At 36.9% G+C, this 288,358-nt stretch overlaps 4 protein-coding genes across 15 annotated transcripts in view; 1 reads left to right on the top strand and 3 right to left on the bottom strand.

Annotated features, from left to right (window-relative positions):
- Nucleotides 1-52,126: 52,126 nt before the first annotated feature.
- Nucleotides 52,127-234,314, top strand: tjp1b (tight junction protein 1b). Of its 12 annotated transcripts, none has more exons than XM_056451640.1 (30): nucleotides 52,127-52,619; nucleotides 73,061-73,102; nucleotides 73,198-73,357; nucleotides 176,968-177,024; nucleotides 178,657-178,781; nucleotides 181,205-181,307; nucleotides 182,765-183,119; nucleotides 186,298-186,401; nucleotides 186,515-186,683; nucleotides 189,879-190,023; nucleotides 198,744-198,874; nucleotides 199,115-199,220; nucleotides 200,306-200,456; nucleotides 206,199-206,307; nucleotides 207,611-207,830; nucleotides 207,915-208,099; nucleotides 210,114-210,209; nucleotides 210,475-210,557; nucleotides 210,669-210,879; nucleotides 212,020-212,120; nucleotides 214,101-214,454; nucleotides 215,950-216,168; nucleotides 220,889-221,824; nucleotides 224,393-224,484; nucleotides 224,925-225,146; nucleotides 225,233-225,372; nucleotides 226,640-227,063; nucleotides 229,564-229,781; nucleotides 232,094-232,237; nucleotides 233,983-234,314. In XM_056451640.1, the coding sequence occupies exons 1-30, from the start codon at nucleotides 52,522-52,524 to the stop codon at nucleotides 234,075-234,077; spliced, it is 5,595 nt and encodes a 1,864-aa protein (XP_056307615.1). In that variant the 5' UTR covers nucleotides 52,127-52,521; the 3' UTR covers nucleotides 234,078-234,314. The 12 variants fall into 12 exon arrangements, with proteins under 12 accessions (XP_056307615.1, XP_056307616.1, XP_056307618.1 ...); XM_056451641.1 differs by having other exon boundaries at nucleotides 186,295-186,401; nucleotides 189,888-190,023; XM_056451643.1 differs by having other exon boundaries at nucleotides 186,295-186,401; nucleotides 232,094-232,177.
- A 6,330-nt stretch (nucleotides 234,315-240,644) lies between these two features.
- zgc:101540 (hsFATP2a_ACSVL_like domain-containing protein) lies at nucleotides 240,645-260,362 on the bottom strand. Its single transcript, XM_056451828.1, has 10 exons — nucleotides 259,743-260,362; nucleotides 256,195-256,404; nucleotides 255,112-255,270; nucleotides 254,535-254,659; nucleotides 249,024-249,218; nucleotides 248,858-248,948; nucleotides 246,871-247,069; nucleotides 245,202-245,299; nucleotides 243,682-243,812; nucleotides 240,645-241,061 (listed from the first exon to the last, which is right to left on the bottom strand). Exons 1-10 carry the CDS (start codon nucleotides 260,218-260,220, stop codon nucleotides 240,885-240,887), a joined length of 1,863 nt encoding a protein of 620 aa, XP_056307803.1. The 5' UTR covers nucleotides 260,221-260,362; the 3' UTR covers nucleotides 240,645-240,884.
- A 789-nt stretch (nucleotides 260,363-261,151) lies between these two features.
- On the bottom strand, nucleotides 261,152-276,656 carry slc27a2b (solute carrier family 27 member 2b). The gene is made up of 10 exons (XM_056451985.1): nucleotides 276,116-276,656; nucleotides 275,187-275,396; nucleotides 271,565-271,723; nucleotides 270,792-270,916; nucleotides 268,989-269,183; nucleotides 268,809-268,899; nucleotides 266,485-266,683; nucleotides 263,698-263,795; nucleotides 263,461-263,591; nucleotides 261,152-261,845 (listed from the first exon to the last, which is right to left on the bottom strand). Exons 1-10 carry the CDS (start codon nucleotides 276,579-276,581, stop codon nucleotides 261,669-261,671), a joined length of 1,851 nt encoding a protein of 616 aa, XP_056307960.1. The 5' UTR covers nucleotides 276,582-276,656; the 3' UTR covers nucleotides 261,152-261,668.
- A 3,077-nt stretch (nucleotides 276,657-279,733) lies between these two features.
- The window catches only part of cep152 (centrosomal protein 152), a 26,574-nt gene continuing 17,949 nt past the window's right edge, over nucleotides 279,734-288,358 (bottom strand). Inside the window, exons 13-19 of the mRNA XM_056451262.1 lie at nucleotides 288,048-288,111; nucleotides 287,814-287,975; nucleotides 285,897-285,990; nucleotides 285,706-285,788; nucleotides 283,936-284,092; nucleotides 283,750-283,856; nucleotides 279,734-280,615 (exon numbers count right to left, since the gene is read on the bottom strand). Of these exons, the coding sequence (XP_056307237.1) occupies nucleotides 279,852-280,615; nucleotides 283,750-283,856; nucleotides 283,936-284,092; nucleotides 285,706-285,788; nucleotides 285,897-285,990; nucleotides 287,814-287,975; nucleotides 288,048-288,111 (1,431 nt within the window). The 3' untranslated portion in view covers nucleotides 279,734-279,851. The remainder of the gene's footprint in view (nucleotides 280,616-283,749; nucleotides 283,857-283,935; nucleotides 284,093-285,705; nucleotides 285,789-285,896; nucleotides 285,991-287,813; nucleotides 287,976-288,047; nucleotides 288,112-288,358) is intronic.

Below are 288,358 nucleotides of genomic sequence, written 5' to 3'. Positions count from 1 at the left end.
CAGGGCTCACCACAGCGGAATGAACCGCCAACTCATCCAGCATACGTTTTACACAGCGGATGCCCTACCAGCTGCAACCCAGTACTGGGAAACACCCATACACACTCATTCTCTCACACACACTATGGCCAATTTAGTTTTTTCAACTCACCTACTGTATGGCGCATGTGTTTGGACTGTGGGGGAAACCGGAGCCCCTGGAGGATGTCAACTGGGCCAGCAGGTTCTCAAACCAGTGACCTTCTTGCTGTGAGGCGACAGTGCGAACCACTGAGTCACTGTGTCACCCCGTGGATTCACATGCTTTGAATTGAGTTTCTGAGTGGCCTGTCGGCAAATATTTGTTCTTGTTTTAATCATAAACTCGCTTCATTTTCATCCATCGCAGAACACAAGATGCCTTTGGCAAATGCACCATTTTATAGGAATCATTAGTCCTTTTTAAAGGGGAAAGAAGCTGGTAAATGACGATAACGTGAGAATGAATAACTTTATGTATACCCATAACTATTTATAAGATTCAAGACAGATTAAAACTTTCTACATTTTACTTTGGAGGAAAATGTTGTTGTTAACTAAACCAATAAAATAAACATTAAATGAACAGACTTGGGAGTAACATGGTGGCTCAGTGGTTAGCACTGTCGCCTCACAGCAAGAAGGTCACTGGTTCGATCCCCAGCTGGACCAGCTGGCAATTCTGTGTGGAGTTTGCATGCTCTCCCCGTGTTGGCGTGGGTTTCCTCTGCATGTTCCGGTTTCCCCCACAGTCCAAAGACATGCACCATTAGTGAATTGAATAAACTAAACTGGCCATAGTGTATGAGTGTGAATGTGATAGTGTATGGGTGTTTCCTAATACTGGGTTGCAGCTCGAAGGGCATTCGCTGTGTGAAACATATGCTGAAATAGTTGACAGTTCATTCCGCTGTGGGGACCCTTGACGAATACAACCCTCTCTACTCTCCAAGATCTGTACTTATCCAGAGCGAGTGTCACACCCTCGGCTCGTTCCCGCAGTCCCAATCACCTCACCCAATCTCCAGTCACCACAAACGTGAACCGTCACCTGAATACTAACAGCGCCCACCTGCACCCCCAATCACCGGCACACCATTAAGTCTCACCTCATCCAGTCACTCACCGGCTGGAATCAACGTCAGATGGTCTTCCTCAACGGCTCTCCTGATTTCTCCTGTGCTCTTCCATGGATGTTCCCGTTCTCCTGTGGATGCAAATCAACCTGCTCAAGGGAAGTGTCTATAAGTGTGTGTTAGTGTTAACGAAGAACTAAACTTACCGTTTTGAACTGTGTGTGAGATCACTCTCTGCTTCACCACTCACCAGCTTCATTTGTTGTTGCTCCGCTTGAATAAATACTTTAAAGATTTAACCTCCTTTTTCTTCCTTGTGTGGCGGTGACCGCGAGCAGAAGGGCTGCCAAAATCACTCTGGACCCCTCACACCCAGCACACTGCCTCTTTGAACTGTTACCTTCTGGTCGACACTACAGAGCACTATGCACTAGAACAGCCTGACACAGAAACAGTTTCTTCCCTCAGGCAATCCATCTCATGAACACTTAGTAATAGTAATTGTGGAACCAACATCACTACTTGCCATACACTTTTATACACATAATTAACAACATACTTTACATGCCAATTTGCACTTAACATCTGCATATATAACGTTGTATATAGTAATATACTTATTTTAAAAACTAGATATTTAATATCTGTTTTTTTTCCTGTCTCTGTCATTCTGTTGCACTGTAGTAGCTCTGTCACCAAAACTAGTTCCTCGTACATGTGAACATCCCTGGCAATAAAGCTCTTTCTGATTCTGATAAAGGGACAAAGCTGAAGGAAAATGAATGAATGAATGAATGAATGAATGAAAAGGCTTAAAACTAAATAAATTAAAATTATATATTAAAAAATAAATGATCACATATTTAAAAAAAATAATCATATATATGTGTTTGTGTGATAATATATTTACTCAAACATGATTTTTTAAATGAGCTACAGCTCAAATAAAACGGTATATAAAAATGTAAAAGAGACAACAACAGATATTTGACTAAATTTAACATTAAAACAGACAATATAGTAAATGTTATTTAAAAACTACTTCAAAATATGAATAAAAGCCATCGGTGTGTACTGAGACAAATGAACAGCAGGACTAACAGTGAATGCTGTAACCGCAGCGCCCTCTACTGGCACAGTCTCACACTGCAAACATTATATTTACTGTCTGGAAGTCATATTGACATTCACATTAGACATATTTGATGTCAGTATCATTTCATAGTTTTGTTTTTTTGTCAGTGCATATATGTTCATGCCTATTATAATTAACACTTTAACAGGCATCATAACCACCAGGTGGATTTTTTTATCCATAGGTTATCATTATTATTTTAATTTCTTATTACTATTTATTAGAGTTGTGTTAGTATATTATTTAATCCAAGATGTGGGCCAAAAGATTTACTTTCAAGGAGTGCACCTTAAAGAGTTAAATTCATATTTGAAATTAAAGCAATTCAACAAAATTTATGAAACAATTTGTGTAGCTTGAATAATATTTATGTAATGCGATATTGTTTTGTTTAATGATTTGCAGCAGTGAGAGTAAGTTTAAATGCAACAAAACAAAATGATAAATAAAAAATATAATTTAAAAAAATCGATTCAATTTCCTCTTTATTTTGAATTATTGATTTTTACTCATTGATATAAAGGGAGTTAGATTGTTTGCATGATATTAATCACAGTACTAATAATGTGATAATCCATATATTAATACAATTTAATAATGGGCTGTGATAATTATAAAAAAAATTGGGCAAATACAAATACTCCCAAACACAGAATTGATTTTGGGAAATAATTAAATTCTCAGAACAATAGGAAAATTATATATTAAAATTCAATAAATAAATACATTTTCCAGTGATGGGTTGTGGCTGGAAGGGCATCCACTGTGTAAAACATATGCTGGATAAGTTGGCAGTTTATTCCACTGTGGTGACCCCAGATTAATAAAGGGACTAAGCCGAAAAGAAAATGAAAGAAAGAATGAATAAATAAATTCTTAATCCATATTCTAGTTTTTTTTTTTTTTCACATTAAAATAATGAGTGACCACAGACACATTCTGTAGCTCTGCCACCCTCTACTGGTGGAGTCTGAAACTGCAGTCCGGATATCTAATAGATATCTAATAGGATATCTAACACCCACTAGCCACTTATTAAGTACACCTATCCAACTTCTCATTAATGCAAATTTCTAATCAGTCAATCACATGGCAGCAACTCAATTCATTCAGGCATGTAGACATGGTCAAGACGATCTGCTGCAGCTCAAACCGAGCATCAGAATGGGGAAGAAATGTAATTTAAGTGACTTTGAACGAGGCATGGTTGTTGGTGCCAGACGGGCTAGTTTGAGTATTTCAGAAACTGCTGATGTACTGGGATTTTCACGCAAAACCGTCTCTAGGATTTACAGAGAATGATCCGATAAAGTGAAAATATCCAGTGAGCGGCAGTTCTGTGATCGCTAATGCCTTGTTGAAGCCAGAGGTCAGAGGAGAATGGCCAGACTGGTTCTAGCTGATGGAAAGGGAACAGTAACTCAAATAACCACTCATTACAAACGAGGTCTGCAGAAAAGCATCTCTGAACATACAACATGTCCAACCTTGAGGCAGATGGGCTACAACAGCAGAAGAGACCACACCGGGTGCCACTCCTGTCAGCTAAGAACAGGAAACTGAGGCTACAATTCACACAGGCTCACCAAAACTGGACAATAGAAGATTGGGAAAACGTTGCCTAGTCTGATGAGTCTCGATTTCTGCTGCGACATTCGGATGGTAAGGTCAGAATTTGGCGTCAACAACATGAAAGCATGGATCCATCCTGCCTTGTATCAATTGTTCAGGCTGGTGGTGGTGTAATGGTGTGGGGGATGTTTTCTTGGCACACTTTGGGCCCATTAGTACCAATTAAGCATCGTGTCAATGCCACAGACCTACCCGAGTATTGTTGCTGACCATGTCCATCCCTTTATGACCACAGTGTACCCATCTTCTGATGACTATTTCAGCAGGATAACGTGCATGTCATAAAGCGAGAATCCTCTCAGACTGGTGTCTTGAACATGACAATGAGTTCACAGTACTCAAATGGCCTCCACAGCCACCAGAACTCAATCCAATAGAGCACCTTTGGGATGTGGTGGAACAGGAGATTCGCATCATGGATGTGCAGCCGACAAATCTGCAGCAACTATGTGATGCTGTCATGTCAATATAGAGCAAAGTTTCTGAGGAATATTTCCAGTACCTTGTTGAATATATGCCACAATGGATTAAGGCAGTTTTAATGGCAAAAGGGGGTCCAACCCGGTACTAGTAAGGTGTAAAAAGTGTATGTCAAATATTTATATGGTAAATATATTTTAATTACAGACAAATACTGCAGAAACACGCAGGCTGATGCTAAAATAAAATTCAGACTTTTTCCATTTAGCAGTTTTTAATCAATATATTACTTATCAATAAAAGTGTTTATTTATTTATATCTATCCAAGATGGATTCATATTTTCATAAACGTCTCTGTTTTCCCAAACCACCATCAGACAGAGAAACCCAGCCGTCTGCTTAACACAAAGCTAATCCTATTACTGTCTGTAAGTACCAAGCACCTATTTTGTCTCTGTCCAGATTTATCCTGCTGTCCCAAACACTCAGGCTGTCACAACAAACACTGCATTTACAAGAGCAAAAACACAAAAATGACCACAAGTCTCTACTAAAACATGCTCTTGTCTTTCTTCGACGGACCTGTTGAAGAAGTGTTGGTGGGACTCCTCGAGCTGAAGATGTTCGGAAGCGGCTCTAAAAAGTGGTTCATCAAGAAGAATAAACGGCAGAGGACTAAAGTGCAGAGAAAACCCGCGAGCGGGAGGAGGAATAAACGGGTGTCCAGAGTCCTGAAGAGGCACAGGGAGATGATTGTGAAGCAGCTGGATGTCAGTAAGGTGTTGCCGGCTCTGGTGTATGAGCGGGTGTTTACTCTGGGGGAATATAAGGAAATTTTGGGACAGGACTCGAGCGGGAAACGGGCCGAGCTCTTCCTGGACCTGCTGTCGCAGAAGGAGCCAGCGGCCTTCAGCGCTTTCTGCAGGGTGCTGGAGGAGGTGTTTCCGCACCTGCTCACCTGCTTCCTGTTGGACGGCACAGGTAAAAAAAAAAACACACTCTAAAACTAGCTCATACACGAATGGAGCGGTACGCTTCGTTACAGTAACGATTAGTTACAGTAAACTATTATAACAGTAAACAGAAACGGTATTACTCAAGTTACCAACATAGAGTCAGCGATGCACATAGATCTAATTCATTTTCTAAAGTAGTAGTTGCTTTTTCCATTTTCAGAATAAATAATGAATCATCATAATCATCATCAAACTACAGATTCAAAGTTAAGAAACCACAGAAATGCGTAAACAAAAAAATAACATCCTGTAGGCCTAAAGCATTAGATGTCGCCTATGCTACTGGAAGGAATGCGTCAATAGAGCCGCCATTTTAGTACAGGGTAGCGCTTCTTTGAAATGTGGGACCAAGGTGCAGTGGAGGACTGGCCATCCAGAGCCAGAGATATATACACATATATCTATGATCTGGAGTGTTCCCGGTGGTCAGTATGCAAATATTTTTTTTTAAATTACAAAAATTATAATTTTACATCACTTTTCTATATTGATGGATCAGTGATAGCAAGGGCATTAACAACAAAGAGTGTGTGTTTGTGTGCATGGAAATGTATTATCCTCCCTCCCTGTGAAATTTGGTCTAATCCATGTCTTGAAACACACCCCCTCTCCTGCTTTTGCTTCTCATTCTAACGGAGGGAGTGATTCGTTTGTGAACGAATCCTCGTTATGAACGACTTGTTCACTTAGCCGACAATAATACACGTTTCTGGCACCGCAGCGTCGTCTTGTCATATTTCATTAACATTGTTTGCCTATTTTATTCAACAAAACTAGCATAAGCCTAGTGTTAAGTGCAAGTTGGTGCTACTTTGCCTTATGGTCAGTGCAGTAAGTGACTGTATTATCATCAATACTTGTTGAGCATAAAAGTTCGTAACACACAAAAACCTAAAAAACGAAATCTTACCATGAAATGTTCTGCATTCATGCTGTGTTTTCTTTGTTTGCTCGTTACTACACCTGTACACAGCATAAAAGTCCAGCATCTTCAGATTGGCTTTAGTCCTGATCGGTGCGGTTGAATGACTGTCCTGGAAGCACTGTACAAATGTGGCGGCGCTATTGACGCATGCTCAGAGTTCGTATGCGATATCTTGTGTATATATCTATGGGCCTAAAGCCTACAAAACAACAAAACAAACCTGTGATAACATCTAGTCTTTTAAGTTATATATTTTTTTAATAACCTGCAGGGGACTTCAAGGTTCTGTCATGTAGAAATAAATAAACTCCAACTGCAGGGAATGTTCTCGGAAAGTTCTCTTCAGATTCTTAAAATAAGACTTTTATTTCAGTATGTTGATGCGCTTCCAACTAAAACAGTAGGCTATCCGCTTGTTAAGTCATGACGTATGAAATACTGTTTCTGGCTCCAAGCTGCTACTCATTTAAATTGAGAAAATATTCGTTTATGACCACTTTTTAGTCAAATCACACATTTTATATAAATGAATTGAATTTTATATAAACTCAAGGTGTACACACATATATATATATACACACACACACAGTTGAGGTCAGAATTATTAGGCCCCCTGTTTATTTTTTTCCCCAATTTCTATTTAACAGAGAGAAGATTAATTTTCAACAGATGTCTAAACATAATAGTTTTAATAACTCATTTCTAATAACTGATTTATTTTATCTTTGCCATGATGACAGTAAATAATATTTGACTAGATATTTTTCAAAACACTTCTATACAGCTTAAAGTGACATTTAAACGCTTGACTAGGTTAATTAGGTTAACTAGGCAGGCTAGGGTAATTAGGCAAATCATTGTATAACGATGGTTTGTTCTGTAGACTATCAGAAAAAATGCTTTAAGGGGCTAATAATTTTAACCTTAAAATTGTTTTTAAAAAATTCAAATCTGCTTTTATTCTAGCCAAAATAAAACAAATAAGACTTTCTCCAGAAGAAAAAATATTATCAGACATACTGTGAAAATTTCCTTTCTCTGTTAAACATCATTTGGGAAACATTTTAAAAGAAAAAAAAATCTAAGGGGGCTAATAATGTTGACCTCAACTGTACATACCATTCATTTACATGGAGAATGATTCATTGACCTGTACTGCATCCAAGCACCAGGGGGCGATCAAAGAAACCTTCACTTTTCAGGATTGCAATTTTTTTTTAAATGTCTAAAAATAAGCACTTGTAAAATACTTCATAAAATACACTACTGTTGTCTGTGAAAGGGTAATAATCATATTAAGCATATCAGACAACATACATATACACATTGTGTGCTTAATTAGGCATTTTGTGCTGTCCGTAATTGTACTTTTGCGCATGCGGGTCAGTTCAGGACCATGATCTGTTCACACTGCAAATCTAATATTGGCCACATTTATAACAGCAGTGTAAACAGCCATGCAAAAAAAAAAAAATCAGATCTGAGAAAAAATCTGATTTGAGCCCTAAGCTTCGCAGTGTGAACGTATAGAGGGGTTGAGCTCAAGCACATTAAATGAGAAGGATCTTGAAAGGGGTATGTCCGATAGTAGAGAGCATTTGATTGGTCAAGATTTGATGAGAAACTGAAGTATGAGGTGATGTGAAAAAAATCACGAATGTCACAATCTGCTAGCTTTGAATGTGTATATCAGGTTTATATCTTCTAAACACAAATTTGCTTACTGTTTTGGAGCATGCTGGATTATACCTTTAAACTAACAATACTCTTACTAACATCTAAAAAAAATTCTTTTTAATTTCACAAGACTTTTAAATGTTAAAATGGCTTGCCATACACAACCGTCTTTGTAAATCGCTGAGGCGTGTTATCTTAATCTAATCTTAAACTGTAGTTAAAGCCGCATGGAAGCAGATACCAACCGGACCCATGTGGCACAGAAAGTCCCTTTAAAGCAGCGTGTCTCATAGGAGCTGGTAGAAAATAGGCCGCTTTAAATCCGCTCCTCTGAGGAGATTAGCGGCTAGCTTTGGCCACAAACCCAGCATATGGCCTCAAACTTAACTGTCTAGGTTAAACCCGTCAGCTAATTTAGCTGAATCTTGGAGTTTGATGGAGACAGATTAATATGAGGATGATAAACAGGTTGAATTATCAGGACAGCGCAGCTATTACTCAAAGCTAGCAGTCTTATGATTTATTCATGCAATTAATTTACATTTATTTTACCCTTATAGAAGACCTTGGTAAAACAATCTTGGTAAATTAACTTTTAATCTTGTTTTAAAGGCACTTTGTGGTTACATATCGACGGTAGAAGTTTGGTTTAGCGCCTAAAGATGGCGCTCTTTGTTTACTATAAACACCTAAACACTAGCATTCTGTTTTGAAAAGACAAAGAGATTAATAAATAATTAGTAATATAAACCTAATTTTTAATCTATAAAATTACCTTGTTTAGTTTTATTACTGGTAAACATTTGACTTCAAAGAAACAGACATTTTTGCTCAGTTGTGGGCTTGGTGGAGGACATGGACACTACTATAATATATTTTTTTAAGATATTAAATCAGAATCACTACTGAAGATAATGTGAGGTATAAAAGTTACATTTACACAGCAAAAATGGTCTTAAACATTTTCTCTATTCATCCTTTTAATCATTTGTTTATAATCTCAAACAGCCTTTGCATTTGCTTTAATTATAATTATATGACATTAATTTCAGCATTTTTTGGTAGGGGAGACCTAATTTTAAAATATAATGTTTTTAGCAGAAATATATTTTTGCTGTGGTTACTTACTCACAACAGTGGTCTATCAAAATCAGGTGCTATTTGTATCAGTGTAGAACAACTCCATCATAACTTCACTGTGAACAAAAGTTTCACATTGTTACTCTTGACCTCATAGTCAGGGATGAAAGACGGGTGGATCAAAAGTAACACAATAATATAGCTAGATTTATTGGCTTGATTTTTTTTTATATATATATCTGACTATGACTTTGTTAATGTTCACTGCAAACATATTTTGTCTTTTATTTTTGCAAAAAAAAAAAATAAATAAACAATTAAACAGCATTTTCATTGTAAATTTCACTTTCGTTAAATGTTTCAAAAGCAGACCAACAAAAAACCAGCAAAATGTTAACATTTTCTATAATTTTTGAAAATTTTTACTCTTATTGGAAATATGCATTAATCATAAAACATATGAGTCAAAACACTGAAAACTAATGTGGAAGTGAAAAATAAGGTATGTCTATTAGCAGTGGGACATAAATAATAGGGTTACTTTCCACTAACTGGACCTAAACCTGATTTACACTGTAAAAAAATTTACCTTAAATTCACAGTAAATTACTACATTACTTACACAGTAAAATACTGTATGTATATTCACAACAAATTACTGTGAGGTAGTTCATAGTAATTTAGTGTGATTTTGTTAAATTAAATTACTGTGAAGTTACAGCCATATAGTGTAACTTCACAGTAGATATTAAAGTCCATTACTGCAATTTCACAGTATTATCTTGTAGAATTAACTATTTTACTGTGAAGCAGGCTTTCCTCGGCTAGTCATTCTGACATTTACCCTGACTCATTTTGTGTGTTAAACAGGGTTTGGTTTAAAGAATCAATAACTTGTGTTGTAGTTTATTAGGTTTTTGGCTAAGCACTAAGTTATGTTCGTTAAATATTATTTCATATTTCCTTGTTAAGCTTACAAAATTAAATAAAGGTGCAGTGCACCCAGAAATGAAAATTTACTAACGTTCATGTCATTTTAAAACAGGATGTTTTTCTTTCAAGATATTTTTGAATATATAAACAAATTGTTTTTGGTGCTGCAATAACATTCTGTTATTTATAAATATCAAAAAAGTGCCAATACTAGCATAAAAGTTCATTTGTATTATAATGTCTATGTTGAATGAAATAAAAAAGTTGAATTTCTATAATTAATATACAAAACATATAGCCCCATTTACAGTAATTTGCTGTAATCATGTTAATTTGATTCATTTCACAAATAAAGTTCTGAATACAACACATTACTGTAAATTTGTACAGTTAAATCCTGTAAAGTGATACTAATATAGATTACTGTGAAAAATTACAGTAGCATTGTTTTGAAAATCTGGAATTTTTTACAGTGCACTTTTAAACTGAAAAACTCAGACATTGTAAGCTTAAGGATGTGTTATTACACTAAATAACCTGTAGACCAGAGGTCTCAAACTGCCGGCCCACGGGCCATTTTTTCAAAAATTAAACCTATATTTTGGATTTTATGACATAATTTTAACCGCTATTGAAAACACATTTTCCTCAAAACTGTAATTACCACAATGCAATTTCAATATTTAATATATAAAACTCACTCTGATAGTATTTGATTATTTTAAGAATAATAAGAGAATCACACATTACACTGATAAAAATCATTATTTAGTGAAATAAATACTAAAGTAATTTCTAAATTAAAGAAATCAATTAAAACTGGAATTTACATGGGGGCACAGTGGCTGAGTGGTTAGCACTGTCGCCTCACAGCAAGAAGGTCTCTGTTTTGAGTCCCGGCTGGGTTAGTTGGCATTTCTGTGTTGAGTTAGCATTTTCTCCCCATGTTGGCGTGAGTTTCCTCCGGGTGCTCCGGTTCCCCCACGGTCCAAAGACATGTGCTATAGGTGAATTGAATAAGCTAAATTGGCCATAGTGTTTGTGTGTGTATGAGTGTGAATGGATGTTTCCATGTACTGGGTTGCAGCTGGAAGGGCATCCACTTTGTAAAAAATATGCTAGATAAGTTGGTGGTTTACTCCGTTGTGGTGACCCCAGATTAATAAAGGGACTAAGCTGAAGAAAAATGAATGAATGAATGTTATTTACATTTAAAATTGTGAATTTTAGTTCAATTCCATACAATAAATTAATGTAGCTACTTCTTTAAATGACAGGATTATCAGATAATTAGCCAAGCAAGCATTTTGTAATAATCTAAAAAACATTATTTTCAGTGAGAGATATTTTTAAGTGCATTTTATGTTATATTGAACAATCTGATTATTTCATTTCAGTATTTCATGAGCAATAAATAACATTGTTAAGAAATATTTAGGTAACACTTTATTTTGATGGTCCATTTGAGTATTAGTAGACTGTCTGCTTAATATCTGCTGATACTGCTCCTTCAACAGACTTTTAACTGACTATAAGAAATTTTGCAAGTACATGTGAACTTACACTAACCCTAAACCCAACCATCTACTTATAATCTAATTAGAATTAGTTGGCATGTAGATGCAATGCAATGTATTTCAACAAACAGACCATCAAAATGAAGTGTGACCAATATTTCCCTTTTAGATGGCTGAATAAATTCAACACACTTAAAATTATGGAGTACAGCATTACTATTCAGACAGTGAAGTCGAGGTGAACTTCTCAAAGGTGTCTGAAAGAGTTTGGTCTCCTAAAAGTTACAGATTTTTTTGTGTCGTTCCTCACAGATGGCTCAGCTGGAGAAAACAAGAAGCAAGGACAAACTAAACCAGCGCAGAGCCAGCAGAACGCTCTGTCCAAGGGACAAGACACCGTTTGTTTTCCACCGATGTACACAGACCCACTTTTTGACACGAGGTAAGTTTTCACTTCGTCTGCGTTTAAATTGCCGCAATCTGTCGCCTCCAGCTCCCTCGGTGTTGATTTGCATAATGAATGAGAGCCTGAAAGGGCCTACTACTACTCTAGTCCTATGTAGAGCACAGTGTCAGACTTTGATGGTGGACAAGTGCAGGTTTAATGTAAATCACTGCTTTTTTACATCAGTGCTTTTTTATGTGACATTTGGGCTACATTTAGCGCTGTTTGCCTATGGCAGGCCATTTTAACATTGAATCTATTTTTATACTACTGCTTATTTTGAGATAATATTAGGTTACCTGTTTTATTCATACTGTTACGTATTATGAGATACTAGTACATATTTCATTAGTGACTAGTACCAATCCTGTTCTACTAGTAATTTTTGCCTTTAATGATAATAAATAAAGGCTTTAGAAGTTACATTGTTGTGGCAATAGTTGGTGACAAGCAACCATTTAAAAATATATTTTTTTATCATTATGAGTTACTATATTTATTATATAAATGAGTTATTATGTCATTTAAACTAATAAAATTATAAATTATTATAATATTATAAAAATTATTATAATTATAAATAATTTTATTATTATAAATTATAAAAAAGATAAAAATAAGATGAAATAACATATGATTAAATGTATGTTTAATTATTCATTAAGGACTGATGGTCCCACTCTAAATGACTGATAGCCCCGCCCTAAATGACTCTTAGCTCCACCCTAAATGACTGAAAAGGTGCGTTCGACTTGAACCACGGATGCAGCCGCAATCAACAAGATTAGCTGAGCGCAAGCAGAGGTGGAGCTGAAAACGAGGCTTTCAGGTTGGACACCTTAGGGCTCGTAGTTTGCTGCATGATGACAGATCACAAGGTGTAATCTATGAATTATTTATTTATTTATTTAACCAGTCACACTAATGCATAAAGATAAAAACAAAAGAGCATTTCCAAAATAAGTGAGCTACAATTTTTAGTGGAAATTTCACAGAAAATCTATGTATAAACGGCTCGACAGGATAAAACTTTTTTTAAAATATATAAATTATTTTAGAACTATTTTGTAGAATAATAATTTATCTCAATTTGTTAAAAAAAACTTTGGGTGGCATGATGATAAATATATTACAAGTCTGTAAGACTTAATTGAGTTGATATTTGGTTATTCACTAAAATATATAATTTAAATCATAATATGGAGCTGTATACAGTAAAGGGTCTGTATGAAAATGGACAAAAATAAACCTATGCAAACAATCTAGCCTTTTTAAACAAATTATTTAACAAAAAAAGATGATCAGGCCTACTGGAGTAAAATATTTGAAGTCTTTTAATGAGCACAATGTGTATAAAGATAGAGATGGCATAAAAAGTTAATTGTTTGTGAGATGGAAGTTGTCCAATAATAAACCCGAAACACACGTGGTTGTTGTCATGCCGTGAACTCAGCCAATCATGTAATCTCAGTGTCGTCATCGCAGCTCCTGCAGTCGCTCTTCAAACGCTGCATCGGCTGAGCCCGCCATCTGATCTTGGAGCGCTGTAGCGGTGCTTTGATGCCACATGTGAAAGTCACATGGCGTTAGCACAGCATCAATTTTTTACCAGCATGCACCGCTTTTAAGACAGATTTCGATTGGTCTGCGCAGCACTGCATGAAGTCGAACGCACCTATAACTTCACCCTAAAAGACTGAGAGCTCCACCCTAAATGACTGATAGCCCCACTCTAAATGACTGATAGCTGCACCCTTAATGACTGATAGCCCCGTCCTAAATGACTGATAGCCCTGCCCAAAAAGACTGATAGCCCCGCCCTAAAACCTGATAGCTCCGCCCTAAAAGACTGATAGCCCTACCTAAATGACTTATTGTCCCACCCTAAATGACTGATAGCCCCGCCCCAAATGACTGATAGCTCCACCCTAAATGACTGATAGCCCCTACCTAAATGACTGACACCTCTGCCCTAAATGACTCATAGCTTTACCCTAAATCACTACTAGCCCCGCCCTAAATAACTTATAGCTCCACCCTCAAAGACTGATAGCTCTGCCCTAAAAGACTGATAGCTTCGCCCTAAATGACTGATAACCCCACCCTAAATGACTAATAGCTCCGCCCTAAAAGACTGATAGCCCCTCCCTGAATGACTGATAGCCTTGCCTTAAAGTATAATAGCCCTGCCCTAAATGACTGAAAGGCCCTCCCTAAATGACTGATAGCCCCGCCCTAAATGACTGATAGCCCCGCCTTAAAGTACAATAACCCTGCCTAAATGACTGATAGTCCCACACTAAATAACTGATAGCTGCTCCCTAAATGACTGGTAGCCCCTCCCTAAATGACTGATAGCCCCGCCCTAAATGACTGATAGCCCCGCCTTAAAGTACAATAACCCTGCCTAAATGACTGATAGTCCCACACTAAATAACTGATAGCTGCTCCCTAAATGACTGGTAGCCCCTCCCTAAATGACTGATAGCCCCGCCTTAAAGTACAATAGTGCCCCCATAAATGACTGCTAGCTCCACCCTAAAGGACTTCCATGTGACCAGGAAGTATGAAACATTCATTTCGAGGGGAAGGGTAGGTTATAATGTATAAAGTTTATGAGGGTAAACAAATTATAACAAAACAATGAAGTGCACAGATACTTTGTTTATAACAAATACTATTATGCACATATCAAAATAAGAAGTCATTTTGGATTTCGTTCCACCTTAAGGTGCAGTTCATCGGTTGACTTGGTGTGCGAGTTGATTCATAAATCGAGTCCACAATGGACCTTTTTTAATATAATATTTTTTAGGGGTTTTCACCTTTATTGTGATAGGACAGTGGAGATTTTACAGACAGGAAAGTGTGGGGAGCAGAGTTAGGGGAAGAGTCGGCAAAGGACCTCAAGCCGGGAATCGAACTTGGGTCGCCGTGAACACCTACTGTAGGTGCCACGTGCCGACGCACTAACCGCAAGGCTATTGGCGCCAATGACAATGGACCTTTTTTGAATGAGAATTTTTGCTAACGTGAATGATGCACCTTTACTGGCCAATCTGTCAATTGAGTTTGTCACAGTGAGTGCTGGGAAAAAAGTACTAGTACTGCGAGAATAGTCCAAGTAAGACTTTTTCCTTGGCATCAACACATTCGGGTAGGGTAGATGGGCAGAGATGCTGAGGATGCTGCTGTTTGTCTCTTTTGATGTGTGAATCCTTCTCATCAGTCTCCAGTATTTCTGGAGTCTCTGGAGAGGGTTGTTTTTGACCTTTTCTGTTTGTGATGCTCATTAGGCCTGAAGGAATGTCCGCATCTCTGTGCCATTTCACTGGCATTTCATTATTTGTTTAACTGCAGATATTGTACTTAAAAAGGATGGAGGAATTAATGCAACGTGTATGAGCTAAATGATTCTTATTTAACATTAGTTATAAATGTGATTTAGTAGTATGATTTAAATTTGATCTGATTAAAGCATTGTTTTGCAAAATATAATGGCATGAAATAATTTCTATATTGAGTTGTTGTAATTACCAGCATTACCTGCAAAAACACAACATGACAGTGTTTTCTTGCAGGCTTTTTAGGGTATGCGTAAAGTTAAGATTTAACAGTAAAAGAAAAGGTTTTCTTCTGTGTTTTAAAAGGTTTTGTATACAGACATCTAGACTGCAAAAGCCTTCCCCATTCACATGGACTTTCCAAAATGACTAAGATGTGTTTTAAGCATGCCAGGCCAGTAGGTGGCGATGTCTGTTTGTAAGAAAGCACTACACCACTGTCTGCTTTCTTGCTTTGGTTTGCAAGTACTCAAATCTCCATATAGACTGAAAAATACAACAGAGGCTCGTTCTGAAAATGTCCCCCTATATACATTTCTGAAGATCGCGAATTATGTAGCCAGAGCTACGTATGGCTGCATTTCGTCTTTAAAATTAATGCTATGGGCGGTATGACGCCATTCCTTTTCACGCTAGCAGCTGACTGCTTACATCGGTATGGATGGCTTCCCGCTGTGACCAGTTTAATCAGTGGTTTGCCATGTACATCAGTGGACTTGAGACGCAGAGAGAAGTTGACCACAACAACAGGGTTCAAGTCCAGCGAAGAAGGGTTCCAGGAAGCAGGTAAAACAAAAATAAAAGCCAAAAAATAAACAAGTAAATAACAGGGTGAGAATGTGGTAAAATTAGAAAAGGCGGTGGGCGCTGGTCAATCGGTGCTTTTGAAAACATACACTATCTGTTGGGTTTAAGGAAGGAGGAGGGTGGATCACTCGATCAGTCAACTCGATCAAACAGCCAGTCGACAGCAGCGTCTGGTGGATTTAAATGAGAACAGCAGGTGCGAATGGCACTTGTGAGGGAAATTTGAGATCTCAAAAAGCATACACAGCGGCCTCTGGCTGGAACAAAAACTGCAAAAAAATGTACCTCCTGATACGTATTTGGTGCTTAGCAGAAATGTATATAAGGGTACGTTTTCAGAATGAACCTGGGTTGGAAAAATAGAAGTTCACTAACAGCTTCTGCATTATGTGATTCATGCGTGTTTTCTATTTATTGACACTTTTAAATCACATTGTAGGATCTCGATCTCTGCTTTGCCAATTTATGATGCTGAATGTAATTTTACAGTTAGCAATTAGCATGTTGTTGGCATTAACATGTTGCTTGCATGTTTTTGTCAGCAAGAATTAGCATATTGCTAGATTTTTTTACACAATTATTGTGTTACTAGTATTAATTATTGTTATTACTAAACATTATTAGCATCATTAGCATGCAAATATATTACAGACATGAATTAGCATGTTTTAAGCATGAATCATCTTGATTTTATATTTTAATGAAACATGTTGCTAGCAATAATTTGAATTAGAATGTTTCTAACATGTTTTTAAGTGTGCAGTCACACTTGTAGCATCTACTTCAACACTGCTTATAAAATTATCATCCTGTATGAAATAATAAAAGGGTCTGGTCATGCTAAAGCTACAATGACAACTAAATTCGCAAAGTGTGTTGACAAACCTTGATGTTGACTGATCAAGCTGCATGAATTTACGTTATGTTGCTAGCATGTTTTTGACATAAATTAGCATATTGCTGGCATTACTTAACATGTTACCTGCATGTTTTATCACCAAGAATTAGCATGTTGCTAGCATTTTCTTTTAAAATTTTTTTAAACATTATTAGCATTACTAGCATGCAAGCATGTTACTACCATGAATTAGCATGTTTTTAGCATAATTGAGCATGTCATTTGCATATTTTTAGCACGATTTGTCTTTCTAATTTCATATCTTAATGAAACCTGTTGCTAGCAATAATTAGAAATTTCCTATATTAAATATTGGAGGGGTCTAGTCATGCTAAAGCTAAAATGACAACTAAATGAGTAAAGTGTGTTGACAAACCTTGATGTTGACTTGAAAATGCTAAGAAAATTTGCATGTTGCTAGTATGTTTTTGACAAATTAGCATGTTGCTTGCATGTTTTATCACCAAGAATTAGCATGTTGCTAGCCATTTTTATTTACACAATTATTGTGTTACTTGTTTGAATTACTGTTGTTGTTAAACATTATTAGCATGCAAGCATACTAACATGAATTAGCATGTTTTTAGCTTGAATAAGCATGTCATTTGCATATTTTAACATAATTTGTCTTCCTGATTACATATCTTAATGAAACATGTTGCTAGCAATAATTAGAATGTTTCTAACATGTTTTAAAGTGTGTAGTCACACTTGTAGCATCTACTTCAAGACTGCTTATAAAATTATCTTTATCCCTTATGAAATATTGGAGGGGTCTGGCCATGCTAAAGCTAAAATGACAACTAAATGAGCAAAGTGTGTTGACAAACCTTGATGTTGGCTTGAAAAAGCTGTGTAAATTTGCATGTTGCTAGCATGTTTTTGACATAAATTAGCATGTTGCTGGTATTAATTAACATGTTGCAATGTTATATTACTTGATTGTCTGGTCATGCTAAAGCTAAAATGATAACTAAACAAGAAAAGCGCATTGACAAACCTTAATGTTGGCTTGACCAAACTAGGTGATTTTGCATGTTTTTGACATAAATTAGCATGTTGCTGACATTATTTGACATGTTGCTTGCAGGTTTTAGCAGCAAAAATTAGCATGTTGCTAGCAATTATTTGACACTATTGTGCTACCAGTATGATTTACTGTTGTTGCTAGATATTATTAACATGCAAGCATATTACTAAAATGAATTAGCACATTTTTAGCATGAATTAGCACATTTTTAACATGATTTGACTTCCTGATTTCATATCGTAATGAAACATGTTGCTAGCAGCATTTAGAACATTTTCAACATGTTTTAACATGTTGTTAGCAAGAATGAGCATGATGCTAGCTAAATACATACAAATTGCTATTGTAGTTATTGTTTTCAGCATGAATTAGCATTTTCTTTTGATTTGCAAAAAGGTGTGAGTACAATAAGACATTTCCAAAAACAAATATCTCAATATCTCAAACACAAAAACTGAAAGAAAACAAGTTGACAAAAGGATTAAATCAAATTTTTTTGACGATAATATGCCATAACTAGCAACTTTTAACCATACACACATATCATTGGCTATTGTAGAGGACACAAGGCTTAAATAAGGCCTGTGTTTTCTTATTCCTGCATTACGGCGAGTCCTGTTTGCCACGTGTATCATAATTTCTGCCTTTGACTGTGAATACCTGCTGACATGGTTACAAGTTTGCTTGTCTCATCTCCCTTATGTAAACCGACCTCACCTGTCGCTGTAATAGGAAGACAGTGCATCTGTTTACTTCTTGTATACAGCCATAATTGGACAGCACATCAGAGCCTCGTCTTCTGAGCATGCTTTGACAGACAGCGATACATCATTTAAGGCCAGGGACAGTGTGCAGAGGCTGTGGAGGAAGTTTGCTCCGTGTGAAGCTGCTGTGTTTGTGTTGTCAGCGGGCTGTTAGATTAGAGAGTTTAATAGCTGATGGTGATTGTGAGTTTGTGTTGTGTGTGTGTGTGTTTTTAATAGAGGAAGGTGTGTGTATGTACTGTTTTTTACGGTGACCAAGAGCTTAATGTGCAGCAATTTAAGAAACGCATGCAATTACAAAAAACACCAGCTAATTAAGAAGAGATCTTCATCAGTTTGACAACACGCATGCTGCAAATCCTCACAAACCAGACAAATTAAGAAAGTGTGCTACATTTTCTCACAACGCAGACAAATTAATAACATTTACACATGATAACATTACACTTTCAAATATAACGGAACATAACGAAACATAACGGAAATGTTTCAAGGGGACCCTAAAACGTGACGGACCTGGTAACGTTATTTACGTTATGGTTATTTAGGCTAATAAGATACAAAAGACAAGAGACAAAAGGCTAATAAGATACAAAAGACAATCACCTTTCAAAGATCCCCCTTTACTTCACTGAGCAGCAGCGACTGTTCTGTTTCAGGGTCCCCTTAAAACATTTCTGTTGTGTTCTGTTCTAGTTGCATAAACCAAAGAGTTAGCAAATCAAGTGTTGTGAGAAAATGCAGCGTGTTTTCGTAATTTGCTTGCAATGTGTAAAATGTAGCGCGTTTTCTAAAATAAGTTTGCGTTGTGAGGATTTGTAGCATGTGTAAATTGCTACATATTAAGCTCTCTTGCTCACTGTGGGTTTTCATGGTTTACAAGGACAGTTTTTTGAATAATGACATAAGTATATCATAGTTTTATTCTATTAGAGTGTTTTATGAGGACATGTCTGTTGTCTATATAAATTTAAAATGCTTTAATTAGAGCTGTATAATTAGGGTTTTTACAGTATAAACTGCATTGCTCATTGGAGAGTCCCTGTAAATCACCAAACGTGTGTGTGTGTGTGTGTGTGTGTGTGTATTCATTTATTCATTTTCTTTTCGGCTTAGTCCCTTTATTAATCAGGGATCGCCACAGTGGAATGAACCGCCAACTTATCCAGCATATGTTTTACGCAGCGGATGCCCTTCCAGCTGCAACCCATCACTGGGAAACACTCATTCACACATATACACTACGGCCAATTTAGCTTATTCAATTCACCTATAGCGCATGACTTTTGACTGTGGGGGAAACCGGAGCACCTGGAGGAAACCCACGCCAACAAGAGGAGAACATGCAAATTCCTATCTATAGAATATCTATAGAATGAAAACATTTATAAAAAATAATAATATTTAAATGTATATTTGATGTATTTATAAGGTGTAATAAATCATAAATGCAGTTAAAATGAAAAGTTTAAAATTTTTAAATATATATTTTTGATTTCACTGTTATTTTAATTGCATATTACTTTTGGAATGGATTTATTTTTTAATTAAATAATTATATAACATCATTTAAATGTGCAGAGGACTCAACTAGCAGAAAGAAAGTAAAGGAAAGAATATAATTCATTCATTCATTCATTTTCTTTTCGACTTCGTCCCTTTATTAATCTGGGGTCGCCACAGCAGAATGAACCGCCAACTTATCCAGCATACGTTTTACGCAGCGGATGCCCTTCCAGCTGCAACCCATCTCTGGGAAACATCCATTCACACTCACACACTACGAACAATTTAACCCTCCAATTCACCTGTACCGCATGTCATTGGACTGTGGGGGAAACCGGAGCACCCGGAGGAAACCTACGTAAATACAGGGAGAACATGCAAACTCCACACAGAAACGCCAACTGACCCAGCCCAGCTTGAACCAACGACCTTCTTGCTGTGAGGCGACAGCACTACCTACTGCGCCACTGCGTCGCCCAAGGAAAGAATAGAAGACAGTTATTTAAAAATAGTCCTTAATTAATTTATGCACGGTGGCTCAGTGGTCAGCACTGTCGCCTCACAGCAAGAAGGTCGCTGGTTCAAGTCCCGACTGGGTCAGTTGACATTTCTGTGTGGAGTTTGCATGTTCTCCCCGTGATGGTGTGGGTTTCCACTGGGTGCTCATGTCCAAACACATGTGCTATATGTCAGTTGAATAAACTAAATTGGCTGTAGTGTATGAGTGTGTGTGAATGTGAGCGTGTATGGGTGTTTCCCAGTATTGGGTTGCAACTGGAAGGGAATCCGCTGTGTAAAACATATGCTGGAATAGTTGGCGGTTCGTTCCACTGTGGCGACCCCTAAAATTTAAGGTACTTTTTTGTGTATCTTTATCTTTATACTTCTGAAATAAGCACATCCATTTAATATACACATCATCATTTATTTGATATATTAATAAAATGCTAAATTCGCTAGCTTGTAATTGCAGTTCCACCTCCTGTCATTTCCAGCATCTAACTGAACTAATGAATTGACCTTTTTCTTGTATTCTGACTTTGAGTGTTCAGTTTTGAGTCTCTCGTTGCAAAACTAGTCGTGCAGAGCTGCTTTCTGATAGTCGTGACTCTGGCAAATGAGTCTAGATCCACACTGCTCATGAAATAGAGGACGTGGGGGAGGACAGACGTGGTGGAGATGAATCTGCGCGAGGTGAAGATACCGCTGGCTAAAGTAGGCCTCGTCTCCATCTGACTGACAGCAGTGATGGAGCTGACAGCGCCGCTGCTTTGACCCACACATCAAACACACAGTCACTGACGTGGCGGGATGACACAATCATTTTAGGTCACACAACTTACACACAGACACACAAAAGGAGCTGGACAGTTTGCAAAGGCACAGACACCGTAGAGAGCAGAGAGAGGCATGACCATGGACAGCATGACCACAGCGCACAGATGCCAACACTGCATGTGAGTATGCTAAATTTATCATAAAATTCATGCTTTTGGGGTGACACAATGGTTCAGTGGTCAGCACTGTCGCCTCACAGCAAGATAGTTGTTGGTTCAAGTCCTGGCTGGGTCAGTTGGCATTTCTGTGTGGAGTTTGCCTGTTCTCCCCATGTTGGCGTGGGTTTCCTCCGGGTGCTCCGGTTTCCCCCACAGCACAAACACATGCGCTATAGATGAATTGGATAGACTAAATTGTCCGTAGTGTATTAGGATCTGTGTGAATGAGTGTGTATGGGTCTTTTCTAGTACTGGGTTGCAGCTGGAAGGGCATAATATTTATGCTTTTGAGATTGGAAAGTTTTAAGTGGTCATGGTTCGTTTGAATAGGGTCATGCTGAAAATGTGGAAATGTATTGGCTGATTATTTCCACATATTTGGGATTGTAATATTAAACACACCTACTGGCAAGATTTGATTAAAGAGATAAATACAATAATGAGATTAAATCTGGAATGTAATTTTAAAGCTATGTACCTGGGAATTTACTCTTCAAAAATACCAAAAATAATGCATATATTCTTAAAACATTACTAACAACTAGCAAAAAGGCCATTACTAAGAAATGGCTGAAGAAAGATCCTCCATCTGTAGGTGAATGGCATGATATCGTAGAAGTATTAACACTTTCTATGAGACAACAAGCCTGTAAAATGTCTGCATACTGGGGTAAATGGTTGAGAAGAAATGTAATGTTTAAATTTATTGTGGTGCTTTTATTTATATATATATCTGGAGCCTGTTGATCTTTGATACGCAACCCTTAACAAATTTTTATATAGCGACATTTTATCAACCAGAAATACGAATGTAAATACGATTGTATTCGGTGATCTTTGATACTTGTATGTTTTTTTGTTTGTTTCCATGTTCCTTTGAAAAGGTGTTTTTTTTTTGTTTGTTTGTTTTATAAACTGTTTGAAAAAAAAACTGAAAAAAAAACGTATAAATAAAAAATAAACAGGCTCATGCTTTATTTTAAGGTACAATTCACACTATTAATAAACCATTAACTAAGATTGTTTTATTTGAGGTATGTTTAGGTGTTGTGCAGGATTATAGATGTAGTACAAGATCACACTGTACAAATAAACAGCCAACATCTCATTAATAGGCAGATAATAAGCCAGTAGTTAAAAGCGGGACTTTTTACATAAGCTAAAGTGTTACCAAATTAATTTCCACAGATTCTTATACTGTAAAAAATTTACTTTTTTAAAAATTGTAGAAACTGACAATTAAATATAGACTTGACAAATTAATTCCCAATAATTAGTCCCATAACGTTAACCCTGTGTGCAGCATTTTGTTTGTAAAGGACAGTATACCCATATCCTGGACAATAAAATAGCACTGGGGGAAATCGTCTTTGCTAACTTTGCTTATTTGAGGGCTATCCATATTGCATGTATGCAGGGCGTTACAAATTGCTTAAATTTGTTTAAATTAACAATCGATTGAAGTTACCAGAAACTGCAGCATTTAAATCTTCTCTTGTGAAAAGTCTTACGAACAATTCCACCGTTACGCATGAGACATTTGCAGTAAAAACTCAAAACATAATTTGACAGAGAAAGTATATGCTACTATTATATTAAAACATCTGTTTATGTTTTCCAAAACAACTAACCACAGAGTAATGCGATTAGAAAACTATCTTTATGTTAACATTTTAAACATTTTAAATGCGGAAAATAAACATGCGTTATGGATGTGACCAAAAAAGTCTGCGAGTTTGCAGTATACAACTTACTTTGTAGAAATTCTGTGAATTAAACTGCACAATGCAAAAGAAATAACACTTACCAATTAAAAGAACATTAAAGGAACAGTTCACCCAAAAATTTTAATTCTGTCTTCATTTACTCATCCTTTACTAACTGTTCTGTAGAACACACACACAAAAGATATAGTGAAGAATGTTGGAACCGGTAGCCAATAGCCCCTTTCACATATACAGACTAGGGATGTCGCGATACCATTAATTAATCTTATGATACTATACCAGCTGAAGTATCACGATACCAAGTAGTATTGCGATACTGTAATTCATAACTCAAATTATAAAGAAAATTGTCAGAAATACCATGTTTTATGTTATAATAGGCCTACTTGAATGTAATTCATAATTCCCTTAAGGCCAAAAAGTGTTATTTACACGTCACTTCACCTAAAATTAATTCATTATTTTTGTTTATTTTGTCGATAACTGACCAACAAAAATATACATAAAAAAAAGATACAAATTATACCAAATGAAATGTTACAAAAGAGCATTTTTTCAACAAAATTAGGCTATATGAATTGGTCAAAAATAGTGTCCTGTTGATATTTAGGTTTTTTCATCTATTGTTTTGTTTTTTTTTCTTATTTTCTCAGGTAACAATCCAAAGTAATTAAAAATGTTCACTTTGTGGGTCGCTCTTTTAAAAGATTGTTGCACTTGTTGTAGCTAATAAGTCATATTAACAGGAACAGAAATGAACCGATTCAGAAAACATGCAATAGGCTACCATAAAAGGCGGGAATTCTACAGTTTTGCAACCTTAAAGGGCTCCACAGACTATGCACAAGCGTGTGAGTATTTTAGTGCCTTTTCCACATGCAACATTATCTATTGTACATAAACCATTAATGACGATACTACCGTTTACAAACTACAGTGACACCACTAGTATTTTGGAGCCAAAGTATCACTACACTACCGTAGTACCGGTAAACTGTGCAACCCTAATACAGATCTTTCTGGAAATTTTTTCGGGAAGAGAGCATGTGTGAACAGGCCCTTCTTTATTCATTTATTCATTAATTTTCCTTCAGTTTAATGTCTATTTCAGAGGTCACCACAGCAGAATGAACCGCCAACTATTCCAGCATATGTTTTACACAGCGGTACATTCATTCCAACAATTTTCCAGAAAAAGAAGTTGTAACAATAATAGAAAACTACCGGAATTCTACTCTGTGTGAATGCAGAAAAAAACATTGCGGCAATGAGCACGCGCTGACATAAGATGTCTACTCCAGCTAATCAAGACATTCAGACGCGGATGATGCATTCACATCAATACTGTCTATGAAAATAAAAGCATTTGAACCCTTTGTTTAAAGACCCCTAGCTGCTAGTTAGATGACATTTCCTTTAGGGCTGAATAATATATCGTTTCAGCATTGATATTACAATAGGCGCATCCGTAATAGTCACATCACAGGATCTGCAATGTCGAACTGATATTATAACTGACCCAAAGCGTCATTCGAAAAAACACTCATACTTTGCCATTACAGTGTTTAACCATAAAATTACCAAAACATTTATTATTTATGTTTGTTATAGGGCCTGTGTGTGAGCAGTCAGTTTAAAGTATTCAGCCATGAGAAATTCCTATTTCGTATCTAACTTTAAGAAAGATTAATTGTATTTATGTATATATGCAATGAAAACTATAGTGTTGTTTTACATTTTATTATTACAATTGTTTATGTGAATATTGCTAGACTATCAATGTTACAAATGAAAATATCAATGTTTGTGATTGGTTTATTATATTTTATGCAGATGCTCTCCATTATAAAATCGTCCCAATGTATCTAAAATTAGGGGTGTAATGGATCACGGTTGATCTGTGATTCCTGCGAATCACAACCCACGGTTCGGAACACATGTGGCCTGCGGATTAATAAATATTTTGTACTTGTAGATTAATCGTAAATTTGTAACAATCGCAGAGAGATTGCATACCGCGTCATTCAAATCACATGTATGAAAGCATTTAGGTTTCCTCTAGAAGTTGTGGTGGTTTATTGGGGATGTGGCGGGTTTCTTAGGTTATTAAAGGTGTTTTTTGTCACTACTTGTTTAACCTGCATTGATGCATTCAGTGTAATCTGCACAATCATTAAACGATCGAGATCTCAACACTTACGCAACATAAATTATAAATGATGGTGATTTGTATGTTTATTAATTCTTCGAATCGCTGCATTCAAATCTGTGTTTGAAAAACGCAAAAATCAAGAAAGAGATTCAGTCTTTAGTCTTTTGAGTTAGTTATGAAGCTACAAACTGGGATAACAGTTTATAGTTTAGATAAAACCACTGCGGATTCATTTTAATTATTATTATTATAGTAGTGGTTGTTGTTAATGATTATTACTGTTGTCCTTTTTTGCCTGTTTAATGTTATTATTACTATCATTATATCACTAGCATTGTCACTCCTTATATACGTTACTTGCTTCATTTAGTGACTGTCATTGTTCCTTTTGTATGTACTCTGACCGGTTTACCAAGTTACCTTTACATGCACACACACACACGCACACACAAACACACGCACATGCCAGTATTTGACTGTATTGTTGTTGTTGTTGTTTTTTTGTTTTTGTTATTGTTTAATTTTCTTTGTATTTGTATCATCTCAAATTGTGTAAAAAAAAAAAACACTGTTTATGGTAAAGATTTAAATCACCATCATATGCATTTAACTTGATTCTCAAAAATGAAAGTCGAAGGCAGCCTTTTTTAACCAATAGGTGGCGACAAGCAGCCATCAAAAATATGCCAGTGAATATTTCTTCAAAAAGGACACATCTAGCTATGAAACATGAAGTTTTATGAGTGAATAACTGAATCATTCATTAAAAATTAGACTAAAAATGAATATATGGAAATTCTTGCAGAGCTGTTTTTGTATTAAATGGTAAGCAAATTACATTTGACCCCTCCCCTTTTTGGCTGATCCGAAAAATGGTCCGATCCGTGACTAAAAAACCATAATGTGATCCGAACCATGAGGTTTGTGGTCCGTTACACCATATCTAAAATTATGAATTCTTTCCAAATTGACCTATTCATTTCATCTAGTGAAATTACACTCAATATCTCAATATATATCATAGAAAAATTAAATATCGCAATGTCAGTTTTTTACAATATCATGCAACCCTAGTTTATATGCTCCTTCTTAGTGCTAACTGTGGAACAAATGATCATTAAAATGCTTACGATAAACCACTGTGAGTTACCTGCAAGTGCTGCTTTCAGCTGTGCGATGAAAATGAAATTAAAGAAACAATTCCTACTATGGATGTCAGTGGCTGTGTTTTCTTCAGAATATCTTGCTTTGTGTTCAACAGAAGAAAGAAATGTCTAAAAGTTTAGAACCACTGAAGTGTGAGAAAGGAGATTTTGACGTTTCGGGTGAACTATCCCTTTGAGGTCAATCAGTTTCTAGTCTCTCCAGTTCAAAGTGTCAGGGGAAAGATGAGAATTCAATGTTGAATATGCATCAGTGGAACGAGTATGCACTGCAAGAAGATCTAACAGTTTTCTGCTTTACATATATACATATTTATTAACTGAAGTTATATAACCTGCGGCTCATTGCACGTGCTGTCAGTCTCAGTTGACTTAAAATAGATAACGTGAGCTCCGAGCTGAGCCGGATCTTTCATTGGTGCTGCCTGGGGATGGTCACGTTGTGTGCAAACTCTGTTTTCTGCAGATAAAGAGTAAAGTGAGCTTTTAGCTAAACAATGTCTTTACAGATGTCGGCGAGTGAGGCTAACAGGGCAGTTTGTTTGTTTGAGTGGCTGTCGTTTAGGGAAGTAGGACACTTCCTGCCTCCAGCTCGACTTCATGACATTTAAATACAAACTAACTAGTGTGGAGATTTATTTTTTTCCTTGTTTGCTTGTAGAGCATGTGCTTGCTGTGCAAGTAAATGAATGGATAAAGTAAATCAAGTGGATAGCAGCAATGAAAGGACAAGGGTGAAGGATGCTCTCTCCATCTCCTTTTGTCTATAATAATTATTCATTCATTAATTTTCCTTCACCTAATCTCTATTTCAGAGGTTGTCAGAGGTATTCCAGGATATGTTTTACACAGCAGATGCACTTCCAGCCACAACACAGTATTGGGAAACACCCATACACACTCATTTACACATACACTACGGACAATTTAGTTGATCAATTTACCTATAGCGAATGTCTTTGGACTTGTAGGGATAACCAGAGCACGCGGAGGAAACCCACGTCAACACGGGGAGAACATGCAAATGCAGAAATGCCAACTGGTCTAGCCGGGACTCAAACCAGCAACCTTCTTGCTGTGAGGCAACAGTGCTAACCACTGAGCCACCATGCTGCCCTTTTAGAAATATTAATTTATTCAAGAATACATTAAAATGAATATGAATATTGAACATTAAATACTTTAGAATTTATGCAGCTGTAAGTAAACTCTAAGTCAGAAGTCACCAATCTCAGTCTTGGAGGGCCGGTGTCCCCGCAGAGTTTAGCTCCAACTTGCCTCAACACACCTGCCTGGTAATTTCTAGTATACCTAATAAGACCTTGTTCAGGAGTGTTTGATTAGGGTTGGAGCTAAATTTGCTTGACAACAGACCTCCAGGAACGAGTTTCACCATAGGCCCATTTTGAAAACATAGCCCTATTTACATTTTATAGATATTTACATTAGATGTCGCCTACACTGTTGTTGCCTATTGGAAGGAATGCGTCAATAGAGCCGCCATTTTAGTACAGGATAGTAATCCTTTGAAATGAACATGGGACCAGGTGCAGTCGAGGACTGGCCATCCGGAGCCATAGATATGTAAACATGTATACATATATCTATGCTCGAGAGTTTTCCTGGTGGTCAGTATGCAAATTTTTTTTTTTTTAATTATGAAAATTATAATGTTACAGCACATTTCTATATTGATGGATAGGTGATCGCACGGGCATTCCTGACAAAGCTCGCGTGTTTGTGTGCATGAAAATGTATTATTCTCCCTTCCTGTTAAATTTCATCTAATCCGTGTCCTAAAACACCGTGTCCTGCTTTCACTTCTCATTCTGGCGGAGGGAGTGATTCGTGTGTGAATGAATCTCCGTTATGAACGATTCGTGTGAATGATCGATATCTTTGCGACTCAATGTGCACATCTACCTTTCTGATCTAAATGGTATATAATATCTGTAGTATTTAATAATTTAGGGTGGACAGTATGCACATTGAGGCACAGGCACTGTTATGTTATCAGGCACCCTTATAAGTTACTTAAAAAACTAGCCGTTATTTCACTTAGCCGACAATAATACAAGTTTCTGGCACCGCAGCGTCTTGCTGTCATTTTTCATTTACATTGTTTGCTGATTTTATTCAACAAAAATAGCATAAGCCTAGTATTTAGTGCAAGTTGGTGCTACTTTGCCTTATGGTCAGTGCAGTAAGTGACTCTATTATCATCAATAACGTTTGCACAAAAGTTATTAACATATGAAAAATAAATCTTACCTATGAAATGTTCTGCCCTCATGCTTTGTTTTCTTTGTTATTACACAGCGCAAAAGTCCAGCATCTTCAGATTGGCTTTAGCCTTGATCAGTGCGATTGAATGACATTTGTCCTGGTAGCATTGTACAAAAGGGCGGCGCTATTGACGTATGCTCATCAGCAAAATCATTTGTTAAGAGATATGTGAGAGATGAAAAACCACGCAAAGGTGGCGCTGAAAAGGCCAGAATTAAAAAAGCCAAGTATATTTTTCGTTAAAACCAGCGGCAGCGGGAGTACAACAAGACAATGAAATGGCCGGTAATTTAACGTTAAGCTTGTTAGGAGCAGTGCAAAACAACGATGTCTGCAAACCACCGTTTATGTACCGAATGTTTTCTTGTACTGTAGCTCTTCAGCAGCAGCAGCCTCTTGTCCAGCTTGCTGTTAACAGTGAAGAGCCAGGCCCCGTAATGTTACCAAGCACCAGTCATGCGCCCAACACACTAGAATGGGCAGGTTGTCACTGAATATAAGAATTCTAATTATTAATATTAATGAATATTATGCCTGCTCAATGGAAATTGCCCTAAGACAATTAATGAAATCAGATGATTCACTACATTTAATAAATCTGACTTAACTTGAAAGCTAAAAAGTGGGAAACAGATGAAGCCATCGTAATGCAGTGGTTAAAATGTCTGGCAGATAACAATGCAATACTTGTTTAATTCTTTATTTGTGTATAAAGACTGGATATCTGTAAGAAATTTTACACAGAATGTATATTCAGATATTGCAGAAGAGGACATAGTCATGTTTTTAAGGATAGTGTTGGAGATTTAGCGATACCCTTTAGTGTTCTCATATTTATGAAAAATATCTGAAGTTAAAAAGCAGCTGTTTCCTTGAAAAAGATGTGAAAGTGTCATTAGAAAATTCAATACATTGAAATTTTATCTTTATTTTATACATATAGCTTAATATATTTGTATTGATTTGATATTTTTTCATTTCAAGGTTTGGATATTTATGAGCGCTAATTCTTACAGAAAATAGATTCTGATACTGTTAAACTGTTATTGTGTAAATATGTGAAGCGCTGAATTGGAAGTGACGTTATCTTAAAATAGTCAGTCGTGAACTGAAGTGGGCCAGTCTAAGGCTTAAAACTCCAGGGCTGAAAAGGAGTCCCACTCCATCCCTGATGAGAGCCCAAATATCCATTGAAATGGACAAAAAGGTCTCATTTATAGAAGCCTTAAAAACATGGACTTGTACAATTTTCTAAAACTTAGAACATAATTTTAAAGCTTTTCCTTTTTCTTTATCACCAAGTCTCTTGACCCATTTGTCGTTGAACCACAAATCTCCTCTCGCGCAGACTCTTGCTGAACAGAAGCTGAATTGATTGATCACCAGCTCAGGTCCGGTGTTGTACGTGAGGATGTGGTATTTATCTGTTGGTCTCTCACTTTGTCTGTGTCCGTCTAATAGTTTTCAGTTTCTTGCTGACTTGGAGCAAACACGCTGTCCTAAATCATAGGCCAAAGTCGGTCTCCACTGAACCGAGCGACCATAAAAAGAACTGGGTCTGTCTATGGGCTTAATCTTAACCATCAACGTTAACTACTGTAATGATTTCCAATTATAGACTTCTGTGGTGGAGCTAACGCATTAAATTAGGTATGCGCTCAGATCTAGATTTTGCCAGCGTTGTGTTTTTGTAATGCTATGTGTGTGTTTAAAAGTTAGCAAACATATAACTTAATATTCAATGCCTGTGAGGCAACTGCAGTGAGCTATAGATATACAGTCTTACACAACATAATAATCAAAGAGCGAACTGTCTTTTCACATGCACGTTGCAGATGCTTTGATCCGAGCACTCTGCGTTTAACAGTCAATGCTACATTTCACTTCAGGCCTCTTTTTAAAGTTTAAAAAGCACTGTAAGCGAAATAAAGTGAAGATGGAGTGAAATATCTTCATTGAAAGAGGAAGGTTTTGCTCATTTAGCAGGCTAATGACTGAACTAACAACATCTCTCACAGATACTACATTTACATTTATTCATTTAGCAGACGCTTTTATCCAAAGTGCCTTGCAAATGAGGGATAAAACAAGCGGTTCACCGTGAAGAGGCTAATAAACATGAGAAGTGCTAGTAATACGTTAGGGGTGTGAACTTACACTGCTCTCACAATTCGGTTCAGTTACAATTATCAAGCCATTGATTTGATTACTTTTGATTTCACCATACGTTGATGATGCACTGCATCCTCAGTTTTCAGTTTTACTTCATGTATACACATTTGTCGTTAAATACAAGCTGTCAGATGCTCAATGAAAACATGCTTCGTGAATGTATCAAACATCAAATAAGTGACCAAGAATGTTGGTCAGCGTTGAGTTCTGCTCAGTCAGTTTTTTACAGAGTGCACTTAGCAGTGACATACAGGATCTTGAGTTCTTCTGTACCTTCACCTGTGAGTTCACCTAGTGTCAGTGAAAGACTGAGCCAGTAAACTCTCAAGCAGCGAAATACTATTAACATCGTTGGAGCTAATTGACCCTTCGCTAAGCCCTCCTTAGTTACTGTTGCTACACCTGTCAAGCTTTCATGCCTGGCACGGCTTTTACAACGTGCATACGCTGGTGTCAGACATGGCCAGGCATATAGTGTCATTTTAGTCGAACAGGTGAGATATCCGAGAACGCCAGACAAAAAAAGGACTGCAGTATGCATTACAGGAGTATATTCACGACATAATAGGCAACCGATTAGAGGATAAATCAATCAAAATTGAAGCTAGCTTAGCCTAGCGGCCTCATACGATGACCATTCAACAGCTTAGTTCGTGCACAGCAGGAGAGGTGAAATTTACAAATAACCTAATAATAACAAATTAAACCGTGATTTCTCTATTTTTAGCCAAAAAGCCTGATAGACTAATGTTGTATTGTTATTGCTACTATGTATTGTGCTGAAAAATAATGTGCTCCTTTTTTTCCGGCTTCTCCTTTGCTTTTTCGCAATTCACTCTCCTGTTTGTCAGTGTCTGACAGGATCGGGTTTCAAAAGCACGTCAATAATCAAGCGCACGTTATTATCATCAGCTCAAGAAGTTTGTTATTTCAGATATAGACGCGCGGCGAATGCAAGGAAGAAAGCGAAACCGCTCGCACTTCAAACTGCCTCGTAAAAAACTACGAGGCACAGAGTAAATCTGCTCTTCTTCTTGGCTTTGTGGCTGTTCATCAAGATGACGACAAGGTTTGTTTGAGCCTGGATCGACCATGGCTTGTTATTATATGTATATATAAATCCGCTGTAATCTCTCGCTGTGTATTTCAAACATGGCGGGTTTTTTGTTTTCATTCTGGCTTGTTGCGCAAGCGAATGACGCATCTCTGTAAACCAATAGCGTTCAGCTGCGCATCTAGCTCCGCCTTTTATTACCCTTTCTCGTGTTTGGTACCCTTTCGAAAGGGTGCCAAAAAAGTGGTATGGTACGGTTCGGTTCAGTACACCTTTTGACTGGAAACCAAAAAAGCGCACCAAACCGAACTGCACCGTACCGCTCAGTGGAAACAGGCCATAACAAGCTGTCTGTATAAACACACACATACAGACACACAGCACCAAGCAAGCAACACACAGCATCACGCTTTCTCTCATTCACACACATACACACACACACACACAAGCAGATAGCACCAAGCTAGCGATGCACAGCATCATGCTCTCTAGGCAGCAACAAACAAGCGACACGCAGCATCAAGCTCTCTCATTCACACACATACATATGCGTGCTCGCTCGCTCGGGAGTCGGGAACGATATTGTTAGACCGCCCGCTCCCGTCCAAATTACACCAGTTATCGACCGCTCCCGCACGGAAATTTATTTCCGTGCCGCAAGAAATCTGGTCGGGACAGCCGCGGAAATGCAGACCTCTAGCTCCTACCTAGTACTTATCTCTTTAAAAAGCAACCACTATCTGCTGTATAGCCACTATCTCGAGATCTACCTGAACTCAAACGCCCCTCTCGCCTTGCAATGGGAGGTAGCCCCGGGCTCAAGGATCTTATGAGCTCAGGGCTCTCTCCCGGGACAGCATGCCAAATTAGCTTATAATCAATCATCAGCTAAGTGTGAACACTTGAAATGATGTGTTTTACCCAACACTGCTCACCATATAATGCTACAGCAGTAAATGATGTCAGAAAACAGGCAGTACATCATAACCTGTTAGGATCTGTTACTAAACTGATACCCAATCGTCCTCGTCTTCATCATGATTCACCGTAGAAATGAATAATTCTGACTCCCCTATAATACACAGTGTATTACTATCAGTGTGTTTCTAAAACAGAGCATCTTGAATGACCAAGTGGAAACAGAGCCTGAGGGATATTTGGCATTAAACAGCAAATGTGTTGCACAACATAATCAAACATGTAATGTATTTGCAAGCTCTCACATGTGCTTTACTGATTCTGTGATCAAATTAAAGCTTGTAGTTAAAATCTTGCTTTTTTAATCTCTTTACGACTGCACGAAATGCAAAACAGATTGTGAAAAATGTTTGTCCAACATCCAAGATTTTGGTAACCGATTACTATCTTAATCAGCAGCACAAAACATGAGCAAGTCTCCATTTTCTGTTCCAGAGCTGCTCCAACATCCCAGCCATGGAGCATTCAGCTCATTATTGGTTAAAAATAACCAGGCTGAAATCCTAGTCTGTCAGGTTAGCAATGAAGGAAGAGAAGAGAGAGAGAGAGAGAGGAAGATTAAAGCGAGTAGGTTATGCTTCACTCTGCCAATGACTCACCTCACGGCACACAGGGAGAAAGCACTGCGACAGCGCTCGAGTGTGACTTGAAACGAGCGTATGGGTTTCATGCATGCATTAGCGAATGAGGTATTGTTGTTTAAATATGTTGCTGTGTTAGCACCGGGTGTGTTTGCCTGTTGGGACCGGCCAATCACATTCTCCCGTGTGCATGTTAGATCCTCCCTCTCCTGTGTCTCTAAGTGTGTCCTGGTGCAGTGAGCTCATGTGTGAAGGACCGCCTTTTCTCTCTCTCTTTTTTTCTATACCTCATTTCTCCTCTTTGTTCGCTTGTGAGATGTCATAAATCACGCCGCCCCAGCTGGAGAGGGTTCTTGCGGCTCGGGTCCAACTCTCCCTCCTTGGGGAACGAGCTTTGAGTCTTATAACCCGTTCCTGGACCCACATTTTTTTTTTATGTTTGTGGAAAAACCAAAGAAGGAGGGCACTCCTAACTTGTCCTATTTCATGGATGTGCTCTTCACATCGCGCTGGTGTAGTTACCGCCATGCTGGGCTCGGGGAAGAAAGGTCCTTGACCAACTTGGGTGTCCTGAAATAGATCTGTGAATGTTTGAATTAGTGTCCTATATAGAGGGAATGAGAACGTTTCCCATACAAATGTGTGTTGCGAGAGAAGGACTGGGAGATCTTATGAATATTCATGATGCAGTTTGTTGTGCATAAACAATTACGGGATATCATGGGTATTGCTTAATCGAGGCGTACAGGAAAATGAAACTATTTATGTTTGGTGGATTAGAGGCTAATTATGGTGCTGCAAGTAAAAAAAAGCAGAAAAACACTAACAAATTAAGGAATCACCTTCATCAGTGTAACGATGGGGATGTGGAAATTAAAGACTGTAGAATACACAAGACATGTCCCTCATGTAGTTTTGAATGGGGGAAAGTGTATCGGTCAATATGGGAAATAGCCCCGCCTACCAGTACAGGAGCCAATCAGCGATCGCTGTAGACTGACGTTTCTCTGGTGGAAAAGCTCGTACCAAACATATGCTTTTACGACAGTTTAAAGGTCAACAAACACATTTGAATCTCAGCGAATACTTGCTTCACAGACATAAGAAATAAGTCCACATAAAGCTGTACTTATAAAAATCTGTACTTTTAAATCAACCAAGTGCGCTTGAAAACAAACGTTTTTTGGTTTTGTAATCTGTATGAAACAAACGCGAGGTACAGTCCGTGCTATCAAACACAAGTCACATGACAGCAACTACTTAAACGCCCACAATCATGGAAACGAAGAGCCAAAGACTAAGTTGTGAATTACTTCAGAAGACCAGCGTGATCTGACGATCATTATTCAGAGGATTATCATGTGTAACACGGCCATAAATAAGGTTGTTGCTGTTGATTTCAACTAGAAAAAATGTAAATTTTATTTGATTCAAATGTTTAGAAATGAAACTTATGATACGGTTGTTGTTTAATTTTATTGATGATTCTAAATATGCAATGTAATCGTATGCTTGGCAAGCAGTTTTGAAGAATTTGATGTTTCCCCATTCAGACAGAATGCCCAAGCATACTGCCTGAGAGGTGTTTCAAAGATGGCCACCGAGTGAAATGACTTGCCTTAAAGCAAAGAGCTTAGAATGACCAAGAGGCGACACTCAATACAACGTTCCATTGCAACAGCAGCGCCCAGCAACAGCCCCGGATTCCGCCATTTTGGAGTGAAAGCGATCGGCTGTCCATTGGATCTTATTATTGTCACGATGGCCAGCCGCTGCTTTGTTTTTTATTTATTTATTTAAAAAAGCGCATTAAAGCTGAGGTACAACCTGAAAGACGACAATACAACACTTACTAGCTCAATCATCAGCACTTTTCATAGTTTATTTTACAGACTTATAAAATGCTGTTGTTCTGTTGGAGTTTTCATTCCAAAATGGCCGCCACGCCATCTAGTGGCTGTTTCCCAAACATGCACTAGAGTGTCGCCTCTTGGTGATTCTATGCTCTTTGCTTAAAGGTAGGCCTGCACGATTAATCGATATTAAACTGAAATCATGATTTTGAAACGGTGCAATTTTAAATCGCAAAAGCTGCGATTATTTTGGTTATAACCAGGGCTTGACATTAACTTTTTTGATCTCCAGCCACTGTGGCTAGTAGTTTTCCAACATTACTAGCCACTCGCCATTTTCACTAGCCACAATTTTATTGTTGGGAAAATATATTTTATACACATAAATATAACTCTGACATGCTAAAATTACTTGATTTAGATTTAATAATAATAATAAAAGAGCATAATAACTACTTACAGGTGTTTAAGAACAAGCTTGACAATGCTCAAGAAGTATAAAAGCAATTCAAATAAAATAAAAATACACTTTTTAAAATTTATTTTCTAATAACCAATGTAATTTAATAGACAACAAATAAATAAATATTTTTACACATTATTTTATGCCCATATACCTGATTTGTATGTGAGATTAGGATAAATGTTATTGTAAGTGGTTTGATGTTTCACCTACAATAGAATGTGGAATATTTTCAATAATATTTGTAAAAGAAAAAACAAATGTCTTCAATTAATTATGGTGGAAAAACATTAGACCAAGGTAAGAAAACAAGCTAATTGTTTAATAAAACTATTGCTCATATTGCATCAAAAACAAATAAATCAATAACATTAATTATATATGAATATACATCAACAGAGAGCAGATTTTTTCAACATATTTCTAATCATAATAGTTTTAATAACTCATTTCTAATAAGTGATTAATTTTATCTTTGCCATGATGACAGTAAATAATATTTGACTAGATCTTTTTCAAGACACTTCTATACAGCTTAAAGTGACATTTAAAGGCTTAACTAGGTTAATTAGGTTAACTAGGCAGGTTAGGGTAATAATTAATACTAATTATTAGACTACTAATTTTGTCCTTTAGATGGTTTCTAAAAAATTCAAAACTGTTTTTATTTTAGCCGAAATAAAACAAATAAGACTTTCTGCAGAAGAAAAAATATTATCAGACCTACTGTGAAAATTTCCTTGCTCTGCTAAACATCATTTGGGAAACATTTTAAAAAGAAAAATAAATTAAAAGGGGGGCTAATAATTCTGACTTCATCTGTATACACTCACCAATAGATAAACATACAAAACAGCATTAAATTAATATATAAAGCACATACATCCAAACAGTTTTGGTAATGCAAACCTACAGTTTGTAGTTGCACATTAAAGAATTAATATGTATGTGTATGTGTGTGTATGTGTGTGTGTGCGCGCGCTAGAGAGAGACTCGTGGGTTGAAAGCAGGATGTATGTGAGTGTGAAATTATGGGACTGCAGTAAAAAGTGCCACACTCAAGAGATGCATTAAACTGCTGGACTGCAGAATCAGTTTTGCATGTCCTTTTAACCGTCAGTAGCACCAATGCAGAAACTGTGCACTCCATCTCATTCTGAGCACAAGCAGTTTGAATACAAATACCCTGACTGCTTCACATTTCTCTCCATATATTTTTTATGTACTCTTTGGTATACATTGCAAAAAACACACTGGATTGAAACACAAAGATTAAATGAAGGATAACTGGCTAAACCACTGGACCAGTCAGTGTTGCCAGATATAGCTGACTTTTTCCAGCCCAAAAGCTGTCCAAAACCCACAAAAACTGCCCAAAATATTAGATAAATATTCTATTTAATTTTAATTTATTAAATCAAAATTAACCAAGTTAATATAAATGTCATAATTTTTAACCATACAGCAACCAACACAGAAAGGATGCACTTAATGTTATTAAGTGTTATGTTATGCACTTAATATAACCTATTAGAGTGTGTTTTACTTTTGAAATGGGCTATAAATTCGTCCTATTTAGCATTTTAAATTCTTTTGAACATAATTAGGTGCTGCATGTCAATCAGACAACGCTTCTATGTTTGTTCTTGCTGTCAATTCCGAAAAAAAATTATCGATAGAAGTGTTATGATAAACCGATGTGAGTTGAACTGCAGGCGCTGCGTGATGCGCGTGCATGCGAAGGGGGGTCAGATTTGTCCGGGTAATCAGATTTTAATTTTAACTTTCCTTCACCTCCTACTAACTGAATGGAGTAGGAGCACACAGTTATGTTTTGTTAGACTCAAAACCACCCACATTTTTTCAACATGCCATTTTTTTGCCGCACAATCAAATTCAAAACCGCAGAATTGGAAGGGAACTACCCAATCTGGCAACACTGGGACCAAGCGGAATGCACAAATCTTTTATTATTATGCTGAATAAATGTTTCCCTAGTGACAGCAACTTCCAATGTTATTATTGGTATTTTGTTCTCTTGAACAAATGGGATAGAAACAGTTCTTTAGGGGTGCATGATATTGAAAAAAATGACTGCAATATTTGTGTATATATAGTTGGTAGGGGTGTGACGAGATCTCGTGTTATGACATCAAATCGCGACAAGATTTCTAAAGGAGTTAGATTTCTCAAGTGAAATTGTACAGAGGAGAAGCCAGCAAAATGAAAACAAGTACATTCTGTATACATTTCTGGAGTTCACTAATTATGTAGCCAGAGGAACGTATGGCTGCATTTCGTCTTTAAAATGAACACTAGCACAACGGTGCTTTTGAAAACACTATCAGTTTGGATTAGGGAAGGAGGAGGGGGGTCAGTTGATCGCTGAGTCAGTCAGTCAACAGTAGGGATGCACCGATACCATTTTTGGGACCGATCCAATCTCGATACCAAACTTCTAAGTATCGACCCATACAGATCCAATCCTGATACGGTGGCGTTTTTTTTTTTTTTTTTTTACATAATACAGTTTCTACAGTTCTGGTGATAAACTTAAATAACATATCTTCTTTAGCAAAAATAACACACCTAGGCCTACCTACTATACATGATAGATGGCACAATCTAAACTAAAAACATGACACTTGCTGTAAACTAGGATACATTATTTGAGCATTCATTATAACATTGATCTGTTGTGGTCCAGCTTATGTTTCCTTTTTTAATATTACAATTTTTCTTTGAAATCTATACTAGGCTATTACTATTGACCCTAATCGTTAGTAAAATAACCAGCCTTTTAGTAAAGCCTGATATTTTCCTACAGGTTTGAAGCAGACTAAGCTGAACTGTCTGAAGCCAGTTTTACTTAATAAACATTCCCTCGCCTAAACTCGCCGCGAGATGGAGAAACTGAAAGCATGTCTGAAAAATTAAAGGCGATGCAGTGGCGCAGTAGGTAGTGCTGTCGCCTCACAGCAAGAAGGTTGCTGGTTCGAGCTGCGGCTGGGTCAGTTGGTGTTTCTGTGTGGAGTTTCCATGTTCTCCCTGCGTTGGCGTGGGTTTCCTCCGGGTGCTCCGGTTTCCCCATCCAAAGACGTGGTACAGGTGTATTGGGTAGGCTAAATTGTCCGTAGTGTATGAGTGTGAATGAGTGTGTATGGATGTTTCCCAGAGATGGGTTGCAGCTGGAAGGGCATCCGCTGTGTAAAAGATGTGCTGGATAAGTTGCTTGGTCAGTTATCTACAAAATAAACAAGAATATTTGAGGTGAAGTTCAAAACAAGGTCCGCTTGTATGCTTCAGCGCTTTTACAGGTCTGTAAAATAAAATATGAATATAAATAAACTTACAGTGAAATATTCACAGTTTCAGAGTAGCCTATTTTAGGCTAAATAATTTTCTGTTAATGACAATCCACATTGCACCCTTCAGTTTCACTTTTATTAATTTAATCAACTACTTTGACCACAATGAGCCAGGCTTTACAAACTATTCACAGCACTGAAGTATTCCCCTCAGAAGAATAAACTCAGTCGGACGGATGAGAGAACAGAAACTCATTGTGAAAATAATCCTACGGAGTGATGCACATCGTTTGTGCGCAGCCGATGTGTGGATGACACGCTTAATGCATCAATGAGACACAGTGTGCAGCCCTCCGGTATCTGCAGACACTTCCAAAACAGCAGCACAAAGGGAAGAAATCAGTGCATTGAGGATCTGTCCAATATATTATTGACCCTCTCTAATTAAAGTTTCAACTTTCAGAGAGGCCTACTTTGTGTGTGAAGAGCATCTAATAACTGACATCTGCTGATAACAGACACGGCGCAACATGATTTAGAAACAGCAACGAATTCCTTGTTGCATGTCAAAATGAAGCCATTTAATACAAAACTAAATGCATTTCTCCACTGATTATTTAAACTAACAGAAACAAATAGTCTTTGAGAAAGTTTTTTGTGTTGTCATGAACGCGACACGCAGTTTAAATTGTGAATGAGAGAAAAAGGATTGACAGGTGCAGCAGGGAGAAGCTCTGAACTGAACTTGAATTTAAGCACTTGAATCTTCATCTGTATTTCACATTAAACTGTACAAGGGCTTTAGAACATTATTATATAGTAGGCCTACATGACAACTTCTAGTGTCTTATAATAGGCTACCTTCATGGCTTTTGTTAACTTATAAATTACACAGAACACAGCGCATGCATGAGATCGGATTTGGATCAGTACCAGCTGGCTGATACCCGATCCAGCAAAAATATGCGCTCTCGAACCAATATCTGATCCAAGTATTGAGATCGGTGCATCCCTAGTCGACCTCTGGTGGATTTACAAGAGAACAGCAGGCACGAATGGCACTCGCAAGAGAAATTTGAGATCCCAAAAAGCGCACACATTGTCCTCTAATGGATTCGCGAAAACAAAAAAACAGCAAAAAAAGTATCCCCTGGGACGTATTTGGTGCTCTCCAGAAATGTATATAGGGGTATGTAATCAGAATGAGCCTGGCTTGAGCAAAATATTTTGCAGTGTTTACATGTCTTTTACTGTATACAATTCATTAAAATAGAATTAAAATAACACTCATTATAACATAAGTTGATGTCAAATTGCATTTTGGGATTTTTGTTGTCGTTGTTAAATAAAAGACCATTTTCCATTCATATACTTTATCATTGAGGATTTCTTAAAAATAGTGTAAAAATCTTCTCTTGTCTCATTCTCGTCTTGTGGATTAAGCATCTTGTCACACCCCCAATAGCATGTTATATTTATTGTGAAATGAAAAGTACACCACATTACTTACAGTTAAACGCAATGATTTTAGTGCATCTTCAAAAAAAATTATACAAAGCATAGATTAATGCAACAGAATGACAGAACTGAAATAAACAGTACTCAGCGTTATGGAGTCAATTATAATAGCATTTATGTAATTTCATTACAAAATTGACCACTTGACATCACACGCATGCAACAATCAAATTTTTACTATTTACACTGGCTGCATTCCAGCTAACTTCCCTCTATCTCATTCCTCTGCATGTACATCACTGATTGCATTACACAAGTGTCCACTACTGGCGAACATCGATATGGGATAAATGGATTGCCCTAAACACTTGAGCACTTGGGAACTAGACTGTTGTGATGACCCAATCGCATGGAGTGCGATTGGGACATATGAATGGAGTGCTTCGCATGGAGAGGCTGGAGTGGACATATGAAGCTGACTCGCTCCCTCTGTCAAAATCGAGGGATCAAGTGTGTGTCCATGTAAGCTTCCCTCATTCACTTGATGAAGTTCGCGAGTGCATTTCTAAAAGTAGACTTGAACGCAGTCTTTTTTTTTTTTTTTTTTTTACAAAAATCATGTCGTGGATCCCAGTTGTAAGAGCAACAAATAATAACTTGACTTGCAGTTCATCATTTGGGAAAGTGGCAGAACATAGAATTTTCTGATGAATCATCTGTTGAACTGCATCCCAATCATCTCAAATACTGCAGAAGACCTACTGGAACCCACTTGGACCCAAGATTCTCACAGATATCAGTCAAGTTTGGTAAGGAAAATTCATGGTTTGGGGTTACATTCAGTATGGGGGCGTGCGAGAGATCTGCAGCGTGAAAGGCAACATCAACAGCCTGAGTTATCAAGACATTTGTGCTGCTCATTACATTACAAACCACAGGAGAGGGCAAATTCTTCAGCAGGATAGTGCTCCTTCTCATACATCAAAGCTCCTGAAAGCAAAGAAGGTCAAGGTGCCCCAGGATTGGCCAGCCCAGTCACCAGACATGAACATTATTGAGCATATCTGCTGTAAGATGGAAGAGGCATTGAAGATGAATCCAAAGAATTTTGATGAACTCTGGGAGTCCTGCAAGAATGCTTTTATTGCCATTATGACTTTATTTATTGCCAGATGACTTTATTAATAAGTGATTTGAGTCATTGCAGAGATGCATGGATGCAGTCCTCCGAGCTCATGATGGAGTCAGACACAATATTCATTCTGTTTCCACTGCAGCATGACCACATATTCTATACTGGACATTATTTCTGTTAAGTGACCAGACTTTAGTCTAAGCAAAGTCAGACCTTACTGTCCTAATGAAATAATTAAAAATCAAGACATGATCATATTTTATTTTGTTAAAATAAACATTATTATTTGTTATTATTATTTATTATTTCCTAAAACTTGGATAGACGACAAGACTTTTGTCAGGTAGTGTAGTCAATTTTGCATGAGTGTTAATAAGAATATGTTTTAAAGTATACATGTTGGTACAAAACATTTGTAGACCGACAAGCTGTCAACAGTTTTAGTCTCTAAAAAGAGTTGATATAAAACATTGATTTGCCATAAGAAAAAATCTAATATCACGACACATCATATGTAAAATAAAATCAATTAACAGTTTTGTCATGACAAATTTCGGATAGATTTAGTATGGTGATAAATATGTACTGTAGATGGCAATGTTGATGTGTTTGGTCTTTGCGGCATAGATCTGCTACGCTGCTGCTGCTTTGATTATCATAGCAGAGCAAGTACAGAGACCTGCTACTGCCAGTAGACACACAGACATGCTGTCTGAGAATATAACACACTGCTGCTGCAAACAGCAAACATAATATATATGTAACCCCCGTAGTAGATCTATACACAGGTGGACCTGGGGTGGAGGAGGATCTTCAAAAAACATTCTGCAATTTTATAGTGTAGAACAACAATGAGCATTTAAAATGTGGAGGAGCAAGCTCATTGCCACTGATGCGACAGGAACCAATCTCCTGCACCATGTTGTTAAGGAGCAGATTATATGATCTATCAGCATATTATTATACATTGACCGTTATTATAGATTGACCAAAATAAAAGTGAATATTTTGTGAATGAAAATGACTATTTTTAGTTTAAAGTGTAAACTCAAAACTGCACTCATTCAATCATACAGTATGTGATCATTTTTACTCAATTTGTCTAAAACTTCCAGGCAAATGTTTAATTAAAAATATGGAAATATCAAATAAATACGAATTAAATTAAAACTCTTTTAAAAAATGAACAATTACAGGCCCAGAATACCATACTGCTTAATGAAATACAAAATGTTCACATTGAACTTTCAAGCTTGCAACTTTCTTATCACGCTGTTAAGATTACACTTATCCAAATGATGAGAAAGTATAACTGCAAACCATGTGTTTTTGACTCCTCTAAATAAACTATAGACATTTTATATATATATACATATTATATATATATATACAGTTGAAGTCAGAATTATTAGCACCTCTTTTAATTTTTTTTTTCTTTTTTTAGCCCCAAAATTATTAGCCCCTTTAAGCTAATTTTTTCTCGATAGTCTACAGAACAACCGTCATTATACAATAACTTGCCTAATTACCCTAACCTGCCTAGGTAAACTAATTAACCTAGTTAAGCCTTTAAAAGTCACTTTAAGCTGTATAGAAGTGTCTTAAAAAGATCTAGTCAAATATTATTTACTGTCATCATGGCAAAGATAAAATAAATCAGTTAGTAGAAATGAGTTATTAAAACTATTATGTTTAGAAATGTGTTGAAAAAAATCTGCTCCTCCGTTAAACAGAAATTGAGGAAACAAATAAACAGGGGGGGGGGGGTAATAATTCTGACTGTATATATATATATAATTTTGTAACGCTCTAGTTTGCCATTATTTATTCTTTGTCTTCATCTGAATGCCATTGTTTGAAATCAAGCCCATTTTCACAGAGCATGTCACAGAGAAAAAAAAAGAAAAAAAGTAATTATCCTTTAATAATTGGACCAGGAGTCAGTGGGTTGACATCGCCAGTGACGTCACGACCATAATTACAGTCAACCTCCACCAGATTCAGCCTCAGCTCTTTGTGTTTCATCCAGCCCATAATTCTGCACGTCAGCCACTGCAAATTACATCAGAAATAAGATTTGCTTGAGACCTGGAAGATCGAACTTATGTGGAGAGATGCCTTTACTGAGAGGCTTAAAGCATCAATGCAGTCGTGTGCAAGAATAGAACCTGCCTAATTTGGCCAAATTAAATGACCCACATTAAAATCAATAAAGGATGAGTGGATGTTGCAATTAAAGTATTAGTACAATGTTTTAGCATGCTGTTATTACCATTTATGAAGGTGAAGCCACAGAGTTGTGCCATGTTATGGTATATGAATTAACATAATTTTATTTAACAATTTTAATATAAAAGCATAGTGTAATTAACTACAAGTAATTACTAATAACTAGTAAAAATAGAAAGAAAAAAGTATTTATTTGTGTAATTTGTGAAATCATGCAGTTTAAAAACATATACTGTGATATACACTCACGTGCCACTTTATTAGGTACACCTTACTAGTACCGGGTCAGACCCTTTTTTTGCCTTTAGAACTGCCTTAATCCTTCATGGCAGAGATTCAACAAGGTACTGGAAAATATTCCTCAGAGATTTTGGTCCATATTGACATGATTGCATCACACAGTTGCTGCAGATTTATCGGCTGTACATGATGCAAATCTCCCTTTCCACCACATCCCAAAAGTGCTCTATTGGATTGAGTTCTGGTGGCTGTGGAGGCCATTTGAGTACAGTGAACTCATTGTCATGTTCAAGAAACCAGTCTGAGATGATTCTCGCTTTATGCCATGTGGTGTCATCCTGCTGGAATAGTCATCAGAAGATGAGAACACTGTGGTCATAAAGGGATGGACATGGTCAGCAACAATACTCAGGTACGCTGTGGTGTTGACACAATGCTTAATTGGTCCTAATGGGCCCAAAGAAAATATCCCCCACACCATTACACCACCACCACCAGCCTGAACCGTTGATACAAGACAGGATGAATCCATGCTTTCATGCTGTTGATGCCAAATTCTGACCCTACCATTTAAATGTTGCAGCAGAAATCGAGACTCATCAGACCAGGCAACGGTTTTCCACTCTTCTATTGTCCAATTTTGCTGAGCCTGTGTGATTTTTAGCCTCAGTTTCCTGTTCTTAGCTGACAGGAGCGGCACCCGGTGTGGTCTTCTGCTGCTGTAGCCCATCTGCCTCAATGTTGGACGTGTTTTGCGTTGACTCTTCTGCACACCTTGTTTGTAATTAGTGGTTATTTGAGTTACTGTTGTCATTCTGTCAGCTTGAACCAGTCTGGCCATTCTCCTTTGACCTCTGGCATCAACAAGGCATTTGCACTCACAGAACTGCCGCTCACTGGATATTTTCACTTTTTCAGACCATTCTCTGTAAACCCTAGAGATGGTTGTGCGTAAAAATCCCAGTAGATCAGCAATTTCTGAAAAACTCAGACCAGCCCGTCTGGCACCAACAACCATGCCTCGTTCAAAGTCTCTTAAATCATCTTTCTTCCCCATTCTGATGCTCAGTTTGAACTGCAGCACATCGTCTTGATCATGTCTACAAGCCCTAATGCATTGAGCTGCTGCCATGTGATTGGCTGATTAGAAATTTGCATTAACGAGCAGTTGAACAGGTGTACCTAATAAAGTGGCCTGTGAGTGTATATATGTTGTATATTTTGAACGTCTCCTAAGAAGTATAATGTTTTTGGATGAGTTTTTATAGCTTCAGAAAATGAACTGTATATTAATGTGCTCTTTATGTATCATCACAAAACTTCCTTTGCAGTAATGAACTACAGTGGTGTAAAAAAGTGTTCACCTCTAACTGTTGTCTGTCACACTTTAATGTTTTAAATCATCAAACAAATTTAGATAATAGTCAAAGATAACACTAGTAAACGGGCAGCACGGTGGCTCAGTGGTTAGCACTGTCGCTTCACAGCAAGAAAGTCGCTGGTTTGAGTTGGTCAGTTGGCATTTCTGTGTGGAGTTTGCATGTTTTTCCCATGTTCGCATGGCTTTTCTCCGGGTGCTCCGATTTCCTCCACAGTCCAAAGACATGCGCCATAGGTGAATTGAATAAACTAAAGTGCCCGTAATGTGTGTGTGAATGTGAGAGTGTATGGGTGTTTCCTAGTACTGGGTTGCAGCTGGAAGGGTATCCGCTGTGTAAAACATATGTTGGATAAGTTGGCAGTTCATTCTGCTGTGGCGACCCCTGATAAATAAAGGGACTAAGGAAGGAAAATGAATGAATAAATGAACACTAGTAAACAAATGATAATTTTTTTTATTTTAAATGTTAAGCAACATTAAAGGGTTTTCAAGCTTCCTGCCAACGTAACAAGGGGGCGGGGCCATGATCTCACCCGCTCTGCGTTTGCAACAGTCTGACAGGCAGACGGAGAAGGAGAGAGAGGATCACCATTCAGTCGTACATGTACGACTCTGACACAGACCAAGCAGAGAGTACAAATCATTTGTGTCTTTGTACAGTTTTACAGCCAACTGTGTGCTAGTTTCAAGTGCAGAGCTTGTACACAGAAACTAATAACCACGCACACTGAATTAACTTTGACTGAGGCACCGGATGCGCCGCTCGAAGCCACGACACGGCACACCAGACACTCTCTGTGGCGCGGCAGGTACATGAAGTGTCCCGAATAGTCGCGCCACGCATTTTTGAATTCAGCCGTCGACTTGAGTGCACCCTGATAGAAACCGATGTTTAGAATTCTAAAACGCATGCTAGTTAAGATCACAGGGAGCTTCTGGGATCGCGAGAAATGCAAACAGCTGAAGTATAAGGTAGACTCAATGAGAAGTACACATGTTTGCAAACCTACCTAAAGATACAACCAATAATTCCGATTAGAGCAATAATGTGGAAAATATTGCTCTTGTGTTGAGCCCAATGAGCCTTGCATCTAAAAATAGAGCTAGCGTGTTCCTTTAGTGATATCGCTTCAACTCACGCTGAAAATGGCGGACGTGACTCAACAAACTGAGGATATGATGACGCACCTGTCAATCAATATTGGTGGGCGGGGGGACCGCTCTCCTACGTCAGGTAGCGGTCGATTTGAAAACAGCTCCACTTGGTCCACCGTTTTTTATGTTGTTAAATTGAAAAAAAAAGCACTGGGTGTGCTTATATCACCCCAATATGACGGTCTATACACCATACATGCACATATGGCTGTCCAAACAGCTTGAAAAGTAGATTTTTTACCATAGGTGCCCTTTAAAACATTTATAAGTTGTATGCATTTGCTATTTACAACAATACAATCACTTTTAGTAATAATAATAATAATTCCTTAAATTTATATTGGGCTTTTCTAGACACTCAAAGCGCTTTACACAATAGGAAAATCTCCTCATCCTCCACATTTTTCAATGATTAACTATATTATTTGGCACAGTAGTCATTTTTTTAAAAGATTTATTTTTGGCCTTTTTGCCTTTATTTGATAGGACAGTATTTAGACAGGAAGCGAAGTGGAAATGTCCTCGAGCCGGGATTTGAACTCGGGACACCCTGACATGCTACTGTACCATATGTCGACGCGCTAACTACTAGGCTATTGCGCCGATGGAACAGTAGCCATTTTTAAGATTAATAATTCTAATTACTTATAAATTGTTAGTAAGTAAACAATTGTGTACTCTATTTTAGCTGTTTTTTTATTTAAATTGATTGCATTGATTATTCACAATATTATAAAACATTACTATTACTAGGTTGTTTTTTTTTACAATAATGAACTATTTAGTGTAATAATTATTTACCGACATCATTATTAATAATAAATAAATTGCTGAACATCAGTGTGTTTCATGTCGATGTTGCTGCCACGGTCTAACATTAGTGAATTCAGCAGAGTTTGAGTGGTCATTATGGCCTCTTGTGGGTTACAGCTTTATTAAACCCGACACCGTTTCAGCACTATGGGAGAGCATTTCATTTAAGTCGTAGTGGAAATGGTCTGCTGCAGCACCTTGGCACAGTTTTGTGAAGGTCACTGTGCTCATATTATGCTATATATATTTATATAGGGCACTGAATTTACATTTTACTCAACCTTATTTACATCTGTTTGCATTCATTTTTGCAATACATTTAGAGTTATGTTGCTCATTTAACATTGGAAAGAACAGTTCAGTCTTGAAAATAATCTTTACTCGCCTCATTTCAGACACATATTGATTTTATGTCTTTTGTGGGACTCAAGAGGACAAAATGTCCTTGTTGTCCTGGTTGAATGTAATGAAAATTAATGACTTAAGATGTCAGAAGTATACAAAACAGAAGTCCATTTGAGAACAGCATCGCCAACGTGATTTCACCAAATAGCACGTTACTGGATTACCTTATTTTACTAAACTACTGAACTTTGAAATTCAGATGGAGGCTAGGAAGTAAAAAACTGAATTGGAGACAAAGAGGAAAGTCTGTATTTTTGTGATTTATACCATAATTCAAAGGAGATATAAATAGAAAATAACCACATATGTTGGGCATGATTCTGATATCATGAAGAAGGTCGAGTATTCTACTGAACTAAAATATATTTGCCTGTCATCAAGGTGGTATATACTGTATAAGCTATTACGATACATGAAAAATACTATAGTAAATATAGTCGTAGTAATTATATTGTTGCTGTGGGACGACACAACTGTAATAAACAAATGATCTAATAGGCTTTAGTTTTCTGAGCTATAATTATACACCATCACAATGCAATGTTACAATGTTACAGTATTTTTACAGTAGTTTACTATGCTACAGTATTCTGTAGTCTTCATTAACAAAGAGTTGTACACATTATGCACTTTACTATGTGGTTCAAAAACATGTTTATTATAAATTACATAAATTACTATATTTTTTTCCCCGTGCCGATATTTTCCAGACATCACAAAATAACAGATGAAAGCATACAAAAGTGTGGATGCATAGTCGACATTAATATTTATTTAGTTTTGTAAGGGGGAGAGGTGCTTCACAACAAAAACCATCTAGTTTTGTCGCAAGCGTTGCATTTCTTTCTTGTTCTGTCAATGAACTTAATTTCAAGAGTTCCCACTTTGATATGCTTGGCATTTAAAGCAGGTTTGGCATGCTGTCCCGGGAGAGAACCCTGAGCTCGGAGATATTTGAGCCCAGGGCTTCCGCCCGGTCGATAAGCATATCAGGAGATCCGAGATCAGGTAGGTCTCGAGAGCTCCCCCTTTAGAAAAGGGAGGAAAAGGAGGAGATGGGGTGGAAGGGGGGATTCTTCCAAACGAAGATAGACATTAATTACTGATTACACATCAACCTACATTCACCACTGCTGCGCATCTCGAACGGTAAGTTACGGTTGTTTATTCAGTTGAAACGCCAGTAAAGACTTGGATTATTGCAAAACAAGATGGAGATTTCATTGCAGCGAATGCATGGCAGAGTATGTTATTTATATTCTCCTGGATTTTGAAGTGTGGTGGTGTTTGTATCTGATTTTTATATAACACATGAATATATTTATACACATAGCTAGGCCTGTATATAATCTTTATCGGTGCTGTCAAATGAATTATCGTGTTCAAATAAGTTTGTACACATGGATGTATTGAATAAATGTTTATTACATGCCACCTTTTCTTCCATTTTTCAGCCAGTTCCATGAATTTTCCCCTTTTTATCAGCTAAAACTTTTGGAAGTCTATAAAGGCTGTTCGGCATTTCTTATCTTGGCTGATTTTAACAATTATAAACAATGTTAAACAGAAACATTTAGATTTTCTGATAGCGATTCCCATGTAGAAGTACCTCTTCCTGCCCTCCATCTGAATTCCGTGCATCATCAATAATGTAAAAACATGTGAAAGATGTGAAGTCATGTGAAAACAACCTATTTAGGCCCCATTTACACTAATACACTTTAGTTTTATAACGGCGTTTTAGAATGAAAACGATCCACGTTAACACTAGCGTTTCACACTGTAAAAAATGAATTCGTAAAACTTACGGTAAAAAAAAATGGCAGCTGTGGTTGCCAGTATTTTACCGTTGAAAATATGGTACAAACCGTAAAAGTAATTCCTCATTTTTACAGTAAAATACCGTATTTCATCAATTTATAGATGTAATATGTTTACCAGGTTACAGATTTTTACTGTAGCATTTTTACAGTTTTTACCGTTGAAATCACGGCCATTTTTTACAGTGCAGCTAGCGTTTCTGAAAAGATCTCCGTCCACACCATACCACTGAAAACACACATCACGTGACCACACACACACACACACTTTGACATGCGATGCAGCGTTTGCGCGCATCTGAGCTCCAGGCAGTCAGTGGGTGCTTCTAGCACAGAAACTCAGCTGTGTATGTCGGACAGTTCATCAAGAATCTTCCGCTGGACCTTATCTCACTATATTTGTTAAACGTGATATTTAATTCATCTTGTTGTCTTTATCTAACGACATATTCCCAGACTTTGGTCTTTTGAATCTATTACTTGGTCTCAGGTAACGTGTTTTGGCTGAGCACAAAGATAAAGTAACATATTCATTAATGTAACCGCGGACACTGATTCTGCACTTTTGACTGATTGTTGCATTTATTTCCTTTAATGTATAAACTCATTGTACGTTATACTTTTATAATGGCCATTATTGATTATTAAAACTGATATTTAGCAAAAGAGATGCTTCATTTTGTCAATATGTTTCATATTTTTCACTGAAAACTTGTACATTAAGGAAGCGTTCAGAAAAAACAAAACACCAGCGAAGGAACTCGACACAGAGAAACAGACACCTACTGCCAGCTAGCGTTTCGGAAGTGTATTGCAGAGCAACAGAAACAGCGCGCAAAAGTATAAATGCACGCCTATTTGCAAGGCTTGCGCCGTAGGTCACGCCGATCACTTGACGCAGAAGTATAAACTAGGCTTAAGATGGAGCAGCAGCGTTTAAAGACATAAAAACCACACCACACTTATTTTTTCTTGTCAACAAAGAAGGCAGAGCGTTGCACCTCACAATTTCAGAAAGGAAAAGCACATTCATTGTGATTGTACCCTAAGGCTAAACGGTGGACATTACAGACGTAACCTGTAGTCATAGCATAAATAGTGTACTTTAAACATAAACTGAATATAATACATTTTCAATGAAGTGATCTGATTTAAAATAATTAAAGAAATTATTTAAAGCCCCTATTCTGGGTTTTTGAAAATCTAAATGCTTTGTTCATGGATTAAATGCGTTTGTGAGCTCGCGATCCACTGCCATTTGTCATTGCGATGGCCACCGTCAGCTGTTCCTACACACGTGCGGCCGTCAAGTTTCAAAATAGTTGAGCTTTTGCCACTGTGTGGATTAATACTGAATGTGTGTCACTGTTTTTACTTATGATTAATAGTAGAGTAATATGCTAGTGATAAACTGCATAGCTTTAATGCACTCCTGCATTGGGCTCACACACACTCTGCACTCTGACTACTTCAACAATGTTGTTAAGCCATGGTGGGCATTTCTCTCTGTCTCACGCGGAACGCAGTCAACCAATTGCAATAGACTGGGTCATCGGACCAGTCAGCACAGATTAGCATCGTGCTAAGGAGGGGTTTGGAAATAAATGAATCGCTGAATAAGTCATATGGGAGTCGTTGGGATAATTAGCTAAAATAAATGCATATTATAAGACAATCAAAGTGTTTTTTGACCTTGCATGCATATCCGCCTGTTGTTGGAGACCCCCAAAACCAAAATATAACCTTTTAAATGTACAATAGGAGGACAATTTTAAGAACAATTTGTGTATTATTGTGTAGCCTAAGTTTTTGAAGCTTTAAAGAATATACCTTTTCATTGTCATTTAAAGTAATAAAAAAGCATGACTAGTATGTTATTGAAAGCTTCCTATGTACATTTCATTTATTTACAAGAGTCAGTAGATGGTAAATATTTGGGTGAACTGTCCCTTTAAGCAACCCCCCTTCTACCTCCACACACACTCACACACACACCTACACAGACTCCTCTAGCTACCTCACGCACGGTCGCGTGGACGCTGCAGCGAGAGAGAGAAAGAGAGAGAGAGAGAGAGAGAGCGTTCTAAGCAAAGTGGCAGCAGGCGCGAGTGGCGGGAAAAGAATGCTCATCTCGTGACTAATAACGGATGGATTTGGCGCGCTTTCCGTTCTTAGAGGTAATACGAGCAGACTGTGAGTGTGGTGATGGGTGGCAGCGGCGTGTTCCCGCGCGGGGACTGTTTTCCCTGTCAGTGCTGCTTCTGCTGCTGCTGCTGGAAATGGCGCTGTGATGTTCAACAAGGAAGACGCAGTTGAAGCCGATGCCAGGGAGTAGGAGGAGAAGGAGGAGAGAATAAATTGTCATTATTAGTAGTACCTGCGCTTCCGGTGCGGATTTTTGTGTTTCAAAAAAGCGGTGAACAGTACCATGGTGAATTACCAGAAATACATTACTGTTATGCAGCTGGCTCTAGGGGTGACTGCCTACAACAGAGACCGTAGCCTGCCTCCCAGAAAACATATGTGGTGAGTATATGTATATAAATGGATGTGTCGGCACTGCAGCTTGAGGGGAGAAAGCCTGTCGTGTCGCTTTTAATTTATAACAGTGTAATCGTGTCGCTTGAACATTTAAATCTCTGCTTCCAAGCTTGAGCAAAGTTTTTCGCTCGTGTGTTATTTCATTCATGATTCACTCTACTACAAACCCAAGCATGTTACCTCATTCATATGTGTGTGTCTACTGTGTGTGTGTTTTCAAAATGAAATAAAAAGTTAAGGCATGGATGTGTGTATGTGTTTCTGTCATTATCATTGTGTGTGTTTTTTGTGAACAAGTTTTTCAGTCATTTTCCATTCACTATGGTCACTTCCTCAAGGACTGCTTCTTTGTGCACTCTTAAAAATACAAGTTCCAATATGGGGGGGTTTCACATTGATGCCGTAGAAGAACCATTTTGGGTTCCTCAATGAACCTTTTACAGAATGACTCTAAAATAATAGTTTTCTTTATTAAATAAAGATTTGAATAATCTAAAGATACACTGTAAAGAACCTTCTGTACTCTGCATGTGGTTATTTTTAAGAGTGTCTGATTTTATACTGGATTACACTGTGAGCTGACTAGACAACACAGCCGTTAATTAATCTCCATTTTCATTAAATGTCACCTGCACATTCATATCGGCTCAGAAGATTTCCACAAGGTCAACCCATATAAACAACTGATGTTTTCTCTTCATAGGTTCTCAATACGACTCAAACCTTGGTTATTGATTGAAGGTTTTTCATTACCCTTTTTTTTTTACGTCAATCCTCTTTCGGTGGCCATCTTTGGACCACAGTAGGACCATTGAAGCCAGAATTATTAGCCCACCTGAATTATTAGACCCCCTGTTTATTTTTTTCCCCAATTTCTGTTTAACAGAGATTTTTTCAACAGACTTCTAAACATAATAGTTTTAATAACTCATTTCTAATATCTTTTTTCTTTTCTGATTTATCTTTGCCATGATGACAGTAAATAATATTTGACTAGATATTTTTCAAGACACTTCTATACAGCGTAAAGTGACATTTAAGGCTTAACTAGGTTAATTAGGTTAACTAGGCAGGTTAGGGTAATTAGGCAAGTTATTTTATAATGATGGTTTGTTCTGTAGACTATCAAAATATATATATATATCATAAAGGGGCTAATAATTTTGACCTTAAAATGTTTTTTAAAAATTGAAAACTGCTTTTATTCTAGCCGAAATAAAACAAATAAGACTCTCCAGAAGAAAAAAATATTATCAGACATACTGTGAAAATTTCCTTGCTCTGTTAAACATCATTTGGGAAATAATTAAAAAATAAATAAAGGGGGGCTAATAATTTTGACTTAAATTGTATTTTTATAATCACTTTGCTCTCCTAAATACCATATCTCACAATGTTATCTCCTTTGTGACATCGTATCATCCTCATATATCATGTTATTACTCTACATGCTAGGAATGAACAGGAAATTTGAGTCTATTGTGTATGTTGCTGAGAAACGTTAATATGTTGTGTTTTTCAATGTATTCTCTGGGCTCAGCAGGTCTGTAGGCCTAGAACGGGGCGCATTTCATCTTACAGTTGATTTTTCGGCTGCTCCTATGAGTTTAATGGGGCAAAGAGATTCTCTGCGAATCAAAGGGGAAAACGTTGCAGAGAACAGAAGCAAAATAGGACAAATATTAAGCTTTTTGTTGTAATTGCGTTGAAAAAATTGTCAGATGTTGTCCTTAAAGTGCTTTTATAAGTAAAGTTCTGTTTGCAGATGGTCGGTCTGTAATGATTCAACAGCCGTAGGCATTTTGTGCCCCTTGGGGTCAGTAAAGGCTGCTAATTTGAGTGTTGCATGCTGGGTAATTCATTTGTAACTAATTAGGAGCAAGTTGCGAGTACCCAGATTTTTCATCTTGTTTTCATTGTCATTAAAAGCACCTCAGGCTCTCATAGCAGCCTGCTCACTTGCTTTATTTTGTAAGATTTTCCCCCTTAAATGGAGGTCAGCTTGTTTCGCTTCATGTCAGCAGTACTGCAATAGTTGTGGCTTAAAGGAGAACCCTGTACTACAAGAGGCCACGTGTGCCACAACATCAGAGCGACAAATCAACCAAGCAAGAGAGCGTAATTTACTATCAAGAACAGGTTTTTAACACGACAAGCTCCAAATAACTATAAAACTTGCCAAATCCACATAACTCTAAAATGATGATGAGGCACCTGAGAGACGTCCTTGCGATGCAATGTTTGGATGTTGGTACTCAGCTTGTTTGAGTAGCGGTTAATTATTCATGGCTTCTGAAACATGACGCTGCTGCTATTTACAGGAAAAATCCTTCATATCTAAACAAATGTGGCATTAATATTATTTTTCATCGACAGTTCTCATGGAATGCATGCATTTATAATAATCATTTTACTATAGTTTTTTACATTTATGCATTTAGCTTATGATTTTATCTTAAGTGACTTACAAACAAGGAACAAAAATGACAGAATTGGGGTAAGGGTTAGTATATAATCATATAGAAATATTACAATTAAAAAATATAATTGGTCATTTGTGGCTTTTAATCAACATATGCATTTTGTATTTTAAAAACGGCATTATTTTAATTGGATATAATAATTGGAATTATTAGAATTTAGTTTCAAAAAATTTAGTTGTGGTTAGATTTCCTGTCTTTCATTCATGGAGATTTCTTGTTTATAAAATTAGCATTTATATATTTTGACAGTGGTGACGCAGTGGCGCAGTAGATAGTGCTGTCGCCTCACAGCAAGAAGGTCGCTGGTTCAAGCCTCGGCTGGGTCAGTTGGCCTTTCTGTGTGGAGTTTGCATGTTCTCCCTGCGTTCGTGTGGGTTTTGATCATCGATCTCATATAAAGCAAGAGATCGCGATGACATATGATGAAGTGTGCAGGTGCTGTAGTAGTGTCCCACTTCTTAAAGGTAAATTTTGAAGCCCTTCCCCTTCACACTCTGTTTGGGTTATGGGTACAAAAATAGTTGTGTTATTTTGGGGTAATTATTTTATCACTGAAGGCAACGATATCATGTTATCATAATGTGACATTAAGCTGCGCAACTGTACTACGCATATACACAGTGGCCTTATTCATCTATGTGAACACACGAAAACAACATTAACATTACAGCAGACACTGTAAAACGCTCATTCCCTGCCACTAGACTTTTCTGACAAGGTATTCCAGCGTCATCGAGTGACAGAATGTTGTGGGACTGCTATACAGGAGTTATTATTAGGGATTATATTTTATTTTAGCTTTTTTTTAAAAAGCATGACGGTAAAACACGAACGCAGTTATGAAACATATCCTTGTTTGTTGTAAAAATTCGTAATAATGACAAAACATTAATTTGTGCTTCTCTTGACTTCCGGGTTCAGCAATACTGCCGTTGTGGCTGGTGTATTCTGGGAAATTTTCTCACCCCTTGGTTTGAAGAGAATTGGGACACCCCTACCCCTTCACATGAACGCGCAATGCGAGGGGTAGGGGAAAGGGCTAAGGGGTAGAATTGGGATTGGGCCTTACCTTCATGTTGTTCTTAACCTCTGAGGTCTTCATTCATCTTCGGAAACACAAATGAAGTTATTTTAGGTGAAATCTGAGATATCAGAAATCTGAGATATGATGACAGTATAAACATTGTATTAATAAATGCTTGAAGAATATCAAAGCTATACTAATATTATAGCTTGGACTGAAAAAAGAAGGTCAGAAAGAATAAAAAACATTATATGAAAGGTAGGTGACACAGTGGCTCAGTGTTTAGCTCTGTCGCATGTCTGTGTGGAGTTTGCATGTTCTCCCCGTGTTCGAGTGTGTTCGGGTGCTCCGATTTCCCCCAAAAACATGTGCTAAAGGTGAATTGGATGATCTAAATTGGCTGTAGTGTATGAATGTGTGTCCCAGTACTGGGTCGTAGCTGGAAGGGCATCCGCTGTGTAAAACATGTTGGAACAATTGGCGGTTCATTCTGCTGTGGCGACCCCTGAAATAGAGACTAAGCTGAAGGAAAATGAATGAATAAATGAAGGGTATTTTTTAAAGCTTGCTCAAATTTGACTCAAATTTTGTAACAATTCTGAATGTTGACTAGATTTAAAAATAACCTCTCATTTATTAATTCATTTTTCTTATATATATATATATATATATATATATATATATATATATATATATATATATATATATATTTTTTTTTTTTTTTTTTTAATCAAAGAAACAGTGAAAATTGAGAGTTGCTACATTCGATCTGTTCCTATAGGTGAGCCTCCCTGTCTGTGATAAAATATCTGTGCACTTTCACCCAGAAGATTTCAGGATCAGTCCAGGAAAAGAGGTAAAAAGGAGAAAGTTCTCATGAGGCAAGTGAAGATCACTTAAAAGCGCCCTCATGGGTGATAATATCAGGCGACCTGCATTTGATGTTGCTGTATATGAAGAGAAATGACTCCAATATGAAACATGGTTGTGTAAACATCTACCTGTTCAGTTGACAGAGTGGGACGTGACTCTAATAAGTCATTTCTCATTTGTCTTTGATTGAAATAAATGTCAGATGCCTATATGATCACAAAGACAAATGCTTTATCAGGGCTTGCAAAAATGAACCACGGTTTTATTGTAGTAAAAGTGTAATAACCATGTGTTTTGGTCTTGATTACTGTTAGTAAAATAACAGTTTTTCTACAGTTATCATGAATAAACTAGGGGTAGTTTAGCGAAACCGTGATTCATTTATGTTTCTTTTTTTAACACAAAAGAAGATATTTTGAAAAATGCTTGAGACCAATAGCCATTAAATTCTATAGTGTTGTTTTTCTCATTATGGATGTCAATCATTCATTCATTCATTCATTTTCTTTTCGGCTTAGACCTTTTATTAATCTGGGGTTGCCACAGCGAAATGAACCGCCAACTTATCCAGCATATGTTTTACGCAGTGGATGCTCTTACAGCTGCAACCCACTGGGAAACACCCAGACACTCTTAAATTCACACACATACACTACGGTCAGTTTAGTTTATCCAATTTATCTATAGTGCATGCGTTTAGACTTGTGGGTGAAACCGGAGCACCCATAGGAAACCCACGCCAACACAGGGAGAACATGCAAACTCCACATAGAAATGCCAACTGACCCAGCTGGGACTCAAACCAGCGACCTTCTTGCTGTGAGGTGAAAAATACTAAACGTCCCTGCAAAATTGCATAGCAAAACTTGAACAATATTAAATGTGCCATTTGGAAAATATTCCTTGCTAAGTGTGTGTGCTGAAGTCGAGCAGCTGTCAGGGGAGAGAGGGATGTTACACAACATGCTTTTTTTTTTGGTATGATTTTGATATGATATTGAGGGTAGTTAAGCACAAGATAATTATTGGCCTGATTTTATATGAAGACAAACATGATCAGAAACAACATGGCAAATGAATGTGTGAGGTAATTACCTTTATCTAAATAAAATGTAATAATTAAAAAACCTAGACACTGACTAGTCTTCTGCTAAGGTTAGCAATAGGCAGTACCTAAACTTCCATAAAAATGAAGCGCAGGTAGAGTAAAAGTATCTGTTGTTATTATTACTCAAAGTATGAGTTAATAGTAGCCCTTTCAGAAGTACTCAAGAGTAGTGAGTAGTGTGTATTATTTTGGGAAAAGCTGATGCGTTTACATGTAATTTGTGCACGTGTGTGTGTGTAAACATTCTGTAGTGCATCTAGTTATTGCCTAGCAGGCACACAATGTCATAAGATGCTAATATTAGGTTAGATTTAGGTTGTGATGTCAGGTGACCAAAATTCAATGTCTAGTCAGCGTCTAATGACAACGTTATTTTGATCTCCAATAATGACGTCAAATGACGTTGATATTTGGTTGATTTTAGGTTGTGTTAGAAAATGACCAAAATCCAACGTCGAGCCAACAGACGAAATTACTGACATTTATTCGTCAGGTATGGCAACCAAAATCCAACATCTGACAGAAATCATAGTGGTAACGTTCACACAACGTCAAGCTGTAACATCATCAGATGTTGATATTTGGTTGGTTTTAGGTTGGACGTTGAACATTGATGTTAGCCAGACGTGGAGTTCTGATGTCAACCCGATTTTCATTTGCAAACAAAATGCAATGTCCTCATGACATTGGGGTACAACATCAATGTAACGTTTTGTTGACGTCTTGTGCCTGCTGGATGTTTAAGGCCATTTCGTCATCATACAGTAAACATCCGTCATCTTCTCATCAGTGACGTGCATCTAAACAGTCTCTGGGTCAATGCGTGTAAAGATTTGGGACATCTTCTTAGACACTTTTAATGCTTCCAAACAGTTTGCAGCAATTATAAATCGCCCATGTCTTGAGGTAGTTCATTATGAGGTGATTTACCTACAGTGTGCGATTTGATTGGACAGAAATCACAGGACTGATTTTTCTAATCCCCATAGACATGAAAAAATAAAGTAGTAACTGCAGGTTGAAGGAGTAAAAGTACCAATTCTGCAATAAATATGTACTCAAGGCCAAGGCAAAGTAAAAGTACACTTTTTTTACAACTACACTACACAACTACAGTAATTACAGTAATTTGAGTATTTGAAATTAGTTACTTTACACCACTGGCGCCACCAACACTGATCATGCACACCCCTAAGCACTGCTTGTGCCTGTGATTATCAATGAATGGACGAACTAAAATGACACTACAAACCCTTATATCTCCTCCTCGTGATTTGCGAACCATGTCTATTTGAGTCCTGGAAACACAGCAGATGGTCTTCATCCCCCCGCAGTCGCACAAACTCTTCCAGAGCTTCGCTTTAACCAGGCCTAATGCATAGGCGGCAGTTGCCCACCCCGAGGCCTGCTAACACGTGCTTTTTAGCATTTACACACTCTTTTAAACGTGAGCCGAGTGCTCATTTGACTGACGGAGGAAGCGTTTCATGCTAATCTCCGGGCTTCCCCGCACTGTTTTGTATTACAGCAGCACTGATTGAGACTCTGTGTAAGTGCCTCAGCTCCGTCAAGCCAAATAAACGCCCTCGCCGTCCACTTTCATCCACATCCAGAGTGATTATTCACTTCATTAGCGGTTGACGCTCGTAAACCAACAGCCTGCTAATAGATGGCCCTCTTTAGTAGAAACTAAACTTGGAGTTGTCCAAGCAGAAAGCTAGCTCTGCTTTGGTGCCATGGATAAAAACTCATAATAACGTTTGTTAAAAAAATGTCATCATCAATGAGATGATTTTGATGGCAGCCATGGATGGTATTGTTGGGGTCAGCATTGTCTGTTTGCATCTGAACTGTTTGTAGGATGACTTGAGCCTTTATGTTAGATATTGATTGGCTGATCAAGCAGGATCCTTCTCTACTATATCTAATCGTGCAATATAGGAAGAGCTTGGATTATAGACTTTTCCGTAGGCTTTTGTTTACGGCTGGAAGTACGCTAAGCATCTTGTTTGGACAGCAACATTGGTTGGGTAGCTGACTTCTAAAAAAGTCTGACATTCTGAAAACGTAGCCCTATATACATTTCTGGAGAGTGCAAATTGTGTAGCCAGAGGTACGTATGGCTGCATTACATCTTTAAAATGAATGCTATGCAGCAATAGTGCTTACCAGCTGACCACTTACCTTCAAATAGATGGCTTTCCCGCTGTTACCAGTTTGTCCAGTAACGTCAGTGGACTTGAGATGTAGAGAGGAGCTGACCACAGGGTTCGAGTCCAGTGAAAAATGGTTCTAGAAAGAGGGTAAGACAAAAACAGAAGCCAAAAAGTTCAATAAACAAGTGAATAACAGGGTGGAAATGTGGTAAGATCTGAAAACATGGTAAAAAAAAGGCAGAGGGCTTTTCTTTTTCTGGATTGCTTTTTAAAATTGTCGGTTGGATTTAGGGAAGTGGGTGGGCGCTGGTCAATCGGTGCTTTTGAAAACACTATTGGTTAGGTTTAGGGAAGGAGAGGGGGCTAGTCGATCGGTCAGCCAGTCAGTCAACAGCATCCCCTGGTGGATTTACGCAAGAACAGGCGCGAATGGAGATCTGAAAAAGCATACACAGCGGCCTCTGGTGAATTCCCGCCAACGAAAACTGCAAAAAAAAGTACCTCCTGGTATGTATTTGGTGCTCTCCAGAAATGTATATAGGGGTATGTTTTCAGAATGAGCCTGGGTTGAATTTGTTTATTTATTTATTCATTGTCATTATTTAAAGTTTAATGTACAAACAAAGTATTTACAAATATGTGTGCAAGGCTAAATATGTGTGCAAGGCTGCTTCAGGGGTTAGATACACAGTAGTGACGCGATCAGGATCACTAATATAGAAATAAAACCCATTATTTGACACAAATGTGTTAAAGTCTCTGCTCAGGTTGTGTTCAATGCTGTCACCATGGTGCTGTCATGTCCAGTTGTTGTTTTTGTCGCGGTTTCAGTTTCAGTTAGTTCTAGTTTTTTTGTTTTTTTTTAATTCTCGTTTTAATTTTTATTTCAGATAATAAAAAGGATTTTTCAATTCTAGTTTTCGTTTTTTCATTCATTTTCGTTAACTATAATAACCTTGGAGTGTTGACAGTAAAAAACGTGTAGGGTAAGAGGAGATTTTCCACTAGTTAATCAATCATAGATGTTTGGATATACAAAAAAAAGTGTAAAAGGATGATAATGAATAAAAAATGAATGTCACCAAATATACCTGGCCATAAATATACCTGGGCTGCATTTCCCAAACAACGACATTAGTTGCGGCTGAACTATCATAGTACGATACATCATCTGGGAAAAGAACAATGTAGTGATGAGTGTTTCCCAAAACCTGTAGTTTCTCTGTCGCAGATCCATCGTTTGAACCACACTAGTTATAACGTAAAACACCCATAATGATGCTCTAAACGGGATGGAGGAACAACTTCTTTAGAGAACAACCCCATAATTTTTTTGTGCAAATATATTGTTTAACACACACATGCATAAAAAAAAATCCAGTATTAGTTTTGCTAAAAACATGCACTCATTTTCCATATTAATTGAAATATATGTAAACGGCACATATAGGGCCAATGTTTCCTTTCAAATATTATTGAGAACATTACATATTCTATTCTAAAACCTAAAATCACTTACAAAAACTAACACGTATTCTAATATAAATCATATAAATAAATAAATAATGAGGCCATGTATTAAGAAATTAATTTTATATTAGGAAATGAAAAATCCTACTTTTAATAATAATATTAATGATGATGATGATGATGATGATGATTATGAAGTAGGATATTGTTTATTTATTTTTATATTTTAAAAAGTCTACTTTTACAATTTGACACATGCAAACCACAGCAGAAAGTTCTTACCAACAGCCCATATCATAAAGGCCTACAGTACTGATACATTTCTTAATAAATGACCTACTATAAATTAAAAGCATAAACGTATGCTATGTATTTTTGTTTTCGCAAGCTTTGGAGACGTAACGTAAATTCCACTTTTAAATAATAGGTCACCTATAGCTTTTGCCATGAGCCACAGCTGAGTTCAAAGTGTGGTTTATTTATAAACTAATTTCGAGAGGATCACGTGCTTATGATCACCACTGCTGGCTCCTCATTAGCTCCATAATCTGACCCATTAAATGATTACGGAAGCATTATAAATAACCAGAGTTTTTCACTCCAGCTATCTTCGTCTTGAAGCTTGCTTCCTGCTACAAAACGCTCCAGCATCACACCATTTAACAAATCGAGAAGGAAAAACAAACAAACAAACAAACAAACAAACAAACAACAACTGCAGCCAGAGCCCCGCTCTCCCTGAGAATTCAGCCGCAGCCTCGCCTGCTATCCAGCCTGGATTCCCGCAAAACGTCGTCCCACAAGCTCTTCCACTTCTACTTCAAACTGCTTCACACAACCGCAGTCTGCAAACTACAACTAAACTCAAGACGTCGGCGATCCAAGCCATGTAATAAAGCCGAACTCTCACTGCTCTCCTAGCAGTGCACCCTAGGTAACGTGTTTATAGCACGCTTCAAGAGGAAGCCTCGAGAAAATAACTTCTCTCCAACAAAGACTAAACCTTTTATAAATATTTTGATAACAAGACTTGTGTGACTAGAAAGATTTAAAACCAAAAACTCACCCTTCAAGCCTCCCGCCCGTCCACAGATCCATAAGTATTTGACTGCAAGGATCCAGACACCATAATCCGTAAACATTAGTCCGCGACATATTCATACGTCGATAAACATCGCTGTTATCATCCAGTCTAGTCACCGGTGTGCAGTAGCGTCTTTCACACAAACACTAGTATTTGGTAAACAAAATGGCCGCCGATCTTTGATTGACACTCCATTGAGCCAATAGCGGAAAGCAGAGGCGTCACTATCCAATGAGCTCTAAAACTCGATACGGCTCCGCCCTCTCTCGATAAATTATGAATGAACTCGGCTGTAAAAGACTTCGTGAATTAATTGGGCCAGATATGCTTGCGAATTTAATCCTGTAAACATCCCTAACATGTTATTAAACATGGATTAAAGTAAAGCCCATAACAATCATTCCATTAACACAGTTTTTACTAAGTGGTGACTTTTTAAAGTTCATAGTTTGATGTTGGCATTTGATATATTTAATAAAAAAAATAAATAAATAAAAATAAAAATAAATAAATAAATAAATAAAATGAAATAAAAATAAATAAATAATTAAAAACTAAATAAATTTTAAAAAATAAAATAAAAAAAAACCTCTGCCACATTTGATAGTCATTTAACTGCTGAGATTATTACCCAACCAGCGAGATACATTCACCACATCGAGCACAGAAGTCCAATCGTAATACGCCAGTGACGCATATGTCCATACACAAGTGTCATATTTAACCTTATATTGGCACATCGGTTGGAGGTGAAAATGGCAAAGAAACAAACTTCCCACTTGACTGCTATGAAAAGGCGTTAGATACATTCGCATTCTAAACAAATTCTATATCACTAAGGTTAAACTCCACTCCACCACTCAGTCTTCAAGAGGTACTTCCAGGACCACCAGACAAGCACACCCCAAATCCTCAGCTTTGCTTCCATCTGCCATCCTGTGGGGGACAAATGCCCACTCCTACCATCCTCGCACACGGCGACAATGAAACTCACAGTTGCCCATACCCTTATTAAGACGCCTCGCATGGATATCAGCTAAAACTGTATATTATCAGCTAAAACTGTATATTATGTCTGCTCTACATGTACCATGTTGTAAGATTTAATTTCTGATTCTCTCTCATTTCTCATTCTAGAGATCATGACTAGAAGCTGATCTTCATCCAACCCATTTCATTCCACATCCATTCCAAATACAATCACACTCTACACAAAGTATACATTTCCACTCATACAGCCCACATCCACGATGCAACAGTAGAGAAGCTACGCCGAGCTTTATTTCCCCTCTACACCACCGCCGCAGCAGTGACGCTCTGCTGAGCTCACATACGCTTCCATTTAACATACCACTACTGACACACTCACGTGCACTCCTACTGCAGTTTAAAAGCCTCCGTGGGAGCATATTTAACCGTTATTATCGACTAGCCCCCATTACACGTAACATCCTCTCCAAAGGTATACACTTATTATGCTAAGGCTTCAGTCTTTTCACACAGCTTGCACCCACGACGCATGTTCACTCTAGCCTTTTACGGCATCTTGGATGCTCAAATTCATAACCATTCCATCCACTTCCCCATCTCTGATTTAACTTTGCTTAATGGGGGAGAAGATGGTTTCTTTATCCTGCAGAGCAAACAGATCAAATCCACAATGGCCACTCATTTACATTTTGATCCCGTTTCAAATCCTTCCAGCATTCCTACAGCTGAGGAGATCCCAAGACCCCAACCCCTCCTCTCCACTTTACTGATGACACTAACCATCCAGTAACCCTCTATTCTGGTTCCAAAAACACCTCAAAGTAATACTACACCTATTAGGCTTCCCATTCATTCTCCAGCCATTCCGGCTCTCGGCCGCTGGTCCTCGGATGCTTTTAATTCCTACATCTGATTCAGCCGATTCTATCTCAAAGAACCATCTTGAATACAAGGACAGAAATATAACTCTGCCTCCTCCCAAACTCCCCCCCCCCCCCCCCCAGCCCCCCGCCCCCAACCGCTCTCATTTCAGTAAATAATCTCCCCTTAGCTCTCCCTGGAGTGCCCGAACCCCTACCCCAACAAGAGGAACACGTTTTCCCCAGGCCACCAGTATAAAAATCTTCTGTCTTCCACTTCCTTCCTCCTTTCTTTCCTTCAAGCATCGAAGGCTTCCGCTCTTTCCTCCATCCCCTTCCTCTTAACCCCCCCCCCCCCCCCCCCCCAACATCTTTACTCCCTACCTCCCTCCGCTACCTTTTTCTTTTTCAGCGTCGAGTTGCTCCGCTACTATCTCTTCCTTCTAGCGTTGAGTTCTTCCGCTACTCTCATCTCTTTAGCCTAAGTAACACCATCCAAGGCCTGACTCCCCCGGAGTCAATCAATTACCCCCCACTTCAATTGACATCTTTCTGGTTTTCTAGCGTTGAGTTCCTCCGCACTTCCTGTTCTATTTTCTATAGCGTCGAGTTCCTCCGCACCTCCTTCTCTTCCATCAAGCGTCGAATGCTTCTGCTCTTTCCTCCATCCCCTCCCTCTTCCACCCCCCCAACATCTTTTACTCCCTAACCCCTTTCCAGCGTCAAGTTTCTCCGCATCTCCTGTTCTATATTCCCTAGCGTTGAGTTCCTCCGCATCTCCTTCCCTTCCTTCTAGCGTTGAATGCTTCCGCTCTTTCCTCAACCCCCCCCCTTACTACAACTCCTCTCCTCTACCCACCTCTAACTCCCAAAACCCCCTTCCAGCGTTGAGTTCCTCCGCTACTTTCTTTCTTCAGCGTCGCGTTTCTCCGCTACTTTACTCTTTTCAGCATTGAGTTCCTCTGCTACTCTTTCTATATTCACAAATAGCATCACTCACCAACCCTGACTCCCAAGGAGTCTCCAACCCTCCCCAGACTCCTGGGGTAGTTCAATCCTACAGCTCTAACTCCCACGGAGTCATCCCCAGAGCTCTAAGTCTCAGACGATACTCCGCCCCTACGCCCAGTAGATTTCTTTTCTTTACCTTTCCAGCGTCGAGTTCCTCCGCATCCCCTTCACTTCCTTCCAGCGTTGAATGCTTCCACTCTTTTCTCCACCCTCTCTACAACCCCTCTCCCCTTCCCACTCCCTACCCCTTTCTCAGCGTTGAGATCCTCCGCTTCTTTTCTTCTTTCAGCGTCTAGTTACTTCGCTACTTTCCTATTTCTAGCATCACTACAACTTCGCTCCCGCAGGAACCTATCTCCCTTCAATTCATATCCAACAGCCGGATATGGCAATGACCTCTCGCCATTTGGGGGGCACTTCAATACGCAGCTGCTGTCCCGAGCTTTAAAGCTTTTTTTGGGGAGTCCTCGAGACCTACCTGAGCTCGAACTCCGCTCTCACCCTTCTAATGGGAGGGAGCCCCGGGCTCGAGGATATTACGAGCTCAGGGTTCTCTCCCGGGACAGCATGCCAAATACGCTTTATTGATTATCAGCTAAGTGTGAATTCTTGAAGTGTGGTTTATTTATAAACTAATTTCGAGAGGATCACATGCTTATGATCAACACGGCTGGCTCCTCATTAGCTCCGTAATCTGACCCATTAGATGATTACGGAAGCATTATAAATAACCAGAGTTTTCACTCCAGCTATCTTCGTCTTGAAGCTTACCCCCCTTCCACCCCTACTTCCTCCCTCTTTTTTCGATAGGGCGACACGGTGGCCCAGTGGCTAGCACTGTTGCCTCACAGCAAGAACACCGCTGGTCCAACCTCCTATCGGGCTGGTTGGTGTTTCTGTGCGGAGTTTACATGTTCTCCCCGTGTTCGCGTGGGTTTCCCCCGGGTCCCCCGGTTTCCTCCCACCGTCCAAAAACATAAACTATAGCCAATCGACTATAATTATCTAGAAATTATCTAGACTAGAAATTATCACCGAAAACTACACTAGTTTACACTTCTCACACGGCGACAAGCAGGGGAGTCCTCGAGACCTACCTGAGCTCGAACTCCACTCTCGCCCTTCTAACGGGAGGGAGCCCCGGGCTCGAGGATATTACGAGTTCAGGGCTCTCTCCCAGGACAGCATGCCAAATACGCTTTATTGATTATCAGCTAAGTGTGAACTCTCGAAATGACATCATTGTTTTCAAAGTGCACTGCGAAGGGAGTGCAATTGTAAACATGAAGATCGCTAAAACTGAACTGTAAAAATACTTTGAAAGCAAATTACACCTAAGAGAGATGACTTTAATGCTTTTTTTTTAAATAATTCCAAGTTTAAATGTTAGAATGTTCTAAATGAATAGGGCATAGGGGGGATAAGTGGGAATAGTACACAACCAGGAACTCTGCTTCTAGAGGTGTAGTTGCAAGTGTACAAGTTTGCGACGCAGTTTGCGAATGATCGTTGGAACGACGGATTTGGAAAACATCAAATCAACAAACTATGTTTGTAATGACGGAACTTGCAACCTTAGTTGGCTAAAGATGATTTTTGGAAACGCACCCCTGGACGGCCCGCCCAAATAAAGTCTATGTGTGGGAAGCACTGCTGATACCTTCATAGTTGCTTCAAGTACATTTCTGGTCTTATGGTACACATCTGTGTCCTTTTTTGGCTTTAAATCCTCTATGTACAGTATGTGCCCACATACATTTGTCCTTGAACACATTCCCAGATGAGTTTTAACGTATTTGACTTAAAAGGTTAACTGAAGAAGGTGAGACCTCAGTCATTTCCTCAGGCTAACATCAGCCTCATTGCCGCGCTAATGTCTTTGTCCTCTCTATTCTGCTTTAACACTGTAAATTACATCCCAGAAGAGGCATTGTATACGCTTCTTCAGTTTTTGTTCTTATTATGGTATTCTTCAAGGCCAGGAGCAAGCAGCAGCCAGGGAGGCTTTCTTAATCTACCACTTAATATGTAAAGGAGCTCTCCTTTTCATTGGTGTCCCAGTCATTGCACTGAGACTGTAGATTTGCCTATTGAATTTAATTTTGCAGGGGTTTCCAGCAAATCCTTTTCACAAACACGATGCGAACGGTAATGGAGCAGGGCATTCAAATGTGTCTTCCTACTGTACCGGGACTGTCTTACATTTTAATACAGCTACTGTAAAGCATGCACTCCGGGGGAATTATATAACCTCTGCAAGGTCAGGTCTCTCCTTTTATCACAAAGAGGCATTTGAAGGTGCACGGTGTAAAATATAATCCTAAAATATTAAAGGTTTGTGAAGCAGATGCTCATTTTATCTCCATTAAGTTGCATTATTGTATTGAATGCGTTGTGTTTTATCTTTTATTCAGTGTTTGACTTGGAGTGCTTTCATGTCCTGTAGTATTTACTGTAGTGAATGACATGATCATATGAGACATCATGCATATTATATATGCATATATCCTCCTAGGGTTCAGACGGAGCAGATGGGACACTAATTATTGATGAGTGGCATTTACTAGCATGACTTAAATGTATAATGTGGGTGGTATTGTGATTTTTAAAGAGTGCAAATTGTTATATTTGTTTTAATGTGCGGCACAGTGGCTCAGTGGTTAGCACTGTCGCCTCACAGCAAGAAGGTCGATGGGCTGAGTCCCGGCTGGCTCAGATGGCATTTCTGTGTGGAGTTTGCATGTTCTCCCCGTGATGGTGTGATTTTCCTCCGGGTGCTCCGGTTTCCCCCACAGTCCAAAGACAAGCGGTATAGGTGAATAGGATGAACAAAATTAGCCCTAGTGTGTGAATGCGAGAGTGTATGGGTGTTTCCCAGTACTGGGTTGCAGCTGGAAGGTTATCCACTGTGTAAAATGTGTGCCGGAATCTGCGGTTCATTCTGCGGTGGTGATTCCTGATAAATGAGGGACTAAGCTGAAGGATAATGAATGAATACATGTTTGTTTTATTGATGTAGACGCTGCATTTTGCCTCTAGGGTTTGTTGGACTGTTTTTTTTTTACATGCAGCAGGTGTATTGATGCTTACTGGGAAGTGATTGAACAATATCATTTGAGCTTTGTGTTTAATATACAGCTGTGAAAAAATTAAGAGACCATTTGGAAATGCTCAGTTTCTCTAGATTTCTTGAGTTAGTTTGGAGTTAAATTTGACGTTTTTTATATTAGCATTTCTTCCAAATTAAATTGCTGTATAAATGTAAAAATATTGCCACATTAGGCAATTTCTTTTTACAAATGTGAAGATTTGGGTTATTCCACCAAATATTGATTTCTCAACTCTTCTGAAGTTAAAACAATGAATGTAAACTCGTCTGAATGTATTTTAGTATTTTTAGAATGACAACAGTTTTGTATTTGTGGAAAAAATTTCGACAAACTGTAAAAAATTCTGGTTGCCTCAAATTTTTAAGCTGAATCAAATTAACCTTATGAGTCCTCTGAACTTATATTATGTTAAACTGACTTGAAACAGCTTGCGTAACTTATAAAATTAAGTTAGAACATAATTAACGTAGTTTAATAAGTTATAATGAACTAAAAACATTTGTTGTCTCGAACAGTTGATCAAAGTTTTACAGTGACAAGTTTTTACAGTGCAGTAGTTTACAGAATAAAACAGAAATTATATTTTACTCAAACATAACACACTGTAAAAAAATTCTTGCTGCCATAATGTTTTTAGTTAAATAGTCAAATTAATTTTTGTATTTAAATTATTTATATTTACTCATTTATTGGAAGTTCCTTTTTTAACGTATTTTTAATCCAATGGCAATTTTCAGATGTTACAGTGTTTAATATTTACATTTTATTTCAAAGCTAGTATTGAAGTATTGAAGCCAGATGTATAATAAACTGCTTTTCATGTACATTATTTTACTTTAAAATGAATTTCATGTTTGCTGACACAATGGCACTGCCGCCTCACAGCAAGAAGGTCACTGGTTTGAGTCCCGGCTGTGTATTACTATATACATCGTAGGGCAAAAACTAAGCTCCTGAACAAGCTTGAACAGCAGGTTTTTCCTGAATGAGCTTATTTAAGACAATATAAATTCTAAACTGTTAATGCTTGCCTCTTAACATGCTCACTGTTGATCTGCTCCTTCAAAATGTCATCTGATAACCACCGTTGTGGAGATTGAAATGCAAACATCTTAATCAAATCCACAAAATTAAGTGAATTTTCTTAAAATAAACGGGAAGCCATCTTTCGTCAATTTTAATAGCTTACTTGGTTTCTCAAATTAAGCCTAATAATTGCTTAAAATAATAAGTGAATTAAATTTTTTTATTTTATTACCGAAATCTTCTCAATATTTTATGATAAATCCAGAATAAACATTTTTTAAAAGACAATATGCACATTATTTTTAATGACCACATCAATTTTTTTAATGAAAATTACAAGCCTCAAGATTCATTTTTACAGTGTGGGTCAGTTGGTATTTCTGTGTGGAGTTTGCATGTTCTCCCCTTGTAGGTGAATTGAATAAACTAAATTGGCCATAGAGTATGATTGTGTGTGAATGAGTGTGTATGGATGTTTTTGCTGCTGAAAGGGCATCCGCTGTGTAAAACATATGCTGAATAAGTTGGCGGTTCATGCCGCTGTGGCGACCCCAGATTAATAAATGGACTAAGTCGGAAGAAAATGAATGAATGGATGAATTTCATGTTTAATTGAATGCATTATTCGCCATTTTTGTGAAATATACTAGCAATTTCTGATTAAAAATTGATTTGACCTCATTAAAGTCTTTGATTTGATGGTCCTGGATGTATATTTCAATGCTAATTGTGTCCTTTTTAAGCCATTTTTGTCTTCAGACTGATTTACAAAGAATTAATTGTTTTGAAAAAATAAGAAGAAAGCTAATGTTAACCCAAATATGAATATCCTGTCATCATTTATTGGCCTTCATGTTTAAAACCTGCATCGTTTGTTCTTTTGGTTTTTGTTCACCTCCACTGAAAGTAATTAATGTTGGTTTTTAACATCGCAACAGTCCCTGTGCAAATTTATACATTATTCCTAAAATCTTATCACATAATAGAGAAGACACATGTCAGGAATTCCCAGGAAGGGTTTTACTATAACCTGTGCTACACTATATAAGTTGGAACAATTGATTCTTGCTTCCTGACACCATTGTTGTTTCATCGTCTTATGTCAAATCAATCAGGCCAAACTCCTGTTAAAACTGGCTCTGTTTACAGCTGGTATTAAGATGAGTTTTGGTTGATTGGATTACGAGTAGACGAAGGAGACACACAATCCCATGGTGATTTAATCTGTCGCTTTCATCCACGTTTAACCATTTTTCAGATTTCTTTTCTTTTATGAGAGAAGGATACTGTAAATGTGTTTATCGGCTTTTTCTGGTTTTCTATCTAATATTGGAAAATAGCCTTTCACATTTGTGTTCAGTGGAAATATTTGGACAGATTTGTAACCACAAAACCTGTCTTACTGTACAGCGAGGAAAATAATTATTGAATATGTCATGTTTTTTTCCTGGGAATAATGTTTCTAAAGGAGCTGTTGACATGGAATTAAACCAGATTTTGGTAAAAATACAAACAATACAAACATAAATATAAAACAAAATGAAAATGAGTTCTGTGTAATTACTGAACTACTGAAATGTATTTAATATTTAAATAAAAGGCTTTTTGTCGGCAGCTTAAAGACACCTTTCACATGGGGAAGGAAGTCACTTGAATTGCTCAGGTGTGATTGTTCACAAACTTCAACAGACTGTTAAAATCTTGATGGTTCTGTGGGTCTCGTCTATCAAATCTGAGCTTTATTTTGTATTTTCTATTGGATTCAAGTCATGTGATTGGCTGGGTCATTCTACATTTGAGAGTTTGCTTGGCCGTGTTTTGGATCATTGTCTTGTTGAAATGTCCATTCTGGTTTCATCTTCATCCTCCTGTTAACATAGATGTTGGACCAAAATACATTGTATGGGTAACGATGATAGATTTTGTTAATGCCAAAATCATTAGATTAATAAGTAAACATCATGTTCCATGAAGACATATAGCTGATGTGTGGTGAGCGCACTGGTGCCTTTGTCCTGTGGCTGCCGTCGCATCATCCAAATGGATGCTGCACACTGGCAGTAGTGTGGCGAGGCCCCCCTCATGATTGTGAAGCATTTGGGTGTATGGACATACATGATAAATGCGCTATATAAATACACATTACATTACATTACAAGACATTTTGCAAATTTCCTACTGTAAATAAATCAAAACTCAAATTTTGATCAGTAACTTGAGGTGTTTTTCTCAATATTTATTTTTTTAACCCTCGGATTCAAGATATTAAAATAGTTTTATCTTTGCTAAATATTGTCATATCCTAACAAACCATACATCAACAGAAAGCTTATTTATTCATAAAACTCAGTTTTTGATTTGTAACTTGAGTTGATTTTGTCAATATTTAGATTTTCTTAACCCTCAGATTCCACATATTCAAATAGTTTTATCTTGGCTAAATATTGTCCTATCCTAACAAACCAACACAATCTCACGGCAATTCGTAACTTTTCAATTTAGTGGCTAATTCGTATGAATTCGTATAATCTAATTCATACATTTTAGTACGATTTGCTCATCCCCAATGACGGTTGGGTTTAGGGGTGGGGTTAGGTGCCACGCCTCCTTTTAAAAATCGTACAATTTCGTACGACTGAACTTGTATGAATTCGTACGAATTAGCCACTAAACTGACAAACCGTAAAATACTTACGTTTTCTCGTGAGATCAGGCTGAACAAACCACACATCAACGGAAAGCTTATTTATATATACAACTTAGTTTTAGATTAGTAACTTGAGGTGATTTTGTCAATATTTAGGTTTTTTAACCCTTAGATTCCAGATATTCAAATAGTTTTACCTCGACTAAATATTGAAATATTCTAACAAACCACACATCAACGGAAAGCTTATTTATTCTTTAATCTCAATTTTTTACTCTTACGTATGACCAGGGTCCAGGTCCAGGGTCACATTTATGCTTAAGTTGACTGTAAATAACAACAATTAAGTTGTAAATAAAACAGTGATTATTGGAATGACATTTACAAGAAATTATATTCCTGTGTGTATTTTGATTAACACCACTGTATTTTTACAAACAGTCATAAAACCTTCAGGATATCCATAAAAAAGACAGAATTGAAACAATGATTAAACTACATCTTTACATGTTGTCTTTCTTTTCACTGCATTTGTGATCAAACTTAAAGCATCTTTCTCTGTTTCTCTTGTGCTTCAATCTCAGGGTCTTCCCCAAACACGACAAAGACAAATACGGCCCTGCAGTGTAAGTCTTTTATTTGACAATTCTTTGCATTTTTTTTCAATCTGTCATTTTTATGTCAAATAAAACCGACACTCTTCTATCTGTCACTTCCTCAGTTATTATCCCAAGTTCAACGCATATATCCCCAACCCAGAGAAAGTCTCTGTGCTGGATGAATCTGAGGGATCGGGCCACGGCAAACCATCCCTGCGCAGAATCAAGGGCCGAATCCACCGCAGCAAGAGCCTGGACAGCATCGACCTGCTGGACTCCAACGTGAGTTAAAGACTGCATCCACTGCAGTAATGTGTGTGTGGGTGGGATGATGGGGGTGGGGAATATGTGTGTGTGTGTGTGTGTGTGTGTGTGTGGTGTGTTTGTGTTTATTCAGATGAGATTGAGCCCCTAGATATGTTGTGTGTCAGCGATTCGTGGGCATATATACAGTATATACAGTATGTGTGTGTTTGAAAAGCGACTCCATAACTATGTGTGTGTGCGTGAACGTGTGCATGTTTGTTTATGAAAATGCACATGTACCAGTATGTCTGCATTGGAGCTCCAGGGAATTTCTGCAAGAGCAAACATGATGTGAACAATTGTATAAGTCTACTTCGTAATTATTGCATATTTTATAAACACACACAGATAGGTGTCAATTCAGAAGCATGCATAAACGCAAAACAGGATGAGGGAAGGAGATCATTTAAAGGGACAGTTCACTCAAAAATTAAAAGGGCCAGTTCAACCACAAATGCTCTTGTTGGTTTAAACCATAAAATAAAGGCTCATTAAAAATATGTGCTTCAGTGTACAATTTAGTGCTTTAATATATGTTTAACTGCAGTTTCTAGGTAAAATGAACTCTACTTTTGTTCCTTTTACATTATTATCAACAAATATTGGATTATTTTTGTGCAGTTCTTTGCACAACACCTAATAAATACCACAACTAGGCATGTGCCGGTATCACATTTTCATGCTGCGATTAATTGATTGAGCTTTTATCACGGTATACGGTATTATCACGATATTGTAATTTTACTAGAGAAACAGGTAAAAAAACACAAAAAACTTCAGTTTCATCAACTTAGTAACTTTAATAACTTTTTAATTAACTAAAAGTACTTTAAACATTTAAATACAAATAAATATAAATAAAACAATACACAATATAAAAGTAAACTTGAGCAATTATATCAAAGTGAATGTGCAAAGAGAAACCGTCTCATGTATCTCCATATGGACACAATGGTCAGTTTGCTCAGTAGCTCACCTTGTACAGTGTTGTGATGTAGATTGCAAGCAAAGTAATATCAAGGTAAAATTTGAGGTTGTGTACAAGAAGAACATGTATCTGAAACAAAATTTACCACAAGTAACACATTTCAGATTCACAAAAATGTAGACAGCGCCCTCTAGTGAATAAACAAAATTTGCAGTTTGCAATGTAGACTTACACACATATTTCCGATGATCTTGGGCTGTAAATAAAGATATTTTCATTTTAAAGTCTACGATTTTCCTTACAAATTCTGAGCCTCTATTGATTTGTGAATATGGAAACACATGGGAGATTAAAGTATTTATTAAACGTATTTAACTATATTCAAATATATGTCTTATAAAGTCATAATGGTTCATCAAACAGTGTTTTTTTGCTAATTTCAGCCCAGCGCAGTTATCATTTTATCTTCATGCGCTACGTTGTTTAAATAGCAAATGCATTTGTGCTAATTTCTGCTTCTATAGTTGTGCTGGTCTGAAAAGCTATTTTGAAGCAACTGAAATAGACTACGCCATTGACCAGCTTAAAGCTAGTCAAAAGTCAATGGGACAGGGTTTTTTTGATTTTTGTTTGTTATTTAAATAGTGCACACAGTAAGTGATATGTCCAAATGACGTATGCGTTGATTTTACATTTTTAAATATGAAAATGTGAAGGTTTAAATGTAAAATGGTATTATTGTAATGGAATAAGTTTTCCAAACAATGACGTAACTCGCAACTGAACTACTATAGTACGATGCATCGTTTGGGAAAAGAACAATGTAGTGATGAGTGTTTCCCAAAACCGTAGTTTCTCTGTTGCAAATGCATCGTTTGAACCACTTTAGATGTGTGTAATGATGTTCTAAATGGGGTGGAGTAACTACTTCTTTAAATAAAAACCCATAGTTTTTTGTGCAAATTATATTGTTTTTCACGCACACGCATTTAAAAATAATCCAATATTAGTTTTGGTAAAAACATGCACTCGTTTTCCATATTAATTGAAATATATGTAAACAGCACATATAGGGCCAATGCTTCCTTTACAAATATTACTAAGAATATGCCATATTATTCTAAAACATAAAACCACTTAGCTAACTCGTATTTTACTCTCATATATAAAATGGTTGTAATTTACAGTAGGCTATTTAAAAAAATAATAATTTTGTCCGCGACAGTGGTTAGCGCGTCGACACTTCGCGACCCGAGTTTAATTCCCACCTCGCAGTCCTATGCGATCCTTCCCCTCTCTCCTGTAAGTACTCCATACTGTCCTAGGCATTAAGGGTGAAAATTGGTGAAAAAAGGTGAAAAAAATTGTCGTAATTGTTATGAGTATTATTTTTTTTTATTATTATTATTAAGTAGGATCTTGTTTATTTTTTATTTTATTTTATTTACTGTGAAAATCTACTTTTACAATTTGACACATTCAAACCACTGCAGAAATGTTCTAACCAACAGCCCATGTCATATAGGCCTACAGTACTGATACTTTTCTTACTATAAATTAAAACCATTAACGTACACTATATATTTTTGTTTTCACAAGCTTTGGAGACGTAACGTAAATTCCGCTTTTAAATAATAGGTCACCTATAGTTTTCGTCACGGCTGCGTTAAAAATGGCATAAATGTTTTCAAAGTGCACTTCGAAGGGAGCGCAATTGTCTATATAAAGATCGCTCAAACTGAACTGTAAAAACACTTTGAAACTAAAATACACCTAAGAGAGATTACTTTAATGATTTTTTCAATCATTCCAAGTTTAAATGTGGAACGTTCTAAACAAATAGGGCATAGGGGGGTAACTGAGAATAGAACACAACCAGGAAGTCTGCTTCTAACTACAGCTCTAGAGGTGTAGTTGCAAGTGTAAAAGTTTGCCATGCAGTTTGCGAATGTTCGTTGGAACGATGGATTTGGGAAACGCCAAATCAACGAACTATGTTTGTAACAACACAACTTGCGACCTTAGTTGGCTAAAAATGATTTTCGGAAACGCACCCCTGATCGATTTGACCTAGTGCATAAGCAGATCCGCAGTTCCTAAACACAGCCAAAAAGGACAAGCCATTCTCACAATGCGCCTGGTGCAACACAAAATAGCAAAAGTGGATTCGCACAGCCTAAGTGCACCTTTAGACCATGTGTTAGATTGCTAAAATAGAGCCCATAATATCAATGGATTGGGCTGATATGTTTGTATATGTATGAATCCTGCATATTTTATGTTCGTTCCTCATACAAAGCTATCATATTGCTTCAGAAGACCTGGATCCACTTCCACCGTATGAAAAATGCTCTGCTAAATGTTTGTGCTCCATGAAGCATTAATCAAATATAGCACTACGTAAGGAGAGTAAAATGAAGAAAGAGTTTACATCTTTTTGGGTGAACTATCCCTTGCATGCGGTACATTTAGCCTAACTCTCATCCAGCAAATCTGCAATGTAAAATTCTTTTTAAAATTACATTTGGCTCAATGAATGTTACATGAGGCTGTCATGTTCATACTGCGCTCCCTGTCTGAATGCCTCATAGAAACGACATGGGCTCATACTTAATGCAACACCCTTACTGAACGCGATTCCTGTACTGGGATACCCCGGAGTGGGTTTCCGTTTGCATAAAAAGCACCTGGGATTTCGAAGTACGCCAGGATGTTTCACAAATTGCTTCATTTCCTCTGAGGAAATGCACTCTCTAACATAATTACTATTCTAATGAGCTTTGAGTGGGACTAAATTCCACTCGCACTTTGAAATTATGGATGAAATGATGTCTTTCTGGTTGAACGTGCTTTTTTCTGAAGCTGTCAGACTTTTTCTTGTCTAATTCGTAATAAAAACGCTCCATGTAGATTCTGTTTGAATAGGCTTGTTTGTACTTGTAGTGCCAGACGCGTGGGAGTTTTTAAACAAAGATAATGATGAATATCTCAGGCTCTGAGACTTGTCAGAGTTACATAATGTTGCCAAGCAATGGCACCATCAATTAACTCAGACTGTGCATTGTGTTTTCACTGATGTCTTCATGCACTTTTACAATCAGGCCATAAGAGTTCATTCATTAATTATCCTTCAGCTTAGTCCCTTTATTCATCAGGGGTCACCACAGTGGAATGAACCGTCAACTTATCCAGCATATGTCTTACAGTACACAGCAAATTCCCTTCCAGCTGCAACCCAGTACTGAGAAACACCTATACAGTCTCTCATTCACACACATATGTAACCTCACTGGTCCTACACCACCCAACCCACTCTGAGCTGGGATCAAACCGGCGACTTTCCGCATGGGAGTCGGTTTCTCTACAAAGGAGGCTAAAGACCACGGCGTCTGTCGCTAGAGCACCTTTAGAGGTCAGAGCAGTGAGGTTTACCTCCTCAGCACTTCACTAGCTGGCCTCTGCTACACTTACTCACTCAAATCTCTCACTCCCATCTGGGTCACGGCACCAATGTAACCCTAACAGTCCTACACCACCCAACCCACTCTGAGCTGGGATCAAACTGCCAACTTTCCACATGAGGTTTACCTGCTCAGCACTTCACTAGCTGACCTCTGCTACACATACACTATGGCCAGTTTAGTTAAACCCATGTCAACATGAGGAGAACATGCAAAATCTACACATAAACGCCAACTGGCGGGACTTGAATTGGCGATCTTCTTGCTGTAAGGCGACAGTGCTAACCACTGAGCCACTGTACCGCTCTCTATAAGAGTTTGTATACTATATTTATTAATGCATTTATTAATGCTCCTATCAAAAAATTTAACTACACAACGCAATGATGCATAGTGCAAGCTCCGCGATTGGTCGGCTTGGTAGCTGTGATGAGTGTGGGCGGTGCTGAGAGTCCTGTGAAGGAGTTCCAGATGGAAACTTTTGTTCTTTGTTTACCTTATGATTAATGTTGTTGCATGTCCACCAGTTCCCGCCTCTAAAGTGATTGAGTTTTAGCCACTTGTACATTTAATGTAGCATTCAGAAAAAAAGGAGGAGATGGGGTGGAAGGAGGGATTCTTCCAAAATGAAGAAAAGGGAGTAGGGTGAAATCGCTCTATTTATTGTAAGCTTGAATCAATCTTGGATTATTGCGGATTACGGATGAGAGGCCAGCCACGATCAATCAAATCTCATGCTCTTCTCGAAATTAGTTTATAAAACTTCACTTCACGCTTCTTTAAAAATGCAGCAAAAATGTTGTGTAGTGTGATTTTTATTCTTTTTTCAAATGACGTAAACTTCGAGTTTAGCTGATTTACTATGTTCAGGAGGTATTGAGCAGTAAACAGTATGTAGTAAACATGTTGATATCAACACAGTTCCTTCTTAGAGCTCTCTTTTAATGAGCTGGTTATCTATATTGAGTGTGATAAACAAAAGAGACTAATAATGGGTGAGAGTTAAAAAAAATAATTACTGAAACATCACATTTAAATGAGCATATATTGTTCGTTGTTAAATCAAATACCTGGTCATTTGCATAAAGTGAAATGCCACTGAACCTTTTTGGACACTCAAATTTGATTAAATTCATCTCTATTTCTATAGCGCTTTTACAATGTCGATTGTGTCAAAGCAGCTTAACATAGAAGTTCTAGTAAATTGAAACTGTGTCAGTCCACTTTTCAGGGCTGAAGTTGAGTTTAGGTAAGCTCAGGTGGTTTAATTTTCACTGCTGAAAGTCCAAACACTGAGGAGCAAATCCATCGATGCACAGCTGTACAAGTCCCAAACCAAGCAAGACAGTGGCGGCAATGGCAAGGAACAAATTTTACCAATTGACAAAAGTGAAAGTAAAATAAACCTTGAGAGAAACCAGTCTCAGTTGGGAATGACCATTTCTCCTCTGCCCAAACTTCTTGTGCAGAGCTGGAGAACACTGAATGTACATCTTGGAGAAGCTGCAGGTCTCAGTAGGTCACTGGCAACTGAAATTGAATAATGAGAAATTGGGAATTCTCATTCAAAACAACTTCTTTCCAGTTGCTTTGTCTCTGAAAACTGCTTTCAGTTCCTTCTTTAAAAGCATTTAATTCAAAAACATGCTGTCTAGGTAGACAGCTAATTAGATTTTGAAGCACAGTCCCGATGTTGATATCTCAGTGGCACAGACGCCTCTCTGGAGCGATTGACAGGCTAACAGAGGCCGGGATAGTTCAGTGCCAAGTGACTGAGCAAATGTGCATTTCAACAAAGCTTCCTCCACAAAGGCTGTCGGCTTTAGTGAAGTGAGTTCGAAGCGGTTCATTAAACCTCTTTAAAGCGCTGTTGCTCTGCCTGTGCTTAAAATATCTCACCTCTCCAGAACATCCTGGTGAAATAAGGGGGTATCACCGTCCAGGTCCCTGCTCTTTAATACCGTACATATTTCTCCCTTAACTGAACACACACACACGTACACAAGCCTGGGGAAAGTTGCTGACTGGGCCCGAATGCCAAGCGCAGCTGATGAGAGTAACGTCCCGGCACACAGTGAGTGATGATGCCGCAGCAACGCTTGAGTGAAGACCTCTCTACTGCTGCCATCCGCTCTACTGAGAGACTCGACACAGAAACACACACAGCCACCCACTGCAGAGAGGAATGATGGGTTGCAGTTGCTATGCGGTTGCTAAGGTGTCCTACAGCTTTTCTTGATGGTTTTCACTGTGTCCAATTTGGTTCCTGGGTGATTGTTTACTGACCCGAAACATGTGTATCTGCAAGACAAAATTACATGCTTGATTTGATAGAAAAGTGGTGATTTGAGGAATCATTCACATCTGTCACATGGTGCCTAATTATACATTAAAGGCAGGGTCGGTGATTTGGTTCAAGAACATTTTGTTATGTTAGCTCAAAGTCTCTTCACATCTCAATAGTACACATTAAGTAAAGTGAAAGTGAAAGTCGTGACATGGCCAAGTATGGTGATAATTGGAATTTTTGCTCTGTATTTAACCCATCCAAGTGCACAAACACAGCAGTGAACACACACCGTGAACACACACTCGTAGGAGCAGGGGAATTGGTGGCTTGCACAAGGGACACACCTCAGCCGTTATAATGAGGATTAATTATTCACTACAATCCCTGCCTGTGCTGGGATTCGACCTTGCGACTTTTTGATCACAAGTCCAACTGTCTAACCTTTTGCAAGAAACTTTGTTTGAGAAACGTTGTGTTGCTCCAAGATACATTTGCACACCCCCAGGAAAAGTATCCATTCCCCCAAGACACTTGTGCGTTTCCCAAAGACACCCGTGCATTCCCCAATACACTTTTGCATACCTGTGCATTCCCCAAGACACTTTTGAATTTGCCCAAGACACCTGTGCGTTCCCCAAGACACTTTTGTGTTCCTCCAAGACACCTTTGCATTCCCCCAAGACATTTTGCATTCCCCCAAGACACCTGTGAATTCCCCCAAGACACTTTTGCCTTCCCCCAAGACACTTTTACGTTTCCCCAAGAAACCTGTGCATTCCCCAAGACATGTTTGTTTTCCTCCAAGACACCTGTGCATTCCCCAAGACACCTTTGCATTCCCCCAAGACACCTGTGCATTCCCCTAAGGTACCTGTGCATTCCCCCAAGTCACTTTTGTGTTCCCCAAGACACTTTTGCATACCCTTAAGACTCCGTTGCATTCCCCCAATAAACTTTTGCGTTCCCCCATGAAACTTTTGTCTTCACCCAAGACACTTTTACATTTCCCCAAGACACTTGTGCATTCCCCAAGACACTTCTGTGTTCCCCAAGACACCTTTGCATTCCCCCAGGACACCTGTGCATTTCCCCAAGACACTTTTGCCTTCCCCAAGACGCTTTCACGTTTCCCCAAGACACTTTTGTGTTCCTCCAAGACACCTGTGCATTCCCCAAGACACCTTTGTGTTCCTCCAAGACACCTGTGCATTCCCCAAGACACCTTTGCATTCCCCAAGACACTTCTGTGTTCCCCCAAGACACCTTTGCATTCCCCCAGGACACCTGTGCATTTCCCCAAGACACTTTTGCCTTCCCCAAGACGCTTTCACGTTTCCCCAAGACACCTGAGCATTCCCCAAGACACTTTTGTGTTCCTCCAAGACACCTGTGCATTCCCCAAGACACCTTTGTGTTCCTCCAAGACACCTTTGCATTCCCCCAAGACACCTGTGCATTTCCCCAAGACACTTTTGCCCTCCCCAAGACACTTTTGTGTTCCCCCAAGACACCTGTGCATTCCCCTAAGATACCTGTGCGTTCCCCAAGACACTTTTGTGTTCCTCCAAGACACCTGTGCATTCCCCAAGACACTTTTGTGTTCCTCCAAGAAACCTGTGCATTCCCCAAGACACTTTTGTGTTCGTCCAAGACACCTGTGCATTCCCCAAGACACCTTTGCATTCCCGCACGACACCTGTGCATTCCCCTAAGATACCTGTGCATTCCCCCAAGACACTTTTGCGTTCCCCAAGACACTTTTGCATACCCTAAAGGCTCCTTTGCATTCCCCCAATGAACTTTTGCGTTCCCCCATGAAACTTATACCTTCACCCAAGACACTTTTACATTTCCCCAAGACACCTGTGCATTCCTCCAAGACACCTGTGCATTCCCCAAGACACTTTTGTGTTCCCCCAAGACACCTGTGCATTCCTCCAAGACACCTGTGCATTTCCCCAAGACACTTTTGCCTTCCCCAAGACACCTTTGCATTCCCCAAAGACACCTGTGCATTCCCCTAAGATACCTGTGCATTCCACCAAAACACTTTTGCGTTCCCCAAGACACTTTTGCACACCCTAAAGGCTCCTTTGCATTCCCCCAATGAACTTTTGCGTTCCCCCATGAAACTTATACCTTCACCCAAGACACTTTTACATTTCCCCAAGACACCTGTGCATTCCTCCAAGACACCTGTGCATTCCCCAAGACACTTTTGTGTTCCCCCAAGACACCTGTGCATTCCTCCAAGACACCTGTGCATTTCCCCAAGACACTTTTGCCTTCCCCAAGACACCTTTGCATTCCCCAAAGACACCTGTGCATTCCCCTAAGATACCTGTGCATTCCACCAAAACACTTTTGCGTTCCCCAAGACACTTTTGCACACCCTAAAGGCTCCTTTGCATTCCCCCAATGAACTTTTGCGTTCCCCCATGAAACTTATACCTTCACCCAAGACACTTTTACATTTCCCCAAGACACTTTTGCGTTCCTCCAAGAAACTCAGGAAAATTGTGTGCTTCCTAAAGACACTTGTACAGTGTCCCAAGAAACTTTTGTTTGACCCAAAAACCTGTGTACAGGGACATTATAAGTGGAGGAGAATGGGGGTGCATTGGGAAATTGGGTCACTGTTTTTGTGTAGCCCAAAAACTGTGCATTCCCTCAAAAGTTTTGCTTGCAAAAACGAATTTCTGCATTCTCTCAAGAAAAATCCTACCAAACGTCCAACCTATGTTTCCCTACCAAAACCTGCACATTTGTAAGCAATCCTTTGTGTAGTGAAACTTCCTTTTGCTTGCAAAATGTGTCTGTCCCATTAAAAACTTACTGTTTGCTCACAAAACTTCAGTATTAACCCAAGATACTTTGCTTTCACTTGCACAATGTTTGTATTCCCATAAGACATGCATTTGCTCTAAAAACCTTTGAATTTTGCTGAGAAACACTCAAGTATGTCATTTCTGATCTCTTACATCATATACTGTGTACAAACCTGAGCATAGATTGATAGTTTGAGGTCTGAGAGAAAAAAAGTATATATGCAATGTATAGATTTTTTTCTCTGCGGAGAGAAAACATTGCTGTCTAGCATGAACAATAAAAATATAACCAATCAAATCAAATCAAATGTTTTCTTTTAAGTAAGAATTGAATCATTGTTGTTTCCCTTAATCTTACAGTATGAGCAGAAAATGGCACTAGATCTTATTAGTCCAATTTCTTATTGGATGGTGAAGATAAAATACATAATAGTCTACTAAAGAGGGTTTGTTTGAAGCTTTTGTAACACGGGTGTTTTGATTTTCATTTATGCATGTGTATGCAATAAAATTGGAGGGTTTGAAGTCACGGTGTTTGGCCGAGCGCCCACTCCTGCTGTCATTTGTGTTGGCGAGTACCATCTCTCTCTCTCTCTCTCTCTCTCTCTCTCTCTCATGGAGAGCATGAATCAGTTGTTAGTGCATAGGCTGCAGAAAACTGCACAGCAGAGAGTAAAGGAGAGAGAGAGAAAGAGAGAGAGAGAGGGCAAAGGAGAAATGCAGCAGCGTGAAATGCATCACATAACTCTGGTCAAGCGAGACTCCCTCTTTTCCAATCTTTCCGTCTGTCCATCTCATGAATGGTCTCTTTCCTCTTCTTTTTGCCGATATCAGCTCTCCACCTCTCATCTCCATTCAATCACTCCTCTCCTTTTTTTTTCATTTCACCTTGAACGCCAATATTAAAGGCACAGGAGCAGAAATTATTATAGGACATAAATTGATATCAGTACCATTTCTCAGTGCTTCAGTAACCCCTCCAAGGCTTTCCTCACTGTTTTAGGGTAATTGGGAAACACATTAGCCATTTTCCTAATGCATATTCATTCATCCTCCTGGATTCGGGTGAACGAAAGGCTGATGTCCTAAAGTAAATGGGGACTGCTGCTGTGTTAGGAAATATGTTTTATGAAACACTTTTATGTTTTGTTGTTGGTCTTTTTGGAAACCTGTGTCAATTTAAATGGAAAATGGTAAATATATTAGTCCCTAAATTAATGTCAAGCTCCAGAATGACCATAAACAGTTTATAAAAGTAGTTGTTATGACATTGTATTTGAGTTTTAGAAATATTTGAGATTTTTTTTTATTTCTTTTCATGATGCATCTGAGTATGTTTTAACCATTTCGGAGATATCAGTCACTACTAGGGATGTCCTGATCAGGTTTTTTTGCCCTCGAGTCTGAGTCCAAGTCATTTAATATTGAGTATCTCCCGATACCGAAACCCGATCCGATACTTCTATGAAGAAACAGATGAAGGATGTTCCTTATTTTTTATTTAATTCACCTTATTTTAACATTCAACAACTCTGTTAACAAACAGAGCACTTCTGTGAGGTAGCTTGAACAATCAAGTAATAAATGACATCAATTCTTCACTTTAGGACTTTAGTGCAAGTGTACATATAAAAAAAAAATTGAATATAAAAACAAAGAGCACCTCAACTTAAAATACCTGGCAGGCAAACCCAAGTTTACACATCTCACAGTTTGCTATAGCAATGTTGTTGTCATCAACTTTATAAAACCTCCAGACCGCTGCTTCTGTGTTCAACTTTGCTCTCATTTAACCAATCGCGTCTCTGCAACAAAGTGATGTCATGCCGCACACGTTGCTGTTTCTGTGTGAAGTCAAGAAAGAGGTCTAACTACGTTGGCCGAGAGAGCTTAACGCGCTGCAGTTTAAGAAAGCACATACAATTACAAAAAACACCAGCAAATAAAGAAACGATCTTCATCAATTTGACAGCACACGTGTTGCAAATTGGTCACAACACCAACAACTTAAGAAACGCGTTGCAAGTCGATCACAACACTTGCAAATATCCACGTAACACAACGGAAATGTTTCTACGGCACCCAAAACTATAACAGACCTTGCTGAGATATGGATGTGTTAATATGTCGTGTAATCAGGATATTAAAATAAACGAGAAACAACTCATCTTTCAAAGACCACCAATCACTTCACTGAGCAACAGTCACAGCAACGTTACATAGTTTCAATTGAAATATCGCTCCACTAATTTGATTATAAATTACAGTGTAACCCTTTTTTAACTAATTATTCATAGTTTTTAATTCAATGACCAAGAACTTTACCTATTGTGACCAATTTGGCCACAAAATGAGAAAGAAAATGTCACAGATTTGGTACCTTTCACTTGTCCTTGGTAGTGGATGCAAACATGATTACAAAGGGACACGTGCGTGATATATTTTTCACACAACATTTTTATGACTCCCTCAGCTCTTCCAACATCTGACAAAACATTTTCCTGCAAAATCCACATTAGGTAGCAGCTAATGCTAATCTTTAAAGCAAATCCAAAGAATGATTTTTACAGATAAATCAGCTACGTGTTAATCTACTGTTAGCATGCTAATATTGACTTTTAGCGCAAAAAACTCATCTGGGTGTTGTTTTTTCCATTTACGGTTTCATAAAAAACCTTTAATAACCATGCAGAAATGTTCTTTACAGTGGAAGACGTTTCTTTAGAGTATGAAATTGTTATTTGAACTGTACAAATTATTCTTTAACTCACCGTTAACTTAAAGAGGAACGAAAAAAAGGATATGTGAAGTTTAATTTTAAACTAATTTCGAGAGGAGCATGTGCTCATGATTGACCCAGCTGGTTCACATTAGCTAATCATGATCCTCCAATCAAAGGATCCCAAGTCACTATATATATATCCTCATTTCCTCACTACAACTATCTTCGTCTGGAAGAAACCCCCCTCCTCCCCTTCTTCCACCTTTATCCAGAATGGGCGGCATGGTGGCCCAGTGACTAGCACTGTTGCCTCACAGCAAGAATACCAATGGCGTCGGGTCTTCACTGGGCTATCTGGTATTTCTGTGCGGAGTTTGTATGTTCTCCCCGTGTCCGCGTGGGTTTCCCCCGGGTTCCCCGGTTTCCTCCCACCATCCAAATGTGCTCTATATTATAGATAAAATAAGCCTAAATGTTTTTTCTGATGTCTTACTCTCAGAAAGTTCACCTTGGCCTCAGCAAAGGGAGTTTCAGATCGACCTGAGCTCAATCTCCCCTTGCCCTGTGAAAGGAGGGAGCCCTGGGCTCGAGGATCCCTTGAGCTCAGGGCTCTCTCCCGGGACAGCACGCCAAACAAGCTATGTATAAATCGTGAGCTAAGTGTGAACTCTTGAAACATCCCTTTTTGGTTCTTCATGACACTTTTATTTTTAAGAAATTGTCAATTTTTCTATTTTTTTTATCATTTTGGCCTGTTTATGCACTATATTTATGTTCTAATTTTCAAACCTGATTGCCTGAGATTTGCCCTTGCTAGTGGTTGCAAACATGATTACAAAGGGCCACGTGCGTAATATTTTTTTTCACACAGCAATTTTCTGGTTCCCTCAGCTCTTCCACCATCTGACAAAACATTTTCCTGCAAAATCCACATGAGTTAGCGGCTAATGCTAATCTTTAAAGCCTAATTTTTGCATCAGATCGATCAGCTACGTGCTAATCTGCTGTTAGCATGCTAATTTGGACTTTTAGTGCAAAACACGCATCTAGGCTGCAGTGTATGAACAGTAAGGCTTGCCAGAAAACCCCAACGTAAGCAGTTAGCGCCCGGCTCTGCTCTGCTCTGTGTGGTAAAAGTGCTGCAGCTGCAATTGCAGCGGAGGCGAGACTGCAGTTGAATTAAGCGATCTGCATATTCAGAGATCTTAAGGGCAGGACAGGGATGATGGTGATGGAGGTGTCCCTGCACGTGAGAGGCGTGTAGAGGAGGGTCTGCCAGCCTTTAGTGAGGCTGACAGGACACACAGAGGAGGAGGATCTCACCTGTATGTGATGCAGACTGTAGAGGAGCTGAACGGGTGGGGAATGAGTGCAGGAGCTGGGTTTTTTTTTCAGACTGGGGTGACGTTAGCTTGAGTGTCGCTGGAAGCTCAATGCTATGCCGTGAGGGTCCCTGGAGCATGATGGGAGGAGGACATTGTGTTCTGTGCAGCGGCATTAGAAGAGATGTGTGTGTGTAGAAAGTGTGTTATTCTTGATCAGTGAAAGATGAGGTGGAGTGTGTTTCTATAAAACAGGGGCTGTTTGGTGAAAACATTTGAACATAAATGCAGTTTTACAATATCTGTGTGTAAAGGCTCACTGTGGTCGTGTCTTTACCATAATGTATTTGTGTATACACGTTAAGTTAGCCAGTATCAAAGTGAAAGCGGGAAATAATCTTACAAAATCTTTAGGATCACAGTTCAACATGTCGGGGAAAAATATTAAATACAATTTTAATAAATGGGAAAAATAAAAATAAAAACTTTAAAATTATTATTATTATTATTATTATTATTTGATAACTCATCTGAATTTAAATATATTACCTTTTGTCTTTTCTTACTGGAGGAGATTTACTACTGATCACAGAGCTGTGTTTCCCTGACAAGATGTGCATGACAAGCACCAAGTTTGGGCACCCCTCTGTGGCTGCATAAAACATTCGGTTTTTAAGCTAGATAATGTCATGTTTTTCTGACAGAAATACATAGTGTAGCAGTATTGAGATGTGTGAAATTACAATGAAACTGGAAAATCAGCTGTGCACAAGTTTGTGCACCCTCTCTTTTGTGTGTATTTCAAAACCTGTAGTCTCTGATTGATTACAGCACAAAATTGATTTGAGTGGCTAAGTGAACAATCGTAACACAGGTGGAACCAACTGTGAAAAAAGATATATTTAAGATTGCTAGTTTAGCTGATTGCTAGTTGTGCTTCTGTGCACACTGCACTTTTCTCCCCATAGACTTGCGTCAGACTGGCAACGCAAGCTCGTGCGACAAGTTTTGCAGTTTGCTGCGTTGGAAAGTTCAAGCTCGGTGAACTCTGACCTGCAGAATCGCACCACATGATTGCGTGAGACCAATAGAAGATCAAAAAATGACCTCTCTGGACAGGAATTTAAAATATGGACCAATCGCTCGCTTTTTTTAATGTCTAATCATCTTGTTTAATCCCGCCCCTTTTCGCAGTGCCGTACAACGGAATTTTGCACACACAAACTCTAGTGTGACCGCAGCATTATTGTGAACCTGAAAGTAGCAACATGGGAACCTCAAAAGAACTTCCTAATGACCCAAAAACTAGGATATTTAATAATAATAATAATAATAATAATAATAATAATAATAATAATTAATACTAATCAACATGAAATTGGGAGAAGGACACAAAAAGCTATCATCTCCATCTCCACAGTTAGAAATACAGTAAGACAATGGAAGGCCACAGGAGCAGTTCTTGTAAAGGAAGGATGTGCTAGACTAAGAAAAATATCTGAAAGGCAAAGAATGGTTAGAATTTCCACAAGCAATCCGAAGACCACCTCCAAAGAGCTCCATGAACATCTTGCTGCTGATAATGTCATTGTGCATTGTTCAACAGTTCAGCACACTCTTCGCGAAGAACAGCTCAATGAAAGGTGATGCAGAAGCCTTTTCTGCATTCTGCCAATGAGAAGAGTCATTTGAGGTATGCAAAGGCTCATCTGGACAAGCATGAATCATTTCGGAAAAATATACTGTGGACAGATGCCACAACCATTGGCGCTTTGCATGATGGAAAAAGAACACAACATTGCAGGAGAAGAACCTGCTCCATACTGTAAGATATGGTGGAGGGTCCATCATGCTGTGTGGATGTGTGGCAAACACAGCTACTGGAAACCTTGTCAGAGTTAAGGTGGCATGGATTCCACTATAATATATATTTTTTAATCTGGAGTCTAAAGTCATTTTTCTTTCAATTTGGCTGGAATAAAAGCTGTTCATTTTTATAACACAATTATTAAGGACAATATTAGAAAGAAGAAGAATTTATTTTCAGTTGGCTACAGAACAAACCACTTGTCCAATGACTTGCCTATTTAACCTAGTTAAGCCTTTAAATGTCACTTTAAGCTGAATACTAGTATCTTGCAAAATGTCTAGTAAAATATTATTTGCTGTCATCATGGCAAAGACAAAAGAAATTAGTTAGCAGAAATGAGTTATTAAAACTGTTACTTAAAAATCTTTTCCTCATTTAACATCACTTGGGAAATAATTGAAAAAGAATCCAAATTATACATTATATATACACACATGTCGGCGTGTGGACATGGTTAAGGCGATCTGCTGCAGTTCAAACCGAGCATCAGAATGTGGAAGAAAGGTGATTTAAGTGACTTTGAACATGGCATGGTTGTTGGTGCAGACTGGTTTCTTGAACCTGACAATGAGTTCACTGTACTCAATGCCTCCACAGTCATCAGATCTCAATCCAGCAGAGCAGCTTTGGGATGGGGTGGAAAGGGAGGTTAACATCTTGCAGCAACTGCGTGATGCAATCGTGTCAATATGGACCAAAATCTGTGAGGAGTATTTCCAGTAACCTGTTAAATCTCTGCCACGAAGGATTAAGGCAGTTCTGAAGGCAAAAGGTCCAACACGGTACTAGTAAAGTGTACCTAATAAAGTGGCCGGTTAGTTTATGTATATATGTATATATATATATATATATATATATATATATATATATATATATATATATATATATATATATATATATATATATATATATATATATATATATACAGTTGAAGTCAGACTTATTAGCCCCCCTGTTTATTTTTTCCCCAATTTCTGTTTAACAGAGAGATTTTTTCAACACATTTCTAATAACTGATTTATTTTATCTTTGCCATGATGACAGTAAATAATATTCGACTAGATATTTTTCAAGACACTTCTATACAGCTTAAAGTGACATTTAAAGGCTTAAATAGGTTAATTAGGTTAACTAGGCAGGTTAGGGTAATTAGGCAAGTTATTGTATAACGATGGTTTGTTCTGTAGACTATCGAAAATAAATATAGCTTAAAGGGTCTAATAATATTGACCTTAAAATGGCTTTTATTGCTTTTACATTGCTTTTATTCTGGCCAAAATAAAACAAATAAGACTTTCTCCAGAAGAAAAAATATTATCAGAAATACTGTGAAAATTTCCTTGCTCTGTTAAACATCATTTGGGAAATATTTAAAAAAAGAAAAAAAATCAAAAGGGTGGAGAATAATTCTGATTTCAAATGTATATATATATATATATATATATATATATATATATATATATATATATATATATATATATACAATTATAGATTTTGGAGGCAAAAGTCCCCAGTTTGAGATTTTGTCTCATATTTGTATCGTGTAATGTAGGTAAGCAATATTACACTTGCAGCAAGTTCAACATTGTGTGTAAATAATGAGCACAGGAGACGGGTATTTTTTTCCTATGGATGAGGGTGACCTGTGCTTTAGTGTGAGGGTCCCATGGAGCATGATGGGAGGAGAACATTATGTTCTGTGCAGCATTAGAACAGAACTGTGTGTGCGTGTTTGTGTGTGTGTGTTACTCGTGATCAGTGAAAGATGAGATGGAGTGTGCTTCTATAAAACAGGTGCTGTTTGTGTTCTCCTGGTGTACATGTGTAAAAATGACCTTGACAGTATAAATGTGAATACTGACCCTACACTCTTAAAAGTAAAGGTTATTTATTTCCGTTGACTTGAATAACCATGAAGACTTTACATTTCACAAAACAGTGGGGAAAGCTTCTTCAGATTTTGAAATGCTGTTATATATTAAAGTTATACAATTTGAAGTTATTCGTCTAAAAAGGGGTCTTTAAAGCACCATTGACTTAAAAAGTAACCAAACATTTTTTTATTCGTCTTTATTTGCGTCTCTGTGAAAATCCCTTTTTGGTTCTTTCTGGCCATTTAATTTTTTATATTTTATTGTTTTTAATGTATTTATTTATTTTCATTTTGACCTGTTTATGCCCTATATTCTGATTCTGAAATCTCATTGGCTGAGAGGTCTAAAAGCTGATTTATACATCTGCGTCAAGCGCATGAGTATGCTAGACAGGACGATTACCGTGTTCAAGGTATACCGCGGTTTGAAAAAAGTCAAGGGTTTAAAACTGCTAAAATGTTCTGCTATACCATTCCTAAGGTATGTGTAAGACTTTTTATTTATTTGTTTATTTATTTTAGTTTTTTTCCACTCTTGAAATGAGAAACAGCCTATCGGTTGGGTTTAGGAAAGGAGGAGGGTGGGTCAGCCAGTTATTCAGTCATTCAGTCAGTCAGTCAGTCAACAGCGGCCTCTGGTGGATTTACATGAGAACAGCAGGCACGAATGCCACACAACAACAGAAATTTGAGATCTCAGAAAGCGTACACTGCAGCCTTTGGTGGATTAGCAAAAACAAAAACTTCAAAAAAACATAGCTCCTGGGATGTATTTGGCGCTCTCCAGAAATGTATATAGGGGAACGTTTTCAGACAAGTAAGGTATGAAACAATTAAAACATGAGTAAACTATGAAATAGTCATCATCTTACATCTCTTTAAGCAACTTAACTTTTTCTCTAAATCATTGGACACTCTAAAACCCATAAAGAGAATCGCCGAAACCAAAAGACAACATTTGCTTAACGCTTGAGAAATTAAATCAGCTTGTCATCAGTGTAATATATCCACCCTATCAGATGTGTTTTGCGAATGCGCAGAAATGTATATTAGGGGACATTAATAATACACTAATAGCACATACAGGCCTCCTGCTGTGAAAACCCATTTATAGCACACACGTATTTGTGTTCTGTGACGTGTGTAAATGTGCATATTGGATGTCCGTATGCTCATTAACAGTAGTGCTGCATGTATGTGTATCTGGTGTATGCATGTGCATTAGGGTTTGCTTGGTTTGCTGGAGTGGCAGGGGCTCTGCTGAGAGCCGTCCAGCTGTCAGTTTAGTCTGTGAGGGTCTGAAGGTCCATGTGACCACGTGTGTCTCCTCGAGCCTTTGTAAACCTCGGCATATGGCACAGCGCTTCAAGAAATTGGTCTGCAGATACAAATGCAAGCTTCTAGTAAAACACCACACACATAATATTGCACGCAATTATGAAAGGTTATGTTGACTCTGCTAGATAAACAAGAACTTGAGGGGAAATGGCTTCATACAGTGCTTATATTATATTTTATTACATGGCTGATTCGGATTGGACAGTCACATTCACAAGTATGTTATTCCGAGATAGTAACCACTAAATATGTCTAGATGGGATACATCTGCGGATACTCCTATCAATATAATTTTTGTGACACTGTACAACAATAATTTAATTTGTACATTACTGTGAGAGTTGGGTTCAGGGTTAGGGATAGGGGTAGATGTTAATAAAATACAATTTAATAGGTCATTTAATAAAAAATATAAATAATTCTTGTGAACTTCCATCCATATTGCACCTATTAGCAAATTCCAGGCGGGGAGTGGCTTCCGTCTGGCCACTCTACCATACAGACCTGATTGGTGGATTGCTGCACAGATGGTTGTCCTCCTGTAAGGTTCTCCTCTCTTCACAGAAGAATGCTGGAGCTCAGACAGAGTGATCATCAGGTTATTGATCCCTGACTAAGGCCCTTGACTCCCTGACTAAGGCCCTTCTCCCCCGATCACTCAGCTTAGATGGCCGGCCAGCTCTAGGAAGAGTCCTGGTGGTTCCAAACATCTTACACTTACGGATGATGGCGGCCACTGTGCTCACTGGAACTTTCAGAGCAGCAGAAATTTTTCTGTAACCTTCCCCAGCCTTGTGCCTCGAGACAATCCTGTCTTGGAGGTCTACAGACAATTCCTTTGTCTTCATGCTTGGTTTGTGCTTTGGCATGCACTGTCAACCCTGGGACCTTATATAGACAGGTGTATGCCTTTTCAAATCATGTCCAATCTACTGAAGTGACCACAGGTGAACTTCAATGAAGCTGCTGAAACACCTCAAGAATGATCAGTGGAAACAGAATGTACCTGAGCTCAATTTAGAGACAAAGGCTGTGAATACTGATGTACATGTGATTTTTCAGCTTTTTTATTTTTAATAAAAATAACTCTTTTTTCACATTGTCATTATGGGGTGTGTAGAATTTTGAGGAAATAAATTAATTGAATCCATTTTGGAATAAGGCTGTAACATAAAAAAATGTGGTAAAAGCGCTATCACTGTATGAATGTAGATGTAAGTATATGGATTTAAACGTATTTACTGGTGGTGAAAGTGATTTGAAGTTTCCGGATGAGCCTGTGTTATTTAGCAGTTGTTATCTCGGGATAAAATGAGAAAATTCCAGACATCCTTGGAATAATCTGCAATTACCACCTCCTAGATGGTGAGATTTACTAGTGTTGTTTTTATTTCATTCTAGCCTAGAGTCTGACAGCTCTTTTAAGATCTCGCTGACTCCACTGTCAGTCCTTATTTGTGTCACTATTAGTCTATACTGGCCCTTTTGTATATCAACACGATACCAGCAACTGTGTTAGAAGCATTTATGCTAAATACAGTAGTGGAAGTTCAGGCTAGCTATTTGGGAGCAAATAGGCATATAAATTAAGATATTTACTTGAGGACAAAATGATTTAAGATTTATTAAGAAGTCTTGCTTCCTGGAAAATGTTTCGAAGTTCAGTTTTTATAAAAAAATTTCACAATCTGTCAATGGGGTCAACAAATCTTCTTTGTTTACCCCTTTAATTGTTTATATTTCCCATGAATCATGAGCCACTGTGTTGATTAACAGATGAGTTTACAGTGTATTTAAGTTTCTTTTAAATCTCGTATTGTTTATTTAAATCTCTATAAAAGCACTGTAAGAATCCAATTCATTTTAGTGAATCAATTCATTTCAAGAAATCAGTCAAATGATTCAAATAATTCAGTTAATTATGTATTAATATAATATATATTTATGATTTATTTTTGCTCCTTAACTATTCAAACTCCCACTTTTTCTGTCACACCTGATCTACAACCCATTTTGACTGAATCATTCAAAAGATTTGACTCTAAAATAATCAAAACAAAGACTTCCATTGCATCTAAAGGATTACGATTAGCCTTAAATGATTACGATTAGATTACGAGTCGGTTTTACTGAATCATTTAGGGAATTGACTCAAAAGAGCGATTCATTGGTGAATCAGACGAGTCATTAGTCAACTAGCTTGCAGGTTCACAACATTTCAAGGACAAATGTAATTAGTTTCTATTGATGCAGAAGGATCTTATTGACGACATTTGTCTATAGTCATCTCCTTTTGTGTCGGCTAGTGAGGGATGTACAGAAAACACTCTTGTTAAACAACTGAGGAAATCATTCTGATAAGAAAATAAGGAAATAATCAAAAATAGCATGGTTTCATGCCAAATAGATCAGCCTGTGGTCTGTGATGACACATAAAATTATATTATATATTTTAATTAAATTTTAGTTAGAGACAAGCCTCAGGGTTTTAACTGGTCTATTTTATCCCTTTAATTTCTCTTTAAAGCACACACTGCATTGTTGCAATCAATTCCAGTTAATAGGAAAAGGGAGTGGATTGATTCCTGATGATAACATCTAGAGATCCGCTCCTTTTTCTCCAGGTTTGCTGTAACAGCACATGTGAAGGTCATCGACTGCCATTTATCAGACTCCCACATGAGAAAGACGGAGCCTGTAAAAATAAATTAGGAAAAATAGATTATTAATGTGAAATCAATAAGTGGCCAAACATATTTGTTTAAATGTGTACAAACTCATCCATAAATGATGGTTTATTTATAGTTCCCAAGACACAAATGATCATTTACTCTAAATTATTCATTCATTCATTTTACTTTGGCTTAGTCCCTTTATTAATCTGTGGTGGCCACAGCGGAATGAACTGCCAACTCATCCAGCATATGTTATACACAGCAGATGCCCTTCCAGCCTCAACCCAGTACTAGGAAACACCCATACACACTCATTCATACACATACACTATGGCCTATTTAGTTTGTTTAATTCACCAATAGCGCATGTGGACTGTGGACTTTGGACTGCGGGGGAAACCGGAGCACCCAGAGGAAACCCACACTAACATGGGGAGAACATGCAAACTCCACACAGAAATGCCAACTGACCCAGCTGGTGCTCGAAACAGCAACCTTCTTGCTGTGAGGCGACAGTGCTAACCACTGAGCCACTGTGCCGCTCATATTTATATATAATTTGTATTATATATATATATATAAACAAAAGTTTTATGTAATATGGTCTGCATACTATGTTTGTATATACACAAATATGGACAGTACGCACAAATATATTTAGTAAATACAAACTTTTATTTTGATTGCGATGAATCATTTGACAGCACTAGTAGGCATAAATGAACATCACTTAAACTTCCACACTGTGAAAAGTGATTAGATAATTTACTTTTTAAAATGGGAGTAACCCATTGACTCAAAAGTAACACGTTGACTTTGAAAAGTAAATAAACTCGTTGTAACTTATAAATAAACCAAATAAAAAAAAATAAAGCATCCTTCCCATTCTAGGTTTCACAATGAACCTTTGCGGAAAGAAAAGGTTCCCTAGAAAGTAAAGGTTCTCCATGGAACCATTTATTTCCAACACACGCTCATTGGAAATACGTGCGTCTGTTCACATTTTTATGAAACCACAAAAACGTTCTACAATAAACATTTGACTGCAGTTTCTAAACCGAATGATGCCGACGGCATTAGCTTTGTTGTTTTTCAGTTTCAAAAAAATCTGCAATGTCTACGATTTTTAATGAATACATTCATTTTCCTTTGGCTTAGTCCCTTATATATCAGGGGTCACCACAGCGGAATGAACCGCCAACTACTCCAACATATGTTTTATGCAGCGGATGCCTTTCCAGCTGCAACCTAGTTCTGGGAAGCACCCATACACAGTCATTCACACACACTCAAACACTACAGCCAAATTTAGTTTATTCAACTCACCTAAAGCGCATGTCTTTGGACTGTGGGGTAAACCGGACCACACGGAGGAAACCCACGCCAACATGGGGAGAACATGCAACCTCCACACAGAAATGCCAACAGACCCAGCCAAGGCTCAAACCAGCGACCTTTATGCTTTTTGCTGTGAGGTGACAGTGCTAACCACTGAGCCACTGTACCGCTGTAGCGAATACATTTGCTTTCAAATCTCTATCTCGATATGGGCAACTTTTCTGGTGTGGTCAGTTTGTTTGGTAGCTCACCTTTGTTTGATGTCGACGCTCAGATTCGAGTCCGGTGAAACACGGGTCCATAAAAGAGATGTAATAGACAATGTAAAACTCAGAGTAAACCTCTGCAATCGCAATAGACTTTTTATTTATATTTGGTTTTGAAAACATCGGTTGGGTTCAGGTCAGTGGTTCGCTAGGTGTTCACTAGACTGTAAAAAATTGCTGTAAAATTTACAGTATTACTGGCCATTTTTGTAGTTTTACAGCACAGTTTTAATAGTTAATTTACAGTGCACTTGTACATTTTACAGCAATGTTTCAGTGTATGACAAAGATCTCCATCGTGTGGACATGTGCAAGAAGGACATGTATCAACAAAATGTACCTTAAAAGTAACGTATTTCAGATTCTGGAAAATGCAGACAGCGCCCTCTAGTAGATTTCTCATCTGAAACGTGTAACAACACATGCCTGGAACAATATATGTTACATTTCGCAAAAATGTAGTCTAAGGGATTCCATCTCAAATAAAATATTGTAGCAATATACACTTTTTTAAAATTCTTAATGTCTTATTTACCCCTTTGTACAGCATCCTATTTGATATATATTTGATAGCCAACTTCACTTTGTTGTTATCATTCTGTGTCAACATTAAGTGTAACAGCACATCAGTGTCAACACTGTTTTTAGGATTGCCAGTCCTTGCCTGTTTCCCACACGGCTCTCTGTGACACACTGGTAAACAGGAGGGATCAGCTGTAAATCCCAGTGATGATATTGGCATAATGCTGGATTTATGACTACAGGGATCTGGAATGAAAGCCCAGTGTAGGTCAGAAGATCAGCAACACGTCTCTGAGGCTCAGGTGTGAACGCTTCGCAAACTGCTCTACAGACCTCAAATCAAGCTAGTAGGCTTGTTGTTTTCAAAACTCTAAAGGCTCGTTCACACCAAGCACAATAACTACATGAATATTTTCATAAATATTACCCCCTTGTAACCAGCAGATGTCCTCACTGTGCTATAGGGAATCTGACAATGGTATCTTTATTTAAAGGACACCTATTTCTCCCCTTTTTCAAGATTTAAGATAAGACTTTTGTGTCTGCAGAATGTGTCTGTAAAAGTTCAGCTCAAAACACCCATCAGATTATTTATTATAGCTTTCTGAATTTGGGGAATCTGGGTCACTGTTACTGTTTTTGTTGCCTGTGCGTGGCAGAGCCATAGAGATCACTCTCTATAGCTCTGATGGGTTTAGCCTTCACCTGTTGCGTTTCACGTCAGTGTATTTGTTTTGGAGGTAATTCAAGCCTTTGAAAAGTCAATTTACGGTTATTAACCATATATATTAAGGAATTGTACCGTTAACAAGGTTACAGATTTATTTATTTTTTTACGGTAGCATTTTTACAGTTTTGTAACCGTTGACCCAACATTAGGTTATAACAACTAATCTTTTTTTTCAAGCTAGCGTACAATGTGCACATGAGGGAAGTAAATCAGTTCAGAATCTCAGATGACTCCCGCTATTGATCTGAAAATACAAAAGAAACCGTTAAAGAGTTTTAAAAAAATTTAATAGTAAACTACCGCATTTCCTTAATTTATAATATTATACACCAGTGTTTTGAAATGCACACATTTACACACAATACTTTATGTGTACTTTATGTTACACAAATAAAAAACACAACCATGAGGTGGTGATGAGAAAGTCGTATGATTATCACAAACAAGACAAGGGAATTCTGGGTAAGTCAATTTATGGTCATTAACTACTGTATATACACTCACTGGTCACTTTATTAGGTACACCTTACCATTCTCTGTAAACCATAGAGATGGTTGTGCATGAAAATCCAGTAGATCAGCAGTTTCTGAAATACTCAGATCAGCCCGACTGGCAACAACAACCATGCCACGTTCAAAGTCACTTAAATCACCTTTCTTCCTCATTCTGATGCTCAGTTTGAACTGCAGCAGATCGTCTTGATCATGTCTACATGCCTAAATGCATTGAGTTGCTGCCATGTGATTGGCTTATTAGAAATTTGCGTTAACAAGCAGTTGAACAGGTGTACCTAATAAAGTGGCCGGTGAGTATATGTTAAGGAATCGTACCATTAACCATATTAAAGATTTTTACAGTAGCTTTTTTACAGTTATTTATCAAAAAATCACTGATACTGTTTTTACAGTGCAAATGGTTGGGTTTGTCATTATTTGACCCAACATTGGGTTATAACAACCAATCTTTTTTGTGTGTGTGTGTATGAGGAAAGTAAATCAACGCTGAATCTCTGATGACTCCCGCTATTGATCAGCTATTGATGAGCAGTCAGAACGCAGATTAGATTGAAACGCAGAGGAATCTCTCAGTGTTCAGTGTTGAGGTAAATCCCGCCTGTCTAGAGGACGAGGAGCGCCATTAACTGTAACGCCGGCTTGATTTGATGAGATTGTTGTGAGCGTTCAGTTAAGCGTTTACTCTGGGTCCATGCAGCAGCCGGTGTTGTTGTTAATTTGGTCTAATGGAAGGGATTGTGCTTTCTCAGCTCAATGCTATTAAACCCCCTGGAGATTCAGACACAAAGCCTCAGAAGCTTCACCATCATACGCTTCCACAAGTGTGCTCCTCTCTGTCTTTATGTTTGTGCTGGGTGGTGTTCATGCGGATGTTCACTTCTGATATCACTGTTCATGAAATGCAAGCAATTATCCATTATACACTAAATATTTGTAAAATGACATTAATATTTTTCATTAATGTTTTATGAATGAGGTACAGAGTTTGCAAAATGTTGCATAAGGAGTTTTTTTGTTGCTATTTAATAAATGCACATTTAAATATGAAAAAATAGTTCAAAAGTTACAATTTTTTAAAATGATTTTACATTTATTTTACAAATGATCTGTCAACTGTTGAAAAGTTGTTTAAATGTATATTATTAGGTGCATATTAATTAATTAATTTTAAAATAAAATGTATGTATTCATTTATAAATGTATTGTACAACTCATTTTAGTAATGTGTAATGTAATTCATTTTGGGAAGCATTTTTGAAATATTCTACATTATTTTAAGTACATTTAAACTTATTAAACTTATTTTGGTAATTAGAATAGAATAGCACAGAATACAATAGAACAGAAAAAACAAAACAGAATAGAATAGAATAGAATAGAATAGAATAGAATAGAATAGAATAGAATAGAACAGCACAGAACACAATAGAACAGAACAAAATAGAACAGAACAAAACAGAACAGAATAGAATAGAATAGAACAGCACAGAATAGAATAGAACAAAACAGAACAGAACAGAACAGAATAGAATAGAATAGAATAGAATAGAATAGAATAGAACAGCACAGAATAGAATAGAACAAAACAGAACAGAACAGAATAGAATAGAATAGAATAGAATAGAATAGAATAGAATAGAATAGAATAGAATAGAACAGCACAGAATAGAATAGAATAGAATAGAATAGAATAGAATAGAATAGAATAGAATAGAATAGAATAAAACAGCACTGAATAAAATAGAAAAGAAAAAAACAGAATAGAACGGAATAAAACAGCACAGAATAGAATAGAATAGAATAGAATAAAATACAATAAAACAGAATAGAACAGCACAGAATAGAATAGAATAGAATAGAATAGAATAGAATAGAATAGAAAAGAATAGAAGAGGAAAGAACAGAATGGAATAGAACAGCACAGAATAGAATAGAAAAGAAAAAAACAGAATAGAACAGAATAAAACAGCACCGAATAGAATAGAATAGAATAGAATAGAATAGAATAGAATAGAATAGAATAGAACAGCACAGAACACAATAGAACAAAACAGAACAAAATAGAATAGAATAGAATAGAATAGAATAGAATAGAACAGCACAGAATAGAATAGAATAGAATAGAATAGAATAGAATAGAATAGAATAGAATAAAACAGCACTGAATAAAATAGAAAAGAAAAAAACAGAATAGAACGGAATAAAACAGCACAGAATAGAATAGAATAGAATAGAATAGAATAGAATAGAATAGAATAGAATAGAATAGAATAGAATAGAAAAGAATAGAAGAGGAAAGAACAGAATGGAATAGAACAGCACAGAATAGAATAGAAAAGAAAAAAACAGAATAGAACAGAATAAAACAGCACCGAATAGAATAGAATAGAATAAAATAGAATAGAACAGCACAGAATAGAATAGAACAAAACAGAACAGAACAGAACAGAATAGAATAGAATAGAATAGAATAGAATAGAATAGAATAGAATAGAATAGAATAGAATAGAATAGAATAGAATAAAACAGCACTGAATAGAATAGAAAAGAAAAAAACAGAATAGAACAGAATAAAACAGCACCGAATAGAATAGAATAGAATAAAATAGAATAGAACAGCACAGAATAGAATAGAATAGAATAGAATAGAATAGAATAGAATAGAATAGAATAGAATAGAATAGAACAGAAATTGCTACTATTACAAAATACAGCTCACCTTTGGGAAATAGCATGTACATAAAATTGTTAAAAAGGGCATTTATAGTTTTTAATTACCAAAATTATATAAAATATTCAAATTATACAAAATGTGTACATTAAATGTATAAAATGAACAAAACACTTAAGTGTACTTGCTAACACTTTATTTACAGTGTCCGTGTTACAAGTCTGCCTTGTATCTGTACTCACAATAATAAGAAGAAGAAGAATAACTTGGGCATGATTACATGAATAAAGCCAGCCCTCACCCACTTACAGTTCAACATTATGGGAACCATTTATGGAAAAATCACTTTTATAAGAGATTGAAAACAGTTCTGTGGCAGCAGTGTGTGTGAATATATTCAAATTCGAATCGAAAAAAATCATAATTTTATATTTATAGTCACTTAATGAAATACCCATACCCATGCGTGCACACACTGTCCTGAGGCAAAATTGCAGTGCAGTATATATGATGACTTCAGTTGTGATTCCAGTCCAAACGCTTGTGCCAGTTCTCTTGTTAGTAGCTGTCGAGCTTTAAAATAACCACTGCCAATATCTAGAGGACGAGTCGGTCCTTTTAATAATGCCGAAATACAGCTGACTGTTAGGACATAAGAGGAATATAAACTAAAAGCACATTTATTTTCATTTTAAATTGTTCTTTGCTTGCCAAAATATTTAGTTTTGAACGTGAGAAGTTTTGCATGTCATATGAAACTGCATATTTACTCAAATATTTAAGAGCATTATCTTTACATTTAAGATGTTAAAGATATGCAGATAATATTAATGATTCTTAAATACGCACATTCATTTTTCATTCATTCATTCATTCATTTTCTTTGGTAATTAAAAAACTATAAATGCCATTTTTAGCAATTTTATGTATATGCTACTTCCCAGAAGTGAGCTGTATTTAGTAACATTAGCAACTTCTGTTCTATTCTATTCTATTCTATTCTATTCTATTCTATTCTATTCTATTCTATTCTACTCTGCTCTCTTCTGTTCTGTTCTATTCTATTCTATTCTGCTCTCTTCTGTTCTGTTCTGTTCTATTCTATTCTGCTCTCTTCTGTTCTGTTCTGTTCTATTCTATTCTGCTCTCTTCTGTTCTGTTCTGTTCTATTCTATTCTGCTCTCTTCTGTTCTGTTCTGTTCTATTCTATTCTGATCTCTTCTGTTCTGTTCTATTCTGCTCTCTTCTCTGCTGTTCTATTCTATTCAATTCTATTCTATTCTATTCTGCTCTCCTCTGTTCTATTCTATTCTGTTCTGCTCTATACTTTTCTGTTCTATTCTGTTCTGTTCCATGTTATTATGTTCTACTCTGCTCTGTTCCATTCTGTTTTATTCTGCTCTGTTGTGTTCTATTCTGTTCTGTTCTGTTCTGTGCTGGTCTGTGCTATTCTGTTCTGTTCTATTCTGTTCTGTTCTGTTCTGTTCTGTTGTATTTGGTGCTTTTGTAGTCTATTTTGTTCTGCTCTGCTCTGTTCTGTTCTGTTCTATTCTGTTCTATTCTACTTAGTGCTTTTCTATTCTATTCTGCTCTGTTCTATTCTGTTCTATTCTATTCTGTTCTATTCTATTCTATTCTATTCTATTCTATTCTATTCTATTATTTATATTATTCCTATTATATTATGTTATATTAAATTATATTATATTATATTAAATTTTATTTTATTTTATTTTATTATAATATGTTATATTATCTTACGTTATATTAATTATATTATATTAAGTTATATTATATTATATTATATTATATTATATTATATTATATTATATTATATTATATTATATTATATTATATTATATTATATGAGAACAGTGTGTCTGTGCAGTCGGTCTGGGCTTGTTTTTTGCTGTGCTTCATGTGTGAGATCTGCATGAATCTCCCACTGAGTGTCCATATGCTGCTGAGACTGAAGCGTCTCCTCATCCGGCAAACCCACGGGTCACAGCGACGAGTGAGCACACACTCAAAAACAGGCATTTTCAGCCCACCCACTGCATTTCTGCGCAATTTATCTTTCCGAAGGACATACTAAGGTTGCTTCAAGGTAAAAAAAAAAAAAAAAGCGCTCATTCCTTTTCACAAACAAGCTAATTCATCTGCTTTTATACCTACCCAGCATCTCCCATCTAGACCTGAAATAGCATTATAATCCAACAGAAGGGCTATTGTGTTTGTTGTTATGATGCAGTGAGGAGGGATCGACCTCTCGGCACCCTCTAAAGCTCATTTCAGTGTGAATGGCTGTGTTTGTGTTGAGTTTGTCCTGTAGAGGGCAGAGTTCTCCTGTTCAGGTGGAGACGCTGAGGAAAGCTCAGGCTCACCTTCCTCCAGCTAGAAGTTACATAACAGCTGCTGCTTCCTTCATGGGCTTCACAAGAGCTGCATAGTGTGTGTGGCAAGCTGTTTTAGCATTTATCTAAACTGTAACCCGCGCTACTGGGCAAACTGATAACACCAGAAAAGCAGACCATATGGAGGTAAGCAGTTAGCAGTAGCGTGAAAAGCGGCATCATGGTGGTCATCACAATATTTTTGCTACACTGTCACAAACAATTTAAAGTGCCTTCAATTTATTAGTTGAATCAAATAAACTTTTCTAGTCATCTGGACTTACATTAGTCAAACTGATTAAAAATTGTAGGTTCAGTTTTGTACAACTAAAACAATGTGTTAAAACCTGATTAGCTCATTAAAATAAGTTAAAGTCACATAAAAGCATTTGTTGTCTTGACATTTTATCACTTTTGTGAAACCCAGGCTCATTGTGGATATGTACCCAGGTCTACATTTCTGGGGACAGTAAAATACGTACCAGGAGGTACCTCTGCTTGCAGTTTTTGTTTTTAAAATCCACCAGAGGCTGCTGTGTAGACTTTTTGATTATCTCAAATTTGCAACACAGGCTTATTGTGGATACCTACCCCTGTATACATTTCTGGAGAGCGCAAAATATGTCCCAGGAGATACATTTTTGCGACTCCATTAGAGGCCGCTATGTACGCTTTTTGAGATCTTAAATTTCTCTTGTGAGTGCCATTTGCGCCTGCTTGCTTAAATCGGTCAGCTGGTAGCGCAAAAAGAAACAGAAGCCATTGGTGGTGTCATATTGCCACGTAGCATTCATTTTAAAGTCAAAAATGCAGCCATACTTACCTTTGGGTACTAGATATGGGACGATAATCATTTTCAAGGTATACCGCAATTTGGAAAAGTCAAGGTTTTAAAACTGTCAAAATTTTCTGTAATACAGTTCCTAAGGTATGTGTAGGATTTTTTATTTACATTTTTTTCTAGTTTTTTAGGACAACAGTATCTTCAGCAGAAAAAATATCCAAAGATGCCGTTTTAAATAGTAAAAAATAAATCTTTTTTGAAATAAATGAAGACAACAGAAGTCAATAATTCATTTAGCCTGACATGTTTACTACTCCAAAATATTTTAAATGTTTCTCAAAATAAAATATATTGTGTTTAAACGGGAAAAATGTTTTTGTTTTTAACCCAGACACTTAAAAAGAATATATTTTAGAGTAGTGATCACAATACCGTGAAACTGTGATATTTTTTCCAAGGTTATCACACCGTCAGATTCTTATACTGGCCCATGGATACTGGATACATAATTCACGCTCTCCAGAAATGTATACAGGGGTACATATCCACAATAAGCCTGTGTTACAAATTTATCTCGCTCATGGTATATTCTCGCGTAAATCCACTAGTGTGCGCAATATACACATCAATCCACCAGCGTGCTGTCAACTGACCCACCCACCCTCTTCCCTAAACCCAACTGATAGTGTCTTCAAAAGCAATCTACAAAAGAAAAGCCATCCCAGTCACATGATTTTACCACATTTTCAGATTTTACCACGTTTTCAGGCTGTTATTTTTATTTATTTTTTGCTTTTGTTTTACCTGGTTTCTGGAACCATTCTTCACCGAGACTCAAACCTTGCCCCAAGTCCCAAGTCTATTGGCCTACATGGCGAGCTACTGGGCAAACTGGTAACACCAGAAAAGTCGACCATATGGAGGTAAGCAGTTAGCAGTAGCGTGAAAAGCGGCATCATGGTGGTTAGCACTGTTGACTCACGGCAAGAAGGTTGCTGGTTTGAGTCCTATCTGGGACAGTTGGCATTTCTGTGTCCTGTGTCTGTTCTCCCCGTGTTGGCGTGGGTTTCCTATGGGTGCTCTGGTTTCTTACAAAGTCCAAAGGCATGCGCTATAAGTGAATTGGATGAACAAAGTTGCCCTTAGTGTTTGAGTGTGTGCGAATGCGAGAGTGTATGGATGTTTCCCAATACTGGGTTGTGGCTGGAAGGACACCCACTCCATAAAACATACGCGGAAACAGTTGGTGGTTCATTCTGCTGTGGTGACCCCTGATAAATAAAGGACTAAGCCGAAGGAAAATGAACGAATTATTGAATGAAAACCATTGACTTCCATAGAAGGAAAAACAGATACTATGAAAGTCAATGATCACAGGTTTCCAACATTTTTCAAAATATCTTCTTTTGTGTTTAACAGAAAAATTTACTTCATAAAACAAGTACAGTGTGAGTAAATCGGGACATAAATGTCATTCTTGAGGTTAACTATACCTTTAAGGTGTTCATCAGTGGTTATCAGGCAAACAATAAGCTGTTGATGTGTGGTTGTATGGTAGTTACTTCAAGAATCACTCTGGATCTCTCAGTAATACTCTGGACTCAATATCCTCCTCCAGTGTGTGGTGAGGCTTTGTTCATCCCACTTTTTCCTCACAACCTCATGGCTTTTTTTATGTTTTCCACTTGTGTCATTCTTGAAAAAGAGGCCGTCCTCTGCTGTCACTCAGATAGATGCTCATATGAAGGACATTCATGGCCATACAGGAAAAAGCATCACTCATGTTTATGGGGCTGAAGAAAACAACTTAAGGTGATTGTGCATGTGTGCTGTGTAATTGCTTCAAGTCGATTCCATGGCAGAAAATCATGAAATTCCAGATGATGTATGGAACGAAGGGTTTTTTCTTTGGCTTGATTATGTAATTTGTGAGTAAAGGACGTGACAGGAGGCATTTTCTTGGAATGGGATGTGGACGGGAAGAGACGTTTTTAATGCACCTGTCAGTCTTTGAGGAATGACTCACTCTGAGTCGACCACTGCCCTCTGGTGACTAACACACATGCACACACACTCACACATGTTGGGGTTTCATGTTTTACGAGGACTTTGCATAGACCCACTTCCCAGGGTTTTATATTGTAAAAACTGTACACTGTAAAGAAAATATCTGTTACTAAACAGTTTCCTTGTTTTATGATTCACAAGTGTTTATTTACGGTTGTGAACTGCATTATGGGATGTTGATCTCTGCTCTGATGACTTATGATGTTGAAAATTCAACTCTACAGATTAACAAAGTGACTTTATTGACATTTGAGTAGTTTGACGTTATATAATGTATAAGTAACAATATAGAGAGAAATAATTCTGTAAAAAGTGACAATTTATCACTTTAAACTATTAAAAACTTAATCAAAGTCACTTTTCAAGGTTAAAAGGTTAAAATCAAGATCCCATAATTTAATTCATCAGCATAAATGAATGGGGGGAAATTAAAAATAAAAGCATGAATCACAAAACATGGAAAACTGCTAATTTACAGCTTTTTTTTTACAGAAATTTGAATGTATATTCTGTCGGTTTACCCCACAGCGAAAACACTCTCGACTTTTGCATTTTTTAAAATACTTCATTCTGTATGAATTATCAGCTGTTTTGCTCATTTTGACCATCAAAAATGGCTGGTACTGTACTTGTGGGCAATGTATACAAACACACACACACACACACACACACTTGTGCCACTATCTTTATATTTATAATAATAATAATAATAATAATAATACATTTTATTTATAATGCGCTTTTCTCAGTCCCAAAGTGCTAACAGGGATACAAGGCAAACAAAGCAGAACAATAAAAACAGTCAAAAAATAAAAAGACCACAATAATATATGAACGATTTAATACAATTGAATGATAAAATGGGGACTTCACACAGAAATGTAATGATTTTTATATTGTACATAATGTATATATTTTATCCCCCGACCCCAACCCTACCACTAAACCCAACTCAAGGAAAACATTTGCATTACACAGAATCATTACCCAGAATACTTAATTCTGTGGGCTTTATGAGCTGGTTTTCTTAAAGTTAATTCTACTTATTTGAAAAAAAGTTTTGAACTCTTTGTTGAATGGTTTGAGTTACCTTAACTTACTGGGTTTTACAGTGTATGTGTGTGTGTGCGTGTGTGTGTGTGTGTGTGTATGTATGTATATATATATAATTGAAGTCAGAATTATTAGCCCCCTGTGAATTATTAGCCCTCCTGTTTATTTTTTCCCCAATTTCTGTTTAACGAAGAGAAGATTTTTTCAACACATTTCTAATCATAATAGTTTTAATACTAACTCATTATTCATATTAACTCATATTAACTCATTTCTAATAACTGATTTATTTTATCTTTGCCATGATGACAGCAAAAATATTTGACTAGATATTTTTCAAGACACTTCTATACAGCTTAAAGTGACATTTAAAGGCTTAACTAGGTTAATAAGGTTAACTAGGCAGATTAGGGTAATTAGGCAAGTTATTGTATAATGATGGTTTGTTCTGTAGACTATCGAAAAAAATATAGCTTAAAGGGGCTAATAATTTTGACCTTAAAATGGTTCATAAAAAATTTAAAACTGCTTTTATTCTAGCTGAAATAAAACAAATAAGAAAAAATATTATCAGACATACTGTGAAAATTTCCTTGCTCTGTTAAACATAATTTGGGAAATATAAAAAATAAATAAATAAATAAATTCAAAGGGGGGCTAATAATTCTGACTTCAACTGTATTTAATGTATTAATTGAACCCGTTATATGTTTTCACGGTTTAGAAGGATATTTAGTAGTTCTCAGTGGCATTTGTGATATTAAATAAACCTATTAATGGATAACCATGAAACACTGCATGTATTTATTTTTTATTTTACTGTTTAACTTCCCTGTGCAAGCAAGTGTATTAAAAAATGCAAGCTATGCATTTAGTTTTATGGACACCTACAGTAAAAATGCCTATTTTACAAGAAACACGCTTTGTGAAAACTTACGCGGTCTGTTGTTGCTCTAGATTTGACGGTTTTTGGCGGAAAATGCATTCACAATGGTATGGACCATGACAGGGGTGGTCAAATGTATATTTAAGATATCTATCATTTGAATTATTAATATTATTTAAGATACAGATTAGAGCAAACAATTTCTTAACTATTGAAGGGCAGACCCCCTATAAATCTTGTTTTGATGTCCTTCAGGGGGATCAAGTGTTTATTAGGGGGGGTCTGACGCCCCCAAATCCCCCTGTAATTTGCACCCTGCTTATCTGACCCATTCATTTCAGGTTTTTGAGTTTCTTCTAATGTTCTGATGAGTTGATTCAGGCGTGTTCAATTAGGAAGAGTTTGAAAATGTGCACTGTTGGTGTGCCTTTAGGAAGAGGGTTGGGAAAACACTGTCTTAAACTTATATACCTCAGTGTAACCTCACCCATATCCCACCTCAACACCACCATAAGTGTTCTGCTGATCAAGAACATTGCATGTACTTTTAAGTTTAAGTGTTAACGTTACTTAATATCAATGTGACCCTACTGGCTGTTCATCTTGCATGGAGGTCTTCTGCTAAACACAAACCTCTCCATTGAAAACACATGGGAATGGATGGAATTGATTGGCGCTGAGGTGGAGATTTATGACATTGTTGTGTGTGTGTTGTGTGCGTGTATGTGTGGTTTTGCGCAGTGCGGTAGATTAGCTCTGGTAGATTCGTCTTCTTCACCTCTGTGCTCGACCCCCCAGCTGAAACCCCCCCCCAACCCTCAAGCCGGCCAATAGAAAGGCTTTGCTCTCCCGGTGCCGTATTTGTTAATTGTTTTCCTCCAGCGCTTGAACACAATCCTCTTAATGGCAGTGCGAGTGTGCGTCAAACAAGACACTGTAAAATCCATCGCTGCTTCATTTGCTCGAAGCGGAGAAATTTGTCAAGAGGATAAATGTGCGCAGTGATTTAGAGTCTGCGCTTCAAAACACCGGCTTGATGTGTTTTGGAGGCTGGCAGGGCCACAGATGCCCATTTATCAGGTGGTGCAACACTAACTTTTGCCCCCCCTTCAGATGAAAAAATACAATCAAATCAGCCACAGAAACAATGGTGACAAAACCAGTTGGCAATTGTACAGTAGATGGCTTGTAGCACTTTTAAACCGTCAGATATGTTATATGAAACACATTCCAGTACTTAACATAGGCCTGTCATGATATTTATGTATTGTAGTAGGATATATTTCACCAAAATATATTGAGATAAACAATATTATTGTCATTTTAAGACCATTTTACAATGGTCAGTTTATACCTCATTATATAATGCCTGAATGACAATATAGCATCATGATTTAAGTACACTCCTCCAAAGAACACATCATATTTTATTCTTAAGAGTGTTTCATTTAATTATAGTAATTTTAACAATTTAATAATCAGGCATTGAAATCAGAATGTGAAAACTCTAAAGCTGCGGTAACACTGGGCTTTTCTCCCCATAGACTTCCATTCATACGCACGCAATTGCGTCAGACCGGAAACGCAAGGTCATGCATCAAGTTTCTGTGATGCAAAGTTCAAACTCGGTGAACTCTGACCTGCGACTGCGACACATGTCGAACATGACCTCTCTGGACAGAAATTTAAAACATGGAGCAATCGCTGGCTTTTTTTAATGTCTAATCATCTTGTTTAATCCCGCCCCAATTCAAAGCAACGTAGGACAGAATTTCGCATTATCAAACTCTAGTGTGACCGCAGCTTTATCCTAAATAAACAAATAATAATAAATGTTAACAAAAGCGCAAGGTAAAAAGTAACTGAGGCTGCAATATCTGACCACTTTTTGCTGTGAGGTGACAGTGCTAACCACTGAGCCACCGTGTCGCCCCCTGTAAAATAATATTACAATAAATAATCATTTGTACTTATTTTAATTTTTAAAAATACATAAAACGTTCCTCAGTGTTCAAGATAATGATATTATTATTAAACTCTGATTTCCATAGTCTAATCTCTCTGTAAACTGATCTGCCTGTGTGTTTTAGTTTCCACATTAGCTGGTCAGTTTTATAAAGTCATGTCTTCATAATTTTGAAAGTTTTTTAAAAAGTGAAGGCGTCACGTCTTTAAGTTTGCCAGCGATTCCCTCGGGCACAATTGTAGGTTCTGCTTCTGTTTTCAGCAGTTTGTCTTTAACATATTCAGTAGTCGTTGCATATGGATGGAGGAAAGTTTGGACTGAAGTCAGCAGAACACAAAACACACACGCTTTAAACAAGCTCCTCTTTAAACAGAATAAACCACAGATATCGGCTTTGAGAACTCATTTGTGTGCACAAACTGGTGTCTTTACTGTTTCCCTTATGGGTGAGACGCTGCTGTTTTTGATGCGAGTGTTTTCTTCAGTCTAATGTAAAGAAAACTATTTAAAAATGCACTTTTAAAGGGATAGTTCACCCAAAAAATGTTATTCTGTCATTGTTTACCTCCACTTGTCACCTTTCAGTTTCTTTCTTCTGTTGAATTCAAAAGAAGATATTTTGAAGAATGTTGGAAACCTGTAATCGTTGACTTCCATATTTGTTTTTCTTACTGTGGAAGTCAATGGTTACAGGTTTTCAGCTTTCTTCAAAAAATCATTTTGGAAAAACTTGTAAAGGTTTTTATCCTCTTAAGGAAGAGTCAATAGTGAGTAAATGTTCATTTTTTGGGTGAGCTGTCCCTTTAAGTGTTTCGTTTGTCACACTTTACCAATTTGTGTTTGTAGATTTTGATTACAATGCACATTATTAAAGAAAGCCAAGCTGGTTTAAAACAAGAGTGAGAAATTGATTCGTTTTTGGGTGAACGATCCCTTCAAGTATAGCATTTTAGAACCAGTGGCGGTTCTGGGTTGGGAGCGGGGTCAACAAGCTTGGCCCCCTAAATTTAGACAAGGATCGCACCAACAATTTCAGCTGCAGTGCAAAATTTGTCCTGTGGTGGCTGTGACATGAATAGTATTTTTTGTGCTAAAACTAAAACACCACGAAGAAGTGAAATCAGCCTTCTGTGGTATACTGGTTTGGAGAGATCTCTGTCGCATGATCGCACTCGGCCTCTCTCTGCTTTCATAATAGTTTTGCTAATTTCTAATAACTGCTTTTTTTATCTTTTTCGTGGTGACAGTGCACTAGTTATTTTGCAAGATAATAGTATATAGTATTAGTAGTATATAGATATAGTATTCAGATTAAAGTGTAATGTGAACACTTAAAGAGCCTATATTTTGCATTATAAAAGGTCATATTTTTGTTTTGGGGGTCTCTAACAACAGGCTGATATGCATGCATGGTCAAAAAACGCTTTCATTGTGTTATAATATGCATTTATTTTTACATAATTATCCCAACAACTCCCATATGAATCGTTCAGTGATTCATTTGTTTCCAAACCCTTTGCGTGAGGCTTATCTGCGCTGATTGTCTGATGACCCAGTCTTTGGTGATTGGTCGACTGCATTCAGCGTGAGACGTAGCACACAGGGTATGCGAGAGCCCAATGCAGGAATGCAATAAAGCAATGCAGTTAAACACCAGCATATTCCTCTACTCTTAACCCTAACCTCAAGTAATAACAATGTCACACATTCAATATTAATCCAGTATCAAAAGATGAACTATTTTAGAAAATTGACCGCGCCACGCGTGTGAGGAACAGATGATGGTGGCCATAGCTAAAACAAACGCCAGAGTATCGCAAGCTCACAGATTTAAATCGGTAAAGGAAGAAGCACACATCACATTTACAATGTGGTTTTGGAGATGATATGTGAATAACCCCATACAGATTTAACCTGAGAGATACATTACAAGCACCGATCTATAATAGATACGTGATTACAAGCCGTGCAGCGGATTACTAGTTACAACACACAATAAAAAACATTTTTTGCAAACTACACAAAATGAGGCAACAATTTTAATCACACTTACATGTTATGATCTGGAGGAAGAAGAAACTGGTCCATATGAACTGCAACAGTTACTGACAAAGTCCCTGTCAAAGTCCCATACATAATAGTCTCTGCTGCTCCTTCCTTTAGTAGCCAACAACTAAAGAATCCCGCGCTGAAGCGTAGGTTATTGTATTAAAAATCAGAGAAATGACAGGAACAAACACAGCACATATTTGGCTATACTGTGGTGTTGTTGTGAAAATCAACTTTAACCCTTTAAAGACTATATCATTATTACAGCCGAATCTTCATCTGCCAGTGATCGTCATCTTCATGTCAAGACCAGTCCTGTGATCCCACTCGCTCCGCTAGTGTCTGAAGGGAAAGGCGCATTCACGTTTTACCGGATATGGAGCTACATATTTGATGATGTACTGTATCAACATCGACACGTTCAAGCAAAAGATCTGAACCCAACACGATTCATTTATTCGACTCTGAGTCAACTATTTTATTAAAGAATCAATAGTTTTAAAGATGGTGCACTTTCAGATTTAAACCTCAGCTGGATGTTTTCATTCACTTAGTGCTGTGTTACACTCTATACGGAAGGTCATTTAAAAAAAAAAAACATAACTAGGTTAGGTTAATTAAGCAAGTTAGAATAATAGTTATTGTATAACTGGTTTATTCTGTAGACAATCAAAAATATACATTTCTTAGTGGGGCTAATAATACTGACCCTAAAATAGTTTATTTATTTAAAACTGCTTATATTCAAGGCAAACTGTTAGAAATAAGACTTAATTTGATTCCAGAAGAATTAATAATGTTTTACAGGAAATACTGTTAATAATTTCCTGGTAGATTACTTGGGAAATATTATTTTAAATTAACAAGAGGGCAAAAAAGTTACTTCAACTGTATATGTCCAAATATACAAGTTCAAATACGTACCTTGATGTAGGCTACTTAAATGTGTTCTCACTACAATACTAAGTTACTTGTCAAATAAATTAACATGGAAGATTAATTTGAGTTTAAGTTATTTCATTAGCTTGATTATGAAGACTGCAGAGTGATGCATGAACAAAATAGTAGTAGTATAGTACTAAACTTTATTGTCCTTGACAGGAAATTTGTTATGGGCATCACCATATTGCTGCAGACATTCCATAAAACAAACAATAAAAACAATACAAAAAAACAGTGGTTACTACAATTGTTAGGCTAATTAAGATAAACTCTTGGTATAGAAACCCTCTGAAATGGGTACAAAGGATTTCTTATATCGGTTCAACCTACACTTAGGGACCGATATAAGAAATCCTGTGTACCAAAATAACTTAGAATAATGCTATAAGTAGCATTACCCCCTAAATTACTTTGGTCTAGAACCGCCACTGTTCAGAACACCTGCTGTAATATAAAATATATAATCAGACAACTGTGGAAACCCTCTTAATGTCCAGTGTCTTCCCTTAAAAGCTTTAACTACATGCAAAAAAAGTCATGTTGTGCTCCCTTTAATGTGGCGCCCCCTTCAGCTTCAAACTCGCATCTACTGCAGAAACTTCTAGCAGAATCAGCTAGCATGGAAATTCAGGGAAGTGTCTGATATACAGTACAGTTATTAGCATATCCAGAAGGGATTCGCAGAGACTGTGTTTTGGCGTTCATGCATTGTTTCTGCTCTTCCCATGATTTGTGGTGAAAAGCCATTGTGTTTATATAGATATGAAGCCGAAGTGAAGTGAGCGGCGTCTCTCTGAAGGATTATTAGCAGTTGGAGGATATGATCTGAACAACGTGCGTCGAAATCGTTTGGCCTCCAGCTCATGAGGTTAATTAAAAGAGCTTAATTAATCTTTTCTGAAGGCGGAGGAATTTGAGTCACTAACAGATACCGGCTTTAACATGCCTTTCACACGTTTTGAATCAATATTTGCATTTAGATTTTAATTATTTATGTTTTGTAATTTTGACATGCACTGTAAATAAATGCTGGATAAAAAAAAAATCTATTAAGTTAGCCTAATTGTTTTTACAAATGTAAGGAGATTGAATATAAAACAGAGCGACACGGTGGCTCAGTGGTTAGCGCTGTTACCTCAGAGCAAGAAGGTCGCTGGTTCGAGTCTTGGCTGGGTCAGTTGGCATTTCTGTTTGGAGTTTACATGTTCTCTCTGCGTTCGCATGGCTTTCCTCCGGTTTCCCCCACAGTCCAAACACATGCAATATAGGTGAATTGAATAAGCTAAATTGGCCGTAATGTATGAGTGTGTGTGTTTCCCAGGTTGCGGCTGGAAGGGCATCCGCTGTGTAAAACATATGCTGGATAAGTTGGCGGTTCATTCCGCTGGGGCTACCCCAGATTAATAAAGGGACTAAGCCGAAGGAAAATTAAATGAACATATCTAACACAAATCTCTGGTTCAAAAGTCTTTTTTTGTACATATTTGGATTTTATGACTCAAAAATACACTGCAAATAGCCAGATAAAAAATATTTTTATGAGTAAAATAAAATATTGTAAATAATATTGCAAATTTTAAATAATTAGCAAAGTGCTCGGTAATAAATAATAAAAACGGTGAAATTTGGTGTCGTTGTTGATGAAGTGGAGAAAAACCTCATTTTGTGAAACCAGCCTTTAAAATGTGTATTGTAATCAAAATCAAACACAAATAGATAAAAGTGTGACAAACCAAACACTTAAAGGGACAGTTCAGAGAAATGAAAGCCAATCAGGTTTGAAACATTTTTTTCATTTCATCAGGTTTGATAAATTTTTTGGTGAACGATCCCTTTAAGTATAACATTTTAGAACACCTGTATTATAAAATATATCATTAGACAGCTGTGGACACACTTTTCATGTTCTATAGACATGCGCTATAGGTGAATTGAATAAACTAAAATGTCCGTAGTGTATGAGTGTGCGTGTGAATGAGTGTATATTGGTGTTTCCCAATACTTTAGGTTGCGGCTAGAAGGGCATCCGCTGTGTAAAACATATACTGGAATAGTTGGCGATTCATTGTGCTGTGGCAACCTCTGAAATAGAGACTAAGGCAAAGGAAAATGAATGAATGAATGAATATAAAACAAAAAGTTGTCTTAAAAAAAGCTAAAGAATTGTGTTGATTCAGCTCGTTTTATAGGAGTAGTTTGAACAAACAGCAAACATATTTTTGGTGTGTGTGCTTTTGACTCTTTACATGTCAGATGTGTATTTCTTTTTTAAATAATTGTTAATAATTGTTAATAAACAAATAAATAAGAACCCTGAAAAGTTATTAACATTTCGAAATGGCAAATTTGGACAAGTGGTGGCGTTAGAGAGTTTGACTTAGAGGGTCCAAAATTGGTCCACTTGAAGAATTCGATGTCCTCTATCTATGTGCCAAATTTCATAACTTTCCTAAGAATGATTATATGGGCTGCCATTCAAATCACGGCGGAATAATAATAGGAGCCAGAACAATAACAACTTCTCAACTTGGCCCCTAATGGCTTGTCTCATCCCTTAAAGTTTGCCAATTCCTAGTCAAATATACAGTTGAAGACAGAATTATTAGCCCCCCTGAATTATAAGCCCCCGTTTATCCCCCCCCCCCCAATTTCTGTTTAATGGAGAGCAGATTTGTTTCAACACATTTCTAATCATAATAGTTTAAATAACTCATTTCTAATAACTGATTTATTTTATCTTTGCCATGATGACAGTAAATAATATTTGACTAGATAATTTTCAAGACACTTCTATACAGCTTAAAGTGACATTTAAAGGCTTAACTAGGTTAATTGGGTTAACTAGTCAGGTTAGGGTAATTAGGCAAGTTATTGTATAATGATGGTTTGTTCTGTAGACTATCAGAAAAAAAATATAGCTTAAAGGGGCTAATAACTTTGACCTTAAAATGGTTCATAAAAAATTGAAAACTGCTTTTATTCTAGCTGAAATAAAACAAATAAGAGTTTCTCCAGAAGAAAAAATATTATCAGACATACTGTGAAAATTTCCTTGCTCTGTTAAACATAATTTGGGAAATATTTAAAAAAGAAAAACAAGTTCAAAGGGGGGCTAATAATTCTGACTTCAACTGTATTTATAAAATTACTATAAAATATTTAATATTACTGTATAAAATGTAGCTCAAGTGTTTGTTTTTATTTAACTGTTAATCATTTTAGTTATGAATCTTCATATTTTTAATTCATATTTATTCATGTTTTGAATATTCGCCGATAACAACAGCCCATTATTTATGTTTTAACTCAAACTACTATAAGCGGACGCATCCTGTATATGTGTTTCCAGTAGTTCCAGCATATAGTATTGAAGTATGCATATCTGACAAGTATATACAGTATAGCGATATTTCAGTTTGGAAATCCAATTCACCTTTTCTCCACTTGATTTCACGCTGACCCGACTCTTGTGCGCTTCCATCTGTCAAACTTTACAGGAAACAAAAGCTTTAGTAAAATCAATACAGGTCAACCTTCAGCGTCCACATCATCTGGATCTCCATCAGGCCTTCTCAAAGTCAGAGTAGGTTTGCTGCTCTCTCAGTCTTTCAGACAGCAAAACCCAAATCTCCGCTTGCCGGTAGCTTTGGGGATGGGGATGCGGATTCCTGATGATGGATAGAAATACAGAAGAAAGTGGACGTTGAAGAAGTGGAGCAAATGTTTGCTTTCAAGCCTTGAAAATGATGAGATCAACATGCTTGACGGCCACAAAACCAATGTGTCTTTTATCAGTGACTTCTGCCAGCCGCAACACAGCTCTCGCCTGCTTCTGATTGGATGATGTGAAAATCAGTCAAATTAATTTAAAGATTTACTATTACTGTACATCAAACAACAATCAATATATGAGAGCAGAATCATCCAGCGCTTCTTTCTGGAAGATGAACATGACACTCTAAAGATGATGGGTTCTTTTAATCAAATGTTGGATCAAATGTTGACAAATTTAATGTTGGGTTAATTCCTTCAACTCAATTTAAAGTAGACTTTTTAAACCAAAGATGTCAATCCATGTTTGACCAAACATTGGGTTAATACAACCCAGTATTTATTATGCTCTAAAAATGCTGGGTTGTCCTAGTTTGACCCAACATTGGTTACACTGGTCTTGTACATTGGTCTCAAACTCTAAAAATGTAGGGTTGTCATAACATAATGTTGAATCAAATATGGACAAATGAAAGGCTGTGTTAATTTTCTCAGCTAAATTTGAATTACTCTTTTCAACCTAACACTGTGTTTGTTCATATTTAACCCAAAAAATGCAAGGTTGTGATAACCCAACATTGGTTTACAGTAAATATGGACAAAACCAAAGTTAGGTTTAGTTTTTCAATCAAGTTTAAAGTAATATTTCACCTGACATTGGTTTAAAATAACCCAGTATTTCTTACACACTAAAAATATGGACAAAACCTATGTTGGGTTTATGTTTAAATTAAATTTAAAGATCACTTTTTAACCCAATGGTTGGGTTTGTCCATACTTAACCCAATGCTTGGTTTTTGACAATATATTTTAATTACATTTAAATGACACTTTTTAGCCCATTGGTTGGGTTTGATAATATTTAACCCAACATTCAGGTAAAACAACCCAGAATTTCTTACACATAAAAAAATGTTTGTTTGCCATAACTCAATGTTGGGTTAAATATGGACAATGATGCATAATTTTATTCAATTAAAATTTAATTACACTTTTAAATTCAGTGCTGTGTTCGCTTATATTTGGCCCAACATTAGGTTAAGACAACTCAGTATTTCAGTATTAATTTTTCTTTTAAAAATGCTGGGTTGTCATAACCCAACGTTGGTTTACTGTAAATATGGAGAATCCCAACATTTAATTTTGGTTTTGTCCATATTTGACTCAACATTGGGTAAAAAAAAAAAATTTTAGGAGACTTAAAATGCTGTGTTGTCACAACCAAATGTTGAGTTAATTTTTTCAATTTAATTTAAATGACACTTTTTAACCCATTGGTTGGTGTTGTTAAAATTTACCCCAGTATTGGGTTAAAACAACCCAGTATTTCTTACACACTAAAAATGCTTGGTTGTCATTACCCAATGTCGGGTTAATTAAGGACAAAATCAACATTGGGTTATTTAAAAAAAATTATTTACAGCCCACCTTTTAACCCAATAGTTGGTTTGTTAATATTTTAACCCAACATTGAGTTAAAACAAGCCAGTATTTCTTACACTCTAAAAAGTGTTTCTAAATGTTTGTCTTAACCCAATGTTGGGTTAAATTTGCACCCACCCAACGTTGTTTTTTTTTATCATTTAATTCAAAGTACACTTTTTAACTAAATATTTGGTTTTGTTAATACTTGACCCAACATCGGTTTAAAACAACCCCAGTATGTCTTACTTAAAAAAAATGGGGTTGACGCAACCTTAATGTTGATCAAATATGGACAAATCCAACCGTTGGCTTAACAACCCAGCATTTTTTAAAGTGTTAAATTTAAATTACACTTTTTAACTCATTCATAAAGGTTATGTTTGCCTATATTTGACCCAACATGGAATTAAAACAACCCAGCATGCTTTTTGAGCAAAAATAAACCCTTAATGGAGCTGTTGAGAAGAGCGTCTCTAGTGGATGTGGGTCTAAAAATAATAATAATGACTGAATGATTCCGCTGTGAGCCATCGACAGGCCAGTAAGCACAAAATGAGTCTTCTCCAGATCAATCGCTTAATTGCTTTACAGAGTAGCTGCTGTATAAGAGCTGACAGGACAAAATTCTGTCTAGTAAGACCTGCTTGTCCAATACCGGTGAAAAGAGAAATCGAAAAGAGGCAAAAAATCAAGTGCATAAACTTCATTAGTTACCTTCTGCTTTGACTGGATGTTTGGGAAATATTGACGTCTGCATGAGATGTCTTAATGAATGGCCTGAAGTGAGTGAATCATCCAAAGATGAGCATGCAGACAGAGATTCTTCACAATATAGTCATTTAAAACTCATTTAGTGTATCATAGGTATGTTTATCATGTGAATATTGGCTTCTGAGTTGCCGTATACACCATTATCAGTTGAAAACAGAACATTTTTTGCTTACATCCACCTATTTTATGTGCACTTTAAAAAATACTGAATGAATGCACCAATATGCAGGTCAATTCCATAGACTGTAAAAGATATGGATGTAGTGTTCGTGACGTCACCTATAGCTTTCTGAAGAACGCAAATGAAGCTACGAGTAGACGTGGCCAACCATCACCATTTTGTTCTTGCTTCATCGCACCGACCGGAGGTTACCAAAAAAGGGCAAAGAGGCGGAGCGTGAGTGGAGCTACAGACGCCTGCTAGCCTTTTGCTTAAACTGGCTTTCCTATGGGAGAAATGCTTAATACTTCATTACCTGCGACTCGTTTGTGTTCTGAGCATGTGGCGTTTAGCAGATTTTGCATCTGAACTCTTCATATACAGTTATTTTAATCGCTGTCAACAGTGTTTTATGTAAAATTCAAAAGGTTTTCTTTAAAATGATACCAAACTTTTGCATTTACACCTCTGCATGTGGATTTGGGAAGCTTTTGAATTTAGGTAGGCAAAATCCAGGCGGAAAGCCCAAAAATAGCACTTGACTTAATTAAACCAGTTAAACTCCGTGGACCCAGTACCGAGTCCGTGACCTCATCGACTTTCGCTTTAAGATTTAAAGGGCTAGCATTTCACCAGACCCCCTTAAGTGGTTTCGTTTGAAAGTGTAGAATCTATATTTAGGCACATATGCATCACTTTGGTTTTTTATTCTACTGTACAAAAGTTATTTACACTTAAATACACAGTATTTTGGATACCGGAGCTCGGTATTGAACATTGGTTCATATTTTTGATATGGTTCATATTTGACACATGTACAAGTTATAGCTCAAATGACAGCTCTTGCCGGTGCTCATACGGTTCTAGAATTCTTTTTACTAAATTATATTCTCATATCAAATAGTTGTCGAATGAATCGCGGAGTTTCCATGGCGCAGAAGTGAAAACAATACATTTATGATCAATAAGCAGCCCCGGATAGCACAGACAGCTGTCATCTCTTACCTTATGCTGTGCGCTTCAGGGCCATTTCTCCTCTGTTTTTGAGGTGATGTGCAAAAGTAATCCTTTTATATGTCTGACGTGGTCCAAACACAGTGAATTATGTTTGATCAAACAAAAGAATAGTGAAATATGAAAACAATGATCAATTCCATAGACTGTAAAAGATATGGATGTAGGGTCCATGATGTCACCTATAGCTTTCTGAAGAACGCAAATGAAGCTACGAGTAGACGTGGCCAACCATCACCGACCGGAGGTTACCAAAAAAGGGCAAGGAGGCGGAGCGTGAGTTGTATGGTTCATATTTGACACATGTACAAGTTATAGCTAAAATAAAAGCTCTTGCCGGTGCTCATACAGTTCTAGAATTATTTTTACTGAATTATATTCTCATATCAAAGACTTGTTGAATGAATCGCGGAGTTTCCATGGCGCAGAAGTGAAAACAATACATTTATGATCAATAAGCAGCCCCGGATAGCACAGACAGCTGTCATCTCTTACCTTATGCTGTGTGCTTCAGGACAATTTCTCCTCTGTTTTTGAGGTGATGTGCATAAGTAATCCTTTTATATGTCTGACGTGGTCCAAACACAGTGAATTATGTTTGATCAGACAAGAGAATAGTGAAATATGAAAACAATGATCGATCCCTGTGGCTTGTATAGCACCTCTCATCAGTTGGAATACAATAACTTTTGCATAGATAATAGTAGAGACATTTTTCTTTTTTCCTATGATTACAGACATGTGCAGGAACCACCGAAATTAATTACAGCAAGCTAGACCACACAGAACCTAGAAGATACACTTTCAAATTTGAGTTTATAAAAAAAATACAAAAAAGCACCTCTTTTTTAGGTGTTTATTATAACTCAGACAAGATATACATTTATTTTAAACACTTTCAATAGTGTTTTATGAAAATTCAAAGGGTTTTCTTTAAAATGATACCAAACTTTTGCATTTACACCTCTTCATGTGGATTTGGGAAGCTTTTAAATTTGGGTAGGCAAAATCCAGGCGGAAATCCCAAAATAGCAGTAGAGTTTAACTGGTTAAACTAAAATAATTCCATAAACATTTATAACCACTGAAGTGTGAGGAAATTGTAAATTCTCTTTTAATGTGCGTTTGTCAGTTTTGTTAAAGTATCGAAGAATATATCCATGACTGTAGTAGTCAATATTGAACTGATATATCTACAGATTTGAGCCTGAAATCATACCGTATCCCTCTCTGAGTGTGACGAGACCAAAGAGATCTTTCACAAAACGCCAAAGGCATGGAACTAAATTAAATAAAGCCATAAATGTTGTCTACAATACCAGCCCTCAGGAAAGGTTGTGACAGCCACTTTGAGCTTTATTGCTCTCAAGCTTCACTGAACAATATCATCATACTGTAGACACTTAACTTCAGATGGCTCGTATAGCAGACAGTGCACATTTCTGGCATACGCAGTCTGAGTATATGGTGTACAAGCCTTTGTAAAGTGCTGAAGACTAACACACTGATCTCAATTAGAGAACACTATCAGATTCATCAAATTTATTGCCGTTCATCTGGATTTTGTGGTAATTTTATTAATTATCTGACAAACTATTTAACTGGCAGCTGAACTTTCTGGTTTTCACTGACTTTGGAAGATGGTGTTTTGATCTAGAGTGACGGAAAGCCTCAGACACCAGAGGAAAGATGAAGAGATGCAGGTCTCTATCAAACACTTGGCGCAATGCAGTGTCATGCGCAACACAAGTGTTTTTTTTTTGCTAGTTTCAGCCCGGGGCAGGTATCATTTGCACTCATTTGTGTGCCCATGGGCATGCTGGTCTTAAAAAAAGTTTGTTAGGCACATTGTTGGTGCATTGCTGTTTTTAAGGGAACTGAAATTGACCACCTAAAAGAAGGTCTAAATCAATGACAGTTTTTGTTGTTGTTATTTAAAGAGCATGTTAGTAATCGGCAAGTCCAAAACACACACATGTTGCTTATTACAAACACAGGGATGCACAGCAGCAACAGAAATACCTTTAAATTCATTCATTCATTAATTTTCTTCCGCTTGTCCGGTGTAGAGTCGCGGAGGCAGCAGTCTCAGGAGAGAATCCCAGAATTCGCTCTCACCAGACACATGCTTCTCAGGGAGGATCTCAAGGTGTTCCCAGGCCAGCCGAGGCATAGGGGCACTCACACTATGATATCCGAACCATGGCCAGGCACATTACGAGGTTCATTTGACAAGTGTGAGTGCTCCGAATCGGGCCCAGGTGCGGTTCAGTTGGCCGGCCCTGGCCCAGTTGGAAGAGGTGTGCTAAAGCGCGGTTCGGTTGGGTTTTGGCACAGTACGCTTGTAGTGTGAGTGCAAAGCGCACCTGAGCGCAAAACTGAAGATGCAATGTCACTTTTAAGGGACTGTTTCATATGGATTATTAACCATTCTTACTTTTCAAGATGAACTGTCATAGTTTATTAAAGCAATCGCCACTGTTAAACTGAACAGTCGCATCATTGATGACGTAAGCGTGCACAGGTTCGAAAGGCAAAATGCAGTATGAGTGTAAGCCGTCAGGGGAGGGGGGACAATCGCACTTCGGCACAGTTCATTGCAACACCCATAGTCACTCCAGCCCGTCTGGGCCTCCTCCCAGTGGCACATGCCCGGAACACCTCCCTAGGTAGGTGTCCAGGATCCGAAACAGATGCCCGAGCCATCTGGTAGTTTTTACTGTTTCTCACAATCATGAATTATGATTTTTTTAATATTTAATTTTTTTATGCCTCGATTATTTCTTGTCTGACTTCATTTCTTGCCAATCTGACTTTATTTTTATATCTTTCAATTTTAAAACCAGGCGACACGGTGGCTTTCAAAAGCAATCTGCAACAGAAAACCCACCGCGGCCACGTGATTTTACCACATTTTCAGATTTTACCACAATTTCCAGGCTGCTATTTATTTATTTATTTTTTGCTTTTGTTTTACCTGGTTTCTAGAAACATTCTTTTTCGAGACTCAAACTCTGTCATCACAGTCCACTCAGCTCCGAAAATTGATATGTCCTTGCTAAGTCCCAAGTCCATCGGCCTACATGGCGAGCTTCTGGGCAAACTGGTAACACCAGAAAAGCCGTCCATATGGAGGTAAGCGCCAAGCGGTATATTGCGAAGTGGAACAGAAGCTGTCAGCGGCCTCATGGGGGCTCAGTGGTTAGCACTGTCGCCTCACAGAAAGAAGGTTGCTGTTTCGAGTTCCAGCTGGGTCAGTTGGCATTTCTGTGTGGAGTTTGCATGTTCTCCCCGTGTTGGCATGGGTTTTCTCCACAGTCCAAAGACATGCGCTATAGGTGAATTGAATAAACTGGCTGAAATATTTAATAAAGAAAAAAAAAAAATCAAAGGGGGGCTAATAATTCTGACTTCAACTGTATATATAAACAGTCATGCATGATGATTAAAAATTAATTTATTTATTTCAATAATAAGACAAACTTTCTGAATTTCAACATACAATTCAGGTTTTTTTTTTAGTGAAACGATGTAATCAGTAGGGTGTAAGGTTTAGAAATTTGCTAGATAATGGCCGTATGGCTGGTTTGTTGCTTTTACAGAACTTTGTATCAGCTGTACTCTTTCCGACATCTCTGTTTGTCACTCCAGCACATGTCACGGCCCTCAGGAGCCGCTCTGGATGGCAGGTTAGGTAATAAGCCCTCTTTTCTCATTCTCTTGATTAACTCAGCGTCCTTCACAGTCTCCTGCTGGCTCTTCTTTCCTCTGTTCTGCTGTCTCTCGCTGTTTCTGCTGAGGACTCGCACTTCGTTATAGGCTACGTCACTTTTTCTAGCATTTGCGGCTAATGATAATGACATGCCAGCTAGACCCCAGCCGCTCTGCATTCATTTAAAAACTGTATTAGGTTACATCAGAAGCAAATAAGTGTTTTATTTGCTGTATCAATCATTTCATTGTACTATAAATTATACTACATTCTGTTTATTTGACGCAATTTGGATTTCATATCAAATCAGTTTATTTCTTGTTGTTGAGGTTATTTCTACCATTCTGACTTGATTTCTTCCAGTTGTTTTTATTTGTGTCTCGCCATTTCTGCTGAGGGCTCACAATTCATTACAGGCTACGTCACTGCTTCTAGCATATGTGGCTAATGCTAATGACTTGTTAATTACCCTGCAAGTCATTTCTGAAATATAAATTTCAGTTGTTGGTTAGAACAAAAACCTTTTAATATAGAAAATATTCCTTCTATCGTGTGCCATTGGTTTTTATTAAGAACACAGTTTAAATCAGCATTGGTTGGTGTTGGCAATCTGGCAACCTGCTCTTGCGTGTTTTGAACCATGGGTGCAATACCTAGTTCAACCACTGGGTGTCATACTTGCGTACTGCACCTTTAACTGAGGTAAGTGAGGCCTGCAGTTCTTTGGATGTTGTTGTGGGGTCTTTTGTGACCTCTTGGATGAGTTGTTGCTGCGCTCTTGGGGTAATTTTGGTCAGCTGGCCACTCCTGGGAAGGTTCTTCATTGTTCCATGTTTTTGTCATTTGGAGAGAAAGGCTTTCACTGTGGTTCACTGCAGTCGCTAAGCTTAAGAAATGGCTTTATAACCTTTTCCAGACTGGTAAATCTCTGTTATATTCTCTTACTCATTTGTTTTTTGAATTTCATCATATCTCAGCATGATGTCTAGATTTTGAGGATCTTTTGGTCAACTTCATTTTGTCAGGTAGGTCCTATTTAAGTTATTCTTGATTGCGAACAGGTGTGGCTGTAATTAGGCCTGCATGTGGCTAGAAGTTGAACTCAGGTGTGATAAACCAAAGTTGAATTGTGTTTATCATAGGGGCAAGCACTTTTTCACACAGGGCTGTGTACTTATAGATTTTGTTTTCTCTTAATAATAAAAACCTTCATTTAAAAGTGATTGATGTGTTTATTTATATTATCTCTGACTAATATTTAAAATTAGTTTGATAATCTGAAACATTAAAATGTAACAAACATGCAAAAAAATTAAATAAAGTGGGGGGGGGGGTGGCATTTATATATACATAATGAAAATACCCAGTACACACACATATATTTGGAGAATACAAACTTTTTTCATATGTGATCAGTCACAATTAATCATTAAACAGCACTATCTATTAGGGATGTCCAGATCCGATCACATGATTGGAAATCGGGCCCGATCACGCGGTTTCAGACTCGATCGGAATCGGACATTACCTCCCGATCAGGACTCGAATATATATATATATATATACAGTATATTCTCATAATTTTTTTACACATCAATAGTTATGCGGTGGCACAGACTTAGACCTGTTTTCTTGCGGCATAACATCACTTTGTTGCAGAAGGAGCTTGAAGCAGAAAACGCGAATATGGCTGTTTCTCAATGTGGCTGTTTCTCAATGTGGCTGTTTCTCATCCAAAACTGTCTACTACTCAGTAGGTACTGCATTTGAATTTAAACATACTACTCAGCCGTTAGAAAGACATACTACATCCACCATTTTGTCATGGTGATGTGACCTACTTGCGTCAGTTGCGTTGATTCACTCCCATTCATGAATTCTCTCGTGGGGCTTCATGGGATAGCGCAGCGTGCATGGTATGTGTGCCTCAGTAGGTCTTCCAGGTACTGATTTTTGACTGACTGGTTACAGTCTGTAACACCCCTGGGTTGCCAACTTTGGAATAGTATCCAATTGCAGCAGCCGCTCGAAACACGCTCAGAAAAGTCGTTCTGACTTTCGAATTTGAAATTCTGTTCATCTTTTGCAGTGGTTTTTATTTCTTAGTTATGTTTAGTTATATTTTCTGTTTTTCCTCTCTTCATTACAGGCTACGGCACTTTTTCTAGCATATGCAGCTAATGATAATGACGCACCAGCTAGTCCCCAGCCATCCTGCGTTGATTTACTGTAGCAGGTTTCATCAAAGCAAACTACTGTATATTTACCATTCGGGTTTTATCTGCTTATTAATGACTTTATGGTGCTGTAAATGCACTGGTCTCTCTGCGGGAAGGACGCAGCAGCTGAATTCTGCATTCTGGAGAGCTGACGGCGGAGCCACGCGGAGGCACAGGTGTCAAGGGCAATTTATCTTTGCTTCCTTGCATTGTTTTTGCAGAGATGTGTCAGGCGGGCTGACTGGGCATCGCTGCCATTTGGAGCCCAGCATGAACGTGTGTGAGGTCTGTGTGTGAATTTGCAGATGCAGGCTAGCGGTGGACTCGGGGGACCTAAAGGGGGCGCTGTTCACAGCTGACGTCACTGGTCTGGTCTGGAACTAAATATCTTAACCATCCAAAGTGAAGAGCTGCAATGGCTTGGTTTAACAGCGCATTCCGAGTGACGGTAAATCTATGAAGAATAGCAGAACACACACACAGATCCTGGAGCACAGGCAGAGACGGTGTGTGTGTAGTATATTGACTGTTTATGATTAGTAAATGCCGTCTGTTGTGTATAACATTGATGAAGGTGTGAGGTGGTGTGTGTGTGTGTGTGTGTGTGTGTATGTGTGTGGTTGGTTTGTTGCTTCTGTTGTGGGTAATAAAAGCTGAAGTGGAGCCGCGCACTGGCCAGAGCTCAGAGAATCAGAGGAAGTTGTTGTGTGAAGCAGCAGCGAGTGAGCTTTTCCTGTTGCGGTCAGTCAGTCGAGTGCTTACAGTCTGATTGACTGTTCTGATGAACATTTACTGTAATCTATCTATCTATCTATCTATCTATCTATCTATCTATCTATCTATCCATCCATCCATCCATCCATCCATCCATCCATCCATCCATCCATCCATCCATCCATCCATCCATCCATCCATCCATCCATCCATCCATCCATCCATCCATCCATCTATCATTTTTATATCTATATATATCCATCCATCCATCCATCCATCCAGTACACCCTACCATCCATCTATCATCTTTATATCTATATATATATCCATCCATCCATCCATCCATCCATCCATCCATCCATCCATCCATCCATCCATCCATCCATCTATCTATCTATCTATCTATCTATCTATCTATCTATCTATCTATCTATCTATCTATCTATCTATTGCATCCTACCATCCATCTATCATCTATATATCTACATATCCATCCATCCATCCATCCATCCATCCATCTATCTCTATTTAATTGACTATCTATCTCTATTTAATTGACTATCTATCTCTATCTATCTATCTATCTATCTATCTATCTATCTATCTATCTATCTATCTATCTATCTATCTATCTATCTATCTATCTATCTAGTACATCCTACCACCCATCTATCATCTTTATATCTATCTATCTATCTATCTATCTATCTATCTATCTATCTATCTATCTATCTATCTATCTATCTATCTATCTATCTATCTATCTATCTATCTATCTATCTATCTATCTATCTATCAAGTACACCCTACCATCCATCTATCTATCTATCTATCTATCTATCTATCTATCTATCTATCTATCTATCTATCTATCTATCTATCTATCTATCAAGTACATCCTACCATCCATCTATCATCTTTATATCTATACATCCGTCCATCCATCCGTCCATCCATCCATCCATCCATCCATCTATCTATCTATCTATCTATCTATCTATCTATCTATCTATCTATCTATCTATCTATCTATCTATCTATCTATCTATCTATCTATCTATCTATCTATCTATCTATCTATCTATCACTCCAGTAAAGATGTTTACCTGTATCTTTAAACATATAATAATTACACCTGAACGGTCAAACAAAGGTTTCCTCCCAGTTTCTGGGTCTGCTCGTTTCTGCCGGCTCTGCATAAATCGCTGTAGTCTAATAATTCATTCACAACACCCACTTTACAAAAGCACTTCACCTCAATGCCTTTTAATAACAACAAGGCAAAAGTGGAACATCCCAGATAGGGATGCTGGAGCTGCTGCTGCCCCTCTTTCTCTCGTGTTCCCACCCCTGGAGAGATGCAATGGAAATGTCCAGGCAGACAGACATGACACTGCTGAGGGAGAGAGAGCAGAGTCTCCTCATCCTCCTCCTGCCATTGCAGAGAGTCTGAACACGACATCCCGCCCTCTGCCTCCCCGCAGGTGGACCAACACACCTCTGATCGGATATTAAGCATCAGGACTGCTTTCAATACAGCCGAATCCGACGCGTCGCATTCAGAGATTTGGCGAAATGTATCCGCTTCATCAGCAATAAGAGGAGATCACTGGCGGTACATGGCGAACTTTACGCTCATCTGACATGTTGCTGTTCATCTTTATAAGAGACCACGACACACTTTAGCCTGACAGAGGCGAAGAAAGACGCGGATTTTACATTCGCTCGGTCAACCAAGCCCCGACATCCCTGTGTTTTGTTGGATTTCTTGGAGGCGACAACATTTAGCCTCAACTTGCCTCTGCGCGAGCAGCTAAAGGAACAAAATGTCTGCCCGGGCTGCCTCTAATAAGGTTTGTCCTCATTTATTCACATCTCAGACGCAATGTCAGCAGTTGTTATATGTAACATTGTGAGATGTAATTAAAGCAGAGCTTAAAATGTGTGCTATCGATGCCCGAGGTCATAAATGTGCGTGCGCGTTTAGCCGCAGCTAACGGTGATTCCTCAACTTATGCTAACAAGCTAACGCTAGTCGATATGTGCGGTAGTTTTACAGCTTTAATTCAACATCTAACAATTTAGTTTTATATGTAAGCTTTCTATTTACACTGTCAATACTGTATTTGCTATGTTCGGCGGTTTGTTTTTAGATGTGTCGCGTTTGATTTAGTGGTAGCGGCTAAAATATGCGGTTTGGTTGGTGCTAAGCTGAAGTGCTTTCCAAAGTATGCTGGTTTTAAAATGTTTGTTTTTTACTATTCAGAAGGGCTTGGATGTTGTAATGCCAATTGTAACTGTCATTTCATTTTTTTAAACAAAAAGCTGACAAACAAGTGCAACGAAGAATAACGCAGGTTATCTGGAAATACGTCAACGCTTATGTAAAATCTCCTTAATCTGTTTTAAAATGCGTTATGTAAAAATTCGCGGATATTCTAACTCTCTAACGCTTAAATGTGACATTCACAGATGTTTAAAAGTGATGGTTTGGAAGTGTCCCATTGTAAACAGACAGCTGATGCCTGGGATAAACATCAAACTCCTCAGCTGTTTGAAAACATGCGTGTGTATTGTTTTGTTTTATTTGAACTTTGTCATCTTTCATTTAAAGGCCATGGAAACTTTAGTTCAGGAAATGTAAATATCTTTGGTACAGTTTCTGTTAGGCGAGGTCTTTCATTGACACCTGTTGAAGCCCCGCCCACAACAGGTGTAACCATCTCAGGAATGTCACTCACCTGCCCTTCTTCCTCGTCATCAGTCATGGCCATGGTTGTCAGTGATGTTTGGTTAAGCCGAGTACCATTAACCTGTTTGACCGGATCAGCCCACAGAGCATGATTTACTTACTGCAGTTGTTTTCAAAATGCTCATCATGAGTTCTATTATGACGTATTTTATAATTGGTTGTTCATTAATGTTGATATCTAGTAAAATGTAGATGGCAGAATAAGCAGGATTTATTTGTTTTTTGTTTGTTTGTTTGTTTGTTTTAATCAGCCCACAAAAGTCATTAGCAGTAATTGTGTATGTCTATCTATGTGTGTTAAAGGGTGAGTTCATTACAAAATGAAAATTACGTAATCGCCAGAACACCATGTAGATATTTTTATGTTAGTAAAACCTATGGCTGGGCAATTAATCAAGAAGTAATCAAAATGGACATTCAGAACCTATAATCGATCAAATTTTTCCAGGTCAATTTTTTCAATTACTTTCCCAACTGCGTGTGGAGTCATGTGACCCCACTCTGTTAAGGCTGATTTATACTTCTGAACGCACATGTATGGTCGCATACCCATGCACCTCTCAAAAAAATGTAACTACACGTTGCACATTTGCACTACATTAACGATGGTTAGAAGCTGCGCCGGAGATGCCTTGAGGCAGCATATTTTCTATTACAATAAAATTATTATTTACATGAAAATATTTGTTTACATAAGATTTAAGAGATGCACTGTTTAAAATATTTTTACAGGATATACAAGTTATTTTATTTTGAAAATATACTGCTTATTTTCTATTTTAATATGAAAAAACTGACAATAAATTATTTTATTGCAGCGTGACTGTTGAGTTTAGGCAATGTGTGTTTTAATTTCAGTTGTTCAACATTGATGTTCAATAAATAATCATAAATAGTAGATTGTGTTTCCTTCAATTATTTTAAAATCAAGTAATGCACCCTTCATTCAGAAATCTCTCACTTGTAATATGTGAGCATATTTACTGTACAAAATTTATCAGTGAACTATGAGGGCAAAAAATTAAAATAAATAAAATAATTGTTCATTAATCGAAATAGAGTTAAAATGTTTAATTAATCAAGATTTTTATTTTAAGCCAAATCGCCCAGCCCTAGTAAAACCCCAAATTGTACCTCTTCGTCATTTAAAGCCATTGTGTCTCAACTGAATAAATTGGCTTAAATCATTTAATTTTTTGTTGTTGATCCCTTTACAAATGAAGCATCAATAAGTAAATAGACCTATTGCGAGTCAACAATCTGTCATATTTAGTTAATAATATTCATTTGTGGTTAGATGATGAATGATAGTCTAATGAATTTAAGATTGCTCAAGTATAAGTAAAATAGCATTTTTCATTTATAGGGCACCTTTTAAAAAATTTACTGATGTTAAAATGGGACCCAAATCCCAGTGATTATGATGCCCACCGCAAGGTGATGTCGGAGTGCGGTTTTCCCCGCCCACTGAGTTGACTGACAGGCACCATGTTTCTATAATAACATGTATACGCATGTCCACAGAACATTTTTTGCAAATAAACTGGGATTAAAACATTTGTTATTACAACTCTGTGGTTTTTATAAGTTTAAAAAGGTTTTAAAACATCCTGTTTGTAATAGAGTAAAATTACTGTAATTCTTAACCGCCATAATCACCACAGCCACATGGTGTCAGTAAACATGCATATATATATATATATATATATATATATATATATATATATATATATATATAATGTGTGTGTGCGCATGTGCGCACGTGCTGCAAAAGGCATTTTTGTGAGACTCATCATTTCAGAAAGGCTTGAATAAACTCCAGTACTAATACATCAAATGAACTTGGTATTTTCGACTAATGAGCTGTATTTCAGCTTCTGTCTCTGTCACTAACTGCTGTTTATCTGACGTCACGCATGATGAGAAGCAGACACGCACATGGAAACGGTGGGCGGGGCGGAAGAAGCAGCTCATTCGGATTTAAAGCCACAGGCTACAAAAACAGCTACAATGTATTCTGACACCAAAATGGGCAGATTCTGGAGGCTATAATAAATTATCTGATGGGTATTTTGAGCTTAACTTTTCCAGACACATTCAGAGACATCAAAGGCTTATCTAACATTTTGTAAAATAGCTGCCCTTTAACTAATATGTTAATTATGTACCTATATGGTATCTCTAACACACCCACACATACATACTAGATTAGTGATTTTTATTTATTCAGTTCTAATAGTTTTATTCTAATAATATTGATTTTGGAACTGTCGCTTGGTAGAATGACTATTTGTGCTAAATAGCTGATCAGCACAGTTACTGGCAAATGAAATGAATATAAAAATGGCCAAATATTGGCAGATTAATTGGCCTGAGCAATATTGATTTCTCTGTACCTGACAATTTCAGTTTCGCACTACCAGCCAATGGCTTAAATGTTTTGAAAACTGGTCATTAGAGCAGCATGATTCATTCAATTGAATTTAAGATCGCGATTTCTCTAAAAAAGTAGAAATAAAACATTCCACCTCACTGGCAGGAATACGAAAATCTTCTCAAACAAAGTATAGTTTAAAAAAACTCTAATGTTATCTTCATATAAACAGTTTTTGTGAAAACAGTAATGTCGTGTACACGTATTGTGTTCAGTAAATATGGATAAACGTACTTGAGAATCATGCATTTGTTTATTTCTAAAGTGACAGCACCAACTACTGGCCTGCCATGCACAATACAGTGTTTTTTTGTGTTGATGTGCAGGGCTCGCAATATCTGGTAGATAGAGTTTGGTAGCCTGACTGAAAAAAACAATAGCCCCAGGACTTCGAGCTACCAGATTTTGCCAAGTAGGAGACCTCTAAGTGGGTGGTATTACACCGCAAATAGGTTGGGTAACCTCCAAGTGGGAGGGACTTATGCCGCAGGTGGGCTGGGTTTAGGTGGTGTAGGTGGAGTAGACATTGATAAAACACGTCAGGTTACTGTGAGGTTGGGTTTACGGTTGGGGTAGACATTAATAAAACACAACAGGTTATTATGAGGTTGGGTTTAGGGTTGGGGTAGACATTAATAAAACACAACAGGTTATTATGAGGTTGGGTGCTTTGAAATGCGCATTTTATTCATAACCCTTGACATAATTTCAACTGAAACATGAAGCGAGGGTGGGACATAGAGTAGCTCCTCCCCTTTTTAAAAAACAGCCTATAATGTTTTGTTTTTAGTCGCAGCTCGCCAGTGAGATTGGTTGAGCTCAAGTGCATCAAATAAAAAGTAAACGAGAAGCATCTTGAAGGGGGCGGGGCATGTCAGATACTAAAGAGCATTTGATTGGTCAGAAGATTTGATGCGAAACTGAGTATGAGGTGACATCAGCAAAAAAATTGTAGATCCATTTAGCCGGAAGTGACAAACTGCAAGCTTTGGATGCAAGTTTATGTCTTCTAGTTGTGAATTTCGTCACTGATTTGGAGCACACCATCTTAAAACTAACATCTAAAAAAACTTTTTTGATTTCACACGACTTTTAATACATTATTGTCATTTTAAACATTGCAAGATTACTTGCCAACTGGCCAAGTCCATTGTTCCCTCACCTGAGGCAATTTTTATGCATATTTGCTGTGTTAATTTTTGACTGTAGTTGTAAGACTTGTTTGTACAGTAATAGATTATTAAAAGAGCACTTGTATTTGTTCAAAACAGACTCTGGGTGAAGGGATTGCTGTAGCTTGCGTGGTTTGGTCAAACGTCTCCTTCTCATGGCCTTGGACTTTGGGCCGGTGGTTTCACTGGTCAAGTCTCCGTAATCCTGTTGGTTTAATCTCTCTTCATGAGATCAAAGGCAGCACCACAACACGATTTCCCGTCTAGCCTAAATGGAGGATTTTTGTTTGTGCCTTGCTCAAGTCTCCCGCCCTACATTACAACTCAAATTATGCTTTAGATGTAGACTTGTTAGGGTAATGTGGTTTGGCACACTGAAGCCTGGGCACTGACTTTTTTTCCCGGGTCATTCAGGGTAGCTGGCCGGATGCTAGGCAACTAGTGTCTGCTTTAGATCAAATCTGTTTTTAGGAAAATAAACTCACTTCCTTTGATCATTATAGTAATGGAAGCTGGTGATTTTGATCGAGGTTTAATGTAAACAGTTGCTTTGCTTGTTTATTTTCTGTTCTCTCAATATCTTCCTCCTTGTCATTTTACTCGTGGCTGAAAATTGTCAGGTTTAGTAGTGTTTTATGAGGTCAAATTCTACAAATAAGTACATAGAAATATTTAGAAATAATGATCAAATTTTGTCTTCTAAAAACGTTTTTTATTATTTTTAATTGTTTTTGAATCCAAAATTTGATGTATTCTTTTAGAAATTTGTAACCTGTTTTGACAAATAAATCAATTATAATATTGCTTATTATTTCGAATGAATAATAACTATAATTAGGGCTGGTCGATTTGGCCTAAATTTTTTTCCAAAATCTCAATTAATTGAACATTTTAACTTGTTTATAATTAATGAATGATTATTTTATTTATTTAATTATTTTTTGCATAAATGCCAGCGGACGTGCAGCAACTTCAGTCATAAGGTAAACATAAAACAGAAGTTTCCATATGGAGCTACTCAACAGGACTTAACACTTGTTAAACACTTGCTACAACAGTCACATTCATCACCTCTACCAATCCGACCAATCACAGAGCTTGCGCTATGCGTTGTTGTGATGTGTAGTTAAATATATTTTAGAGTCGGCGCAATAGCCTAGTGGTTAGCGCGTCGACATATGGTGCAGTAGCACATCAGGGCGTCGCGAGTTCGAATCCTGGCTCGATGACATTTCCCTACCCTACCCCCCTCTCTCTCTCTCCAACTTCGCTTCTTGTCTAAATACTGTCCTATCTAATAAAGGCAAAATGGCCAAAAATAAATCTTTAAAAAAAAAAAATATATATATATATATTTTAGAGGCGCTGGACCATAAGCGTGTGCTCAATGTAGAAGTATAAACCAGCTGAGTGGGGTCATGTGACTTCACACGCGGTAGGGAAAGTTATTGAAAAAATTGACCTGGAAATTTTTGAACGTTTATAAGTTGTGAATGTCGATTTCGATTTTCCGCTCAGCCCTACTTATGATAATATTAGTATTCTGTTTGAAATGTCCTATGGAATTCAACCTAATTAAATAATTTATTTAGAATTTTATCACACAATATTTTTCGTTTAGAATGTGCATTAAATAGTTACCTTTAAATTAGTTTTTTTACACAAAACAGATTGATTAAAATTGCATGATGTACTTGAAGACCACTGTTATGTCTACTCCCTCCACCCCCTCCACAAGAAAAATAAGAATTTTCATATCAAAATGCAATTTCAAAAAAATGGTGAATGCTGGAGAGCATGTGGAAATGTATTGGTTGATCATTTTCACATATTTTGGAATTGTAATATTAAACACACATACTGGCAAGATTTGATTAAAGAGATAAATACAATAAAGAGATTAAATCTGGAATGTAATTTTAAAGCTATGTACCTGGGAGTTTACTCTTCAAAAATACCAAAAAATAATGCATATATTCTAAATGCACTACTAACAACTAGCAAAAAGGCCATTACTAAGAAATGGTTTAAGGAAGATCCTCCATCTGTAGGTGAATGGCATGATATTGTAAAAGAGCTGTATGATATGGAAGTATTGACACTTTCCTTGAGACAACAAGCCTGTAAAATGTCTGCATACTGGGGTAAATGGTTGAGAAGAAATGTAATGTTTTAATTTTATTGTGGTGCTTTTATTTATATATATCTGGAGCCTGTTGATCTTTGATATGCAACACTTAAATTTTTATATAGCGAAATTTTATCAACCAGAAATACGAATGTAAATAAGATTGTATTTAGTGAACTTTGATACTTGTCATTTTTTTTGTATGGCTTTTTTTGTTTCCATGTTCCTTTAAAATGTTTTTTGTTTGTTTTATTTTGTTCTGAACTGTTTTGAAAACAAAAAAAAATATGTATATATATAAAAAGATGTGTAAATGTATGTATATATGTGTGTATATATATATATAACAAATGCATATTGATTAGACTTTCCCTTAAAATAACTTAAGAATTTGTATGTAACATGCAACCCATTTATTGTGTACTTTAACAAAAAAGCAGATACTCAAGCCTAACGGAAAAAGCTCCATTTATTTATAATTTTTTCCCTTTTTAATGTAGTCCCCCCCTCCCATTTCCCTGAATTTCTTTTTTCCCATTTGGCTTGTATACAGTATATGTTAATAACTGCTGTAAAAATATTTTAAACATATGTTAAATTTGTATCACAATTTTAGTAAAATGTTAAAAAATGCATATTAATTGTTTTGTTTGTCAATTAACTATCTCATTTTTATCTCGGGAAGCTTCTTAAAAGCTTGCAGTGAGTAAAAGAGGAAGATGTATCCAGAACAGTTCTTATTTAGCTGCTGTTTGTTCATCAGTAAAAGTGTTTTCATGGTAAGTCCTTTAGCTACAGTGTGAGTTTGGGAGTTGGCATGGTGATTCTCTCTCCAGCAGCCTTCACCCGTTTGTTTAATCTTGTAAAGGAATGTGAGAATGCTGTCCTTCACAGCGACTGTGGGCGAAAACAGAGCTTGGCCAAGGATACAGATTGAAATGTCTCTCTGTCAAAGTTTCCCAAACACTTTTGTTCTATTGCTCAGTTCAGCACAGATAGCTCCGCCCCAAAACCAAAACCACTGGTGTTTGACAAAAATTACATAAGCTTTACATATTCGCTTAAGCAAAATTTATCTGAACTATAAATGATATGAGAGGACTGTACGATGTTGGAAAAACTGCCATTGCAAATTTTCGTTTTTTTTTTTTTTTATATATATTCTCATACAAGCACTCTTACGCTGCGGCCAATTTCGTTTATTCAATTCACCTAGAGCGCATGTCTTTGGACTGTGGTGGAACCGGAGCACCCGAAGGAAACCCACGCAAACATGGGGAGAACATACAAACTCCACACAGAAATGCCAACTGGTCCAGCTGGGACTCGAACCAGCGACCTTCTTGCTGTGAGGAAAGATTTTAGCAACAGATTTTAAAGCTTCTTTCTTTTAATTGGCCAGCAAGAAAGCAATGTTAATTTGGCTAATCCCAAAATAACCAATTAAATTTTAATATGATAATTTGTGATAGTTGGTCTAGCGAAGTGTGTTAAACAGTGTTTGGCTCAAGTGTGTGTGCTCGGTTGTCCCGTATAATGATGAATTTGATACGTGAGATTGAAAGGATCAAGGTCAGTGATACAGGCCAGATTTCTCTCTCTCTCTCTCTCTCTCTCTCTCTCTCTCTCTCTCTCTCTCTCTCTCTCTCTCTCTCTCTGTTCTGTGTCAGGTGACCTGCTTTTCTGTGAAGCTTGGACATGTATTCTCTCTCTCTCTCTTGTGGATCAGGGGATTATTTTGTGTTTGTGGGTTGGACGCTGACCCAAAACTTCTGCATGTAAGGCTGCAAGAATGCCATTTTTGAATGAATGTTTAACGGTCATGAGCAGGAAATGCATTAGCATTGTGTTTGGTAATACAATGAAGTTGTTAATGGGGAAAACCGATTGAGAATAATGGCTTAAGTTCAAAATAGTGGTTTGATGAATAAATCATGCTTATCTTTGGCAGAAAAAAGATAAAATGCTACAAATAAACAAAGATAAACTTTACTACAAATAAATAGCAGCCCATGGCATGAATATTTCATTTAAAGTGCCTCTTAAGGTATTTATATATTATATATGTGTAATTTTGCACTTGCTGACTGTAGTAACGTACAGTCAGTTGGTGACTGTAGTAAATTTTTTAAATTAGTAAATTATTAGTAAATAATTAGTAAATTATTTTTGGATTTTATGTGTCTTTCCTCAACTTCTCAGCAGTATTTGTGCCATTTCATGTGTTTTGCAGTGCAAATTCACAAATATACACATCTTAATTCATCAGCGATTGGTACAACATACATAGACTAGTTCATACAGACTTTTGCTGAATACACATTACAAACGTCACCTGACGCAGGCTGCACACTGTACAGGTCTTCACGGATCCAAAAATTCAGACCCAAACTGAATTTGGAAGAGACCTGAAAACTGAAACAAAGGAGACCTGTAAATTTGCTTTGTATTACCGTAATGCCACGGCTGAACAACAGCATAAACTGCTATGACAATGATCACCTCTGATTATGTGCTTTCAGTGTTAAATGGTACCAGTGTGAGTTTAAAACCATTTTATGTGACATTTATTGCCATGCTGAAAGCAGCAGGAGTTCCCCTCAGATCTTAAAAATAACTAGCAGACTGTTAGAAAATGAAAGTCAGAACTGTGATTCAGTCAAACCAACATCATCAGTTACTCAGTAGCCTATTAATAATGTTAAAGAGGTTTAATATGTATTAATTAGATGAAAAGCCTTTGCCATCTTGTTGAGGGACAGTGGTTGGTATTTAAATGTTTGTCGCATCGATTTTGGTGCAGACTGCCTTCCTGGAATCTTGTAGCGTTACTGGTTGGGACATAATCAAGTACCAGTATCTGACTATTGTTGAAAATTAAACCAAACTCTGCTTCTTCAGGCTGAGGTAATGTGCGCGCTTATGTTTTAACCACCTTATTATTTCGTACATCCCATCATAATTTTACAAGTTGTAAGTTACAAAACGCATGCAAAGTGCCTGAATGGGGTGGTATGGGAATTCCACCAAATTTGATATACTGTAAAGAGAAACAATAAATGTTAACCCACAATCTGTGTAGAGACAGAAATTACACGCCATCATGGATCACATATCACACATATAAACATATTGGAACACTTGTCTAATCAAAGCAGAGTAAACCCTTAGAAAGGCGGGATTTAGAGAGACCGGATCCTTGAACCAACCATTTTAGACACTCTGAAAGAGCTGATGCTGCAGTGTGTTGTGGAAAAAATGTAAGCACTTTTTGACCTTGGATGATTGTAATGTGTGAAATATCACAGCTTCACACACCGCTGACAATGCAGTGTGTTCTTGTGTTGCAATATAAACTGTGTCTTGATATACCTTCAAGAAATCAGCTGTCTTTAATTGCTTTTGTTCTGTTGTTTCAGTAAAAATTAAGATGATTTTATAATCCCTGCATGTGCTAATCTTTAGATATTAACTAGATGTGTATCCTGGAAAATAATAAAAAGCTTTTTTTTTTTTCTTCTTAAAATAGGACTGTCACTGTTAAAATAATTATGATTAATCTAATTGTTTCTAATCAAACAAACAAACGAATAAGATATCTAAGAAAAAATATCAGAAAATTTGATTTAATTACCTCAATATCTTTCTAATGTAGCTCACAATTGTGTTGTCAACTATTGATACACACTTGTTTCTTCTAAAAAACGAAATATTCGGAGAAATGTGGACCAAATTTCATCATGCCACAAGCTGTGTTTACACACTAAGAAATTTAGGGTCATTTAAAGTAAAAAATACGGTAAAATACGGACCAACCCAAACATTGGGTTAAATCTGGTCCTATTAATTCAATTAGAAAATAGACCCAGAATTGAGTTAAAATAACCCAGTATTTTTTAGAGTGTAGATGCCTATATCATTTCATCATTTTTAATCAATTCAAGTGGACACTCAAATCAGACATTTCCTAATCTGTTGTTGCATTTTTACTCATTATGATTGGTCACATAAGGTGTCATTAGTTAATGCTAGTTAATTTTTTAACTAATTGCTAGTTAATTCACCAGCATAAACTAAGCATGAACATTACTTGTACAGCATTTATTAAGCATGGTTCAACATTTACTAATGCATTATTAAGCTCCAAATTCATGCTTGTTAACATTAGTTAAGGCACTGTGAGTTAACTAACAATTACCAACTTGATTTCTATCAACTAATGTTAAGTAACATGAACAAACACTGTAATAAATGCATTGTTCAATATCTGATCCTTTTAGTAAATACATTAACTAACTTTAACCAATACAATTTATTGTAAAGTGTTACCTTATGGTTTACCGCTTTGCTCTTTCCATCAAATCTTTTAGTTTCAGCAGACTATGAAATCCGTTCCCTACATGGCGGTGGATGTTGCAGAGCATTTTAAAAGCACAGAGAATGAATCGCGGCACTATCCCTCGAGCTAAATATCATTACATTTTCACTCCAGCCAGAAATAGATGTGCTGAGACACCACATTTAAAAATAGCTCTGTCAGAATGCAGAGACTTCAACTGATTTCACTAAAGTGAGTTTCTATTGCGACTGAGTGTATTTGAAAGAAGCAACTCATGCGTGCCTGCATAGAGCACTTAGCAGCGATTCACAGTGTATGATGTGCCCAAACTATGCCAAATCGCTTAGTGGTTTTGTGTAGCGTCGAATGTGAAGAGAGCTGTGCATACGCAGCATGCTTCTGAAATCATGTTAACTGTATTGAGTGTAAATCTTGTCGTTTCTATGCGCCTCTGGTTTATGATTCTGGCTGCGGTTTCAGTCCACTGATCTTTCTGCCTTCAGCTCTTTGGCCGTAAGCTTGAAAAGCTGAAGTCTTTCATCTACATCCAGTCGTCTAGAGTGAAATTCAAGCTTTTCTCTGATGTGAACTTGCTCATGGATGATTGAAGCATCTCGCTTGTGAACACATCTTACGCTTCACAAACAAAACAGTTTGTCAGTGAACTGGTATTTTGTTTTATTGACAAACTATAAGAATGAAGCATGATGTTTGCAAACAAATGACCAGACTGAAGACGGGTTTCCATCCAAACATTAATTGAAGCTTTTCAACGTTTGCAAAAAGTGTAATTTACCAAATTTGGGGTGTATAATAGATTGATTTTTTTTTTTTTTTTTAATTAATTAATTAATTTTATTTATTTATTTTTATAATAGTATATGCATTATACACAGACATGCGTGATTAGGTCTGGGCGACATTGGAAAAAAATTCTCACAATATAATATTTAATATAATTTGGTATCGATGATTATTGAATTTTTTCTATTTAGGAATGTTTTATTTTTTTATTGATTTATTTAATCATTTTATTTTAATTTACCAACATTATTAGGGCAAATAATTTTTAATAGTCAAATACAAACAAATAAAAAACCCAAATATATCTCGTCTCTTATGTCTTATAATAAAATAAACATAAGTGGTAAAGAGACTCAAACTTAATAATTAATGTTACAAAGTGTGTGCAATGATAGTGTAAACGAACTTAAAGCGAACTTTAAGGTGTCAATAAGAATGATACAGTAAACCCCAAACTCTATTAACAAAACAGAGGATGATAATCAAATCTGAGCTTTCAAGTAAAGGAACTGACCATCATTACTCAAATACACACTGCAACATTACAAATTGTGAAGTTAAGTGACTACATTACCCCTATGCTAAAAACTCTTTCAGATGTTGTGCTAGTGGCTGGGATGCACAAGAAAAGAAACCAAAAAGCCACTCTGGTGACATCCTTACATCCTTTATTTACAATCTCCTCACTGCTGCTACATGGCACTCATTTCCGTGTGTTGTTATTCGGCGAAACCCAAACGGAGTATGTGGAATGCATGTGGAAAAAAGTGCGAGCGCATGGTTTCGGTTTCCTTCACCGCTTGCGTCGCGCCATTGGGAAAAAATATGTGATGTTGTTTAGTGTTACGATAATGATAGTTATTAAAATATAACTAACTTGCATTCAGCAATAAAAAAAGAAAGAATGCTATGATCATACAAAAATAAAGAGTTAATATATATATATATATATATATTGAGTTAATTTAATAAAAAAACACTTAGACTTGAAAACACGACTGATGACTGAAAACTTCGGCTGATTGATTGTTATTGGCTGTTGTCGTTTTCCTCTCTCGTCTCCCAGCATTAGTGTTTATTTTCAGCTCTGGTTTCATCTAAATGGAGAGGTAAAGATAAAGAAAGTAAGGCCCCATCTCATTGGTCAGATTTGGATAAACAACCCATGCATGCAGAACTCAAATGCTTGGCACATAAAACTACTGTAATTTATTGCACCATGTAATGTGGACATTGCATAAACTATTATATATACAATAATATATTTTTCGATTTATTACGCAGCACTACTTAACATCACATATGTTTCCAGAATAGTGCATCCCTACACTGTAGTAAATATCTGTTATTGAAGAGTTTTGTATTTTGTTATTCACGTGTTTTCAAGCGTTTTCTATTTATTTACGGTTGTGCATTGCATTATGGGACCTTATCTCTGCTCTGACTTTTGATTTTGAAAATTCAATTTTACAGTTTAACAAAGTGACTTTAATTGACATTTATAGTTATATAATAATATAATGTATAATAAATAATATATCGTCTGTAAAATGGCAGAAAATGTATTGGCAGTTTATTACAAGGCTTTTGTATATATAATATATGTAATATACAACACCAACCCACACAATATATCACTTTAAACTATTACAAATGTTAATGAAAATCACCTTTTTTAACCTTTCAAGGTTAAAAGTTGTTAGAAGAAAGATCAAGATCCCATAATGCAGTTCAAAATTAATCACAAAATATTGAAAACTGCAAATTTACAGTGTAGTAAAGACGTAAAATGACAAATTTTGAAAAGTGCTTGAAAAGGCACCTGGAAAGTGCTGGAAAAGGGCTTGAATTTGACTTTGGAACAGATCTAAGGATCCTGATAAAAGTCCTCTCCATACTGAAGCAACAAAGCCAGAAACTTGTGTTGTTCACCCTCATGTCTCTCATTCTGAAACTAACTTGTGTAACCAAGTGAGCCCTAATGACGTACATCACAACACCGGGTTACACTTTTAAGTCTGTCTGATTTGCATAAGGGTGTGTTCTGTAGTAATGCGTGCGTGTGTGTAAAACTGGCATCTTCTCCAGTTTGTTGACGGGATGAGGGTTCAAAGGTTATCGGTGACAGCAGGGTTAATGAGGCTTTGGCTTCCTGCAGTCTGGTGTAGTATTTCACACCTCTCTATCAGCTGGAAGTGAGCCACATGCTGTAATGTAAATAGTGACGTGGTGAGAGTGCAGAGGTACGCCTCATACCTGACATACCTGATTTCAGCGACTCACCGCTATCAGACTGGTTTCGGGAAAACAAGTTATTCTCGGCAGTAATGCGGCCCGAGGCTGTTCAATGTTTTTTTTTTTTTTGGTAGAATTTTATTGACTTATTTAGGGAGCGTGATAGAGACTTTCATTTACTGTTTGCCGTGTTTGGGTTTTTCCCATAGAAGCTTTTAAGAAATTAATATTTTATATTTTTGTCTTTTTAAATTGTAACATTTCATAATATTTTCTTTCCGTAAATTATTTGATTTGTATTTATAACGTTTTATTTATTCTCTAATTACAATTTTGGTGAACAAGACACTACTTATAAAATATATTTATATTGTTTTAAATATTTTTGAATTATTTTAATTTAAAATTAGTTTTTTAATGTAATATTTAAAACATTTTTGAAATATTGCAGATTTTTTCAGCACATTTTACTTGTTTTATATCGTTTTAAACTTATGTGCACCAACAGTTAATCAAACAATGCACTGTGGTGTGTTTATGGATGGAAAATAATGTAGATAGATTTCTTCAAAAACACTAATAATACCTATGCTTACTTTAATCTGTTCCAAATATCATAATTAATATTGATTCTTCAAACTTGATTGTTGCGACGTTCAAAAGGATTAATATTATTAGTTTATTTTTAAGGTTTGATATATTTTCTGCATATTGAATAGAAATTTAACCTTCATAATGCATTAGGTTCTAGAAAAGATACGTTAGCAAGGGAGTAATGTTTTACAAATGCTTTTAATACCTTTTTTTAATCATAATATAATATGCAGTGGGGAAAATACGTATTTTTTTTCAATCAAGGTTTTTCTAAAGGTGCTGTTGACTTGAAATTTTCACCTGATGTTGGTAACAGCTAAAGAAAACTAAACTTATTAGATTACAATTGAAGATATGTGTAATAAAATAAAGTGAATCGGGGAAAAAGTATTGAACACATGATGAAAGGGAGGTGTAGAAAGGCAGTGAAAGCCCAGACAGCAGTTCTTCAGCAACCATCGTCAGTGTAAATGAATCATAGCTTCTTCAGTCCAACATCTACATTAGGAGGATGATGAAAATGAAACCAGGGTGGACATTTCAGCAAGACAATGATCCAAAACACAGCCAAGGAAACTCTCAAATACTTTCAGAGAAAGAAAATCAAGCCTTAGAATGGCCCAGCCAATCACCTGACTTGAATCCGATAGAAAATACGCAATAAAGATCCGATTTGATAGACGAGACCCACAAAACCATCAAGATTTTAACACTCTGCTGAACTCTGTGAAAATATCACTGCTAAGCAATGCATGTTACTTCATTCTCCATTTGAGAGGCGTCTTTAAGCTGCCATCACTAGAAAAGCCTTTTATATAAAGTATTAAATGCGTTTCAGCAGTTCAGCACTTTTCTCCTTGTGCCATTCCATTGTTATTACACAGAACTCATTTTCAGATTTGTTTTGTTTTATTTGTATGTTTGAGTTTTTACCAAAATCTGGGTTAATTCCACGTCAACAGCTTCTTTAGAGATATTATTCCCAGGAAAAAACATGACGTGGTCAATACTTATTTTATTGTTATAAACAAAATAGTATAGGATTTGGGACCTGAATATGCACGGAGAACCATTTAGAGCTGGGGTGGGCAAACTCGGTCCTGGAGGGCTGTTGTCCTGCTCAGTTTAGCTCCAACTCTAATCAAACACACCTGCATATAGATATTTAGTGATCTTGAAGACACTGATTAGCAGTTTAATTAGTGTTGGAACTAAACTGTGATTGCCCACCCCTGTTTTAGAGCTATGTTGAAAATTATCTTTCAAGTTGCATTTACAAAGTGACAAAAAAAATGTAGCGTTGAAGCCTTTTAATAATCTGTGCGGTCACTGCTTTCGTAAAATCTTGTCTGCTTGCGGACGCATGAACGGACTGGATTTCATTTGGCCAATTTAAATCTGCCTCTGTCAATTTTGGATGCGGCATCCCGAGACTCGCGCCTATTTATACGACTCGAGCACAAGCACAATTATTGCGCTTCCCCAAACGAGGCCATTTTTGTACTCTGGGATTCATTAAAATAGCGTTTTGGCTGTAATCAGTCCACATGATGTGTGCTCATGACGTATTTGTGAATGCGTGCGTTCATTACAACCTGTCTGATGTTTGTTAATGCTCTGTGTGATTTCCGTATCTCTCTCAAACTGACCCTGCTGCTTTTGTCCACCGTGGGAGAAAGTGTGTGTTTGTTGGGGGCCGAGTCTTTGTGCCGGGACGCCTGTTATCTTTCTCTGTGGGCTTCATGGTCATCTCTGATAACTCCCAGCATGCTCTGCTGTGAGTGGAATGGGTTTCAGTAAGCTGGATTTAAATAGTCACCGTCTCCTCTGATAGCTATTGATAAGCTGAAGGGATGCTTTTCTGTGGATACTCTTTGTTATTAAACCTTTCTATCTGTTTGTTTTTCTTTTGATTAATTAGTTTAAGTGCATAATTAGTTTTAAATGATTATTTATTTAATCATTATTAAGTTATAAATATGCTCCATTGTCCATTTATCAGGCACCTGCTATGATTTTTTGATTTATTTGTTTTTGTTTTAGTTATTTTGTCACAAAACTTGGTTAAATAAGATTAGGGTTGGGTCGATTGATGATGCCATTGTCCATCACCGATGGCTGATAGACATCACGATGATGAGCCGGCATCGCAATCCTCCGCCTTGCCCCAATTTCAGCAGCAACCCGCTTGCAAAAAATAAACACTTAGGCCCCATTTACACTGATACGTCTTAGTTTTAAAATGGCATTTTGGAATGAAAACGATCCACGTCCACGCTGGAGTTTCATCTAGCATTTCTTAACAGCCCTCCGTCCACACTATACCGCTGAAAACGCACATCATGTGACCACACACACACAAACACTTACTCTGTCATGCGCTGCAGCGCATGTGCGTCTGAGCTCCAGGCAGTCAGCGGATGCTTTGAGCACAAAACCCCAGAGAGCAGTGCACGTCGGACAGTATATCAGGGATGTACCGCACAGAGGAAAAATCAGATGCTCAAGACAAATTTTTAAATATAATTGTAGCAAAAATATGACAAATATCCGTGATAGAACAATTACAGTGGAGCATTAATTAAATCCTTAATTTACACTGAACAGAACAATTCATCCTCCACACGAAGAATGAAATTAAAAGAATAAAATTATACATTTCTCATACAATATATATTTCTCTTGGAAAAAATGTCTTCTTGAAATGAATTTCGTTTGGTATAAATCGTTTCTTATTTGATGTATTATTTGATGGTCAGTTATCTACAAAATAAACAAGAAGTGCTTCAATATGAGGACAAGATTATGCGCCAAGACCAAGATTATGCGCCAAGATTGTGGCAATATGTAAATCGAAATGTTCTTTTTATTAAACATTTATTTCTGAAATGTTACCAAAGTGGTTTGTTTAACTGAAATGTTCAGTTCTTGATATAACATGTATATTTCATGTAGTGGAAGACAGTAATTGTAATGCAGCATCATAATGAACAAATATGCGCTAGTCAATTGCTTAATAGGGAGTTCAAAATGATCACATCCATAACGCAAAATTATGGTTGTTTAGAGCAAAGATCTGAGGTGAATTGTCCATCATAATTAGCATGGACATATTTTGGCTTACTAAAGGATAAATATTTTATTTGTGATAATATTTGTTACACTTTTTCATTAAATCGTTACAGTTTTGACACGTGACTGAAGCTTCGTGATGTCTTAAATATGTAGCTCATGAATTAAAAAGGCAGTGATATTATGAAAAAGAAAGGGTAATTATTTATACTACAGACCCCAATCCTTCTGCAGAATGCTTACCGTTAAAATAAAACAAGGAAAGGGTGAGTCTTTAACCCCTTTTTGAAAGCACGAAATGTGGTCGGATAAAAATGAAATTTACCATTAGCACAATCCTCATATTTCATGGATAAACAAAGCAATTTCGTTAAAAAAACAACAATAGCACATCATAACAATAAAATCTAGACCTTAATGAGCAAATTTAAATTGGTTTTATTATTTTGGTCAAAAGTTTATTTTTTCATGATAAGGTTGACATTTTCATGGAATTGCTCACTTTTTTTATTTTTTATTATTATTCTTGTTTGTAATTTGTTTATAGTTTTTTTATATACATGATTCACACGCTAACAAAATCTGATACAAAAGCCATCTGGTGAAAATGTATTCCTGTTGCAATATATATATATATCTCGCAATGTAAGATTTTTTTAAATGTTATACAGCCCTAATATATACAGTTCTGGCTTGTTGATCTCAGCTAGAATATCAGTTCTGGAATTGGTCACAGAAATAAAATACTGTTCGATATAAGCCCTTATAAATCAATTTACAATATTGCAAATGACAATGAAAAGGCATGCTTCTACAGCATTTGTTATCATATACCGTTACACTCTACCTTTATTAATAAATTATTAAAGCAAAAAACTGTCAATTACTATTAATGCTTTGTTAACATGACAACAATGAACAACTTTATACTGTTTATTACCAAACTTCAAACACGGGTAAATAAATGCTGAACAATTTAGATTTTAAATGCTTATTAAATATATTGACCATAGTTAGCATGATAACTAATGCTTTAATGTTTAATATAAAGTAGCTTGTAGTACCTTTAGTTGCTTTGTGAATCTGTAAAGACCTGCTCTCTCGTATCTGCTCTTGAATTGAAACATGCTTTTTCATTAAGAGTGATCTAAAGTTAGCCGTGTGGCAGCAGAATGACTGGAAGTGAGTGATCCTGATGTGATCCTTCAGGCACAAGTGTGACGTTGCTGGTGGTCTGGTCTTCATCAGAGGTTTCCTCGTCCTTTCTCTGATACCAGCTGTTAACCCAAAATAACCACAGAAAACCTCCAGCACACTTCAGGTGCATCCATCTTAAAGAGACAGAACTCAAAAAAAAGGTCTTAACTAGACGTGGGACAATAACCATTTTCAAGGTGTACCGCTGTTTGGAAAAGTCAGGGTTTTAAAACTGCCAAATTTTTCTGCTTTACCGTTCCTGCTGTGTATATATATATGATTTTTCTTAACTTTTTTTGTTTGTTTGTTTTTGTTTTTTTTTAGACCAGCAGAAAATACTCAAAGATGCCATTTTAAATTGTAAATAAATCTGTGTTTTTGAAACTAATGCAGACAGCAGAAATCAATGATTCATTTGAATAATTTAGCCTGACATGTTTACTGTGCCAAAATATTTTATAAAGGATATAAAAGTCTGTGTGAACCGAAAGTTGAATTTATTTTAGTATGTTGATGAAACTGAATATTGAGTAGGGGGCGGGGCTTTCTTTTTGCGCATCATTCCCTCATAAGTAATGGTTAGTGGGGTGTGGTTAAGTATATAGGTTGTTTTCACATGACGTCATTAATGAGGTGCAAAATTCAGATGGAGGGCAGGAAGCGGTTCTTCTACATGGGAATCGCTGTCAGAACATCAAAATGTTTCTGTTTAATGTTGTTTTTAGAATTGTTTAAATCAGCCAAAATAAGAAAAGCCGAACGGCTTTTACAGACTTCTAAAAGTTTTAGCTGATAAAGGGGGTGAAAGTTCAAGGAACTAGCTGAAAAACGGAAGAAAATGTGGCATGTAATAAACATTTATTCAATGCATTCATGTGTACAAACTTATTTTGAAAACGAAAATTCGTTTTACAGTACCGATAAAGATTATATACAGGCCTAGCTATGTGTATAAATATGTTCATGTGTTATATAAATCTCAGATACAAACACCACCACACTTCAAACTCCAGGAGAATATAAGTAACTTACTCTGCCACGCAATCGCTGCAATGAAATCTACGTCTTGTTTTGCAATAATCCAAGTCTTTACTGGCGTTTCGGCAATATAAACAATCATTTATCGTCTATTTATCGAGTATCTAATGAATAAGAAATAGAAATAGTATGCAACAAACAATGAAAAACTACTATCAATTTAGTAGGTTTGAGTATCTAATAAATAATACTAGTGTATAATGGTTAAGTACTAGTAAATAGAACTGTTCTCTAAGAAATGCATACTAGTTCCTACTGAATAACTATAGTAGTTCCAACAGGAAGACATACTAGTCGATTTTCTCAGTGACAGACACTTGGTTAATGTATTTACTAACACAAAGCATTTAATACTGTATTTTTTATTATATTATCATTGATTATTCATCTATGTTAATGAAGATGAAGATCTTAGTTTAACTCGCAGTGCATTAAATAAGTTAACAAGCATAAATGTGGATATTAATAATGCATTCATGTTAAACTATGATCATAAATGCAGTACAAGTGTGGTTCATTTTAGTTCAGGTTACTAATGAATTAATAACTAATTTAAAACATGACCTTAGTATCTAATGTATAGGCACTAGTGTTTAATGACACCCTCTTGTCTATTTACATTCCCACAGAGTGTAGAAATCCACACACATGCAGGTTTTCTTATGTGAATGTCACTTGCAGAGGTCATTGAATGGAAATGAACTACAGCATCCATCCATCCATACAGTGTCCCCTCTCTGAAACCTGAGTCCTAATCATTACCTATGGGCTCTTTATAATACTGTAGAGTCAGCAGCCTTCAGCTATTTATAGCCTTTTCGATACAGTGGAGACGCTTCACTGGTGTCACGTTTTCTCCCCTTTTTCACCCCTAAAGAAGACCTTCAGCGGATACAGAAGATATCCGTCTTGCCTGCTTCTTGGGGATTGGTTCATATTGATGGCGCCTGTTTTTTGGACAGTAGTTGGGTTTGTCAGAAAATGTTTTCTGTTTTCTGATTTTTTTTATTTTCATGCAGATGTGAAATGAAATATGCAGTATTGCAGTTTGTCAACGATCAATTTCTGATCAAGAAGTGACACCACCACTTTAAAATTTAATGCTTAATATATTTAGTGTAATGGAGGCCATGGTTTTTAGCCTCCTTGAAAGATCAACCGACTCTCATACAAAAAAATCGCCGGTTCAATCCCAGCTCAGAACGGGTTGGGTTCAGTAGGACAGGTAAGTTACACGTAGGGGCTCGTCCTGGATGGTAGTGAGATTTAGGGGGGTAAGTGTAACGGACACCAGCTAGAGAAGGGCTGTGCAGGTAAATCTTACCCCTCTGAAGCTAGGGGCATGGTCTTTTGATTTCTTGTTAGAGCAACCGACTCCCATACAAAGAATCGCCGGTTCGATCCCAGCTCAGACCAGGTTGGGTGCAGTAGGAACGGTGAGTTACACGTGGGGGCTCGTCTGGTATGGTGGTGAGGTTAAGGGGGGTAAGTATAGGTGAAACCAGCTAGAGAGGAGCTGTGCAGGTAAACCTTACTTTGACCTCTAAAGGTGTTCTAGTGACAGAATCTAGAGGCCATAGTCTTTTGATTCCTTGTTAGAGCAACCGACTCCCATACAAAGAATTGCCGGTTCAGTCCCAGCTTCAGACCGGGTTTGGTGCAGTAGGACCAGTGGGTTACAATAGTATAAAGTTAAACTGTTATAATTCACAACAAATGCAGGTAAATAAAGTATTTATACAATTTATTTAAATTTATACCTTGCACTGCACTATCCATCCTCCTAGGCAGTTTTTAAAATGTTTATTTTGTATTTATTTAGCAATGTTTAGATTTTTTTGGCGTGACCAACTTGAAAATGTAGAGAAATTTTTCGCTGTCGCAGGAAATTCTAAATTACATGGTTTTACACCAAAATGACCCAAAAAGTTTCTAGAACAATATTAAGATTCTCCAGTGACTCTGTGGTTTTTACTAGGGCAGCACAGTATATCGTTTCAGCATCATTATCGTTGTGTGATCATTCGCAATAATCACATCGTGATTTATATGTCAAGTCTGGATTTAAATGACAATACATAATTTCATTTCACAAGTGTTTTTTGAGGCATGTGACCGTGTGAGGGTTTTAAAAACATTCAGGCATAAGAAACTGCACCATGTGTAACTGACAAATTAATAACGTTTCATTTTTTTCGAATTGTTTATAAAAAAAAAGACTTTGCAGTATTATTTTACATTTGATTATTCAATTACTGTATATTTGAATACAGTTTGACTCATTAGAAACAATAAAACAGTGTTTATCTAATTAGTGAAGTTTTCTTGTGCTTGTAGTGTTTCTTATTTTTTTATGACTCTCCTAAAGAATCATCCCAACCAATCTAAAATTATACACATCTAGTGAAATTACATCGCAATAATTAACAGAATAAAAAGAAATCACAATGTTAGATTTTTCCAATATCGTGCAGCCCTAATTTTTACAAGAGATTACATAAGAAAAAGTAAACATTTATTTATTTATTTATTTATTTATTTATTATTTATTTATTTATTTTTCTTTTTTCTTGTTATAATTAATAGCTGTAATCTGCCTGACTATATTCAGTTATTTAAATAAATCTTCTCAGGACAGTGTAGATGTTTTTCTGCATATCTCCTCCTCCATTTGTCTAATGTAGACATGTTTGTCACAATGCTGCCCAATGGCTTTCAAAACGAGGTGCAGCGAGCTGGCAGTATGGAGAAAGCTGACTAAACTCTGCTTATGTTTGCCAGGGTGTCTAGTCAAATTGCCGGTCTGAGGAAGATTGTATTTCTGCCGTGACCTCACTGTACGTTGCAAGCAACACCGTGTGGTCAAGTGAAAATTAAAGCCAAAAATTGTAACAATTAAAAATAACCAGCATAAACCTGGCACCTATGATGAAAATCATCTTTTAGAAGCTGTTTAGACAGGACTCTGTGTAGATAAAGTATGTCCACAGTCATATTGGGGTAATATAAAGACAATCAGTCTTTTTTTTTTTTATTTCCTGACATTAAAATAGGATCCAAATCCCTCCCATTTTGAGGCCCACCGCAACATGATGTAGTAGTGCGGTTTCCCCTCCCACCGAATTGATTGACAGCCACATATTAACATGTCTCCGTAGTAACGCGTATAATTATATCAAGAAGACAGGACATGCGCAAAGCAACTGGGATTAAAGGATCTGTTGAGCTCTCTGTGATCATATGTGATCAAGAATGAGTTTTACAAGTTTAAAACGTTTTAAAAATGATGTAAGGAATTACAGCGAATTTTTATTTTATTTATTATAAAAAAAAATTTTTTTTGCCGTCTTTATCACCACAGCTGCTTGTCAGTACAATTATAAAAGAAGAGGCTTCAGTCCCAGTTTGTAGACATTAAATCAGGTTTATTTTGTACATTAACATGACGGATATCCATACAGCAGTGGATAATAACGTGTATCCTGTCATATTTACATGCAAAAACAATGCAAAGTTATACGTGCGTGTGTGTGAACTTTGCAGCAACATGGTGTGTGACTCATCGTTGCAGAAAAGCTTGAACTAACTTCACAACAAATACATCAAGTAATCATTGGGAAAGTTCTTACTGTAGTATTTCTCACAAACGTTACGTGAGATCTGCTTTCCTCATGTCTGTCACTGTGCTGTTTATCAGATGCAGCCGGAGATTGAGGTGGCACGCTTAATAGGCGTTGTGGAAACAGTTGGCGGGGAGAACTATCATCAAAGGCACAGGCAACAAAAACAGCTACGGAAATCCCAATATTCTGAAAGCTATAATAAATAATCTGATGGGTGTTTTGAGCTGAAACTTTACAGACACATTCTGGAGACACAAAAGACTTGCGTTAAATCTTGAAAAAGGGATAAAATAGGTGCCCTTTAAAGCCAATGCACAAGTTAAGTGCTGACATAACCAGTGTTCTTCAAGTACAAAACTAGCTACACTTGTTTCAGCAGAAAGACCTGTTTATTCAGCAGCTGCCTCTATGAACACCTCGTATTCTGTGTTTAAAGCGCAGTAAACGGGTTTAGTGTGTCACGCTGTCAGCATAAGATGTGTCCGATTATAAATGAAGTCTGGTCAGTAAACTATTGTTTTGCTGCCACTATTGCTAATACTGTGTTTTAACGTTACTGAAGGAGCAGGGAAAGGAAAATGTGCAAGGAATTTTGCCGTCACGTCGGGCCTGTGCATTCCAGCCTGTCAAGAGGAACCGCACATGCATTTCCAACATTTTTTTTTAAGGAGTTTGGAGTCAGGCGTTTACGTGTTGGGGATCAAGTTAAATGGAGGAGGCTTAGGTGCCACTAAGGCATGCAACTGCTTTATAATTACTTCAGACATGACTTATCTGGTCATAAATTAGTGTTACTGTGTTGAGTCTCAGGATTTACATGCCATTCGAAAATCAGACCACTTCCTAAAGACTTACTTGCTCAATTTCAAATTCCAGTTTTATTTGTCACACACACATGCAGACACAGTACGATCAGCAGTGAAATGATTATACAATTACTCGTGACATTAAAAAAGCTCAAATAAAATGAATAAGAATCTAAATTATGGGATATAATAAGAAGTAAAAATACAGTACATTTTATAAGTTATAGCTATAGAAAATAAGACCACATAAGGGCTGGGCGATTAATCGCAATCAAATCAATTTGAATTGTTGCGATTTAACGCAGCAAGAGGCTGCGGTAGTAAATATATATGTGTTATTTAATTTCCCCTGCCCAGAGCAAATGCATTACTGCCATCTGTGTGTGATAGTCTTACTAGCCAATTGAGTAAGCACACTTTCGTTCTGCCCAATACAAATTCCACAACCGAACTATGCGAGACACTCACAATAAATAAAACAAACAACAGCAAAGCGCGGACGAGTGGGATAATGGTGTCTGCAGCTTCAGAAGCATTAATAAATTAATTTATATCAGAGGAAAAACAGAACATAGGTAATATGGGAATATTTTGGTTTCAAAGTCACAGACACTGAACAAACAGAGGTAATTTGTAAAAGCTGTGGTAGAATTGTTGCCACAGCACAAGGAAATACAACAACCAGCACCTAAAAAAGCACCATTGGCGGCTATATGAGGAGTGTCTTGCTAAAAAGTCTACTGAAAGTATTGCCAGTGGCACTCAATCTAGTAGCAAGCAACAACAAAGTACAATTTCAGAGTTGTTTCAGCCATGTTAGTTTGGTTTTTTTGGTTCTATAATAAGCTACACTATCTCCCTAACTTCAGTTCAACTTGTTTACAGAACGGTCATTTTATTTGTGTTTACTGTTTGCTCTATAGTAAAATGAGTGTTTCATTTCTGAATATTTAAAACCAATTTGAATAAATGTTTAAGTATGTCAATATCTTTTCAGTTCCTTTTTTTTTAAACTAGCACTCACTGCATTTTAGCAGTAAGAAGCTACGATACAGAATATTGAGCTGAAGCTTGACCTTAAAACTAAATCCCAAATCAAATTGAAATCGCAATATCTGTCAAAAAAATCTCAATTAGATATTTCCCCAAATCGCACCGCCCTAGACCACATATAAAATACTTGAAACTTTTAGATATGGAAGATTCTCTGGAAGATTGTTTAAGAAATTTTTGTTGGTAAAGTAGACTCTTCCAAATTATTATTGTTATTTATTCCTTTAAGAATCAAAATAAATGAAATATTCCAAATATAGCAAAGATAAATAGCGGGGAAAACTGCATGACCCAATTTTGTGCATTTCTTTATTCAATTATTGAAGTTTTTGGACCACCTTATGGCTATGTAATAGCCTAAAGCATTTAGATTTTAAAAATAGCTACATTGTGCAGTGCGCACCAGATTGACTAATTTAAATTTGAGTAATCGTAAATGGCCTTTGTTTTGGATTCTGTTTCTGATCATCACACCAGAAAGCTTCGCCCGTAGTGAACGTCCATTGTTTTTCTATTGACTTCTATTGTGAGGGGCAATAATTAGATGGGCCAATTGTTACTTTCGTGTCATCCAAATTGTTTGTTTAAACATGTTTTAAATGGTCAGGAAAGGGTTTAACCCCTTTAGTGTTCCCGCAAAATTAGCTTAAATGCCTAAAAAAAAGGAAAGGTGAAAGACCTTAACAGGATCTTAATCTCAGAATCACTGTAAATGTTATTGGTCTTGAGTAATTAAACTTAAGACACACACACACAAAAAATAAAAATATCTGCCTAAAATTTTTAGCTTATTTAATGTGGTTTCATGTTGAACAATTTTTTTTAAATCAGTGTCCACTAGAAAAATGTTCCAAAGATGAAGACCGTTAAAGACAAGTTATCCAGTTAATTTTGATATTTGCGCTAAAATGATCACAGCCAAAAGGAAATGCAGGTTTTTTTTGTACTTTGCATATAATCCCACTTGAATAGCTAGCACATCAGTTGCTACCTGTTTTTTATGGTCATAATATAGCAGCATTATTGTTTATGGTTTCTGTTAACTAAAAACCACTTCTTTGTAAATGCATATGTGTATTTCTTATTTATACAGTAAAACCATCAGTAATGCACATATTGCGCTTAAATCATTTATATGTATTTTCAGAATGTTTAATCTGTTAGTTTACTTTATTTCCCACTTATTTAAATGTCATTTGTGTTCTCTTGTGTTTATGTATACATGTACACTGAAAAAAATTATTTAAAGATGGATGATTCCTTGGATTTACTAAAAAATTTTTACGTTAAGAGCTTGTAAACAATTTATTTGAGCTGAATTAACAAATTAAGTTGAACATTATTAAATGTAATTTGTTTAAATTCCACACAAATAAATAGTTTGCAACAGTTTTGCATGCAACACTTTTATCAGTGTATTCTGAGCTCCCGTAAACCACAAAAAAATCCCTTGTGTGTTCACATACTTGGTGAATAAAGCTCATTCAGACTCAGATTTTGATAATTACCCAAAAGCATAAACATTTCTATCTTAAATGACTATCTCAAAAGTATACCTGCGCCTTCGCTCAGAGAAGCCAGTTGTATAATGAAGACCTCCAGCAATGCATTTCTATGCTCTGCCTTGACGATGACATTTACCTGCATCTCTCATAGCCGACAGAGTACTAGAGGGAATTGGGATTGTTGTCCCCCTTGTGGCGCTGAAAGGGTTAAGACCGATACAGCACTTTCTACTGCAGATGGATCTGTGCTCCTACTGAGCAGAGCAGTTGTACTGCTGCAGCTCCGTACACACACACTTGCAGTACTCCATCTAACATTGGGGATTTACTACAACGGCGCAAAGTAAAGCAAGAATAAAAGACGATTCAGACAGACTGACGCAACTTTACTGGAAGTGTGAGGAGTACTTTTAAAAAGCGTCCGAGTTGCTCGGGAAATCAATGCAGTCGGTGGATGCAGCCTATCTGTTTTCCAAAGTGATTGAGCATTAACTTGCTGTTCTTGGCTGGCCGGGCACCGCTCATACGTCGGGGCAGGATTGGGACTCTCTCTTTTTGTTTGTACCTCTCTCTCCCTCCCTTCCCCCTTCTCTCTGCACTATCTTCCTCCCTCCCCCGCCTCGTGCCGATTGAATCGGGGATCTCGCTGTGATCAGGCAGCTTCAGTATGAGGGGCTGGAGCCTTGCCGGAGTGCACACGGGTCTGCAGGACCCTGCTTTTATACAACACATGTGACTGAAGAAGGTTACAGATATGCTTCTGGTTTTTCTGGGGTGATCTAACAGCCGTAAGTAACATTTCTTCTCAGCGGTTGAATTTCTTGTTTGGATTCAAGTTTGTGTCTGAAATGCAACAAATCAGACCCTATCAGCAGTGGCGTGTTTTAGTTTCTTACTACTTCTGCAGAGTACAACAAGTGCTGCAACAGTTGCACAAACCGTTAGCGATTAGTTTTCATTTGGCTGCAGTAATCGCTGTGCCTTTAGCGCCGTAAATCTGCAGTGCCGGTGACGTTGCTTTAGTGCGTATGTGCAGGATGTCGCTTCGTCCTCTGGGGACCACCTCCCCTTACTGTGAGCTTTCCTGCTTCTTGGTTTGAATAGCAGGATCACATGCTTCTGGATTGAGGCTTTTAGTCATCGTCAGCACTTTGAAATCCATCTTTCTCCATTTCTGAAGTCATCAGTCACCAATTCCTACGTGTTGAGGACAGTGCCAGATTCAATAGTTATGTGTGTGTGCGTTTAAGACAGACATTTGGATGTTTTGCCACCCTCCTCATCTTCTTTTGGCTTCCAGTCAACATACGCAATGTTCTCTGGGAGCGTTTGTTTGCTCTGTCCTATGCAGCTTCTTGCCCTGTCTTGCGGAGGTAACATTTAACCCCTGTTTGTTCGTATCTTGGAAAAGTGTGTTTCCAGTCACTGATCCTGATTTGAAATCAAAACAGAGTTGATGTAGTTTCCAGTTATGCTGGTCACAGTTGATTAGCCTTATTATTTTATGACTGCATGCATGTCATGAGCAGTGTTGGGGATACCGCGTTAAAAGTAACACGCATTATGTAATAATATTACTTTTTTCCAAAGTAATGAGTAAAGGAACATTACTTTTTATATACAAGTAATATTATTTGAGTTACTTTTAGAAAAATGTAACGCGAGTTACTTTTTACCTTGCTTAATTGGCTTTTACAAAATATATTGAGCAATAAAAATGACTTCAGTCAGGTTGAATCACACACTCAATGAGAGAGCGTGCTGTGAGGGAACAGTCGGCTTGCACTCATCATCATCATCAGGCCTTCTTTTTCACTGTAGATGAGTCTGTGTACTGTTCTAGTTGCTGAATAACTCCGGATATTGTTTATTACGAGTCAGGGAGTATCCGGGATGTTAGTACTTAAGATGCATACCGTTTCACGACAACTTCGTTCAATTTAACGAACTGGTTCAACCTGTTCACTTAGAAGATCTGGTTAAAAACAAACGATTCATTCGCGAAATCGCCCATCATCACTACAGACAGTCATAATGGCCGGCCGGAGACTTATATTTTTGCAATGGATTCTTGTTATTTTGAACTCATCGAAGAAAAGAATTGGATTGTTGTTAAGTGTAGATTATGTGTAAGTAAAACTCTTGACAACTGCAAGAAACACAGCATTAAATCAAAAAACTAAACAACTGGATGCAAGGCACTACACCCACACTTTAGTAACTTCAGCTATGATTGACGTCGGTTCATGTTCTCCAGGTAAAACGATTAATTAGATTAAACTCATAAAATGGTTATTGCTTTTATTGTTGAGGAGATAAAGCCACTGTCTACTGTAGAAGCGACTACGTTTAGTAATATAGTAAGATTTGTTCTCTTTTAGGAAACAATTTACACCTTTAAGGCCACGTGAAGGGATTTATTCCATGCATTAAGCTCAGGTTTATTTTGGGGATGTTTTTTTTCTTATTGTTTTTTTTTATTATTAAGCATTTTTATTCATTAATATTGATCATCAAGTTTAAAATCTGTTTTTGCCGTCATATAAATTATTTCATGTTAATACTCTTAGGCTTTATTGCAATCTTTATCTCAATGGACAGTGAATTTACTTAATTACACAAAACATACAAGAGTAGCTAGCACATCACATTAATAATTGATAACGCTGTGCCTTCATTAATCTGTATATACAGCATGTATAGCTCTGAGCTAAGAAATTTCTCAAAATATTATTTTATCCTACTTTTTTGTAAGGGAAAATGAAGGTGTAGGTTATATAGATGGTTGTTAAATGCAGAGCTTCTTTATAAAAAAGGTGAAAAACACCTGCAAGTTCTGAAAGAGATTAAACCTCAGCCAGGAAAAGGAAAGGAAAGTAACGCTAAAGTAACTCAAAAGTAACAGAACGCATTACTTTCAATAAAATCTAACTAAGTTAATTGCGTTAATACTTTTTTAGGAGAGTAACTCAATATTGTAATGCATTACTTTCAAAAGTAACTTTCCCCAGCACTGGTCATAAGGGTCTGCAGTGCTCTGATGTAATTTCCCCCCATATTTCTGTATGTTAGTTACACCATGTGGTGGATAAATGTTAAATAATATATTCTACAAAACAGCTTCAGTTCGTTTTGTTGTAGCCAGTAGCCTGCTGGTGTCAATTATTTGCTATTCTTAGTGGAAGTCAATGTCAATAATGTTAAAATCCCACCAAAAATAGACGAAAACAAACATTTGCAGACTTAAATAACAGCGAACTATTATAAACGAATGGTCAAATCAACTGATACTGATGTTATTCGAAAGTATTCGAAAAGTATTGTGCAATTCTTTCTTGTATCCTGACTGCTATTTTCTTTTTGTAGCACAGAGAGGAAAAATAGGTCATTTCTCTACAACTTTCTGAATCAAAGCTCCTCTTTCTTGAGTGGCCAACATACAGTAGTATCTAATTTGGTCACAGTGTGATACCACTGTTCATTTCTGGATTAGCTCCATATCATCTCAGACCTGCACAACTAGGTAGGAATTATTCTTTTTTTGTCAACACTGTGAGTCGGCCTAATCCAGCTGAACGTCTCCTCTGAATGTCACGTTCATGTCATCTGTATCGTAGCCTCGCTAGTTCCCTGCATCTGAACCCGACGGCGACAACAAGAAGGTTATTTTTAGTTCCTCCCTCTTGCTCCCTCTATTTCGCTCTCACAACTTCACTCTCCTGTGTTGAGGGATAATGTGCTGCATATCCAGATTCCCTGCCTCTCAGTTCACGCTAGCATATTAATGACTCTTAACAGTTAGGACGAGCTTGACACTTGCTATACACAATCCCTCAATCATGCAGGACAAACAGGCGACTTGGTGATGAGCAGCGAATCACTAACACAACCGTCACATTTCCACTCTAATGATGCAGATATCTTCTTCAGTTTTAATGGGGTATCTCAGTTATGAGCATTACCTCAGAAGAAGTCTCTAGAGCCTGGCTATTAGAAGACCAGGCGCATGGATTGTTTGCATGCAGCTTGCAAGCCAATTATCCTAGACCTGAGGTTTATTGTCCTCCCTGTCGGATCGGCACCATCCAGTTGTCATAACTTGAAAAGCACAGATAGGTACACCATCTGTGCATCTTCCTATAATTGACTTTTTCCCACCTCTGTCAGAATTGATAACCTCTTCCACCCCCTCAAAACCGGTTCTGTATCATTAATTAAAAATGGCTTGGGTAACTTCCTGTTGGAATAGTTTGGCCCTGACCGCTCGTTACGGCTGTGTTCAGCTGTCCGATCCATCTGTGAGAGGGTCCATAGCTGCCCGTGCCTCCAGACCTCCGACAGTATATAGCATTGGCTGCCAGTCAGGCTAAGATTGTTTCTGCACTATGAAGATTTGATTGACCAGTGCGTAGGTGAGTGTGCTGGTATTTCTGGGAATGCAATATTTAACATGATGATGTGCAAACAGTGGATACATTTATCAGGAGAAACTTGGACCGTTACTTACAGCATATTTGGAGGAAACTGGTTGGTGGATGATTTCTCATAGAAACCCCCTGTGTGGTTTAAAAGCAACCATCTACACCAGGGGTCGGGAACCTTTTTTCAGCAAAGAGCCATTTCTGATTTGTTTTATCAAATGTATTTTTTTAGAGAGCCATTGGGGGTGTGTATATAACAAAGCCTTTATTTATTATTAAACAAAACCTTTGTTTAGATTCATGCACAATTCAAAAGTAAACAAATATAACGCATCATAATGAATGGACAAAGGACAATTTATAGATTTTTTTTTTCTTTTTGCCATCGCCACTCATGAATATTTGAATTTATATGCGCGAGGTTACCATAGAAATGTAAGTTGCTTGCCCTTTATAAGTGTCTTGATTCAAGTTAAACCACAGCATCACATATGTGCATTGGTTAAAAAGTAATTTTATTGTAAACTGAGTTCTTATTCATTTTGCTGTAGAAAATACAATATAAAGGGAATTGTAATTGTATTTTCAATTGGAAACTAATTTCTAGTCACAGTTATAATTTTTACCTTTAAAATATTATTGAAGGGAGACAGCTGGAGAGCCACGTATTTTTGGTCAAAGAGCCACATGTGGCTCCCCAGTCATAGGTTCCCTACCCCTGAACTACACTTTGTTGAGTTGGATATTTCGGCTGCTGAAATTTTATAGCATTACTAATTTTCTGAAAGGAAAAGGAGCCAGTTGTTTTTTTAGTTCTTCTGATATGTCTAATCCTGCTTCTGGAGGACCACTTTCTTGCATGGTTAACTCTAGCCTTAAAAAAACTTCTAGGCAGGTGTAGTTAAAATTGCACTTAACTTTATGGCATTGGCTCTCAATTGACAAATGACAATTACTTTATTTTAAACAAAGCATTCATTTGTATTATAAGCTGTTGTCTTCTACACTCCACTTTAGTGTCTACTAAGGCCCCGTTTACACTAATACGTTTTCGGTTTAAAACGTATAAGTTTTGCTGCGGCTACACGATCAGTCCACACTACGCTGAGTTTTTCAAGCTCTGAAAATGGAGCATTTTGGAAATGCTGGAGAGGCTGTTTTCATTCTAAAACGCTGCTTCTCCGTCTCAGTGTGGATGGGGGGAAAACGGAGACATCTGAAAACGGAGGCATGGCTGCAGACATTCTGATTAGGGCCTTTTTCCTCAATATTAAGTAGCCTACACACACTTCACTCCTGCATCCTCTCCTTGTAAGTTCAGACTGCGCAGGTTTGAAATGGAAAACAAACTCCCAAGGACACGTCGGGTAAATCTTCAAAGGGGACAGTGTATTTTATAACCTCATTCACATCAGCCTGCAGGCTACGTTGTTTCACTTTCTTAACAATAAAATGAAAACATGATATAAAGAATAAGTCTATTTTAATTTTGATATTAGCAACTTAACAGACACCAAACATCTTGAGGCATCGTCTAGCTACATGTTTATATGACCGTCGTCTTCATGCATATTTATAACAAAACGGAGCTGATAACATTACTGCCTCCTGTCATGTTCATTGAAAATACGAAACATACCCTCTCCTTTGCTGAATATCAATTTTAATACTCAATAATGGCCATTATAAAAGTATAACGTACAATAAGTTTATACAATATAGGAAATAAATGCAAGCAATCAGTCAAAAGTGCAGAATCAGTGTCCGCGGTTACATTAATGAATATGTTACCTTATCTTTGTGCTCAGCCAAAACACGTTACCTGAGACCAAGTAATAGATTCAAAAGACCAAAGTCTGTAGGAATATGTCATTAGATGAATTAGACAAGATGAATTAAATATCACGTTTAACAAATATAGTGAGATTAGATCCAGTGGAAGATTCTTGATGAACAGTCCGACGTGCACAGCTCTCATATGGGTGTATGTGCTCAAAGCACGCTGCAGTGCATGCCAGAGTGTGTGTGTGGTCACGTGATGTGTGTTTTCAGCGGTGTAATGTAGACGGGAGAGTTGTTCAGAAACGCTAGTGTGGACATGGATCGTTTTCATTCTAAAAGGCTGTTTTAAAACTAAATGTTTAGTGTAAACAGGGACTCAGACAATGCTCCTAACAATTCAAAGTTGTCATCTTCTAGGAATGACGTGTTTCATAACCTTGCTATCATGACTTTGCTCAGACGAGCTATTCGCTACTTGAGAGGGTTGATAAATGATGCAACGAAGATTTATCTTTAGCGTGGGAATCTCTTGATTGAGGAAATCTGTCAAAATGAATCTGTAGCCCTCTGGGCTCTCATACAGGAGCATCAGGACAGTCGTTCCAGTGATTCCCATCACCTAGGAATCCTTTTATGACACGTATGACACCAGGGTTTGATTGCAGCCTGTAGGCATCCTGAAACTCATGACATGTTTCATTTTTGACAGGACTTGGAGTAATAGGGAGTGATGGTGATGGTCGACTGTGCTCATTACGTACTTGCCACTTGTTTTGGTGAGAAATGGGATTGGATTTTACAAGCAGACGCCAGTTCTGATGTAGCATGTTTTGATTTATCCAGAGCAAATTGTAATGCTATTTGCAAGGACAGTCCTATATGTGAACCTTCAGTCACGTGCAAACTGCAGCTAAACCAGGCTAAAGGAGGAGAGTGAACCATGTAACTGTTAGACCTGCAGTTCATTTAAATGTACACTGTAAAACCCGAGAGTCAACTTCATCAAATGAAATGAGTATAGTCAACTCAAAATGTACTGAAAGTTAATTCTGCTCATTTGAAAAGAGTTTTGAACTCAGTGTTGAAGGTAATGAGTTAAATAAATACCTCATTACCTCAACTTAAGTAGAGTAAGTTCACAGGCCTCATATAGATTCCTGAAACGGTTTGAGTTGCCTTAACTTATTGGGTTTTACAGTACTCAGTTGGTTTGAGTTCATGCACTTTAATATCAGGTGTAAACAGGGCCTAATCGTATTGGGCTAATGAGTAACTTCCTAGCAACCTTCAACCAAACCTAACCAACAATTTGTGAAAGTATTAAGAACAGACCTTGCCTGTCCAATGGAAATATGTGTCAACAACTCACTGCACAGTTAATTTTAATAGCATTTATTAACATGACAGGCCGAAAATGTAGAAATGTGCTGGTCTAAATCATTAATTATTAGCTTAGCATCACTCGTATCTCTTTTTCATGATTAATTTTGCCTGGAAGTTAGTGGGAGAATATTGATTAAAAAATGATTGGTGCAAGACGCACTAGTCAATTAGAAAATGAGAGAACTCTTTCTCTCTCAGCGTATCGCTCCATCATTTCTGCTCTCAAGGCTAATTAGCTCAAGTAGCTACAGTGCTGCAAATCTGAACATACACAAACACAACCTCCGAACGCTGCTTCATCAGGGAATGTTTCCCGCTTTTTCTGTTGTAAAATGGGCTGCCTAAAGCAGTGTTGTCATGCTTAGTCATAGAGTTTGTTGTGTGTATGTTTCTTCCAATATTGGCCGCTAGAAAACCAAACATGGATAAATAAGAGATATCATCAATCCAAAGTGCCGTTCTTTTTTTGTTCTCTTTGAGCAGTTCAGGAAAAGTTAGGAAAAGACATGCTGTAGTGTATTAAAATCTCTCTAAAGAGCTTTTTCACTTATCTGAAAGTTCAGAAGAAACCATAAACAAAGATTTACTGTCAGCAGGAATCAAGCGGCCCCTTTGTTGGTCTTTCGGCTGGCCGATGAAAACCACCTATAAATTCTGACAAAATGGTGCAGGGTATGTTGCATCAGCGTTTTTACGGCACCGATCAGCCTAAAGATGGGCATAAATCCTTGCAACCCGGCTTTTGCTTTGCACAGTGCAACCCTTTCCCCAACTGAGCTTTTTAGCCCAGTGTTCTGCACACTTTTGTTTATGAATATTTAACATTGTCTGAAGGATGATATTGTGTTTCCCCTCAAGCGGGATTCCAAGGTTGTGTTTAAAATAACTCGATGTATTTTCTTCGCAGCTCATTCATTTTTGAAGCCGTCTATGTTAAGACAACAAACTGTTTGTACCCCCTCGTGTTGCTGTGTAATTCCTGTGTTAGTTTCTTTCCGTACACTCCAGCTCTGGAGCCGGCTGGCAACATGCCTAGACTGACAGGAGGAACTGAAGGATGAGTAATGTTGTGGTTAACAGAATGAATCCAAAGCTCTGTTCCAAAGCCGAGTGCGCAACTTTACTGTCTGCTGCCTACACAGCTAGGTAACTTCTAAAGTGGCATGCTAACCTTCGTAGAACCTTGTAAGAGTGCAAAATACCAAATCATGCTGTAAGGCCATTTAGAAATCGCACATGTTCAACTCGTGATTTCGATACGGTTTCAATTAATTGCACAGCCCTACTAGAGATGCACTGAAATGATAAATCTGTACCAAATGTAAAATTCTAGATGCACTTGGCTGAAAACCGAAATCAAAAATACTTTGTAATTTTTTTTTACAATTATTTTATAAAGTTATATAAAGTTAGTTTTTTTCTTTAATTTAACCTAAATTATACTGATTTAAAAACCTAGCTAATAAAATAACCTCAATTTATTAATTATGAACTAGTCAAGAGTCGTCAATGTACTAGCATTGCTAGCAGCAGGAGCAACTATGTCCTGTCATTGTGGTATTTGAGCGAAAATTTGCCATTTTAGTGTTTCATACGACAAAATAACATTCGGTCATTTTCCTTCGGCTTAGTTCCTTTGTTCATCAGGGGTTGCCGCTAGGGATGCACCGATACCATTTTTTTTTTTTTGGAACCAATCCAGATACCAAAATTCTGAGTATCGACTGATACACAACCGATCCTGATACTGTGCCTTTTTTAGCGTAACACAGTTTCTGTAGTTCTGGTGATAAACTCAAATAAAATATCTTCTTTAGTAAACAGACCTATAGTCCTACTGTATATGACAGACAGCACAATCTAAAAACATGATGCTTGCTGTATTATTTGAGCATTCATTACGACATTGATATGATCTGTTGTGGTCCAGCTTATGTTTACTTTTTTAATATTAAGATTTTTCTTTGAAATCTGTAAAAGGCTACCACTCCTTACCCTAATCGTTGGTAAAATACCAGCCTTTTAGCAAAGCCTGATATTTTCCTGCAGGTTTGACGCAGACTAAGCTGAACTGTCTGAAGCAAGTTTTACTTAAACATTGCCTCGCGAAATCTCGCCGTGAGTGAGATGGAGAAAATGAAAGCACATCAGCACCGTGGAAAAATCGGATGCTCAAGACATAATCTTTAAAATTATGATTTATATTATGCATATTGCAAATACTGTATATGACAGGTTTGTGATACAACAAACACAGAGGAGCATTAATTAAGTCCTTATTTTCCATGCAGCGAGGCAAATCATCCACCCGCACAGTTGTGTTCATTGTTCATCTATTTTTGAGATTTTTTTTTTCTCTGAAAAATTATCTTTTGGAACAAATTTCATTTGGTGTAATTTGTATCTTCTATTGCATTTTTTGTTAGTCAGTTATCTACAAAAAAACAAGAAGATTTGAGGTGAAGTTCAAAACAAGGTCCGCTTAAAGGCTTTAGCGCCAAAACACAAACTGGTCTGTTAGATAACATAAAAATTATATTAAAATTCCAAGTATTGGGATCAGTGCATCACTAGTCGCCACAGCGAAATGTACCGCCAAATTATTCAGCATATGTTTTACACAGCGCATGCCCTTCCAGCTGCTACCTAGTACTGGAAATATCCATACACATTCACACTCATACACTACAGCCAATTTATTATATTCAATTCACCTATAGTGCATGTGTTTGGACTGTGGGAAAACCCGGAGGAAACCACCGGAAGCACTGGGAGAACATTCAAACACCACACAGAAATGCCAACTGATCCAGCCGAGACTTGAACCAGCGACCTTCTTGCTGTGAGGCGACAGTGCTAACCACTGAGCCACCATCTTGCCCTAACAAAAAAAATTAACAAAACATTATAATTGCTGTTTTTTTTGTGATCTATCCCTTTAAGATGCTGCCTTATGGTATGTAATGAACCTTCAAGAAGACAATTGAACAGCTCATGTGAATCATTTTTCAAGGACGTTCTCTTGTGATATTTGCATTGGTTGCATTGCCGTCTCCCTTTGCTGTTTGGTCTCTTGTTGGGAAGCCTTCTATGATTCAGGCTGCTGTTCCAGAAATTGACTGTCTAATGCCCCGAACGGCAGATCTGACAGATCTCCAGTGGGCTTGTTTGAACGTAAGTGGCATTAGTTACAGAACACTTGGAATTGGCCATCTCTGCTGGACGCGCTGAATATTTTTTAACATTCAACAAGGGGAAGAGAAATAGATTGTACAAGAGGCAGATGGAATTTCTAATCCACTTCCTTCCACGTGGTGTGATGATCTTGTTAAGAGGGAATGAACGCAGTAATTCGGAGACTGAATCCGAGCTCATGACTGATCGAAAAGAGCTGTTGTGCTCACGAGGACACTGGTTCAGGTTCAGCTTACCTCATCTCTTGATCTGAGCTCTCTCTCTCGTAGACTGTAATTAAAGGCAGAAGCCAGTAAATACGTGTTTGCATTTTCTTAAATAGGTAGGCTTGAATCATTTTGAAAGATTAGTCTGGCTATTGGTTTTGCTTTTACTCATTTTCTCTTCCCATTTAGTTGCAGTGATGTGCTGCATTGCAGGGTTATGAATTAGACCATTGATTGCATTGCTTTGAAACATCGCACAGTAGGTATATAGTTCCATCATTTGTCTTTCTACAGTAAAAATCTATTATTAGAATTTAATCATGAAATATTGCAAAAGTGCCTGGGTTATTTGTGAATGAAAACATCCTGCTAAGATTTAAATCTAAAAATGCACCTTTCATGAAGTTATTGGCTCCCTAACTATATTGTTCAACTAATAAGAGTCAACTAATGTTGGTCAACTAATAAGAGTCGTCCTCCAAATGGACCTTTTTGTCGTGACATCCGAGTGAAACATTACACGCAGTAGGTCAATTACAACAGACTGGGTTATTGGACCAATCACTGCAGATTAGCCTCACTCCAATGAGGGGGGGTTTGAAAAATAAATCGCTGAATGAGGCAATCGTTGGGATAATTAGGTAAAATTAATGCATATTATAGGACAACAAAAGTGTTTATTACTTTGCATGCATATCAGTCTGTTAGGGACACTTAAAACCAAAATATGAACCTTTTATAATCCATAATAGGGCCACTTGAGTGTAACAGTATAGCCACTATTTCCCCAAGTGGATTTCCTGGGTTTCTTCATGTTTTTGACAGGCTTGTGGGTACAAGAGCGCCCTCTAGTAGTGATGTGTCGTTGTGCACTGAGGCTTCAAAGCATGCATCAAAAAAAGGTCCATTTTGCGGTGAAGCAGTGTACCGTAACTTGATTCGTTTAGCCATGATCATATGATCAGTGATGTCCAAAGCTCGCCTATACCCACGTGACTGCTTTGAATTTTGATTGGGTTAGTAAAGTGTATAGCAAAAGATTAAGCGTCGATTACGTGCATTTCTACTGTTTCAAAGCACTGCACCGGCCCCACGCACTAGTAATTCAACTAAAATACAATAGTAATTTATAGTAAAAGCTTTTGAAATGCGCTAAAGTGCAAGACATGTATTAAATAAAGAAAAGATTCACGCAGCTTCTCCTACCGCAGCAAATTATGTTTTTACTCTTGATATTTGGCGGCAGATAATCAGGAAGTGACTATTTTGTTCGCTTTGACTCGTTGGATGGAAATAATCCAGTTTTGTGTATAAAGTTAATTCGCATTTGTGAATAGAAACATAGCTACTGACTATTAGCGCACAAGTATAAACACTCACAATGATGATGCATGCAAGGTATGTGCCATGAGGTACCACAATCACTCAACACATAATAGAAGTCAGGCTTAAGACCAACAACGTGCACTTGTAATATACTGTAAATGTAGTTTTCATGTGGACTGTAACATCTCCATCTAAATATCAGTTATCCGTGTAAACATTTATCATGCCACGCTAAATCTTTCTTAGAGAAATTGTAGTTTTACGTTTATTCCCGTTTGAGCACTTGAATGACTAGGTGGCCTTGGATCTACAGCGTTTAAGGTCAGTTGATGCCATTGCTTTTCGTATAACCTTATCTGGCTTCCATTTCCATATGACACCTCAGGAAGAGGCCAGCACGACTGTCCCTCTGAGAGTAGCTGTGGCTTTAACAAGCGTTTGGAAAGATGCAGGATATGTTAATAGACGCGATCGATCGGAGCAGCTCCTCATTGCCATGCAGGGCACAGGTGAAGGGTTGAGCTTGCAGTAATTGTCCCGTAGGTCAGCACATTTCCCACAACGCACTGCCCTCGTATTCGCTCTCCTCCCTCTCATCCCTCCCTCTTATTTCTGTCTCAGCAACTGCACTGGGTTTTAGTTTAATTCACAGTCTGTCAGTCATGTTTCATTATGCCATAATTGTCAAATTGTCTGTTTGCTGACGTTATAAGAGAAGAAACGTCAGATCTTTCTGTTGATCTTGTATTTTATCCTGTATTCGTGGAGACTGCAGATATGGACAGTGTAGAGCTGCAGGATAAATAACTTTTTTCTTGAGTCATTGATAATGGTTAGTTATTATTGTTGTAGGGCTGCTCGATTATTTTGGTCATAATTGTAATCACGATTATTCAAAACGATTATCAGTTGAAGTCTAAATGATTCGCCCTTCTGTGAATTTTTTTATTTTATGTTTTTTATAAATATTTCCCCAAAGATGTTTAACCTCCTAAGGCTTGAGTGACCACACTCACTCTTAAGTGGCTATTCAAAATACTTTGAGTGTTTTATAATTTGTTACAGACATACGGTGTCATCCTGCAACTGTTTTGCAGCATATGAAATGTCCAAAACACTGTTTTCAACTGTCCAAAATGGGAAAAAAGGTTTTTCCTCTCTGATAGTCAAAGCAAGTTGCCTATGTTAAATAAAGCAAAAAAATATCTATGTTAAATATACATTTAATAAATTCAGGAAAAAGTATGTTATGTAAATTTGGACCACAAGTCCAGATATATGGACATCACTTTTCTCTAAAAGTACATTGTATCAAAAGATGATACTTAGGTTTTAATTCTAATTAAAACCTAACCTAAACACTAACCTAACACTATTCTAAAACCTAACCTAAACACTATTCTAATGAATTATATTCTAATTTTATTAATCATTTGAATAAGTGTGGTCGCTGCCATTCGAAACCATCAAACAAGTGAATTCTTGTGAAGTTTAAACACAACACTAGACTTTTAACTAAAAAAAGATGTGATGTGATCATAAATAGGACAGAATTCTTGAGCATAGCAGTTTTTCCCATCACTAGGCTTGAATATCGAGTTCGATACTTTTTAGATACCAACAGAATTTCTTTGATACCAGAAAAATATTGTGTCATTCGGTACTAAATTTCAATAGCTAAAATGGATCTGGATGTCTCCTGAAAAGCCAGAGCCTCACATATTTGCATGACATTGTTCATGTTTAACTGAAATCTGTTTGAGCGTATTTGGACTAATTTATTGTTTGATTACATTTTGTGTTTTAGCGTTTCACTGTTTAAAAGCAGACTGACAAAAGAGAGACATTATAAAAGACTTATAAGTTAGTTGTCTTTACTTTTCTGTCCTTGGCCAAAAACTTGCTCTCACATGGTAAGTTCTGTATAAGCATTATCAAAATCAATTTTACATAGATATGGAAACAAAATGCTGTATCGATACGCTGTCATAAATTTGGATGTCATTGTTTTTCTTCTTATTTATCATGTATATGTAGGCATTACACAAAACATTACATCATGTAAATGTGCTTAAAAGTTCTGGAAAAGTCTTGGAAAAGTCATGGAATTTTAGTAGTAAACATGTGTATGAACCCTGTGAAATGCGGTCAGCCACATTTAGAGCTCTCTCTATATACTCTATATAAGCATCGCTGTGCAGCTCCAAAATACAAAGTCATTATAATTATCAATCTTTCAAAAGATTTTTCCCATTTGTCAACAATAATAAAATAAAATACCACATCATCACTTACTATTTAGTTTGTTTTCATAAGCACACATCAGAATAAGAGTGGTTTATTCTGTAGCAGTGTAGATTAGTAAGATTATGGAATATAGAAAGCTTAAATAGCTTTTAAAAATCAGTGTTGAATTCACAACACGTTTTTTTATTTTTATCTTTTATTACTTTTCCCAATTTAATTTTGTATTTCGATTTATTTATTTAACAATAAAACAGAGCGTTTCTTTTTTACATTAATACTTAATCTAGGTTGAATTACATTAAAGCAAACACTTGAACTGGCTTTCACATTCAATTCAATTCATCTTTATTTCTATAGCACTTTTACAATGTAGATTGTGTTAAAGCTGTTTAATATAGAAGATAATAGTGAATTAAAACAGTGTAGTTCAGTTTTCAGAGTTAAAGTTTAGTTCAGTTTAGTTCAGTTCAGTGTGCTTTAATATTCACTGCTGAGAATCCAAACACAGAGTAATTCATCGATGCGCAACTCTACAAGTCCCAAACTATGCAAAGCCAGTGGTGACAGCGGCAAGGGAGAAAAAAAAAAGAAAAAAAACCTTTACCAATGGACAAAAGTGAAGGAAAAAAAACCTCGAGAGAAACCTGGCTCAGTTGGGCACGACCATTTCTCATATGGCCAAACGTCTTGTGCAGAGCTGCAGTCTAGGCACTGCAGGCTTGACGTCAGCGTTGTCACATGTAAATTTAATATTACATCTTTAACCCAAGTATATCTCCTGACTCTCTGCAAGAGTTTACTAATGAGTCCCTCTCGTCGACAGACTTTATTTGGTCAGATTAGCCTGCTAGTCCAACCAAATCTACTTAATCTTCAGAATTCACCAGTGCTTTATAAAACGCAGTTGAGATTAAAGGGATCAGACGGCGGTCGAGTTACAGCCGTTTCTTAGCCTTGGCAAGAGCCTCAAACCATAACTCTTGCTGTCAGAATGAAGTAGAACTGTTTAACTAGCTGTGCGCTAACAAGATGTAGCGAAAAGGGAGGCGCTGTGAAGTTATTATCTGTAAGGTCAAAGGTAATAGACGGATGGACTGAGACTTGATCTGGGAGCTGGTAAAGATGTGACACAGGAACGGCATTCATCCTCCGTCTCTCACGGTGAGGTCAGAAGGCAATCGTTCAGGTTTCACACTGAAGGCCATCAAGCTCTCATCGCAGTTTCTAGGAAAACCCTCTCGGTTTGAGCATCCAGAGCTGCTTGTTGTAATGTGGATTCTGCAAATGCTGTTCTTGTGGATTTGCTCATTCATGCATGTAGTTATTAATAGGGTATATATGCACAGGGGCTTTTCATTTTAAATAAGCCATTATAAAACTCACCCCATTTGAAATTGTTTATTTAAAGCCAATGATTGAGATATGATATAAAGTTTGAGTATCCAGAGCTGTTAGTTGTAATGTGGATTTTATATATGCTGTTCTTGTGGATTTGCTCACTTGTGTTTCCTGTTGTATGTCGTTAATAATGAGGTATACAGTAGGCAAAATTTAAAGTGGATCATCACCTTTCCTGAACAACACCAATTCTTGTCCTAGGACTACTTTGAAAAACATTCATTAGGGTTGGGCGATGTCGATCAATTAGGCATCGTACGATGTCTAATGTGAAACATTATGATGGACTGTGGCATCATTGCCATAGGCGTCAGTGAATTAATTATTCATGAATAATTAATTAACTCATAATGAATTTGTAGCCTACCGTTTCAACTAACTGACCCACATGGTCTTTGTTTCATCCATAACCAAATCAACCAATAACCAAGTTACACACAAATTACCACCTGTCAATCACTTTTTCCTGCAGGGCATGAATAGGCAGAGTGATCTTTGTTGTTATAATGGCGTCGACAAACTTAGTTGGATAAAAAAGGTGCACAACCAACAGTATCTGAGGTTTTCGCTAAAATTACTAAGTACAAGCGTGAAAGCGAAAGAGTGAAGTAGTGCACTGACGCTGTGGCACGTTACATGATAGATTTAAAAGACCGAAGAGTCGTTAGATAGAGACAAGATTATTTAACAATTATAGTGAGACACGATCCAGCGGTACATCCTTGATAAACTGTCCGACATCCACTGATCAAAGCAGCCGCTGAGCTGGAGCAAGACGAGCGCATGACAGTGTGTATGTGTGTCTGTATGTGTGTCTGTGTGTGTGTGTGATTGGTCAGGTGATGTGCGTTTTCAGCAAGTGGTACTCGTATAGTGTGGACGGAGGCTCTTCAGAAATGCTAGGTAAAACGCCAGTGTGGACGTGGATCATGCATTCTAAAAAGCCATTTTAAAATTAAGCTGTATTAGTGTAAACGGGGCCTAAGTGTGTAGTGTGTAGGGCAGGGCGGAGGATCGCGATGCCGCCTTAGCATCATGATGTCTATCGGCGATGGGCGATGGCATCGTCTATTGACCCAATTCTAACATTCATGATTGTATTTGAATGTTGACTACTGTATATTAGTGTTGCACGATACCAAAATTTTGACTTCGATATGATACCTAAATTAAGTATCACGATACCGATACTAAAACAGTACTACACCATCATTTTTTTTCTTTCAAAATATTATTAAATGATAAACACCTTAGTGTTTGTGTCAGCTAAAGCAGAATAGAACCATTTTTTTTAAAGTAAAATAAATATAGAAATAAAAGCTAATTTTGACAGCACTCCAGCCCGAGCTGTTTTAACATAAATAAAATAGTTTTCTATCTTTAAAAATACTGTAGACAGACGTGCGCATAACTTTTTTGGTGTGGTTCTCAAAGAATCTGGAGATGTTGCTTGGTCCTGTTTGTGACACAGTGAGGGGTGAATGATGCGACATGCATTTTTCATCTGTCCATGATGTCATCTACTAATCAAAAAGACAAGATATTATTACAGCATGCAGCATTACAGATGGTGTTTACAGACCTCTACTTACATTTTTGTCATGCAAAAAAAAAAAGAAAGTCAGGCTTATGTCATCCATTTTCACAATATATTTGAATATTTTGGCCTATTAGTGCATGTATGATATTTGAATATCTTTGAAATAAAAACATTAACTTATGTAAATTACATAAAGCATTTTGTTAAGTAATTTGCTTTGCTGTATCTCAGATATCGAGGACAACGCGGTCAGCTGCTGTGTTTACTTATAGCTCGACTGAACTTTGGAGAAAGTTGTTTTGTTTTCAGCCGGTTAAATCAAAGCAGCACATTTGTCTATTTATCATCATTGTAATGTGTAAAAGCGAGTGATTAAGCACATAAACTCTGTTTGACCAATTCATACGTGATTTATCAACTCATACGTGTGATTCATTTCAGTGATTCAGTTCAATTATGTCAGGTTGGAGTTCACTCAATCACACAGCAGAGCAGACAGTCCTTCTCGAGGCTGATTTTTGCTTTCGGTTTCGCAGCGCGATCCTTTGCCATCAGGCCCGATGTCACCACGCTTGAGTCGAGTAAAGTTTGGGGGTGTGACTGATACTCCGTCTGTACACACAGAGACTACGTTTATTTTACCTTCTTCCTCCAAGCTTCAAGCAGGGCACAGTTGGACGTGTTTTACACACAGGCTGTCATGGTTCACACAGGCTTTGTGATATTCGTTTGTTTGCCCTGACTGTCAGCAACATGCAAAATAATTCCTAATTTCACTTCGTGAATCAGCTCTGTCCACAAGCTGTGGGGGTTCACTCAATGTTTTGTCACTATGGAGAGAGTGTGTGAGAGGACAACTCGGTTCAACAGCTCAACACGCACTCAGTTTGCCGTAGAAGCGTTCAGCCCCCACATTGCCCCCTATTGACGAGCACTCACAACTACAACTGTCACTCAAAAGTATATGTAAAAATGTAAAATCGTAACATTTTGAGAGCCAGGGTATCGCGATACTTTTTTATTATCGTATATTGTGCAACACTACTGTGTATGCATCAGGACTTTTACACTTCCAGTGAACTGTCATGCCATTATAAAGTCACCACGTTTGAGGTCTGGTTTATTTAAAGCCAATGATCTTCACTGTCTGATTGAGATACAATATAAAGTGTGTTTCACACCGGACAAGAAGCACTGCCTTACATGCAATTGTTCTGCATCAGGTCAGGTTATGGAAATTTGTTTTCAGTGGTGTTTTCTACACTCGCCTGCTGCTCCAGTCTGCAAAAGTCCATTTAAATGCTCTTTCATTGTGATTTACACTAACAACTAAATGCTTAAATCTATTTAACAGAGTATATTTTAGTTAATTTATATTATTGATGCTTTAAAAGGAACTTTATGAAACTGAAGATAATTATTTTACCGGAAGTTTATTGGTGCCTGAAAAACACTTGCTGTGCATTGGGATTAGGAATGAGACGATAACTGTTTTCAAGGTATTCCGCGGTTTGAAAAAGTCAAGGTTTTAAAACGGTCAATTTTCTGCAATACCGTTCCTAAGGTATGTGTAAGATTTTTTTGTTGACCTTTTCTGGACAACAGTATCTCCAGCAGAAAAGATATCCAAAGATGCCATTTTAAATTATAAAAAAATCAGTTTTTGAAGTAAATGAAGACAGCAGAAGTCAATAAATAATTCAGCTTGACATGTTTACTGCTCCAAAATATTATACAGTTTTCTTAATATAAAATATGTTGTGTTTAAAAGGAGAAAATGTTTTAGTTTTTACCCAGACATTTAAAAAGAATATATTTTAGAGCAGTAAACACAAAACTGTGATATTTTTATTCAAGGTTATCATACCGTCAAAATCTTATACCGGCCCATGCCTAATTGGGATTTAGATTCACTTGGTAATTATATAAATACATATTGGTTTAATGTAACTTATTTTCTGGTTAATTTATAAACCTAAAAAATGTTTTGGCATATTAAGTGCTATAATAGAATAGTTGAATAGTTTTTACTGTATATTTAGCTTTATATAATAAAATACATTCAAAAATTATAATACATTTTTTGAATTTTAAAAGTATTTTGCACGTCCGGTAATTCACTATATTTAACAGAATGAATTCTAATCTGAGAAAGGGTGAAAAGAACGCTTTTATTACTTCAATGAGAACATTCTGGTAGTAATTTTGTCCCTCCAACTGTTTTAGGCTATTTTACTGTAAATATGAATCATCCTTGTGAATTATTGAGGTCAGGATTTAAAAAAATTTTTGGGAATCCCATATGTGGTCCAGAGAGTGACTCTTTAGTGAAATGAAGAATCCTGTACAACACATGAGGAGAGAGTGAAAGAATTTCTAATAGAGAAGTGTGCGCTTGCGTGTGTGTGAGAAGTTCTGGATGTCCTGTCAGGTGCTGCCTCTGGTCCTGACACTGCTGACATTCCTCATCCTTCATGGATTTTCTTACATGAAGTCTTGCCACAGTCACGATTGAGTGGATGCACAATACTTCAAGCTTACAATAACTGATATTAGCACTACATCAGTTTTATAAATTATGAATAGTAAGATTATAGAAAATTGAAAACATGGCATTTAAAAATCAGTATTGCATTGACCACTTTTTTTTTTTCTTCCCCCAGACTTTACCAATGTTTTTTTTATTTTATTACTTTTCCCTGTTTTTTTTATTTATTTTTTTTTATAATTTTTGTGAAGTTGCTCCTTGGTTAATATATTAGTATCTTCATGGCATGTCCACACTTAACCGTTTCTCTGAGACCCATTTAAGGCATTACATGCAAACTTCAAATCTCTAAGGTAAGGGGAAATCACCCTTTTAAGGGTCATACTATTGGGAAAAGCCTTTAGATGCTTGGCACAGCTAGAAGTATTGTATCGTTCCATCATTATGACCAGAAATCAGTGATTGGTATTGACTAAAAAATGTCCTGATTGTAGCATCACTAAAATTAATATGTGAAACTAACATGTTTTTTTGTTTGTTTGTTTAAAGTTATTACCGGACCATCCAACTCCATCTGTCAATTTTTCGGTGCCTATTTTATTGTTCAGATGTCTACTTTTCCAGCAGAACAATTAACAAACTTATTTAACCGTCAAAAGACAAAACGACACAAAGGAAAGCTGTAAAAGGCAATATACAAAAATGTGTATCGTAATTTGTTTCATTTTCTGATGTTTCAATGTTCAAAACAGAATACAAAGAAATTTTTAGTTAAGGTTTTTAAATTTGTTTACTTTTTTTGCCATGTAATTTTAATTATGTTTTATTATTGTTGTTGTTGTTGTTGTTGTTGTTGTTGTTGTTGTTGTTGTTGTTATTTAAATATATCAAATATATGTATCTATTATTATTTTTCATGTTTTTAATCGTTTGCTTGATTTCTAATGTTTCAGAATAAGTTTGTATTTTATTTTCCCTATATTTTGTTCTGAAGTTCAAACAAAATCCAATAAAATATATTTTGGGAAAAAAAAAAAAATACTTTTAAACTTTAAATTAGTTTTTATTTTATTCTATTTTTCTATTTTATTTTAACTAATAAAAGCTGAGACCTGTGTGAATGTACAGGAGCACACACACACACACACAGCTGGTGTTGTTGGTGTGACACTGTGTCGAGCCTCTGTTCACAGTCACTGCATTGCAGAAGCCATGGAGAACAACATGAATAAATCTGTCCTTTCCTTCCTTCTCCTCAAGCCCTAGCACGAGCTTTCAGCACCTCTGCCGTTTCCTCGTCTGTTTAGCATTACATCATTTGTGAATCTCCGCTTGATAACGTGTGGGAAGTTGATTTACACTCTGGAGGATTTTCTGAACGCGTTTTAAGTGCTGAAACTCTTTCATTTGTGAATGTGTGCGCAAGCTCGCTTGATTTTAATGAATGCTTCTGCATCCTTCAGGCCGTGTGGGAATGTAACCAATTAAAGCTGTTGATGTTAATCTAACGATTTGTGTGTTTCTCTATTAATCTCTTTCCTTCTTTCTCTGTGTTTTTTCTTCTCAATGCAGAGTGCAGCAATGGATGAGACAGTAATATGGGAACAGCACACTGTAACTCTGCACAGGGTGAGAATTTCACTTGTTTTTTTTTTAATCTCTGTTTATTTTTGTGTGTTTGGAGTCCCAGAGCAGATGCTTCTCACACTGTGGTCTGTGAAATATATGTTCAGGAAATTGTTAAATTTTTTTCTCTCTCTTTGGTTTCACTTGCTGTTAAACACATCTAGAGTAGGGCTGCGTGATATTGGACAAATCTGACATTATGATATTTTGTTTTGCTGTGATTTTTATATTGCGATACGATTACAATTTCGGCAGTTGACTTGAAGAGCTGTATTTGGTATGTAGTCATTAACTTAGATTGGAATAATCTGGTAGAGGACTGAATCAAACAATTGCAAGAATAATAAAACCAGTGGTGTATTGGTTAGTGCATCGACACATGCACTCCGGTGCTCACGGCGACCCGAGTTCGATTCCCGCCTCGTAGTCCTATGCCGATCCTTCCTATCTCTTTGTGTTCGCTATGAAAGAGTAAACAGGTCAGATGCTTTTCGTAATCATAACTGTAAAATGCATTATGATCATTTATGATGTGCGCGCCGGCTTCACTTTCACTTCCGAGTGCGCCTCATGGCTGCCGTCACTCTGAGAAAAAAACACACACATGCAAATAGTTTTTTCAGGTTTGCTCTCAAACGCTCTGGGATAACAGTTTAAAGTTTAGATAAAACCACTGATGTTTATGGTAAAGATTAAAATCACCATCATACTCTATGCACTTAACTTGATGCTCAAAAATGAAAGTTGTAGGCACAATTACATTGTTTAACCGATTGATGGCAACAGCCAGCCATCAAAAATATGCCACTGAATAATTCTTCAAAAATGACACGTATAGCAATGAAATATGACTAAATAACTGGACTATTTACTAAAACAAATATGGGCTGTACAAATTATGTTAGATAATGTTAGTACAGCATATTTTACTATTTATTTTTATTCAGCTTTTTAAATAAAATTACAGGTTCTCAGTTCTGTTTGCTAAAACCAAAGGTTTCTTGCAGTGCTGTTTTTGTAATAAATGGGAATTTAAATTTGTCTCCTCCCCTTTTTGGTTGATCCAAAAAATGTCCCGATCTGTGACTAAAAACCTAATTATAACAAAACTATTTTGTTTGGAAATGTTCAAAAATATATATTTTTCCATTAAACAGAAATTGTAGAGAAAAATATATAGGGGGCTAATAATTCTGACTTCAACTGTATATTGTCATAATGCACAGCCCTAATCTAATGCAGTACCAAACATTCATTTAGTGTGATAAAAGCTTAATGTACAGCCCACTAGAAAACTACAACCTCAAGCTTTTAACTGAAACTGACCATTCACTTCACTTAAGCATTATTTTAATATGCATTACTAACCTGTTAGACCTGACCAAGGGGAGCATTCATTCAGCTGTGTGTGTGTGTGTGTGTGTGTGTGTGTGTGTGTGTGTGTGTGTGTGTGTGTGTGTGTGTGTGTGTGTGTGTGTTGTGCAGTTTAGCATGTTGTTTTTCTGCTCTTTATCTCCATGATAAGGTCTTTCTATCTGCTCTGCCCTTCTCTCTGTATCTCTCTGACCATCACATCTCCTTTATCTCTTCATTCTCTCTCTGCTGTTTGTTAACCTGCGTCTGGGTTTCTGACAGGCTCCAGGGTTTGGCTTCGGGATCGCCATCTCTGGCGGACGGGACAACCCTCACTTCCAGAGCGGGGAGACGTCCATCGTCATATCAGATGTGCTGAAGGGAGGCCCCGCCGAGGGCCTGCTGCAGTAAGACTGATCACATATTCGCTAAAACTGAGAATGCTTTACTAGTTTAACCAGTTAAAGTTTTAAAAAATACATGCAAGTGATGAAAAGTTTTCTTGTAATTGTATAATAAATAAATAATAAGTTAATTTAAATATACACTACCTGACAAAAGTCTGGTCTTGATCCCAGTTATAAGAGCAACAAATAATAACTTGACCTTCTGCCACTTTTCCAAATGATCAACTGAAGTTGAGTTCTCTGATGAGTCATCTGTTGAGCTGTATCCCAATCATCACAAATACTGCAGAAAACCTACTGGAACCCTCATGGACCCAAGATTCTCATAGAAATCTGTCAAATTTGGTGAAGGAACAATCATGGTTTGGTGTTATATTCAGTATGAGGGCGTGCAAGAGATCTGCATAGTGGATGGCAACATCAACAGCCTGAGGTATCAAGACATTTGTGCTGCTCATTACATTACAAACCACAGGAGAGGGCAAATTCTTCAGCAGGATAGCGTTCCTTTTCATACTTCAGCCTCCACATCAAAGTTCCTGAAAGCAAAGAAGGTCAAGGTGCTTCAGGATTGGCCAGCCCAGTCACCAGACATGAACATTAGTGAACATGTCTGGGGTAAGATGGAGGCATTGAAGATGAATCCAAAGAATGTTGATGAACTCTGGGAGTCCTGCAAGAACGCTTTCTTTGCCATTCCAGATGACTTTATTAATAAGTGATTTGAGTCACTGCAGAGATGTATGGATGCAGTCCTCCAAACTCATGATGGAGTCAGACACAATATTCATTCTGTTTCCTCTGCAGCATGACGACATATTCTATACTGGACATTATTTCTGTGAAGTGACAAGACTTTTGTCTAAGCAAAGTCAGACGTTTCTGGGTAACACTTTAGAATAACTATCCGTTATAACTAGTTAATAAATCATTAATAAACTGTTAGTTAATGGGTTATAAATGACTTGTTAAATAATAGTAAATAGTTTGTTAATTATTTATAACTATCCGTTATAACTAGTTAGTAGTCCATTAATAAACTGTTAGTTAATGTGCTATAAATGACTTGTTAAATAAAAGTTAATAGTTTGTTAATTATTTATAACTGTACCTTATAGATAGCCAACAGATAACTTACAATCTGTTATAGTTAACTAGTTATAAATGACTTGTTAACTGTATTTTGATGATTTATAACTATACCTAATTACTAATAAATTAGTAATAGCTCATGAACAAGCTGGTGGTAAATTACTTCCTAAAGGCTTGTTAAGTATCAGTTAATAGTTTATATATGTTATTGGGACATTATTCTAGTTGCAACTATTCTTGATTTATTAACCGTTAGTAAATGATGAATAGCTGCAACTTTAGAATAACGTCCTAATAACATACATAAGTAACATTAACTAATATATTAACTCACACTTTACAGATCAGTTGTTCATAGTTTGTTACCCATCTACTAATAACAGTGAAACCTTGTAGCACAGCAAATGGATGGAACAAATTCAAGCCACAGAAATTTGATGTCATATTTAAAATCTAAAATATTTGTACTTTAACCTTGTTCCACTCATAGGCTTTTCTATGTACTGTATTTTACCAAAGAAACTCCAGATAAAATGTTGAACATTGTGTTAAATGTATAGAAACACATACTGAGCCATCACATGGCAGAACAGCAGTATACAACAGAATACAAACCCATGAGCTTTGGGCACTTTTTGTGCTAAACATGAAAACAAAATAATAAAAAATGTCTTTTATTAGAAACGTTCTACAAAGTTTCACTGGGATTAGTAGATGGTAAACAAACTATGAACAACTGATCTGTAAAGTGTGAGTTAATATATTAGTTAAGTTTATTTTTATATTATATTCGTGTTTGGGTTATATTAATATTTATATCCTATAAAGTTGAATTAAAATGCAACATTAGAAAATTACAAGTTAATGATGTATAATAATGAAATGCATTGCTAGTTTGTGTCTTAACACTGATTATTAATATCCATTGATGATTGTTTATGTAGTACAACACGTTTATGAACCATTCATTAAAACAATTCTACAAATTACAAATTGGATTTATATTAAATGAAAGTGAATTTGATTCTTGAAGATTCATTGACAAATACTTTATTTTTCTTTCGTTTTCACAATTCTTTAATTATTTGACACGATCTGCATTTCGAAAGCTGTATAGAAATAAAGATGCCTTTTCAAATGCAGTCGGTTGATTATATTGTGTAGCACAGTATTGTCTAGTTGATGAGTTTTGTCATGCGTTTGTCTGAAAGCTGCTTGTGAAGTGTGTTATGGTGTGTGAACGCATGAATGCACAGAGCTGCTGATCAGGCTTTGAGTCAGTTGGAGTGGCACTTTTGCTTACTGTTTTCTGCTCTTTTTGCCCTCGGCAGAGAGAATGACAGAGTGGTGATGGTCAACGCCGTCTCTATGGACAATGTGGATCACGCTTACGCAGTGCAGCAGCTCCGCAAAAGTGGCAAGAATGCAAAAATAGTAGGTCTTTTTTAGGATGTAAATAAAATGGAAAACAATGCATTGTTCATAATGTCAAATAAGCATGTGACTGAACGATGCCATATGACGTCATTAAAATAGAATCAATATAGCGGGAAACATTTGAATGGGGGAAAGATGCATATGTGAAATACAAAAAAAAATTATATTGAAATGAAATAATAAGTAGCATGTCAGACTTTACATTTATTTTTCCTAATTTATAAACGCATTTTGATGAGTGATTTTAGACTTGTGAGCCTCATTTTTAGATTTAATTTTGAATTTAAAACCATAAAAGAAGATTTCCGACATGCTGGGGTTGAGAAAATGAAGTAAAAACCCAACAATGCCTCATCAAAAATCAAAATACTAGTGCTGTCAAAATCGATTAATCAAATGCAAAATAGAAGTTTGTATTTATGTAATATTTATACACAGTGAGGATACACACATTGTGCATAAAGAAGTAAAACATAAAACATGCAAAAAATACAAACCAAAATGTTTACGTTGTGTATATATATATATATATATATATATATATTAGGGGTGTCAATGAATTATTTCTTCAGTGCATAGCAATTTATCTCATATGCGCTATATTGCGTTAGTTTACTATGATGCGGGAGGCGAGCGCAAGTAATTAAAATCCTCCAACTATTAAAAAAAACAAAAAAACATAGAAACTCTGCACAATTCACTGTGTGTGTGTTTGCTGGACAGTCTTACACTGACACTGACGTTACAGCAGAAACCCCTATTTCACTGCTATGGAGAAAAATGACAGCTGTAAACTCCATTTCTGCTTTTCTCTCTCACTGTGGCCTCTTTGACCTGCTGTCGCGATGTAACATGTCGTCTTTTCTTGACTGTTACAGTGATACTTGTGGATTCAGACACAAGCGTGTCTGCAGAGCGAGTTTTCTCCTCTGCGTCTATCATGGATCAGCTATGCTCGCCGCTGCCGTTTATCAGTGTTATTTTTTCGGTAAACAGCGCCACGGCTTTTCCTTCTCTAAAGGCTTATTATGTGGTCTGTTGTCATCTTGTGGATGGCGCTGAATCTCCGAAATTGTAAATATTTAAAATAAACTGCATAGTTGTAATCTAAACAACTACATTCTCGCCTGAAAAAGCCTAAAAAGTACATTATGTTTGCCGACAGCTGCAATATTTGTCAAACTGTAGTGAGTTTATTGATCTGCTGTCACTCTATGTGGGCGGAGTAATACAGAAGGGGGAGGAGGCTGTAGGAGTTCTGATATTGCAGAATACCGCATGGCTATCAGCCAATCAGATTCGAGAACCAGACAGAACTATTGTATAAATAAATATCTCTTTCTTTTATACATTACGCATTTTCATGATCCAAAAATCGATATTTAAAACAAATATTGGAGATGATCAAATGTTACATAAATTGAGATTGTTGCTAATTATCATTTCCGCTTCAGACCATCAGGAGAAAGCGTAAGGTGCAGATCCCGTCAGGCCGGCCGGGTGAACGCGAGACGATGTCTGAGCACGACGAGGACGATGACAGCTATGAGGACGAGATCTACGAGTCCCGGAGCGCGCGAAGTGGACCCAGCGCCTACAGCGGAGGAGGCGGCAACGGCGGAGGTGGAGGAGCCTCGGGACGGAGGAGCGGCAGGGGCGACAGGCTGAGTGGGAGGAGGGAGCGGGACAGAGAGCGCAGCGGCTCCAGAGAGAGGAGTCTGTCCCCGCGCTCTGACCGCCACTCTGTGTCCTCCAACCTCCCCCCGCGGCCAGCCAAAGTCACACTCGTCAAATCTCGCAAGAATGAAGGTGAACATGGCTGCTTCGATCACTCTGCCTTTACTGACTTACTCTAGCACCTTATTCTCCGAGCACTAACAGTTCCTTTGTATAATCAGCACTTGTTGGCATGTATTGCCTCTGTGTTGATTTGCTGAATGTCTCCTCAATTTTAAGTTGCTTTGGACAAAATGACAACGCCAAATGTACTATCTAGACTAAATGTATAACTAGACTAAATGTACTATCTAGAACTGCGGTGCTCTGTGCACATGACCAAAATAATGCAGGTAACGTAATTAACATGTCCTTTAAACTGACAGCATTTATACCATTTGTCAGCAAGAAGTTGTTCATCATTTCAAATAGAGTGATTTTATTTCAGCTCATCTTAATGAAAGTTTCTAGGTTTTATTTAGTTAAACTCTAATAAAACAATAAAAACTAAATGGAGGTAGTGCTTTAATGATGTGATCCAATCTAAAATCCACTATTGTAAAAGCGCTATAGAAAGACAGTTAACTTGACTATTCAAATTGATCAATAGGATCAATTCTCCCTATGAACTAGTGGCTTATTATTAAGATATTGGCTGTTTAATTGCACTTATAAAACACATATTATACATGAATGTATTCTATATTTCTAATTCTAACTAATACTTTAACCCAATCACTTCCCTAACTATTAATAAGCAGCACATTAGTACTTTGAGGCCAGTGTTGGGGGTTACGCATTACAAGTTACACAAGTTACATAATATTACTCTTCCAAGTAGCAAGTAAAGTAATACATTACCTTAAATTAAGTGATATTTGAGTTACCTTTTTACAAGTGTAACTCGAGTTACTGTTTAGATGAATGAATTTGCTCTTAAAAATAGTTTGCTGAATTCAAATGAGTGTCATCACATTGAATCACACTCAATGAGAGAATGAGCTCCCATGGGAACAGACAGAAACCTAGATGGCAGAGCCTTACAGTTCTGTGATGGAAGTATTCTCATTATTTTGAACAGTGGAAAAAAAAGAGGATTATAGTCTCAATGGAGTGGGATTTTACTGAACTAATAAGTAGGACATTTTTGCTATTTCTGCTAAAATTTTGTAAAAAATCTGCGGATTTATGCAGAATGAATTTAGGAGTATCATAACTAACAACGTTTAATGTTTGCAATGCAAATCCAATTGCATCTGCTTATTAGATAAGCAAAGCAAGTCTCTCATACAATATAATAAAAATTATAAAAGACAGAAAATATTATTGAAATAACATTTTAATTTTACTGTTATTATATAACAATAATATTACTATTATTATATATATATATATATATATATATATATATATATATATATATTAGTAATGTACATTAATTTGAAAACTGTATAAATATAAATTTACAAGCATTTACACTAATAAATACATAGACTAAATGATGGGCTAAAAGTCTGTGCATTTCTGCGAACGCAGATTCCATGTGGGCCTACTTGTAAGCCCAAAATACAAAAGTAGCAACCACATTGCTTTTAACTTTCATTAATCTGTACAGTGCATCTGGAAAGTATTGATAGCGCTTTACTTTTTCCACATTTGATTTTTCAGGTTTTTTTATTTTTAATAAATTTGCAACAATTTCCAAAAATCTTTTCACATTGTCATTATGGGGTATTGTGTGGAGAATTTTGAGGAAATAAATGAATTTAATCCAATTTGGGAAAAGGCTGTAACATAAAAAAATGTGAAAAAAGTGAAGCGCTATCAATATTTTATGGATGCACTGTATATACTGCACGTGTAGCGTAAGATAACATTATGAAAAACAAAATTAAGTTAGTTTTCTCTATTTTAAAGGTAAATGAAGGTGTAGGTCATACAGTGTGTCATTAAATGCAGAGCTCCTCTATTTAAAAAAAAATCTGAAAGTGATCAAGCCTCAGGCAGGTATGAAAAAGTAACTCATAAGTAAGGTAACGCATTACTTTCCATAAAAAGTAACTAAGTAAAGCAAATAGTTACTTTATTGGGGAGTTGCTTAATATTGTAATGCATGACATTCAAAAATTACATTCAACACTGTTTGAGGCAAAGGAAAAGTTAATGGCTTGTTAAAAGTGAGAATTATATATTACAATGAAGTGTGACTTAAATAGATATTGAAACTTCAGTTTTTCTTTTTTTTATCTTAAATAAATTAAAAACAGCAATAAAATAATATATATGTTATGTTCCAGAGAATCATAAAAAATATTTAGCTAGCATTTGACAAAGGACAGCTTCCCGAATCTATCACAGTTCAGTGCTGGATTCGGTTAAAACTCCTCCAACAGTCGAAGCTGTGGATTGTGAGCCACAACCTGTAAGTGTTTTTTTTTTTTTTTTTTTTGGTAAAATTGACCACATGCACAGTTTCTAACATTAACGGTATGTTGTAGCAAGGACGTAAACAATGGGAAATGCTGTTTGGCAGCATTAACAATTTAGCTACAAACTCATATTTATAAGTCAAACCCCTGTAAACAGCCACAATCTTCAGCAGCACTGCAGTGTCTCTCTATGCAGATGGTTTTCGTGCATTCTACATCTGAAATTACAAACTCGCAAAAAACGTTTTATATTACTTACACATGCTTATAACCCGAATATATGTGAAAGACACTTGTCAGATTTTTATTTTAGAAAGCAGGCTGAGGTTCAGCTGTGTGCTCTTCATTTTTCTGTCTGATTCAGGCAGCTAACGCTGCTAACAGCTGCTCTGACTGGACTGTTTACACAACGCAAAAGCTCGTGCTTGTACGGGCATGACTTGATGTAGAGCTGATCCGCGAATCACAGCACATTATGTTAGCTGATCAATTCTTTTCTGACCAACTTTTACAGGAGACACATGAGCACACATTGCTTTGCATCTTATAAACCCAACCAAGCTTTAAAAATAAACTGTGGACCACCCCTTTATTTAAAACATTGCTCATGAATATTAATGACGTAATCTGCGTTCACTCAAACTGATTTGCTGTAATCTAAACATCGATTCCAGCCAATCAGAATCCAGCCTGCACATCACTACCAAATGAGCATTCCAGAAATGACTTATGCACAGTTTTTAAAGCCAGAAACAAGGTTTCCGTCAGAAAGAATGAGTGGCGCTGCTGACTAACATATGCTAACATGCTGCATGTGTTTCTGCGGTTTACTCTGTAAGCAGAATACGGGCTTCGCCTGGCCAGCCACATCTTCGTGAAGGACATTTCCCCCGAGAGCCTGGCAGCCCGAGACGGAAACATCCAGGAGGGAGACGTGGTGCTGAAGGTAAGAGCACTCAAAACACCTGTTGGAAAGCGCAGACAGATGGAGCAAGACAAGTGATGAGCGCCAACCCAGAGTGACGGATTTTACTCGGACTTTATTTACTCTTCATGTAGATTAATGGCACGGTAACAGAGAATTTGTCCCTGATCGATGCTAAGAAGCTGATCGAGAGGTCAAAGGGCAAGCTGAAGATGGTGGTGCAAAGAGACGAGCGGGCGACGCTGCTCAACATCCCCGATCTGGACGACAGCATACCTTCAGCTAATGCCTCCGACAGAGATGGTGAGAGAGTCTCCAATGCGGATTAGCTGCCTTCTATCGTCAGTATCACATGCTAGAGGAGCCATAGGATGCATCTCCATCAGCAATCTAGCATTTGTTTATTAGTAGAGCATATGCACTGTTCACACATTAGTAAGGGCAATGATGAGTAGGGATGAGTACCAAAACTCGGTACTTTATCGGTATCAGTGCTACATTATAAAAGACTGACTGAAGTATCGATAAGCTCTGACGTTAACGGTTCTGCTATCAGTACAGGAGAATTATTGCTGAATAAACATTACTTACAGTAGCATAGTTTTACTGGCCAACCTCTTCTAATTTGCCATATTTGGAATTCGTCTGCACAGTTGGAAATCTCACATAAGAAATGCTCACGTTTCTGGCGAGCACACACAAAGCTCGCGACAGAATCGCGCGCACACACAGCTCGTAAACTTGCGGAGTGAACCAAACGGGTTGTATTTTCCTAGTGGACAGTGACAATGCCCATTGCAACAAACGCAACAAGTTGTTTTCTTGTATAAGCCGAAACGCAAGCAATCTGGCTAAGTGAAAGTATCTTTCAAAAGTGCATTAACTGCAGTGTAAAGTATTGCAAAGTTTTTGACTGCCTAGCTACTAATGGTAACAGCACATAATGCACACCGTTATGCCAGCAGTCATTTACCTAAATTAGTCTAATATTAATAGTTAAATAAACACACAAATTCAGTTACAATGAAAACAGCATTTTTTTTCTGCAGTAGCCTAAATAAATCTTAAACATTAAAAATGCTTTTACATCAGCTTTATTTACAAATATAGCCTATGAATAGCCTAAAATAATAAACTATGCTTATTAAGACATTATAAAAAAAAAAAGCTTATTTTTACATGGCAAGATGCTCCAAAACTATTAAAAACACAGTTAACTCCCAAAACACTGTTAACTCATTTATGTGAATGCGTTATGGGAAAATCATAAACATTATATCATTTAACTGCATTTTGCAACTCAAAGAGGGTATTTTCATCTGCTGGGAGCACAATAAACCAAAAAAGATCCTGAGAGAAAAGGCAAGCATGTTGATTTTTCTCCAGAAGAATGGTTAGAAGTCATTTTCATTCAAACCATTGTACATTCTTATACAAGAAAAAATATTTATTTATTTAAAATCATTAGTTTCGTTTTATTTTACATTAAAAATGTAATAATAAAATAAATTTGTGTTAATTCTGCTCAATTTGTTTTTTCATTTAAAAAACACTATAAACAGTACCGATAAGAGAACTGTTAAAGTACCGAACCGATATGTGGTATCGATAAAAGTAGTAATACCGTTAAAACATTAACGATACCCATCCCTAGTGATGAGCTTGGTTTACTACATATTAGGTCACCCTGACCGTGACAATGAGAACGTCCTCATCATCAGAAAATTATCATTTATAAACAACAGCAAAACTCAACATTTTCATATATAAACTTTAGCTAAATAGGGGTGGAACGGATCACAGTTGATTTGTGATCTAGTTGATCACAACCTATAGTTTGCACGCATATGACCTTGATGCACAGGAGACTTTAAGTTCCTCTAAGGATGCATGGTGCATATGGATGTGCCCTGATTTTCGTTGTGGGACTTTTCAGGGGACAAAATTTTCAGTGCACTGGAAGAATTTTGCGATTGAGAACAGCACTTAAAATGGCTAACGCTTTGATCAGTGCCCTGACTACTAAACAAGGGTGCTGATTGAGACACATGCAATAGTTAGTAGTTTGCAGGTAAATCATGAATAATATTCAACATTTCTTCTGTTATAAGATGTTGTCATTATTTGTTTTTTTTCCCTCTAGTGAAACACATCTAAAGAAAACCCGCTAGCTGTGACAATAAATTAAAAAAATTGGGTCACACTTTATTTTAAGGAACAATTCTTGCTATTAATAAAGCATTAGCTATGACATTAAGCTCAAACTCCTAACTTTCTGCTAACAGTTAAGGTAATAATTGGGATTAGGTATTGGATAGGATTAGGGATGTAGAATAAGATCATGCATTACATATACTTCTCGATTACTTATAAACAGACTTTAAATTAATAATAATTATACAGAATATATTAATAATAGGCATGTAATAAGGCACTAATAAATAATGACAATTGGTTCTTATGCTAAAGTGTTACCAAAATAAATCATAAAATATGCATACAAGTATCATATAACATAAGGTTTTATATAACAATTATATAACATTTAATATAAAAACTCTAGAATTATCAGGGTGTACGCAGGGTCTTAAAGTCTTGAATCTCAAATCAAAATTTTAGACCCTCAAGTCTCTAATGTTCTGAAATAATTGTGTTGTAGGTCTTAAATCTTTTTAAACAGGTCTAAATTTTCTTTTGTTCCTGTATTGTTACCCAATCTGGCCAACACCTATGCAATCACAAACAATCCATCTCAATAAAACTTTAAACCTTTTTATTTAAAAAGGTTATTTTAACTAGTATTTTCCTTACAGTAACATTTAAGTGAGCTCCATGTATTTATTGCTGTGGACACTGACCTAGACATATGGTTGTGCATAGATTTAGTTTATTAGAGTTTTTAAAACATTAATTTTTTTTATTTAAAGAGTTTTATGTTGGATGCAAGTAGAGCTTGCTTGTTTTTACACAATATTTAAAATATTTTGCAAAAAATATGTACTTTTTTATTATTAAATTATAGTTTTTTTTATAGTGCAAATAAAGTCTTTTCCATCTGGGCCATTTGAAAAATTCCTTAGCGTTTAGCCCTGTATTAGTCTAAAATTTAATTTATAATGGTCTTAAAAATGTGTTGTCTTAAATTTAACTTGGTAAAACCAACAGAAACCCTGAATAAAGTGTTATATTTTTTCATTGAGTTTTGCGTAATGTGTAGCAGATTTGATTTGGCGTAGTGGAAAATGCATGGACACGTGCACTCCGGTGCTCACGGCGACCCGAGTTTGATGCCCGCCTCGGCCCTGTGCCAATCCTTCCCTCTCTCTGCTCTCCACACTTTCCTGTCAATTCTCTCTATTGTACTATCCGATATAACATAAAAAAAAAACTTGGACTGGTTTGAAGCAAGGCAAGTAACTGATGGCAGAACTATCCCTTTTTAAAAAAACACAGTAGCAGCAATTTTAATACAGTGCATTAATTGAATCTCTTTGTTAGATATTTCAGACATCCACTCTGTGGCCTCCGATCATTCCAATCGTTCCCATGACCGGAAGAGGAGCAGCCGCTCTCGTTCTCCAGACCGCCGCTCCGAGCCCTCAGACCACTCCAGACACTCTCCGCCACAGATCAGCAATGGCAGGTGCGACCCTTTCCCTCACTTCCTTTTACACAAAATGCTTCATTACAAATCAAATAGAGAGTTCTGATTCAGGTGAAGTAAACGGGTCTGACTTTAGAGCCAGTTTTCGCTCTTTCCCTCAATTTTAAAGTCTTCCTGTTTTCAAGATTACAAAAAATGGAGGTGTATTTAAACTTGATGAGCTGAAAGTTTTGAGACCTGCTCACCGCTGATATGAGAACAACCTTGTGACAGGCGCATGAGAGAGAAGCTTCTGTCAGACGGTGCTGCAGCGCTTGACAAAACGCTCCTGTAAATTGGAAGTGTCCTAGATAGATAAACCAGGGTGTGACAGCAGTGGAGGATGAGAGGAATTTCATCTACCTGCAAATGTGTCAGCCTAAATGAAGCCCTAAATTTTAAAGGTGAAGTGTGTCATTTTTTTGGGTGGTAAAACGCTTGGAAGCATGAGTAGATCATTTTTAGTTGACTTCTGAAAAGAGTAAACTATTCGCGACTATGAAAACTGGCTCGTTTTGTGACTTGATAGTCTCATGGTGTTGCTGTTTTTTTTATTCTTTTCCTAGGGGTTAGTTTTTGTGGTTTTGTTGACACAAAATGAATTTTACACCAAGTCTACACTCTTCATATCTGGTGTTGACGGAGTATTAGTTCTTTCAGGCAACTTACAATTGACAACGACTGGTTTTGTCAAACTCATCTTTACGTCACTGGTATACTGTACATCAAATGAAATCGAACAATAAACTCATGTGACGTCGTTTTGAACTAAGTCTAGCCAAACCAAAATTGGTTTTGAGCTTGTTTTGGCAGTTCAAAATGGCTCACCAAAGCAAACTTTTGGAGGAGTTTGTTTTGGTTCATAAACGCTCTTGAGCTAACATTGGCCTGTGATGATTACACAATCAGTGGAGCTCTGCCTTTATTGATGAGGTCAGACAGAAGAACATCCAACACAACATCACTAAGTTGACATAAATCGACTGTAGAGTCGAGTAGCAATGCTGGTACAGATGTATCTGCACCTGTATGATCACTCATAGAGAGATTTTATGGACCATTTCCACTGAGTGGTTCAGTACAGTACAGGTCAGCTTTATCAGGCTTGCGTTTCCACTACCAAAAGGCTACCAATGGTACGACTGAAAGTTTACGTTGACGTCATTCTCTCTCAAGGAAATGTCTACAGTAAAGCTGTACGGGTCGTTCACATATCATATGAGAAGCACTTCTCACAAAACAGACGCTTTATACACATAAACACTTGTGTAGAAATGTTCATTACTAACCTTTCTATGAACATGATTAGATTCTAACTGCAGTATGTAGCCTCTTGTTAGAAAGTAACTCCGTCATTCAGAGTTCATAATAGTCCAAAAGGTGATGATAATAGTTAAACATGGCAGTTTGTTCATGGTTTAGGTTGCTGAAAGAATCATTTGCTCCTTTGTTTTTTCCAGCTTCTCCTTTGTTTTGGTTTTTCGTGCTTCACTTTCACGTTTGTCTGTTTCTAAAAGTATCTGATGTCAGAAGCACTTCAATAATCACGTGCATGTTAATATCATCAGCTCAAGAAGATCGTTATTTAAAATATAGACAAGCACGCAAGCACTCTGGAGAAAGTGAAACTGCTCGCGCTTTAGACGGCCTTGTAAACAACTACAGGGCATAGAGTAAACTCTGCTCTTCTTCTTGGCTTTGTGACGGTTCATCAAGACAACAACAAGGTTTGTTTGGGCTTGGGTCGCCCATGGCTTGTTATTTTATGTATATATTCTTACGAAGTAATGTCTCGGCGGTGTATTTAAAAATGGCGCTCGTGACATTTCTCTGTAAACCAATAGCATTCAGCTTCGCGTCTTGATCTTCTGAAAAGAGTAAACTATTCGCGACTATGAAAACTGGCTCGTGGCCATGTGACTTGATAGTCTCATGGTGTTGCTGTTTTTTTTTTTTTTTATTCTTTTCCTAGGGGTTAGCTTTTGTGGTTTTGTTGACATGAATTTTACACCATGTCTACACTCTTCATATCTGGTGTTGATGGAGTATTAGTTCTTGCAGGCAACTTACAAATCACAACGACTGGTTTTGTCAACCTCATCTTTACGTCACTGGTAATACTTTACATCAAATGAAATCGAACAACAAACTGATGTGACTTGCCAAAAGTCTAGCCAAGCCAAAATTGGTTTTGAGCTTGTTTTGGCAGTTCAAAATGGCTCACCAAAGCCATTTTGGTACCGCCTTTTGTTACCTTTTTGTTGTGCTAGGTACCCTTTATAAAGGTTACCCAAAAAGTGGTACAGTACGCTTCGCTTTTCAGTACTTTTTGACAGTGGAAACGGCCATAAAAGCATACTGAACCATACCACTCAGTGGAAACCGGCCAAAAAAGACTGTACCACCAGATGTACCACCGTGTCACAACACATCTTTTATGTTTCTAATCATTGTTCCAGTTCTGTTCGCACAAATTGAAAAACATGTAAAGATGTGTTGTAATGGCACTACTTGTGTGAAAGGCTGGAGAAGGTTGTTTGCGAGATTTTTATGGTACTCTTCTCTCACAGCCACTGTTGTTGTGTTTAGGGGTACACACTAGGGTGGTACTTTTTTTCTTCCAATTAAGTATGAAAAGAACTTCATTTGAAGTTTATCGGGGTCCTTATGCCTATTACCTCAGATTTCTCAAATCAGTCTGGTTTTATTAAAGTAAAGAATTAAAAAATCTTTTTTTTTTTTTTTTTTAACCTGACCCTGCCTAATTCCAAGATAAAATGGGGTCTTTGGTGTTTTTTGCACGTTTGGTGTTTTCAAACTATTGCAAGTGGGAAGATGTTATATAGAACGGGTTGTCAAACCCAGTTTCTGCAGGGCCACAGCCCTGCACAGTTTAGTTCCCTGGTCCAACACACTTACCTGTATGTTTTAAACAAGCCTGAAGGACAAAATTAGTTTAATCAGGTGTGTTTAATTAGAGTTGGAACTAAAATGTGCAGAGCTGCGGTTCTCCAGGAACTGAGTTTTGACACCTGTTACACTCTTGGCACAAGCCAGTTTTGACGCATATTTACAGACCCTCAGTCATGTGTTCACAAGTTTCTTCTGATTGTTGTTTTAAATCAGGGCCACAGGGCCGACGGCTCAAAGAACATGGCCAGTGTAAGTGTTTGGGTCTGGTTAACGCAGCAGTGTCGCGATAATAGCTAACAAACTAACGCTTATGTGAGCTTGGCACTAAAGCATGTGATGTGGGTGCTTCACAAAGTGGTGTAACCCAATGTGTGTGTGTACTGTGCCCAAGTGGTGGAGTTCTTTTACGCCTGACACTCGTGTTCATTTCATCACTCCATTTTGCCTACCCGACCTGGGCACAGGTTAATTCTTGGTCTGTTTACCCAATCCCAGCATGCATCTGTGACATCAAACATATCCCTTCATTCATTCGCTTATAAATCCACAGAACTGGTCTCAGCTGTGTGTTACCCCTTTTCTGCTGAGTGAAAAGAAAAATTGGGGTGTCTGTCGGTAACGTACACATTCTTCAAAGGCCCGCTGCTGTCAGTTTTCGCAGTGTATGCAAGAACATGCTGCTTTTAACATCGTTTGTAGTAGTTCTTCTCTGCCTCTGAGTTTGGTATTACAGACACATCTGCTCAGCCAACCGTCCTTGAAAGTCGTCCAATAGGATTGAAGCACCACCTGTACCATGTGCATAAAGTCACAGAAATTTGGACTCTGTGAAGACAGAGGCTGCTTCCTGACAGCTTTAGCATCTGTCTCTTTTCCTGTCAATCTGGCTAGATTTCTTTGAAAACTTTTTGGGGGAAGGACATCACTGAGCTTTTGGTTCAATAACCAACCGGTTTAACGGACTGTAACCACTGGGGAGCCAATGCTTCCTTTCCAGAACTACCTGAGGGAGGATTAAGGAATGGTGCCAGAATTGGCCATGGCACTGTATAAGTGGAAAGGATATTTGGAGAATGTGTCTTTCATGTGTTGCCATCAGCCAGTTAGATTAGTCTGGCAAAGTTTCAGAGTGATCAGTCACATGGAATCTGCTGAACAACTGCCATTCATAGGTAATATTGACCTTCTGTGTTTGAACCTCGTGTAAGAGCATGATCAACATTTTCCAACTTGCCCTTTCGTGTTTGATTTTGCCAGCCGGGTTCCAGATTGTCAGTCTGTTAGCAAAGAGAAAAGAGTTTGTGTTTTAAGATGTCCTGCCAAGTTCAGTCCTCCATTTTCTCTTTCATTTGAAACTAAAGAATTAGCCGAGAGTTAACTGGTTGATAACTGGTTGATTGCTGAAGAGAAAAGGGTCAGTCTGTGTCTCATAGTATTGCAGCCCAAGAAGCAAGAAAAGTAAAGGAAGAGTGGTACCTATGATGACATCGGCTCAAACAGAATGGGTGCCTTGTGTAAGTGCTGTTAAATTCATGAGCCCTTCGGGAGTGCTATTCATCATTTTAACTTTAAGAAGGGTGCTTGTGATCACCCCCTTTCGCAGATGTTATATTCCCTCAATCTGCACTTCTATCTATCAGTTAAAATGGCCTTATCAAGGCAGTTCCAGTGTTGGTCTGGAGAAAAAGCCTAGTTTCAAATCATTTTTTCTTTTTTCGACAGCCAAAGAACCGGCTCTGAATCTGGAAAAGTACTTAAGCAACAAAACATTGCTGGCCTAGAAGAAAGAACCACTTGTCCGGGGCTGAGGGTGTACTTACCAGGACCAATGAGATGTTATGAGTGTTGTATTTGAAATGGCAGAGGATCATAATTCTGAACACATTACAGCACTATGCATGACATGTTGTTGTGACACGTAATCCCCATCCTTAAAAACTATGGCACACAGCATGAACATGCTGGATTTGCTGTGTTTGAATACCGAGGTTCTTTAATTTGTAACAATAATAGAAGTGGATTGGTGATGTTGTATTTTTATTTGATGCTGCTTTTGCAACTGTGCTGCTGGGAAAGATGAGACGTATGCAGTGACTTCAGATCTGTCTCTGTTGTAGCTCTCTGGCCTGTGGAAATTCTAACTGGTTCTTAGAAGGCTCGCCAGATGAACCAGCAATAGCACTGGCTCTGAATTAGCATGTGATTCATGCTGGTGTAAAACAGCGATTCTCAGGGGCATCTTTGATGGCTTATACCAGGGGTGTCCAAACTCGGTCCTGGAGGGCCGGTGTCCTGCAGATTTTAGCTCCAACTTGCCTCAACACATCTGCAAGAATGTTTCTAGAAAGCCTGATAAGAGCTAGGTGTGTGTGATTGTGGTGGAACTAAACTTTGCAGGACACCGGCCCTCCATGACAGAGTTTGGGCACCCCTGGCTTATACTAACTGGCTGGTTTTAGGGGTGTGTTTTGTAGTACTAGTGGATGTATGTGAACGTTTTATGCAAATATAGGAGAAAAGGTCAATGTCAAATCTCAAAAATTGGCAAGTTCAGCCAAATTGGACAGATACAATGATGAACTCACTCTCTTTTTTTCGGTACTGTGTTGGGTCTAAATGTAAAGACATCAGGGCAAGTACTGATCTAACTCCAATAGAACAATAATAAAAGCCCCATCACATTCCCAATCAGAAAAAAAATAGTTATGTGAAATTGTTAAACAGCATTTATTGAATTTTTTTGTCTCACAGTCAGTTTTATGGACCATAAGATCCATAAAGACCCTCTGAAGACTTTAATACTCTAAGGTGTGGAGCGTTATGCCACACACTTATCCTCAATGTCATCAGCCAAGGCTTTTTATTGAGCCACACAGTAATTGCAGGGGGAGATATTCGTCATTGTCATGAATAAAACAGGAGCACATGTGGTGGCCTGGCTCCGCAGTGATGGAGAGTTTCTGCAGTCTGTGGATGTCGCCCGCTGTTGTTTACCGTGACAATAAAGGTCACGGGCCAGACCCGTCATCTTTGGCCACGTGCCGAATTTCGGAGTGCCTCAATGGCAGTGGTGCACCTGGAGTCCTTTTCTCTTTCCCGTCTCTCTCACTCTCTGTCTCCTCCATTACTCCAGATCAGATGGGCTGCGCTAAATATAGTCCAACAAAGGAGCTGCAAAGCACAGCTGTGACCTTCAAGACTACCTAGCTGCCCTAGCCACGCACCGTCCTCCCTCGCTCCCCGTCTACCTCGCTCTCATCTGCCATTTGTCTTTCAGTGTAAACAGTGTTTTATGGGTTGTGTGCTTAGGCTTGATAGTGTGGAAAAAGCGGTGTTGTTTTTGGTCGTCCTGCTGAGAGCAGAGCATGCATTAATCATCAAACGCTTTAACCCAACAGCACAAAGCTCATTTCATTTCGCACTCTATTGTACATATTCATTGTCCTGGTATACAGGTGTATTATTGATGTACATTCGTTTAAGGCCTGAAACATACTCTACCAAGTACTTATCACAAATATATAAGGGGCACTCTTGTAGACATTGGTGTAGAAGACTCAAGTTTTTCTTTGTTCAATAGTGTCGCGGCGAATGCAAGTTAATTCAGTGTTCAATATGAGGTTTAACCATCTCAATCTCCCCCTGCAGTACTGATGTTTACTATCACCACAATAATTTAATGTTGAGAATTAAATGAGCTCTATGTCAAATTCAGAAACAATTGTTGCTAGTGACACCGGTGGCCAATATGTGAACTGCAGCAACAACAACACACTTGTGCACATGGAACATACAAGAGATGGAAACAAAGCTAGTGAGATTATGGTACTGAATAGCTTGTATAGAATAGGTTGTTTCATATCATGGTTCAAATTAGGTCAACAGTCTTTCATAGGCAGCATAGTAAGTTGCTGTAAGTAAGTAAGGCCATGTTGGAAAAAATCAGGAAAGTGGGTGAGTCCAGCTCTGTTTTGGTTGGAGTGTCGAGTGACAAAAGAGGGAAGGGTTTGCATGAAAAGGGGAGTTTCATTATGAGCACACGCTGATTTTCTCAGCAGCAACACAAACACAGATGAAAGGGTGATAGACAGTAATTCGGAGTGTAGCATTTACTGTGGATCTGAGAGCTGTGTGGAAGTGGAAGATTTTCAGTCCATAATATTGTAGTGATATTACTGTAAACTTAGTAACTAAATCATTTTGACTGAGGTATGTCTTTAAAAACTGAAAGAGTACAGCTGACGATACTAACTAATTTTGCCATCTGAATAAACAAACAACGAACACTGATCACACACTTACCAAATTGGTAGACGGGACAATCAACACAAACTGCAACCGCGTCTTTTTTTAAAGAGACACGAGTGGCGAATCCCAATTTCACCATTTCCAGATGCGATAAGCTCTCAGGTAAAAGTTCCTTACAAACATATTTTTGTTGCATGTTAGCAGACCAGTGTAATCCACAATTTATAAACACAACACTGATGACTCATCTCTCCGAACAATTCTTCTTCTACTACTTATTTGAATAACGGTAAGCAACACAATGTGTCTTCGAAGCTATATGCATATTAATGAATTTGCATCTCATTCACAATAGAGCGTGCTAATTGGTTCGAACTAATTATTTCTCATGAATTAATGCTGAAAACTCAATGACGTCACTTTGTACCAGCCAGTACAGATATCCAATCTCCATGCTGGAATTTACACAATGATCTCATGGCCGTGACGCAGATTCAAAATTTCTTTTCAAACCAGAAGAACAAATTTGTTTTAAACAACTCAAATAAAACCTATTTTGATTTGTTAGCTAAATATATGTGCCCTAATACTGTTTTTAACAATGTGGGATACATGTATGACTGTCAACATCTCCAAAAATGCATTTTGGTGTTTCCTGACCCTTTAAGCTTTAAATTTTCTTTTACATTTTTTCATTAACGCTCTAAACATTTTACTGACTGCAGTTTGCAGAATCACATGCTTTAGTTGGCGAAGTGTTCACATCCGTGTTTGCGTACTTGTGTTGAGAATGTTTCTGGCCTAACGAAGGAAGGATTTTAGCTCTTAATATGAATTTGAGCAAATTAAATTTTCATTCAGATTTTTATTTATTTTTTTCAGAAGGAAGGGTTTTTGTGCTGGTTTAAAATATCGATATCAAATATCATTATTTATTGTTTATTGTTGTGTTATTGGATTTAAGATGTTTGATAAATGAATTATTTTAAAAGGTCTTGATTCATTATTAATGATTTGGTTAAATGGCCAAGACAAAACAAATTTTCTTCACGAATACTTTTTCTATATTAAATACAGTGTAAGTTGTAATAATTGCAACATATCACATAACAGTAAAGTCACTTATGTTGGTAGTTTGGTTCATTCAAACTATTATTTTCAACAATTGAATTCAAAAGACTGATAATTTGATCAAAACTAATCACTTAAAAGTAAAAAGTCAGTATTATTGTCTACATTTTTCTGTATTTTTTCTAAATAATAAAGTTAGAGACCATCGCTCTAGTTGAGATCCTGAATAAATCCATAAATCCTTCAAATAAATACATTTTTAAGGCTTATGTTCAAGAGCATTCTGAGACTTGAAGTTTTAGCATTGTTTATGGTTCAAACATGTCAGTCCTTTCATTAATCTACAATGAAACCTATTTCTCACACCTTTTAGCCAAATCATTAAAAAAAGAAACTGCCTTAAAGATCTATTCTGTTAGACACTTGCTTCACTAAATGAAGTGTGATGTCATTTCCTTTGCTCTGTTGTCCGCTCTGCTGCCCCACAGTCACAGGAGCCGAGATGAAGACAGGATCTCCAAGGCCGGGCCGCTTCCTCTACCTGCTAAGATGGTGGAGGAGATGCCGAAAGAGCAGAGCGCAGCCAGAGAAGCAGAGAAACAGCTCCCCCCTCTGCCAGGTCAGAGGTCACTACACATCAATACACGGTCATCCATTGTGCACACACTATTCTGGGGCCTGCATAGGGTGAAGAGCAGCGGGAGTTTGTCAGTTTCGACAGCCTCTTGCCACTTGCTCCATCCTGTTGAGTTTCACTATGACCTCCTGGAGCGCGACATGCTCCTGTAGTGGCAGTTGGGAGTGTGTGTGTGTATGTATGTATTTTAAACAAATACTCAGTGTGTCTTGTTCTCCTCAGAGCCCAAACCTGTGTACGCTCAGCCGGGCCAGCCGGACGTGGACCTGCCTGTTAGTCCGGCAGATGCTCCTGTGCCCAGTGTCACACATGATGATAGTATCTTACGGTACGTCACAGCAACTTTCAGGGCATTCAGATACATTTTCTCATGGCCCGTTTCAACTGGACTGCAAAAATGCTTTTCTCACTTTTGATTTTTTGTCTTGTTTATAGTCCCAAATTTATGAGATGAGCAAAAACTGTCTTATTTTAAGAAATAATATGCTAAAATAAAGTTTTAAAAGAGTTTTTCCTTAAACCTAGCAAAAAAAAAAAAAAAAAAAAAAAAAAAAAAAAAAAAAAAAAAAAAAAAATATATATATATATATATATATATATATATATATATATATATATATATATATATATATATATATATATATGTATGTATATATATATATATATATATATATATATATATATATATATATATATATATATATATATATATATATATATATGTATATATGTGTGTGTGTGTATATATATATATGTGTATATATATAACTAAAATATTTTTTGCTTTGTTTAGGGAAAAACATATTATTAAAACATAAAACATAAAAACATATTATTTTTTAGAACAAGACAGTATTTTTGCTCGTCTAGAAAAGGCCTCTTGATTTAAAGGGCACCTATGATAAAAATCATCTTTCATAAGCTGTTTGGACAGAACTGTATGTAGGTATAGTGTGTCCACAGTCATATTGGGGTGATATAAAGACAATATGTCTATTTTTTTTATCCTTTATGTCTAAAGGGCACTACATGCCAGTGTACATAAAGTCAACAACTCAGAAAAGCAGTGTATTTTTATTGTTATACACATTTTTTTTGCGCAATTTTATATTTTAAGAAGGTTATATTTATCAAGACTATTGCACATGTGAATAGCTAAAGAAAACATGAAGTTAGTAATAAAAAGACAAGAAATTGCACAGGAGGGCTAATAATTTGACCTTCAGCTAACTATTCTTTGTTTTTTAATCATTCATTTAACATAACATACGGCATATCAAACACTGTACTTGAAATTAAAAGCTCAAATTGTTTTGCTTTGACCTCACTGTCAATAAATAAAGTGATCTATTAATCACTTGAAGATGTTGAGAGTGAACAGTCTCAGATGTGTGTTTGTGTGTCCGTCCTCAGGCCGAGCATGAAGCTGGTGAAGTTTAAGAAGGGCGAGAGCGTGGGCTTGAGGCTCGCTGGGGGGAACGATGTTGGGATATTTGTGGCGGGAGTTCTGGAGGACAGTCCTGCTGCTAAAGAGGGCCTGGAAGAGGGAGACCAGATTCTCAGGGTGAGAGACGTCCTAAAAACATTTGGTCAAGTCGACACTATTACAGTATGAAAGTCAGAACAGTAAACGCTTACTCAAACAGCTTATTTTCACCTTATTTTGCAAAGCAGTAACGTAAAATCTTAAGTGGCTGAAAATAAAGGCTCCTTAATCTTTCCCTTTGGCAAAAGAAATGGAAATGAATAGAACATGCTAAAATCTAAAGCTTTTTTTTTTGTCCAGTAAGAATCAATAAACCAACACAATGCCCATCAATCACATAACAAATTGAAGGCCTGACCCTATACAACATTCTCAATGTGTTAACACTAACAATCCCTGCCCCCCTACAGTCAAATAGTGGCATTGGAATGCTGGATGTTTTGATATTTATGATTTTTGATTAACTTGATAAATAAAATGTTACAAAGTGTGTGCAACTAAGGTAGATCCAACATCTGTAAGGTGTGAATAATAATGACACAGTAAACCTCAAATTCTGTCAACAAAACAAATTAGATAATCAAATCTGAGCTTTCAAGTAAAGGAACTAACCATCAATATTCAAATACATACTGCAACATTACAAATTGTGAAGTTGAATGGATACATCATTACCCCCTATGCTAAACAATCCTTCAGATGGGCTGCTAATGGCTGGGATTCACAAGAAAAGAAACCAAAAAGCCACTCTGGCGACTTCCTTACATCTTTTTTTATTTACAATCTCTTCACAAGCGGTCCCCTGGCATCTCTCATAACTAAACGAACCATTTTCTCAGAGGATGACTAAAGGACAAACCATTGCTGCAGCTCCGATACAAATTTATGGAGAAAAGTAAAAAGCACTGCAGTGTTTGTATGCGCTGTGTTTGTCTGGGGTAATTAGTCTGCTGTTACTGAAATGTGTATATTCCATACAAAGTGTGAAGCAGATAGGTTAGTTCTACTTAAATGAATCGTGGTGCGCTCGCGGTATTTAGAAAAGTTAAGATATATTCAACTAGTTACGGTTGGAAAATGCGCACGTCACATATGCACCGCTTGCACAACACGTGCACATCGCTCCAATGTGCGCGTCGTGCAAGTCACGCTGACACCCTAAGCTTATTGGCATTCCTTCCAAGGCTCAGGCTCAGCAGACACATTTTAATAAAACTAAAGCCTTTATACCAAAACTACATACCAAACTTTTTTTATGATATTGACGATGGTGTTCGGTCAATAAATATAGATACCGATTTAATCACCCAGCTCTAATTTGTCCCATAGAAAGGGAATGCAGAATACTAACATTAAATTAGGCATGTGCCGGTATCACATTTTCATGCTGCGATTAATTGATTGAGCTTTTATCACGGTATACGGTATTATCACGATATTGTAATTTTACTAGAGAAACAGGTAAAAAAACACAAAAAACTTCAATAACAAAACTTTAATAACTTTTTAATTAACTAAAAGTACTTCAAACATTTAAATACAAATAAATATAAATAAAACAATACACAATATAAAAGTAAACTTGAGCAATTATATCAAAGTGAATGTGCAAAAGGGAAACCGTCTTCGTAATCCCTCTGCATTTTTTTGGAACCCAAAATATTTCCAAACTTCTGACTTTAACCTTTTTGAAGGGGGATAAATTGTCGGCAGCGTTCCTCCTTCCGCCATGCTTCTTCTTCGTGTGAGCAGGGCTGGACTGGGGCAAAAAAATCGGGCCTGGCATTTTGGGCCAGAGCGGCCCACTAAATTTAATCAAAATGCTATCTATCTATGCATGTCCAATATTTTTATCAACTCATATTCTATAAAACACAAAAGCCATATATATGAAATAAATAAATAAATTCAAACTTTAATCTCAATTTAATTTCTGTATGCTGTCCATAAAGATATTTGTTGAGTTCTAAAAAAATACACTATTCATTCATTTATTTTTCTTCGCATAAGTCCCTTATTTATCAGGGGTTGCCACAGTGGAATGAACTGCCAACTATTCCAGCATGTTTTATGCAGCAGATGCCTTTCCAGCCACAACCCAATATTGGAAACCACCCATACACACTCATTCACACACACTCATACACTACAGCCAATTTAGCTTATTCAATACACTATTGACTCAGCCTATATTCAATAATAAACATAACAAAAACTGCCTGCTAATGCATGGGTAAATCTTCAAAGGGAACAGTGTTACATTTTAACCTCTTTCACCTCATCCTGCTTGCTGTTTCACTATCTAAACAATGAAAACATAATATAAGTCAAATTTGTTTTATTTTGATATTATGATTAACAGACACCAAACAGCCTCGTGTAGCTGCATATTTTTATGAGCATCATCTTCACACTGCATATTTATAACAAAACAGGGCTTAAATATAACTGTCTCCTTTCATTTCCATTGAAAAGAATGAACTTTACCCTGTCTCTTTTGCAGAATATCAGTTTTAATAACCAATAATGGCCATTATAACAGTATAACGTACATTAAATTTAAACGATAAAGGTAAGCAATCAGTCAATGTGCAGAATCAGTGTATGTGGTTACATAAATTAATATATTAGCTTTGCACTCAGCCAAAACAGTTAACTGAGAACAAGTGATTCAAAAGACATAAGAATTGTTAGATAGAGACAACAAGATGAATTCAATATCACGTTTAACAACTATAGTGAGATGAGATCATCCAGCAGATGAACTGTCTGACATGCACTATACTCTGACCTGGGGGTTTATGCTCACCCGCTGAACTAGTGGCTGCAGCTCTGGGCAGAGAGTGTGTGGTCACGTGATTTGCGTTTTTAGCCGTGTACTAGAATGAACAGAGAACTTTTCAGAATCGCTAAATGAAACGCCGGTGTATTTCCCGCGATTTCTCTGCGCCTCCCTTGCGTTTCTTCTCTCTGACTCTCGACTATTTTGACAAATACACACAGACGACGCACGCTCACACGGAGTCCAAAATAGGAGTTTGTGATTGGGTCAGCCTAATGTCAATACCGAAAAGAGCCAATGGGCTGCAGGGTGTCACAGGGGCCGGCCCGGTCTGTCTGTCCGGGAAAAAAAGCATCTACTTTCAGAGAGTCACAGATCACAGCAGCGTCAATCAATAAGGCAGAAAAAAACGATAGGCTGCTAAGCCTTTTATGGGCCGATCAGATCATAAGACGATGATCAGCCCGGCCCAAAAAGTACGTCGGCCCACCGGTAAAGTGCCCAGTCTGCCAGATGGCCTGCGTGTGAGGATTAATAGTGCGGTGGCAGCGGCGGCGCGCACTGCGCACACAGGGCTTCTACATGCGGGGACTGTTTACATCAGAGTGCGCATCAGTTCTGCGCAGCATATACGCAGTGTTTCTTCAAGCGGTTGATGGAAAATAAGCTATGGCGCGTTCTAAGAATATAAATTCGGATCTATTATTTTTCACGGTATTTTGAAGTGCCCGCGATAACAATATCGTGCATATTCATTACCGTGATTTATCGCATTACCGAATACCGGCACAAGCCTACATTAAATGCATATTTTTTGAATAGGCTTTTTATAGAGGTAAATAAATTTAAACAAACGTTTTAGAAATTGAAAAATACATAAATTGATAGATTGCATTTTTTCAAAGACATTTGTAAAGAAAAAAAAAATTGGGTTCACAGTTGAGACCTTTGTGCCCCAAAATGTCTCTATAAGGTATCTAACGCTGAGTTCAGACTGCACGAATTTCAAAGTAGTCGTGTCACGGGTGTTTTCTCACTACATGTCCATCTGAGCTAGCGTTCTGTCGGTGCTGTTTACACTGCAAGTTGGATCGGCGACAGGGGGTTTTACACTGCATGACTTCACAATAGGAGAATCGCAGACAACTTTGTCTTGGTCCAAAAACTACGTCACAACCAAACACACGCGAGAAGTGACATGGAAACAAAGCGCGGTCACGATGTTTATCTTTTGTTAGTAACTATATAATGAGAAAGAAGCCTTTAGTGGGGTAGAAATGTACATATTCTGCTCACCTGGCTTTTGAAGGGAGTTAGCCATTTCTCTCAAACTTATTTCTGTTTCGACCCGGTTGTGATGTTGCTCAGATGACACGTCAAAGAAACACAGGTGCTCCTGCCAAATTTACTCTAGTTTCTCCTCCGTTTCTTGTGCCCAAATAGGCCGAAATTTCTTCCTCAACCTTCTGCTGGCCTGGCCTTTATAATTGCAGAAAAATGTTTGTATGTATTAAAAGTGTCCAGGAAGATGTCTAAAATCTTCACACTCATTGACCCAGAGACTGTTTAGATGCACGTCACTGATGAGAAGATGACGAATGTTTACTGTATGATGACCGAAATGACCTTAAACACCCAGCAGGCACAAGACGTCAACAAAACATTAGGTTGATGTTGTACCCCAATGTTATGGGAATGTTGCATTTTGTTTAAAAATGAAAATCAGGTTGACGTCAGAACTCAACGCCAGGCCGACATCAGTGCCCAACGTCCAACCTAAAATCAACCAAATATCAACGTCTGATGATGTTACAGCTTGAAGTTGTGTGGACGTTACCACTATGGCGTCTATCAGATGTTGGATTTTAATTGACATACCTGACGAATAAATGTCAGTATTTGCGTCAATATGATGTTGGTTTAATATGTTGGCTCAACTTTGGATTTTGGTCACTTTCTAGCACAGCCTAAAATCAACCAAATATCAACATCATTTCACGTCATTATTGGAGATCAAAATAATGTTGTCCTTAGACGCTGACTAGACATTAATTTTGGGTCACCTGACATCACAACCTAAATCTAACCTAATATTAACGTCTTATGATGTTGTGTGCCTGCTGGGCAATAACTAAATGCACTACATAATGTTACGTTTACACACAACCACAAATTACATGTCAACGCATCAGCTTTCAACAGCGTAATACTTACTACTCTTAAGTACTTCTGAAAGGGCTACTTTTTACTCATACTTTGAGTAATATTTACAACAGATACTTTTACTCTACTTACACTACATTTTTAGGCAAGTAATGCTGCTTGTATGATTTTTTTTTAGTACTCTTTCCACCACTGACTGTCGGCAAGTCAAAATAGAGACTGAAATCATACAGTCTGAACTCGGCGTAAGGTTTTCGCTGATCCCTAAACCTGTAGGCAGCTCAGTGTTTTGGAGCAGAGCCTTCATGCTAACACTATGTCCAACGGCATTTCTGTCATATATTTTAAAACCTACTTGGTCTTTACTCAAGCCATTGCATCCCTTACAGGTTCTTAACAGTTCAGTCCTGAAGATGTTTGTCGTGGCATTTAGTTCTTGTGATGAATAACAGGAGCGGGACTCTTAAAGGCCTGTGGGTGAAGGGAGATCTGGTGTTCCCGGCTTTTATAACCTTCTGTTTATGGGCTCTTTAATGGCAGTCCTAGTTTTATGGCGGTTCTTGCTTCCAAAACGTCCCTCTTGTGCTGTATAGATGCCGTTAAACCTCAGTGTGTGTGTGGAGATGTTTGCCCTCTCTCAGGATGGTTTCCCCGGTGACTCTTTGCTGCCAAACGCAGGTTCTTTCTGTGGCTTTCTGGGTTTTTCCAACATGCCTGTTCTTTATTCAGAGCGTCTGTCACCTTCACTTTCACACAAATCCTCACCGCCCACCACACATTCACACTTTTCACAAACCTGTCCCAAGAAGTTTCCTCTCCTTCGTTTCAGAGTTTTGTTTTGTTTTTTGTGTTAAGTGGCTTTTAACTCTTTCCAGGTAAATAATGTGGATTTCGCAAACATCATCCGAGAGGAGGCAGTGCTGTTTCTGCTGGATCTGCCCAAAGGAGAGGAGGTCACCATTCTGGCCCAGAAAAAGAAAGATGGTAAGGATGCTTAAAGAGATAGTTCACCCAAAATGGAACATTGTCATCATTTACTCACCCTTCCAAACCTATATTTTTTTCTGTTGAACACAAAAAATGTTTTGAAGAATGTTGAAAACCTGTAACCATTGCATTGCATAGTATTTGTTTTTCCTACTATGAACGTCAGTGGTTACAGGTTTTCAGCTTTCTGAAACTTAAATAGGTTTGTAAAAAGTAAAGGGTGAGTTTTTTTATTTTTTATTTGTGTATTTATATAGTTTCAATTCTATAGTTTTAATTCTATTTAATATCATGTAATAATATTTCCCTTAAAATGTTAGTTTTGCAGAGATATATATATATATATATAAAATCCATGTGTAAATATAAATACTGGTAACTGAAATTCTCATTTTAAACAAAACACGTTTTTAATATTGCATGTTTTCAATACAATTTGTGCCGATATTCTAGTATCTAAACTTCAGCTGGAAGTAAATCCTTATCTGATTAGGTGGTATGTTTCTTTTCTTACCCACAGAATTCAGATAGTTAAACTGAACTGTTGAATTGTCAACAGAAATACAAACCCCAAGGTTGTGTAAGTTCTGCTATGCTTTTCACTGTGTTTTTAAACACAGGCAGATCTAATCAATGTATTTTAAAGTATGCAGACGATACAGTATTAATAACTTTACTGTGCAAGGAAGAAGTTACGGGATTGCACCAGCAAGGTGTGAATAATCAGATAGGTAGACAAATATAAGTATTTGTGTGTAATAATAGACAACAAGGTTACATTGATAGTGTGTGTAACAAGATAAAACAGAGAATCTATTTTTTTTTTTTTTTTTGCGTCGTCTTCGATCTTTTGGAGCATTGAAAAAGATTCTTGAACACTTTTTTTATGTCTGTATTTATGAGGGTTCTGCAGTATTGTAATTCTGTATGGTATACGAGTCTGTCTGTGAATTTAAAAACAGTTGATGAACCAGATTAAAATCTGTTCAAAGATAGTAGGAAACTTCTTGAGAAATGATATGACGGTTCGTATTACAAGAACCTCACTAGAGTCGTGTTGAATCATGAATTTATACCATTAAAGTCTAGCCATCCCAAGTTTGCAAGAGTATATGGGTGTTTCCCAGTATTGGGTTGCCACTGGAACAGCTTCCCAGGCCAAAGGAAAATGAACGAATTAATGATTCATAAAGGTTACGAAGCTTTTTGAAACAATTCTGTGATCTTCTGTCTGATTTACATAATGATACTTTCATTATTTAAATAAATCCTACTAATAATACTCCTCTTTGCTTGGCAGTGTACCGCCGAATTGTAGAGTCTGATGTAGGAGACTCATTCTACATCAGGACTCATTTTGAATACGAGAAGGAGTCGCCCTATGGCCTGAGCTTCAATAAGGGGGAGGTCTTCAGAGTCGTCGACACCCTTTACAATGGCAAACTGGGCTCCTGGCTCGCCATCCGCATCGGCAAGAACCACCAAGAGGTGGAGCGGGGCATCATCCCCAACAAGAACAGGTGAGGGTGAAGCTGCTTTTTGCTAGAGGTGGGTGTTGATATGTTGAGTTGCTCATGACTGTTTTGTTTGTGTCTTTCCCGCAGGGCTGAGCAGTTATCGAGTGTTCAGTACACTCTCCCAAAGACTCCAGGAGGGGATCGTGCCGACTTCTGGAGATTCAGAGGCCTCCGCAGCTCCAAACGAAACCTGAGGAAGAGCAGAGAGGACCTGTCCGCCCAGCCAGTCCAAACCAAGTTCCCTGCTTACGAGAGAGTGGTGCTTCGAGAAGGTACAGCCTGCTTTCATATCAGATTCCAGCATGTATTTTTAGAGCTTTGTTAATCTGTTTAATTTGTCTGTCACAAGTATGGTTGTCTGAAGTATAGACTTCGGTACCCGTCAGAACAGAATTGTTAAAAACCTCCCTTTTTTAACATTTGAGCGCTCTGATTGGTCTGACAGCTGATTGGTCATTGTGTTCACGTGCTCAACAGACATGACTGTGATTGGCTGTGAAGGTTTACCACTATGAGCTGACATATGAGTGATCTGCTGATGTATCTGTGTATCCGTGTTTACAATCAGTAAACAGTGGTAAAAAGCGGTGACCTGATGACCTTCACGGCCAATCACAGTCATTTCTGTTGAGCACGTGAACACAATGGCCAATCAGCGATGTTTAAAAACGCACTCAGAGGCGCTCAAATGTTAGTGGGAAATGGATGTTTTTAACATTTCAAAGTCATTTTTTTAACATTTCAAGTCAATACTTTGACAACCCTGGTCACATGGTAGTTTTAAGGTTAATTTTTAATTTTGTTTTTATTTTAATTTTATATTTAATTTGCTATAAAGTTTAGTTTTAGTTGGTTTCATAAGTGGTTTTGATTAGTTTTAGTTTAGATTTTATTTAGTGGACATCATTTCTATTTAGACTTTATATTTTTAGTTTGCTTTAGTATTTCTAGTTTAGCAGAACACATCCAGTGTCGACCAAAGCCACTGGTCTCTTGTGCAATCTTTTTAGTAAAAAAATTAAATTAATCGTTTGAACAGACACTGAACCAAGAACCAAAAGTGCAACTTTAAAAAAGTGAAAGTAGAAGTTCTGAAGTATTATGAAGAAATTCTGAAATGTTGTCATATTAAACATATTTTATGTTGTTAAATATGCCTAGTTGAATTTTTTTGTTGGGCAGATGAATAAAGCATAAAGCATTCTTAATTTGAATTTTGATTTGATTTATTTATTTTTAACAGGATATCTTACACTTTAAACAAAATACATTTCATCAAAATCAGCAAAAATATTTACTTTGTTAAATGCACTTAAAATAACAAAGGAATATAGCCGGTTCGAAGTGGAGCATGATGAAGCAAAAGCTTGCTTCTGTAAAAGCTAAAAAATAAAAATCTCTAAACAGCCTCAGATAAGATCTTTCACCACAGAATGAGAGCTTATTAGTTCTGAAAACCATTACTAGTTAGTTTTTGGTGACTGTTCTAAAGATCTTTGCACACTGAAGTCTGAAATTTTTGCATGCGTTTTTTTTTTTTTTTTCATATGCGAAAAATTTGTTATGTAAACAAACCTTGCACACTGAGTCCGATGCGTATTAATTAATTAATTCATTACGAAAAAACATTTCAGTCAATTCAAGCAGTGATATTTTGTTCTTTCTATTATAATATCTAGTGTTAACATAATGTCTAAATGTTAATCAATTTTATTAACATACACAGACCAAACAGCAGCAGGGCAGAGGTGCTCCAGTCACTAAATCCAGTCACGTGTTCTCATCTGTCTGCCTTATTCTATCATTATTTTATGCACTGTGTTTGTCATAAAGTTATCTGTGGCTCAAGTGACGGCATTCTGTATTTAGCTTTATGCTTGTACGTTGGCTCTGAACTATCAAAACACCTCTCAAAGTGCATTTTTGGATGTGAAAAGTAGAAAAAAATCGAACCCGGTTCTAATTTTTTTTATTTTTTATGACCAACGAAAGTTTTGGAGGCAGTGTGTCAATACGACTGACACTACATTAGGTCGAATTTATTTTTTAACATGCGAAAATTACGGATGAAAATTTTGGATTCAGTGGATTATGGTTATAAATTTATAAGCATAAATTTAATTTAGTTTAGTTTTTAATTAGTTGAATGAATATTTCATTCTATTTCAGTTAATGAAATACCTAACCGTTTTAATTTTGGTTTTCATTTACTAAAATAACCCTGATCTGTCATGATTAGCATTTTATAGAAATCTCATTAACCTGTTGTTCCTCTTCCATGAAAAGCTGGTTTCTTGAGGCCAGTGGTTATTTTCGGACCTATTGCGGATGTGGCTAGAGAGAAGTTGTCCAGAGAAGAGACTGACCTCTTCGAACTTGCAAGTAAGTTTTGTGTAGTGTGGTTCTTTCTATATTTTTTGCCGGTTTTTATTCATACACTTAAAAAATGACTTTTTCTGCTTAAGCTACTTGTTTAAAATGAGTTTTTTTGCGACAACTTAAGTGTTTTAAGTTCAATCCACTTAAGTTTGTACTTAACTTGAACTTAATTGATTTGTGTTGGCACAACATGAAGGAATTATGTGGAACACAGTATTTGTTTTACAGTGCATCCAGAAGGTAATCTGTCTGTTTCACCTTCCCTCAGAGAGTGAACCCAGAGATGCGGGCACAGACCAGCGCAGCTCGGGAATCATCCGTCTCCATACCATTAAACAGATCATTGACCGAGTGAGTGTGGACGCGGATAATTTAGTTAACTGGCATCACGCTTTCCATCTGCTCTTTTCCATCCGAGTTTGTGTGATCTCCCAGATCTCAACATTGTGTTTGTACCACTAGGACAAGCATGCTGTGCTGGACATCACCCCTAACGCGGTGGATCGTCTGAACTACGCTCAGTGGTACCCCATCGTGGTGTTCCTAAATCCAGACAGCAAGCAGGGTGTCAAGAACATGAGGACCAGGCTCTGTCCTGAGTCCAGGAAGAGTGCCCGGAAGCTCTATGAGCGCGCGCTCAAACTGAGGAAGAACAACCATCACCTTTTCACCAGTGAGTAGAGCTGAATTCTCAAACCCAAGTCATAAATCTCATGTCTGTGGAAGATCAAATTTATTTTATCTTAAAGGGTCATGAAACCCCTCTCTTTCGGTTCAAGTCTACCTCAGAAATTAAAAATAAAATGCTCTGAGATGGGCGTGGAGCGCCATGAGCAGAGGGAGGAGTGGGCTTGGCCGGCAGAGCAGCGGAAAAAGAGGGGAGCGAACAACTCCTATCAGTTGACTCACAAAATGAGACACACCATGAGGAGACCCTTGATTTTATAGTTTACAAAGTTAAAATGCAAAGAAATAAACAGTAATTTAATGTCCTGCTACATTTCTTATTCATAATTTCATATACACAACTACAATTTGTTCTATCATCATAAAGATAACCACGTAAACACTATAAATGAGGAGGACTTCTCTACTCCTGAATCCCCGGGTCTGAATGCAGACACAGTGGATAGCTGTGCAGCAGGTCTCTTGCCCTGCCTATTTTAACCATTAGCCTTGCCATCTGGAAGATTTTACACACAGGCGAACACTATCTAAAGATACTGACTTTCTTGAAAACAAGAAATGGTCCCAATTAGGGTTATGTGGTTATATGAGTTATTCGAGCCCCTCAGGTATCCACTATAATTTTGGCATATTTGGGTTGAAAATACTGCTGAAAAATCATTTGTGTGGTATTCCACTACACTGACTGTGATCGCTAAATTCATATTTGATCGTTTCATTTGATAGATTACAGGAGCTGGATTCACTGGTCAGATGAGCTGTAAATGAAGCACACTGTGGGCAGGTTATAAGTAAACAACAGCTGCACAAATTAAAAATAAACAAATCCCTGTTGTTTGCTGGTGTGGACGCAAATATAACTATCATTATATGTATATAAACATACATGTGAAGGTTTCGTCCTTAGTTTAAACATCACTTGAACCTGCTTCAATTCAGGTTTTCAATTAAGTGATCTGAAATTTTTGACCCTCTAAAAAATCGGACATTCGTCATGTTGAAGTCATATGTCACCACCTATTTCTTGTTTTAAACACAAGCACCTCTTGCGGGCTACTTGTGGTTTGCTTTTAGCATGATGTTGTAATCGGCTTTCATAATTAATCGCTACTCTACTTCCTTTTAGCCACTATTAACTTGAACAACATGAATGACGGGTGGTACGGTGCTTTGAAAGAGAGCATCCAGCAGCAGCAGAACCAGTTGGTCTGGGTCTCAGAGGGCAAGGTAAGTTTCTTTACAGCTATTCTGTGACCTATTTCACAGATTTGTTGCTGCTTTTTCTGGAGCTTCTCATCCCAAACACCTTAGATAAGGCACCAGCTACTCTTTCAGTTCAGGCACAGTTTTGCATTATTACACTGCTGCCAGAAATGCTTGCTTCTGGTTCATCAGTTGTGATTTAAATATCTTTCTATAGTTAGACTCTATAATTGGATCATCTGTAATTGTAATTATTGGTTTCTCGATGTCAGCCATTTTGTTTTTTTTATGGTTTACAATTATGGTTTATGTAAATGTTATTTTGTTTGGCCAATAACTTTCAGAAGTTTTAACAGTTCTAAATATACCAGTCCCTAAATAAATAGTGTATGTATGGCTTTAGTTATAATATATCACCAAAGATTTGGTATGTTTTTCAATTATCGGTGTGATGATTTTTCAGTTTGGCTCAAAAGTGTTGGTTATTTTGACTTGGCAGCATCTGAGAAAATAAATACATTTGGTGGTTAGCCTATAATCTGATGATTGTTCGCTTTTTTGTAATTATCGGCATCACTTTTTCTGTTTGGCTCTAAAGCCAAGGTTTTATATATTACATAGTAATTTGTGAACATTTTACACTTTATATTGAGTGGACAGTTCCTGATGATTTACCCTGTAATTACACTGGTATCACAAGTAAAACCTTCTAATGCAGCGTTAGTTCTGCCATTCTTATTCTAATACAGTGTTCAGAAGTACTGTATATGGTATGCAAGCAGGTGTGAAAGTGGGAAAACACCTGCAAGACATGTTGTTGTTACACAATGCACTTATGTAATTCTTGTTACAGATGTGTACTTTTTTAGTGTTGTTACCAAAGTCCTGTTACACATTTGAACTTACTCATACTATTCAGTGGGTTGTTACATGTGAGTAGTTACACCAGTATTCAACTAGTAAATACTATGTACCGGTGTGTACATACATTGTAGTTGCATACTACTACTACATCTAGTTACCATGTAAGTTTACAGGTATAAGTGACACTATATAAATTGGGACCCATTTTTTAATTCATTAAATAATAATTATGTAATTGATAATGTAATTCTGAGTATAACTAAAGATATAGAGTTGAAGTCAGAATTATTAGCCCTCTTAAATTATTAGACCCCTGTATATTATTTCCCAATTACTGTTAAACGGAAAGATTTTTTTTACATAATAGTTTTAATAACTCATTTCTAATAACTGATTTATTTCATTTTTGCCATGATGACAGTAAATAATATTTGACTAGATATTTTTCTATACAGCTTAATTAGGCAAGCTATTGTATAACGATGGTTTGTTCTGTAGACCAGTATTTCCCAACCCTGTTCCTGGAGGCACACCAACAGTACATATTTTGGATGTCTCCCTTTTCTGACCCATTAACTTCAGGTGTTGGAGTCTCTTCTCATGTTATGATAAGGTGATTCAGATGTGTTTGATTAGGGAGAGGTTGAAAATGTGTACTGTTGGTGTGCCTTCAGGAACAGGGTTGGGAAACACTGCTGTAGACTATCGAGAAATATATTGCTTAAGGGGGCTAATAATATTGACCTCAAAATAATTACAAAAATTAAAAACTGCTTTTATCCTAGTCTATCTGTACTTTCTCCAGAGGAAAAAATATTATAGGAAATACTGTGATAAATTTGCTGCTCTGTTAATATTTGAAGAATGCATGTTCAGTTCAATTCATTTTAAAGTCTTAAAATAACTTTAACAGATTATTTTGTTTATCTGTCGATATTTTGTAAATATCCATGTAATAATATTTTAAATTTGCCATGTTTAATAAAAAAAAAGCAGATCTGAGTTAATTATTCCCTGGATTGTAGATCAAAGCGTTTGATTTGCATTAGTTTCCACTCTCATCCATCCATCATTTCATTCCCACTGCTGTGGGTCATCAAACTCATCCTAACATCCCTCCCTCCTCATCTCCGCCTGCAGGCCGACGGTGCTCCTGACGATGACCTTGACATCCATGATGACCGGCTCTCCTACCTCTCGGCTCCGGGCAGCGAGTACAGCATGTACAGCACCGACAGTCGCCACACATCCGACTACGAGGACACCGATACAGAGGGGGGCGCCTACACCGACCAGGAGCTGGACGAGACCATGAACGATGAGGTGGGCCTTCCGAGCGAGCCCGCCATCACTCGCTCATCTGAGCCTGTGCGAGAGGACCCGCCAGTCATTCAGGACGCAGCTGGATACCCCAGCTACCAGCACGCGGTCCCGCAACCTGAGCCGGTGAACCGCATCGACCCGGCCGGGTTTAAGATGGCAGCTCCTCAGCAGGTACAGATTAGGAGTTAGGGTTATGTGTGCTTGCTTTTATTTCAATGAGACTTTTATTGACATCTTAGCATGACATTGGTCAAATCTACTGTGCAGAGCTTTAACCTTTAACTTCACAGGGTGTTAAAATGTCTTAAATTTTAGAAGTTTTAGGCCTTTAAAAGTCTTAAATTCAAATATTGTGTTGTTGGTATTAAACATTTTTAAGCGGGTTTTCATTTTCCTTTATCCAAGTGAAGTTACCCAATAAGTCCCGCATCCTAATTTAATTAGGCAATTTATTGTAAAATGATGGTTTATTCCATCCATCTATCTATCTATCTATATATATATATTATTGCAAAGAGATAACAGTTTTTAGACAATTTTACTGTAATCAGGGAACGAAAACTAAAAAACATTTACACAATTCCTTACGATAATAACAGAGCGATATTTCCCTTTACATGATACTTTCATTTACAAAAACTAGCGAACATAATATTTATAAATAAACATGGAAGAGGCAAGGTTTAACAGAATAGCATTATGTTGAATAGGAGTTATACTCGATGCATTCAGACAAAAAGCCAACAAATAATTTTGTCCATAAGAAATATATTTTTAACAATGTTAAACTTGTTATTTAAAAAACAAAAGAAACATTATGTTGGTAAAAGTACATACAACTAGACATTTCTTGTTTTGATACATTCAAATATGTGGCTAAGACATAACTAAATTAGATTTTTTTTTGCTGCTGTGGCAAGACAAAAAATAAATAAATAAATCAACCTGGCCATTAGAAAAAATCCTGCATAAGTCTAAAATTTCATTTATGATGGTCTTAAAAAAGTCTTTAAAAGTCTTAAATTTGACTAGATGAAACCTGCAGAATAGTTGTCCAAAATCAAACAAAAAGTAAATCAGGGGTGGTCAATGTATTGGTGCTCTTTGGATAAGGGATTCAAAAAGATAAACAACAAAGTCCAATTGTTGCAATTGGTTTCCTCAAACAGTTTGAGTTGCTTTAACTTATTGGGTTTTACAGTACTAAAAATGATTATTTTACTCAAATGGATTAAGTTTACAGTACTCATTAGAATTAGTTTTTAAACTTAAATGGTTTGTTGCAATTGGTTTCCTCAAATGGTTTGAGTTACCTTAACTTATTGGGTTTTACAGTGTAATTAAACTGCATAATTAGAGCATAAAAAGTACTGCACAGAAGAAATGACCCATATACTACAACAAAACACCTGTTTTCTGTCCTTTGGGACGTTATCTGAAATATAAAGCTTCATTTTCTGCCCCAGTAATGACTGCATATGCAGCAGGTCTGTAAAGCTAAAATCACAGTGTTATTCTGATACACACTATACTGTATTATGAGCAGATGCTGTTCTTTGGTTTCAGTGCTAACCAGTTAAGCTGGTGATGGATGGTTGTAGCTGCTAGTTTTTAGCTGTGCTTTTGGCAGCGTGTGTCTGTAACCTCTTTGCCCCGTCCTCCACAGCAAGCTGAGGCTGCTCTGGCCTCGCCGCCCCCTCCCTCTGCAGCGGTCCAGCCCACCGCCACACTAGCGGGTACGAACCCCGAGGAGCCGCCTGGCACCCCTCAGGCCGACTCCCTTAACAGCCCCATCCCTGTTCCCGACCCCCAGCCCGAACCTGAGCTCGCTCAGCCCCCAACACACGACCCCCACCAGTCGCTTCCTCCTGGCCCAGATCCAAAGGTACCAGCAGCAGCACAGCCGGACGCTGGACCCGCTCACGGCCCGGTCTCTTTCTTAACTCTGCCTGCGTCTGTCACTCTTTTCTTTGACTCCTCCCACTCCACTGTCTGCATGAATGCTCCGCCCACCCCACACGTGTGCTGTGTGTGTGTTCCTCTGACTGTGTAACTGGCACACATGCACCACAGGATGACCCGGGCCCGTTGCATTATTAAGTAGAAGTGCAGTCTCCTCACATGTACTTCCTCTTGCATGGCTCCTAATTTCTGACATTTCTTTCAGCTTGTTGTGTCTGTAGTAGGGCTGGGCGATGTATTGAAGGTTTTTGAAATATTTGCGGAAAGATGTAGCTTTGTTCATTTGTGAATATTTATGTGTAAATAGAATTCGTGAATCACAGCGCACACAAAAAGTACTTTCAAATCAGGCAGCTTTAGTTAGGGTTTTCACAGTTTAGCAAAATTCTTAAAAGCTCGACTTTATTTTGAACTAATGACTAATGTCAAAAATCTCCCGAAGTATGATAAACGTGACCATATGTTTTAGTGTTTACTTAAAGGTGCAGTAGGTGATGTGCCAAAATGCTAACCACAGTCCCTCCCCTGCCAGTCAAAGCCAAATGCCTCTTGAAATCATGAGTGCGCGCACCGCGACATGACAGCAGACAACCCACTAGTTCATGTCATTCGCCAGTTAGAAATGTAGTTAGTGGTTGGTCGGTGGCATGCAGGGATTACACTTATTACTCAGCCATACTTGCAAGCTCTTTCAGATCGAATAGTCAGAGTATCATGGTAAACAATATAGGGAGCGTGTCACAGGCTGTCATAGTTAAAAAATGAACCAATGTGAATATACAACCAACTTCAGAAGGCTAGGCGGAATATCGCTATTTACTGATGTTTTGTTGTTAAACTAATAAAAATCTACATTACTGATGCTGTAAAAGGACCTTATGAGACTGAAAATAGTCGCATCAGTTTTTCACTAGATTTTAGTGGCTGAACAACACTTCTGTGCATATAACCCATTCATAACAAACAATCTACATCAGCTTTGTGTGACTAAAGTAGTTTTAAAATATAACATTACCTGTCTAAAAGAAATACTTCAGCAATGGTGGCGTCCTTCCTCCAGTATGCAAAAGTTATTCCAATACTGATACAGGATTTTAAAACGTTGATTCAGCATTTGATTTTACCGAGACTGTGATCGTCTCGTGTGCACATGAACGAGCGGCATGCATGCAGCCATGCAACTGTCTGTCTACATTTGCTGACAGACAGTTTGGGCTCCTAATCAGAATTTTGGGAAATGTCGGTCTGACAATATTTAACTGGATGAACATTTTTTAGTATTATGCCTCACCCACAATATAAAAATACATAAAAACACATTTAGATCATTTACTTTAATCAGTACTATTGGAATGTGAAGAGACTTTCAACCAGCACAACAAAACGTTTCTGAAGACAATCACCTAACGCACCTTTAAAACAAAAGCGTACCCCCCCCCCCCCCCCCCTCCCCATTTTTCACATTAAAATGAGAGTTGTCAAAAATATCTGCTAAGGAAGCTGTATTGTTCATGCCAGGCCGGTAGGTGGCAGTGTTACTTGGGAAAGAAACACTACACACTTGCGGTATATCCCATATTGAACGCACTGTTAGTCCACTATTGTTTTGTTTTGGATTTTAAATACTTGCGCATAACCTCACCGATTTCACAAAGCATTTTATAGTTTACACAGGGATGATTTTATTTTCTTTAACTTGCTTTTGTTTTAGGTCCGCAAGAGCATTTCATGTTAAAAAATTTGCAGATTGTTTTAACATGTTAGTAAAACTATGATATTTTACATTTTTCTTTATGTAAAGTTTATTTGTTAGTCAGTGTGTACATGTAACATATACAGTAGGGAAAATAAGTATTGAACACGTCACCATTTTTCTTAGAAAACATATTTTTTTAAAAATGCTGCTTACTTGATATTTTCACTGGATGTTGGTAACAACCAAAGAAATCCATGTATGCAAAGAAAACTAAACTAGTTAGTTTATAAATGTAGTTATGTGTAATGCAATAAAATGACTCTAAATGAAAGTATTGAACACATGAAGAAAGGGAGGTGTAGAAAGACATGAAAAGCTCAGACAGCAGCCCTTCATCATTATAGATGAATCATAGCTGCTTCAGTTCAACATTTACATTAGCAGGACGATGAAGACGAAACCAGGGTGGACATTTCAGCAAGACAATGATCCAAAACACAGCAAAGGAAACTCTCAAATACTTTCAGAGAAAGAAACCCAGCCAATCACCTGAGCTGAATACAATAGAAAATACAAAATAGAGCTCAGATTTGATAGACGAGACCCACAAAACCATCAAGATTTTTACACTGTTGAAGTCGGTGATAAATTGACACCTGAGCAATGCATGTGACTTCATTCTCCATATGAGAGGCGTCTTTAAGCTGCCAACACCAAACAAGCCTTTTATATAAAGTATTAAACACATTTCAATAGTTCAGGACTTTCTCCTTTTGTCATTCCTTTGTTATCACACAGAACTACTTTTTCAGATTTGTTTGTTTTATTTATTTTCGTGTTTGTTTGGTTTAATTCCATGTCAACAGCTCCTTTAGAAATATTATTCCCAGGACAAAAACATGATGTTTTCAACACTTGTTTTCCCCGCTGTAATTGTTATTTTTATTCATTTAGTGAAAAGCTATTTAAAGCATAAATTTTTTGGTTTGGGGTTTACCTAATATTCTTCTGTTTGAGAGAAATGCGTAAATCTTATGTTAGTGAACATCATCAAAAGACAGATACATTAATTTATTTTGTTTGTCAGCTTAACTATATCGCCTGGCCCTAATCTGTAGGTATAGCCGTAAGTGTAGCGTTTGGCTTTGACCTGAATCACTCCTATATGGATGGCTCTAGATGCACTGTAGACTTGCCACTAAATTGCAAACGGACCTTTCCCTGATTTGCAAGAATGGACTTCTGTAGTTGCATGATCATTTAACCTGCAGACAGTACTTACAGCAATGTAAAAGGAAACCTACTGGACTAATCCTGCATAATGTCTTCATAACCAACCTTCCTTTTTCCAGATGAAGACGTTATGCAAGAGTTTTTTGTGATGTTCAATGTTAATCTTAAGTCTTATAGGAGGCATTGGACCTTTTACAGCTCTACTGTCTTCAGGCTATACTTTGAAGCTTGATAAGGAGCCTTTCACGACGTGAATGAGACCTCTTTAAAGGCTTCACTTGGCCCTGTTATAAATTGATCACATTTAACTAAGTGTAGAAGGGCTTCTAATCAAACTCTAGAACTGTAGAGCTGGGTAGTAAACTGATAAGATGCTTGTTTTTATTGCATAATGATTGAATCTTTTATCGATACTTTTTTTCTGATCAAGAGTAAGTTTTATTTCAGTGCTTACAAGGCAGCACTATTTATGTGTGTCAAATAGTGGTGTAACGGATCAAAAATCTTAAGGTTTAAATCACATTATATATTTTTTTGTCATGGATCAGACCATTTTTCGGATCAGCCAAAAAGGGGAGGAGACCAATGTAATTTTCTTACCATTTATTACAAAACATTGCAAGAAACTTTTGGACTTAACAAACAGAACTTGCAGAACAAAGCAGAACCTTTATTTTTATAAAAATAAAATGAGGTAATAATCAGCTGAATAAAAATCAATTGTAAAATATTCAGTACTGTGAAAAATTCACTGTTACTACTACTATTGCTGATGACACTAAATGTAGAAATCTAACATTATCATTTGGACAACCCATGTTTATTTTTAGTCTCATTTTCAATAAATGATTCAGTTATCTCACTCTTAAAACTTCCTGTTTCACTGCTAGTTGATCATTTTTGAAGAATTATTCCGTGGCAGATTTTTGATGGCTGGTTGTCGCCACCTATTGGTTAAATAATGTAATTGCTGCCTACTACTTACATTTTTGAGCGTCAAGTTAACTACATATAATGGTGATTTAAATCTTTACCATAAACATCAGTGGTTTTATCTAAACTTTAAACTGTTATCCCAGTACTTCTGTGTTATTTGACTGTTTGTAATTTTGTAACTAATTCAAAAGACTAAGTAGTTCCAGTAATTTTCCGGATATTTAACTGTATCGCTGTGTGAAAGGGGCTATAAACATGCCTGAACATATGGCAATAACTTTTGGTTATTTTTACTGATTATCAATTTATTTTTTTACTCTTAATTACAATACTTTTATTTTGAATCATTTGCAATTTTAAATGTTAGATTGAACTGTATTCTAAGTCAAAACTAACTATAAATTATAAATCGAAACAACAACAATAGAAAGCATATTAAATCTCCACTTTAATGACTTTAATGTTCAAATGAACTGTTGTTAAAATATGAAGGCCAAAAATAGGGGTAAAATAATGTTCTGGTGTCTTTCTAAAAATGACTTTCACAAAAATTATGGCTTTTTGATGAGTTTATTTGCGCAGCACTCAAATTTTGGACACTGCTTTTGCTGCCTTGCAAGTACTAATATTTCTATAAGGAAACCCAAACCTAGTACTTCTATATTTCATTGTAGTTTTGTTTATTATCAAACCCTATCTCAGCCCTGTGCTAAACTTTAGTGCTGTTTAAACTCCTCCAACTATCACTGTCTAACAGCTAATGTTTTGTTCCTGACAGATGTATAAAAAAGATCTGTACAGCATGGATGAGCCAGTGCGAGTGACCCACGGCGTGAAGCCTCCCCCTCCTCAGCAGCAGCAGCAGCCTTTAGGCCCCCCAACCTCGCTCTCCTACAGCCACCAGCCTGTCTACCAGGACCAACAGCCATACCGCCAGTACGACCACCCGCCTTATGGCTATGACGGTGGCGGCTACGCACAACCAAAGCCTCACAACTACGACCCGCACCTGCACTACGACAACCGCGTGCCTCACTATAATGAGCAGTGGTCCCCGTACGACCAGCAGCAGCAGCAGACTTCTCCCCAGCCGCCACCTGTGTCCGGCTTCCCTCAGGGCCACCAGCCTCCGCCTCCACCGGCAATGGGATATGAGCCACGCTCTCCATACGAAGACGGTCCTAACAGGGATTTCAGCCCTCCTCAGTCCCAGTATGATGGTGTGTCCCCGATGGGCTACGATCACCGCCCGCGGCACCCCAAACCCGCGCCAGTGCGATATGAAGAGCCCCCGCCTCCACCTCCTCCGGTGTCCTATGACATACGGTCACCTTTCGAACCTGAGCCACACGCTTTCCCAGGAAACACACATCGCTCCCCGGACCCACCGAAGCAGTATTACGGCGATGTCGCTATGAGGCCCTCGTATAACCCTGGACCTCCGAACAGACCGTATAAACATGAGCCGGTGAACTCTGAGCCTCCCGCACCGCCTCCCAAACCTGAATCTGTCATGTCTCCGGGAGAACCGCCCCATTCTGCAGCTTCCAAACCATTGCCACCACCTCCCAGAGATGACGACGATGATGATGACGATGATGATGACCCTGCCATGAAGCCCCAGTCTGTGCTCAACAGGGTAAAAATGTTCGAGAACAAACGCTCTGTGTCGGTAGACCGAGCCAAGGACGCACCGGACGTCACTGGAATTAGGGTATGTTTATTTTAACTTTAAGTGCCACTAATATGTGATTATTATTTTTTGCAAGGTTGCTAATTTTCTCAAGCAGTAGGTTTGCATTATTTTAAAGTTGCCATGAAACGGAAGTTAAGATTGTCCTTTTTTTCCACTATTGTGATGTACATCCACTTGAAACAATCCTAAAAGTTGAGTAAATTATGGTGGTGCATGATTTCGTTCTTTGGGAACCGATTGGATTGATGGAGGAACGGGCATTGCTTACAAAATGAAGGAAGATTGACTAATTCAGAGTAGAAACTAGGCACACTGATAGCCCCGCCCTAACTGACTGATAGCCCCACCCATATGGACTGATAGCTCTGCCCTAAAATACTGATGGCCTCTTTCTAAAGGACTGATATCCCTGCCCTATAAATAATACTGATAGCCCCATTCTAAAGGACTGACAGCCCTGCCCTAAATGACTAATAGCTCCGCCCTATAATACTGATAGCCCCATTCTAAACGACTGAGTGACAAACCCATTACTAAGTGGCAATTTATTTTTCAATTGATGTATGGATTGGACAATATTTGTCTGAGATACAACTACAGAAAATCTGATGGTTAAAAATATTCTGAGAAAATTGCCTTTTAAGGTTGCCCAAATTAAACTGTCACTGTAGCAAATGCATATTGCATATAAAAAATGATTGATTTAGATTTTTTGGATGAAAATGAATTTTCAAAATGTATTCATGGAACATAATCTTTGCTCAATATTGTTATGACTTTTGGCATTGAAGAAAAGTCGATCATTTTGACCCATAAAATCTATTTTTGGGCTTTGGTAAAAACTGCAAAATAAGAGTTTTTGCTGTTCAGGGTCACATTTTAGATCTTCCCCATAGACTGTAAAAGATATGGACGTAGTATCCATGATGTCACCCATAGGTTTTTGAAGAAAAAGCTACCAGTAGGCGTGGCCAACCATCGCCATTTTGTTTGCACGTCATTGCACCAACCGGGGGATACCAAACAAGGGCAAAGAGGCGGAGCTACAAATGCATGCTGGCATTTTGCTTAGATGGACTTTACTTTGAGAGAAACGCTTAACACTTCATTACCTGCGACCCGTTTGTGTTTGTGCGACCACATGTGCTTGGTTGTGTAATATATCAATAAAGTGTTTAGCATTTTAAAAACATTTTTGTAATACATTGAGCCACTTAACATTGTTCTTATGATGCTTTCTTCTGAAAAATATAAATGATCTTAAATAAAACAAATACATTTATAGAGATGATATATAAGAGTATATCATTGCACAAACCTGGGAAATGGAGGCCACGTGAATGGTTTGTGAGCACAATTAAGTGCACACAGCATGCCATATCATCTGATAATTGTAAGAAATAATTCCAAAAGGCAACTGATTGTGTAAAGCCCCATAAAACAACACAAAAATACGAGGTATATGCCGAGTTCAGCAACTAATCAACCGGAAGGTGAAGTGATGGCAACCAGTGAGACCTAGCTGTCACTCAAGTGGCCACGCCCTTAATTATGCAGACTTAATAAACCCAATATAAAGGAAACGGATGAGTTATAAAAAAATTCACCCCCTCACAGTTGTAATGAAGGGTAATATTAGCTATATGAACCAAAATCGTTCTTTGTACCAGGCTGTAAACACCTTTTTTTCTGCTGTGAAGTTGGCCATTTTAACAGTGGGCTCAATAGAAATTTGCTCTATATGGAGCCAGGACTAGCGGAATTTCCATGAGTGGCAGTTTCAGTTACATCCGTGTTTGCTTCATGGGGGAGAGCGGGAGGATGCTGTATGGTCTTCCCCAGTAAATACAATAAAATAAACAGTGACAATGGTGTAGATTTTACTCTAATCAGTTTGAGGAATTATTTACACATCATTCCAGGCAGTTTAGAATAATTTTTTTCTTTTTAGACACAGTAACAGCATCTATCATGCACTTTAGCCCTGTTCAGATAAGACTAAGACTTAGAGTTTCAGTTTTTGTCACTCGATTACTGTGATTCTAAGAACTGGCTTTATTTAATAAGCCCAATGAATAAACAAGTTTTTCCAGTACTGGGTTTGGCTGGAAGGGCAATCGCTGCGTTAAACATATGCCAGAGTAGTTGACGGTTCATTCCACTGTGATAAATCGGGGACAAAGCAGAAGGAAAGTGAATTAATTGATTGGATGAATAAATGAAGGGGTTTGCATTTATGATCATGATAGAATAAAAATAATATAAAAATAAACCACTCATGGGATTACAATTGCAAAGTGCGTCTTTGAGACAAATTTTTCCATTGATTCTCTGAAAAACTATGTAGTCCCTTCCAAACTAGGCTTTTAATCTTTGAAACTTTACAAACCTTTTACTTTCAGAAACATCACACAATACATGAAAAGTACCTGTAACATCTAAAAAAGTATAAAAGAGGCATTTAAAATAACAACTAGGCATCCCCATACCACTTTAATGTTGTATTGGTGATTGCTCAGAGGAGAAGGACGTCAGAGAATAGCCTGATGCATTGTGTTCAAAGTGTGGATGTACTTTCTTCTTTAGCCCACAGATCTCCCCAAACCTGTGAGCACCCCTGGACCTGTGCTCAAAGCCAACTCTCTCAGCAACCTGGAGCAGGACAAACCCTCCTACAGGTAAAAAAAATAAATAAATGTATTTATACACAGCCAGACAGACACACACAATAAAGTTTAAACATTTCTATTTGTGAACATGTCTTATGCTCAGAAAGGTTGCATTTTGATCAAACACAGTTTAAAAGAACAGTTTGCTTATTGTGATACGCTTTAAAATATTATTTATTTGACAAAGCCGAATTATCAGCAGCCATTACTCCAGATATATATATATATATATATATATATATATATATATATATATATATATATATATATATATATATATATATATATATATATATATATATATATATATTCAGCACCCATCAGTCACATATTGCTAGAAGAGTGTGCTCATGTAATCCTGTATCGCCCTCTGCTGGCTGATCTAACTTTCTGGAAAGCATCATTAGATGTTACATAACATTTAGATCTTCTGATTTTTCCTGCTGTAGAGCTCCAGAGCCGCAGAAACCTCAGGCGCGTGTTGGGGACGATGTTGTTCGCTCCAACCACTATGACCCTGATGATGACGAAGAGTACTACAGGAAACAGCTCTCGTTTTTCGACCGCCGCAGTTTCGACAGTAAGGCCATGAATCCACCCATTACTGGAGTCAATCGCTTCCACGAGCCGCCCAAACCGCCTCAGACGCAGATCGCTTATCCTTTCGCTAGGTACCTGCTAACAGGCTAAAAATACAGCGTATGTTTGTGTGTTAGTGATGTTGATGATTATACCACATCTACTGTTTCTGTTTCAGGACGGAGTCTGTGGAGAAGGTGAGTCCAGTGGACAAGAGATACGAGCCTCTGCCGCCGGTCAACTCTTCACCTGCTCCATACGGCCAGAACACACCTGCTGCTCCGCCCACATCCCTGCCCAAACTCACCAACATCGAGGGTAACATGAGACTTGCATGGGTTTTTTTCTTTCTTTTTTTCCCCTCTCATGTTTAGTTTGTTTTGTTTTTGGTTTGGTTTGGTTTCGTTCTGTCTATGGTTCTGGTTCTGTTTATTATTTTGGTTTGGTTTTTTTTTTTTTTTGGTTTGTTTTTCTGTTTTTTGGTTTTGCTTGTTCTGTTAATGCACTAATAATGCAAAACAATAATTCTTGTATTAATAAATATTTGCAGAAGTGTTTTAGTTTTTTTTCATTTGGGTAAAATATATTCCTTGCCTTGCAAAGATTAATTACATTGCATTTTGTTTAATTTTAATAGAATTTAACTCCACAAACCCCCCCAAAAATAAAAAATCAAAAGTTTTTTGTTTATTTCTTATTTAAATTAAAGAAATTAGAAGTAAATTCCTAATAATTCTTAATTTTATATAACTAAGAATTAATAAGAACTTCCTTAAAGCAAAACAGTTATATATATACAGTGTATATATATATATATATATATATATATATACAAAAATATACACACACACACACACGCATATATATATTTTTGCATACATGCATGCCATATACACAAGAAAGTGTGTCTGTAGTAATTTGAACTAAATTGCTTGACTTTGTAAGGTTAATTTTATAGGTTGTGTTTTTGTACTATTTATTAAGTATTTGTACTATGTAATATTTTCACACTAATTTAAATATGTTGTTTTTGTACCAATAAATAAAATACTTAAGTCCTTATAAAAATCTATATATTGGACAGAACAAATTGTCCAAAGATGAAGACGCCATCTTACATCAATGCCTTTACAGGGTGTCCGTGTGGTCTTAAAAAGTATTAAAAGTTGATAAATCAAGGTAGAGAAATTTAAGGCCCTTAAATGCTTAAAAGTCTTAAATGCTATTTTGCAAGGTATTAAATTTAATATCATTTTAGATTATGCAGTGTATGGTGTATGCTAAAGTTTGCCTGAATTAAATCTGCGAATATTAGGATGCTGTGTAGTTTATGAAGTCAATGAAATCCTGCTAGATTTGACATCATGCTGCTTTGTTTACTGCAGGAACCAAGGCAGCACCATTATTTCTGCAGTTCTCTAGGTGCCAACCTGCTGAATTAGCTAGATTTAATAGATTTTAATATTAGATTTGTGTATGTATGTATGTATATATATATATATATATATATATATATATATATATATATATATATATATATATATATATATATATATTTACAACATCATCATCATTTGTCTCCCAGTGAACTCTCTGCCAGATCCTCACAGCTCTCCCAAAGCCAAACCGGACCTGTCTGCTCTGAGAGCTCCGACCCGGGATGAGCCCATCCAGAGCAGCTACTTGCCCCCCAAGTCCACCATTAATGGCATGGACGCTCCTCCCAAAACACTCGGCGTGCCGACCAGCTACAACCGCTACGTCCCCAAGCCTTACACCAGCTCGGCCCGACCCTTCGAGCGCAAGTTCGAGAGCCCCAAATTCAACCATAACCTGCTTCCCAACGACACACAGTCTAAACCCAGTGTCAACAACAACCTGAAGCCTCAGATCTCCCCGCAGCCCCAGGACACGGACAGCGGCGTCGACACCTTCACTCGCACCATGGACAACAGGCCCAAATATCAGCACAACAACATCAACGCCATTCCCAAAGCCATCCCAGTCAGGTAAGAGGAGGCTTAAGATTAAACCTTGTGTACTGTTCATATTTATGTGACTCAGCCGCTCCGTTACGGCGTTTTGAATTCAACAATCTAAAATTTGATGTTAAAATACTCAACAGATGTTTACTTCATGCCAATTTCAAGCAATGTAAACAGCAGTTATGCTTTATATTGCCAATTTGCCTTTGGTGTAGATCACATTTGAATTAGTGCTACTGTATTTTCCCCATCAGCCCCATTGAACACATTGCCTTTTCATGCCAGCCTGTAAAACCTGTCCCACTTTATATTGTGGCATTGACTAATATGTACTTATTCTAAAATTAATTATTTGTTACAATGTACTTATTGTGAAATACATGTTTTACATTGTATTTAAAATGAATTAAATACCTGTGTGTAATTACATCTGTAACTCTTTTCTGAAATTACATTTTTGACCATCACTTATGCTTTAACCCAACCTAAAACCAAACCATACTGTTCCTAACCCTACCCCACCTCAAGATCACCAGAAGTGTTCTGCAATACATTATGAACATATTAAGTACATCGTGTTTATATTTTGATGTACGTACATAGTAGTTAAGGCCACATCTGAGTCACATGTGGGCAAAAAAAAATCTGATTGGGCCACATTTGCCTGCAGTTTGAACGTAGCCTTTAACCCTGAGTTTAGTGTAACCAAACATCCTGCATGTAATATAAATGTGTAGGGGGTGTAGTGTGCGTGTGGTCATTAAAAGTTTATTCTGATTTATGTTCTTCAAAGAAAATGAGCCAAGACCAACGAGTCTGAGGTTGAAAAGGAATGGCTTATAACAAGTTTTATTTTGATTACAAAATGTAAACAGTTTCCCAAGCGATTTTTAACAGCAATTCAAATTTCACTATACTGTATTTCCTATTATATATTATATACTTCTTTTATTCTGGAGAAAGTCTCATATCTTTGAGTTTGGCTGGAATAAAAGCCGTTTTTAATAAAAAAAAAATGTTTATGGTCATTATTATTATTATTATTATATGATTATTAGTATTATTATATTATTACAGAACAAACAACTGTTATCCAATAACTTGCCTAATTAACCAAACTTTACCCTAATTTCATTTAGTTTAGTTTAACCTTACTTAGTTAAGCCTTTAAATTACAAAAGTAACTTGTAAAATATAATGTACTGTCATTATGACAAAGACAAAAGAAATTAATAAATGAAAATGATTAAATCTATTCCTAAAACTGGATTCAGAATACCTTCTCTCCTTAAACGGCACATGAGAGATATTCGAAAAGAATTATTAAAGGGCCAATAATTTGACTGCAACTGTATCTGGATAAAAATGTTGGTGAATATACTCACTAACGGTCAAGATGATTTGTAGAGCCCATATGAACCTGTGCTCTTAGTTTAGTCAGTTGTTATCAGGGAATAACACAAATTGGGATGTCATGATTGACCAATCAGAATCAAGTATTCCTAAAAACCTGTAATAACTGGCTTCGGTTCAGCACTAGTTCGCCACAGTGGAATGAACCGCCAACTTATCCACAATATGTTTTACACAGCAGATGTCCTTCCAGCTGCAACCCAGTACTGGGAATCACCCTTACACACTCACATTCACACACACAGTCATAAGATATGACCCATTTAGTGTATTAAATTCACCTATAGCGCATGTGTTCGGACTGTGGGGAAAACCAGAGCACCCGGAAGAAACCCACGCCAACACGGGGCACTAGTTCAGTTTGTGGTTTATATCAGAGAGCTCTGTGATGAAATAGTGTGTGGCCTCGAGCATGTTTGGATTGTTTGTAGGGCTGCACAATATAACAGCATCAATATCCCAATGTACAAATCTTCAATAGTCACATTGCAGAATCTGCCATGTCAGTTCAGTTTGAGTTTGTTTATCCATTAATAGACCAGGAACCACATTGTGAAGTTTAGCTTTAATAAAGTGAACGTTTTTCATTTGCTTGTTTGCTTTGTTTTAAGGCCTGTAAATGTGACATTTTAAGTGTGTTTAAGAAATAAAAGTTGGCGGTTCATTCTGCTGTGGCAGTCCCTGATTAATAAAGGAACTAAGACGAAAAGTAAATGAATGAATATATGAAATGACAACATTTTAACAAAGATTGTTTATTTTTTACACTATGAAGACTATGCAGTGTTCTTTATTTACATTGGAGGATTTTCATTTCTGTCTCTGAATAGAGTTATAAGCGTTTTAGTACACCACAAAACACTATCTGTTGGATTTATGCAGATTATCTGCCCTACAAAATCATCTACAAAATCACCAATGGTTAATATAAAATTCTGAATTCTTTCCAAATTGAGCTATTCAAGTCATCTAGTGAAAATATATTCACTATATATATCTCAGCAAAACAAAACATTGCGATGTCTGTTTTTTTCAATATCAGACAGCCCTAATTGTTTGTGTTCTCTATTTTACAGAACAACTAATGAGTGTCTGATTGTCTGTTTCCTAGCCCCAGTGCGCTGGATGATGATGAAGAAGATGAAGGACACACAGTGGTGGCCACGGCGCGGGGCATCTTTAACTGTAACGGCGGGGTGTTGAGCTCTATAGAGACGGGCGTCAGCATCATTATCCCACAGGGAGCCATTCCTGATAGTGTGGAGCAGGAGATCTACTTCAAAGTGTGCCGGGACAACAGCATCCTGCCCCCTCTGGACAAGGAGAAAGGTCTGATTGCACACTGACTTTTTAAAATGATGTTGTTTCAGTGTGTTTTTATCCCTTTGCACATGAGGAAAAGCATTTCTGGAAGAAACTGGCTTAGAAAAAGATGAAAGACTAGCTGAGAAGATCAAGAAAAACCACTGTGTGGGAACTAACATTTGCTATAGTACATGTTTAGTAGTAGTACTTATTAGTATCAGCAAATTTTTATTTTTTAATTGACACATTTTCACAAATGATCTGATCACTACTATACTTTAGTAAAAAGATAAACGATGTTACAACAAAGAGAACAATTTCAGAGTCCTTTTATCTTAAAAGAGGAACCAGACAGGGTTGTCCTCTCTCACCCCTTTTGTTCGCATTAACGGAAACGAATTAAATTTAATTGTATGCGGATGATATTTTGCTGTATATCACCCAACCACAAGTGAGCCTTCCTGCTGTATTTATGATTTAGTATTATTTAGTATTGTGATTATTAATACTTTTGGGAGGTTTTCTGGCTTTAAAGTTAATTTTGAAAAAAGTGAACTCATGCCTGTTGGTTTGAAAGATCTGTCTATAATACGTACATCTCCATTCAAGGTTTCCACAGGAAAAATGTTATACCTTGGAATTGTAGTTACCTGTAAATACTTTCGCTCTTCAAAGCCAATTTCAACCCCTTATTGTCTAAACTACAGAATTGTAGACTATTGGAAGACTCTCCCAGTCTCTTTAATTGGCAGAATAATATGATAAAATGATATTTCTTCCTCAAATATTATTTTTATTTCATGATATTCCATCACTATTACTCAAGACCTTTTTAAACACTTGGACTCGAGTATTTCTCCATTTCTGTGAATCTACAAAAGTCACAGAATTTTAAAAAATCATCTTTGTTTGTTTGGTTTTTTTTGTGTTGTTTGTTTGTTTGTTTGTTTGTTTTTGTAAGTTTCTGCATATCAGAAAATTAATCCTGGTATTTGTGATTATTGTAAGTCTATTCAGTGACCAAATAAAGTATTTGACAAAACGATCAACGAAACAACATGAGGCTTGCATGTAAACACTAGCAAACAGATGTTCTGTGCAGAAATATTTATAGTTTCACTTTGTTTTGCCTGAATTTAGTGCTTGAGGAGTGTATTATAGACATGAAAAGGACACGTTAAACTTAAATGAATGCCAATCTCCAATGCTTTGGTGCATATATTTCAGCTTGTTTTCATTTTAAAGAAGACAGATGTGAAAAAAAGTTGTGTGGCTTTAAAATAAAACAGTTTAATAATAAAACAGTAAATGTATATTTTATCATATTACATAAAATATGTGTTTTAGCCTATAATTGACAGAAAATCAAAGATAAATATCTGAACAAATTATATTCCAAATTTATCCAAAAAATTAGCTTTCAATAAAATGTTGTTTTTAAATGCAGTACCAAACATGACCACCAGATGACCTCCAGTTTCCTTTGGAGACCATACAATAGCGCCCCCTGTGTTTTGAGCAATATGAACTGTATTATTGAGGACTTTTGATGATATTCGTAAAGCAGATGTAAAATTCTGAAGTTGTATGGCATGTTTGGTGGTATTTTATTAGTGTTTAGCCTCTGAAAACATCAAAAAAAATGTTTACATGTGGATTGCTGTTGCAAAGTAATGGTTTACGAGCGTTTTGCAAATGAATGAATAATGATGCAAACTATCAATTTGAGGCTATCAAATGAAATATAGTCTGTCATGATTGCTTTGTTTAGACTATATTATCATGGTTTAAGAATGCAAGCGTAAATGGTCGCACATATTGTACCGTGACAGCAAGCGTGGTTTTAATCTATTACTCTTCCTAAGTAACTATAAAACTGGTCAAATATGATAAGATAGTAATATAATAATATAGTCAGTCATGATTGCTTTTAGACTACATTATTTTGGTTTAAAAACGTAACCCTAAATGGTTCCACAGGTTGTAGCATAACAGTAAATTTCTACGTATTCCTTCCTACGTAACAAAAACACTGGTAAAATATGATAATATAGTCAGTCATGAATGCTTTAGACTGCTATATTATATTTTAAATGTGTTTTAATCTATTATTTTTCTTAAGTACCAAAAAACTAGTGTCAAAGTATGTATTCAGAAGTCTTAGACCTTTCCAACAGTATATAGTTAGTCATGATTAGATTAGGATGTAATTGAAAAAAAGTGACATACTTGCACATCCCGGTGGTGGGACGGTGACCCTTAAGGGGTTCTATGATGTTGTTAGCAGTGATATGCATGTGTGATGGACACTGATGTACCATGTTTTGCTCTGTCAGGTGAAACTCTGCTGAGTCCGCTGGTGATGTGTGGTCCTCACGGCCTGAAGTTCCTGAAGCCTGTGGAGCTGCGCTTACCACACTGTGCGTCTATGACCCCTGATGGTTGGTCTTTTGCTCTAAAATCCTCCGACTCCTCGTCGGGTACGCTGTCCTTTCTCTCTGTCCTTTCATGGGTCTTTTGGGATCGGGATTGAAGCTGTTTGGAAGAGGCTTTGCTCACGCTTTTGTTTCATTTTCTGGCTTACCAACACATTCTGATCGCGTGAAGCTTTAAAGGGATAGTTCATCCAAAACACTCAAGTAATGTTATATGAATTTCTCCTGTTAAACACAAAACAAGATTTTCTGCAAAAACATAAAATACACTGGCTGTTTTTTAGCTATTATCTTCCTTTGTGTTCAACAGAAGAAAGACACTCAGATGGGCTTTGATTAAGTGGAGATGTGTAAATGATGACAGATCTGATAGTTTTGAGTGAACCGTCTCTTTAAATGTGCAGTCTGTGGACTTGCTCAGCTTTTCATCCTCTTATCAGCAGACTCAATCACTGCAGATGATTAACCCTTTATCAGGCCAAGAAATATCTATATGATCACTTCATTGACGTTGATTACATTATTGTTATTTTTTTATTCATAAAAGTTCAGAAGTCTTGTAATCCCTGATAACATTTCTTCCTATTTTTGAAATAGAAATATTGTCACTCCCCTGGAAAAAATGCCAATTGGTACGAATGACAGATATGTTTTACTCATTGAGATTTATTGAAACAAACTGTAAAGCGAAAAGTGCTGCAATTACAATGAATGGAGCCGTCATCACGTCAGCGAGTTTGCACTCCTGTTACAATAATGACAGCAGGATGAGCTCTGCAGATGACCTCTTACTCACATTGGTTAATAACTGGATGATTTCAAAAACTAAATTGTATACACCCTGAGTAAAACCACTATAGCCTATAAAATGATAATATATCTGTTTGTGTTATATTATAGGGCTAATGAATTATTAAATATAAAAAAATATATTAGTGCTCTATATTTAATGGAGCTCAACATATCTGCTCAAACGTTAATACTCTGAATATAAATGCATTTTTTCAAGATCTTAATCCACTTTTTTTAAAATGTAACTAATTTAAATGCAATGTTCAGTATTACTATTAATAGAACAAGTTGGTAATGAACATTTTAAAGTCAGCAAAGCTGCTAAAATTATGCAAAGTAAAACGTGTGGCTTTTTGCATTTTAAGTGGTTTAAATGTGGCCCCCTTTGCTTCTGAACTTGAATACCCCATTCTAGAATGCATTTAGGAAATAATCAGTGTGAATCAATAAGTGAAGTGGTTCAACACACTGAACCACTACAGTAAAGTTGTTAATTTTAGTTTTTTGTTTTTTTTTTGCGTCGTTTTTATTTTTTGGGGGGCCCCAAAAGAATTCGCCCCACTCAAAGGGGCCCTCGGCTGAAAAAGTTTGAAAAGCCCTGATCTAGAGGCCTTTGCTTTTCATATGAGCCACTCCTGAAACCAAATGTTCAACTAGAAGTCAAATTATTAATTGTTGTTCCTAAATCTTGGATAGGCGACAAGCCTTTTGTCAGGTAGTGTATTTGTTTACCCTACTATTCAAGTTACAGGTTTCCAGCATTCTTCAAAATATCTTCTTTTGCATTGAACTGATGAAAAAAACTCATAAACTCAAGAATGAGTAAATAGCGAGTAGATGTTCACTGTCCCTTTAATAAAGCATCAAATGATCTGAATACAACTGACAAGAGCTACACTGAATGTCATTGTGCCGTCTGTGTTGTGTAAATCGTGGCAAAAATCAGTGATGTGCATGTTGTTTTGATCCTCATGATCCCGCTCTGGCTGTATCCACAGGTGACCCCAAATGCTGGCAAAACAAGTGTCTACCAGGAGACCCCAATTACCTGGTGGGCGCAAACTGCGTGTCTGTGCTGATCGACCACTTCTGAAGAGAGAAACAGCTGGTCTGTTCCTGAAGGCTCGCATTATCAAGTATTATTTCTGTGCTCTTTCTCAGAAAAACGTGGAGGATGTGACTGGCTGCGGAGCGCTTTCCTATTCCCTTTGGGTTTTTTCTCTCTCTTTTTTTTTTTGGTTCAGTTTTGCCTTTTTCTTTACCTTTTGGTGCTTGAAGACTTGCAAAAAATTACTGAATAAATAAATAAATGAATAAATAAATGAAGGAATGGAACTGCTAATGGGATGCATGACCTGTGCCACAGACGCTGGGAAAAATAATTAGAAAAAGCTGGAACGGAAGCGGGGGAAAATGGACGGATAATGAATTAGTTTTGCGTAACACATACTTGATGTGCAGAAAAGTTGCTGTATGTGTGAGTTTGTTGAGGCCATGTGGAATCGCCGTGATGAAAAGCATGTCGCTTTCTGGAAAATGAAGATGTTTTTTTATTTTTACTTTTGGAAGATCTGTGACTGTTGCACTCGTCTGCTCATGGACTTCCTTCTCCAGCTATGAAGAAAAGAAAAGAAAAAATGGGCTCTTTCTCTCTACGTTTTGAAGCGATCTTTTCTAGCGATGTTTTACCGTAGATAAACACTGACTGTGGTTTTCCGAAACTCCTGCTGTCTAGAGATCTATGCATGTGCTATGACTCAGGTCCAAACGCCTGCTACTAAGTTGAGTACACAAACCTACCCATCATACACTGCAAGCAGTGATGCCTTATCTGCATTTTCTTTTTGTTACTTTTGACCCGACGCAAACGTCACATTTGGGTTACGGAGAGAAGTTACGAAGGACGGTATTTAGCACACAACTAACGAACAGGTCTGCTTTTTCACCCGCTATGCATATGAAGTCAAAGAATATACCAGAACACTAGGATATGTTTCAATTACCGCTGTAAATATTGTGCTAGCATATGGCCTTGGTTCGCTGTAAATGACTTTTTGTACATTTTTGTTATTTTGTATAAAAAAAAAACGTAACGGGGAAGTTTCTTAACAAAAAAAGATGAAGACTATAACATTGGTTATGTTTGTATTCTGGTTATACTTCTGAGCCTTGGAATTTAGCAGTACTGAGAAGATTTAAACCAATAAAAACAAAACAAAAACACGTAAATAATAAATGCAACGAAAAAGACGTTATCTTTTATACCGACGACACGCGTATATATATAAATATATATATATAAACAAACACACTACTTAATGGCATTTTTAAACCGTTCCAGAACATTTTTATGATTTACAAACTAGAGACGTGCTCGCTTTCAATAATTTATGGACTCTCTTTGGAGGGCGATCCCTGATTTATTTGTGATACTGGATGCTGTATTGTGTGCCCTGAAATGTATTTTTGTACTAATAGACAGTTTATTAAGGCACATCAGTACTACTTTGTTTTGATATGACGACGTACGCGGCTTCATCCCGGGTTTCGTTTCTTTTCTTTGTGTGGCGACATTATTATTTTGTTTTCTTTGCAGCACATTTCTAACGTATACAACTGTATTAATAAATAAATTCATTTTTAAATGAGAACAATCAGGGTTTTTTATTTATTTTATTGATTGACTTGTGCAGTGGTGGGAAGAGTACTGAAAAATCATACTCAAGTACCATTACTTGCCTAAAAATGTTGTGCGAGTAAAGGTATCTGTTGTAAATATTACTCAAAGTATGAGTAAGTAGACCTTTCAAAAGTACTCAAGAGTAGTATTACGCTGTAAAAAAAAGCTGATGCATTTACAGTGCATCTGGAAAGTTTTCATATCGCTTCACTTTTTCCAGTTTTTTTTTGTGTTACAGCCTTATTCCAAAATGGATTAAATTCTGCTGCTGAAAACATCCCCACAGCACTATGCTGCCGCCACCATGCTTCACTGTAGGGATGGTATTAGCCTGGTGATGAGCGGTGCCTGATTTTCTCTAAATGTAACGACATTTACCCAAAAGAGTTCAATTTTAGTCTCATCAGACCAGAGAATTTTGTTTCTTATGGTCTGAGAGTCCTTCAGATGCCTTTTGGCCAATTCCAGGCAGGGGGTGTCTTCCGTCTGGCCACTCTACCATACAGGTCTGATTGGTGGATTGCTGCACAGATGGTTGTCCTTCTGTAAGGTTCTCCTCTCTCCACAGAAGAATGCTGGAGCTCAGACAGAGTGACCATCAGGTTATTGATCACCTCCCTGACTAAGGCCCTTCTCCCCTGATCACGCAGCTTAGATGGACGGCCAGCTCTAGGCAGAGTCCTGGTGGTTCCAAACATCTTCCACTTACGGATGATGGAGGCCGCTGTGCTCATTGGAACTTTCAGAGCAGCAGAAATTTTTCTGTAACCTTCCCCAGCCTTGTGCCTCGAGACAATCCTGTATCAGAGGTCTACAGACAATTCCTTTGTCTTCATGCTTGGTTTTTGCTTTGGCATGCCCTGGGACCTTATATAGACAGGTGTATGCCTTTTCAAATCATGTCCAATCAACTGAATTGACCACAGGTGAACTCCAATGAAACACCTCAAGAATGATCAGTGGAAACAGAATGTACCTGAGCTCAATTTAGAGCTTCACGGCAAAGGCTGTGAATACTGATGTACATGTGATTTTTCAGCTTTTTTTATTTTTAATAAACTTGCAACAATTTCAAAAACTCTTTTTTTCACATTGTCATTATGGGGTATTGTGTGGAGAATTTTGAGGAAATAAATTAATTTAATCTATTTGGGAAGAAGGCTGTAACATAAACAAATGTGGAAAATTGAAGCGCTATGAAAACTTTCCGGATGCACTGTAAAAATGTAATTTGTGGTTGTGTGTAAACGTAACATTCTGTAGTGCATTTAGTTATTGCCCAGCAGACACACAATGTTATAAAATGTTAATATTAGGTTAGATTTAGGTTGTGATGTCAGGTGACCAGAAATTAATGTCTAGTCAGCGTCTAAGGACATTATTTTGATCTCCAATAATGACGTGAAATAATGTTGATATTTGGTTGATTTTAGGTTGTGTTAGAAAGTGACCAAAATCCAACATCGAGCCAAAATCTTAAAACAACTTCATATTAACGTCACATACTGACATTTATTCGTCAGGTATGACACCCAAAATCCAACATCTGATAGACGTCATAGTGGTAACGTCCACACAACGTCAAGCTGTAACATCATCAGACATTGATTTTAGGTTGGTTGTTGGACATGGACGTCAATCCAATTTTAATTTTCAAACAAAATGCAATGTCCCCACAACATTGGGGTACAACGTTAATCTAACATCATGTTGATGTTTTGTGCTTGCTGGGTGTTTAAGGCCATGTCGGTCATCATACAGTAAACATCTGTCATCTCATCAGTGACGTGCATCTAAACAGTCTCTGGGTCAATGAGTGTGAAGATTTGGGACATCTTCTTGGACACTTTGATTGCTTATAAAGCGCCCATGTCTTGAGGTAGTTCATTATGAGGTAATTTAGCTTCTATGTGAGATTTGATTGGACAGGAATCACAGGACAGATTTTTCTAATCCTCATAGACAAGAATAAATAAAGTAGTAACTGCAGGTTGAAGGAAAGTAGTGGAGGAAAAGCACCGGTACTCAAGGGAAAGGAAACGTACACATTTTTAAAATGACTTGGTAAATTACAATTCCTGAGGAAAACTACTCTATTTCAGTAGTTTGAGTATTTGTAATTTGTTACTTTACACCACTGGACTTGTGTGGATTGTGAAATGTGGAGAGATGTCGTTGACCGTGGTGGTTTTGGGTAAAGAGGGAACTGGTTCATTTGGGTTTGTGCTTTCTGCAAGTGTTTATTTGAGCTCAGAGGTCGTGAGTTTTGAACTTTCACCCAGTTTGGACAGATACTGCAGCTGATTAGCTCAGAAACACAGCGCCGGCTTTATTCAGCTCATTGTGTCAGCAGATTGAGTTCTCCGCTCGTGAAGCAGAAAATGCTGAGTCAGGAGGACAAATATTGCACTAGGACAAATGTAATTAAAGGTTAACTGGAGTTTGAGTCGCAGATAAATGTGGGCTGAAATACTAGTGTTTGATTTGCCTTTGACATTATCAAAGTGCACAGGAAGTACCTTTTAGCCCTCAAAATGCATTGAAATCTGTTTTTAGGGTTCAGTTAGACCTAAAGAATTATTATAAACTTCATATTTGTCACTGACTAAAACCTAATTGTATCTGATCTGCAGATGTGGGTGAATTAATGTGTCAAATTTGAGTGTTTCGCTTATTGGCAAAAAAATGCATATATTTTATATCTACTGAAATGTTTTCAAAATTAAATTTGATTTGCTGAAACTTTCACTTTCAGATGTGTGTGAGAGATCAAAAATATACACTGCCTGACAAAAGTCTTGTCTTGATCGCAGCTGTAAGAGCAACAAATAATAACTTGACTTCAGTTGATCATTTGGAAAAGTGGCAGAAGGTCGATTGTTCTGATGAATCATCTGTTGAACTGCATCCCAATCATCACAAATACTACAGAAGACCTACTGTAACCCACATAGACCCAAGATTCTCACAGAAATCAGTCAAGTTCGGTGAAGGAAAAATCATGGTTTGGGGTTACATTTAGTATGGGGGCGTGTGAGAGATCTGCAGAGTGGATGGCAACATCAACAGCCTGAGGTATCAAGACATTTGTGTTGCCTATTACATTACAAACCACAGGAGAGGGCAAATAGCGCTGCTCCTCAAACTTCAGCCTCCACTTTAAAGTTCCTGAGAGCAATGAAGGTCAGCAATGAAGGTGCTCCAGGATTGGCCAGCCCTGTCACCAGAAATGAACATTATTGAGCATGTCTGGGGGAAGATGGAGAAGGCATTGAAGATGAATCCAAAGAATCTTGATGAACTCTGGGAGTCCTGCAAGAACGTTTTCTTTGCCATTCCAGATGACTTTATTAATGAGTGATTTGAGTCACTGCAGAGATGCATGGATGCAGTCCTCCAAGCTCATGATGGAGTCAGACACAATATTCATTCTGTTTCCACTGCAGCATGACGACATATTCTATAATAGACATTATTTCTGTGAAGTGACAAAACTTTAGTCTCAGCAAAGTCGGACCTTACTGTCCTAATAAAATTATGAAAAATCAAGACATGATCATATTTTATTTTGGTAAAATAAGCGTCATCTAGAGGCCTTTTTTCATATAAGCCACTTCTGATACCAAATGATCAACTAGAAGTTAAGCTTTTACTTGCTGTTCCTAAAACTTGGATAGACGACAAGACTTCTGTCAGGTAGTGTGTATAATGCTTACTGTACATGGCATCACAGATCTGGGTCATGAATATAGGTCTAAGTAGAGCTTGCATGTTTCATTTCTGGGTCAAAACAGAACGCTGACACAAATATAAATATATTTATATGGACGGATAGAAAGTCAACATTTGAAGTAAATCAAAACTTTTTATCAGTGATCTTAACATGTTGACAGTGCTGGACAAAGATTAATCGCATCCAAAATAAAAGTTTGTTTTGACATAATAAATATATCAAATACACACACACACATATTATTTATATATGATACAAACATGCATAAAAACAAAACTATACAACTTATTTAAATTTATATCATATACACACACAATACGGTCAAGAGTTTGAGGTCAGTGGGATTTTTTTTCTGTTGTAAAATAAGCTTCTCCTGCTCACCAGGGCTGCGTTTATTTCATCAAAAATACAGAACACATTGTAAAATGTTATTCACTACAAAATAACTGTTCAATAGTAGTTTATCATCTAATTTAATCATTTATTCTAGTGTTTTTAAAGATGACTTTTCTGCTTCATCACTCCAGTCTTCAGAGTTACATCAGCCTTTAGAAATCACTCTAATATTAATTATTATTGTTAGTTGTATTATTAATGGTAATAAAAGCAGTAATGACTGCAGTAATCATTTCATCTGAAACGACATACAGTAAGTAATAAATAAATATATAATAAATATTTAAAACATTTTAAATTAATAAAATTAATAAATGCCGCCTTGATGAACAGAATTTTATTTAAAGTAAATAAAAAAAAAGCAAAAAAAAAAAAAAAAAAAACTGACCCCAAACTTATGAGCGGTTGTGTGTGTGTGTGTATATATATATATATATGGCATCTAAATATTTGATCAAATATATGCATGTGTGTATTTATTTATATATATATATATATATATATATATATATACAAATCTACTCCGCTCACACATTTTTATGTCATGTCAAAACCTTTAATTTGAAAGCGATCAATCACAACTTCATTAAAAACTGTCTTCTCGGGTAAATATGGGTCAGAATTTCAGAATATGGCTAAATGTTTATAGGTTCTTAAATTTATTCATTGAAATGTTTTTAGTTAATTGTTTATAATTTCTTCAGTTTCTCTTCCTGGTCCAGACAGACAGATCTGAATGCAATATGAGGGTTACGTGCTTATTTTGCTGTTCAGTTTATCCAGTTTTATTCTTCATCTTCCACATTTTCTCTGCTGACCCAGTTCAGAATCACTGCAGCACAAGCTTAAGAAATTCTCATCAACGTTTTATTACAAGTTAGCAGACGATTAAGTGAACGTCCATTATTAACGAGGTTAATGGATAAGGCACACGTGACTGAATGCAGAAAGTAGTAACTGTAAAACACTTGACTGTTCTCCTCTGTAAAGGTTCTAATCGCTCTCTGGAATCACTGCTTTTCCCTGAGATTAGTGGGCAGCTACTGGTTAGTAGGTCTCCAAACGGTGCGGTTAGCTTATTTAGTGGTTCATTACAGTTTAATGTCCTGCGACATGATCGAGTTGTAAACGTCCTGAGAAAGAGGAATGTACTTCTTCTGTGTCAGATCCAGGAAGAACACAGAATCTTCTATCAGCGCTGGATTAAAGCCTTCCTCCACCAGCTTCACCTTCATCATTTTGAAGGTTCCTGTGACCTCCAGAGAATTCTGCAAGAGACGTTTGGCTTCATTACAGACTGAAGAGGAGGACGGCATCTGCTAGAAAGGTCTGTGGGGTTGGGTTTATATTCAGGGTTCCCACCACAATATCTTAGAAACAAAAATCCCTGATATACAGTTGAGGTCAGAATTATTAGCCCCCCTTTGATTTTTTTTCTTTTCTTTTTTTAAATATTTCCCAAATGATGTTTAACAGAGCAAGGAAATGTCTACAGTATGTCTGATAATATTTTTTCTTCTGGAGAAAGTATTTTGTTTTATTTCGGCTAGAATGAAAGCAGTTTTTTATTTTTTTAAAAACATTTTAAGGTCAAAGTTATTAGCCCCTTTAAGCTATATTTATTTTCGATAGTCTACTGAACAAACCATCATTATACAATTACTTGCCTAATTACCCTAACCTGCCTAGTTAACCTAATTAACCTAGTTAAGCCTTTAAATGTCACTTTAAGCTGTATAGAAGTGTCTTAAAAAATATCTAGTCAAATATTATTTACTGTCATCATGGCAAAGATAAAATAAATCAGTTATTAGAAATGAGTTATTAAAACTATTATGTTTAGAAATGTGTTGAAAAAAATCTTCTCTCGGTTAAACAGAAATTGGGGGAAAAAATAAACGGGGTGAATAATTCTGACTTTAACTGTATATAAAAATACCCTGATTTCAATGCCTTGAAGTTTTATTCAAGGCATTGAAATGCAGCATATATAAAAAAAAAAAAAGTGTATATATATATATATATATATATATATATATATATATATATATATATATATATATACATATATATATATATATATATATATATACACTTTTTTTTTTTTTTTTTCCTAGTGGTGGAATATCAGTTACTTAAAATTTTAGTGTCCATTTATCAACATGTAATTTTTCTGTACCCTAATTGTTTTATATTTTGATGCTCATCAACTGGTTCTGTAAGTGAAATCCAGTCACATGACTGTACCTGCTAACTACAGCTAACATGCTAGAATAACAAACACTTTACACCTGAGCACTTCAAAGACTGAGGGATCTATCGCACACTCGACGCAAGTGTTTTTTTTGTTGTTTTTTTCTAGTTTCAGCCTGATGCATTTTCATGACTTGTGCTACACCAAACTTGCCTAAACTCAGTCCTGGAGGGCAATTGTCCTGCCGAGTTTAGCTCCAACTTGCTATAACACACCAGCCAGGAAATATCTAGTAAGAGCTTGATTAGCTTGTTCGGGTTGGAGCTAAACTCTTCAGGACACCCGTCCCCAAATTGAACAATTATTACTTAGAGCGCATTAAAGGGTTCAAAACGCACATACATGTTGCTTATAACACACACAGGGATGTACAGCAGCACACAGATATCTTTACATATGAAAAATGTATGAAATGTAAAAGAATATGCAGAAAATATAAAAACTGCTTGCTAGCATTTTGCTCGGTTGTGGCTGGAAGGACATCCACTGCTTAAAACATATGCCAGAGTAGTTGGTGGTTCATTCACCCCTAATGAATCAGAGACTAAGCTGAAGGAGAATGAATAAACACTGCTACCTCCTCCCATGCCGTCTTCATGGCTCTGTTGTAGCCAGTGTATTCGTGCCAGTAGCCTCTGTTTATTGTCATTACATGTATATCTTTTTTTGAGAGGTATGCATCACCATAGGGTTAGAGGAATATTTGGACACTGGGCAGGGTGGTAGCTGTGTTTTGAGCACACTTCATTGTTTTTGTTCATCAATTCCTGAATAAAACACTGAATTGAGAAATTGTTTTGAAATTAAATCTTTGTGCTTAATTCTAAATTAATATAAATCTTAATTAATTAATTCATATCGGAGACTGTAAGGGGCTGTATGTGTTTATATATATATGCTGCATTTATTTATTTATTTAATATAATTACAGATGTTACAGTAGGCTATTTCGCATCATTGATCTGCAGTTATAATCAACTCATGTTCATAATTAATAATGAACATTTCTACAAGTCTTTGAGTATGAAGCGTCTGTTTTGTGAGAAGTGCTTCTCATATGATGTAAACGACTCGTACAGCTTTACTGTAGACATTTCTTCGGGCGAGAATGACGTTGACTGAAACTTTCTGCCGTACACCATGCCCACCAAAAGAGTACCCTTGGTAACCCTTTAGCAGTGGAAACGCAAGCCCGATAAAGGCGACCCGTACCATACCATACTGTACCACTCAGTGGAATTGGCGTAGATCGCTACAACAGAGCCCCATGTGTTAAAAGAAGATGACAGAAAAGCTAAATGTAAAGTTTGGAAACCTGCTATTGAGCTATCAAACATGTAACGTGAGCAATTCAGTCATGCCAACAGTAAATAAATGATCCACTGTTGTTCTAATAGTGTCTAAGTCATGCAAAATGATATTCAAGCTAAAACTATTAATATTGTTTTTATTTTAACATGATTCTTTTTTTAGATATTATTCAAATGTAAGCACAACAGTGACCTGCTTCTGTTCTTTTCATCATGGTTATTCAGCACTTTAGTAAGTGATTCTGACAATTGGGGATAAGTGGGAACCCTGTATATAAGTTTGTTTGTGAATATGTATGTATGTGTGTGTGTGTGTGTGTGTACCTGAATTCGAATGAATCGAGGTCTGGCGTAGACTGGAAGGTAGTTGGCCAAAACACTGCAGGTGGAGACGCAGTCGAACTCTCTGCCCTCCTTCAGTTTCACTGCTGCCATACCAATCCTTCCTTCATGACCTGAAAAACACAGAAGAGATGCAGTGGGAATATGCAGAAGTATATGGCAGTGTTTCCCAACCCTGTTCCTGGAGGCACACCAACAGTACATATTTAGATATCTCCCTTATTTAACCCATTAACCCATTAAGGTTTCAGAGTCTCTTCTAATGTCCTGATGAGCTGATTCAGGTGAGTTTGATTAAAAATATGTGTGTTGGTGTGCCTTCAGGAACAGGGTTGGGGAAACACTGCAAGATCATGCACCTATCAGTTTCGGCTTTTCATGAAGTTCTGATATTACTTAACGAAAATAAACAAACGTCAAATCGACTGACTTTCACTGACTAAGCTGAATTTCCATCACCATAAGCACTCAGCAGACAAAAAAAAGGCTAATGTCTTTAATTGCGTGATCACGTCACATCTGTTTAGTACACTAGATTTGATTAGATCCTCTCTATTAACTTAATACAACTTTGATTAATACATTAAACGATGATTCTTAAATGATGTCTTTCTACAATAAAGCCTCAGAGTAATGAGCTTGCAACCTAATTAGCTTTATTTTCAATTCAGTCCACAATCCTTTAGTAACACAACGAAGACATGTAATAGATACAGTAAATAACATTTTGACACATGGAAAGTCAATTTTAAGCTAATAATAAATTCCCTGACGTCATGACCTGGACCAAATTCCCTGAAAATCTCTTCAATGTCTGGAATAGACTTTTAATGTTCCAGAAATCTCATGACCAGAGGGAACCCTGTTAACAATGCACTTTTAAGTGTTTCTTTTGTCTTCATTTGTGATTGAAATCTACAGAGACAAACTGATAATGCATATTTTTTTAAGGATGAGTTTTTGCTCCTGCACTGGACCATAATGTCCTCATTTCACCAACTCTACACACTGAACATGTTGAAGCTTTTTAAGTTCACCAGACTTATCGATTTAACCTTGGAATGTAGAATGGACAAAATGCAAGTCACTTTGGATAATAGCGTCTGCTAAATTAATAAATAACCAAACTTCTCCTAGAGGAACCAATGTTCGCACACCAGTCTTACTAAATCCTGTGGGAATCCCAGCATTCCTAGTACTCAATGAAACTATGGAAGAGTCCAGATTTAAACAGGAATCCTTTTCACATCTGAAAAATCGAATCAAGCTTTTACTAGGTTTACTAGAAACATCCTGGCAGGAGCTAAACTTTGGGCACCCCTTGTCTAATCTGATTTAAGCTAAGCTAAAAGTGCTCCCGCCAGACCAAAATATTGGCTGAATGGATTCAAAACCAGTGAAACTCTTCAACTCATTAAAAAGTGGAGGGCTCCTTGAGGAGATCTAAGATTTCAGCTTTCAGCTTTAAAAGATAACAGTTAAACACAAATTCAATCATTTACCTTCAACTTTGACTCCATAAACGTTGGCCTCCTCGATGCAGTCCACCATGCTGAGAATATCTGCCACTTCAGTTGTGGCCACGTTTTCTCCTTTCCACCTGCAAGATTTGATCAAGAGATTTGTGGTATTGGACATGCAAGAATAACTCCTGTTTTGTTTTGGTTTTTTTTGCTTACCCTTTCATTTCCCCACCAAGAAAAAAAGATTTGGATTCCTAATGAACTCCTAATGTCGCTAGTTAACCCACTCAATGCATTTGTTTTCAGCATATTTCTTAAATATCAGCCTCTATCAAATGGTTGATATGTCAGTTTATGGTAAAAGTACCGGAATTAATTGAAAAATCCAAAAATATGAAGTGTAAGACCAATTTATTTAAAAAAATAACCAAAATCAATTTTGATGTAATAATAATAATAATAATATTTTTTGAATACTAAATCATTTTCATTTTTAGAGTATGCCATAAGATATTCTCATTAATTATTTTTACTATAAAACCAAAATCAAGTGCAGTAGTGCAACAGGATTATGTTTGTTTGATTTTTTTTTTTTTTTTTTTTTGTCAACCAACAATGCTGTGTGTGTGAACCATTATTTAAAACAGTCAAAATATGGTCAACCATTTGGTAGAGCGGGCAGTTAAAGACCCCACTTCACAAACACCCCAAAGTGTTCCTCATACTGTGAAACACATTCGACTGCACTGTCCTGATTTTCAGAACTGCTGAAGGCTTTTTGATGAAATTAACTCCCTCCACAAGGAAAATATTCTGCAAAGTGTCACCAGCAAACTTTATCAGATTAATCGTGTATTAACAGTAGAAATCCTAATTTATGTATTCATTTGTTTGTTGTTTTTATTTGTATATTAATTAACCCTTGCGCACTAAATTTTACTACCCCTTCATTATGTTCGGGATGAAAACTGCTGTAAAATGCAGCAGATCAATATTTTATTCAAATAATTTTTTCCACCAATCTGTTAATCAACCTCAGTCCTGATCAAAACTACTAAATGTTTTAAAAATTACAGGATTTTAACCCTTTATTACCAAATTCACAGATGATGGCACTGATTTGATGAAAAAAAAACAAAAAAAAACAGAAAAGGTCTGATCTTCAATATAAAAAGTAGTTGTAGACTAGATTTTTTTAAGCTTTAATCACAGCCTTGGACCTGTGAAAGATTAGTAACAGCATTGCCTTTGATGCATTGTTAGTTTTTGTGCAACAGATTTTCATTTATTCTCCCTAATCTACTGTTGGTGGCTGTTTTTGCCCCATTGACTTCCATTATAAGCCCATTTTTTGATTCCAAAACCATAACAGCATATAATCCAACATTCCTGCTTGTTGCTGGTTTTTCTTGTTGGGAGGAGGTCAAATGTGTAAATCATTTTTCTATTTTGTTTTCCAAAATATGTGTCAATAAGATTTGTCACCAAAAATCATTGTATTTGCTGAAACACAGAGAAAGTCCACATTAAGCCTCAAAATCATGAAAACATCCCCTACAGCACACAATGGTTAATGAGATGTTCTTGCCATGAAAATAGCCCTTGTTGCTGGCATGGCATTTAATAAAAACATCATCATTTCCACCTGCAAAAACAAACCTTAACTCAATGTTTGAAGCTCCTTTACTTCACCTAAAGCTCTGCTGACCTGAACGTGTCTCCAACCCGATCCTGAAAGTAGACAAAGTTTTGATGGTCGATCCTCAGCAGATCTCCACTGTGGAAATACAGATCTCCTTTCTCAAACACGTCAGCGAGTCTCTTCTTATCCGTCTGCTGCTTGTTTCCAGCGTAGCCCACGAACGGCGTATGTTTGGTGATTTTGCCCACCAGAAGGCCCACTTCATCTATCAAACATCACATCAACAGACAATCTAAAGCTGTATATCATCACAGTTAATATCTAACTGTTTATTACTATGAAGCAAGGTCAATGGAAGTCTCTAAAGCTTAAACCTCAGCCTAAACAAACTGCTCATATCTTTATTGATGGCCAATGTCAATAAAATGAATTGTACATCAAAGGTTCCCACTCAAAGCCAAGCGGTCTGACTGAAAAGCTGAATTTCCATTATAGAAGCACTCAGCAGAGAAAAATCTGTCTTTAATTGTCTGGTCATGTCATATCTGTTTAGGGCATGATGCTTAAAGGAACACTTCACCTTTTATTGAAAAAAAGCTCATTTTAGAAGTCTTCTAGAGTTAAACACTTGACTTGAACCATTTTTCAAACCATTCTTGTTCTGGCTGGGTCAAAATTAGCTTAGCTTAGCAGAGTATTTGTAGTTCCTAGTACTACAGAGCTTGGGAACGTGTCGTAAGCAACCCAATTCATTCTGGGTGTTTAGGACAAGGGACAATTCCCATTGATCTCTATTGATTTTTTTTGTATCATGTATATTTACTTATCCGCAATAAACTGTAAGTGCTCGTACTACAGGTAATGAAGAACATCATATATGGAGATGTTTTCTTGCAGTTTTCTTGTTTTTCAAAAAGATATTACTATAAAATGTTGTAATTGCCACTGGTTACATTGTGCGCTCCTGCGTTTGTCCACGAATATGGCCGACCGCAACTTGCCGTGATGCAGATTCCCGAGGTCTATTGACCTACACTGTAAAAAATGCATGGTTCCACACAATTCATTGATGTTGTCCCAACACAAATTGATTAAGTTAACACTTTTAACAAATTTATGTGGATTGAACATAAAAAAATTAAGTTCTCCCAATGAAATCTCAAGAATTGTGTTTTCAAATCAATTTAAATAAGTAGTTTGAATGAGCACAAAAAATATTTTTTTGAGTGTCGAATAGTAACTGATCATTTTCCGTCGGTTTTATTACACGATGTAACTACAGATAAATTTTTGGAAAATCTAGGAGACTTGTAAAAGGTAAACGAAAGGTGTACGAAAAATCCTTTTTTGAAAATAAATGCTAATGGTCCAATCCGATTCAATGGATCATGCTAAGTTAAGCTAATAGTGACCACACCAAAACAAGAAATCAGCTGAATGCTTTTAAAAAAGTTACTACTGTTTAACTCCAGGAGACTTAGAAAAGGTGTATGAAAGGTGTTCAAAAACTTTTTTGAATTTTTGGAACTAAATGCTAACGGTTCAATCAGATTCAATAATTTATGCTAAGCTAAGCTAATAGTGATCCCGACAAAACAAGAAATCGGCTGAATGGTTTGAAAAGTTACTACTATGTTTAACTTTAGGAGACTTGTAAAAGGTAAACGAAAGGTGTATGAAAAATCCTTTTTTAGAACTAGATGCTAATGGTCCAATCCGAGTCAATGAATTATGCTAAGCTAAGCTAATAGTGACCCTGCCAAAACAAGAAATCGGCTGAATGGTTTAAAAAAAAGTTACTACCATGTTTAACTTTAGGAGACTTGTATAAGGTAAACGAAAGGTGTACAAAAAATCCTTTTTTGGATCTAAATGCTAACGGTCCAATCAGATTAAATTAATTATGCTAAGCTAAGCTAATAGTGACCCCGCCAAAACAAGAAATCGGCTAAAGGATTTCAAAAATTTTTCAAGTTAACTGTTCAACTCTAGGAGACTTGTAAATGGTGTACGAATGTCAATAAAATAAATTGTACATCAATGAAGAACTGACCTCTTTCCACCGGGATGCAGAAACCCTCAGTGTTCCTCACAGGCTCTTCTTTCTCAATGTCAAACTTGATGAGGGCAAAGGGGAAGAACAGCTGCGGAAAACAACAGCAATCAACCTGACTTTGCTCCCTCATATCATTTAAGAATTACGTAATCATCACTCATACCTTGCTGATAATATTGATCCGACCAACCACTCCGACTTTATCAGTGTAGTTGATGAAGCCGACGTTTCCCTCAGTGGCGGCGTACAGCTCCCGCACGTGGATGCGTCCGAAACGCTTCAGGAACTCTTTCCAGACGTCGGCTCGCACACCGTTGCCAATGGCGATCTTCACTTTGTGGTCTCGGTCATTGTCTTTCTGCCAAGCGGAAAAATCAGCGAGTGGAAAGAACAAATTAGCGACTGTCCCAAAAAGTTCTCCTGCACAAAGGCAGAACTCTCAAGCTTTGTCTGAAACCTGCTGAGCAAACCCTCCAGACCCACTTTAGGATCAAACTCTCCTCTAATGCTGATTTCTGCAAAGTGCTGTTAGAGATAAACTCTTCAGAAGCTGAAACCTCTTCTGAAACCACCGCTATCTTTTTCTTCTGTTTTTTTAAACATGCATTCAATTCAATTTTACATGCATTCTCAAGTCACACAAGTCTCTTGGGATCACGCAGATTTTGTATGGCCAGACATACACTGCATGATTTCCAGCAGATTTCAGCGAGGTACAAACTCAAATTATACAGGAAGATCAGATGCGATGTAAAGCCAATGCTCACGAGTCAGTTGGACTGGGAATAGGAGATTCCAGGACTGCACGATACTGGGAAAATATGCAATATTGTTGTTAAATGTTGCAAAATGTAACTTACGATGTAACAAAACTATTTGATTAGAAAGTTTTGCAAAAATCATTTATTTACAGTTGAAGTCAGAATTATTAGCCCCCCTGAATTATGCGCCCCGTTAATTTTTTTCCCAATTTCTGATTAACGGAGAGAAGATTTCTTCAACACATTTCTAAACATAATAGTTTTAATAACTCATTTCTAATAACTGATTTATTTTCTCTTTGCCATGATGACAGTAAATAATATTTGACTAGATATTTTTCAAGACACTTCTATACAGCTTAAAGTGACATTTAAAAGGCTTAACTAGGTTAATTAGGTTAACTAGGCAGGTTAGGGTAATCAGGCAAGTTATTGTATAACAGTGATTTGTTTTGTACACAATCGAAAAAAAATTAGCTTAAAGGGGCTAATAATATTGAGCTTAAAATGGCTTTAAAAAATTAAAAACTGCTTTTATTCTAGCCGAATTAAAACAAATAAGACTTTCATTATAGCAATGCCCAGAAGTCCAACATTTTTGGAGAGAGGTGCATGAATACCTTGTAAAGATATTGCAGACCCAGTATGACTTTTGCCCAAGCTTATAAATACTTGGTGACCCATGTCCTTTAAGCCACATGAATAAAACTGAATCCCAGTGGATACAGAGCTGTATTATGCTAGGCAGACGGGTGATTGTTAAAAACTGGAAATCATCCAGTAGACCTCCGATTTTCGAGTGGATCTCAGAGTTAGGACGAGTTGCAGCTTATGAAAAACTCTCCTATAGTTTACATGGAAGAATTGAAATTTATTTTGATAATTGGGGAAAATGTCTAAATTTCTGCGACTCACAATGTTAGCAAACATGTAACAAAATAATAATTAAGGTTATGATATTAGCAGCCCCCTTTTTTTCTTCTTATTTTTTTTTTATTTCTCTCTTTTTTTCTCTCTCTTAAATTTATTTATGTTGTATTGTTCTGCTTTTATGTTAATGCTCTGTATTTGATATTCATCTGCATTATTTGAAATAAGAAAAATCAATGAAAAGTTTAAATCGTAAAATAAAAACAAATAAGACTTTCTCCAGAAGAAAAAATATTATCAGACATACTGTGAAAATTTCCTTGCTCTGTTAAACACCATTTATGAAAAATTCAAAGGGGGCTAATAATTCTGACTTCAGCTGTATGTAATGATCAAACTAAAATAAACTAGTAATCAATATTTTCTCTGAGCTAATTAAATCTCTGAAAAAAAGACATTGAACCAGCATAAACGACTGAACACCTCAGCATAAATTCTGATTATTTTCCTCTCTCGTCTCCCAGCATTAGTATTTGTATTTCCTAATGGAGAGGTGTGGATGAAATTGGTAAAGACCTCATCTGATTGGTCAGATTGGGATAAATCACCTTTGCATGCAGCACACAAATGCTTGCCACATAAAATGAATTGATCACACTTCTCTGAGATATGGATATTGCATATAATATTCCAGGCCTGTAGCCAGCCTGGTGAAAAGGGTGGTTCTTTTTTCCTCAAAAAGTGGACCATTTTGCAGTGTGCCTTATGTTCTATTTAATCAGGAGGTTTAAATACTGCATTTTAGTGACATTTTTAGCTTGTCGGGTGGCCATCATAACCACACTTTTCGAGTTACCAAAAACATTTACAAAATATATAGAATAAAGAAATATGAAAAACAAAAATACAATACAAATTTATCATACCATATCATCAGAAAAAAGGAGTTAAAGTTAAAATAAACACATTAAATAAAAAAACTGTAGCTTATTGTCATTTATTAGGCAAATAACAAACTGCTAGCACAATTAACATTCTCAGTCAGAATTTGACCATCTGAATAATAAAAAATTATAACATTCATTCGTTTCCCAGAACTGGGTTGCAGCTGGAAAGGCATTCGCTGCTTAAAACATGTGCTGGATAAGTTGGCAGTTCATTCCGCTGTGGCGACCCCTGATTAATAAAGGGACTAAACTGAAAAGAAAATGAATGAAATAAAACATTAATTCATTCATTCATTCATTTTCTTTTCAGCTTAGTCCCTTTATTGAGAGGGGTGTGGATGCAGACCTGTTGCAGTGCAATCTGAGCTGCATCCAATGCTTTTTCTAACCCTACCCCTCACCATGTATTGTGTCTGTCATTGCATCGCTGAGTGATGCAATCTCAGCTTGCATCTTAAAGGCTGCATTCAGATACTATTGCCTTTATTAATCTGGGGTCGCCACAGCAGAATGAATCATCAACTTATCCAGCATATGTTTTATGCAGCGGATGCCCTTCTAGCTGCAACCCATCACTGGGAAACATCCATACACACTCATTCACACACATACACTACGGACAATTTTAGCTCACCCAATTCACCTATAGCGCATGTCTTTGGACTTGTGGGGGAAACCGGAGCACCCGGAGTAAACCCACGCCAACACAGGACATGCAAACTCCACACAGAAATGCCAACTGACCGAGCCGGGGCTCAAACCAGCGACCTTCTTGCTGTGCACTGCGCCACCTTGCTGCTCAAAGCACATAATAATATTAAACATAATATTAATAATGTAGAGCTTGACGATTTTTCTAGTCTCTTACATTTTAAAAGTTTATGGATAACAAAAATAGCCTAATTAATATTAAAATGAACTTTAATATGGGCTGCTTTTGATGCTTCAAACCTTTGTATTGGTATTTGTTTTTTCAAGAATAAGGTCCAAGATTCAGAATCAAATTTGGGCTACTTATAGTGAAAGATGACTTCACTTTCGTCATATGTTTTCTTGCACAGCTGGATGTTAGACTCATGAAAAACAATAGTTTGCAATCATTGGAAGCCTTCTTCGATGGGTTATTTTCACATTTTATGATGGCATAGCAGTCAAAATACAAATGAGCTCATGTATGGAACAAATCCTGGACCTTTTATCAGTGTGGTGTGGGTCTTTCGAACCACCCGAACCCCCCCACTGGCTACGGGCCTGAATTTCATGATTTTTCGATATATTGAGCAGCTCTATAAGATTCTACTGGTGAATCTGTTAAAAAAAGTGAATCACACAATGCATTATTTTTTTGCACAGTTTTTCTCAGTAGCTTTGGTGCACACACTATTTCTCACACTATTTACATTTGCACAACAGTTAATGCATTTCTCAAAACAATTAGTACAAACTACAAAACCTAATTGATAACCTGCAAAAGCGTGTCACATGCTCAAAATGGAGAGCTCATTCCTAAAAAACAAGTATTGATGTCAATGAAAGTGTCAGTGTCGTCAAGATGAAAAGTCCTGACACCATTGTTTATGAACAAGATAGTCAAATGGCTTCGTCATGTTTTCATTATGACAGTTTACTCTGTAAATATTTTCCAATGCAAAAAAAAGTCAGATTTTGGTGACACCTCCTGAAAATGCTCAAGACTGCACTATATACTATTTGCACAGCCATTTGAAAACTACAGTAAAGTTAGACATCACTGCATTTAGTGAGGTATCGGAGTACAACACACTGAATATGTATGTTTCACATTTTTACTGCAGATGCTCTTTACAATTCTACTTTATTCACAGCATTGTGCAAAAGAATAAATACACACTTATTTACAACAAACAGAAACTTCCTTTGGGTAGAGCTGTGCACAACTGTAGACAATATTACAGTACATAGTGAAACTGAACCTACAACATACATAGGTCTGTAAATCATTCATGAAATTGTTCAATTTAGAAGACATTTTCAGGAAAAAAAAAAGATTTAAAATGTTTTTATAAAATTTTCTTGACAGATTTTGACAACTAGTTCAACATTTTTGTATGTAATGACTCGAGTAATGTAATGAGGACTATTAGTTTTATATGGAATGACTATTCAGCATTCACACATTTAGTTCATTTTAACTGACACGACAAAAGCGAATGATAATGTTATAAAACAGCAGAGTTGTAGGAAAGCAATTGATGCATGTCCAAAAGCATTTGGAATTTGTTGGTAGGAATGAGAAACTGCTATTATGATGTGCACAACTGACTAATTGTTTTGAGAAATGCATTAACTGATGTGCAAATGTAAATAGTGTTGTGAGAAATGCGCCAAAGAGACTGAGAAAACTGTCAACAGTCTGCATAAAATGCAAGTTGTCATTTAAATCATGATGATCAATAATTCGTGCACTACACTTCGAAGTGACCAAAATACTATATACGGTTGAGTCAGATATATTAGCCTCCCTGTTACATTTGAATTGTTTTATATTTTTTCCCCAAGTTTTAATAACTCATTTCTAATAACTGATTTATTTTATCTTTGTCATGATGACAGTAAATAATATTTGACTAGATATTTTTCAAGACACTTCTATACAGCTTTAAGTGACATTTAAAGGCTTAACTAGGTTAACTAGGCAGGTTAGGGTAATTAGGCAAGTTATTGTATAACAGTGATTTGTTTTGTACACAATCGAAAACAAATATAGCTTAAAGAGGCAAATAATTTTGACCTTAAAATGGCTTTTAAAAAAATTAAAACAGCTTTTCTTCTAGCCAAAATAAAACAAATAAGACGTTCTCTAGAAGAAAAAATATTATCAGACATACTGTTATCATTTCCTTGCTCTGTTAAACATCATTTGGGAAATATTTAAAAAAGAAATAAAAATGACAGGAGGGTGAATAATTTTGACGTCAACTAAAGAGTAGCTCAAAATAATAAAGCATAATCCCAGGGTTGTGGGTTCGATTCCAAGGAGAAACACTTATTTTAAGCCACATCTGCCAAACACATGAATGTAAGAAGCATCTTTACATTTTGAAGCGGTCTGTTTACCTGTGGTGTGTTGCAGAGGTAGCGTAAGGTTTCTCCGATGTACTGCATCACAGTAATGTTGTACTTCCTGCAGTCGTCCCAGAACTGAGAAGCGGAAAACTTCCTCCGCAGAACAAAAGTGCTTCCTGGAGGAACAGCCCATTTCATTCATTACTGTATTTTCTTTACACAGCTGAAGTCAGAATTATTAGCCCCCCTGTATATATTATTTCCCCAATCTCTGTTTAGATACTAGTATTCAGCTTAAAGTGACATTTAAAGGCTCAACTAGGTTATTTAGGCAAGTTAGGGTAATTAGACAAGTTATTGTATAACAATGGTTTAATATTGCTTAAGGGGGCTAATAATATTGACCTTAAAATGGTTTTTACAAATTAAAAACTGCTTTTATTCTATTTTTATTACAATAAATCAAATAAGTTTCTCCGGAAGAAAACAAATTATAGGAAATACTGTGAAAAATTCCATGCTCTGTTAAACATCATTTAGGAAATATTTGAAAAAATAATAATAATAAGGCAAATAATTGTGACTTTCAACTACAAATGTGTGTGTGATATCACATAATCCACCACACCTCTTTCAATGCATCCAACGAGTCCAATGAGGAATCCAGCGCTGTGATAAAGAGGAAGGTTGATGTAGAAAATGTCCTCAGACGTCACTCCACAAACACCCTGGATGAAGGATGAAGCCCAAACCCTCTCATGGGTCACATATGCGGCTTTAGGAAGACCTGCAAACACCAGAGTAAATAGCAGTGTTATTTAGGAACACATCTCATATTTACTGCACACACCAGAGTAAAATCCAGTGTTATTCAGGGACGCAACTTATATATACTGCACCTATGGAGTCATATAACAGAGACTTCTTATTAGGAGGATTAGTATAATTTGGAATACTCCTGAATATGACAATAATGTACATTTTGAATACAAGAATAAATACAAATAATATGTTTTAAAATAAAATTAATTAGAAATACTAATTTATAAAATAAATAATAATAATAATGAACAAATAAAAATATTATATTTGAATAAAAAAATAAAAAAAATATGTATATATAATTTTAAAATATTAATAAATAATAAATATATATTTAAAACTATAAATTATTAAGAAACATTAAAAATATAGTTTGTATATAATAAATACAAATATAAAAATATTAATCTAATAATATAATAAAATAACAAATAGTAATAATCTATAACATAAAGAATATAAATGAAAAAATATGAATATAAAATAAATATAAATATTACATTTTAAAATATTAAAGCAATAAATACTAATCTAAAAATAAATATATTCAATTGTTTTTTTTTTCAAAATTCTAAAATAAATACAAATGAAATTTTTAAAATCTAATAATATAAATAACAGATAAAAAATAAACTATAATATGAAAAAGAATATAAATGAACAAATATGAATATAATTATAAATATCATTATTTAAAATTATTAAAACAAAATAATGAATACCAATATAAAAATAAATATTTATAATTTGCCAAAATGTATAAAATAATTTTAGTAACATACTAAATTAAAAATGTATATAAATAACTTTGAATGTAAAAATAAATAAATATATATATATATATAAATAAATGTACATAAATAATAAAAACAAGTAAAAATAATAATACCTGTGGTGCCGGAGGTGTAGATGTACAGAGCTGTGCTTCTGATGTGGACATTAGATCTGAGTGAAGGAGAGATCGGTTCATCTGACGCTCCAGCGATGGCTGCACCGATACACTGAACACCCTCAGTAGTGCACTCAGAAGACAGCAGGTACACCCGGATGCCCTTCTGCTTCAATGCTGGCAGAATCTCCTCGACAGCATCCAGGAGCTCTACAACACACACACACGCATACATAACAACATACAGCTACATATACACACACACACACACTGCTTATCTCCACAGATACTGACTTCACACACTTAAATATGATAATTACCTGATTTTATTCATTCATTTTCCTTCAACTAAGTCCCTTTATTAATCAGGGGTTGCCACAGCGGAATGAACCACCAACTATTCCAGCATATGTTTTACGCAGTGGATAACCTTCCAGCCGCAACCCAACACTGGGAAACACCCATACACACTCCTTCACATACTCATACACTACGGACAATTTTAGCTCACCCAATTCACCTATAGCGCATGACTTGTGGGGGAAACCGGAGCACCCAGAGAAAACCCACGCCAACATGAGGAGAGCATGCAAACTCCACACAGAAGTGCCAACTGACCCAACCAAGGCTCAAATCAGCGACCTTCTTGCTGTGAGGCATTACCCACTGCGCCACCGTGTCGCCCCCAATATTGGGTTATTTTTATTATCTAAAAAAATTTAAAATTAAATTTTAACCCAGTGGTTGGGTTTGTCCATATGTGACCCAATGATGGGTTACACCAGCCCACTATGGTTCATTTTTGTAAGCGGCTGCATCTGAATGGCAGGTTTCATTTAAGAAATTGGACATGATGTTATGAATCACTGACAATGAGTGCTGGATTATTAGAAATGAATGCTCCGCTTTGAATTGTGGCTGCATCATGGCCTCAGGTGGGCATTATTTTCTAATAATTCAACAGAACAGAGTCCATTATTCTGCTTATAATACCGTTTACAAGCCTAGAGACATGCTATCTCCTCTGTGTACAACTAATTTTATTCATTCATTTTCTTTTCGGCTTAGTCCCTTTATTAATCAGGGGTCGCCACAGCGGAATGAACCACCAACTATTCCAGCATGTTTTACGCAGTGGATACCCTTCCAGCCACAACCCAACACTGGGAAACACTCCTTCTCACACACACACACACACACACACACACACACACACACACACACACACACAAAACGGACAATTTAGGCATGTCTTTGGACTGTGGGGGAAACCGGAGCACCCGGAGGAAACCCATGCCTACACGGGGAGACATGCAAACTCCACACAGAAATGCCAACTGACCCAGCCAAGGCTTGAACCAGCCACCTTCTTGCTAAACGAACATGCTACCCACTGCGCCACTCATGATTAGCTTCTTATGCATTTATTTAATCTAAAGCCTTTTGTTTTGATTTCTGACTGTTGCTGTCATGATATAACTGAACTCACTCATATCAGTGTACTGATACGCTAAATAACTGCACACCTTAGAGTGTTCAGCAGCCAATCAGAATCAAGCATTCAACAGCCCCATAGTATGAGTTACAATAGCAAACATTAATGCTTGTGCATTTCCCCCACAGCTGCAGAACATTGTCAAATAAATAAACACAAATGTGTGTGGTTACAGTACATAGTGTTCTTTTAAATTAGATTTAGTATGTTTATATTTGACTGCACACATTTAGACATGCTGTCTCTTATGTTTATATACTATATTCTTGTTAGTTTCAGTTGTTTGACAGTTTGAATTATGGTTAAATATCAGTGAATGACACATTTTGGAAATAAAAGTCCAAATCTTCTAACAAAATAAACATTAATTCACTGATGACTGTCAAAGTACATTAAAAAGCAAGTATCTCTGAACTTTGACTCAAGAAATATTGAAAATATCATGCACATCTTTATTACGGTATCTATTTTTTACTTTACACTGGGAAATATTGCAGCAGACGCCATTCATTCATTTTCGTTTTAGCTTAGTGCCTTTATTAATCCGGGTTTGCCACAGCGGAATGAACCGCCAACTTATCCAGCACGTTTTACACAGCGGATGCCCTTCCAGCCGCAACCCATCTCTGGGAAACATCCATACACACTCATACACTACGGATAATTCAGCCTTCCCACTTCACCTGTACCACATGTCTTTGGACTGTGGGGGAATCCGGAGCAAGCGGAGGAAGCCCACGTGAAGAGAACATGCAAACTTCACACAGAAACGCCAACTGACCCAACCGAGGCTCGAACCAGCGATCTTCTTGCTGTGAGGCGACAGCACTACCTACAGCACCACTGCGTCACCCAGATGCCAATCAATTTACTTAATAAAATATAACATAATTGATCGCTTAGAATACTTAATGTTTTTTAAACATGGTGAACTTATATAATGTCTTCGCTATATTGTTACTAAGCATGAACACCCATTATTTGTGACTATTATAAGTATCAGGTGTAATGAGTTACACAGTAATTACTGTGATAAATTACTTTTCTGATGAAAAAGTAAAGGAATTATTTTTAATTTTTAGGTAATTTAATTAGTTCCTAATAATATACTTGCTCTACACATAAATTCTTTCAGTTCTACGTAAACCAATAAACTCAGGAGTGCAGAGTAATATATTTCTTATTTTTTTTCTTTTTCTTTTTAAAGAATATATATATTATATATAATACATGTATAATGATTTACAGTGTCAAAACAATTACATGTGCTTAAAAAAAAGAGTTCATAAACTGAGAGAATGTCAATATATGGTTTGTACGAGTCAATAACTTAAAACGTTATGTATTTTGATTCAATCTGCTGCATAAAGCATATGTCAGAGTAGTTGGCGGTTCATTCCACTGTGGCAACTCTGATTCAGGCACTAAACTGAAGGAAAATAAATGAATGAATATATTTTGATTCATATGTTGTTTAAAAATTAAGTGTTAATGTTTTAAAACAACTAAAAAGTCATGTTGGACTCAGATTTTAAGAATAAGTAGTTCAATTTCTATCAATGAATTGAAATTTATGTGAATTTTAGTGTTGAGTAAAGTAATTAAATTACTTAAGTTAATTTTCAGACAAGAAAAGTAATTTAAATACTATATTGATGATGTAATAACTAATTAACACGTTTTTTTAAGTAACTTAACACTGTTGACAATATACAGCATTTTCATCCGGAGTAAGTTTCCTATATTTTAATATTCCTAAAAACATCTATCATAATCATAATTTGCACCTTTCGCAGACTCTAATTTAATTCAAGTTTATTTGTATAGATTTTCACAATAATTATTGTTTCAAATCAGCTTTAGGCAAGGACATTATCGCATTACAAACAAAATCAGAATAGTTAAGGTTATTAGTTATTAACTTTAATAATTAATAATAACTTTAGAAATCCAGAGAATGCCTCAGTGCAAGGCCTCGCAAACCGGTATTCCCTCTAGTAACTATAACAAATCTAGGAATATTCGCACACTATCAAGTGCACTTAAGACTTACCGGCGTCCGCTATGAGCACATTCGCGCCGCAGCAGGAGAAGCAGTGAAGGAGTGATTTGGATCTGATGTTGAAGTTCAAGAGTGCAGCGGGACAGCCCAGTTTGGCCAGGCCGAGCCAAGTCCACACGAACCGGGGCTCATTCCCTAGGAAAAGCGCGACCGTGTCCCCTTCCCGGAGGCCGACCACCGAGCGCAGCGCCTCCGCCACTTTATTGCTCTGCTTCTCCACCTCCTCATAGGAGAAAGTCTCGCCTTCAAAATGAATGAACACTTTTCTCGGGTGTTTCTTCACCGCCTCCAAAAAGCAGTCCACAATGCTATAGAAGGGAGTTTTCCTCTTGTAAATGTTGAGTCGGACGCCGCATCCGAGAGCTCTGTATATATAAACGCAGTCCTGGAGAAAGTACGGGAAGAAAGTTTTGAGGAGCGCGGGAAGGAGGAGAGCCAAGCCCGCGAGCGCAGTCATCCACACATACATGTTCACTGGAGAGTGTTGAGCAGCTTTAACTATGAGGTTAACTATATTCCATAGTCTGACTCTACCGGGACAGTCTTAGAATTCACGGAGCACATTCTCTACATGCAAGTTCAGCCCTTTTGGGGCTCTGGAGAGAGATTATATCATTCTGGTCCACCCCCGACTCAAGAGCCTCGGCGGGTTGCCAGATCCGCGGCCATTCACTCGGCAAGTTAATGATCAACACTAAGGATTGTGGTTATATTATGATGTAATGAACCATTGTTCTTGATGGCTCATGTTTTTCAGATATTTAAAGTGTTTACACTGTGTTTACACTAACTTCTAAGTGAGAAAGTGCATAATTTGAATTGACAGATCAGACTCTACTAGCAATAAAAATTTAGACATTTTATCTCATTCAAAGTTTAGTTTTTTCAACCTTAATTAAGAAAAAAGATCTAAATGAAAGATTTTAAATCAAGTTACATTTCTCCTCTCAATTCTAACTTTGTTTCTTGCAATTCTAGAAATAAATATATGGAAACAAACTCAAAATTACGTTTCAAATCTCAGAAAAGAATTTATACTTGTGAGATAAAAAATTTACAATGATAAGAAAAAGTAAAAACTACTTAATTCAGAATTAGATGAACTCGGATTAGAATTCACAAAATGGGCATTTGCTTTTCTTTAAAATTATAAAGCAAAATTGCGAGATACAGCACAGTGTATATATATAGTCTGCAACTACTACTGTGGTATTATATGAAGTATCTGAATGTTCAGATAAATGTCTAAATACTTCAAAAATCCTATCTAGTTATTAAAATCAGACATTATAAAATGAAATACTGAATAAATATTAATAATTACAGGAGACATCTGTAAAACGATTTCAACCCCTAATTCAACTTTTCACTCAAATTATTATGTACACAGAAATATATGTAAAATTAAGCATTATTTTGAACTCGCAATCTGGCAACCCTCATCCCATTCAGCCTTTGATGCAGGAGTGAGTGGGAGGGTTTCAGTGAGAACCAATGGTCAAACTCCTACAAAACTATTTGTTCAGACTGCAGGGGAAGACAGTATCTGATTCTTAGAAAGCCTTTACAGACTGACAATGATACTCCTCTTTTTTTGGTGTTTTTTATTATCTTTTTAAAACAGTATTGTCAGAAAACTGACAAAGATGTTAGATATAAAATAAAAACATCTTTGAAAGCTTCCACAAAAATTACTAAAGAAACTAAATCATTTTTCCACCACCGTTAAATCTGTTAAGTCAATAATTATGCTTGGTACAAATAGGGGAAAATATTACAGTCATCTCCACTAATATTGGCACCATTGGTACATATGAGCAAACACATCTGCTTTGTTTAACATCTTGTTAAACAAGTTGCTGTGTTATAATTGAAAGATTTGGTTTCTTTCATTCTAAACAGAGCGAATGCGGCTCTTCACAGTCTGAATTGAGCGTCCAGTATGGACTCATATGTGTCATGTGTCAAAGGTCTGTAGCTTTTCACCGTCTCGTCTAAAATAAACAGCGGGTCAGTGAAGAGAGCAGGGTTAAAGCCTTCCTCCACCAGCCTCCCCTTCAGCTGCTTGAAGGTGCAGGTAACAGCCAAACAGCTCTGCAAACACAAACACATTCATTTAGACTGCAGTGCATTTGGGGATATGAAACAGTGCAAACACCACACTAAAAAATGATTCATTGGATTTACTCAATTCTTTTAAGGTAAGTGGTTGCAAACAGTTTATTTGGGCTGAATTTAAACAAATTAAGATGAACATTACTCAATTTTATTTGTTCACATTCAGCCCATATCAATTGTTTGCAACCACTTCCCTTAAAATAATTTAGTAAATCCACTTTTGTTTTTCAGTGTACTTGTCAAACCTGAGGGATCAGTAAGATTGCTGGATGTTTTTAGTAGTTTATTCTATTCACCATTCTGCATTTATTTAATCAAAAATAGTTACAACTTGAAAAATGTTGAACTATTTCTACAATTTAAAATAACTGTTTTATTATTGAATGTAGTTTTTTTGTGTGTTACTGAAATGAAGAAGCTGAATTTTAGCAGCATTACTCCAGTTTTTAGTGTCATGATCCTTCAGAAATGATTCTAATACTGTGTTTTCTAATATACTTATTAGAGTTTGAAGAAACTTTTGATATTATTATCAGTGTTGAAAACTGTTGGGCTGTTTCATAGTTTGTGGAAATGTTTCGTACAATTAAAATGACTCCTCAATGTGAAGACATGATAATCTGTTCAATGGTTAAAGTAAAATAAATACATTTATAAATGTAAAATTAATTAATTAATTAATTAATTAATTAATTAATTAATTAATTAATTAATTAATTATATAAACACACAATAATAATAATAATAATATAATGACAATAATAATAATAATATATAATAAATACTACAATTTTTAACTTTGAACAGATTCATCGTGTTTACAAATTGAAGTGGATTGAACATAAAATAACAATTAAGTTGTCCCCAAAAAACATATTTTTTCAGCTAATTTTAAAGTAAGCTAATTTTAAGTACATTGAACAAGTGGAGAAAAAAAAACATTTTGAATGTAAGTAAAATGCAAAGCATGTTAAAAAAAATAAAGAAAATGTTAACTTTAAATCAGGAAAACAATGTTTACAACATTGATAATTATAAGAATTATTATTAATGATAGTACCATTAACTAATGATCTTGATATAAACAATAAATTATTTCAGAAGGATCACGTGACCTTGAAGATTGGCATAATGATGCAAAAAATGCAACTTGAATCACAAGAATAAATAAAAATTGAAAACACATTCAATAAAAATAATAATAATAATAATAAACTTTATTAAATGAAGCCTTGGTGAGCAGAATAAGCTTTATATTTAATTATATATATTAAAGGCATAGTTCACTCAAATAAGAAAATGACATCTTTTATGAGTTTCTTCTTCAGTTAAACACAAAAGAAGATATTTTGTAGAATGCTGATTGCTGACACCCACTGACTTCCATTGTATGAAAAACGAATTACTATGGTAGTCAATAAGTGAGAGCTTTCAGCATTCTACAAAATATCTTCTTTTGCATTCAACAGAAAAAAAGAAACTCAAATGAACAAGTGAAGAGTAAAGGACAACTTTCATTTCTGAGAAAACTATTCCTTTACATTTTACTGATGGCAAACTTGATCAATAAAAGACTGTATTATATCATTACCTGGATGCGTATGAAACGCGGTCTTGCGTAAACCGGAAGGTAGGAGGTCACGTGATTAAAAACGTCATCACACTCAAACTGATGGTCTTTCTTCAATATGATGGCGGCCATTCCTATCCTCCCTTCAAAACCTTCACATTCATTAAAGCATCAGTAATATCAGTTAATGTAAATATGAGCTGGTAGTGCAGTAAAGAGATGAAGTGTTTACTAGAAAAGAGTAAATCTGCATTAAACCTGGAACTGTGACGCCGTAAACATTTGCTTCCTCGATACACAGCGCCAGAGTCATGATGTCTGACACTTCATTGGTGGAAACGTTTTCCCCTTTCCACCTGAAAAGCAGAATATCAGGCATTTATTGTTTTATTATACTACTCAACCTGACAAAAGTCTTGTCGCCTATCCAAGTATTAGGATCAGCAAATAATAACTTGACTTCTAGTTGATCATTTGGTATCAGAAGTCGCTTATATGAAAGGCAAAGGCCTCTAGATTATGCTTATTTTACCACAATAAAATATGATCATGTCTTGATTTTTAATTGTTTAATTAAGACAGTAAGGTCTGACTTTGCTTAGACAAAAATCTTGTCACTTAACAGAAATAATGTCTCTTATAGAATATGTCGTCATGCTGCAGTGGAAACAGAATGAATATTGTGTCTGACTCCCATGAGCTTGAAGGACTGCATCCATACATCTCTGCAATGACTCAAATCACTTATTAATAAAGTCATCTGGAATGGCAAAGAAAGCGTTCTTGCAGGACTCCCAGAGTTCATCAACATTCTTTGGATTCATCTTCAATACCTCCTCCTTCATCTTACCCTAGACATGTTCAATAATGTTCATGTCTGGTGACTAGGCTGGCCAGTCCTGGAGCACCTTGACCTTCTTTGCCTTTAGGAACTTTGATGTGGAGGCTGAAGTATTAGAAGGAGGGCTATCCTGCTGAAGAATTTGCCCTCTCCTGTGGCTGTTGATGTTGCCATCCACTCTGCAGTATTTGTGATGATTGAGATGCAGTTTAACAAATGATTCATCAGACAAAAATAAATAAAAATATAGACCTTCTGCCACTTTTCAAATGATCAACTACAAGTTAAGTTATTATTTGTTGCTCTTATAACAGGGATCGACAGCAAAACTTTTGTCAGGTAGTGTATAATAGTTTAATAGTTTTGCTTTAATAATTTACTGAATCTATTTTTCCATCACCAAGGCTGTATGTATTAATTCAATATACTGTTAAAACAGTTATAATTTGACGTTTAATTAAACTTCCTGTTTTAATACATCTAAAAAATATAATTTATTTAAATATTGCAAAGCTAAATTTAAACAGTTTATTATTATCAATAATAACTACACTATATCAGAATATTACACTTATTTCTCAAAGATCATGCAACACTCAAGTCTAGTGTCTCATGATTGTTCGGAAGTAATTGATATATGTTAATTTAAATATGCTAATTCAATTATTAGGGATTGTTCTTATGAAAAACCAATGCTAAAAACTGTTTTTGCTGCTTTATATTTCAGAGAAAGTTTTCACCCAGATAAATTTCACATATACTGTATGTAAACATCTATATTTTATTATTATATTATACATTTTATCATAATCCTTTTATTAATGAGGACCTAGTGATCAAATGCATGGTTTTAGTTAAAAATTAAGTCAAAGTCAGCGCCATGTTGTAGTGGTTGGTGCGTCGACACATGCATTCCGGTGCTAACGGCGACCCGGGTTCGATTCCCGCCTCGTGGTCTTATGCCGATCCTTCCCCTATTTCTACTCCCCACACTTTCCTGTCAATACTCTCTACTGTCCTATCAATTAAAGGTGAAAACCCCAAAAAAAATATTTAAAAAAAGTAATAATTAAGTCATAACTAGGGCCAGACAGAATCTGCGGACATTTTTTGCTATTTCTGTGCAGAATTTTGTTAAAAATCTGCGGATTTATGCGGAATTATTTTGGGAGTTTCATAACTAAAACCTTAGTATATGAAATAAAAAGTAATACCTTTTAAACTTGTATTTAATGTTTACAATGCAAATCCAATTAGATCCACCTTATTTGGTAAACAAATCAAGTCTTCTATATAATATATCTACTAAAAGACAGAAAATATTACTTTACAAACAGTACTGTAAATAAATTATATGAACATTTTCATATTAGTCAGTAATATTACTGAAATTAATTTAAAAACTGAATAAATATAAATTTACACACATTTACACAAGTAAACAAACAGAATCAATGTAGGGCTGATCTAAGAATATCAGAGTTTCTATAAGAAAAAAAAAGTGCTGTATTTATACCACAGTAATCTGCTAGTGTTAGCTTTGCTTTGGCTTTTTGAGGGTTAATTATTGTGAAATCCAGTATTTCTTTGTTGCAATCGGGGAAATCTGTAAACTGAGATGCCATTTCAGGCCTTTCAGCCTTATAATGTCAGCAAAATCACCTGTTTAGTCCTCTCTTTAGACATTACGCTAGAGTATCATTTAATCATTCAATACTAGCTCTAAAGTGACATTGGTGCAAGGGTTTCTGCTGTTCTGACGTCAGCTGCAGATGTAAGTAAATGGCAGAAGAAAAAGCATTCTCCTACAAAATCATTTTTGAGACTCTCCATGTTTGATCTTCTATTTTATATACACAATTATGTCATTGAACTGTTGTATAAACACAATATCACACTCGTAGCAGAGCGATATGGCTGTATATAGTCACTGGTAGGACACTAAGGCACACTTCCCACCAGTGCTAATATACAGCCATATAATATTGTTCATATAATATTTATAATATTCAAATTAATATACAAATAATTAATTTTGGACATGGAAAGTGAAAAAAAACCTACAATAATGCTATTTTAATTTGTAATTCTTTACAATATTATAGTTTTATTATTGTATGAAACAAATTCAGCTTTGGAGAGCATCAGAAACTTTTTTTAAGTTAAAGTTGTTCACATAGACTTTACTGTTATGTCAGACTCACCTAAAAGTGTCGCCCACCCGATCCTGGAAGTAGATGAAGTTTTCTCTGTCTGTCCTGAACAGATCTCCAGTGTTGAAGTAAACGTCACCCTTCTCAAACACATTGTGAAGTTTCTTCTTCTCCGTCTGTTTGGGATCCCGGGCGTATCCAGTAAACTCAATCTTCTGAGTGAGCTGTGTCACCAGCAGACCCGTCTCTCCTGCATAATCAACAATAATGACTCTGATTCACTTATCAATCTGTTCCTATTCAAATCAAGATTATTAATAGTATGGAGCAAAAACTATGACAAAACGATTTCAACTTGAATTGTGTACATTTGAATTATTCTGTTGTGCTAATAAAACTGAATGTTATATATAATTTAAAACAGTTTTGAATTAGATTTTCTTCACTTGAATGTTGAACATTTGATATTTAAGACAACTGATTTTTTTGAAAGGGCCAGGACACACCAAGCTGGCGCAAAACAGCAAGCACCAACAAAATCCCAACTGTGTTGTTGCCTCACGTTGGATCACACCTGGACCAAAACGCTGCTCGTGAGCACACCAAACAAATGAAAGCTGACTGAAATGAGAGCTGTTTCCTGCGCAATAAGACGTACCTTTCTGCACCGTGGTGGGCAGTATCTGTTTTCCTGTTTCCCAAACTTCACAGAAAGTGTAAACAGAGCAGTACCATTATTTAATACCATTATCACAGTAATTGGCATTTCCCATAGAGGGATTCACATCTGCAAATATGTCTGATAATCTAATAAACCATATCCTTTGCAAATATTTGAGAAATGTATTAAGCAGAACGAAAATAAACATGGCTTACTGTTTTTCTTTCACGCTTAAACCACAGATCTGACAGATTATAACAGCTTTAACACACCTTTCAAAGTTGTGTGTCACAAAAACACTCCACACTCCTCTCAAAACCTATTGAAACCCATTTTCGGATCGCAAATTACTGGTTATAAACACTGTAAACGGAAGTTCTAAACATTCTAGCAGAAGACGCTGGTCACTATGGCGCCCCCCATGCAGCAGCCAAGAAAAAGGTCTATAATTGTAAGGAGTAGGGGTGTGAATCTACACTGGTCTCATGGTTCGGTTGCGATTATCATGCCATCGATTCGGTTCAATTCGATATCTCGGTGCATCTTGGTGCATTGACGATGCTTTCCATACATAGTTAATTTTTTTTATTAAAATCTATAAATATATTTATATTTATATATTATTTGTAATACAATTTTGTCCTTTAATACAGCAGTAAGATATATAAACTGTACCCTTAATTTGACCTGCTCAAAGAAAACACTCTTTCTGAATGTTTCAAACAAAACTCCAATACATGTACAGAAGACAGCTTGAGCATTTATAGCAAATAAACTAATGTAAATATTATCCCACTTGCTTTTTGAGCGCTGACAGGCGAGGTCTTACACCCCTATGATTGGTTATTGTCTTCACCTGCTCAACTGAAAGGGCTTTAGAAATGAAAGATGGCGGGAAGAACAGCCACGGTTACAGTCTGTATGCGCATAATACGCGGTTATCACAGGTAATCCATAATAGACACAGTGGAGAAAACTTGCACCTCTGGCCACTCGTGTCAGGATCCACAAGTATTGCTTTAACAGCCAAGAGGAGAGGAAAAGTTACCTCACAAACAGCAGCATTTCAAACATCCAAAGTGAGAGAGAAAGGCAGAGATGGAGTTTTACAGCATTTCTCTGTACCAGTGAAATAGCAGCTCGTGTGCTGTGCCGCCTTCATTGTAGTGAGAGCGTTATTTACTCGCCCTCGCCTCCTTCACCATAGTATTCTACTGCGACACTGCGCGTAGGAGATAAATGACGTCAGTATGTAATAACCCGTTATGATCTATTACTGAACCGATATCAATCATTTTGACACCCCTAGTTACGAGTAACTATGCAGCACATAAAACAATCTAACGGAGTAAAAGTATTAAACTCATTGAAAATATGTACTGAAGTAAAAGTGGAAGTAGGAGAAAAAACAATACTCCAGTAGAGTACAAATACTGCCTTTTAGTACTTAAGTACAGTAGTGAAGTAGTTCTACTTCATCACTATACATCTCTGCCTATAACTCATTAAGAGAATAAGCTCAGTGGATTCGGACATACCCTTAATGCTTTTGGACCCTGTGCTTTAGACTTTGCAGCTAAATTGTTAAAATAGAAACCCTAGTCCATTTGCTATAGTCTATTTTGAGAATGACTTAAACCTAAAAACATATGACATATGACATTCAGTTATTAAAATGTGCCTTTTGTCACATTATTAGCTCCATATTACTTGCCCTTTGCAACTTCAATGCAAAATCCATCAGCGTTTCTGACAGGCTCCTCTTTCTCATGATCAAACTTGATGAAGTCATACGGATACAGTTTCTAAAACCACACAAATGGGCTCACATAAGTCATTTTTGTCCAGCTCTCATGATGCATGAGGGAATAGTGTTGAATTGTGGACAGTTTACCTTATGAAAAGAATTGACTGTACCGACGGCCCCAACTTTGCCAGCGTAGTTCAAGAAACCCAGAGTTCCTTCAGTTGAGCCGTAAAACTCTTTGATTTCAACATGACCGAATCTGCTGATGAACGTTCGCCAGATCTCTGGCCGAATGCCATTCCCAATGGCCATCCTGACGTTGTGCACTTGATCACTAACACACTTGTAGAGCAAGAAAACAAGCATGAGAAAAAAACAGCATATTATAAAGAGCAAATAGAGCACTGAGCTCCTGAAAAACTAAAAGGGCATTAAAAAAATGGGACAGGGAGAAATTATTGAACTATTGAAATGTATTTAATACATGATATAAAAGGTTTTTTTGGTGTTGGCAGCTTAAAGATGCCTCTGATTTGGAGAATGAAGCCACATGCACTGCTCAGGTGTGATTTTTTCACAGACTTCAACAGAGTGTTAAAATCAAATAATCTGAATCGATTCTGATCTTTATTTTGTATTTTCTATTGGATTCAGCTCAGGTGATTGGCTGGGCCATTCTACAGCTTAATTTTCTTTCTCTGAAAGCATTTGAGAGTTTCCTTGTCTGTGTTTTGGATCATTGTCTTGCTGAAATGCCCACCCTGGTTTCATCTTCATCCTCCTGCTAATGTAGATGTTCGACTGAAGCAGCTGATATTCATTTAAACTGATGAATAAGTATTGAACACGTCACCATTTTTCTCAGAAAACATATTTCTAAAGGTGCTGTTGACTTAAAATCTTCACCAGATGTTGATAACAATCAAAGAAATCCATATTTTGCAAAGAAAACAAACTAATTAGTTTACAAATGAGGTTATGTCTAATAAAATGAAATGACACAGGAAAAAAGTACTGAACACATGAAGAAAGGAAGGTGTAGAAAGGCAGTGAAAGCCCAGACAGCAGCTGAAATCTCTCAGTAGTTCTTCAACAACCCTCTGCCCTTCCTCAGTGTAAATGAGTATCAGCTGCTTCAGTCCAACATCTACATTAGCAGAATGATGAAGATGAAACCAGGGTGGACATCTCAGCAAGACAAGGATCCAAAACATGGCCAAGGAAACTCACAAATGCTTTCAGAGAAAGAAAATCAAGCTGTAGAATGGCCCAGCCAATCACCTGACCTGAATCCAATAGAAAATACAAACTAAAGATCAGATTTGATTCAGATGATTTGAATTTACAAGTAAAAGTAAATTTAGAAATCACTTCTTTCTTTTTTTTGTTTGCGTTTCCATACTGTCCCAACTTCTGATTTGGGTTTGCATATAAGTTCAGTGTGCTAGACTACTTTAACCCTTTAACAGGTGTCATAAGCAGCAGGTTATCATTATTATTTGAATTGATTATTACAATTTATCAGAGTTGTGCCAACATGTTATTCAATACAAGATGTGGGCCAAAAATTATTTTCAAGGAGTGCACCTTAAAGGGATAATGACCTTTCCTTGAAAAAACAAAACAAAGTCTGTATGTTTGGTGTGTCTTTTAAGGTCATTTTGAATGGCTCCACATTATATATATATATATATATATATATATATATATATATATATATATATATATATATATATATATATATATATATATATATATATATGAATTAGGTCTATTTTTTGCACGTCTTTCTTTCATCATTGCTTCCTGGAGAACAACACAGCTTATTCAACTCTTAGCTATAAACAGAAAGCTACAACTAGCACAACTTTCCCTTCAAATGATTGAAGATGTAAACAGTAAGGTTGTGTGATCATTGTGTGATGTTTGGCTTTGTAAATGCTGTTATACCTTTGGCATGTTGCAGAGGTAGCGCATGGTTTCTCCAATATACTGAATCACAGTGACGTTATACTTTCTGCAGTCGTCCCAAAACTGAGAGGAAGAAAACTTGCTCCTCAGGACAATAGTGGCTCCTAAAGACAACACCAAACCAAAAAAACAAAACTAATCATGAACTATATACTGTTATTAATAATTGGGTGCTGTGTTTGTTCTGTTCATTTCTGTAAAGCTACTTTGACAATCTCTTCGTATAAAAATAATGGTGACTCAATAAAAATAAATGTGCTTTAAAATAAATAAATATAGGGGTGGCACGGCGGCTCAGTGGTTAGCACTGTCGCCTCACAGCAAGAAGGTTGCTGGTTCGAGTCTTGGCTAGGCCAGTTGGCATTTCTGTGTGGAGTTTGCATGTTCTCCTCATGTTGGCGTGGGTTTCCTCCAGGTGCTCCGGTTTCCCCCACAGACCAAAGACATGAGATATACAGTAGGTGAAAAAGGGCATCCGCTGAAACATATGCTGACCAAGTTGGCGGTTCATTCCGCTGTGGTGACCTTAGTAATAGAGACTAAGCTGAAGGAAAATTAATGAATAAATAATTATGCATAATTCATTGTAATTACTACAGTGAGTCCATGGAATATGCACAATAACGACACCTTAAAATAAAATGTTACCTGAAAAGGAAAGAACGATCAAGAATTGAAAAAAATTAATTAAAGCAGATAGACACGTACAGAAAACAAAACAAAACTAACTGTAAAACAAGTCAATGAAATACCTCGTTCAACAGAACCTCCGAACCCGAGGCCAAAGCCAGAGCTGTGATATAAAGGCAGGCAGACGTAAATCACATCATCAGACTTCACTCCACAGATGGACTGGAAGAAGGCCATCGCCCAGAGCCTGCGGTGAGTGATCACTGCCGCCTTCGGGAGACCTGCAGCCATTAAACACACCCATTAATTACACACCTGTCCTTTCAGTGAGACCTTCATCCATTCCCCTCTGGAGTCAGAGTACAGAGTCTGATGCCTGTTTCACACACATTCCTTCTAAGGTTTTCCGCAGGCCACAGCTTTAAAAGAACTGAAACTTTAATTATTACACATCAGAAACGGGTGTCACAGTGCCACAGTGGGTAGCACGATCGCCTCGCAGCAAGAAAGTTGCTGGTTCGAACCTCGGCTGGGTCAGTTGGCATTTCTGTGTGGAGTTTGCATGTTCCCCCCATGTTGGCGTGGGTTTCCTCCGGGTGTTCCAGTTTTTCAAGTCCAAACACATGCGGTACAGGTGAATAGGGTAAGCTAAATTGTCTGTAGTGTATGAGTGTGAATGAGAGTGTATGGGTGTTTCCCAGTACTGGGTTGCACTGGAAGGGTATCCACTGCGTAAAACATATGCTGGATAAGTTGGCGGTTCATTCCGCTGTTGCAACCCCAGATAAATAAAGGGACTAAGCTGAAAAGAAAATGAATGAATGAATGAACACGTCAGAAACAAAACATTTTAAAACTTACCTGAGATGTCAACAGCCATTTAAATGTTTGTAAAATTTGCAATATGTAATATTTGTGATTGTGTAAAAACTTACCAGCAGTTATAATTATTTTATTAAATTAAAAAGTTGATAATAAGACTCACAGTAGATTTGAATGCATTAACATTTTCTTATAAGAATATTGTAAGGTGTTGCCTATTAGAATTTCCTTAATATAATTATATTATATCTTACTTGGTCATCATTTTGCAATTTAGTTAGTTTGAAACATTTTTTAAATCAGAACATGTACACTGGTGTGAAAAACTGCTCGCCCCTTACTGATTTCTTATTAGTTTGCACGTTTCTCACACTTTAACGTTTTAGATCATCCAACAACTTTAAATATTTGTCAAAACATAGTAAACACATCATGCAGTATTGAAATAAAGGTTATTATTATAAAAATAAAAAAAATACAAAACTACATACCCCTGTGTGGAAAAAGCGTTTGCAAGTCCAGTTCTGAATGGCTGAAGACAAACAAAATAAAGACTTTGCAGTGCCCAAGTAAAAGTCCTGACCTGAAAACAATCGAGGACGTACTCACACTTGGCTATCCTAACCATGCCCAAGTGCATTTGACCCCAGTTTCCCGGTTTGTTTAACAAGTGTGAGTGCTCCGAATCAGGCCCAGGTGTGGTTCTGTTAGCCAGCCCTGGCCCAGTTGGAAGAAGTGTGCCAGAGCGCGGTTTGGCTTTGGTGTGGTATGCTTGTAGTGTGAGTGCAAAGCACGCCTGAATGCGAAACTGAAGCCCTGACATTGAAACTTTTCAATGAACATGAACTGTCATAGTTTATTAAAGACACAAACCACTCACTGCACGACAGCTGCCACCTTCAGAAAACCTCCTAATACTTGCAGCACTAGTAGGCATGGGCCGGTGAAAGATTCTAACGGTATAATAACCTTGGATAAAAAATATCACAGTTTCACGGTATTGTGATTACTGCTCTAAAATTTATTCTTTTCAAATGTTTGGGTAAAAAACAACAACTTTTTTCAGCTTTGAATACAATGGCTGTGTCCGAAATTGCATACTTCCATACTATTTAGTAAATATAATATAATAAATAAAATCAGTATGCAAGCCAAGTACGCCTGAATTCATAGAATTTGAAAAACAGTATACAAAAAGTACCAGGATGACCTACTACTTCCGGCAAGATTCCGAAGTGCGTATCCAACGGATGCTACTCTATCCCATGATGCACCGCGAGAGAATTTATGAATGGGAGTGAAGCGGAGTGAAGCGGTAAATGTGTCTGGCAAACGTGTCATTAACTTCTGCTGCCTTCATTAGTTTCTAAAACACAGATTTCTTTACATTTTAAAACGGCATCTTTGGGTGTCTTTTCTGCTGGAGATACAGCTGTCCTAAAAAAATTTTTAAAAATCTTACACATACCTTAGGAACGCTATTAAAGAAAATGTTGGCGGTTTGAAAACCTTGACTTTTACAAACCACAGTATACCTTGAGGCATGAGGACTTTCCTGAACATCTATGAGCATCAAAAGTGGTGGATCTGTTCAGCAAAAGTTTTGACTGTGTGTCTCTGCATATCAAATGACTTAAAATAATACAAAACAATAGAACTAAAGCAATCTCCATTGCACGGAGTGAGAGCACTTCTCTTCTGTTAAACTGAACAGTCGTATTATCGATGATGTAAGCGTGCTCGGCAGGCAAAAAATGCAATCTGAGTGCGCGCCAAGGGGGAACAATTCAAGACAACCATGTCTAGTGTGAGTACACCCTGAGATGCGGTGGCGTGACCTTAAAAAGGCGAGTCATACTCAAAAACCCTCCAACGTGGCAGAATTACAACAATTGATGAGTGGACTAAAATTCCTCCACAGCGCTGTAACAGACTCATTGCTAGTTATCGAAAACAAAACATAGTAAGGTACTTTGTATACATTTTTGTAATATTGGGTTATCAAGGCATACGTGTATTCTGTACAGGTGCATTTTTTTAGTTGATATTCGCGGATATAACTGAAGACGCAGGTGGTGAGGGAGGTGTCGCCTCTATGGATGTGTAAAAGTTATATTCGTAAAAAGATTTTAAAAAATAAAAAAGTTATCGAAAACACTGGATTGCATTTGTTGCGGGCAGCTCCGGTTTCCCCCACAGGTAAATTGGGTCAGCTAAGATTGTCCTTAGGGCATTCGCTGGGTAAAACATATGTTTGATAAGTTGGCGGTTCATCCCGCTGTGGCCATAAAGGGACTAAGCCGAAAAGAAAATTAATGGATTTGTTGCTGCTAAGGGTGACCCAACCATCTATTAGATTTATGGGCAAACGCTTTTTCACACAGGGCTATGTAGTTTTGAATTTTGTTTTCCCTTAATAATAAAAACCTATAATAATAATAATAATAATAATAATAAACTTGTGTTATCTTTGACTAATATTTAAAATGGTATGTTGATCTGAAACATTAAATTATGACAAACATCCCTCAAAAAAAAAAGGGATCAGTAATGGGCAAACACTTTTTCACACAACTGAATACACAAACAAATAAACTAAATATTTATTTTGGTGGTGTTGTTATACCTGTGAAGTAATTTTTTTGCAGTTTAGATCAATAATGTGATAATACTGAGACAGTGTTAAAAGCTTCAGCATTTAGTCTCAACAAGAAAACTGGATCCTGACATAAGCATAAGTATGGCATGCCTTTATTCCCATATCCAGTGTTAGAAGTACCAACTGTACCATACCGCATAAAACAACAGTACAGTACCAAATGAGTTAGATGCTGATTGGTTTACAGAGATTAGTCACTTCTACCTGAAACAAGCCAGGAGAACAACAACACAGAAAGAAAGTGTGTCAGAGACGGGCGTTACCGGTGGTTCCTGAAGTGTAGATGTAGGCCGCTGGGCTGCTGAAGGTCACGTTGGCCCTCAGGTCTGCTGGAATCGGCTGATCTGAGGCCTGCTTGATCTTGTCTGTAAGACTTGTCATTCCCTCTGAGCTCACATGCTCAGTCAGTATATATATGGAGATCCCCTGCTCTCTCAGAGCCGGCAGCACCTCCTCAACCGCATCCTGCAGATCTGCACCAGAGAAAGACTATTTAACAAACTGTCTGTAAATAGTAGAGATGAACAGATAATGATTCTGTGTATGACGCTGTATATGTATAGTTGAATTCAGAATTATTAGCCCCCTAGAATTACTGATTAAAAAAGACAGATATAACAGTGAGCAAAACAATAAATAATTTATAAATAAATAAAAATGAAATATTAGGATTGTTGGGCACTACAACTGGTATTGCTTAATAAAAAGACAGCAAAAATATAATAGATAAAATATATAGAATTGCCTAATAAAAAAGACAGATATAAAAGACAACAAAACAAAAATAAACAATAAGGCAAATAAAATAATAAATAAACAAACAAACAAATAAATAAATCAAATATTAGGACTGTTTAGCACCATGGCTGGGATTACTAAATAAAAAATACAGATATGAAAGAAAGCAAAAATATAAATAAAAAAATAAACAATTTAAGTAGTTTTTATAACCACTAAGTAAATTAAAATTCCTGAGAAAAACTACTCAATTACAGTAGTTTGAGTATTAGTAATTTGTAACATTAGAGTCACTATACTTATTTGTGTATACAAAAGTTAAAAGTAGCATCTCTAGCAGTTGAGAAAGACTAGATAAGCACATCTCAGATGCACTGAGCAAACAGCATTACAGTTACAGTCAGCACATCAGATTGCATTTGACAAATAACACTTTGAACTGTCAGTACTGTACCTGCACCGGCTATCAGCACATTGGCCCCACAGCAGGTGAAGCAGTGCAGAAGGGACTTGGATCGGATGTTATGATTGAGAAGAGCAACAGAACATCCGATCTTGGCCAAACCCAACCATATCCACAAAAACGTGGGTTCATTCCCGAGCAAAAGCGCAACCGTGTCTCCTTCATGAAGATCCGCGTGTTTCAGCAAAGTCCTCGCGATTTTATTGCTCTCTTTATCCGACTGCGCGTATGAGTAAGTTTGATCCAGAAACCGAATGAACGCCTTTTTCGGGTTCTTCCGAACCGAGTCCAGGAATCGATCCAGTATCGTGTAAACAGGCTTGGATTTGATGTACTTTGTCGTGCGGTAAACTGCTATTGCCACTCGGCACATGTACTTGGTCTGGGAGATAATGTACGGACATTTGAGTCTTAATGCTATTAAAAGTATTACAGCGCTTACAGTATACCAAAACATTGTACAAATTTGATCCGAGTGTTTTTCGCGAGACCTGCTTTGGAAAAGGACGAATTAAAGATATAAAGTTCACTGTAGGCGGTGCTTCGTTTTGTGGGACTGAACACAGCCTGGAGTAGATGTTGGGAAATACTACCATTTATAATGACAGACAGGCATATTTAAGCGGTTCATGATTCCCGTGTGCATGCTTTATGTTTATTTAGCTTCAGATATCATACCCATTTACATTTAAATGCTTTGTTTGCTGATATTTAATTTGATATACAGTAATATTCGGACGTAGATCTAAATCTACTTCAAATGTTGGCTACTGTGATATACACTCACCGGCCACTTTATTAGGTACACCTTACTAGTACCAGGTTGGACTTACTTCTGGCTTCAGAACTGTCTTAATCCTTTGTGGCATAGATTCAACAAGGTACTGGAAATATTCCTCAGAGATTTTGGTTTATATTGACATGAGAGCATCACGCAGTTGCTGCAGATTTATCAGCTGCACAGCACATTCATGATGCAAATCTCCCATTCCACCATATTCCAAAGATGCTCACTTGGATTAAGTGATCTGGGGACTGTGGTGGCCATTTAAGTACAGCGAACTCATTGTCATGTTCAAGAAACCAGTCTGATGATTCACGCTTTATGACATGGGGTGTCATCCTGCTGGAATTAGCCATTAGACATGGTCAGCAACAATACTCAGGTAGGCTGTGGCGTACTAATGGGTACTAATCGGTACTAATGGGACTAAAGTGTGCCAAGAAAATATCACCTTCACAATTACGGCACCACCACCACCAGCCTGAACCATTGACACAAGGCAGGATGAATCCAAGCTTTCATGTTGTTGATGCCAAATTCCTACCCTACCATCCGAACTGTCGCAACAGAAATTGAGACTCTGACCAGGCAACGTTTTTCTTTGTAAACCCTAGAGATAGTTGTGCGTGAAAATCCCAGCAGATCAGCAGTTTCTGAAATACTCAGGCCAGCCCATCTGGCACCAACAACCATGCCATGTTCAAAGTCACTTAAATCCCCTTTGTTCCCCATTCTGATGCTCAGTTTGAACAGCAGCAGATCGTCTTGACCATGTCTACATCCCTAAACGCATTGAGTTGCTGCGATGTGATTGGCTGAATAGACATTAGCATGTAAAAAAATAAAGCAACGTCAAAAACTAAACACATTTCTTTCTTGCGAAACAAATGTTAGTCAGAATACTAGAGGGTGTCACAACTCAAACATTCCTCTGAAATGTGCAATCTTGTTCCAGAGAATGAAGTTCCAAGGGTTAGAATTCACATACATGGTGTGATTAAACTATAATCCAAATGCCCGATTTCAATTCAAATCATCAACCTAGCAAGCTAGGGGTTAAAACAGAACATGAAAATTGGTCATTTCAAAAATAATACTACCATTGAATGTCTCAGATTTCAAAACCATCCAGTCTAAACTTGTAACCCAATCACCTTTACTCTCGTTTAAATGTAACGTCTATTAATAAAGTGTTTACATAAACTTTAACCCATTTTCCCTTCACAACACCAAGCGTTACATTGAGTTTCAGTAAAAATACCCCAAAAGGATTAGGATTTTAATTCTCCGAGAAGTATTTTAAACATCCTTAGAAACATCAACCATCTTGTCATCATCTTGCTTTTAACAACAAACATTGAAGTAAAAATGGGTTCATTCATTGATTCGACTTAGTCCCTTTATTCATCAGGGGTCGCCACAGCGGAATGAACTGCCAACTTATCCAGCAAATGGTACAATTTGAACTACTTAATTTGGACTATTACTGAATTGCCCAATTTCCCGCCAAAACATAAACCATGTTACCATGATATTTTTTCTCCGCAATTAGAAAATGGGTTATTTTAAAAAAATAAAAATAAAAAATCTAAATACACTCGTTTCAAAACTTTCCAATGTAAACTGTCCACCCTGTTACATCTTCTATTTAATGTATATTTAGCATTTATTACATGTGACTAAACCTACAGAATTGTGCAGTGGCCCTTCGAAATGTCACCACAATTTTAGTAAACACTGCTGAAAATGAGATACTCATGAGAGTTCTCCAAAATGCATTTTAAAGTAAAACGTCAACCCTGTTACCATGATGTTTTTTTGATGTTTTTTTTGTACAAACAAATAAGAGTAAATGGGATACAAGGAAAAAATTAAAACGTAAAATGGAGCAGCACGGTGGCTCAGTGGGTAGCGATCTCACCTCACAGCAAGAAGGTCACTGGTTCGAGCCTCGGCTGAGCCAGTTGGCATTTCTGTGTGGAGTTTGCATGTTCTCCCCGTGTTTGCGTGGGTTTCCTCCGGGTGCTCCGGTTTTCCCCCACAAGTCCAAAGACATGCGGTACAGGTGATTTAGGTGAGGTAAATTGTCCGTAGTGTATGTGTTTGAATGGGAGTGTATGGGTGTTTCCCAGTGATGGGTTGCAGCTGGAAGGGCATCCGCTGCGTAAAAAAAATATGCTGGAATAATTGTCGGTTCATTCAGCTGTGGCGACCTTGACTATAGTGACTAAGGCGAAGGAAAATGAATAAATGAAAAATGTAAAATTCTCCAAGTAGCACACTTTTCCAATGGAAAACCACCTTTATCCCAATCTATTCCAGCGTACAGTCCCTGTTATCGTCTTCACTGCAGCATACGCAAAAATGTATTAAATTAGTTTAAAAACAAACACTTAAACAAATCATATGGATAATATGTCATAGTATATACATCAGGGTACACGTCAAACAGAATACATTGCATTATTTAAAATCCTAATCATCTCAAAGAATGACCCAGATGATGTTAAATGCTATTTTATCTCCAACCTCATCTTATCTAAGCATTGGACTTTGATTGTGGACACACATTCAGCCTAAGGAAATCAAACATCTTTAAGAGTAAACTGCAGTCAGGTCAGGTGTTTAGAATATATATACACATTACATTTACATTTAGTCATTTAGCAGACGCTTTTATCCAAAAGATATATATATATTATATTATATTATTATATATATATATCAATAAACAGTCACTTTGCTCTTTGTTTTATGCTGCATCTTGGGAATTACGATGGTGTTTATTCATTATAACGGTGTGAAAGTAGACGGCTCAAGAAACATTAATGTAAAACTAGGTCGTTTTATTAAGTTAAAAAGTAACAAATTCATGCACAGACGGTACAGAAGACAAACACTGCAGACCATAAACCGAGAACGTAACTCTTTTATGTACACTATTCATTTCTGAAGCAGTGCCAACGGGCTGTCGAACCCGCTGTCCTGCTGATGCACTTTCAACTCGGAAAACAAGCTCTTTGGACACATTTTCCGGACACCATGTCCTTCGGATCCCGGGATCGGCTCTCTGTGTTTATTTGTTCTTCTGTCCACACACACATTGGGTTTAGAGTAAGACTGCGGTTGAATGATCTCCTTGTATATCGTAACATCAGAGTTATTGCCAATGGAGCTTCCAAAGTCCAAACCGCCCACTGAATTCACTGAGAATGTCATCCCAGACCTGGGATAAGAGGACGTCAGGTGAGCACTGGAGCCATTACTGGTTAAACTCCAGTCACTCTGTCCGTCATCCCGAACGGGAGCTTCTTCAATTAGAAAAGGTTGATTGGCTAATGGTTCTGCTCTTCCAGACTCAAAACCACCATCCATGTACATGTCCCTGCACTGTTTTCTCAGAGTGACATTAGGACTCTTGATATCGCTGTCAAAAACATGGTCATGTGCAAAGTGTGTGTGTTTCTGAGTTACCTGACCAGTGGTTAAAGGATCTTTAGATGCTACTGCAGGCTTCATGGAATCTGGTTCGAAGGCTTTTGGTTTGACAGCTCTTTGTTTTGACATCAAGGATGTGTAGGTTTGATTGTAGACCTGATGGATCTGCTTGTCCTTACCGTTTTTGAGTGCTTCAGCTCCGTGTGAGACAGCACCCAGCATTTTAGCAGGAGAGTCACAGGTTTCAGGGTCTGTTTTGTCTGATCCACCTAGGAAAATGACATTTAGCCAGTATAAATAAATAGAAAAGTACTCTACAATATAAATTTGTGAAATTAAATGGGCCTCTATTAAACTAATATCAGCCGAGATATAAAAACAAAGGAATTCAACACAGTTTTAAATTCATAAATTATAATTTTTCCGTTTTAATTGTACCCTTCATTCTCCCTTCACTCTCAGCTTCAGTGTTTTCCTATCAAAATCTGATCCCTTTCAACTTTTACTGCATGGCTGTCAAACTGGATTCTTGGTGTTTTGTTCCAACCCTAATCAAACACGGCTGATTTAAATAATCAAGACTACTAGAGACTATAAAGCAGGTGTGAGTTGGAGGTGGTTGGAGCTAAACTATGCAGGGCTGTGGCCCTCCAGGAATTGAGTTTGAGACCATTGATTTACTGTACTGAAACTGCACTGGGAAAAGTAGTGAAGGTAATGAGCTCCTGCTTTCTGGTTACTCTGGTTCTCTGTCTGTACTTCTGTTACCTGATCTCACCTCTGCCTTTTAAGCAGTCTCCCACAAATTACTTCTTTTAGATCGGGGTATTTCTGGTTCTGCTCTTTCCTGGTTCTCTTCCATTCCCTCTGACAGACAACTTTACATTTTAGTAAAGTATTTTTGATCACCTGCTGTCCCCCTGAAGCAAGGTGTTCCCCAACGATCCTTCTTTGGTCCATTATTATTCATAATTTACATATTGCCTTGTGGTCAAATCTTTATTATTATTATTATTATTATTATTATTATTATCTCTTTAACTGCCCCACCAAGAAAAAAAGTTTTCGGATTGCATTTCTTAACTCCTAATGTCGCTAGTTAACGCACTCAATGCATTTTTATCAACACATTTCTAAAATGTCAGCCTATAACAAATGGTTGATATGTCAGTTTATGGTAAAAGTACTGGAAGTACTACATATACTATGAAAATCAGAAAATATAAAGTGTAAGACCAATTTATTTTAAAAATATATTGAAAATATAACATTTTTAAATACTAAATCACCTTTATTTATTGAAGTATGACATAAAACTGCGTCCCAAATGGCACACTATACACTGTGCACTAAGTACGTATGCTCTTACACACTTAACAGCATAGTATATGTATGTAGTGTCGTCTCACATGGAATACTAATGTTTTTTTACTAAGCAGAAATTCAAACCATTTCCCTGATGACGTTTGACGGTTACCAAATTAGTGAAATAAAAGACCAGACTACTAAATAAGACCTGCCTAGAGTATTCACCATCGGGAGGTGCTATGATCACTCTCAGAGGAGAATTTTGCTTTCACCATCCACAATAAATAAAGTAATCCAACATCAGGGCCCGAAAGCTCCACCCCTTCCGCTACGTGAGCAAAGCTGCAGTCATTGAGTGCGAAGTGTCCATCATTCCACACTTAATTTTTCCAGTTGAATAAGTGCATCATCCAGGTATTTAAAGTGCATGTTTTATTTTTAGTGTTTTCACTAAATAAAAAACGCACTACTTACACTATTTATACTACAAAATGGCGAAGAATAGTGCACAAGTATGCGATTTGGGATGCACCTAGTGTTTATCAACTCGTTCCTTGAGGACCACCAGCTCTGCACATATTCTATGTCTCCTTAACCAAACACACCTGATTCAGATCATCAGCTCATTAGCAGAGACTGAAAGACCTGTAATGGGTGTGACAGACAAAGACATCCAAAACATGCCTTGTCGGTGGGACTCCAGGAACGTGGTTGAGAAACACTGCCATAAAATATTTCAGATTCTCATTTAACATGTTTTCTTGTGTTTTTTACAATAAAACCAAAATAAAGTGTAGTAGTGCAACAGGATGAACCATTATTTAAAACAGTCAAAATATGGTCAACCATTTGGTAGAGCGGGCAGTTAAAGGGTGGCTTGGTGATTTCCAAAAATATCCTACATGTAATTAAACTATTAAAATTGCCATATTTTATCCACATCTTGCAGAAGATAAAAATAGTATTTAATGGTTACATAAAAACAACACGCAAATGAAAAGCCATCAGCCTTTCCATTCTTTTTCCATTGGATTGCGACCCCTGGTGTTTTTATGCTAGATTAACGTCACAGCAATAGTAATAGTTGCAGCAGATTGATTTTATGGCACGATGTAAAACTTTTGACACCTTTACGGCATTCACGTACATTAAAAATAAAGGTATGAATAAAGGAATAAAGGACTGAATATGGACAATGATCTCCAAGTCTCCAAAATTAAACCAAGAACAGTCTTATACTGTAAATATTGCCCACAGTTCTCATTAAGTGAGGTTAACATTAAACAAATGACTATAAATAATTATATGGTTGTTAGACTGTTGCACTTTTTTGTGTTGTGTTTATATACAGTTGAGGTCAGAATTATCAGCCCCCCGTTTGGATTTTCCTTTCTTTTTTAAATATTTCCCAAATGATGTTGAACAGAGCAAAGAAATTTTCACAGAATGTCTTATAATATTTTTTCTTCAGGAGAAATTCTTATTTGTTTTATTTCGGCTAGAATAAAAGCAGTTTTTAATTTTTTAAAAGCCATTTTAAGGTTAAAATTATTCGCCCCTTTAAGCTATATTTTTTTCGATAGTCTACAGAACAAACCATCATTATACAATAACTTGCCTAATTACCCTAACCTGCCTAGTTAATCTAATTAACCTAGTTAAGCCTTTAAATGTCACTTTAAGCTGAAGTGTCTTGAAAAATATCTAGTCAAATATAATTTTCTGTCATCATGGCAAAGATAAAATAAATCAGTTATTAGAGATGAGTTATTAAAACTATTATGTTTAGAAATGTGTTGAAAAAAATCTGCTCTCCGTTAAACAGAAATTGGGGGAAAAAATAAACAGGGGGCTAATCATTCAGGGGAGCTAATAATTCTGACTTCAACTGTAGTTCCTACTGATGTGTGTGCAAAATGTGCATGTTTATTAATTAATTTGCTTTCCTGGTAACTTGTCTAGAAAATGCTTCTAATTTTTTTTTTTGATATTTGGACTACAAACAGAACAAAAAAAATCTAAGAAAAGCATTTTCTGCAGTGTGGAAGCTTTAGAACAGCATATTAGGGCCACTTTAACAAAGATTTTTTTTTACCACAAGCGTTCTGCATTCTCGAATGCTTGCGTTTGGTCACCGGGGTCTCCAGGACTTTAGCCATGGCGGCCAGTTTACTAGCAGCATTAATGATTTTCTTCTCTGCTCTGGAGAAAGAAAATGCAGAATGAAAACAGTCAGAGAAGTCAGAAAAGCAGAGTGGAGATGATCTGAGCTTCTTCATACCCTGTGCTCTGTCCTCCGTCCTCCAGCAGCTCCTGCAGGCAGGTGAGGTAATACCTGCGCATCCGCCGGGCCGTGTCCTGCCTCTCCTTCAGGACCTCAGTCTTGATCAGCTCCGCCGCCCGCTCCTTACTCTCCTGCAGGTAACGCAGCATGTCTCCTACAAACACAACGTCAGACCAACTGATGGCTTCAGCTTTATTGAGCAAGATCAACAGCCAGGTTGTGCATTATTACTACATTTTTACTACAAGTTTTTTGCTTCCAACTATTACATAATTAAGGAATATCAATATGTAAACAATCGGATGCAAAACATTGATTTGAGTCTAAATATTTCATGTACTCACTGAAGGCAAAGCATTCAGTTTTAAATCTTTGTTACAATCTATTATTGATGTAAAATAGCAGCAGCTGCGTTTGTGTTTGAAATCAGAGAGCGCTAGTCTACGAAACTATGTGATTTATCAAAATAACAAACATTGTTTTTTTGTTTTAGAACATGGTTAACACGTTTAGCATGCTAATAACATGTTGCTCACCTATTTGAACTTATTTCTAATTTATTAAAGCACTGATGGCATGTTATTTCCATGTTTAACACTTTAGCGTTCTAATAACATGTTGCTAACCTATTTGAACTAACTGCTAACATGAATGTAATCATGGATAGCATGTTATTTCCATGTTTAACACTTTAGCATTTTAATAAGATGTTGCTAACCTATTTGAACTAATTGCTAACATGTTTTAAAACATTGATATTGTTATTACAATGATTAACACGTTAGCATGCTAGTAACATGTTGCTAATCTATTAGAACTAATTCCTAATAAGAATTAAAACATTGATTGCTTATAATTTTTAACAAATTAATATGCTAATCACATGTTGCTAAACTATTTTAACAAATCACTAACACGAATACATTTATAGTGTGTAATCACTACTGAGAGTCCAAACACTGAAGAGCAAATCCAACAATGCGCAGCTCTATAGATCCCGAACCATGCAAGCCAGTGGCGACAGCGGAGAGGGGAAAAAAAACTTCACTAAATGGCAGAAGTGAAGAAAAAAAAACCTTGAGAGAAACCAGGCTCAGTTGGGCACGATCATTTTAATTTCGCCGCTGGCCAAACATTGCTAGCACAACTTAAGAGATTCAGCATGTTGCAAGCATGACAACACATTGCTCTTTATTTTTTGCATGTTTGAAACCTTGTTAACAGTTTTAAAAACTGATAGCTTGTATTAGCACATGGATACCATGCTAATGTTTAGATTGAAATATTTCCTAGCATGATTTAAAATGCTGATAGCATGGATATTACAAACATTTTAGTACATTACTAACTTTTTTTGCATTGGAATGTTGCTAGCATGCTGTTAAAATGTTAGCATGATACAAATCTTTAGAATACACAACATTTGTTACTGTAATTATAATTCATTTAGAAAATTTTGTGCATTGCTGCTTTTTCAAAGTTTCTCACCAACTCTGAAACAATACGTGAAATATTTATTTAATTTCTTTAAATATTTAAAGGTATCTTTTTGAACAAGCTTTTAATTGCATAGTGAGCTGATTATACATTTTGCTAGTATTTGCACTTGGATTTTAACCAGTTTTGATACATATTTCCTTTTACTGTTAAGCACTTTGTGATTTCTTGTCTGTGAAGGTTGCTATATAATTACATTGTTTACTTTTTACTACTTACTTAAAATGTGTCAAGTTATGTAAAACATCTTTATAGAGGTCTGGCTCTCACCTTTGATTTTCTCCACTGCCTTCATGTACTGCTCCTTCATTTCCTCAAGACCTGCTTGAAGATTCTGCTGGCCGACTGAACCACTGAATCATTAATGAACATTATTAATGGCACTCTTAAGATCCACTCCACTCTTAGTCAATGACTTGCACTTATGAAAGAAATCAAATAAACTTGAAGTGTTTACAAACCTTGAAAGTGCTTCTGCATTTGAGGTTTGTTTCAGTTCCTCAAGAGCTTTAAGGTGACGCTGCTGCTCATTCTGCAGCGCTGCCTCGTGCTCTTCTGATTTCACAAAAACAATGATTAAAAAAATAAAACTTTTTTTCAACATGGTGTTGCTTCTTATGACCTTTAGGTGCATTAAAACATGACATAATAATAAACAAATGAATCATGACAAGTAAAATTAATAAAGAAATTAATATATACATTATTTACTGAATTAAAACAGAATATTAGAGAAGTTAAAATTCAAATAATAGCAAAAATACTTTGATAATTTAATTAAACATATTAATTGCGAATCTAAAATCTCAGTTTAGTGTGAACAATGTTATATCAAATGCCAGACACTGACCTTATTAAATTTTCATTATAAATTAAAATTTGTAATTAACAGAACTAAACCAATTATAATACCAATTTCTGTTTACTGTTTATTATTCAAATTTGTGTTTATTTAGAGGCTCATGTCCCTGTAGTTTCAACCAATAGCTATTTTATAGATGTTAAATTTAAAAAGGTAAAATATGAAAACAAAAGACATTAAAAAAAAAAGAGAAATCATAAAATGTACACAGAAATATACAAGCCAAATTAACTTTTCAAAGTTTGCAAAAAAATAAAAAATATTTCAAAATGTGTATTAGGTGCATTTCCATCACGTTGTTAGAGTGGCTCACAGTACACTACCTGACAAAAGATTTAGGAACAACCAATCATAACTTCTAGTTGATAATTTGGTATCAGAAGTGGCTTATATGAAAGGTAAAGGCCTCTAGATTATGCTTATTTGACCAAAATAAAATATGGTCATGTCTTGATTTTTTATTATTTTATTAGGACAGTAAGGTCTGACTTTGCTTGGACTAAAGTCTTGTCACTTAACAGAAATAATGTCTATTATAGAATATAAAGTCATGCTGCAGTGGATACAGAATGAATATTGTGTCTGACTCCATCATGAGCTTGGAGGACTGCATCCATACATCTCTGCAATGACTCAAATCACTCATTAATAAAGTCATCTGGAATGGCAAAAAAAGCGTTCTTGAAGGACTCCCAGAGCTCATCAAGATTCTTTGGATTCATCTTCAATGCCTCCTCCTTCATCTTATCCCAGACATGCTCAATAATGTTTATCTCTGGTGACTGGGCTGGCAAATCCTGAAGCACCTTGACCTTCTCTGTTTTCAGGAACTGTAATGTGGAGGCTGAAGTATGAGGAGCAGAGCTATCCTGCTGAAGAATTTGCCCTCTCCTGTGGTTTATAATGTAATGGGCAGCACAAATGTCTTGATACCTCAGGCTGTTGATGTTGCCATCCACTCTCTGTGTATCTCTCGCACGCCCCCATACTGAATGAAACCCCAAACCATGATTTTTCCTTCACCAAACTTGACTGATATCTGTGAGAATCTTGGGTTCATGTGGGTTCCAATAGGTCTTCTGTAGTATTTGTGATGATTGGGATGCAGTTCAACAGATGATTCATCAGAACAATCGACCTTCTGCCACTTTTCCAAATGATCAACTGAAGTCAAGTTATTATTTGCTCTTACTACTGGGATACATGACAAGACTTTTGTCAGGCAGTGTAGTATTGGTAACCTAGCAACCAACAGTAAACAAGACAAGCATAATGACGTCAAAAATGGGTGTAATGTTCGCTTTTTTTTGTTTGGCAAATGCCTTTTCATCTCCCATTATTCACATTAACCTTTCTTCGCACGCTCTCTTGAACACAAGAAATGAAACTCGCATTTTATCAGAAATAAATAAGAAAAATAAGTCTTGTGAAATAATCGCCTGATCCCATCTGCATTCTAAGTAATTTGCTTTGGATAAAATCACCTTAGAAATGACTAAAGGTAAATAAGCAGCACCTTTAATCCTCTGCAGGGTGTTTTTATGTTCTCGTACGCTCCTCTGCAGCTGGCGACAGGCCTTTTCCAGATGCCGCTGGAGTTCTTGGTTCTTCTTCTGGAGTTTGGAAAGAGCCTCAGCAAATGCAGGAGATCCACATTCACTCTGCTTCCTCAGACCAGCTGAGGGTAAAGAGTCGTGAGGATGGGAAGAGTCTGTGGTTGTGTGTGATGAGTATTTGAGGTGAGTTTTACCGATCTCTGCCTCGTGACGCTCCTGGGTTTCCTTCAGTGCACGTCTCAACTTGTCTTCACTGCTCTGAGGTGGGAGAGAAACAAAAGAAAAACTTCAGTGTTTCTCTAGAGACTGGAGTGCTCAATAAATTTGCTTTCTATGATGTATGGTTTGATAGGCAAGGATAATATTTGGGACGTCCAATTATTTTAATATCTAGAATCTGAAGGTTCAATAACAAATACTTTTTTAAAATCAAAATATTCGAAATAACCCAAATTTAAGTTAAGCAATGCATATTATCACTAATCAGAAATTACGTTTTGATCAA

The sequence above is a fragment of the Danio aesculapii genome, chromosome 25 (assembly GCF_903798145.1).
Source record: "Danio aesculapii chromosome 25, fDanAes4.1, whole genome shotgun sequence".
Taxonomy (NCBI): Eukaryota; Metazoa; Chordata; class Actinopteri; order Cypriniformes; family Danionidae; genus Danio; species Danio aesculapii.
The sequence above is the reverse complement of the archived record's forward strand: the minus strand, read 5'-3'. Positions and strand labels throughout refer to the sequence as shown.

Excerpts from the sequence above, each read along its gene's own strand:
- tjp1b (XM_056451639.1), top strand. The coding sequence starts at position 52,522 with ATGGTGAATTACCAGAAATACATTACTGTTATGCAGCTGGCTCTAGGG. Across the intron at positions 183,120-186,294 it reads CAAATCTCGCAAGAATGAAG|CAGAATACGGGCTTCGCCTG; the intron begins GTGAACATGGCT and ends TTACTCTGTAAG. Across the intron at positions 221,825-224,392 it reads CGGACGTCACTGGAATTAGG|CCCACAGATCTCCCCAAACC; the intron begins GTATGTTTATTT and ends TTTCTTCTTTAG.
- zgc:101540 (XM_056451828.1), bottom strand. The coding sequence starts at position 260,220 with ATGTATGTGTGGATGACTGCGCTCGCGGGCTTGGCTCTCCTCCTTCCC. Across the intron at positions 255,271-256,194 it reads CTACACCTCCGGCACCACAG|GTCTTCCTAAAGCCGCATAT; the intron begins GTATTATTATTT and ends TGGTGTTTGCAG. Across the intron at positions 243,813-245,201 it reads TTATGGAGTCAAAGTTGAAG|GTCATGAAGGAAGGATTGGT; the intron begins GTAAATGATTGA and ends TGTGTTTTTCAG.
- slc27a2b (XM_056451985.1), bottom strand. The coding sequence starts at position 276,581 with ATGTTTTGGTATACTGTAAGCGCTGTAATACTTTTAATAGCATTAAGA. Across the intron at positions 271,724-275,186 it reads CTACACTTCAGGAACCACCG|GTCTCCCGAAGGCGGCAGTG; the intron begins GTAACGCCCGTC and ends TAATGGCTGCAG. Across the intron at positions 270,917-271,564 it reads CGGAGGTTCTGTTGAACGAG|GAGCCACTATTGTCCTGAGG; the intron begins GTATTTCATTGA and ends TGTTGTCTTTAG.